Source organism: Hyla sarda, chromosome 5, assembly GCF_029499605.1.
Source record: "Hyla sarda isolate aHylSar1 chromosome 5, aHylSar1.hap1, whole genome shotgun sequence".
Classification (NCBI taxonomy): Eukaryota; Metazoa; Chordata; class Amphibia; order Anura; family Hylidae; genus Hyla; species Hyla sarda.
The window spans coordinates 128796267-129026490 of record NC_079193.1 but is presented as its reverse complement, the minus strand read 5'-3'; the positions used below and the strand labels follow the sequence as shown (position 1 = coordinate 129026490).

The 230224-nt window shown below is 43.4% G+C and overlaps 1 protein-coding gene across 1 annotated transcript; it reads right to left on the bottom strand.

The window, feature by feature from the left end:
* Nucleotides 1–63930: 63930 nt before the first annotated feature.
* Nucleotides 63931–195526, bottom strand: LOC130272585 (receptor activity-modifying protein 3-like; the record flags this gene model as incomplete). Its single annotated transcript, XM_056518427.1, has 2 exons — nt 63931–65683; nt 195486–195526. Coding segments are annotated over 2 exons (297 nt in total), but the record flags the coding sequence as incomplete, so codon positions are not given.
* Between the last annotated feature and the right edge of the window lie 34698 nt (nt 195527–230224).

The following is a 230224-nucleotide window of genomic DNA, read 5'->3' as shown; positions in this document are numbered from 1 at the left end:
AGTGAGTTTCCTGCTAGGAGTTTGCGCTGCGGCGAAAAATTTGCGAAAGCTCAAACTTCAAGCAGGAAACTTACTGTAAACCTGCCCGTGTGAATGTACCCTGTACATTCACATGGGGGGGGGGGGGGGGGGCAATCCTCCAGCTGTTTCACAATTACAACTCCCAGCATGCACTGACAGACCGTGCATGCTGGGAGTTGTACTCTTGCAACAGCTGGAGGCACACTGGTTGGAAAACCTTCAGTTAGGTCCTGTTAGCTAACTCAGTATTTTCCAACCAGTGTGTCTCCAGCTGTTGCAAAACTACAACAGCATGTACTGATCGCCGAAGGGCATGCTGGGAGATGTAGTTATGCCACATCTGGAGGTACATATCTACAACTCCCAGCATTCCGAGACAGCTTTTTGCTGTTTGGGCATGCTGGGATTTGCAGTTTTGCAACACCTGGAGGGCTAGAGTTTAAAGACCACTGCACAGTGATCTCTAAACTGTGGCCCTCCAGATGTTGCAAAACTACAAATCCCAGCATGCACAGACTGCAAAATGATGTGTGGGCATGCTAGGAGTTGTAGTTTTGCAAGATTTAGAGGGCAATAGTTTGGAGATCACTGTGCAGTGGTCTCTAAATTGTAGACCTCCAACTGTTGCAAAACTACAACTCCCTGCATGCCCAAACAGCTGTCTGGGCATGCTGGTAGTTGTAGTTTTTCAACATCTGGAGGGCTATAGTTTAGAGACCACTGTATAGGCAACTCACCGGCTTCCGTGGGATCCAGCCTCACGACATTGCTGCCCACCGATCACTGTCGCCCGCAGCCTCCGTAGATCGGTAAGTGGCCTTCGGGGGCCGATCCCTGTCGGTTTCCCCATCCTACCCTGCCTATTGTGGGTGAGCAGAACAGGGAAACAGAAATTAACCCTGCCCCCAATCTGCTATTGGTCGTCGTGTCTATACGACCAATAGCAGGGATAGGAGGGGTGGCAACCCGGCCACCTCACTCCTATCCCTTCAGGGGGATCGTCGGTGTCTTGGACAACCGCGATCTCCCTTATATTCCGGGTCACCATAGACCCGTAATGACCCGGTATTGCGCAAATCGCAAGTGAATTCACTTGCGATTTGCCGTGATCGGTGGGGACCGAAATTCCCACGGACGTACATGTACGTCCTGGGTCCTTAAGTACCAGGGTGTCAGGACGTACCTGTACGCCCGGGGTCCTGAACAGGTTAAATTAGCTGTCATCACAGTCCAAAAAGTGAATCCATAAAGTGCTTGATAGGACTGCACAGCTATCTGTCGTAATTTGTGCGACATGTCATGTGCGCACGTAGCAACTGGCCAGGAGCAGATAGCCAGACAGGCGCAAAACACCTGCTAAAGGAACTTTTATCGCTTCCGGTTCCTGCTGTGATTATCTGCACTGTGGCCTCTAGGGATCACATGTTGGTCCCTAGAGGCTACAGTACAGATAAAGATCACAGCCAGGAGCAAAAAGGGGTGAGAGTTTGACAGTGTTCTGACATAGCAGTTTTAACAAGCCTTTTTATTTTATATAAAACTTAAAAATAATGTGAGAACAGAGCCTTCCAGGAATTGCTGGGCAGACCCTAAACATTTTTTTCATAAATAAATAATTTTTCATTAACAACAAGGTACCAAGCAATTACAGCCTGGTGTAACTAGGAAGGCACAGACCACCCAGTCCTAAAGCATCATCTTTTTGACACTTCAAGCCTGACAGTACCCAACTCTTTCTGGTGTTGGTGTATACCGGTGTAATAATGAGGGATAAGCACTAGCCATTTTACAGGCTTACACTAAGCCCCAGATTAGTAATGGACACCATCTATCAGACAGCTTGCTCCACTACTAATCCTATAAAGAAATAAAATTGAAAAGAAATACTACTTAACCTCTTCTCTGCTATTTAACCCCTTCCACTATTTAACCCCTTCCCTGCTGGCCCAGCACAGACTGCTCACCCCAACGTGTAGGAGGGAAAGTAAGCAGTGATGTAGTGTCTGGCCCCAAAAGAGATGTGCATTGCTAATTAACTCCCAGATGGGTAGAATGCATACAACATATGCCTACATGGCACTGTGGAAATATCCTTGACTGTCTGCTCCATCATCTCTGCCTTTGTTCCAACCCCTAGTGCTAAGCAAAAGGATAGCAATAGCCATGAGAAGAAGTTGCGTAAGGACACAACCTTTGGAGTGTGTTGCAGAGGAGGTGAAAACAGTGGCATAGCATTTGTGGGACTAGTGGTGGTAGGCTTGATACTGTAAGGCAGCAAGGAACCAATGATCAGACATCAGAAGTTCATGCAGAAAGGAGTGGTGGGAACTATGAGGAGGAGTTTGATAATTGTAATGTACTCTAGTGTTGGACAGGATGTAGGAGAAGGTGACATATTCAGAGCAAGAGAGTAATGGTACTGTCAGCAAAAAGGAGTGTAGTTGAGGAAGGGCCAGCACACTTGTCAAACGTAACAGACATAGGCCTGCTGGTCTAATCAGCTCTGGTGATGGTGACACTGCTATACCAGTTGGCTCGAGAAAAAAACATTCTAGAGGAGGCACACAGTCAGACAGTCAGGTACATGTCTCATAATCTGCAATGTGGAAATTCTTTTCTACCTTTTTAAGATGCAGAAAACATGGCATTGTGCCACATTTGCAAACAGAAACTAATCTGAGGCCAGGGTACAAGTATAGGAACTATGGTGGAGATTTATCAAGGGATTTAGAGCTCTTTTTTTGCTTACAAAAGTTGCATGTGCACCTAAGCAAACTTTTGTGGATACGCAAAAAGTTGCAAATAGTCCAGATTTCACTTTGCAGTGGTCAGGAATTTATAAATCGCGCTTGTCGCACATAAGCAAAAAAGAAAGTCGCAAACCCCCTTCAAAAGTGCAAGTCAAAGCCAGGTCAGACCTGGTTTACAAAAATGCCTTTGACAGCATTTTAAAAAAAAGTTACACAAAAAGTTGTACCTGGGACTTTGTGTAAAGCTTCACTCCCCAGCCACCTGTCCCCATATCCCCCCCCCTTGCCTGCTAGCTGTTGTCAGACTACAACCCCAGCATATCCTCACTGTAAGGGCATGCTGAGAGTTGTAGTCTTCTAGCGGACAGGTGGAAGATACGGGTTGGTTGGAGATGCCGGCCAGATGAGGAGCCGGCCAGCTCACAGGAATACGAATCACAGCACTGTAATTGAAATTAAATTAAACATGAAATTACAGTGCAGCAGTTATATTTTTCTGGGAGTCAGCCGGCTCTGCTCCAACCACCAGCCTGCATATACCACCTGTCCGCTAGCTGGTTCAACTATCACTCCCAGCATGTCCTCACTGTGAGGGCATTCTGAGAGTTGTAGTTTTGCAATAGCTAGCAGATAGGTAGGAGATGCGGGTTGGTGGGAGATAAGGGTGGGTGACCAGGGTTCCTCCAGCTGTTGCTTAACTACAACTCCCATCAGGGGAGTTGTACTTCAGGAACAGCGAGACTCCAGCTGTTGCTAAACTGGAGACTCACTCTAGCTAAATTACAACTCCCATCATTCACAGGCAGCCAAAGGCTGTCTGAAAAAGATGGGGGGTTGTAGTTTAGCAACAGCTGGAGGCTCCCTGTTTGTAAACCCCAGGGGAAATGTACTAACCAATTTTTTGTGTTTTTTTTTCTTTTCAGAATATTCTTTTCATAATATGTGTCATGTGAATCCCAGATTCGGTAGACTTGCATTTTTTTGTTTACTATTAATAAATGGTTAACGAGGGCTTGTGGGGAGTGTTTTTTGGAAGAAAAGTTTTTAAAATGTGTTTTTTTTAATTAATTTATTTTACAGGCTTAGTAGTGGAAGCTGTCTTATAGATGGAGTCCATTACTAAACCAGGGTTTGAAAAGAGAAAAGAAAAAAGGCGCTCCCTGTGGAGTAAAGCCAGCACGAGGGTGGGGAAAAAGAAAAGGAAACATTTCCGTGCTCACCCTGCTAAGTTGTGTAGTGGCATACACAACAATGTTGATCGCATGGGATTTTAGGATCACAATCCTGTAGTCTGCAGCCTTCCTGAGAGATGTGGAATAAGTACAGGACTTCAAAAGACCAGGATTTTCAGCGCTGACCACGGAGAAATGAACAAAGCCCAGGTAAAGAAATGGAGGTTTAATGGCAACGCGTTTCACCGAATGCGTGGCTTCATCAGGCTTAACATACAACAGTTGTTGAGGGTTTTTATACCCACACAGAGTTAACCCATAAAGTACATACAGCGTTAACCCATAAGGTGCACAATAGTCATAAAATACAAATAATACACGTATGTATAAAAACTATATATAAAATGTATATAAAGAGCGCAGTACTAATAAGAACATGTTATAAATGCAAAACACGAACATAACCGATTATCCTTAAAAGACCAAATCAATACAAAAAAAAAAGAAAGAAAAAAACGCACAATGTGAAATAGGACCTTAATAAGACTGAGCATGTTAATTCCACCGTGTCAGGCTAAATCCAGGGCTCAAGCTATGAACCACACAGTGTCTGTGAAGGATACACCCTCCATAGGCACCAATTCACACTTGGAAAGTCATTGATGAACATCAGACAGGGGTATGCACTGCATCAAATAAAAATAATAAAGTGAGATAAAATAAATTAAATTAAATTGGAAGATTATAATAATATAAAAACGGAATTAGCGAACATTTTCAATTGTCTCATTTAAACCATACGGAAATAAAGTAGCTAACTCATGGATCCAAAAGCTCTCCCGGTTAATCAAACATTGAAACCTATATGAATAGCTTATAGGAACAGATTCCAAAATAATTAAATTTAAAGAATCAATATAATTATTGTGCTTTAAAGAAAAATGCTTTGATATGCTATGCAGCATATAGCCGTGTCTGATGTTCCATCTGTGTCGGTTCATACGTGCCCGCACTGTTTGTACAGTGCGGCCCACGTATTGTAAACCGCACTGGCAAGATAATAAGTATATAGCAAAACTGGTGTCACAAGTGAATTTGCCTTTAACTTCATAATCCATTTGTGTCTGTGCCGATTTAAAAGAGGTCGTGGGTTTGATAAGATCACAGCATAGACAACGCGACCTACCGCATGGAGAGCACTTAGACGGCGTCTGAACTACATCCTTAGAACTAGACTTGAGTCTACCTGGAGCAATCAAATTATGTAAGTTGTGTGATCTTCTAAACGTAATTTTAGGGGTGGTGGAGAGAAGGTTCCTTAACCCCTTTAGGACCAGGCCATTTTACACCTTAGGACCAGAGCGTTTTTTGCACATCTGACCACCGTCACTTTAAGCATTAATAACTCTAAGATGCTTTTACCGAATATTCTGATTCTGAGATAGTTTTTTCGTGACATATTCTTTATTTTGGTGGTAAATTTTCGGCGTTACTTGCATCCTTTTTTTTGTGAAACATTCCAAAATTTCATGAAAATTTAGCATTTTTCTAACTTTGAAGCTCTCTGCTTGTAAGAAAAATGGATATTCCAAATAAATTTTATTTTTATTCACAAATACAATATGTCCACTTTATGTTGGCATCATAAAATGGACATATTTTTACTTTTTGAAAAAATTAGAGGGCTTCAAAGTAGAGCAGCAATTTTCAAAAATGTCATGAAAATTGCAAAATCTGAAGGGACAGATGTTACAGAACTACAACTCCCAGCATGCCTGGGCAGTCTAGACATGCTGAAAGTTGTAGTTTGGCAACATCTGGAGGGCTACAGTTTGGGCACCACTGTAACAGTGGTCCCCAAACTTTGACCCTCCAGATTTTGCAAAACTACAACTCCCAGGCATGCTGGGAGTTGCAGTTCGGCCTTCCTAGTGGTTGCCACAGTAAAAATCACTTTACTTTCAGTTTCATTTCTGGCGCGCGGCAGAGACCGGAAATACAACAGGACGTTCTCTAACGTCCTTGGGCGTTAAAGCCCAGGTAGCGGGGACGTTAGAGAACGTCCTATGTCCTAAAGAGGTTAATATCGGATCACTACACAAGATGGGCCAATGTTTTGATAATATTTTCCTAATGTTGGTGGCTTCATTATTAAAATTAGTAATGAAATAATCTTTTTGATTAAATGTATTCGTAGAAGATTTATTATTGATGGATGGTGATTTTGGGATGACTAATGCCAATTGGGTTTTACTTCTTACTTTATTATAAGCATCCGACAACAATTTCTTAGGATAACCCTTTTCTTGAAAGCGGCCCCTAAGGACAGTAGCCTGACATCAGAGGTGCAGTTCTTTCTAATGGGCAGGTACTGGCCATAGGGGACACCACTGGGGTAATGTGCACTTTCGTAATTCAAAAAACTATTAATATCCACCTTTTAAAAAAAGGTTTTTGTACTGATATGTCCAAGGTCCGTTCTGGAAATTTCCAGATCTAGAAACTGGACTGTACCATGTTATATCGTACAGAACCGTTGTCGATGCAGGTCGGACTCTTGCATAAGGAGAACATGTCCTACTATGTACTACCTCATTCTACCTCTCCTCTCTTGCTTGGCCTACTTTGGTTGCTGCTCCATGCCCCACAGCTGGATTGGAAAACCAGAGAAGTTCTTCGCTGGGGTCCGCAGTGCAACAATTACTGTATTCATATACATTTGTCTAAGTTTGAATCTTCATCTTCTTGTCCTCTGCCCGGTTTGCCTTCGTTCCTCCAGGACTTTGCTGATGTCTTCAGTGAAAAGCAAGCTGAGGTTTTGCCTCCATATCGTCCCTACAATTGTCCTATTGACTTACTGCCCAGCACCACTCCTCCCAGGGGCAGAATTTACCCTTTGTCTGCCCCAGAAACTCTGGCCATGTCTAATTACATCAAGGAGAATCTTCAGAAAGGGTTTATAAGGAAGTCCTCTTCCCCTATTGGAGCCGGCTTCTTCTTCGTTGAAAAAAAACATGGGTCTTTGCGACCATGCATTGACTACCGAGATTTGAATAAAATTACAGTAAAGAACTGGGGCCTATAATCTGATACGTATACGTGAAGGGAACGAATGAAAGACTGCGTATAATACTCGTGACGGACATTTCGAATATCTTGTGATGCCATTCTGACTCTGTAATGCTTCAGTAGTCTTCCAGAAGTTTGTCAATGATATTTTCCGTGACCTCCTGTACTCCTGTGTCATTGTCTATTTGGATGACATACTCATCTACTCTCCCAATGTCCAGTCTCATCGCTTTCACCTCCGCCAAGTGTTACAGCGTCTCCGTGAAAATCATCTCTATGCTAAACTGAAGAAATGTAGTTTTGAAAAGACCAGCCTCCCTTGTTTGGGCTATATTGTTACCAGTCAAGGTTTTCAAATGGATCCCAACAAGTTATCCGCAGTTCTGTACTGGCCCCAACCTACTGGTCTGAAAGCGATTCAGTGCTTCCTCAGCTTTGCCAATTACTATTGGCAATTCATTCCTCACTACTCCACTCTGGTAGCTCCTATGGTTTGGCTTACCAAGAAGACTGCTAATCCTAAAGTCTGGACTCCTGAGGCTGAAGAAGCATTCAAACAGTTAAAGTTCGCCTTCGCTTCTGCTCCTGTTCTGTCTAGACCCGATCCTAGCAAACCATTGATCTTGGAAGTAAATGTGGGGCATTTTTTTTTTATTTCCCCTTTAGCACTCTCTTTCCCCGCCCTGCTCATTAGTATACCCATCCCTCACTTTCAGCTTCTCACCCCACAGTCCCCACATCAGGGAATGAATGAATTGTCATATGTGACCCATCGGTTCTGCTCTGCTTCTACCCCCCCCCCCCCCCCTAAAAGCAATGTCCCCGGGTTAACTGTGAGCCATTCTTCCCATATCAGGGAATTAATGAATTGTCATCCACAGCGCGCTGTCCCCACATCAGGAAACTAACAATATGTGACCCACGGGTACTGCTCTGCTTCCTGCCCTTCCCCCTCTCCACCCCCCAGCGATGTCCCCGCAAGGGTTAAAGGACATCTGTACTGATGAATTTTAGATATTCCTGTGCCCAGGCTGCAAAAATAAACAAGATAAACTTTGACTCACCTTCCTACGTTCCCCCATTGCTCCGGTAATGGCTTCACGGTCCTCTGCTCCGATCCTCTTGCTGCTTCCTGGGGATGGGAATGTCACAGAGCCGTCAGCGTATCACCGGCCGCAGCGATGTCCCACCTCGGCCGGTGATAGGCTGAGCGCACTGTCATGTAAGTGTCAGGATTCGGCAGGCTGGAGGTGGATCCTCTGTGTCAGAGAGGGATTGGCATGGACCATGTCGGTGGACCGGTTCTAAGTTGCTACTGGTTTTCAGCAGAGCCCGCCGCAAAGCGGGATGGACTTGCAGCCGCGGTAGCAACCAGGTTGTATCCACCGGCAACGGCTCAACCTCTCTGACTGCTGAGATAGGCGCGGTACAAGGGATTAGACAAGAGCAGGGTTGGACGTAGCAGAAGGTCAGGGCAGGCAGCAAGGATCGTAGTCAGGGGCAACGGCAAGAGGTCTGGAACACAGGCTAGGAACACACAAGGAACGCTTTCACTGGCACAATGGCAACAAGATCCGGCAAGGAAGTGCAGGGGAAGTGAGGTAATATAGGGAAGTGCACAGGTGAAGACACTAATTAAAACCCATGCGCCAATCAGTGGCGCACCGGCTCTTTAAATCGCAAAGACCCGGCGCGCGCGCGCCCTAGGGAGCGGGGCCGCGCACGCCAGGGCAGCACAGACGGGGAGCGAGTCTGGTAAGCGGGTGGGGATGCGCATAGGGACATTATCGCAGCGCATCCGGTCAGCGGGTCTGACCGGGGCGCTGCGAACAGGAGAACGCTGCGACCCGGAGTGCTCGGCGTAACAGTAAGGAGCCGGACGGCTCCTTACATGACAGTGTGCTCAGCCTATCACCGGCAGAGGCGGGACATTGCTGTGGCCAATGATATGCTGACGGCTCTGTGACAGCATGAGGATCGCAGCAGATGACTGTGAAGCCGTTACTGTAGCAACAGGTGAACGTAGGAACGTGAGTCAAAGTATATTTTGTTTATTTTTGCAGCCCGGGCAAAGGAATATGTCAAATTCATTATTACAGATGTACTGTAACTGTAAGCCGCAGCAGTGCTGTACATTCTCCCCACGTCAGGAATGAATGATTTGTGAGCGCAGGCGCAGGGCTTCTGATCAGAGAACAGAAGCTGATCAGAAGCTCTGCTCCCGCACTCACAATTCATTCATTCCCTGACGTGGGGAGAATGTACAGCGCTGCTGTGGCTTACAGTTACAGTACATCTGTAAGACCTACTGCTATGGTCTATAGGCCATAGCAATGGATCGTGACACCGGACCGGAGGACCGGTGGTCGGAACACTGAAGTGGGGCAGTACACAGACATACAGCCTCCAGCCATACACTGTATATGGCTGAAGGATGTATGTTGGTGGGGGAACTGTACTGCACCTAATGTGGGGAACTATACTGCACCTAATGTGGGGGAACTATACTGCACCTAATGTCGGGGAACTATACTGCACCTAATGTGGGGGAACTATACTGCACCTATACTACATTGTATATCTACTGCCCAGCAAGAACTTACAGTGAGCCTGCAATGTGTATAGTGAGCCTGTGCGCTAAGCCAGCCAGGCAAGGAAATTGTTAACTTACACTACTGGACAGTGTAGGTTAACCCTTTGGGCAGTGTCACTATCATACCGTATCTGTCCAGCCAAGACGCTAGAGAGAGTGTGATGGTGCAAGGGTTAAAGCCGCCAGACCTCTGGGTATCCACTACTAGTCCCAGCAAGTCACCAAATTAACCCTTTGATAAACGTGTTTCACCAGAGCTTCCTTCAGAAAGGTGAGCTCCTATATTTAGAGATCAAAGACCAGAGCTGATTAATTAAACATTTAAATCTGATAAAAAGTATCACAGTGCTATGCATAAAAATAAACAAATGACATGCAGTTACAAAAATATGAAAGAGTTTAGCATGGCGAGTTCAGAAAACAAAATATGAAGTATCCTTACAGGATGATGGTATAGCAGTCCACGAGAGTGAGGTTCCCGCTGTTCTTAGGATGGTCTTGTCAGCTTATCCCCTGACCAGTATCTCAGTTCTTATAATGCCTTTCTTGAGGGGAAAGCCTTCATCCTCCCCCCCCTCTCCCCTATGATCCCACCAGGTGGGGGCATCTCTTATCTCATATATGGGACCAGAGACCCCTTACATCCTGCTGCTTCAAAGGGGCCTTTGACTTCAAAAAAGGACACACACAGCAGACAGGCCCCAATTGACTGCAATACACAAACACACATAGTCTGAATGACCCTCACCCCCAGGTCTTAGTTTATACACAGATACAATTATAAAACACATGTATGTTTCCATAATCAGGCCTTGGGCCTGACACCTCCCCCTTAAGATGGAGACAGAGAGATCTCGCCTCTCCAGGCTGATAGATCTGTCTCCATTAACCGTCTATTTCTCCCTGACACGATAATCCATCTGCATTTTGATGCAGGCTTCCTTTCCTGTGTTGGACAGTGAAATTATATTGTTGGAGGATAAGACTCCAGCGAAGCAATTTTCCATTGTTACCTGACACTCGGTCCAACCAATGTAGAGGGTTGTGATCAGTTATGACAGTAAAATCCCTGCCGTACAGGTATGGCTGTAATTTTTGCAAAGCCCAGACAACAGCTAGACATTCCTTCTCTATAACTGCATAGGCCACTTCTCTAGGCAGTAGCTTCCGACTAAGGTAGAGTATGGGGTGTTCTTCTCCATTGGAGTTTACTTGGCTACGAACAGCCCCCAGCCCAAAATTGGAAGCATCTGTTTGTACCACAAACCTCCTACTGAAATCAGGGGCCTGGAGGACCGGAGAGTTGGACAATGCTGTGTGCAGAGAAATGAAGGACTTATCACAATCCTCAGTCCAGGTAATTTGCTTGGACACCTTTTTTGTCAAGTCTGTGAGAGGTTTTGCTATCTTACTATAGTCTGGGACAAATCTACGGTAATACCCTGCGGTCCCCAAAAAGGACATGACCTGCTTTTTGGTCTTAGGAGTTGGCCAGGTCATAATAGACTCCACCTTACTGGGCTCAGGGCGTAGGGACCCTCCTCCTATCCTATGTCCTAGATACTGCACTTCTGTCATGCCAACTTGACACTTTTCTGGTTTTATGGTAAGCCCTGCCTCAGCTATTTGCTTCACCACCTTGCCCAGGTGAATCAGGTGCTCCTCCCAGGTCTTGCTGAATATGGCAATATCATCTAAGTATGCAACAGCGTATTCACTGTGGCCCTTTAGCAGCTGATCAACCAGTCGTTGGAAAGTGGCTGGGGCATTTTTCATCCCAAAAGGCATGACACAGCACTCAAACAACCCAAAGGGAGTGATAAAGGCTGACCGCTTCTGGGCCTCTGAGGTCATAGGGATCTGCCAGTACCCTCGGCTTAAATCCATGATAGTCACATATTGGGAACCTGCTAGCTGATCAAGTAGTTCATTTATTCTGGGCATAGGATAAGCATCAAAGGTAGTCACAGCATTTAACCTTCTGTAATCCACACAGAACCTAGTAGATTTGTCTTTTTTAGGCACCAGAACTACTGGGGAGGCCCAAGGGCTTTTTGACTTCTTAAATACCCCTAACTTCAACATGTCCTCAATCTCCTTGTGTATATGGGACTTTACCTCTGGGGATACCCGGTAGGCTACCTGTCTTAGCGGTGGCTGGTCCCCCGTATCAACATGATGGGTGGCTAGAGTAGTTTGCCCTGGCTTCCCAGTAAAGGTGGCACTGAAGCAGCCTAGTACCTGACTTAGCTGCCTCTTTCTTTCCTCTGAGAGCTGTGGATTGATCTCCACATCCTGAAGGGATCCCTGGCTCTTAGCTTCCTCCACTAGGTCCAGTAGGGGATCACTACCCAGCCCTTCCTCTGGTGCACTGCATACACTGAGTACCACCTCCTCAGGGTCATAGTATGTCTTTAGCATATTAATGTGGTACTTTCTCTGCTTCCGAACTTTCTCATCAAGAGCAACTACATATGTGGTGGGTTCTAGGCACTGCAGCATGGGGAAGGGACCCTCCCAGCTGGCCTGCAACTTATTCTGCCTGATGGGGTTCAGAACCATTACCTTCTGTCCCACTTCATAGACCCGGTCCCTTGCATTGCGATCATACCAGTACTTCTGCCTGGACTGTCCTGCGTTGAAGTTGTCATGTACCAGCCCAGTCAGTGCCTGCATCCTGTCCCTGAATCTCAGAACATACTCCACCACAGAAGTCTCAGGGGCATGTTACCCCTCCTTCCCATTCCCCTCTTACTAAATCTAGGGGTCCCCGCACTTTGCGACCATACAATAATTCAAAGGGTGAGAAACCTGTACACTCTTGGGGTACCTCCCTGTAAGCGAATAACAGATGGGGTAAATACTTTTCCCAGTCTCTGCCCTCTGATTCTACAAAGGTTTTCAGCATTTGTTTCAAAGTCCCATTGAACCTCTCACAAAGACCATTTGTTTGGGGGTGGTATGGGCTTGCTACCAAGTGCTGTAACATTCACCTTCTTACAGAGACTTTGCATTAGATTGGACATGAACTGGGTGCCCTGATGCCCTGATCAGTGAGCATTTCTCTGGGGAACCCCACCCTGCAGAATATACTGATCAGAGCATCTGCCACTTTATCTGCTCGGACAGAGGATAAGGCAACAGCCTCAGGGTACCTGGTTGCATAATCTACAACAGTAAGAATAGATTGTTTCCCTGTGCTGCTGGGTATAGCTAGAGGCCCCACAATATCCACTGCCACTCGTTCAAAAGGTACAGATATGACAGGTAGGGGCAGTAGGGGAACACGAGTTACATCCCCAGACTTACCCACCCTTTGGCAGACATGACAGGCTCTACAGTAATTTGCAACAGCAGTACCCATACCTGCCCAGTAGAAATAGTGTGCCAACCTGGACTTTGTCTTGGCCACTCCCAAATGTCCTGCCAGGGGGGTCTCATGGGCTAACCTTAGCAGCTCTTTCCTGTACTCCCAGTACAAGATATTGTTTTCCCAATATACCCGATGCCCATCTGTGTCAGCACCTGGCTGTTCAGCACGTTGTCTCAGCCCTTCAAGGGAAAGGTCACTGCGCAGAGCTTCCCGGAAATGTTCATTGCCCTCCCCCATCTCATAGCATCAGGGAGCACATTTCCCTCAGAGGAACTAACATCTCCATCTTCCTCTGCTTTGTCTTGCAAGTCACTCAGCTTGTTCCTTTCATCACCCTCCTCCCTTCTTTTTACAGCTACAGCCTTGACACTCTGCTGAGGTGTTACCACTGCCACCATTGGTATGCCTCCCTGGGGTTTGCCTTCCTCCCCCTCAGTCCCAGACATAACAATGTTACAGGCATCATACACAGGCCCATCACATTTTACAATACACCCCATTTCACTTTTGGAAAACATCACTGGTTCAGTCACAGGTAAACATTTATCAATACCCTGCACTCACTCCAAGTTATCACGTTTCACAGTGTCTCCCAAAGTCTCGCACAGTACCTCAGAATGAACCGGGCTCTCTCCTAGCCCATCTGGTGTGCAGGTAGTGTCCTCCGGAGCATAATGACAGAGCATTCGACCCAAATCATTCCCCAGCAGAACATTAACAGGGATGTCCTCAGAGACCCCCACCTCCCACAAACCTTTGCCTGTACCCCAATCCAGGTACACACGGGCCATGGGCACAGCAGGCCGCACACCTCCAATTCCTTTTAAGGCCATGGTTCTTCCAGGGATGATGTCCTCTGTATCCACCACTTCAGGCCGCACCATGGTAAATGAGGCTCCAGAATCTCGTAACCCCACTGTCACCCGGTCACCCACAGTTACACTCTGTAGGTTATGCCCTCTTTTCTCCACCGCTCCAGACACCAGAAGAACGGCTGTGTGACCTCCAGCTGCCGGTGTAGAATTCTTCTTGTTTGGGCAAGTGGCACTCAGGTGCCCAATATTATTGAATCTGTAACATCGGCGGGTGTCCCCCTGACCCAATGTGACTCCTATTGCTTTTGGGGATGATGGCAAGAATTTCCCGGCTGACCTGGTGGTGCTTTGGGGTTGTGTGGCTCCCCTCCAGGTACTTGCTCCAGCTTGTGCAGATCCACGCTTTGCTGCTGGCGCCTGGTTATTGGCAAAGTCATCTCCTAGTTCGGCTGCTTCCATTGCGGTCTTGGGCTTGCGGTCCAAAATCCACTCTCTGGCTTCAAAGCTCCGTGTTTGGAGAAACTGATCCAGGACCATCAAGTTCTCCAGGGCCTCATAGGTAGGGACTTGTAGGCCCCCAGTCCATTGCCTGAATGCAGTCCTTAGCTGACCTGCAGGTTCAGTGCAGCTTTCTGTGGCGCTTTGTTGCAAAGATCACCATCTTTCTCCAACATGAGGAAATGTTCCAAGCGAGGTTTGTGGTCTCCTTGATCCTCCACATCACTGCGTGCAGATAAAGCATCCCCTCTCAGCCTCAGAACCTCCAATTCATGCCTCCGCTGGGCCTCTCTTTCTGCCTCCTCTCTCTCTGCAGCTCGTATCTGTGCCTCTCTCTCTGCAGCCCATGCCTCTCTCTCTGCAGTTTGGTACTGGAGAAGCAATTGGAGTTTCATATTAGCATCCACATTCCCAAGGTGTTGTAAGGCAGTCCGCATATAAGAGTCCAAGGCCTCATGTGGAGTACTGTCCTGATAGGTTGCTGTGTTCCCCAGGAGATATCAGTCCTTGGATGGCAGTTCCAGCTGTAGGACTTTGTCTCAGGTCACTCAGCTCTGGTGCACGGACATCAAACTCCACAAGATCAGCAATAAGTTGTTCCTTGTTCTTTCCTGCAGTAGGGATGTCCTTTTCTTGGCACATTAGCTCCAGTGCAGGCTTGGACTGCTTGCGATATGCCTCCATATTTCTGAGATGAGACAGAGGAGGTAAAACAGGAGATGGGGAGGGCAGAACTGTCTTGCACTCTTTTTGTATATCTTTTAAACCAGCACTGAGCTTTGTCTTTGGAATTTACACCCAAGAATATGTATGTAATTTCTTTCAGGGCTAAGATTTCCCTACAGGTAAAATCCAGCAAGCACTAAAAATTTCTAAATATATCCCGACGCTGCCACCAGTTGTCACCATCATACCCTATCGGTCCAGCCAAGACGCTAGAGAGAATGTGATGGTGCAAGTGTTAAAGCAGCCAGACCTCTGGGTATCCACTACTAGTCCCTGCAAGTCACCAAATTAACCCTTTGAAAAAACATGTTTCACCAGAGCTTCCTTCAGAAAGGGGAACTCCTATATTTAGAGATCAAAGACCAGAGCTGATTAATTGAACATTTAATCTGATAAAAAGTATCACATTGCTATGCATAAAAATAAACAAATGAGCAAGGTGAGTTCAGAAAACAAAAGATGAAGTATCCTTACAGCATGATGGTATAGCAGTCCATGAGAGTGAGGTTCCCGCTGTTCTTAGGATGGTCTTGTCAGCTTATCCCCTGACCAGTATCTCATTTCTTATAATGCCTTTCTTGAGGGGAAAGCCTTCATCCTCCTCCCCCCTCTCCCTCCCTCCCCTATGATCCCACCAGGTGGGGGCATCTCTTATCTCATATATGGGACCAGAGACCCCTTACATCCTGCTGCTTCAAATGGGTCTTTGACTTAAAAAAAAAAAGGACACACAGCAGACAGGCCCCAATTGACTGCAATACACAAACACACATAGTCTGAATGACCCTCACCCCCAGGTCTTAGTTTATACACAGATACAATTATAATACACATGTATGTTTCCATAATCAGGCCTTGGGCCTGACAGGCAGTATACAATATATACAGCTATCTATAGATAGCTGTATATAGTGTATACAGAAGATGAAGAAGTCCCCTTACCTCCCTTCAGTCCCTACGGGTCGATGTAGCTCTTCCCCCTAGTGATGACATCATTAGGGGCGGAGCTACAGATGGGATACAGGCTGGTAAGGCTATAAGGCTCTGTTAACATTGTCCGTTTTGTATAATGGGAACAGACCCTTCTGGCAGTGTCTACCCAGACAGGGAGACTCCAGCTGTTGCTACACTACAACTCCCAGCATGCCAAAGGCTGTCTGTGCATGCTGGAAGTTGTAGTTTTGCACCAATTGGAGGCTCCCTGTTTGGGAAGACATTGGATTATGGGCGCTTTCCCCTGTGGAGAGCGCAAAAAATGTCCTAATCCAATGTGTTGTTTTTTTTACTGAATTTTCAGGCTTAGTAATGGAGGCTGTCTAAAAGACGGAATCCACTACTAAGCCTGGGCTTAGCGTTACCCCCAAAAACAGCTAGCGCTAACCTCTAATTATTACCCCGGTATCCACCACCACAGGGGTGCCGGAAAGAGCAGATACCAACAGGCCCTGAGCATCAAAAATGGTGCTCCTGTGCCTAGGCGGTAACAGGCTGGGGATGGCCAGTAACAATGGTCCTCGGCCACCCTGGTAACGTCAGGCTGTTACTGCTTTGTTAGTATATGGCTGATACTGAATGTACACGGAACCCTATGCGTTTTTTTTTCCATAAATAAATACATTTATAAAAATGGGTGCCAGGGTAATAATTGGGGGTTAGCGTCAGCTGTTTTTGGGGCTAACGCTAAGCCCCGGCTTAGTAATGGATTCCGTCTATTACACAGCCTCCATTACTAAGCCTGAAAATTAAATTAAAAAAAACACAACACATTGGAAAAATTATTTTATTTGCAAAAAAAAAACACCCCCCACAGCCCTTGTTAACCATTTTATTAAAATTAAAAAAATACAGTTCATCAGTCGTAATCCATCGAATTCGCCATAATCCTCTGCATACATTGATCTGAAATGAGATGAAAAATAAACACAAAAAAATGGGTTAGGACATTTTTTGCACTCTCCGCAGGGGAGAGAGCCCATAATGCAATGTCTACCTAAACAGGAAGCCTCCAATTGGTGCAAAACTACAACTCCCAGCATGCCCAGACAGCCTTTGGCTGTCTGGGCATGCTGGGAGTTGTAGTTTAGCAACAGCTAGAGTCTCCCTGTCTGGGAAGAAACTGGCAGAAAGGTCTGTTCACATTATCCAAAACGGACAATGTTAACAGAGCTTCAGACTTACCAACCTGGATCCCGTCTGTAGATCCGCCCCCTATTGATGTCATCACTAGGGGGAGGGGCTACAAAGACCAGGTGGGGACAGAAACGAGGGAGGTAAGTGGACCTCGTGTTCTGTATATACAGCTATATATAGATAGCTGTATATAGTGTATACCACCCAAAGGGCTATAGGAGCAGGGAGTCCTATCAGTATATTGACAGGATTCCAGGCTCCTGTATAGTATACTCGGCTACACTATGCACCCCTGTATACTATACGGCCGGGGGAGGTGAGTAGTGATGCTGTACATCACTCCTCATCTCCTTACACTCTCTGGACCGGATGCTCAGCATCCGACCCCAAGAGTGGTACCTGAAGAAAGTGGAAAAACTGCCACAGGGGACAAATTTGGCTGTTTGCACACACCAGGGAAAACACCAGAAAAACTGCCAAAACGCGGGAAAAACCTGTGGCAGTTTTTCTGGCATTTTTGCTGGCATTTTTTAAGGTGTACAAAAAAAAAAAACAAGTGGAAACCTAGCCTTTATCCGGCCCTGAATTCATTCATTCCCTGATGTGAGGACTGCGGGGTGAGCCTGCGAGGGGAATCATGATAGCGCTGCGGATGACATATTACTAATTCCCCCGCCATGGGGACCGTGCGCCCGCGGGGGAAATCATGATAGCCGATTCCCCCAGCGGACGCACGGTCCCCATGGCAGGGAAGGGGTTACATGTCAGCCGCAGTGCTGATACAGGGTATTCAGTACATTGTGAGCCGGGTGCAGGGCTGGCTGATAGCGGGAGGAGACATCCCTCCTCCCGCAACAATTCAATGAATGGTGTGGAAAAGGGGTGAAACCATTGCAGGAGAAAAAAAAACAGCAACGCCTGCAGCTCCGACGTCTTTTCCACAACAGTGAACAAACATGGCCGCAGGTGTGGACGACAGTCAAAAGCAACCAGAAAAACTACTAAACTTCCGTCACAGAAAAGAGGTCAGTAAAAAACAGATATGCTGTGGACAGATGTAGAACATGTGAATTACAGAAGTGCTAAACTCACTACAAGCACACTAGATAACTATAAATCTGTGGTACCGGAGTACCACTTTAATCCTGTGGCCTATTCCCTCCATATACTCTCCTCCCTCTGGATCCCGAATTCCTCTTGAAGCCAGTGGTACCTCAGATGTTTTTGTTGTTAAGGACATCTTGGACTCCAAATTTTTCAGAGGAAAGCGCTTTTTCCTTGTGGATTGGGAAGGATTCGGTCTGGAGGAGAGGTCTTGGAAGCCGCATGACAGCATTCTGGACCAGGACCTTCTCAGGAAATTCCTGAACCGCAAAAGGGGGGGGGGGCGGGTATTGTTAAGGATTGCGCTTCGGCCGCACACGCCGGCCGCAAGCGCTTTCGCCCTGCTGTCGACGCGGCTGGGATTCGCATTGTGGGACGCGCCCGCATGCGAGTCCCAGCCCATCACTTAACATGCTCCTCAGACTCCTCCGCTGCACGTGCGCGCCAGAGCTCTGAAATTTAAAGGGCCAGTGGGCCCATAATTCTGTCACACACCTGACAATTGTCTATTCCTGCACCTCCCCCTCTTCCCTGTCGGATCTTCAGTGCCACTAGCCTGAGATTAAGCATTCCTTGTTGCCTGTTTGCCTTATCCGTGTATCCAGACCTTCCAGCTACGTTATTTGACTTTGCACCTTTGTCGCCTGCTTTGACCTTCTGCTACATCAGACTACGCTACTGCCTTATCCTTCGATACCTCACCTTGCCCAGCTACCTGTGTGGTCGAGCCGTGTCGGGGGTAGTGACCTGGGTGTTGCCTGCCACAGCAAGCCCATCCTGCCTTGCGGCGGGCTCTGGTGAAGACCAACGGCACCTTAGACTTCGCTCCCCGATACGGTCTGAGTCATCAGCCACACAGGTTAAAGGTTCCACATCCAGCTCCGTAACAGCCGCATTCTTCAGCATAATATACTTATCTGCATTGCAATAGTTGTTGCATTCAGCTTGCAGACTCAGGGTTCTGTTATCTCTATCTTTCCTTTATAAAGGTAAAAACTCCACAAAAGAACAAACAAGGGAAATTTAGTGGCAGTTTTTGTGGCGTTTTTTTTTCTGGTATTTTTTGCCCCTAAAAAAAACAGAGTGGAAACTTAGCCTAAGAGTAGGTAGGGGAATGGAATACAGCAGGGATTAATGAGTTTTCTTGTTGGGCTGGGGTGATCGGTAAATAAGGACTTGACTGAGAACAAATGTGGGCTTAAAGGGGTACTTAAAAAAATTGTTTTACACCTTTAAAAAATCCACAGCAATTTTCAACTCTGTATAAATCACATCATTTGTCAGTTTCTTAGACAAATTTTAAATAGACAGTCAAGTTATAAAGGGTAAAAGAGCAGGAATAATAGTTTTTCCTCCTTAATATCTAAAAGTCCAACCCCTTTTATTAAAGTACAACATTATTTTTTGGGGGGAATTAGAAAACATTCTGACAATTTAGTAACTTTTGGGGGGTTTAGTTTTTTATGCAGTGCACTTTACAGTATTCTCCATTATTTTTCTTTTGTGAGTCTATACAATTAAAACAATACACATATTTACATTACTTTTGTATTATTGTATTACTTAAAAAAAATGTAAACTTTTTTTATATACAAAATAAGGATGTTTAAAATTGCGATATTCTGACCTCTATAACTTTTTTATTTCTCCACATATGTGGGTTTATTTTCACTGTTATCTGTAGTTTTTCTAGGTACCATTTATGTTTAGATGGGACTTTTTCAATTGATTTAACTTTTTTTTTTTTTTTTCCTGATGGGTGATATGACCAAAAATCAGCAATTCTGTCTTTTTGCTTTTTTTTTTTTTTTTCATTTAGGCAATTCACTATATAAAATTATAAACATTATTGGGGAGATTTATCAAACTGTGTGAAAAAAAAATAAAGGGATTTTCCCACAGCAACCAAACACAGCTCAACAAACAAGCTCTGGTAAAGTGAAAGCTGAGCTGTGATTGGTTGCTGTGGGAAAATCACTTTATTTCACTCAGTTTGATAATGTTTTATTAGTTCAGACATCTCCACATGCAGCAATACCAAATATGTGTTCTTTTAACCTCTTAAGGACCCAGGGCGTATGGATACGCCCTCACACCCTGGGCCTTAAGGACCCAAGGCGTATCCATACGCCCTGGCGTTTTCCGGTCTCTGCCGCGCGCCGGCCAGAGATCGGAACCGGATGCATGCTTCAGCAGGCATCCAGGGCAAACGCCGAGGGGGGCCATGTAGGCCCCCCATGTCGGTGATCGCCGCAAATTGCAAGGGAAATCGCCCTTGCGATCTGCGGCGATATCGGGCTGATCGGGTCTCTGGGACCCGACCGCCCGGTAATTTCGCATGATCCCAGCTGTCACAGACAGCCAGGACCATGATAAAGTATAGGAGCGAGGTGGCAAGCCTGCCACCTCCTCCGATCCCCTGCGATTCTTCCGACCAATCGCAGGGGGGGGGGGTTACTTCCTCCCGTCCTGCCCGGCCCCTGGAAGTCTGGAGAAGACGGGAGGAAGACCGGAGGACACTGCGGGGGACGGGGTAGTGCTGGGGACCGGCCCGGGTACTTACCTCGTCCCTGAAGACCCGGATCCAGACGATGAAGACGGCGGCGGCGACAGGTGAGTTGATCTTCAGCCGCGGTCGGGCCCTTTACAGCAATGCACGTCGCCGTAAAGCGACATGCATTGCTGTAATGGGACCCTGTAAACTACAACTCCCAGCATGCCCAGACAGCCCTTGGCGTCTGGGCATGCTGGGAGTTGCAGTTTTGCAACATCTGGAGGTCCACAGTTTTGGGACCACTTTGCCCTTCCAGATGTTGCAAAACTACACATCCTCAGCATGCCCTTACTGTCCAGGCATGCTGGGAGTGGTAGTTCTGTAACATCTGGCCCTTCAGATGTTGCAGAACTACCACTCCCAGCATGCCTGGACAGTAAGGGCATACTAGGAGTTGTAGTTTTGCAACATCTGGAAGGGCACAGATTGGGAACCACTGCATTAGTGGTCTGCAAACTGTAGTCCTCCAGGTGTTGCAAAACTACAACTCCAAGCATGCTGGGAGTTGTAGTTTGGCAGCATCTGACTCTAAAGATGTTGCCGAACTACTACTTCCAGCATGCCTGAGAATGTTTGGGAGTAGTGGTTTTGCAACAACTGGAGGCACACTGGTTGGGAAACATTGTCTGTTTCCTAACTCAGTGTTTCCCAACCCGTGTGCCTCCAGCTGTTGCAAAACTATAACTACCAGCATGAACTGATAGACTGTGCATGCTGGGAGTTGTAGTTTTGCAACAGCTGGAGGTCCCCCCCTGTGAATGTACAGGGTACATTCACATGGGCAGGGGCTTACAGTGAGTATCAGGCTGCAAGTTTGCGATGCAGCAAATTTTGCGCGGCAGCTCAAACTCGCAGCGGGAAACTGGCTGTAACACCCCGCCCATGTGACTGTACCCTAAAAACACTACCCTACACTACACTAACACAAAATAAAATAAAAAATAAAAAACACTACATATACACATACCCCTACACAGCCCCCCTCCCCTCCCCAATAAAAATGGAAAACGTCTGGTAAACCACTGTTTCCAAAATGGAGCCTCCAGCTGTTGCAAAACAACAACTCCCAGTATTGCTGGACAGCCGTTGACTGTCCAGGCATGCTGGGAGTTTTGCAACAGCTGGAGGCACCCTTTTGGGAATCACTGGCGTAGAATACCCCTATGTCCACCCCTATGCAAATCCCTAATTCAGGCCTCAAATGCGCATGGCGCTCTCACTTTGGAGCCCTGTCGTATTTCAAGGCAACAGTTTAGGGTCACATATGGGGTATCGCCGTACTCGGGAGAAATTGCCTAACAAAATTTGGGGGGCTTTTTCTCCTTTCACCCCTTATAAAAATGTGAAGTTGGGGTCTACACCAGCATGTTAGTGTAAAAAAATAAATTGTTTACACTAACATGCTGGTGTTGCCCTATACTTTTCATTTTGACAAGAGGTAAAACGGAAAAAAGCCCCCCAAAATTTGTAATGCAATTTCTCCCGACTACGTAGGTACCCCATATGTGGGTGCAAAGTGCTCTGGGGGCGCACAACAAGGCCCAGAAGGGAGAGTGCGCCATGTACATTTGAGGGGATTTGCACAAGGGTGGCTGATTGTTACAGTGGTTTTGACAAACGCAAAAAAAACAAAACCCCACATGTGACCCCATTTCGGAAACTACACCCCTCACGGAATGTAATGAGGGGTACAGTGAGAATTTACACCCCACTGGTGTCTGACAGATCTTTGGAACAGTGGGCTGTGCAAATTAAAAATTTCGTACAGCCCACTATTCCAAAGATCTGACAGACACCAGTGGGGGTAAATGCTCACTGTACCCCTTGTTACGTTCCTCAAGGGGTCTAGTTTCCAAAATGGTATGCCATGTGTTTTTTTTTTGCTGTTCTGGCCCCATACACCCAGTTTAGTGATTTTTTTTTCTTTTTTACGTATGCAAAAGTCGTGAAACCCCTGTGGGGTATTAAGGCTCACTTTATTCCTTGTTACATTCCTCAAGGGGTCTAGTTTACAAAATGCGACATGCCCCCGAGCAAAATTTGCTCTCAAAAAGCCAAATATGACCATTGTAGTTCGCCCGTAGTGCACTGCAGGCCAACTTATGGGGTACCTTCATACTCAGAAGAGATGGGGTTACAAATTTTGGGGGGTATTTTCTGCTATTAACCCTTGCAAAAATGTGAAATGTGGGGGGAAACACATTTTAGTGAAATTTTATTTAATTTTTTTACATATGCAAAAGTCGTGAAACACATGTGGGGTATTAAGGCTCACTTAATTCCTTGTTACGTTCCTCAAGGGGTCTTGTTTCCAAAATGGTATGGCATGTGTTTTTTTTTCTTTGCTGTTCTGGCACCATAGGGGCTTCCTAAATGCAACATGCTCCCCAAAAACCATTTCAGAAAAACGTACTCTCCAAAATCCCCTTGTCGCTCCTTCGGTTCTGAGCCCTCTATTGCGCCCGCCGAACACTTTACATAGACATATGAGGTATCTGCTTACTCGAGAGAAATTGGGCTACAAATATAAGTATACATTTTCTCCTTTTACCCCTCGTAAAAATTCAAAAATTGGGTCTACAAGAACATGCGAGTGTAAAAAATGAAGATTGTGAATTTTCTCCTTCACTTTCCTGCTATTCCTGTGAAACACCTAAAGGGTTAAAAGGCTGACCTAATATCATTTTGAATACTTTGGGGAGTGCAGTTTTTATAATGGGGTCATTTGTGGGGTATTTCTAAGATGAAGACCCTTCAAATCCACTTCAAACCTGAACTGGTCCCTGAAAAATAGTGAGTTTGGAAATTTTGTGAAAAATTGGAAAATTGCTGCTGAACTTTGAAGCCCTCTGGTGTCTTCCAAAAGTAAAAACTTGTCAATTTTATGAGGCAAACATAAAGTAGACATATTGTATATGTGAAAAAAATAAAAATAATTTTGAATATCCATTTCCTTACAAGCAGAGAGCTTCAAAGTTAGAAAAATGCAAAATTTTCAAATTTTTCACCAAGAAAGGATGCAAGTTACAAATTTTTTTTACCACTATGTTAAAGTAGAACATGCCACGAAAAACAGTCTCGGAATCAGAATGATAACTAAAAGCATTTCAGAGTTATTAATGTTTAAAGTGACAGTGGTCAGATGTTCAAAAAATGGCCGGGTCCTAAGGTGTAAAATGGCTGGTTCCTTAAGAGGTTAATTAAAATTTTCTTTGAAAAACTAAATGAGAAAAGTGGGCTAATTATAAATGTTATTAGTGGAGGGACTTTTTATATAAAAAAAAAAAACAATTTTTTAAAAATTATTTTATTTCCACTTTTTAAGTTCCCATAGGCAAGGCCGTCCGTATTTACAGCTTATGCTGCCCTCGGGAGAGAGCCTGATACACCCATTAACTCTTCCCAACATACTATGTACTATGGTATACTTTGGGGTGGGGAAGTATGGAGCCCCATACCCAGTGGGGGCCCACTGCTGTCTGCAGCTGAAATCTGCCATCAGTGACTAGCATTAGAGGTCACTCAGGAGTCATTTGCTATCCCATCTTCAATATTAAAACCAGACTACCATTTTTCTTTTTCACAAGGGAGAATATGGACCCCAAAATTTCAAGCCCAATTTCTCCCAATTAAGAAAATGTGGATGTTAAGTGCTCTGCTGGTGCACTACAGGTCTCAGAACAGAAGGAACGCCATTGGACTTTTGGAGACAGAATTTTGATGAAATTGAAGTCGGGTGCCATGTGCATTTACAAACCTCCCATAGTGCCAGAAAAGTAGAAACCCCCCATATGTGACCCCATTTTGGAAACTACACCCCTCACAGGATTTAATAAGGGGTGTAATTAATATTTACACCCCACTGGCGTTTGACAGATCTTTTAAACAGTGGGCTGTGCAAATGAAAATTTACATTTTTCATTTTCACGGACCACTGTTCAAATAATCTGTCAGACACCAGTGAGGTGTAAATGCTCACTGCACCCCTTATTACATTACACAAGGGGTGAAGTTTCTAAAATGGGGCCACATGTGGGGAGGGGTCCACTATTCTGGCACCACAGGAGGCATTGTAAAACACACATGGCGTTCAATTCCAGACACATTCTCTCTCCAAAAGATCAATGGTGCTCCTTCTCTTCTGAGCATTGTAGTGCGACGGCAGAGCATTTTACATCCACATTTCCATACTCAGGAGAAATGGGGTTACAAATTTTGGGGTTTTTTGTTCCTATTACCCCTTGTGAAAATAAAAAATTTGGGATAACACCAACATTTTTGTGAAAAAAATAAAAATTTTCATTTTCACTTCCAAGTTTAATTAAAATTCTTCAAACACCTGTGGGGTGTTAAGGCTCACTATACCCCTTGTTATGTTCCATGAGGGGTTTCGTTTCCAAAATGGGGCGACATGTGGATATTAATTTTTTTGCGTTCATGTCAGAACTGCTGTAACAATCATCCACCCCTGTGCAAATCACCTCAAATGTACATGGGGCTCTCACTCCTGAGCCTTGTTGTGCGCCCGCAGAGCATTTTACGCCCACATATGGGGTATTTCCGTACTCAGAAGAAATTGTGTTACAAATTTTGGGGGTCTTTCTTTCCTTTTACTTCTTGCTAAAATGAAAAGTATGGGGCAACACCAGCATGTTAGTGTAAAAAAAATTACATTTTTTTTACAATAACATGCTGGTGTAGACCCCAACTTTACCTTTTCATAAGGGGTAAAAGGAGAAAAAGCCCCCCAAAATTTGTTAGGCAATTTCTCCTGAGTATGGAGATACCTCATATGTGGCACTAAACTGTAGCCTTGAAATACGACTGGGCTCCGAAGTGGGAGAGCGCCATGCGAATTTGAGGCCTAAATTAGGGATTTCTATAGGGACTGACCCAGATGCAAGAATTACACTTGCTTCCGATACCAAATTGCTTCTTCAGCTGAAACGGCTTTGCTGAGCCTTTCTCAGGGTAACTCCTCTGTGGGTGAGTATGATATCCGATTTAGTACCCTGGCTTCAGAGTTATCCTGAATTAATGAAGCTCTTTGTGTCACTTTCAAAAGAGGACTCTCTAGCAAAATAAAGGATGTCCTTGCTGCCTGGGTATTGCCATCTACCTTAAATGATCTTATACAGCTGGCCTCCCGGATTGATCTGCGTTTCTCTGAGCGTTTCTCTATCGCGCCACACCCCTACCCTTCATTTCCCTGGTTGAACTTGATGGACATATGTCTTTTTTCGACCGTACTAACTATGTAACTATGTAAGCACAACCTCGGCGCTTTCCTCGCCTGGCACCAGTCTTCCAGCAACCACTGAAACCTTCTACGTTGCCTCCCGCAGTGGAGGCTATGCAGGTGGATCAGTCTCACCCGACTCTGCAGGAAAGAACTCGCTGAGAATCTATGCCTCTACTGTGCCACTGCAGATCATTTTCTCAAAGATTGTCCTGTACTTCCACAGTCACAGGGAAACAATCGCACCTAGGGTTTGTGGGAGAGTCTTCCCTTGGTGTGATCACCACCTCTCCATACTTGAATTTGTCAGTCCAGCTTTCTCTACCCTCCAAAGAGATTATTTCCGTTTTTGCCTTCCTGGATTCTGGTTCCACAGGAAATTTTATTGATGCCTCCTTAGTTCATGTCACGTACCTGGATGCGGATGTCACAGAGCAGGTAGTGGATCCTCTACCTGTGTGGCAGATGACTTGGACCGTATCGAGGACTGTAATCTAAAGGTGCTGCTGGTCTTCACCAGAGCCCGCCACAAGGCAGGATGGATTTGCTGCGGCAGGCGGCACCCAGGATGCTATCCCCGATACAGCTCGACCACACAGGTACTGGGCAAGGCGATATACAGGATGATGAGACAGAGGCATAGTCAACGCAGCAGAAGGTCAAGGCAGGCAGCAAAGGTTCGTAGTCAAAAAACGTAGCAAGGGAGTCTGGTTACACGAATAGGCAAAACAGGTAACGAGAACGCTTTCTCTTAGTAAATGAGCACTGAAGATCCGGCAGGGATGTGTGGGAGGAGCAGGGATTTATAATATATTGTTCTGGTGCACTTACTAATTATGGGCGCACTGGCCCTTTAAATTTCAAAGCACCGGCGCGCGCACCCTAAGGGACGGGAACGCGCGTGCCGAGGCTGAGACGGAGCAGCAGCAGGAGTGGCCACGGGGCTACTGCTCTCATGGCTGGTGCTAACTGCCGGAGCGCAGTATGTAACAGTACCCCACTTTGGTCTCCCCCTCCTTTCATGACTCAAGAATCTTTTGAGAAGATCCTGATCCAGGATGTTATCTTGTGGATCCCAGGACCTCTCCTCAGGACCAAATCCCTCCCAATCTTCCAAGAAGAAACGTTTACCTCTGATAAGTTTGGAGTCCAGAATCTCTTTGAAGTAATAAACATCTGAGATACCATAGATGGGAGTGGGAGAAATGTCCTTTTTGATTATAGATTACTGGTTTCAGGAGGGAGACGTGGAAAGAATTTGGGATCCGGAGGGAGGAAGGCAGATGTAGCGTATAAGCCACCAGGTTTAAACGTATCTTGATAGGCCCCAAAAAGCGTGGGCCCAGTTTGTAGGAGGGTACTCTGAAGTGGATGAATTTTGAAGACAACCACACTTTGTCTCCAGGAGAAAGTTCAGGAGGAGGACGCCTCTTCTTGTCCGCTTGGCATTTCATTTGCGTTGTGGCAAGAAGGAGGGAGAGCCGTGTCTTCTTCCAGATGGTGGTAAAGTTCCTTACTAGTTCATCTGCCACAGGGACACCGGAGGGAGTTGACAAGGACAGAGGCGGATGAGGATGAAGTCCATAGACTACATAAAGGGCGAAGTTCCAGTGGATTCGGTATCCCTATGGTTGTATGAAAATTTGGCCCATTGTAGAAGGTCAGACCAGTCGTCTTGACGAGCGGAGACAAAGTGGCAAAGATAATCTCGAAAAATCTGATTTACCCTTTCAACTTGTCCATTAGACTGGGGGTGATAGGCAGAGGACAAATCCAACTAAACTTTGAGCAGTGAGCAGAGTGCCCTCCAGAATTTTGAGACTAACTGGACTCCCCGGTCAGAGACTATATGCGTGGGCAATCCATGGAGGCTGAAAATATGAGTAAGGAATTGTTTGGCAAGTTGAGGTGCAGATGGTAACCCAGGCAACGGTACAAAACGTGCCATCTTAGAAATTCGGTCCACCACGACCCAGATTACCGTATTGTGGCAGGAAGAAGGGAGATCTATAATATAGTCCATTGCAATGTTGGACCATGGCTGTTCAGGAATAGACAATGGATGTAGTAGACCGGCAGGCTTGGTGCGAGGAGTTTTGTCCCGGGCACAAACAGAGCAGGAGCGGACAAAGTCTATGACATCCCGTTTCGGAGTGGGCCACCAATAATGTCGGGAAATTAATTGCAGGGATTTTCGGATCCCGGCATGACCTGCCAATAGAAATGAATGACCCCACTTCAGGATTCGGAGTCTCAAAGAGGTGAAACAAAAGTCTTCTCTGGGGGCAAATTCTGAAGACCTGCTGGTGCTACGGAAATAAGACGATCCGGAGAGACAATGTGTTGCAGATGAGGCATCAGCCCGAAGATTCTTTTCTGCTGGACGATAAGGAATGAGGAAGTTAAACCTGGAGAAGAACAAGGGCCAGTGAGCCTGACGTGGGTTGAGGCGATGGGCGGACTGGAGATAAAGCAAGTTCTTGTGATCCGTATAGATGGTTATGGGATGCACAGAGCCCTCTAAGAGATGACGCCATTCCTCCAAGGCTAACTTAAAGGGGTTCTCCACTGCTTTAACCTTCTTGGGGCAGTTAGGTAGTACTGTGGCTATATGTTATTACCCCTTTGTTTCCTGCTGGTAACGCTACTGTAGTTGGGTTATTTTTTACCTTATTTTCAAACTTCATTAGTTTGCTGGCTAATTTCGACCACTGTTTTTTTTCAGCCGCCGCCATCTTTCCATCGCTACGTCACCCTGCAGGGTGTTGTATTGGAGGCCGGCCTGCCCCACGCTCCGTACGTGCCCGCCTCCCGCGCTGATGAATATTCCACCGTCATAAACGTGGACCTCCTTCCTTTCAGCTTCTTATAAGCTGATTGCTGATTGGGCTGCTCGCAGCGAATCGGCTCTGTTGTTGGGCTCATGCGCAGTTCGTCCTCGGTCAGGAGGATCATCTGCGCATGTGCCATTGTGTTTTCAGCTTCGGGACTGACGCACTGGGGTATTGTTAACACTAACCTTGCCAGAGGGGAGTCCCTGTGTGCTGGACAGCTCCCGAAGGTTTGCTAGGCGCTCTCTGGCAGATGACCCTCCCGACAGAGGACGAACTGCGCATGCGCCCAACAACTGAGCCGATTCGCCGCGAGCAGCCCAATCAGCTTATAAGAAGCTGAAAGGAAGGAGGTCCACGATTATGACGGTGGAATATTCATCAGCGCGGGAGGCGGGCACGTACGGAGCGTGGGGCAGGCCGGCCTCCAACACAACACCCTGCAGGGTGACGCAGCGATGGAAAGATGGCGGCGGCTGAAAAAAAAACAGTGGTCGAAATAAGCCAGCAAACTAATGAAGTAACCAGCTTCCGGGTTTGAAAATAAGGTAAAAAATAACCCAACTACAGTAGCGTTACCAGCAGGAAACAAAGGGGTAATAACATATAGCCACAGTACTACCTAACTGCCCCAAGAAGGTTAAAGCAGTGGAGAACCCCTTTAATAGCCAGGAGCTCACGGTCTCCTATAGTGTCATTATTTTCCGCTGGAGAAAAGGTCTTCGAGAAGAATCCGCAGGTCACAATCTTACCATTGTAAGATCTTTGTGTCAGAACTGCTCCTGCACTGACCGAAGACGCATCCACCTCCAAAATGAATAGCTTGTCCGGATCAGGTCTTGACAACACCGGAGCGGAAGCAAAGGCAGACTTTAACTCTTTGAAGGCCTCTTCGGCCTCTAGAGTCCAGATCTTAGGATTGGAAGTTTTTTCTGTTAGGCATAAGCTGGGGGCGACCAAGGTGGAATAGTGGGGAATAAACTGGCCATAATAATTGGCAAAGCCAAGGAATCTTTCAGTCCTGTAGACTGAGGCCACTCTAGTACTGCGGATAACTTGTTAGGATTCATTTGAAGCCCTTGACTGGTAACAATATATCCTAGAAATGGAAGGCTGGTCTTGACAAAACACTTTTCAAGTTTTGCATAGAGTTGGTTGTCACGAAGACACTGTAATACTTGAGGGGGAGACGATGAGTGTGAAGATTTGGAGAATAGATGAGGATGTCATCTAAATAGACAACGACACAGGAATAGAGCAGATCCCGAAATATGTCATTGGCAAAGTCCTGGATGACTGCAGGAGCATTGCATAGTCCAAAAGGCATAACAAGATACTCAAAATGTCTGTCTCGAGTATTAAATGCAGTCTTCCACTCGTCCCCTTGCCTAATACGAATCAAGTTGTAGGCACCTCTAAGATCCAATTTGGAGAAGATCTTGGCTCCTCGCAGGCGATCAAACAACTCTGAGATTAAAGGAAGGGGATAACGGTATTTAAAAGTAATTTTATTCAGTCCCCGGTAATCGATGCAAGGACCCATCTTTCTTTTCCACGAAGAAGAAACCAGCTCCGGCAGGAGAAGAGGATTTCCTGATAAACCCTTTCTGTAGGTTCTCCTGAATATAGGTTGACATGGCCTGGGTTTCTGGAACAGACAAAGGGTAGATACGGCCTCTGGGAGGCGTGGTACCTCGCAGCAAGTCAATAGGACAATTGTATGGATGGTGTGGAGGCAAAACTTCAGCTTGCTTTTCGCAAAAGACATCAACATAGTCTTGGAGGAAAGGAGGTAATCCAGGTTGAGGACTTGACTAGGATTCCAACATGGTCACACGTATGTGTATACAGTGGTCGTTGCAGTGTAAACCCCAGCGAAGGACTTCTCCGGTTTTCCAATTCAGCTGTGGAATCTAGAGAATTCAGCTGTGGAGCATGGAGCTGCAACCAAGGCAGGCCAAGCAAGAGAGGAAAAGTACAGTGTGGAAGAACGTAGAAAGACAAATTCTCTTTATGCACGTATCCTGCATCAACAGGGGTACAGTGCGATAAAGCACGGTACAGTCCAGTTTTTCTTCATTGACCGTAGAAATGTAGAGGGGCTTCTGGAGGCGGAAGACTGGCAGACGATACTTATGCACTAAGGAAGCATCAATAAAGTTTCCCGCAGAGCCAGAGTCTAAGAAGGCCAGAATCGAGATGGTCTCTTTGGAGGGAAGAAGAAGCTGGACCGTCAAATTTAAGAGTGGAGAGGAAGGATTCACACCTAGGGCGGCCTCTCCTACATAGCCTAGATGCGAGCGTTTCCCTGCGGCTGAGGGCGTAGAGGACAATCTTTAAGGAAGTGGTCTTCACTGGCGCAGTATAGACAAAGATTTTCGGTTCGTCTGCGTGTCCTTTCCTGCAGGGTCAGGCGAGTCCGATACATCTGCGTAGCCTACACAGAAGGAGGCAACAAAGCAGGTTGCGGAGGTTGGTGGAAGACAGGCGCCAGATGAGGGAAGCGCCGAGGACGTGCAGATTCCCTTTCTTGTCTCACGTCGTTTGGAGAAGTGGATATAGATCCGGGATGCCAATTGTATCAGTTCATTCAGGGAGGCTGGCAATTCCCGGGCAGCGAGGACATCTTTTATTTGGCTTGATAAACCTCTCTTAAAAGTAGCGCAGAGGGCTTCGTTATTCCAGGACAACTCCGATGCCAAGGTTCGGGACCTGGATGGCATACTTGCCACCAGTGGAGTTGCCCTGGGAGAGACTTTGCAGAGCCGTCTTGGCAGATGAAGCACGGGCAGGTTCCTCGAAGACTGTACGAAATTACATCAGGAATGCCTGGAGATTTGAAGTGATGACATGACTGCGATCCCACAGCGGACTTGCCCAGGACAAGGCCTTTCCAGACAGGAGACTGATGACGAAGGCCACCTTTGCAAGTCCTGTGGAGAACTGGTCCACCATGAGCTCAAGGTGCATGGAGCATTGTGTCACGAAGCCTCAACAGGACTTGGGATCCCCCTCATATTTTTCAGGAAGAGACAAGCGGAGTCTGGTTCCGGAAGAGGCTGTGGCAGTGGTGGTTGCTGCTGAGCAGTTAACAACTGCTGCATCATGGCGGATAGCTGGTTAAGCTGCTGGGCCAACTGCTGGGACTGGAGCGCCACAATACATGCAACATCCGAGTTGTCAGGCAGAGGAACTCCAGTTGGATCCATGGCCGGATCTTGCTGTCACGTACCTGGATGCGGATGTCACGGAGCAGGTAGTGGATCCTCTACCTGTGTGGCAGATGACTCGGACTGTATCGAGGAGCGGAATCTAAGGTACCTCTGGTCTTCACCAGAGCCCGCCCAAGGCAGGATGGATTTGCTGCGGCAGGCGGCACCTAGTTCTCTACCCCCCATATGGCTCGACCACACAGGTACTGGGCAAGGCGAGGTATAGGAGGATGAGTCAGAAGTGTAGTCAACGTAGCAGAAGGTCAAGGCAGGCGGCAAAGGTTTGTAGTCAAAAAACGTAGCAAGGAAGTCTGGTGACATGGATAGGCAAAACAGGCAATGGGAATGCTTTCTCTTAGGCACTGAGCACTGAAGATCCGGCAGGGATGTGTGGGGGGTGCAGGGATTTATAATATAGTGTTCAGGTGCACTCACTAATTATGGGCGAACTGGCCCTTTAAACTTCAAAGCACCAGCGCGTGCGCACCCTAAGGGACAGGGACGCGCACGCCGAGGCTGAGACGGATCAGCAGCAGCAAGAATGGACGTGGGTAAGTGACGGGCCGGGATTCGCATGCGGGCGCGTCCTGCAATGCGAATCCCAGCCCCGCCGGTGAGCGGGGACACGGGGCTACTGCGCTCACGGCCGGTGAGCGAGGATACGGGGCTATTGCGCTCACAGACTGTACTATGCTATACTACACAGAACCGATATCTATGCAGGTCAGAGTTTTGCATAAGGAGAACTTGTCCTTCTATATAATTCCTCACTGTACCTCCCCTCTCCTGCTTGGCCTTTCTTGGTTGCAACTCCATGCCCCGCAGCTGGATTGGAAAACTGGAGAAGTTCTCCGTTGGGGACCTTATTGCAATGGTCACTGTATTCATACTCGTCCGTCTAAGTTTGTGCCTCCTTTTACTCCTCTGCCCGCTTTGCCTTCATATCTTCTGGACTATGCTGACGTCTTCAGTGAGAAGCAAGCTGAATTATTTCCCCCTCATTGTCCCTACGATTATCCTATAGACTTTTTGCCTGGGACCACTCCTCCTCGGGGAAGAATTTTCCCTCTGTCTATTCCCGAAACTCAGGCCATGTCTAAATATATTCAAGAAAATCTTCAAAAAGGCTTTATCAGGAAGTCTTCTTCCCCTGCTGGAGTCAGATTCTTCTTTGTAGAGAAAAAAGACCGTTCTTTGCGACCCTGCATTGACTTTCACGGACTGAATAAAATCCCCATCAAGAACCGCTACCCACTTCCCTTGATCTCTGAGTTATTTGATCGCCTGCGTGGGGCGAGGATCTTCTCCAAACTTGACCTTCGAGGTGCCTATAACTTGATTCGCATATGAGAAGGTGACAAATGGAAGAGTGCATTTAATACTCGGGATGGAAATTTTGAGTATCTTGTGATGCTGTTCGGACACTGAAATGCTCCAGCAGTCTTCCAGGAGTTCGTTAATGATGTCTTTCGTTACCTCTTATAGACCTGTGTCATGGTCTATTTGGAAGATATTCTCATCTACTCGCCCAATCTTCAGACTCATCGTTCCCACATCCGCCAAGTCTTGCATCTCCGAGATAACAATCTTTACGCTAAACTTGAGAAGTGTGTTTTCGAAAAATCCAGTCTTCCTTTTCTGGGTTACATCGTTACTAGTCAAGGTCCTTAGATCCTAACAAGTTGTCTGCTGTACTGGACTGGCCCGGCCTACCGGCTTAAAAGCTATTCAGCGCTTTCTTGGTTTTGCCAATTACGATCAGCAATTTATTCCTCATTACTCAACCTTGGTAGCGCCCATTGTCTCTCTCACCAAGAAGACTTCTAATCCCAAGGTCTTGACTCTAGAGGCCGAAGATGCTTTTAAACAATTAAAGACCGCCTTCGCATCGGCTCCAATCCTGTCTAGACCCGACTCTGGCAAGCCTTTTCTTTTGGAGGTGGATGCTTCTTCAGTTGAAGCAGGTGCTGTCCTAACACAAAAGTCCTCTAAGGGAAGAATTGTAACCTGTGTTTTTTTTCTCTAAAATGTTCTCTCCCAGGGAGAAAAGCTATATACCATTGGAGATCTTGAGCTCTTGGCAATAAAGCTGGCCTTGGAAGAATGGCATCATCTCTTGGAGGGTTCTGTACATCCTGTCACTATATATTCTGACCACAAGAACTTGCTCTATCTTCAGACATCCCATCGACTCAACCCACGGCAGGCCCAATGGTCTCTGTTCTCCAGATGTGACTTCTACATCCATTTCTGTCCTGCAGAGAAGAATTTACGAGCTGACGCTCTTTCCATGTCTTCTAATGTGCATGATCGAGAATTTCCTCCTCAGCATATTATTCCTCCTGAGCATCTCATCTCTGCAGTGCCAGCAAATCTTCAGCACCTGCCTCCTGGAAAGACTTGCGTATCTCCCTGTTTAAGACTTCAAGTCTTGAAATGGGGCCATTCCTCTCTTCTGGCCTGTCATTCTGAAACTCGTAAGTCCATACAGCTCATCTCCAGACGATATTGGTGGCCTAGTTTTAAACAGGATGTTGTTGATTTTGTCCGTTCCTGTTCGGTCTGTGCCAGGGATAAGACCCCTCATTGTAAACCTGCAGGTCTTCTTCAGCCTTTGCCTGTTCCAGAGCTCCCCTGGACTGATATTGCTATGGACTTCATTACTGACCTTCCGTCTTCCGGAGGCAATACAGTCGTCTGGGTGGTAGTGGACCGATTTTCTAAAATGGCTAATTTTGTGCCGCTGCCTGGACTTCCATCTGCACCGCAGCTTGCTAAACTTTTCCTTTGCCACATCTTCTGTTTACATGGTTTGCCTTCACATATTGCATCCGACCTTGGAGTCCAGTTCGTCTCTAAGTTCTGGCAGGCCCTCTGCTCACGTCTCCAAGTCAAGCTGGATTTTTCCTCAGCCTACCATCCTCAATCCAACCCTCCAGGTTGAGAGGGTGAATCAGATCTTAGGAGACTATCTTCATCATTTCATTTCAGCTTGTCAAGACGACTGGGTCAATTTACTTATTTACTTACTTGGGCAGAGTTCTCTTGCAATCATAAGGATTCTAAATCCACTGGAACTTTGCCTTTCTTCGTGGTTTATGGACTTCATCCTCCTCTTCCCTTATCCTCTTCTTCTGGAGTTCCTGCGGTTGATGAACAAGTGCGGAACTTTTCCACCATCTGGCAGAAGACACGTTCCTCTCTCTTGCTATGCTTGCTATGCTATGTGTCGTGTGAAGTCTCAAGCATACAAGAAAAGACATTCTCCTCCCAAGTTATCTCCTGGTGACAAAGTCTGGTTGTCTGCCAAATACATCTGCTTCAAAGTACCCAATTATAAACTGGGCTCTCGCTATCTTGGTCCCTATAAAATCAAGAAACGTTTAAATCCTGTGGCCTATTCTCTCCATCTGCCGTCCTCTCTCCAGATCCCGAATTCCTTCCATGTCTTCCTCTAGAAACCTGTCATTCACAACCACTTTTCTAAAAAAAAGACATCTCACCTACTCCCATCTCTTGTATCTCTGATGTTTATGTTGTGTAACAGATTTTGCACTCCAAGTTTATCAGACGAAAACGCTTTTATTTTGTGAATTGGGAAGGATTCGGTCCAGAGGAGAGATCTTGGGAGCCAAGGAAAAATATACTGCACCACGACCTTCTCAGTAAATTTCTGAACCACAAAAGGAGGGGTTAGACCAAAGGGGGGAGGTTAGACCAAAGGGGGGGGGGGGGTACTGTTACACAATATCACGCTCTCTCTTGCTGACGGCGGGGCTTGGATTCTCATCACGGAATGTGCCCACATGCGAATCCCAGCCCGTAACTTATCACGGTTCTCTGCTGCCTCTTCCACTGTCTCAGTTCCGGCTCATATGTACACATCTCCTGGGGAACTCTGAAATTTAAAGGGCCAGTACGCCCATAAATATGTGCAACACCTGACACTATTCTATAAGTCCCTGCACCTCCCACTCTTCCCTGCCAGATCTTCAGTGCCATTTGCCTAAGATTAAGTGTACCCTTTGTCTGTTTATTCAATGAGACAGGCGTCCACCGGCAACTCCACCATTAGTAATCCCAGCGAAATCCCTGGATTGGATAGCCAAAAGACTCCTAGCACCTACCCTGGTTACGGCTGTACACAATGCTTCATAGGTATGAATACGGTAAATACATGAAAAGAAGAGACAGTAGCCAGCACTCACCATCCGGGGGTCCTTTATTGCTTGAAGCGGTGCTTACACATACAGACAGCGGGCAGGGGTAAGGAGGATGGGGGTATCAGGACAGCACTGTTTTGCGCTTCCACGAGCTGATACTCTGGTGTGGACGCACGCCCTGAACTTAAGGGCATGGAACACGTCATCAAAGTTGTCATGGGAACATATAAACAAAAGGTCATAACATGAAACAGTGGTCTAATAGTTTTACCTTACATAGAATTTACCAACACGTACATATTAATGAGTAAACCACATGCATAGTCGTACATGTGATGAGCTGGTCTACAATGTGGGTATATCCTCCCAATATTATTTGTCTACTGGCCATGTTGTAAGAGCAGAAGGAGCAGCTTCCACATTTATAGTTTCCTCTAGGAGAGTATTTCGTAAGCCAAGTGGATTTTACTGACTTTTTTTCCACTTTCATTTTTTTCCTTTTATCCCCTAAAGTGTTATTTTTTCTGAATGTTATGAGAGGTTTTAATGCTGCAGTGGTTTTTAGATCCTCATCTGCCTCAAGCATATACCAATTTTTGTATATTGCTTTTGTAACGACATGGTTAAGGTTAGAATTGTTCAGGGAGAAGGTTAACCGTTTTTGTTTAATACTAGATCAAGGTTTTGTTTTTAATAGAACAGATCTATCGATTTTCTGTACTCTTTCGAGGCTCTCTTCTATAATTGTTAGGGGATATTCGCGTTCAATGAGACGTTGTTTCAAATCATTGGCTTGTTTATGAAAAATTTCAGGCTGGCTATTGATTCTCTTTAACCTTAAAAATTGTGAATAAGGTATGCTGTTCTTAACGTGAGTTGGGTGGGAGCTCTAATAATGAAGTAATGAATTTCGAGCTATGGGTTTGCGGTAACCCATGGTAGTTAACAAGTCATTTTCAACTTTCAGTTGGACATCTAGAAAATCTATTTCGTTCCCACGGAACATGCTTGTGAACAGCATATTTTCTGTGTTGCACTCATTCAAGTATTGAACAAATTCTTCAAAGAGGGGTTGTGAACCTTCCCATATAACTAAGACATCGTCTACAAAACGTACGAATAGCTTGATGTATTTAATAAAGGGGTTAGATTCACAAAATATATATTTCCTTTCAAAGATCGATAGGAAAAGGTCTATACCACCTATTTCCCTCCATGAATTCATTATGGGACAGTATAAATTGCAGGGCCTCTCCTATAAAGGATATGAATTCGGGGGACTTGTTTGTTTCTCCGAGGACTTCTTTTATACCCTGTACACCCGCTTCCCAAGGGCTGCGGGTGTACAGGCTCTCGACATCAATGGAGGCGAGTTTGCAACCCTTTTGCCAACAGAAACCAACCACTGCAGCATTTAAACCTCTCATAACATTCAGAAAAAAATACCACTTTAGGGATAAAATGAAAAAATTAATAAATAAATGAAAGTGGAAAAAAAATATAGTGAGATCCACTTGGCTTACGAAATACTCTCCTAGAGGAAACTATAAATGTGAAAGCTGCTCCTTCTGCTCTTACAACATGGCCAGTAGACAAATAATATTGGGAGGCTATACCCACATTGTAGACCAGCTCATCACATGTAGGACTACGCCTGTGGTTTACTCATTAATATGTACGTGTGGTAAATTCTATATGGGTAAAACTATTAGACCACTGTTTGTTCGGATACACAAACACTTTCGGTCAATAAAAACGGGCCATGGTGTCCCTAAATTAATTTCCCATATACCATACGTACATAATAATGATCCATCATGTTTAAAATTTGCTTGTTTAGAAAGAGTTGACCCATCAAAATATGGAGGAGATCGAAACAATTTGCTTCTACACAGAGAAGCAAGATGGATCGTTCGCCTAGACGCAACTGGTAGTCTCGGTCTGAACGATCGCAATGAATTGCTTCCGTTTTTGACATAACATAACAACAGTGTTTTAACTGAATCGATCACCTACGACATGACTAGAATGCTCATATTACCTTATTGCATGCCTTTGATTCTTAGGTTTCATGTTACGACCTTTTGTTTATATGTTCCCATGCCAACTTTGATGACGTGTTCCACGCCCTTAAGTTCAGGGCGTGCGTCCACACCAGAGTATCAGCTCGTGGAAGCGCAAGGAAGCGCGAAACAGTGCTGTCCTTATACCCCCATACTCCTTACCCCTGCCCGCTGTCTGTATGTATAATCACCGCTTCAACCAATAAAGGACCCCCGGAATGGTGAGTGCTGGCTACTGTCTCTTCTTTTCGTGGAATTACCCTTTGTCTGTTTGCCTAGTCCGTGTTCTGACCCTTCTACTATGTTATTTGACTGGGCACCTTTGCTGCCTGCCTTGACCTTCTGCTACGTCCGACTTCGTCTCTGTCTCATCCTTCGTCTCTGTACTTCGCCTCGCCCAGCAACCTGTGTGATTGAGTTGTATCGGGGGTTGCGACCTGGGTGTTGCCTGCCACAGCAAGCTCATGCTGCCTTGCGGCGGGCTCTGGTGAAGACCAGTGGCACCCTAGACTCCGCTCCCCGATACGGCCCGTGTCATCAGCCACACAGGTCAGTGGATCCACATCCAGCATCATTACAACAGTAAAAACCTTAAATGGCCCCATTAACCTCTGTGGGTATCTATTATAGCATCCTAACAGAGATATATTATGACCATGTGCAGGATAGATGGATAGACAGTTTTTGTAAATATGGGCCACCGTGCTAACATGAAGCAATATTTAAGAATTAGTTTATTAAAAGATATTATTCATGTACATAGGAAAATATATAACATAACATTTCCCCATGTATATGTAAAAATATATTGCATATGATCAGTTTTCAGGTTTATATCAAGCATAATAGTTTTATCTGGAAATAACACAACTGGATAATGGATTTATTGCCAGCACACATAAATATAACCATAATATACAGGAATACAACATCGCCTAAAATGCCACCTATATGTTAACATTGAAAATTAAAGGATAACTCCAGGTAAATGAAATTACCTTTTATATAGCTGTCAAACTATAGCTGCTATCAATGTCAAAGTTATATAGCTTTGTAATGTACAAATGTAATCTTTGCTGAGCACATACTCCGTGTGACTCTCAGTTTTTACTCCAGAGAGGAAGTCCAGTAGTTCTTAGCACACGTGATAACTGTTGTCTACATGTAGAGCGTAGCTCACACGTCACACTCCCTTCTCCTTAGCTCAGAGAGTTAGCACTTTAGTGTGCAGTGTGTGATTGACCCTGATTGCATGAGGAAAAAAACTCCTCCCTCATCTATATTCACTGCTTCTCTAACATGTGATCTGCTCAGCTCTCATGGCAGCCCCTCCCTGCAGCTCAAACAGACAACAAGCGTAGGGGCTAATTGTTTTTGTAGTTTCTTGCAGCTCTGAGTTGTTTAAGGGGGCTATGATTTAAAGGGGTACTCCGCCCCTAGACAAAGGATAGGGGATAAGATGTCAGATCGCCGGGGTCCCGCTGCTGGGGACCCCGGGGATCACTGCTGCAGCACCCCACTATCATTACTGCGCAGAGCGAGACACTCTGCACGTAATGACTTGCAATACAGGGGCCAGAGCATCGTTACGTCACGGCTCCGCCCCTTGTGACGTCACGGCCCGCCCCGTCAATACAAGTCTATGGGAGGGGGCGTGGTGGTCGTCACGCCCCCTGCGATGGACTTGCATTAAGGGGACGGGCCGTGATGTCATGAAGGGCAGAGCCATGACGTTACGCTGCTCCGGCCCCTGTATCGCCCGCCGTTATGCACAGAGCGAACTCGCTCTGTGCAGTAATGATGGCGGGGTGCCGCAGCGGCGATCCCCGGGGTCCCCAGCAGCGGGACCATGGCGATCTAACATCTTATTCCTTATCCTTTGGATAGGGGATAAGATGCCAGGGGCGGAGTACCCCTTTAAGTTTTTATTCTTACCACTTCTGGATGTAATTTGAGCAGTTCCTAGAATGTGAAGAAGATTTAATTTTATACATTTCCCAAACTAACTAAAACTGACTGAATCATTTTAGTTTTTTTCCTGCTATATTGCTGGGGCTAATTTTAAATTTTGTTTATTCAATTAAAGATTTGCTTTGGATAATATGCACTTAATCCTAGTGGTGGATTATTTTTGTTGCATCCTAAAAGCATTTAGCTACATGCCATGAAATTACTTATCCTGTTTTGTATATATATACTGCTCTTTGTTTAATTCCTCATCATCTGCTTATATTTGATAAACACATGTAAAAATATACAAAACTAGAAAAAAAATATATAAAGCGAACCTGTGATCAGTCCCCCCCCCCCCAAAAAAAAACTTTTATAACACTGTTCAGCCTCTGGTGTTCTGATTTCAACATTCAGGAAATATGGGGATTACAGGAAAATAATTTTACTATCTGACTATCTGTAATTTTCCCTTACTTGGGCATGAATGTTACTTCAAAATGGGGTGTGAACATAAGGCAAAGAGGTGTGATTAAAGGGCTAAAGGAGTTTGAATCATGTTCAGGGGGTGAGACTATACACCTACAGTCATGGGCTTAAATGTTGGCACCCCTGAAATTTTTCAAGAAAATTTTGCTTTTCTCACAGAAAAGGATTGCAGTAACACTTTTTGCTATACATTTATGTTTATTCCCTTTGTGTGTATTGGAACTAAACTAAAAAAGGGAGGAAAAAAAGCTAATTAGACATAATGTCACACCAAATTCCAAAAATAAGCTGGACAAAATTATTGTCACCCTTTCAAAGTGAACATCTCTCCTTTTTATCTGCTTTCAGGTGTGATTTTAATATTGCCTACACCTGCTACTTGCCCCAGGTGAGTTTAAAGGACCATTATATGCTTGAAACAATCTTATTTTTCCGCAATTTTGAAAGGGTGCCAATAATTTTGTCCAGCCCATTTTTGCTTTTTTTCCCCTCCCTTTTTTGGTTTAGTTCCAATACACAAAAAGGAAATAAACATGTGTATAGCAAAACATGTGTTACTGCAATTCTTTTCTGTGAGAAATACTTCATTTTCTTTTCTTCTCCCATATTGCAATAAAGTTCCCACCCATCTGACTATTCAGTAAGAAATATAAATTATGATCTAAATACTAAAACCCGTATATTTCAGGGATGGAGGGGAGATTGATTCACTACATAAATAAATAAATAACCCATAAAGTTGATTAGGTAAATTGTGTATTGTACAATCTGTATACCTTAATATGCTATTAAACTATGTATATTCAAATGCTCAGGTGTTTCCAAACATTTAACATTTTCAGGTGAAATTAAACTGGCAATCAATTTGTAATGCATAGATATGTATGTATTCTTGTTCCCAGCAGAGGTATAAAGAAGCAACGTTTTTTTTGATCAGATCAATCTCATTTTGTTTCAAACATTCATAAGATAATGGTGTAAAAAAAACTGCTGTTAGGGTTTGCTTGTGACTTTCTGGCTAAAGTGTGCACTTTTTGTGCTGATAGTAAACATGCAAGCTAATTTTAACTTAGAACTATACAGTAAATAATTATAAAAAAAAAAAAAAATCTTTCTAGCCCAGTGTTTCCCAAACAGTATCCCTCTAACTGTTGCAACTGATAGCAGCCAGGGACCCGCCGGTAATGGCCGACATCCGCGATTGCACGAATGTCTGCCATTAACCCCTCAGATACCGTGATCAGTACAGATCATGGCATCTGCGGCAGCACGGCCGCGGGAATCAGAACAACTAACATGGCAAACGGTCTGAGACCAGGGAAGAAGATAGCCGATAACACTGATTAGTGCTATGCCCTATGCATAACACTGAACAGTATTAGTAATCCACTGATTGCTATAAATAGTCCCCTATGGGGACTATTAAAGTGTAAAAAAAAAAAAGAAGTCAAAAAAGGTTTTACAAAAAAGTTTTAAAAAACTATTTAAAAAAATTAGAAAAATCCCCTCCCCAATAAAAATATAAAATGTCCCTTTTTCCCCATTTTACCCCAAAAAAGTGTAAAAAAAAAGAATTCCAAAGTTGGTGCTTGTCACATTTTATTTAACAATTAATAAAAAAAATTAATAAAAGTTCTATATACACAAATGTGATATCAATAAAAAGTACAGATCACGCCGTAAAAAATTAGCCCTCATACTGCCGCTTATACAGAAAAATGAAAAAGTGATAGGTCGTCAAAATAGAAGATTTTAAACATACTAATTTGGTTAAAAAGTTTGCGATTTTTTTAAGCGCAACAATAATAGAAAAGTATGTAATTGGTATCATTTTAATCGTATTGACCCTCAGAATAAAGAACATGTAATTTTTATCGTAAATTGTACGGCGTGAAAACGAACCCTTCCTAAATTAGCAGAATTGCGGTTTTCAATTTTCCCACACAAATAGTATTTTTTGGGTTGCACCATATGTTTTATGGTAAAATGAGTGATGTCATTACAAAGGACAACTGGTTGCGCAAAAAACAAGCCCTGATACTAGTCTGTGGATGAAAATATAAAAGAGTTACGATTTTTAGAAGGCGAGGAGGAAAAAAAATTCAAAAATAAAATTGGCCTGGTCCTTAACCCCTTAAAGGGGTACCCCGGTTGTCAACGTGTTTTTCTGTTTTTGACTTACCCTATTTGTTTTGTTTCATTTCTATTCTTGTTGTTTAGGCAACTCTATTTCCGTTCTTTGTTGTCTTTTTATCCCCCACTTTGTTTTCCTATCTTTGCTTCTATTTCCTGTTTCTTGCTGTGCTGAAAACTACAAATCCCAGCATACCACATGCCTTGCTGGTTTGGGGCGGCTCCTTTTTTTGTTTGTTTCTTCCGCCCTTTACCCATCCTACTATTTTCCCAGGTCGGCCACCTTATACACAGCACACTAATATAATCAGCCCTGGTTGGGATGCACTGGCATACACACACAAAAGGGACTACAACTCCCAGCATGTGTCATTCAGGAGTCTTTAGTCTGTGGTATAACACCAGAATGCTGCCTCTGTAGTCTCCTGGGGGTTGTAGTTCACCACACCTCTATAGGGCATACACCAGTGTTTCCCAACCAGGGTGCCTCCAGGTGTTGCAAAACTACTACTACCAGCATGCCCGGACAGCCAAAAGCTGTCTGGGCTTTCTGGGAGTTGTAGATTTGATACAGCTGAAGACACCCTGGTTGGGAAACAATGCACTTTGTTTGTAATATACTGAATAGGCTAGGCCAGTGTTTCCCAATCAGTGTGCCCCCCGCTGTTGCAAAACTACAACTCCCAGCATGCTCAAAGGCTGTCAGGGATTGCTGGGAGTTGTAGTTTTAAAACAGCTGGAGGCACACTGGTTTGGAAACACTGGTGTGACATGATGTGTATGCTGCATAGGCTCGGACAGTGTTTCCCAACCAGTGTGCCTCCAGCTGTTGCAAAACTACAACTCCCAGCATGCCCAAAGTCTGTCCAGGCATGCTGGGAGTTGTAGTTTTGCAACAGCTGGAGGCACACTGGTTTGTAAACACTAGCATACACACATAACAGGGAATACAACTCCCAGCATGTGTCATTCAGGATTTCCCCCTCCTTCACATATAGAAATCATCCCCAGTCCGAGATTTATTCCCCTGCAGTCTATGCATCCCCAGCCCAGGCACCTTGTTATTCCTTCACATACATCTTCTCTGTCTTCTTTCAGTGCAGACCTGCGTCCTCACAAGACAAAGCAGAGGGGAGGGGAGATGAGGAGCTGTGTAGGAGCTTCTTGCTCTCATGCACACCTGTGACCACCTGGAGGGGGAGATGAGGGGGTGTGGCCTATCTGTCATGCAGTTTTGAAAGAACAGAGTAAAAAAAAAAGCCATGACATCTTGTCCACAGCCTAATCCTAACCTGTGGACAACAGTCAGAGATCCAACACAGAACTACAGAACTTCCTGGCCCACAAACAGGTAAGAAAAAAAGACACATGCTGCAGAAACATATAAAACATGTCAATTGCAAAAAACATGAACATTAAAAGAAGATGAAATATAGCCAAAAATCTTAACCACTGGAGTACCCATTTAACCACTTAAGGAACCAGGATGTATGGGTACGTCCTGGGTCCCGGTCCTGCGATATAACGCGGGGTCACACGGTGACCCCGCATCATATCGCAGCGGGCCCGGCGTCATGGTGAAGCCAGGACCCGCCTCTAATAGCACGCGGCACTGATCGCACGGCTAAAAATGAAAGGGAAAGTTGCCGGTTAGCTCAGGAAGCTGTTCGGGATCGCCGCGGTATAATCGTGGCATCCCGAACAGCTGTAGCACAGGAGGAGATCTTCTTACCTTCTCCTGCGCTGTCCGATCGCCGAATGAATGCTTCAAGCCTCAGATCCAGGCTTGAGCATTCAATCGCCGAAAACACTGATTGATCCATTCCTATGGAGATGGATCAATCAGTGTAAAAGATCAGTTAATGCAATGTTATAGCCCACTATAGGAGCTATAATATTGCATAAGAAAAGTGTAAAAAAATCATTAACCCTTTCAATTATCCCTTCCCCTAATAAAAGTTTGAATCACCCGGCATTTCCAAGAATGAAAAAAACACAGTGTAAATAAAAATAAACATATGTGGTATCGCCGCGTGCGGAAATGTCCGAATTATAAAAATTTACTGCTTTTTAAACCGCACGTTCAATGGCGTACACGCAAAAAAATTCCAAAGTCCAAAATAGCGCATTTTTGATCACTTTTTATACCACATAAAAGTGAATAAAAAGTGATCAAAAAGTCTGATCAGAATAAAAATGGTACCACTAAAAACTTCAGATCACGGTGCAAAAAATTAGCCCTCATGGCACCCTGGACACAGAAAAAAAATTAAGTTATAGTCAGAAGATGACCATTTTAAACGTATAAATTTTCCTGCATGTATTCATGATTTTTTTCTGAAGTGATACAAAATCAAACCTATACAAGTAGGGTATCATTTTAACCATATGGACCTACAGAATAAATATAAGGTATCATTTTTGCCGAAAAATGTACTGCGTAAAAACGGAAGCCCCCAAGACTTACAAAATAGTGTTTTTTCATCAATTTTGTCGCACATTGATTTTTTTTCCCGTTTCACTGTAGATTTTTGGGTAAAATGACTAATGTCATTACAAAGTAGAATTAGTGAGGCAAAAAATAAGCCATCATATAGAATTTTAGGTGAAAATTTTTAAGAGTTATGATTTTTTCGAAGTTAAGGAGGAAAAATTGAAAATGAAAAAACGGAAAAAGCCCGGGTCCTTAAGGGGTTAAGGACCGAGCGTTTTTTTGTTTTTGCACTTTCATTTTTTCCTCCTCGACTTTTAAAAATCATAACCCTTTCAATTTTGCACCTAAAAATCCACATGATGGCTTATTTTTTGCACCACCAATTCTACTTTGTAATGACATCAGTTATTTTACCCAAAAATCTGCGGCAAAACGGGAAAAAAATCATTGTGGACAAAATTGAAGAAAAAACACCATTTTGTAAATTTTGGGGGCTTCCGTTTCTACGCAGTACATTTTTTGGTAAAAATGCCACCTTATCTTTATTTTGTAGGTCCATACGATTAAAATGATACCCTACTTATATAGGTTTGATTTTGTCGTACTTCTGGAAAAAATCATAACTAAATTCAGGAAAATTGTCATCTTCTGACCCCTAAAAAAAAAATTTGCGTATGGGGCGATATGAGGGCTAATTTTTTGCTCCGTGATCTGAAGTTTTTTAGCGGTACCATATTTGTATTGATCAGACTTTTTGATCGCTTATTCATTTTTTCATGATATAAAAAGTGACCAAAATACGTTATTATGGACCGGAATTTTTTTGCACGTACGCCATTGACCGTGCGGTTTAATTAACAATATATTTTTATAAATCGGACATTTCCACAAGCGGCGATATCACATATGTTTATTTTTATTTACACAGTTTTTGTTTTTTTTGGGGAAAAGGGTGATTCTAACTTTTATTAGGGAAGGGGTTAAATGATGTTTAATACCTTTTTTTGCAGTATTACAGCTCCCATAGGGGGCTATAACACTGCACACACTGATCTTTTACATTGATCTTTATTATCCCATAGGATAACATAGATCAATGATTCTGCCGCTTGACTGCTCATACCTGGATCTCAGGCACTGTGCAGTCATTTGCCAATCGGACACCAGGAGGCAAGGTAAGGGACCCTCCTGCTGTGTCTCAGCTGTTCGGGATGCCGCGATTTCGCAGCAGCGATCCCAAACAGCCCCCTGAGCTAACCGGCAGCAGTTTAGTTTCACTTTAGATGCGGAGATCAACTTTGAATACCGCGTCTTAAAGGGGTACTCCGCTGCCCTGTGTCGGAAGCTCCGCTCCCCAGCGTCCAGAAGTTTATTGTTCCGGACGCTGTGTGCGGGCTTCCGTGTTCAAGGCCGCCCCTCGTGACGTCACGCAAGCCCCCTTCGTGACGGCCATCGCACTGGGGAGCGGAGCTTCCAACACAGGGCAGCGGAGTACCCCTTTAAGGGTTAATAGCACACAGCACCACGATCAGTGCCGTGCGCTATTAGCCACAGGTCCCAGATGTTGCTAAGTGCCGGGCCCGACCCGCTATGATGCAGTGCCAGGATGTTTCAGTACGTCCTTGGTCCTTAAGGGATTAAGGTCAAAATGGGCTTGGTCCTTAAGTTGTTAAATGAATAATTATGAAAAGTGCCCTTTTTGCACTTAAGCCCCTGTCCCCCCACGTCCATGATGCTAAGAGATGCTGTTTTGCTACAGATGGAAGCACACTGGTTGCGAAACACTGCTCCAAACTTTAAATTAATTTACTTTCTAATGAATATTCTCAAAGATTTCTTTCTGGTTTTCTACAGGGTGGGCCATTTATATGGATACACCTTAATACAATGGGAATGGTTGGTGATATTAACTTCCTGTTTGTGGCACATTAGTATATGTGAGGGGTGGAAGCTTTTCAAGATGGGTGGTGACCATGGCGGCCATTTTGAAGTCGGCCATTTTGAATCCAACTTTTGTTTTTTCAATAGGAAGAGGGTCATGTGACATATCAAACTTATTGTGAATTTCACAAGAAAAACAATGATGTGCTTGGTTTTAACGTAACTTTATTCTTTCATGAGTTATTTACAAGTTTCTGACCACTTATAAAATGTGTTCAATAGCCCATTGTGTTGGATTGTCAATGCAACCCTCTTCTCCCACTCTTCACACACTGATAGAAACACAGCAGGAGAAATGCTAGCACAGGCTTAAAGTATGTAAAATAGTGTACACATATCTTAGTAAAGTTCACTATAAACGTGTCTGTTACGCCGAGCGCTCCGGGTCCCTGCTCCTCCCCGGAGTGCTCGCGGCGTTCACCTCCATGCAGCGCCCCGGTCAGACCCGCTGACCGAGAGCGCTGCACTACTGTCTCCGGCGGGGATGCGACCCGCGTAGCGGGATGCTCCCGCCCGTGGCTCGCATCCCAGTCTCCTCACCTGCCCCGTCCTCCGTCCGCTCAGTCCCGGTGCGCGCAGTTCCGCTCCCTAGGGCGCGCGCGCAGGCTCTCTGAGATTTAAAGGGCCAGTGCGCCATTGATTGGCGCCAGGCCCAATCAGTACCTGCACCTGTGTCCAGGCTTATAAAAAACCCACTTCCCCTTCCTAGCATTGCCGGATCTTGTTGCCTCAGTGCCAGTGAAAGCGTTTCCTGTGTATGTTCCAAGCCAGTGTTCCAGACCTCCTGCTGTTGCCCCTGACTACGATCCTTGCTGCCTGCCCTGACCTTCTGCTACGTCCGACCTTGCTCTTGCCTAATCCCTTGTACGCACCTGTCTCAGCCGTCAGTTGGGGTTGAGTCGCTATCGGGTGGAACGACCTGGGGGTTACCTGCCGCTGCAAGTCCATCCCGCTTTGCGGCGGGCTCTGGTGAAAACCAGTAACCCCTTAGACTCCGTTCCCCTGGTACGGCCCACATCATCACCCAACTGACACAGAGGATCCACCACCAATATCCTCACAGTATACCCATCAGGATCCTGACAGTGTCTTAGGTTTTTGATCTGTATTGTAGTTTTTCTGTAATATTTATATTTCTTTGCATGCTTGACCAATCACTGTTAAAAAAAAGAAATACATAATTTGTGTTTGCTTATATAACACTGCATAGGCTTAAAAAATAGTAGTAGAGGCTGTTGTGTGTGTCGTGCGGCATGCATGTGTTTAGAAATGAGCGAATTGAAGTTGACGAACCCGAATTCGTTAGTTACGAATTTCAGGAAATATTTTAATGCGAATATCTCCGTGATTCTATCGCGCGAATCGCTTCATTAAACTCCATTTACTGTGGTGCAGGCTCCAGGGCATCTAAAATGGGGGATCCACATGTCAGTACATGGGGCAAGGAACGCTGGGAAGGCAGGAAGGCAAGGCGGGAAGGGAAGTAGGTGGGATGACCCTGAATCACATGCAGGATGCAGCCTATCAGCAGCCAGTCACCCCTGGGATGTCACAGCCCTATATAATCGGCAGCCATCTTGTGGCCAGTCACTCCATTACAATACACTGCAGAAGGATCATAGGACGCAGAGCCTGTGTGTGTGTTACAGCAGAGAAAAGTGCAGTCCAGCAGCATTTCAGCATTTAACATCCTCCTAGTCACATCAGCGTTCTCGTGGACGGAGAGCATTGTTTTTTTTCACTGAAAAGGATTTTTACTGCTGCTGCAGGCATTAACCTACCAGTCACTTTCTTCAGCAAAGTATTACAGAGAGGGGCAGATAGCTGTGTGCTGCCTCATACATTTTCACAAGCTGCCTCAACTTCATAAACCATAGCAGAGGAGGCAGGAATAATTTTTCAGCGCAATTCAGTGTCTTTGTTCCACCAAAAATCATCTACTGGCTATACTAGTCTGTAGACAGTATAATACCCAGCAGTCCATTCCTAATGGTCTGTGACAGAGTGCAATTTTGTGTTTAGTACACAGCTTTTTTTGGCTGCAGCCCTGTTGTGTACTGCTGTTGTTTTACAAAAATAGTTTTTTTTAAGGGTACTGCAGGACATTTTTCTGCCCTCATAAGTGCATACCACATACGTACATCTAAGTAGTGTACTGTTTTGTACCTGTTAATCTGTCAGGGGCCTACATACTGTGAAAGGACAGCCAAAAGTAATCACTGGCTGGTGGTTTACAAAAATACAGAGTTTTTAGGCGTATTGAAGTGCATTTTTCTGCCCTCATCAGTGCATACTGCATACGTACATCTAAGTAGTGTACTATTTTGTACCTGTTAATCTGTCAACGGCCTACATACTGTGAAAGGACAGACAAAAGTAATCTCCTGCTGCTGTTCTAGACAAATATTGTTTTAAGCGTAGTGAAGCGTATTGTACTCCCCTCATATACACACCAAGTATGTCAGGCAGAGAACTGCCAGGATGTGTACAGAGGAGTGGCAGTGGCCTAAATCCTTCAGGCAGAGGTCGCAGCAGACTAGGGGCAAGTGGCAGCAGGAGTCGCAGCAAGAGGCCTGAGCTCCCGTTATCAGCTAGCAGTCGTGTCTCAACCAGCAACCCATCTGCCGTTGTCGATTGGTTAACACGGTCATCCACTTCATCACAAGTGACATCTGACACCCCAGTCGACAGTCGGTGGGTTCCTCAGACACAACCTTCAGTTGGCATGGCCCGGGGCAGTCCCTGCCTCCCATTGCCTCTGTCCTATGCTCTTCCCTACCGGTTTATTCCATACCGGAGAGGGTATTACAGGTGGCAGGCGGGGGAGGTGGGTGGAGGGTGGGGAAGGCGGAGAGAGATCCTATGTAGTCCGTTGGCCGATGCCTATCGGCACCATCGTCCATCCTCTCACAGGTCTGAATCGGGCTACCCCCTTCGCTCACCTTCCACTGCCATAGCTGCTGGGAAGGAGTGGAGTGGCAGGAGCAGTACCAGCTCCATCAGCAGCAGCATGAGTCTAGTCACTGATGAGTAGCTTTCTTCACCCGCATAGTGAAGCAACTCATCAGCAGCAGGTCCAGGAGCAGGACCTGTAGCAGCAGGTGGTGGCACATCTTGACATGCCCATGCCAACACACCTTGAAGATCCGCTGGACTTCTGGGCAGCCAAACTTGATTTGTGGCCACAACTAGCAGAGTTTTCCCTTGAAAAGCTGTTCTTTCCAGCCAGTAGTGTGCCATCAGAGTGGGTGTTTAGTGCGGTGGGGGCCATAGTCACCCCATGGAGAACTCCTCTGTCCATGAAAAATGTGGAGAGACTGACCTTTGTAAAGATGAATCAGGCATGGATCAGCCAGGATTTCCAACCACCAATGCCTGATGCATGAGAGTAGATGGACCATGGTGCCACACCAACACTTCATATGGAAAGTGCCAAACAGGTTGAAGGTGCTGCTCCCCAGTTACAAACATTCCTCTGCATCACACCTTTTTTTTTACCCAGATACTGGTATTGCCACCCACTGCACCACTCTGTCACCGCCTCACTTTAAGGACTCCTGATGCTGCTGCTGCCACCTCATGGCTGTCTCATTCAGCCACTATATGGTCTCTTCTCATGCTTCAGCCAACTCTAGGCTGTGTCATTCAGCCACTATATGGTCTCCTCATGCTTCAGCCAACAACAGGCTGTGGCACTCAGGCAATATATGGTTTACTGATGCTGCTGGGCCTGGGTCTGGAAATAAAGCTTTTGTTATGGTAGCACTAGCTACCCAAAATCTTTGGTTTAAATTTCAGAAATGTTATTTTAATCTTAGGGATTGTGAAGTCACTCATGCTGCTGCCAACTCCTGGCTGTTCCATTCAGACACTATATGGTCTCCTCATGCCTCAGCCAACTACAGGCTGTGTCACTCATGCAATATTTGGTTTACTGATTCTGCTGGGTCTGAGAATAAAACTTTTGTTATGGTAGCACTAGCTACCCAAAATCTTCGGTTTAAATTTCAGAATTCATCTGTGTCTACTCATGCTGCTGCAACTCCTGGCTGTGCCATTCAAACCCTATATGGTCTCCTCATGCTTCAGCCAACTACAGGCTGTTTCACGCAATATATGGTTTACTGATGCTGCGGGGCCTGGGAATAAAAAACTTTTGTTATGGTAGCACTAGCTACCAAAATCTTCGGTTTAAATTTCAGAATTCATCTTTTAATCTTAGGGATTGTGAAGTTCTAGTGTCTACTCATGCTGCTGCCAACTACTGGCTGTGCTATTCAGACAATATATAGTCTCCTCATGCTTCAACCAACAACAGGCTGTGTCACGCAATATATAGTTTGCTGATGCTGCTGGGCCTGAGTCTGCGAATAAAACTTTTGTTATCGTAGCACTAGCTACCCAAAATCTTCTGTGTAAATTTCAGAATTCATCTTTTAATCTTAGGGATTGTGAAGCCCTAGTGACTACTCATGCTGCTGCCAGCTCCAGTTTGTGTCATTCTGCCACTATATGGTTTCCTCATGCTGCCAACACCTCCACGCTGTCATTCAACCACTATATGGCCTCTTCATGCTTCAGCCTCATCCAAGCTGTGTCATTCAGCCACTATATGGTCTGCTCATGCTGCCAACACCTCCACGCTGTGTCATTCAGCCACTATATTCTCTCCTCATACTGATGCCACCTCCAGGTTCTGTCATTGTGCTACTCTGCGGCAGTGATTCTAAAAGCGATGCCTGTAATCTGCATGTCATACTGAATAACAGTATTATTTCACTACCCCCAGCAAGAGCCGTTTTTAATATAGAATCGCCACAAATAAATTCGGATCGAACCAAATTTTTTCGAAAAATTTCGCGAATCGGCCGAGTTGAATTTTTCAGAAGTTCGCTCATCTCTACATGTGTTGTCTGCCATCTTGATTCCTGTTTTCTCTCTGATATGGTTTCCTAGTGCTGCCTATATATATATATATATATATATATATATATTTATTTTATTTTTTTTGCAGGGAGTAGGAGCAGAGTTTCCTCTAAATGTAGAAAGTGGAATATATCTTCTGTCCCCTTATACCATAGTGTATAATATTGCATGGGTAAAGCCTGCGGTCCAGCAACACACGTTGGCCGTGAGCGCTCTTTGCTCATATCCCTGCTGTCGGCGGGGCTGGGATTCGCATCTCGGGATGAGCCCGCATGCGGATCCCAGCTCGTCACTCACCTGAACTTCTGCCTCCCCGTGTTCTAGCAGCCCCGGCGCGTGTGCCCCAGCCTCATAGGGCACGCGCGTGTAGGAGCTCTCACTCTTAAAGGGTCAGTGCTCATTTAATCAAGTGTCTACACCTGCACTCTGGTCCTCAAATATCAGCTCCTCCCTTGGTTCCTTGCCAGATCTTTGGTTGTCTATTGCCATAGTGAAAGTCCTGTGTCTCTGTTACTGTGTACCTGTTTTTTGCTACCTTACCTACCCTGCACCTGTGTTACCTGCCCTGACCTACTGCCATCTTGCCATGTCCTGCCAGTCTCCTTCTGTGCCATGCCACCTCCCAGCTACCTGTATGGACGAGTCGTGCCAGGGGTAGCGACCTGGGTGACGCCTGCCACAGCAAGACCATCCCGCTTTGCGGCAGGCTCTGGTGAAAACCAGCAGCACCTTAGACTCTGATCCCTAGCACGGCTCATTTCATCATCCTCACAGGCCCTCAGGATCCACCACCTGCCATGACCATAACAGTAAGATCCGGGCATAGATCCCGCTGGGGTGCCTTTGCCGGATGTCTCAGATCTTCCCACCATCATGGCTCGACAGTCGCAGCAGTTAGCCCGTCAGGCGCAAAAACTGAATCAACTCTCATGGTGCAACAGCTTCTTGCCGCTCAGCAGCAACAACCGCAACAGCAACAGCCACCTGTTCCTGAGCATCCTCCTGTTTATGCAGCTTCTCCTGGGACCAAGCTTTGTTTGTTCTTGCCTTCCAAGTATGATGGAGATCCCAAGCTGTGTTGAGGCTTTGTGACACAATTTTCTATCCATCTAGAACTCATGGCGGATCTGTTCCTGACTGAGTGTGCTAAAGTGACATTTGTGGTCCGTCTACTGTCTGGAAAAGCTTTAGCCTGGGCTACTCCTCTCTGGGATCATAGAGATCCAGTCTCCTTGAACCTGTCGGCCTTCCTTGCAGAATTCCGCAATGCATTTGAAGAACCCGCGCGAGCCTCCTCTGCCGAGATGGCTCTTATGATCCTCTGCCAAGGGAACTTCTCCGTTGGCGACTACGCAGTTTAGTTCCGCACACTTGCCTCTGAACTTGCTTGGAATGACGAGGCCTTGTGTGCCACCTTTAAAAAAGGACTTTCCTCTAGAATCAAGGATGCTCTCGCTGCACGAGATTCTCCGACTAACCTGAGCAAACTTATCCATTTAGCTACTCAAATTGATATGCGCTTTGCTGAGAGGCAGGAAGAAATTCCTTTGGAAAAAGAACCTGCCCGAACACAGCGATTACCTCGTCTGGCACCCGTGTGCCAACATCCACCTCTACTGTCTTCTTTGCCTCCTGCCGAAGAGGCTATGGAAGTGGACTGTTTTCGCTTAACGCAGCAGGAAAGATCCTGTTGACGCAATGATTGTGCCTATATTGTGCAAGCACTTTCTCAAAGACTGTTCTGTATGTCCTCCGCGTCCGGAAGAATGCTCATCTTGGACAAGTTGGAGTGGCATCCCAAGATGTGAATATTACCTCTCCTCACTTGACCACCCGGTTCAAGTGTTTACCTCTGCCAAGACTTCTTTCATCGCTTCTGCTTTTTTGGACTCTGGTTCCGCTGGCAACTTCATTGGTTCCTCCCATGTCCATAGACACCTTCTTCCAGTGAAGCATCTTATCAAGCCCTTCTACATTTCTTCTGTTAATGGACAAAATCTGAACTGTAAGGTGCAATTCTGCACTTAACCCCTCGTCATGCAAGTAGGAAATTTGCATAAGGAAAAAATTGAGTTCTATGTGCTACCATATTGTACTTCGGAGCTTCTTCTTGGTCTTCCTTGGCTTCAAAGTCATTCTCCACAACTTGACTGGAAATCTGGTGAAATCTCTTGTTAGGGACAATATTTCCAAGATCAGTGTCTTTTTCCTCCTGTGATATCTTCTGTGCCTATTAAACTCAGACTTAAAGTCTTGAATTGGGGAAATTCTTCTTTGCCAGTAGGTCACCTTAGAAGATGGAAGACTCCACGACAGACGCCTGCAAGTCCCTTACAGCATTTTCCCATTCCAGAAACCCCCTGGTCTCATGTAGTAGGGAACTCTCTGAATTCCAAAGAAGAGGGGGAGATCAAAGGGGGGGGGGTACTGGAATGCCTGTGCTCCGGCCGGACACGCCGGCCGGGAGCGCTCTTTGCTCATGTTCCCGCTGCCAGCGGGGCTGGGATTCACATCGCGGGATGTGCCTCCATGTGAATCCCAGCCCGTCACTCACCTCCCTCATCTTCTGCCACCCTGTGTCCTCGCAGCCCCAGCGCGTGTGCCCCCGCTTCCTAGGGCACGCAAGCGCCAGAGCTCTCACTCTTAAAGGGCCAGCTCCTCCCTTGGTTCCTTGCTGGACCTTTGGTAGTCTATTGCCATAGTGAAAGTCCTGTGTCTCTGTTACTGTGTATCTATTCCTTGCTACCTTACCTACCCTGCACCTGTGTTACCTGCCCTGACCTACAGCCATCTTGCCATGTCCTGCCAGTCTCCTTCTGTGCCATGCCACCTCTGAGCTACCTGTGTGAACGAGTCGTGCCAGGGGTAGCAACATTAGACTCCGCTCCCTGGCATGGCTCATGTCATCATCTACAGAGGCCCTGAGGATCCACCAGCTGCCATGACCATAACAGTATGTGATGTATCAGCTGTATCACATCTATCTCCTTTTCACCCTGTCAGCTTCTACACACAGGATAGAGCAGTGTCAGGTTCCATCACTAAGCTTCTTGTCTCAAAGGGCCATCTTCATCAGCATAGAAGGGACGTAGAGATTAACAAGGAGGGTGGAGTGAAGAAGTGAGGGATCTGGGCTGCCTGGAGGTTTCTGGTGATAATGTAATCAGGTAGTTAACAGGAAGTCAGTTGAGACAGGACAGATCACTTCCTTTAAAACAATCTGCCCTGTAATATTTTGGTTGGCAGACTGGTAGTCACATGATCCATCTACAGTACTGATTTGCACAGATTCAGCTTAGATGGGATGAACAGGGTGACACCCCAGCAATATTAGTAATGAATGTTCATTGTATGGGCAAAAATAAGTTTTTGTTTTTTTAAAGACTTACACAATACATTTACACAAAAACTATTGGCCACTGTAGAAAGGAAGGCAATAACATTGATCTGTGGGGTACATAATGATCGTATCAGCCCCTCTAAACAGTCTTTTATAGGACAAGAAACACACAGGAGCCTTGACCACCTAAACTGTTAAGATCCTAGATTATTCAAATAGGGACCTTCCATCGATGTTCATAGTTACATAGTTAGTACGGTCGAAAAAAGACATATGTCCATCAAGTTCAACCAGGGAATTGAAGGGTAGGGGTGTGGTGGGATATTGGGGAAGGGATGGGATTTTATATTTCTGCATAAGCATTAATGTTATTTTGTTCCAGGAATGTATCTAACCCTGTTTTAAATTTATTAATCGTTCCTGCTGTGACTAGTTCCTGAGGTAGACTGTTCCATAAATTCACAGTTCGTATGGTAAAGAAGGCGTGTCGCCCCTTGAGACTAAACCCTTTCTTCTCCAAACAGAGGGAGTGCCCCCTTGTCCTTTGAGGGGGCTTAACCTGGAACAGTTTTTCTCCATATGTTTTGTGTGGGCCATTAATATATTTATATACGTTTATCATATCCCCCCTTAAACGTCTATTCTCAAGACTAAATAATTGTAACTCCTTTAATCGATCCTCATAGCTAAGATGTTCCATGCCCCATATTAGTTTAGTCGCGCGTCTCTGCACCCTTTCCAGCAACACAGTGTCCCTTTTGTGGACTGGTGACCAAAACTGAACAGCATATTCCAGGTGAGGCCATACCAATGCTTTATAAAGGGGGAGTATTATGTCCCTGTCCCTCGAGTCCATGCCTCTTTTGATACATGACAATATCCTGCTGGCCTGCATAACTTTACATTTATCCACATTGAACCTCATTTGCCAAGTGGATGCCCAGACACTTAGTCTATCCAAGTCATCTTGTAACCTATACACATCCTCTATAGACTGTACTGTGCTACAAAGCTTGGTGTCATCTGCAAAAATAGAAACAGAGCTGTTAATGCCATCCTCTATATCATTGATAAATAAATTAAACAACAGCGGTCCCAGTACTGAACCTTGGGGTACACCACTAATAACCGGGGACCAATCAGAGTATGATTCATTGACCACCACTCTCTGGGTATGATCCATGAGCCAGTGTTCAATCCAGTTACAAACTAAAGTTTCCAAGCCCAAAGACCTTAACTTACCTGTCAGACGTCTATGAGGGACAGTATCAAACGCTTTAGCAAAATCCAGAAACACTATATCCACAGCCATTCCTCTGTCAAGGCTTCTACTCACCTCTTCATAAAATCAAATTAGATTGGTTTGACAACTTCTATCCTTAGTAAACCCATGCTGACTATCACTTATAATACAATTATCCCCTATGTATTCCTGTATGTAATCCCTTATAAGTCCTTCAAACAATTTACCCACAATGCACGTTAGACTTACCGGTCTATAGTTTCCTGGGGAAGACCTCGAGCCCTTCTTGAAGATTGGTACCACATTCGCCTTGCGCCAGTCCCTTGGCACAATACCAGACAGCAGAGAATCTCTAAATATCGTGAACAAGGGTACAGATATTACTGAACTTACCTCTCTAAGAACTCTTGGGTGTAATCCATCTGGTCCTAGAGATTTGCTTACATTTACTTTACTTAACTTACCTTGTACCATCTCTACATTAAGCCAGTTCAGTACATTACATGATGTGTTACCAGCATTGACCTGGCCAATGTCAGCTCCTCCTTCTTCCCTAGTATATACAGAACTAAAGAACCCATTCAATAGCTCCGCCTTCTCTTGATCGCCCGTGACAACCTCCCCATTATTATTATTAAGGGGTCCTACATGCTCTGTCCTTGTTTTTTTTCTGCATTTATATATCTAAAAAAATATTTAGGATTAGTTTTGCTTTCTTTGGCCACCTGTCTCTCATTTTGAATTTTTGCAGTTTTTATTACATTTTTACAGATTTTATTAAGCTCTTTGTACTGTTTAAATGTTACAGCTGACTCCTCAGATTTGTATTTTTTAAGGCTATTTTTTTGTTGTTTATTGCTCTTTTAACATAATTTGTTAGCCATGTAGGATTTAGTTTTAATCGTTTATATTTGTTCCCCTGTGGTATATATTTAGCTGTATAGTTATTTAGAGTTGATTTAAAAATTTCCCATTTACCTTCAGTATCAGTATTTGAGAACACCTCCCCCAGATTAGTTACATTTTGTTTTCCATGAACTGCAAAACGGAATTGACAAAACTGCTGTCAACAAATTATATAACTGAAAGTGATTCATGGTAGTCAGTAAAATAGCTCTCAATTATGAAAGGAAATCAAACATAATTTATCTAACATTTATTTTATTTAATGAATGAAAATAAAGAAGACATACAGTCATATATACATATGCTTATTGGACAGAAGAAACATTATCTGTTATACTTTTACATCTATGGAGAAATAAAGCCCAATTATTTACTTTAACAGACAATATTTACTGTATTAACAAAATTTATTGAAGAAACTCATCAAAATGTGATTTAAAATACTTGTCTCATTCTGACAGATAATATTTGCTAAGGACACATTTAGCTTCTGAAATGTATTTTTACTCATAAATACTCCACTTTTACATAAATTTATCAGGCTGAAATAATAATGGACTGGAGGCATGAAAAGCTTTCATATAGCATTTAAAATACACTATTGCAGTTACCCCAAACATTTATCGACAGATTATAAATGCACAGACAAAACTCCTATAGGAAGTATCTAAGTAACAGATGTGTACACTTTTTCATTCAGTTTGCTCCATTGCCCAAGTACTTTTAAAACAGAATTTAAATTAACTTTACAAAAAGTTGTTTTGTATCTACAGCTCCTATACACACTTATGCAAGCCCTTTGAAGTTTTGTATCAGTCCAGTGTTTCTCAACCAGTGTGCCACGAAACAGTGTCTGTGCACGCTAGGAGTTGTTGTTTTGCAACAAATGGAGGCACTCTGGTTGTAATCCCCTCTATTAGTCATTTCCTTTTGTTTCCAAAAAAAATAAAGAGAACACTAAGATAACACATCCTAGATCTGCATGAATAAACTAATCATATGAAATAGTTTCGTTTTTACATAGTTGAATGCGCTGACAACAAAATCACACAAAAATTATCAATGCAAATCAAATGTATCAACCCATGGAAGTCTGGATATGGAGTCATATTCAAAATCAAAGTGGAAAACCACACTACAGGCTGATCCAACTTTGATGTAAAGTCCTTAAAACAAGTCAAAATGAAGCTCAGTAGTGTGTATGGCCTCTACGTGCCCATATGACCTCCCTACAACACCTGGGCATTCTCCTGATGAGGTGGCGAATGGTCTCCTGCCTGATGTACTCCCAGACCTGGACTAAAGCATCTGCCAACTCCTGGACAGTCTGTGGTGGATGGAGTGAGACATGATGTCCCAAATGTGCTCAATCGGATTCAGGTCTGGGGAACAGGTGTGCCAGTCCATAGCATCAATGCATTCCTCTAGCAGGAACTGCTGACACACTCCAGCCACATGAGGTCTAGCATTGTCTTGCATTAGGAGGAACTGCACCAGCATATGGTCTCACAAGGGGTCTGAGGATCTCATCTCGGTACCAAATTGCAGTCAGGAGGGCTGTGTGGCCCCCAAAGAAATGCCACACCACACCATTACTGACCCACCGAGAAACCGGTCATGCTGGAGGATGTTGCAGGCAGCAAAACATTCTCCACGGCGTCTCCAGACTCTGTCATGTCTTTCACATGTGCTCAGTGTGAACCTGCTTTCATCTGTGAAGAGCACAGGGTGTCAGTGGAGAATTTGCCAATCTTGGTGTTCTCTGGCAAATGCCAAACGTCCTGCATGGTGTTGGGCTGTAAGCATAAACTCCACCTTTAGACATCAGGCACTCATACCACCCTCATGGAGTCTGTTTCTGACCGTTTGAATGGACACATGCATGTTTGTGGCCTGCTGGAGGTCATTTGGCAGGGCTCTGGCAATGCTCCTCCTGCTCCTCCTTGCACAAAGGCATAGGTAGCAATCCTGCTGCTGGGTTGTTGCCCTCCTACGGCCTCCTCCATGTCTCCTGTCCTGATGTACTGGCCTGTCTCCTGGTAGCGCCTCCATGCTCTGGGCACTATGCTGACAGACACAGCAATTCTTCTTACCGCAACTTGCATGGATGTGCCATCATGGATGAGCTGCACTACCTGAGTCACTTGTGTGGGTTGTAGACTCCTTCTCATGCTAACACAAGAGTGAAAGTACCGCCAGCATTCAAAAGTGACCAAAACATCAGCCAGGAAGCATAGGAACTGAGAAGTGGTCTGTGGTCACCACCTGCAGAACCACTCCTTTATTGCGGGTGTCTTGCTAATTGCCTATAATTTCCACCTGTTGTCTGTTCCATTTGCACAACAGCATGTGAAATTGATTGTCAATCAGTGTTGCTTCCTGAGTGGACATTGGGATTTCACAGAAGTTTGATTGACTTGGAGTTACATTGTGTTGTTTAAGTGTTCCCTATTTTTATGAGCAGTGTACATTTGATAGATCAGCAAGATCTAACAAAAAGATAGGAAGGAGAGTAACTGTAGAATGTTTCTTCAAATAGATTATTTATGGCTTGATACCATGTTTACACATAGGTCTGCAGACACAAAGCTGCATCAGATTCTTTGGGCTATTTAAAAGTAGCTTAATTTTTTAAATTTTATTTAGATGCATTTGAGCAATGAATGAATTAGGTTGAAAAAAAAGAGAGAATTTAGCCTTTTAAAGTAGTATTACTTCTAACACTTCAATTAAAGGCATCTATATATATATATATATATATATATATATATATATATATATATATATATAATTGTATTAATGGATTCCTGTGTCTAACAGTATATCTATATCAGATGTAGTGGCAGTAATGTACATTACAACAACACACATTAAGAGTACGTTCACACGTATAGTATCTGCTGCATATTTTCTGCAGCTAATTTTACTACCTATTGACTTTAAAAGCAACTGCATAAAATATGCAGAAAAATACTGTATGTGAGAATGTACCCTTAAAGGGATATTCCTATATAACAAAAGTTGACTTACTTGGAATGTATGTGTTCAGAGCAAAGCTCCCTACCATTTAACTTTAATCTTTAAGGGTAAGGTCACTCATAGAGCGACTGCAGAGCGAGCTTCCTGTTACAGCCGAATAGCTCTGTGTGTCAGCTCTGTACTACCAGAGGGAAATCCGCTGCTAAGATGAACAGAGCTACAGGGAGCAGGGAGGCCACTCTGTGACTGCCAGCAGCGCATTTGCAGCATCAGATATGCTGCAGATGCGCTGTTTGTGGCCCTACCCTTAAAGGGGTACTCCGGTGAAAACCTTTTTTCTTTTAGATCAACTGGTGACAGATTTTACAAGTTAATATTTGTAAATTACTTCTATTAAAAAATCTTAATCCTTCCTGTACTTATTAGCTGCTGAATACTACAGAGGAAATTCTTTTCTTTTTGGAATGCTCTCTAATGACATCATGACCACAGTTCTCTCTGCTGACGTTATTATAATAATAAAAACGCTTTATTTATTGTTGTCTTTAGTGGGATTTGAACCCAAGTCCCCAGCAATGCAAGGCAGCAGTGCTAACCACTGAGCCACCATGCTGCCCTTAGCCTACATCTGCTATGCATGGTTGCTAAAATGGAGAGAGATGTCAGCAGAGAGCACTGTGTTCGTGATGTCATCAGTGTTCCAAAAAGAAAGGCATTTCCTCTGTAGCATTTAGCAGCTAATAAGTACTGGAAGGATTAAGATTTTTTAATAGAAGTAATTTAGAAATATATTTAACTTTCTGCCACCAGTTTATTTAAAAGAAAAAAGGTTTTCACCGGAGTACCCCTTTAAGTGGTTTTCCACATAATCATGTATAATTTACTGGTCCACAATGGGATGTTTATTGTCCAGGGTTACGACCTGTAGTTCAACTTCAGTTTGCTGGTCACACGTGCTCAGTTGCAGCACTAGGAGAAACCAGAGGATAGCTGCTTGGACATGAAACAGCAGATGATGGGAACTAGGAATGAATGTTAAGAGCACAATCTAAAGTTCATAAAGGCTGTAGACATAGGTCTCATTTATTAAAACCTTAAAAAGAAAAACTCTTTGTTGCCTATAGAAACCAATTACAATTCAGCTTTCATTTCTTAAACCGCTCTGGTAAAATGCAAATTAGGTTTTCATTGGCGTCTAGACAGTAAAGACAGTTCTGCTGATATTGCTGTGTTTGAACGTCTTTTCTGTAATGTGTAAGGGGGGGCCTTAGTAATCTTGTAGGTTTCAATGATCTGATGCCAAAGGCCTTTCCAAAATAGGTTTGAAATATTTTCCTAGAATAGATTTGCACAATAAAGCAAACTATGACTGTGCTTTGTAAGAAAAAAAAAAAAAAAAAAAAAAAAAGTTTCTCACCATTATCTGTGCTCCAGTTACATAGTTACATAGTTAGAATGGTTGAAAAAAGACATACGTGCATCAAGTCCAACCAGGGAATTGAAGGGAAGGGTATAGAGTATATCGTTATATACAGAATTTCTAACATCTAACCATACATATATAAGTGGCAATACTGATATTATGGCAGGTTTCATACAGCTATGGTAATGTAGACAAACTACTTCAAATTAATTCTCAATGTATTTTTGAGGGATGACATACCGTATATACTCGAGTATAAGCCGAGTTTTTCAGCACGATTTTTCGTGCTGAAAACACCCCCCTCGGCTTATACTCGAGTGAACTCTCCACCCGCAGCGGTCTTCAACCTGCGGACCTCCAGAGGTTTCAAAACTACAACTCCCAGCAAGCCCGGGCAGCCATCGGCTGTCCGGGCTTGCTGGGAGTTGTAGTTTTGAAACCTCCGGAGGTCCGCAGGTTGAAGACCACTGCGGCCTTCGACATCATGCAGCCCCCTCTCACCCCCTTTAGTTCTGTACAGTACTCGCCTCCGCTCGGCGCTGGTCCGGTGCTGCAGGACTGTCCGGTGAGGAGGTCGTCCGGTGGGATAGTGGTTCCGGGCTGCTATCTTCACCGGGGAGGCCTCTTTTAAGCGCTTCGGGCCCGGCCCCAGAATAGTCACGTTGCCTTGACAACGACGCAGAGGTACGTTCATTACCAACGTACGTCTGTGTCATCGTCCAGTCAACGCCTCTATTCCGGGCCCGAAGCGCGGAGAAGAGGCGCCCCCGGTGAAGATAGCAGCCCGGAACCACTATCCCACCGGACGACCTCCTCACCGAACAGTCCTGCAGCACCGGACCAGCGTCGAGCGGAGGTGAGTACTGTACAGAACTAAAGGGGGTGAGAGGGGGCTGGATGATGTCGAAGGCCGCAGTGGTCTTCAACCTGCGGACCTCCGGAGGTTTCAAAACTACAACTCCCAGCAAGCCCGGACAGCCGATGGCTGCACGGGCTTGCTGGGAGTTGTAGTTTTGAAACCTCTGGAGGTCCGCAGGTTGAAGACCACTGAGGGCGGATGATAAGAGGATGATGAAGGGGGGGTGTGGGATGATGACAAGAGGATGATGAAGGGGGGTGGGGATGATGACAAGGGGATGATGAAGGGGGGGGGTGGGATGATTACAAGGGGATGATGAAGGGGGGTGGGGATGATGACAAGGGGATGATGAAGGGGGGGGGTGTGGGATGATGACAAGGGGATGATGAAGGGGGGGGGATGATGACAAGGGGATGATGAAGGGGGATGTGGGATGATGACAAGGGGATAATGAAGGGGGGTGTGGGATGATGACAAGGGGATGATGAAGGGGGGGGGTGTGGGATGATGACAGGCGGTGATGATGATGAGGCCGGCTTATACTCGGGTCGGCTTATACTCGAGTATATACGGTAACTGAAAGAAAAACTGACAGCCTGTTCAATATGCAGGGTTATAGTGCGGGTGAGCAGTTTTAAAACAGTCATCACTTACTTTAATTGCTGGAGTAGTTTCAGGGTTATGGATGTTTATTCATTCCTTGCTGTTACACCTTGCTGCTGGGAGCAATGGAGGCGGGAAGCCGGCTTGCAGAGCTCCCCTGCCTCCTCAATATATAATGCCCGGCCCGCTCCTGCAATGAATATGCAAATTTATTTACTAGCCTGACGGGGAGAGAGCAGAGCACTTAACTGATCAGGCTAGTGAAGACATTTGCATATTCATCATGGGGGTGGACCAGGTGGTGAATTTTGAGAAGGCAGGCTAACTCCATTGCATACAGCAGCACAATCGCAAGGAATGAATAAACGGCCATAACTTTGAAACTACTGCAGCAATTAAAGTAAGTGACATCTGTTTTTAAAGTTGTTCACCCGCACTGTAATTGAGTATATAAAGTTTAGTGAGGTGAACAAGCTGTCAGTTTCTCTTTAAAATGGATTACTGTATATCAGGTTCTGGTATTTTTCATGGAAAGAAGATTGTAGAAGACTTTGCTATTTTAGTTGTCAAACAGGAATGGAAACCCAATTTTAATGTAAAAGAAGTTCACAATACAATACACCTACTTAACAGCTATCCACATTGGATAACTATACTCACAGCTCCGACCTGTTTCTTTTTTCTTCATTTACATACTTTTCAAAAAGATATATTGTATAGATTTCTTGCAAAACTTCAATGGCAAATAGCATGGGCAAACATCACTAGTTTTAGTTTTATAACAAGTAAAGCACACCTCATTTTTGCCCAAAAACAAATGCAAAATATACATTAACTGGCACTCTTTTATGTACTTTTAAGTCTATGGACTCCTGGAATTCATTACATCTTCAGAAGTCTTGTGAAGCTCACACCTTAATGGGTCAGGGATGCTTGAAGGGCAGAAATGGGGATTGCCCAATAATTTTAATGTTATGGAAATTAACGTATTTGCAGATTTGTGCTATGTTTACACATCGTGAATAGCAAAATATGTACCTAAAATAGGAATAAAATAGGTCTGTATTTTTTGATCAAATAATGTGCACAGTGAAAGTATATGATAAAGTGTCTGTAACCGTACAAAAAATTTCTGAAATTCCAACATTGGAATTTGTGAAGCTTTTCTAAATAATGTTTGCACTCAGAGTAGGTTGACCATAGACTTTCATTGTGCACATTATTAACTCAAAAATATAGACATATCTTATTCCTATTTTACAGATGTCTTTTGCTAATAATTTTACACCGTGTAAATATAGCATTGTAGCTGCTTTCCATTTACTGAGTTAGTAGTATTATTGGCAGTGGAAAACCTAAAAAATATATAAAGTCTGCTTACAAAACAAGCCTTTAAGTTTGATTCTATAATATTGTAACTGTTAAGGTCTTACAAAAAACACACAATACAATACACATCCTGTTACAATAGTCTACATAAGGACAATGATTGATATTAACATCTGTTGTCCAGTCATCCAGCCGTGAGTCATTGTTTCTCCCTTGTTAAAACATATCTGCTGCAAAGGGAATAAAATAACACCGCAATAGACACAACCCTGGAAATCCAGCTGTACATGAAGGGTAGTGCTTTGTAGAGAAGAAAGTTGGTTCAGAAAAAAGAACCAAGTATACTGAAAAACAACAGTAAGCAAATAAGACATTTCTACTACCTTCATAGACCATTGTTATGTCCTGTATAGGTCGGAATATCACAGATGCACATGTTCAACATCACATTACATTTTCTATGCATTTGATTATTAATGTATGGTCTTTAAATGGCTGTTCTTCCTTTAGTACTTCTCTTTGCTTTCTACAACATTTTCCAAATTTCACAGAAATTGGTTCATCCAAAAATATCACTTCCTTTACTGCACCAAACCACTAAACTGATCATTGCTGCTGTCAAGAAGACAGGAATTAAAATAAGAGCTGTGAGAATGTCATCCGGGGGATCTTCCAATATTACTGTGTCTAAAGTACAGTTTGCAAAAAATTTGGTGTGGATTCCAATGATAAATCTTTCCGCCAAGTTGTTGGGCCAAAAGCAGTTTCCATTTCTAGCTGTTATCTCTGCACAATTTGAGAGTGTGTCATAATACCTGTAGAAATAAAAATGACAAGGACGTAGTTATTAATGAGCAATATAGCTACTACTAGTCATTATAGTTATGAAAAATTCGATTCGGCTGATTCACCGAATAAAAAAAAAAAATTCAATTTGATCAGAATAAATTCACGGTGAATCGATATAATAAAGTGTGTGTGTGTGTTTTTAACTTTTTCCACTTTTTTTCTTCATTTTTTAGGTAGTACTACTACTCCCAGTATGGAACAGACTCTTCCATGATGGGAGTAGTAGTACCTGTGCTACCCAGTAGTAGTACCTGGGATACGCCAAATGGAAAAGGATTTAGGCAAACTAGAATGGTCAGAACTCTGGCAACTGAAATTTAATGTGGATAAGTGCAGGATAATGCACTTGGGGCGTAAAAACCCTCAGGCAGAATATAGAATATTTGGCACAGTTCTGACCTCAGTATCTGAGGAAAGGGATTTAGGAGTAATTATTTCAGAAGACTTAAAAGTAGGAAGACAATGTAATAGAGCAGCAGGAGGTATAAGCAGTAGAAAGAGAGAAATGCTCATCCCACTGTACAGAACACTGGTGAGACCTCACTTGGAGTATTGTGCGCAGTACTGGAGGCCGTATCTCCAAAAGGATAAAGATACTCTAGAGAAAGTTCAGAGAAGAGCTATTAAACTAGTACATGGATTGCCGGATAAAACTTACCAGGAAAGGTTAAAGGACTATAGCTTGGAAGAAAGAAGAGACAGAGGGGATATGATAGAAATTTTTTAATACATAAAAGGAATCAACACAGTAAAGGATTAGAGCATATTTAAAAGAAGAAAAATTACCACAAGAGGACATAGTTTTAAATTAGAGGGGCAAAGGTATAATAGTAATATCAGGAAGTATTACTTTACTTTAGTGGATGCATGGAATAGCCTTCCTGCAGAAGCGGTCGCTGCAAATACAGTGAATGAGTTTAAACATGCATGGGATAAGCATAAGGCTATCCTTCATATAAGATAGGGCCAGGACTATTGATATGATTCAGATTATTGGCCAGTCTAGATGGGCCAAATGGTTCAGATCTGCTGATACATTCTATGTTTCTATGTTAATAGACAGATCCCCCTGGGTGTCATTTCTGACACCCATTGCGATCCTCCTGTATAATGTATAGAAGCAGGTGGCTGGCCGCTTTTCTGCGCGATCCTGCACTATATTCTGCAATGTAAAGTTCTTCACATCACAGATTCATATTTCCCACTGAGAGCTGTGTTTGGCTAGACTGTTCCAGCCAATCACAACTCTCTGCGGGAAATATGAATGATATATATATATATATACACACACATCAGTGTAGGGGTCAGAGATGAGCTGAGGACAGGGACATCAGTAATATGTATAATACAGTAGGCAAAAAAGGCTGACAGTTTCCTTAATTTACCAAAAATTTCACATACTGTAAACTTGATTGTTATTGCAGAAATTGCACAGAGACATAAGCCATTATTACGTGTTATTGCCCAATTGTCTGTACCTTAGATTATTTCTGCTTGTGTGGGAGTTCAAGATACAAAATTACAAAAAAATATATATTATAGTCCAGATACTCTACTGCAGCTTCCTCATAATTATATGCAACATTATCCAGAATTGTCCTTGTTATTAACGGCTCCAGTATATTATTCTTGTAGAGCCTATTCGGACTCCCAACAGGCATGTACTAAATAATCATTGGAAGACCAGTATGTATACTAAGGATGTATAATGGTCTTCAAAAAAAAAATCCCACGGAGTGAAGTATGATTATTTAGTACATGCCTGTTGGGAGTATGAATATGGTCATATGGTAAATGGACATTATTGCTGCAGTTTGTCCTGGACCTATAACAGCATACATATGTAAGAGGCTATAAATTGTATGTTGCGATGTCATCATTTTAATAGCTGGAACGTACGATATATTAAAAATGTATACAAAAAAATGCATAAAAACATGCATAGTATGCATACTAACTTAAATGGTTCATAGAATAGAATAGAATAGAATATATTCTGAATTTGTGCTACTTGTTTGGATAATCAAGTTGGCGACTATAAACCACATTAAATGTGAACTGTGTACTGGATGTCCATAAAGCAGCGCTCAAGAGCACTGGTGGTGGTCAGAGTGTATCTAAGTTTTGATAATCTAAGTCAGTATTTTTGAAAAGGACTTATTAAAAGTGAAGTTTTATTGAAGGTTCCCGGTACATTTTATTTTTTTTGTGTATATGTGTGTGTGTGTATATATATGTTACACACACAAAACAAATACACACACACACACATATATATTATATATATATATATATATATATATATATATATATGTATTTGCTATATATACACAAAAAACTAAAATGTACCGGGAACCTTCAATAAAACATCATTTTTAATAAATAAATATATATATATATGATCTAATGTGAAAGTTTACATCTACATACATCTACAATATATATTATTACATATTATCCATATGATACATATACTCCATATGCTGGGTCCTGCAACAGTATTGAGATATGCTGCGGAACCCTCCGACAGTCAGTTTGCAAACAGTGCAAAATATATGTTTGCAATCTACATACCTACATCTAAGTAGTGTACTATTTTGTACCTGTTAATCTGTCAAGGGCCTACACACTGTGAAAGGACAGCCAAAAGTATTCATCGGCTGGTGTTTTAAAAAAATTACAGAGTTGTTAGGCTCATTGTAGCGCATTTTTCTTTCCTCATAAGTGCATACTGCATATGCACATCTAAGTAGTGAGTGTACTATTTTGTACCCGTTAACCTGTCAATGGCCTACATACTGTGAAAGGACAGCCAAAAGTACTCATCAGCTGGTGTTGTACTCAGATACTTTTTTAAGTGTACTGTAGAGCATTTTTCTGCCCTCATCAGTGCATACAACATACCCACATATAAGTAGTGTACTATTTTGTTCCTGTTAATCTGTCAAGTGCCAAGATACTGTGAAAAGACAGCCAAAAGTGCACACCTGCTTCTGTTCTAGACAAATATTATTTTAAGTGTAGTGAAGCGTATTGTACTCCCCTCATATACGCACTAAGTATGTCAGGCAGAGAAGTGCCAGGATGTGCACAGAGGAATGGCAGAGACCTAAATCCTCCAGGCAGAGGTCGCAGCAGACTAGAGGCGAGTGGCAGCAGGAGTCGCAGCGAGAGGACTGAGCTCCCGTTACCAGCTAGCAGTCGTGTCTCAACCAGAAACCCATCTGCCGTTGTTGATTGTTTAACACGGTCATCCACTTCATCACAAGTGACATCTGACACGATCAGTCAACAGTCTGTGGGTTCCTCAGACAAAACCCTCAGTTGGCATGGCCTGGGAGCAGTCCCTGTCCTCCCATTTCCTCTGTCCTGTGCTGTTCCCTCTCCTACAGAAGTATCTTATGCTGTGGGTTCAGCTCCATTATTCACTGAGGACGATCTAATAGAGGACAGTCAGCAGCTACTGCCCAGCCAAGCAGTGGAGGAGACATCCGCTGCTTCCTCCAGGCAAGTAGTGATGAGGAGAATGATGAGGAGAGTGACGTGGGAGGCAGTGTTGCCAGGGTTCAGGGTCCTGAAACAGACATTGTTGAGGAACCTGAGGAGGACATCAGAGACGTGCAAACACTTGATGATGATAAAGTCGATCACAATTGGGAGCCGGGTGCAGAAGGGGCTTCATCATCATCAGGAGAAGAGAGTTGCAGGATGCTGAGCCAGCAAGGCGGTAGCATGGTTGGCAGTCAGTGTGGTGGCAGAAGTGGAAATTCTCCAGCCAAGCGTGCTTGGGGGAGACCACCTGCTTCGCGGCAGCCTACCTTCCCGGGAGGTAGTGAAACATGGGTTCCTGGGGACGGCGGCAGTAGCAGTCAATTATTGCAGACTGTTGGTGGGAAAATCTGCTATTCGGCGGTGTGGCAGTTTTTCATCAAGCATCCGAAGGAGGTTCACATAGCCACATGCAAGATATGTCCGCAGAAGGTGAAGCGTGGCCAGGGTCCCAATGTTGGCACCACGGCCCTGCGTCAACATATGCTTCGCCACCATAAAGCGGCCTGGGAGAACCATGGCTCTAATGTAGTGGTCCAGCCTGCTGCATCACCCAGTGGCACGCCGCTCCCTCTTTCAGACAGCCAAGGCTCCACCACCTCAGCCGAAGGCAGCTGTTTGTGTCATACCCTCCTTCTGTCACTCCAGATGCTCCGGCTTCTCCCACTTTTAGTCAGCCAATCTGCCAACAATCCATCCGCGAAGCCATGTCCAAGATACAACAGTGTGCACCCACTCATCCAACGGCACAGAAGCTGAATGTGCTCCTGTTTAAGTTGCTGGTGCTGCAGTCCCTCCCTTTTCAAGTAATGGACTCTGCACCTTTAAGAGAACTGATGAGTTGTGCCGAGCCGAGGTGGAGAGTGCCAAGCCGTCATTTTTTGCAAAGAAGGCAGTACCAGCCCTGCACAATTTTGTGGAAGGGAAGGTGGTCCAGTCCTTGAGCCTGTCTGTGTCTACCAAAGTGCACGGCAGCACCGACGTCTGGAGCTGTAATGATGGTCAGGGACAATATATGTCCTTTACGGCTCAGTGGGTGAATGTGGTTCCTGTACAGCCACAACCCCAACTTGGACAGGTCACGCCGCTTCCTCCTCCACGCTGTCAGCCCGTTTGTCCTGTGACAGTGTGCCACTCCACCTCCTCATCCTCCACCGTGTCCTCAGCCTCCACTGCCCAGACAAGTCTCAGTGGCCCTTCAGCATACCATGTGTGCAGGGCACGGGGCTGTCACGCTGTTATTCACATGGTTTGCCTTGGCGAAAAGAATCACACAGGGGAGGAACTGCTAAGTCATTCGTAAAGAAATCGGAGAATGGCTTACTCCACAAGAACTGGAAATGGGAACCATGGTGACCGACAACGGGAAGAACATCTTGGCCGCGCTGCGACAAGGAAGAGTGAGTCATGCGCCCTGCATGGCACACGTGTTAAATCTGGTTGTCAAGCAGTTCCTGAACTTTGCATGCACTTCAGTCACTCACACACTGCAAAGCACACCCTCCTTGAGCTGCAGCGTCCGAATGGTATCCCCAACATAGTCTGATTTGTGATGTTGCCACATGTTGGAATTCCACCCTCCATATGTTGGACCGACTGTACAAACAGAGAAAAGCTATCACCGATTTCTTAATGATCCAATCGGATAGGGGTACTCTCCCGTGTAACTTCAATGTGAACCAGTGGCAGCTAATACGTGACACCTGCCGTTTGCTTAGGCCCATTAAGGAAGCCACATTATTGGTAAGTCGCCAGGATTACGGGATGAACGACTTCATACCAATGCTTCATTTCCTACAACAAGTGTTAGAAAAGATGGCTGGTCAGGCCACATGAGCCCTGTGGGGCTGAACTGGAGGAGGAGGAGGGGCCCAGTGGAGCACAGTTTAGGTTTCATGAGATTGGCAGTGTTTCTAGTCATCTGACAGGAGAGGAGGATCATGATCCACTAGAGGAGCTAGAGGGTTGTGAGGAAGGCGAGACAGAGGACCCAGACACACCGACGAAGTATGCAGTGGAGATGGAGGCAGGGAGTCTCTCCAAGTCACTTGCACAAATGGCACGATGCATGCTCAGTTGATTGCGTAGTGACCGCCGATTACTTTTGGCTCTCCACCTTATTGGACCCTCACTACCGTCACAAAATGGGGGCCTTTTTTTACACTTAATGAGAAGGAGGACAAACTGACCTACTACAGAGAGAACCTACGTAGTCAGTTGGCCGATGCCTATCGGCGCCATCGTCCATCCACTAGCAGGTCTTACTCGGGGGCTGCTGGGGAGGGATCGGGTAGCAGGAGCAGTACCAGCTCAATCAGCAGCAGCCTGAGTCTATAGTCGCTGAAGAGTAGCTTTCTTCACCCGCATAGTGAAAAAACTCATCAGCAGCAGGTAGAGATGGAGTTGGACCTGAACCGGCAGGTTGTGGCATACCTTGACATGGCCATGCCAACAAACCTTGAAGATCCGCTGGACTTCTGGGCAGCCAAACTTGATTTATGGCCGCAACTAGCAGAGTTTGCCCTGGAAAAGCTGTCCTGCCCAGCCAGTAGTGTGCCATCAGAGTGGGTGTTTAGTGCGGCAAGGCCATAGTCATCCCAAGGAGAACTCGTCTGTCCACGAAAAATGTGGAGAGACTGACCTTTGTGAAGATGAATCAGGCATGGATCACCCAGGATTTCCACCCACCAATGACAGATGCATCAGAGTAGATTGACGATGGTGCTACACCAAAACTTCACAAATATGGAGAGTGCCAAACAGATTTAAGGCACTGCTCCCCATTTAAAAACATTCCAGCCACCTTCATCACCGGGTACAGGTATTGTCACCCACCGCACCACTCTGTCATCAGGTCACTTTCCGGACTCCTGATGCTGCTGCTGCCACCTCCAGGCCGTTTCATTCAGCCACTATTTTGTCTCCTCATGCTTCGGCCACCTCCAGGCTATACCGTACAGACACTATATGGGCTCCTTATGCTTTCCCCACCTCCAGGCTGTGCCATTCAGCCAATATATTGTTTTCTGATGCTGCTGGGACTGTCTTGGATATTAACTACAATTTTTATGGTAGCACTAGCAAACATACATGCTCAATAGGGATTTCAACATTGATCTTTTAATGTTAGGGCATGTTAATCCCTCTTATGTACGCATCCTGCTGCCTGATCCAGGCTGTGTGTTTCAGGAACTACTTGGCTTACTGATGGTGCTGGGCCTGTGCCTAAATTTTTTTATGTTAGCACTAGCTAAAATACATCTTCTATACAGATTTCAATATTCACCTTTTCATGGTAAGGGCTTTTAGGCCCCTTCTGCTGCTGCCTGATCCAGGCTGTGTGTTTCAGCAACTATATGGTTTAGTGATGCTGCTGAGCCTGTGCCTAAAAATTTTTGATGTTAGCACTAGCTAAACATACATCTTCTATACAGATTTACACATTCACATTTTAATGTTAGGGGTTGTGAAGCCCTCTTGTAAAAAATTTAGGCACAGGCCCAGCAGCATCAGTAAACCATATAGTTGCTGAAACACACAGCCTGGATCAGGCAGCAGCAGAAGGGGCCTAAAAACCCCTAACATGAAAAGGTGAATATTGAAATCTGTATAGAAGACGTATTTTAGCTAGTGCTAACATAAAAAAATTTAGGCACAGGCCCAGCACCATCAGTAAGCCAAGTAGTTCCTGAAACATGCCCGCTCCAGGCTGTGTGTTTCAGGAACTACTGCGCTTAGTGATGTTGCTGGGCTTGGGCCTTAAATTCTTTGATGATAGCATGAGGTAACATACCTCTTCAATAGAGATTTCAACATTGATCTTTCAATTTTAGGGGTTATGAATCCCTCTTGAGTACTGCTGCTGCCTGCTCCTGACTGTGTGTTTCAGGAACTTCTTGGCTTACTGATGCTGCTGGGCTTGGGCCTTAAATTTTTGTGACTTTAACACTAGCTCATATACAATGTTGAGATTTCAACATTGATCTTTCAATGTAAGGGGTTATAAAACCCTCTTGTGTACTGCTGATGCCTGCTCCTGACTGTGTGTTTCAGGAACTACTTGGCTTACTTATGCTGCTGGGCTTGGGCCTTACATTTTTGGGTGTTAGCACTAACTTACATACATGCTTAATTGAAATTTCAACATTTTATCAATGTAAGGGTTTATGAAACCCTCTTGTCTACTGCTGATGACTGCTCCTGACTGTGCGTTTCAGGAACTACTTGGCTTACTGATGCTGCTGGGCCTGGGCCTTACATTTTTGGATGTAAGCACTAGCTTACATACACGCTTGACTGAGATTTCAACATTTATCTTTCAATGTAAGGGGTTATGAAACCCTCTTGTGTAATGCTGATGCCTGTTCCTGCCTGTGTGTTTCAGGAACTTTTTGGCTTACTGATGCTGATGGGCTTGGGCCTTACATTTTTGGATGTTAACACTAGCTTACATACATGCTTCATTGAGATTTCAACGTTTATCTTTCTATCTTAGGGGTTATGAAACCCTCTTGTGTACTCCTGCTGCTGACTGCTCCTGTCTGTGTCATTCAGCAACTACATGGTTCAGTGATGCTGCTGGGCTTGGGCCTTAAATATTTGGATGATAGCACTAGCTAACATGCATCTTCAATAGAGATTTAAACATTTAACTTTTAATGTTAGCAGCTTGAGTACACAAGAGGGGTTCACAATCCCTGCTTGCCCCTGTATGTGTCATATAGCAACTACATGGTTTAGTGATGCTGCTGAGCCTAGGACATTACCTATATATGTTTATGGTAGCACTAGGTACCATACATCTTCAATTGAAATTTCAAAATTCATCTTTTATTATTAGAGATTGTGAGGCTCTATTGTCTCCTCATCTGCCGCCAACTCCAGGCTGTGCCAGACACTATATGGTCTCATCATGCTTCAGCCACCTCCAGGCTGTGTCATTCAGCCACTATATGGTCTCCATATATTGACTGTGTATTGTGGGAAACATGTGGGTATCCTTGAGTTACTCTCCCATCATTATTGCCATGTTGATACCAGACCAGTAAGAAATGGAATGTTGCCAAGGACTAGCAGAAACAGGGAACTGTGGATACTGACCACCGGCTGTTGGAATTGACAGACTATCCCAGGTAGTAGATTTACCATTTTGAAGTTCCTCAGTTCCAGTAGGCTTTAAGTCATTCATTCTTTGATGTGGTTCTTCAGTTGCAGAATTAAGTTGTATCATGTTTTCCTGTTCCTCCGATGAGCTAATGTCACTGGAACACACAATACTCATATTGTCATCTAATGAAGGATCCTTTTCTTCAGAGAACGTATGTATAATTTTCTTATTTTGAATGTCAGGTGGTATTCTGACAATCTCTGATTAGAAAGGAATTTTGTAATTTGGGACACAGGTAAAAATAAGTATTTTTAAGCGTACTGTAGCACATTTTTCTGCCCTCATTCGTGCATACCACATACCTACATCTAAGTAGTGTACTATTTTGTACCTGTTAATCTGTCAAGGGTCTATATACTGTGAAAGGACAGCCAAAAGAACACACCCTCTGCTGTTCTAGACAAATACTGTTTTAAGCGAAGTGAGGCGTATTGTACTCCCCACATATACGCAATAAGTATGTTAGGCAGAGTAGTGAGATTTCAATTACAAAATCCATAATATCAATTTCAAAAATTTTAATTTTAAAATCATACATTTCAATGGTCTCGTCATGCTGCTGCCAACTCCAGGCTGTGCCATTCAGACACTACAGTGGGGATCAAAAGTTTGGGCACCCCAGGTAAACATTTGTATTAATGTGCATAAAGAAGCCAAGGAAAGATGGAAAAATCTCCAAAAGGCATCAAAATACAGATTAGACGTTCTTATAATATGTCAACAAAAGCTAGATTTTATTTCCATCATTTACATTTTCAAAATAACAGAAAAAAATATGGCATCTGCAAAAGTTTGGGCACCCTGCAGAGTTAATATCTTGTACTGCCCCCTTTGGCAAGTATCACAGCTTGTAAACGCTTTTTGTAGCCAGCCAAGAGTCTTTCAATTCTTGTTTGAGGTATCTTTGCCCATTCTTCCTTACAAAAGTCTTCCAGTTCTTTAAGATTTCTGTGCTGTCTGTCATGCACTGCTTTTTTAAGGTCTATCCATAGATTTTCAATTATGTTGAGGTCAGGAGATTGTGAAGGCCATTGCAAAACCTTCAGTTTATGCCTCTTGATGTAATCCCCCGTGGATTTCGAGGTGTGTTTAGGATCACTATTCATTTGTAGAAGCTATCCTCTTTTTAACTTCAGGTTTTTCACAGATGGCATCAAGTTAGCATCCAAAATTTGCTGAAATTTTATTGAATCCATTTTTCCTTCTACTCGTGAGATGTTCCCTGTGACACTGGCTGCAATACAACCCCAAAGCATGATTGATCCACCCCCATGTTTAACAGTTGGACAGAAGTTCTTTTCATTAAATTCTGTTCCCGTTCTTTTCAAAACGTACCTTTGTTCATTCCGGCAAAAAAAGTTCAACAGAACTTATTTCCAAAATGCATCAGGCTTGTCTTTATGTTCATTTGCAAAGTTCAAATGCTGATTTTTGTAGTGAGGAAGTAGAAGAGGTTTTCTTCTGATGACTCTTCCATGAAGACCATATTTGTACAAGTATCTCTTTATAGTGGAATAGTGTACCACAACTCCAGTGTCTGCCAGATCTTTCTGGAGGGATTGTGCAGTCAAACGTGGGCTTTGAATTGTTTTTCTCACAATCCTGCGAGCTGTTCTGTCTGATATTTTTCTTGGTCATCCAGATCTTGCTTTAAATTCCACTGTTCCTAATGACTGCCATTTCTTCATTACATTCCGAACAGAGGATATTGACATCTGAAAACGTTTTGCTATCTTCTTATAGCCTTCTCCAGCTTTGCGAGTGTCAACTAGTTTCAGATTTCTAGACAATTGCTTAGAAGAACCCATGGTGCTGATTGTTGGGGCAAGGTCAGATGAGTCTGGGCATTTAAAACCTTTGAGATTGACATCACCTGGCCTTCCCAGATGATGATTGAGAACAATCCATGACACTGGCAGGTCTCAGCTTTGCAAAGGGGGCAGTGCATGGTAAAAATTCAGCAGGATGCCCAAACTTTTGTTGACATATTATAAGAATGTCTAATCTGTAATTTGATGCCTATTGGAGATTTTTCCATCTTTCCTTGGCTTCTTTATGCACATTAATACAAATTTTTACCTGGGATGCCCAAACTTTGATCCCCACTGTATATGGTTTCCTCATGTTTCAGCCAATTTTAGCCTGTGTCATTAAGCCACTATATGGTCTCCTCATGCTGCTAACACCTCCACGCTGTGTCATTCAGCCACTATATTGGCTCCTCATGCTGCCAACTACTCCACACTGTGTCATCAGACACTATATGGTCTCCTCATGCTGCCAACACCTCGCACTGTCATTCAGCCACTATATGGTCTACTCATGCTGCCAAAACCTCCAAGCTATGCCATTCAGCCACTATATGGTCTCCTCATACTGCCAACACCTCCATGCTGTGTCATTCAGCCACTTTATGGTCTCCTCATACTGATGCCAGTAATGCCGGTAATCTGCATGTCATTCTGAATAGCAGTATTATTTCACTACCCCAGCACACTCCTTATGCGTGTTAGAACACAGCAAAGTGTTCTGCACCCCTATTGAGGCTCTCTGTATGCCAGAAATAGCCGTTTTTAATATAAATTCGGATAAAAACTAATTTTTTCAACAAAATTCGGCGAATTGGCCGGATCAAATTTTTCTAAAGTTCGCTCATCTCTACTTTAGATGTACGTAGATGTAAACTTTCACATTATATCATAAATATACACTATATTTATATAAATATATATGTATATAAATATGTATTTGTCATATATATATACATATAGCTTTCCATATATCTATTTGTCTATCTCTCTCTCTCTATATATATATATCATATATGTATATATGTATTTTTTTTTCCCACTCACACAGCAGACAGATGAATGAAGAACAGGAAATAGTATGGAAAGACCTTAATTGAATAATAAAACCACAGCCAATTAAGGTTAAACCACTTGACCTACATTCCTTTGATGTTCTATTACCTATTTGAACTTAATTGGATGTGGTCTCATTCAATTAACCTTAATTTGCTCTAATTAGAGAAGCTACTGTATATTTCAAAACTATTTCTTCCATTCATACGGCCCCAGGATGCCAAAGACTCCCTGCCGGTCCCTCTGCAGCCACTCTACTGGAATTCAGGAATTACAACTCCACTCATCCCCTACATAAAAAATAAAATATTTTTCACATACAGAGGAAAAGACATTCGAATTGCAAGAAGTGTTTTCCAGTAATTTGTCAATTAACACCAGCTCACACTGTATAATCACAATGACATTGTCTTTCCCAATTACATTAAATACATACATACATTATTGTCCCGGCCATCTGCCTCTGCAAGTAACAATTTGAAGTATCTTTAATCTCTGATAGAAGACCTCTGTAAATGTATGGATTTTTGGTAAATTAAGGAAACTGTCAGCCTTTTTTTGCCTATTGTATTATACATATTACTGATGTCCCTGTCCTAGGCTTGTCTCTGACCCCCACAATTATTCATGTTAGTACATCTAAATGCATGAAAAAATGTAATAAATGGGGCTAAAAAGTTTTTGTTTTTTTTTAAACAAAAAAAAAAACTACAGACATCAAGGTTTTGATCGGTCAGGGTCTGGGTGTTCAGAACCAAGATTTTTAGATAGAGCAAGGAGAAGCATGTGCATAAGTGCTTCACTTCCTAGCTTGCTGACATCTTATCTTGCTGTAAAAGACTGGCTCCACTGTAAGTGCATGGAACCCATCTCCTGTAAAGAAACATGAGACTGGGAGTGCAGTGAGCCAGGGAGTTAAGTGTTCCTCACCTAGACTTATCTAATGATCAGGGTCTGAACACCCACATCCAGACTGATCAAAACCTTTGTCTGGGTACCCATCCCTTAACTTAGGGTAATCAGCAAAACGGTCATCCTATACCCAAAAAAATAACGTCCAAACAATGTAAACTAACAGGATCTGCAAAAATCTCGCAAGCATTTTGTCACGGACCGACCAGGGGACAGGGAGAGTGAGCCCTAAACTGACCCTAAAACTGCTCTCCCTGCCTACTTGCCCATCCACCCTAAATGATGGATCGACAACTGGGCGCCGGCCCCTTCCTGCACTTAAGTGCAGTGGCGCAAAAACAAATAATATACATGATCGGTCACAGACCAGAACAGTAACAGAAAACTACCAGACAACCAGATATACCAGGGCAGAATATAAACTCACAAACAGAGCAGAATATAGTGAATTAAAAAACAGTTCATAAACCGGTTATCAGATAAATGGAAGACATGATAAAATGAACAAGACTAGGCATGATATGAGTATACAGCAGAATCCAGGAGATGAAGGGGATAAACAGAAGAACTGAGAGCCAAAACACTAAACTGAACAGGTAACATAAAACACTGTTGACAAACAGGTGCAAGTACAAAGGACAAAGATCAGATCAACCAAATCAGATATACACTATAGTAGTAGCCATCAATAATAAAGCTAAATAGGCTACTGGCCAGCGGACACACTCCACCGTGTGGACAAAATGCTGACCCAGTAGGAAACAGAAATATAATACATGAAACACTAGACTAGAACTGGATGAGTCTGAATAGACTCCAAATACTGAACAAGAATATAACATACAAAGCACAGGGTACAAGCTAGACTCAGAGACAGTATGAACACAGACAGAGCATAACGAACAAACATAATCCTTAAGCCGACTAATGTAACACACAGACTAAAATACAATGAGCATGCTATATAGCCATAGCTAAAAACCCAGATAAAATTACAAGATAAATACAAGGTAAATGCTTAAGCAGACATAGTCAGAATATAGCAAAAACAGACATAGTAGTGTTGAACTCAATAACCAGCACCAGAGTGCAGCAGAACTCTGGCTAAATAACTCAACCTGAATTCTCATTCGTTCAGAGAATTAACTATTACCTATCCAGGTGGAATAGCAAACTGCTCTGAACAAACTAGTGAATACAAAATAATAAATACACACCTAAACAGAAAAATACAAAACCAAATAAAAGGACATTACTCGTTTTTTCTTTTTTACCATGACCCAAATAAAAATGTAAGTGTTTAGGACTATTTTTGCTGATGTTGTCAGTCTTCTTCCCTTTTTTTTCTGTCTGTGATGAGACGTAAAAAGTTTTTTTTTAGATTGGCAGGAACACTTTATATACGGGTGAGCAGTAAGTATTTTTAAATAATTTTTGTAATTTTGTAAAAATCCTTGCTCTACATAGTAGAGAAAGTGATTGGAAAATACATTATGTCCTGACTAACTTGTTTGTGAATATATACAATGTGAACATGACCGACACTTTACACTGTTCTACACTACACTGTTCAACAACAGATTTCCTAAACCTGGTAACACTAACAGTACATTCCTATTTATAAGCAGCTTCCAATGACATGGCTAATGTGCTCTACCATATTTCCTTATTGGTAAGTTTTTAACCACCTCTTTTAGATGTCTACAGTCTGCATGAAGCTAAGCTGGTGTAAACACAGCTCAAAAATACATTCCCCTTTCAAAAAAAGTCGAAAAATGACTTTTTAAGGGCACTGAAAAATAAAGCATAGATTATACAGTATAAGAAATGAATGTCATACTACCAGCACGTTTTCTATGTAACTAGGCAATATGGCGACAGAAAGAGTTACTAGAGAAAAAAGCTTACTGTATTCACAAGTTACATACATGTGTTCCTAAAGCAATATAAAACAAAGTCCAGCTCACCTTTCCATGCTCGGTGCTTGGACCAGTGCTCGGCTAGGCACCCAACAATACTGAAAAATAGGCAGGAGGTCCAGCACTACGATATGTGCAGCTTTATTCAAGTGGACAACAAACAGTAAAAGCGACAGTCAGACGCGTTTCTAGCGCATGCGCTTTTCCTCGGTGACGTCAGTTTATGCTCAGGTGAGTTTTAAATACCTAAGAATAGGGCAGAGAGTCTGCTTGTGGTGCCTCCCAACTCACCAGACATACAACTGGCTGGAGGATCAGTGTACAAAGTTGAAAAAATTCTAAAATACATTAAGTACAAATTTTATAAATCTTATAATATATACTGATGAATACTGCACAAGAAAAGGATGAGGTTTAATAATGGAATAATAATTCCCTGCGAACATTCAAACTCGCTGGGGCACGAGTCCCCAACGTAAACTGCCGGTATGCTTCCCTGTCAGCCAATTTTTCACCAAGACATCCTTTTCTTATGCCCAAATTTAGAGATAGAAAGAAAAACCCTGTTCTAGCATTTTCCCCTTACTTCAACAGTATTAGACAGATCATACATATACATTTGCATCTATTAAAAAGAGATAAAATATTGTCCATTATTTTGAGTGAGGGATGCCATGTGGTCTCCAAAAGGGCACCGACATTGGGGGATCAGTTGTCTCCCAGTGTGGTGAATACTCAAATTAATAGCAGCACCAGTTTGTTAGCCCTGAAGGGCGTCTTTAAATGTGGGCAGAAAATTTGCCATATGTGCCGTTATGCCAAGCCTTTCAAACAATTTGAAAATGCAGATTGTATTAAGATGTTCTTGATAAAATCTTACATCAATTGTAATTACAGTAATGCGGTGTATATCATTGAATGCACGGTATGCAAGCTGAAATATGTGGGATACACCACTAGGAAATTTAAAATGTGAGCATTAGAGCATCTCAACGACAGCAGCACCAATCTGTAAGGCATAGATCTGCGTCATCGGCTCATTTCCATTCAGTGCATGATGGAAATGTGAATTCATTTAAAATCTATGCCATTGAACATGTTAATGCGGGCATAAGAAAGGGATGTCTTCAAAAAACATTGGCTGACAGGGAAGCATACTCGCAGTTTATGTTGGGGACTCGTGCCCCAATGTGTTTGAATGTTCGCCGGGAATTATTATTCCATTATTAAAGGGGTATTCCAGGCAAAACCTTTATATATATATATATATATATATATATATATATATATATATATATATACAGACAAAGAATAAGTCAGCCAGCACTTAAGTTGATACCAAACTATTATATGGACCTGGCCTGCAGGTGCACGCTACTAGGCTAGATATACAGCAACAGAAGAATGCAGCAGCACACTGCCCGCACAAGGATATAGGTGAAACATGAATATGCAGTTAAAACATGGAGAGCTATACAGCTATGGTGTAATAGATGCAAATGTGAAACTATGAAATAGTGAGGCACTTAGCTTGCAAATTTGTCTCCGCCGGCGGTCAAATAGCTTGGACCAATAGTTTGGTATCAACTAAAGTGCTGGCTGACTTATTCTTTGTCTGTATTGCACATACGGGGGAGTGGCTACCTCCATGTTGGCCTTGCACCCCACCCACCTCTATCAGGTGTGTATATAAGGTGTCTTGGATGTTCCAGACCCTGCCATGCTTACTGAACTGTTCACACAGACGCATATTCACAGTGTAGGGTCCGTCCCAATGAGGCCACCTTATCGCGGTGGGACGGTCCAAGCTATTTGACCGCCAGCGGAGACATATTTGCGAGCTAAGTGCCTCACTATTTCATAGTTTCACATTTGCATCTATTACACCATAGCTGTATAGCTCTCCATGTTTTAACTGCATATTCATGTTTCACCTATATCCTTGTGCTGGCAGTGTGCTGCTGCATTCTTCTGTTGCTGTGTGTATATATATATATATATATATATATATATATATATATATATAAAAAGTCCAAGAGAGCAGCACTCGCAGGGTAGGTGCAATGGTGATAGGGTGCGTTCAGTTGCTGCTGATCCCGGTCACGAATCTCCCCAAGTAATAAACGAAAGGCAACCGCACTCCCATAAGATGCAAAAAGGTTAGGTCTTTATTCACATAAGCGTGAAGGTGGCGACGTTTCGGCTAGCTCACCTAGCCATCATCAAGCTAGGCTAATGGCTAGGTGAGCTAGCCGAAACGTCGCCACCTTCATGCTTGTGTGAATAAAGACCTAACCTTTTTGCATCTTATGGGAGTGTGGTTGCCTTTCATATATATATATATATATATATATATATATATATATAATCAACTGGCTCCGGAAAGTTAAACAGATTTGTAAATTACTTCTATTAAAAAATCTTAATCTTTCCAATAGTTATTAGCTTCTGAAGTTTTCTGTCTAACTGCTCAATGATGATGTCACGTCCTGGGAGCTGTGCATGATGGGAGAATATACCCATAGGAACTGCACAGCTCCCGGGACGCGAGTCATCAGAGAGCAGTTAGCTTCTGAAGTTGAGTTGTTGCTTTCTGTCTAATAACTATTGGAAGGATTAAGATTTTTTTAATAGAAGTAATTTACAAATCTGTTTAACTTTCTGGAGCCAGTTGATATATATATATAAAAAAAAATAAGTTTTGGCCTGGAATACCCCTTTAAGCCTCATCCCTTTGTTGTGCCGTATACATCAGTATATATATAAGATTTATAAAATTAGTACTTAATGTATTTTAGAATTTTTTTTACCTTTGTACATTGATCCTCCAGCTAGTTGTATCTCCGGTGAGGTGGGAGGCACCACATACAGACTTTCCGCCTTATACTTAGGTATTTAAACCTCCCCTGAGCATACACTGATGTCACTGAAGAAGAGCGCATGAGCTCGAAACGCATCTGTCGCTTTTACCGGTTGTTGTCCACTTGAATAAAGCTGCACATTATCGTAGTGCTGGACCTCCTGCCTATGTGTCCCTAAAGGTCTGATTAACAAAACATATGTATTTCTACTGACTGCATTGGTATTATTGTGCTGTGATGTTTCTTTCATTGTATTTCATGTCACTGATTATTTTCCATCATGTCAGAAGAAGAAAGGTATTTTTTTTAGGTATATATTCAGTCTGCTTTCAGTTAATGTTTTTTTTTTTTTTTAAACAATGTTTTATTAAAGTTTTCATAGAAACATCAGAAAAATGTACAAACAATACATCAAATTCCCTGAGCAGAGCAGAGCAGTACACAACGGAACACATCAGTATCTGTCACACACTACGTGTAACACATAGTCAGACATAGAAATGCATGTCACTCTATCCTACAATGTACCTACATACATGATTCGTGGAACTAAGCCTTATTTTCCTCGAGTTATGCGAAGCCCAGCGGTGTCTATTCGTGAGCACGATAGGCTGGTGTCGTCAACTAGGCAGTAGCATAACGCCCCAGTCCCACGGGATAAACTTATCCTGTACTAATACAATAACACCGCAAATCATGTCTACACAGGATATTAGTCGCTGCTCCGCGAACTAACCAACCCCAAGAGACTCCCCACTCAGTCCAGCCGAGATCTGCAGAACTCTTGTATCATCTAGACTACAACAAACAATACTATAGACACACACCACAGGAGAAGATAGAAATAAGATCCCATGGTGAACACAGATCAGCTACCTAGAGAAAAATAGGTAGGAAAGAAGTAGTGAAAAAGAAGGTAAAGAAGAAAAGAAAAGATAGAGGAGAAGAAGAAAAATCTCTCAGCATGTCCGCCCCGCCCCTCCACCTACTATGTAACTTTAAGGCCACCCAGCGAGCCACTGATGCTTGCTCTGCAATACCATGAGGAGTCTACAAACTCCTTCATCAGATCAGGTAACTCACTGGGTGCGTATGCATCCTCCATGAACAATCGCCAAGTTTTGAAAAATTTGCCTGCTCTCTTTTCCGTATCCCTCAGTGTATCTAATCTATCAATAAACAGTAAGGTTTTCATGATTTCAATTACCTGCGTAAGCGTCGGAGGATCCTTCTGCAACCATTGTCTCAATAGACTTTTCACTGTGGCCAATAACATAAGGTGAACCCCTCTAATTGCCATTATCGGGCCCCCGGAGGCTTCTTGGGAGGAAAGAGGCACATAATGAAATATCATAGCTAAGGGGGTGAGAGGAATATCCACATCCCAGACCCTCGCAATATAAGTCCTTACGTCTTCCCACAACGTTGTCAAAAATGAACACTCCCAAAGAGCATGCAGGAGAGAGGCCTTGGCCAGGCCACATTTGGGGCAGCTTCTGAGATAATGTGCAGGGGCATCACTATAGGAAAGGTTGAAGGCATATGTGGCCCTATGTAAAATGCGGAAATGCATCTCCCTCCAGGACTCATTTATGACAGCCTTCCTCACTTGCGCCAAGCCTGCCAGTAATTTGTGTCGTGCATCAGTGATGCCGAGCTCCTCCTCCCATGCTGTGAACAAGGAATTGGCCAGAGCATGCAAGGAGGCCTGTTTGAGTGCGAGGTACAATGTTGACAGAGAAAGTCTGCCCGAGTGTAAATTCAGCAAAGTACGGAAAACCGCTTCTCTGGATAAATATACCTCACTCCTGGGAAGGTTGGTCACATAGGAGCGCACCTGTAAATACTGCAGGTAATGTCCATGTGGGAGATTAAAACTATGTTTCAGGTCCTCCCATGCGAGCACCCCTCCTCCATCTCCAGAAAACAATTGATCCACAAGCAAGATACCTCTAGTTCTCCATACCTGAAAAGCGCCCCTGCCCACACCCTGAGGGAATGAAGGTGAGTCCCAGAGAGGCAACAGGCTGGACACAATGTAGGGAAGGCCATATATTTTTCTGATCGCCTTCCACGCCGCGACAGTGTCTTTGAGGAGGAGATTTGTCTTAATTGGGTTCGGGAGGGCTGTGTATGGTACATGTAGCAGAGCGCTAAGATCCCAAGGGGCCGCCAAGGCCCGTTCAATTCTCATGTTAGAGAACCAAGAGGTACCCAGCAGCCAGTCTCTGGAGTGACGTAACAATGCCGCTAGATTGTATAAGCGCAGATCGGGTAACTGGATACCTCCTTCATGAAGTGGTAGGCACAATTTTCTGAAAGCTATGCGCGGTCTTTTCCCCCTCCAAAGAAATTTAGTAAAGGCTGACTGCAACCTGGATACGTCTACATGTTTAAGTAACAGGGGTACCATTTGTAGGGGATAGAGCAATCTCCCGAAGCTTACCATCTTAAGGAGATGAGCTCTGCCGAAGAGGGTCAGCGGCAGGGACTGCCATCTAATTAGTTCCTGCTCTATCCGTCTAAAGAGTGGCACATAATTTAGTTTATACAGGGAAGACGGGTTATTACCTACCCTAACTCCTAAATATGTGATGTAGTTATGCGCCACCTCCACCCCCAAATCGCTCGTGGATTTATGATCGCCCGTTCCCAGATACAACAACTGGCATTTGGACGCGTTAATCTTATAGCCAGAGTATCGGCCAAACTCGCGCAAAAGATCCAGGACCCTCCCTAGCTGAGAATTGGGGGACCCCATGAATAATAGCATATCATCAGCGAAGCACGCTAATTTCATCTCTTGATCTCCTACCCCGATACCCGTATAGACCGTAGACTGCATGAGGTAGACTGCCAATGGTTCCAGGGCCAAATCAAACAAAAGGGGTGACAAGGGACACCCCTGTCGAGTCCCCTTTTCTAACCTGACATTATCAGATAAAAAACCTGGTGTGTAGATTCGGGCCCTTGGGTTAGCATATAAAGAAGACAAGAAGGTCCTGAATGGCCCACTAAACCCAAATTTATCAAGAACACTGTCCAGCCACGCCCAGCTGACATTATCAAATGCCTTTTCGGCGTCTATGGCAAGGAGACCGGGCGGGTCTGGACAATATCCTCTCCTATGTGTAATCTCCAATGCAGCCAGGACTGATCTGATATTTGCCACCCCCGAACGGCCCTTGACAAAGCCAGTTTGATGTGGGCCTAACAAGGAGGGCAAGAACCCAGCCAGACGGTCCGCCATTATCTTTGCCAACAGTTTAAGGTCTTGGTTGATTAAAGAAATGGGTCTGTATGAGCCTGGGTTCTCTGGGGGCTTGCCCGACTTGTAAAGGACCTTTATATATGCAGTATTACTAGATGGAATAATGGGATCTCCCCCTAAAATAGCATTAAATAAGGAAGTCAAAGGTTCAGCAGTGTCCTCCACCAACACCTTATAGAATTCGCTGCCAAAACCATCGGGTCCTGGGGCCCTGCCACTTTTCAGACATTTAATACAAGCAACCACCTCCTCCCGGGTGATGGGCGAGTTAATCATTTCATTATCCTCAGGGGACAAGGTAGGCAACTGTAAGCCTGTCAAGAATCTACGTCCGCCCTCATTATCGGTATCCTCCCTGGCATATAAGTCCGCATAAAATCGCTGGAGGACAGAATTTATCTCCTTGGGTCCCGTCTGGTGTTGTCCCTCTCCGTCCACCAGTGATTTTATATATTCGCCCTGTCTATGTGGCCTGGCCAATCTCGCTAACATCTTCCCGGACTTATTCCCAAACTTAAAAAAGTCCACCGTCTTCTGATTCCTATGAAGAATATCCCATGCCTCCATGCTAGCCTCAAAAGACTGTTTAGCTGCTAACCAAGAGTCCTTAGTAAGCTGAGAGGGGGACCGAAGAAACTCATTGTAAGCCGCTCGCAATCTAAGGGAGTGTTCTGCGTAACTTGCCCTGCATTTCTTCTTCCTTGCCGACACATAAGCTATGATCCTGCCCCTGATGACCGCCTTGGCAGCATCCCAATATAGCGATGGCCTATCCAGCGAATCGGCATTGGTCGCTGTATACTCCATCCACCACCCCTTTAAACTGTCTCGAAAATCCGTATCTGCCGCCAGGGAACCCGGGAAGCGCCATAAAATATCTGAGCCCTTAGGAGTGACCTCCAATAACGTCATACACACTGGGGCATGATCTGACACCACTATGTCTTCTATACTGACGTCGTCTACCCTAGCCAACAACCTCTGAGATATTAAAAAGTAATCTATACGGGACCATGCTTGTTGTGAATGTGAAAAATGTGTGAATTCCCTGCCCATCGGGTTAAAATATCTCCAGACATCTGTTACAGCCGTGGAAGCAATCATGTCACGCAATGTGTGTACCTCTCTGGCGCCATCAGGATGTGGGCAGCGAGTACGCCTCCTATCTTCACTCGTAGACACCACCGCGTTTAAATCCCCACCAACCAAGATGTTGGGAGAGTCATCCTGCAACAGTTGCGATTCAAGGGAGGAAAAGAAAGACGTATTAGAAGCATTAGGGCCATACACATTGTAAATAGTCAGAACACCAGCAGGCGTGTCTAACACAACTCTAAGAAGACGACCCTGTTCGTCCGCCTCCTGCGACTGTGTACTATGCTGCAACCTCTTATGGATAAGCAGTAAGACCCCGGCTTTCCCGTTATCAGCGGGAGACCCCATAACCTCGCCCACCCACATTTGTCTCATGCGCATGAAATCATTCTCAGCTAGATGCGTTTCCTGTAGTAATGCTATATCAACATCCAGCTTCTTAAGGTGCTTCAGGATCATCCGGCGCTTCGCTGGGGACCTAAGTCCCTTTACATTCCAGGACACCAATTTCATACTGGGTACAATTTGTCATGTGGTATGGTATCAGATATTGACCGTGCGGAGCGGGTGGGGCAGAGACGCCCAGAGGCCGAGAGAGAGACTAGCAGTAGAAGCAGAGAGAGAAAGATAGGAGGAAAGCACAGCAGACGAGACACAAGGGGACGAACAGACATAAAACAAACATAAAACAAAACTAGTAGAAACTTATGTAACAACGCAATAGTACACTCAAATCCCACCCCCCTCTTCATAGTGCTACCACCCCTCTCTGGACTTCACTTCTTCCGCGTATCAAAGGAGGCGCACTAAACCTCCCTATCCCACAGCCGCTCCCGAACCTGAAGTTCCCCGCCTCTCCCTCCCCACCCCCGCTACCACCTTATGCAGGTGAAATAGAACCCGTACCCTCCCCCCTCCCCCCCCTACAGACCAACTAACCCAACTGAGCAAAAACACATAATCGCCCTGGTAATATATGGGATAGCAGGTCTCCATCTGGCACATACATAAACTCGAGCAGGAGTACCTCATATCAGGGCATGACAACTGTATACATTAGAAATGCATTCTGTTAGATAATAGTATAACATTCCTGGTTGCAATAATGAAAGTGACTACTGCAAAATGATAATTAGCGCTATATACACAATAGAACCTTGATGTGAATGTGAGGTCTATCCCATGAATAACATATAACGGCAGTACACATGTGAAACAGTATTGGAATAATAACTCCCAGCGATCATGGGTTGAACTGGAACAGAAAGAGTCCCATGACCCCGCTAACTCCCTTCGGGGCCAGTCTCTCCTCTTAAGAGCCATAAAAAATATAAACCTGACGTACTATTAAGTAGCTAGCAATGCAATGGTACATCACTGAGGAAAAAAACTTTTAGCAAAATGACAGAACTACGAAGGAGATCAGGTCGGTGGATCAGGAACACTGTTTTCCTTGTCCGTCCTGCGCCTCTTCTGATGGGTGCGTGGACTGCCGTCTTGCAGCTTTAGGGATGCCAGCTTCGCAGCAACAGCTTCTGGCGAAGAGAAAGTCTCCGAGTTTCCATTGGGGAAAAAAATCTTAAGTTTCGCCGGATACTGGAGAATAAAACGAACTTGTTGTTGTACCAGGGACGAGCAAACCGCAGAAAAGGCTTTACGCCGCTTCGCTACCTCCATGGAATAGTCCCCGAATAAGAGTACCTTGATACCTCTGATCAGCAATGGAGACTGCGCTTTCTTGAAGGTACGGAGAATCACCTCTTTGTCGGCATAATTAAGGTATTTGACAATGACTTGGCGGGGTTTCGGTTCCTCCATAGGGGACTGCCCAGACAAATGCAGCGGAGGGCCAATTCTGTGAGCCCTTTCAACAATACAGGGCCCCGGCAGCCCAAGAGCTTCTGGTAGTTCCCTGGCACAGAGTTGAGACAACTGATTGGGCATAATGGATTCAGGTAGTCCCACAATCCGCAGGTTGCTCCTCCTGGAGCGATTTTCTAAGTCCTCAACTTTCTCTTTAAGGGCAATATTAGATCTGGTAAGTGATCTTACTGTTGCATTACTGGCACCGACCTCGTCCTCCAAGCGGCTCACTCTCTGCTCTAGCTCTGTGAGCTGTGAGGCATGTGCTGTGACCTCCTTCTGCAACTGCTGCACAGTGCTGGATATGGCCGCCTCCACTGAGGCTCTGATCTCCGGCAGGAGAATGCGGGCGACAACCGCAGCCATGTCGGTGTACGGGACCCCCTCCGCTCCCCTCTGTTCAGGTAAGGACGCCTGCTCCTCCATATACACCGGCCCCTCAGTCTGCCCGCTGACCTGAGTCTGTGGTAAGTTCTGGCCTTGTTCAGGACTCGCCGCCATTTTCTGGGTCGCCATGTGCTGTGAGCCTCCGGAGGCTGGGGGGTCAGGTCCCGGGTCTCCGCTCCGGCGGAGAAACTTCTCCATGTGCTGCTGATGTATTCTGACACCGGGGCGCAAGTTTTGCCCTCGGTGTCTGCGATATGGAAGCGGTGAGGGAGAGTTGGTAGCGGTGGCGGGCGCGGAGCTCACCTAAGTGCGACCGCTCATACGCGCGCCGGAACCGGAAGTCTGCTTTCAGTTAATGTTTACTATTAAAGATGGGCTAATAAAAAAAAAATTCGATTTGGTATGACATGCTGATCACAAGCCTCGCTATTAGAATCACTGCTGCAGAGCGGCACAATGACAGAGTCTGGGTGCACTATGGTTGCTTACAGTCTTTGAATGGGGAGTGCTTCCTGTGATGATCTCAATTGGCAGACTATGAAACGACTTATAAACTCTCCCTGCCTGCCTGCAGTGATGCAGCCTTGAGGTCAATAGATTTCCTCTATGCTGATCTGTATTGCTAGTAACGCTGATTAGTGACCACACAGTGTCTGCTCTCTCTCTCTCTCTGGCCAGAAAGAATGCGGGCTTGAGATGAATGGATTCGCCGCTGTAAAGATCTGTATTGTCAGTAATGGTGATTAGTGCGCACACACAGTCTCTGCTCTTGGAAATGCCCATCTTCGGCAATGGCTGCCGAATATATAGAGCTGTGACATCACAGGGCTGGCTGGCTGCTGATAGGCTGCATGCCGCCAAATGATTCAGGGTGATCCCGCCTACCCACCTTCCTGCCTTCCCAGACTTCCTTGCCCCATGTCCTCAAAATTGTAGCCGCCATTTTAGCCCCCCCCCCCCCCCGCCCGCACAAAATGTAGTGAATGAAGCGATACGTTACCACCAAGGTGCGAGGAAATTCGGATTCGTTCAGAATCAAATTTTTCATGAAATTCGGAAAGAATTCGACTTTGTCAGCTTCAATTCGCCCATCTCTATTTACTATGACCAGTTAGTTTGAAACGGGTTAGCATTAACACAACATATTATTACTGTATATATTGGTTATTGCTCCACATTTTAATTCATTCATTTTCTATATTTTGAAAGAGGGCTGTGGTGGTGTGGTGGATTTACCCTTTCAGGCTTTTAATAGAATGGTAAAGTGCTTGGTATTGATAGCAGCACTGGAGGAAATTACACAGTAATAAACAACACAGATACAGTCTCTCCTCATCTTACTGTATAGTATCCCTCAAAACTACATAAAAATAGCGTCTTTGAAAATAAAAATATTCTAATAATTTTATTCAATACATGTATACATAATATACAGGTTTTTCTATTTTTTTTTTTACTTTATGGCACATTCTTTTTCATGGCATACAATCGATAGTTAATCTTACTGTGAAAAATGTGGAAAAATACTTGCCTAAATGTATTTCAGGTGTACAGTTAACATAAAAAGAACTTCATCTAAGTCATCTATACTAAAAGTAATAATCCAGAAGACTTATCAAGTAGTAACAAGTATACCTGCACTTGGGGTAAACGATAAAATGCTCTACAGCATCTAAAGTGAACATTTAGTTAACGTTGATAATCTGTTTTCACTGTTGTTTTGCTCATTTTTACTGAAGCTCAGCCCTCTTATGTTGCTGCCTGGAAACAAACAAGCTGCGGTTCATTTACTTATTATTTGTATTATTTAAAGTGTCTAATTGTGTCATTCTGTAAAAAGGAATTTAGCAAAGTAGTTAAAGGGGTTATCCACCATAAGGTGATTTTAGTACGTACCTGGCAGAGAGTAATGGACATGCTTAGGAAGGATCTGCGCTTGTCTGCAGGCTAAATGGCTCTGTTGTGAGATTATAATAACACTGTGGCTAGCTTTTTGTGAACTAGTATTTCCTGTTCCACAATTCCATTTTCCTCCCTCCCACACATCAGCCACTCAACCAATTGAAACATAAATGAGCTGCATCCATTCAAAGACCTGTGGTTTTCAATCAGGGCGCCTACAGCTGTTGCATTAGTTGCAGTTTGATCTCTTTCCCACCAAACGATCCCTCCACCCATTGAAGCAGACAGGCTCCCTGTCATCATCTGACTAGTGAGTCAGGTCTCGGCCACATTGCAAGCTGGGAAAAATCTGAGACAACAGTCATTTTGTATGCGGTTAAAAATAAATATTGGAGTGAAAATCACAGAAGGATTGTGAGAAAACCGTCACACACAGGTACAGACACTATATTATGAACTACACTAACTTTACAGCCCCTGTAGCATAGTCAAATAAAAAAAAATTGGAATACCCCTTTAAGTTAAATAAAGATTAAAGCTATAAAGGAGTACTTCCATCTGGGACATTTAAAGGGGAACTGCGGGGGAAAATAGTGGAAAACAAATTTTTCAAATCAACTTGTGCCAGAAAGTTAAAAAGATTTGTAAATTACTTCTATTTCAAAATCATAATCCTTCCAGTACTTATCAGCTGCTGTATACTACAGAGAAAATTGTGCAGTTCTTTCCAGTCTGACAACAGTGCTCTCTGCTGACACCTCTGTCCGTGTCAGGAACTGTACATATTTGTTAGGTGTTAGCAGAGAGCACTGTGTTCAGACTGAAAATAGGAAGGCAACAACCCAGCAGCAGGACTGCTACCTCTGCCTTTGTGCAAGGAGGAGCAGGAGGAGCACTGCAAGAGCCCTGCCAAATTACCTCCAGCAGGCCACAAATGTGCATGTGTCCACTCAAACGGTCAGACTACATGAGGGTGGTTTGAGGGCCCGACTTCCACAGGTGGGGGTTGTGCTTACAGCCCAACACTGTGCAGGATGTTTGGCATTTGCCAGAGAACACCAAGATTGGCAAATTCACCACTGGCACCCTGTGCTCTTCACAGATGAAAGCAGGTTAACACTGAGCACATATGACAGACGTGACAGTGTCTGGAGATGCCATGAAGAACATTCTGCTGCCTGCAACATCCTCCAACATGACCGGTTTGGTGGTGAGTCGGTAATGGTGTGGGGTGGCATTTCTTTAGGGGCTGCACAGCCCTCCATGTGCTTGCCAGAGGTAGCCTGACTGCAAATAGGTACCGAGATGAGATCCTCAGATCCCTTGTGAGACCATATGCTGGTTGGCCCTGGGTTCCTCCTGATGTAACACAATGCTAGACCTCATGTGGCTGGAGTGTGCCAGCAGTTCCTGCAAGAGGAAGGCATTGATGCTATGGACTGGCCCCCGTTTCCCAGATCTGAATCCAATTGAGCACATCTGGGATATCATGTCTCGCTCCATCCACCAACGTCACTTTGCACCACAGACTGTCCAGGAGTTGGCAGATGCTTTAGTCCAGGTCTGGGAGAACATCCCTCAGGAGACCTGATCAGGAGCCTGCCCAGGCATTGTAGGGAGGTCATACGGGCACGTGAAGGCTACACACACTAATGAGCCTCATTTTGGCTTTTTTTAAGGACATTACATCAAAGTTGGGTCAGCCTGTAGTGTGGTTTTCCACTTTGATTTTGAGTGTGACTCCATATCCAGACCTCCATGGGTTGATAAATTTGATTTCCATTGATAATTTTAGTGTGATTTTGTTGTCAGCACATTCAACTATGTAAAGACGAAAGTATTTAATACGATTAGTTCATTCATTCAGATCTAGGATGGGTTATCTTTTTGTTCCCTTTATTTTTTTGAGCAGTGTATTTCTAAGTACATCAAAACTGAGGAAATGAAAAACAAATTTTTCTGGGAACCATGTTTCTACAGGGAAACTATCTCAAGTAGGTGGCTGTGCAGAGTAAGTTATTTTCCTTATGGAAATTAGCTTCTTTGCATACTAAAAATGCTAAATATCTTGTGCCTTTTTCTGATTATTTTAAGTTTGCTACTTCTAAAAGTTGGCTTAATTTTTTGTGCATATTTGGAACATTTGTGGCAAATATTTGGTATATTTGTGCTCTGCCCTCTTTTTACAGAAGCCCTACCAATTCATCAAGCAGATGGAAAAAATGTTTTTAATAAGTATCTAAAACATATGAAAATATGGCACAAGTCATGCAACACAGGTTCTGCACTACATTTTTGTCTTAGTTGCACTTATTCCCCCCAATTTTCTGTATGTGGTGTTTTGTAATGATAGAAATATGAAATATTATGTGTATTCATGCCATTTTATTTGCATTTCATGATCATATTTGCTTTGGCAACAGCCTAGTTAGTTAGCATACATGTACTGGTCTCAGAGGAAGCTAGATGGCTGGTGGGGCAGAGACAGCTTAAAATTCAGTCAGATAATCCACCAGGCTTCTGTGTGGTGCCTGTCTCCTCCCCTTGATGGGCTGTTGATTTTCTCTATTTCAGCAAACTAAACGCATGTAGCATAGTCATTATAGGTAGTTCAGATGCGCGCAATAAAACGAGAGGCTCCCACTCCAGTCCGAATGGATCGCAAATGCTCCTTAACATGCACCTGGAATTTCCTCTTTGTTTTACCGATATAGTAGCCACAAGGGCAGACTAAACCGTAGACAACATAACTAGTGACATGTTATCTAACAATTGTTGCACCACTATTTGTGTATCCCAATCAACATGACCGTTTAGACACATTTTGTGGACAGATCGTGCAATTATGGCATTTAAAATTACCTTTAGGTGACGCATTGGTCAACCAATTACTTTGGCTCTTTTCAGACTGGGATCTCGACTTTAGTGTTTTTTGCAATGCACCCAGTGATGAGGGGATTCGTGGCTGTTAGGGTTTTTAAGGCATCATTTTCCTATAAAGAACCAGTTCTTCCTAATTATATTGCTAATAGTACGGTTCATGGGAGAGTTCTTGAACGAAAAAGCAAACCTGTTTTTTCTGGCATCATTAGTGGGTTGATTAAATTTCATTTTAAACAGTAATCCTTTCCACTGAGTCAGATTCCAGTGGCTCAGAGGGCTTACCACAAAATATGACACCGCCTACCTCCAGTGCTTGTTTCTTAGGCGAAGAACAAGACATGAAGGTCGCAAAAGGAGAAAAAACTGAATACAGGAGAGCTCAGAACCGTTCATGGAGGGTGAAGAGAAAGAAGTTGTGACATGAAACCAATAAGTAAAAAGGAGTACTCTCTTGTGGTCAATCTCCCTGATTTAGTTCTATCTGATTTGTGCATAACAGTGCTTGAAAAAGGACTAAATTTTGGGTAAACCGAATCCTTCAGTTATGAGGACTTTGAAGTTGACTTTTTCAAAGCTATCAGAAGATTGAACCTAAAGAAATACCTTTCTGGCTTTACTAATAAAAATTTTATCTCAGCATCAACATAATGTCACACCTCATGTACAATAGGGGCTTTGGGGTTCTCTATTGTTAAAGCATGTTAGCGGAATTAGCAGGGGCTGATCTTAACTTCCCAGATGACAGTGAGAAAGAACATAAACATTTCCTTAAAGGCAACAATCGACAAGGGCGGGCTTCTAGTTCAGGAATTGTTCGGCACTGACCGGGAAAAGGACACCAAACAGGTAGTATACCTTCAAGGAGGGATTTATTATAGGTAATGCTTTGCAGGAAGGCTGCAGACTGCGGACTATTAATCCACGCGATCTCCATTGTTGTGTATGGGCTACACAACTATGTCGGGTGAGCGGTGATTTCTCCCCCTAATCCTTCCATATTGAAGTGATTTTACTCCACAAGGAGCGCCTCCGCCTCTTTTCTTTTTTTTAAAGGCAACAAGTCAACGTATAACCCTCCTGTCGTTCCGGGGAGTCCTTTGGATATTTTCAGTAAGAATGTGCTGAAAAATTAAAGCGGTTATATACACTAAGCCACAATACAACATTTCCAAAGACGAGTATAGTGCCCTAAAACAGCTCATAAGTATTGACAAGATACTGGTTTCCAAAGCCGATAAAGGCGGAGCTGTCGTCGTCTGGTATCAATCAGATCACAACACTGAAGCCGATAAACAATTGAATAATCATACGGTATACGAGAAATTACCCTCTAAACCCACTTTTAAAATAAAATTAAAAGCATTACTACGTAAACACACTGATAAAGGGGAGTTATCTGAAAAAACTGCTGAAAAGTTGATTCCCCCACAGCCTCAGTTTCCTTATTGGTACATCTTGTATCATTGGATGCCCTACTGTGGGGGTGGTTGGTTCAGTGTCAGAATCTTTGTCAAGCTATCTGGACTGGTTGATGTCCCCAATTCTTAAAGAAATACCCTCATTCTTCAAGGATACTGGAGACCTCATTGCTCAGCTTGAGGATTTTGAGTGGATGGATGGTTTCTCCCTTGCCTCTGTAGATGTCGAAAGCCTGTATACCCACATCCCACATGATGGGAGTATACACGCTATGGAGGACTGCCTCTGTTACACTAATAAGTCGGATGACTGTATTACATTCTTTTGTGAATCTTTAAGGTTTGTGTTATTAACGCATTTCAATATAAAAACACTTGGTTTGTCCAAAAACAGGGGACCGCCATGGGGACCCCTGTCTCTTGCATTTATGCAAACATTTTCCTGGCTATGTTTGAGAGCAAATTCATTTTCACCTCCAAAAACCCTTTTGTTCGATATATTAAATAACATTTTTGAGATTTGTCGATGACATTTTAATTATATGGGATGGAGGTGAAGACGAATTTGCTGTGTTCAATATTTGAACTCTGCTAATGAAAACAATATGTTTTTTACCCACCAATTTGGTGGTAAACAATTAGAATTCCTTGACGTCCAAGCAATTGTTTCAGAAAACACACTAATTACCACCTTCCGTAAAAACACTTCCCTTAATGCTCTACTTCACTTTGAGTTCCCACCCTATCCATACTAAGCAAAGTGTACCCTACAGTCAATTCGTACGTGTAAAACAGATAAATAACAGTCGGGAAAAATTATTTGAAGAAGCACATGACCTGTCACAGCGACTAGAATCACGAGGGTACCGTAAAGATATAGTGAATAAGGTGGAAAAAGTGGAAACTAAAACCAGGAAAGAATTACTGTCTAAAAATAAATTAAATCAACCCACTAAAGATGGCAAGAAAAATAGGTTTGCTTTCTCGTTCAAGAACGTTCCCATGAACCATACTATTAGCAATATAATTAGGAAGAACTGGTTCATTTTACAGGAAGATGATGCCTTAAAAACCCTAACTGCCACGAATCCCATCATCACTCAGAAACGCAAAAAGACCCTGGGTGTGTTGCTAAAAACACTAAAGTCGAGATCCCAGTCTGAACAGAGCCAAAGTAATTGGTTGACCGATGAGTCACCTAAAGGTAATTTTAAATGCCATAAATGCACGATCTGTCCACAAAATATGGCTAAACAGTCATATCAATTGGTAGATACACAAATAGTGGTGCAACGGTGCAACAATTGATAACATGTCAAACTACTTATGTTGTCTACTGCTTTGTCTGTCCTTGTGGCTACTACTATATTGGTAAAAGGAAGAGGAAACTCCAGGTTCATGTTAAGGAGCATTTGCGCTCCATTTGCACTGGAGTGGGAGCCTTTCGTTTTATTGCTCACATCTGCACTACCCACAATGCAGATGCTACATGCTGGAATAGAGAAAATAAACATCCCATCAAGGGGAGGAGACAGGCACCACATTCTCTTAAAGAAAGACCCGGTGGATTATCTGACTTAATGCATTGGGTCCACTGGGGCCTAATGAGAAAAATGATATGGGAGCCTTTCTCATTTAAGCCTCGCTACTGGTTGTTTTTATGATGGTATTGTTTTTATAGATATTTGTTATGTACGTTATTCTTAACTCACAGTTGTTTTGTTGTTATGATAATGCTGGCCGACCTGGTCCATAAGAACTCCATCCTGACACTGCAGCATTAGTGCGGGCCACAAGAAGTGCCTGTGTGCGTGAAACTAGTTGCACCCTGCCTGTTCCACCACAAGCTCCCTGTGTACCTGTGTTTTGTTTTGCTAACAAGCCGAATAAAGCCTGAGTGTTCCTGCTGAGTGCGTTATCCATTTCTGAATCTCTGCTTGATGGTTTTACAGCTTAAAAGTCAACAGTAAGTAAGCATGTCTCTGGTTGCCTCCTACATTTGTTCGTTCACTGCCAAAACCTTCTTGAGCTCTTTCTTCTAACTCTGATTTCCCAGACAATGTATGCTCACCTAGGCTATGTAGAAGTGAGGCTAAACATTGCTACCTTTTCACCCTAAAGGTCTCATATAGTCTTTAATGAATAATCTTGAAATGCTATCCTCCCAGACGAAGGAAGTCTTATTCCGAAATGCGTCACGTTTTTTTTCCTCTCCTCTCCAGCAACCTGTAGTGACTAACAGTTATCGTGATTCATAAAGACTCCAGCAGGTAATTGATTGGTAGAGATGACACTGGCTGTGTCTCCCATCCATCCCAGATATCATTGCTACAGTCAAGACAACTACCATATAAATATACATCCTTTGGACATTCCAGGATACGGAAATCTTTTTATAAAGATATACAGGTAACTGAAATGCCTGCATGAAAACTAACATTGCACTTTGTGATCTACATTGAATGACAGAGTATTGCATCTCAGAACAAGCAACAACATTGACTTGACACAGAACCTTGTACCCTATCCACTATAATATACTGCAGAGTATTGCATTTTAGAGTACCACATTTCAGGATAGGCATTTACGTGTTTTTCAGACACCATCCAATATTTAATACAGCACATTGCACTTTACATATACCTATTATTTATTAAATATCGTCTGCACTTTAAGAGAGTAACAATTTACATTAAAAAATTATTCATAGAATTTTAAGTCCCATAAGCGCTGATTAGTACTACTCTTTTAATTTCTCCTATCTGACAGTACTCCTCTGTGCTCTCTCCTGTTTGATAGCACTGCTCTGTGCTCCTGTCTGATAGGACTCCTCTGTGTCTGATAGGACAGGAGAGAGCACAGAGTACTTCTACCCTTATATGCCTTGTCACTGTTGTCCACTTATGTTCCTCACCCAAATCTAATGTTATGCTTTTATAATTTCAAAAACATGTTTGTCATGTCATAGAGACATACCAAAACTTGTCATCATTTGGGTTATAGGTGTTAAAGGAGTACTCTGGTGAATTTTATTTTATTTTTTTAAATCTACTGGCTCCAGAAAGTTAAACAGATTTTTAAATTACTTCTATTTAAAAACCTTAATCCTTCCAGTTCTTATCAGCTGCTGTATGTTCCAGAGGAAGTTCTTGTCTTTTTAAATTTCTTTTCAGTTTGACCATAGGGCTCTCTGCTAACACCTCTGTCCATGTCCGGAACACTTCAGAGCAGAAGAGGTTTGCTATGGGGATTTGCTCCTGCTCTGGACAGTTCCAGACATGGACAGGGGTGTAAGCCGAGAGTACTGTGGTCAAACAGAAAGGAAATTCAAAAAGAAAATAACTTCCTGTGGAGCATATCAGTTGGTAAGTACTGGAAGGATTAAGGTTTTTAGATATAAGTAATTTACAAATCTGCTTAACTTTCTGCCACCAGTTGATTAAAACATTTTTTTCCCACTGGAGTACCCATTTAAGATGCCCACCAGTTGCTAGAACAAGCCCGGAGGAGTGCTTATCCATATGTTCTGTGGCTAAATTTATAAGATAGAAATAACCGTTTAAGAGTTTGATAAGAACATAACTAAAAAGCTACTAAAATTATTATGACTTTTATTATTATTTCTATTATAAACAATTACTTCTCTTTATATAGCAAATAACATGTACAGCTGTTGTTAAGGCAGAAGCAATCTTTTAACCTTTTTTAGTACTTTCCCTAAAGCACTAGGATGTTACATACTAAAGTAAAGAAAAAGAAAAATATATCTATACACACACACACACACACACATATACACATAGATATATAATATGTCAGAATTCTGTGGAATATTTTGCAGCTTTTGTACTGGTATTCATTAATGCGAAAAAAATGAAAGAATAAATAGAATTTGCAGGCACAAAAACATCTAAGGGTACATTCCCACACGACGTATTTGCTGCGTATTTGCTGCTGCGTATTTTATTTTCTCTGTTGAAGTCAATGGGTAGGAAAATACGCAGCACCAAATACGCAGCAAATACGCAGCAAAATACGCCGTGTGGGAATGTACCCTAAAGCAGATTTTTAGTGTAAGGATATTTCTAACATAAATCCTAGTTCGGTGAATAACTAATTTATTCATTTATTGTATTAATTTTTTGTATTCATTTTAACAATGCTGAACATAGTTTGCCATTACTTATATCAGTTCCTGTCACAATTTATATTTCAAATTAGCCCAGCTGTATGTTTTTTGTGTGTGGGAGGAAACTGGAGTACACAGAGGAAACCCATGCAAACACGAGAACATGCAAACTCTATGCAGAGGTTTCCTTCTTTAGATTTAGAACCCATGATTTCAGTATTGCAAGGCAACAACCCTAACCACTAAGCCAGTGTGCTGAAGGAAAATAAAGACTATGGTTACATTCACCTGAAACTGAAGTTTAAAATGTTGGGCAGTGTTATCTTGCCCTACATACAAAATACACAAAATGCTTATTAAGGATGTTGTTTTAACATTACAAGCCCTTTTTTAAATAAAGCCCCTTTATTGATCAAATGGACATGAGGTGGTGTCTCATGTCCTTAGCATACAAACATTAGCACATTGGGGAACTTTCTGCATGCAAACTTCCACTGCATTGACGGCTGACATGTAATGTCGCAAGACCCCTATTCAAATTAATGTAGTACCATGTAATACATGCAGCATCAGACTGGTCCACAAAAGGACCAGATGATCCTCCAACTGCAATTACCTATGTGTGGTTGCAAAAGCTTCGGCCACCAAAATGCTAGAGGGAAGACAGTAGGATAGGTTCCTGCAAGCTAAGTGTTTCCCCTATCTGTGTTATGTATCCCCGCAGGCTGAGGCCCACATCTTCACTTATACAGGCTGGGACATGAATGCCACCATGCCAGGCTTACGAATCACCATATCTTCACCTGCAGAGGTCCACTGCGGACAGAGGGCACAGAGACTCAGCAGGGTAACCAGGAGAGATGAGTTATGTTTTTTTTTGATGATTTATTTATTCAGCCTAATAATAAAGAGAATCCTGGCTATAATTATATTATCTTATACCTGCTACTCTTGAAACAAGTGGCCCAATCTTTACTTAGATAAAATAATAAAAGGTTTTATCAATCTTGTCTGGGATTTCGGCAGTAGATAATATTATAACTTTAGCCAGGAGCTCCATTTCCAGACATCTGTTTTTTTAAAGGAGTACTCTAGCGCCGATTGTGATTATTATTAACCCCTTAACACCTTCAGGACGGAGCCCATTTTGGCCTTAAGGACCGGAGCGTTTTTTGCACATCTGACCACTGTCATTTTAAACATTAATAACTCTGGAATGCTTTTAGTTATCATTCTGATTCAGAGATTGTTTTTTCGTGACATATTCTACTTTAACATAGTGGTAAATTTTTGTCGATACTTGCATCCTTTCTTGGTGAAAAATCCGTAAATTTGATGAAAAATTAGAAAATGTTGCATTTTTCTAACTTTGAAGCTTTCTGCTTGTAAGGAAAATGGATATTACGAATCCTTTTTTTTTTGTTCACATATACAATATGTCTACTTTATGTTTGCATCATAAAATTTATGAGTTTTTACTTTTGGAAGACACCAGAGGGCTTCAACGGTCAGCATCAATTTTCCGATTTTTCACAAAATTTTCAAACTCAGTATTTTTCAGGGACCAGTTCAGGTTTGAAGTGGATTTGAAGGGTCTTCATATTAGAAATACCCCATAAATGACCCCATTATAAAAACTACACCTCACAAAGTATTCAAAATGACATTCAGTCAGCGTTTTAACCCTTTAGGTGTTTCACACGAATAGCAGCAAAGTGAAGGAGAAAATTCCCAATCTTCATTTTTTACACTCACATGTTCTTGTAGACCTAATTTTTGAATTTTTACAAGGGGTAAAAGGACAAAATTTTTACTTGTATTTGTAGCCCAATTTCTCTCGAGTAAGGACATACCTTATATGTGTTCGGCGGGCGCAGTAGAGGGCTCAGAATGGAAGGAGCGACAAGGGGATTTTGGAGAGTACGTTTTTCTGAAATGGTTTTTGGGGGGCATGTTGCATTTAGGAAGCCCTTATGGTGCCAGAACAGCAAAAAAAAAAAAAACACATGGCATACCATTTTGGAAACTAGACCCCTCGGGGAATGTAACATGGGATAAAGTGAGCCTTTATACCCTACAGGTGTTTCACGACTTTTGCAAATGTAAAAAAGAAATAATAATTTTTACCTAAAATGCTTGTTTTCCCAAAAATGTAAAATTTTTAAAAAGGGTAATAGCAGAAAATACCCCTAAAAATTTGAAGCCCAATTTCTCCCGATTCAGAAAACACCCCATATGGGGTTGAAAAGTGCTCTGCTGGCACACTACAGGTCTCGGAAGAGAAGGAGTCACATTTGACTTTTTGAAAGCAAATTTTGCTCTGGGGGCATGCCGCATTTAGGAAGCCCCTATGGTGCCAGGACAGCAAAAAAAAAAAACACATGGCATACCATTTTGGAAACTAGACCCCTCGGGGAAAGTAACAAGGGGTTAAGTGAACCTTTATACCCCACAGGTGTTTCACGACTTTTGCATATGTAAAATAAAAAAATTATTTTTTTTACCTAAAATGCTTGTTTTCCCAAAAATTTTACATTTTTAAAAAGGGTAAAAGCAGAAAATACCCCCCAAAATTTATAACACAATTTCTCCCGAGTACGGCGATACCCCATATGTGACCCTAAACTGTTGCCTTGAAATACGACAGGGCTCCAAAGTGAGAGCGCCATACGCATTTGAGGCCTAAATTAGGGACTTGCATAGGGGTGGACATAGGGGAATTCTACGCCAGTGATTCCCAAACAGGGTGCCTCCAGCTGTTGCAAAACTCCCAGCATGCCTGGACAGTCAACGGCTGTCCGACAATACTGGGAGTTGTTGTTTAGCAACAGCTGGAGGCTCCATTTTGGAAACAGTGGCGTACCAGACGCTTTCATTTTTCTTGGGGAGGGGAGGGGGGCTGTGTAGGGGTAAGTGTATATGTAGTGTTTTTTACTTTTTATTTTATTTTTTGTTAGTGTAGTGTTTTTAGGGTACAGTTGCACGGGCGGGGGTTCACAGTAGTTTCTCGCTGGCAATTTGAGCTGCGGCAGAAAATTTGCGGCAGCTCAAACTTGCAGCCAGATACTTACTGTAATCCTCCGCCCATGTGAGTGTACCCTGTACGTTCACATTGGGGAGGGGGGGGGGAACATCCAGCTGTTGCAAAACTACAACTCCCATGCGCTGACAGACTGTACATGCTGAAAGTTTTAGTTTTGCAACAGCTGTAGGCACACTGGTTATGTATCACTGAGTTTGTGACCTAACTCAGTGTTTCACAACCAGTGTGCCTCCAGCTGTTGCAAAACTACAACTCCCAGCATGTACGGTGCATGGTGTACATTGACTGCTGAGAGTTGGAGTTTGCAACAGCTGGAGGCACACCGGTCGTGAAACACTGAGTTAGGTAAAAAAAAAAAAACTCTAAGTTTCACAACCAGTGTGCCTTCAGCTGTTGCAAAACTACAACTCTCAGCAGTCACCGACAGCCAATGGGCATGCTGGGAGTTGTAGTTATGCAAACAGCAGATACACCACTACAACCCCCAGCATGCACTTTAGCTGTTTGTGCAAGCTGGGAGTTGTAGTTCTACAACAGCTGAAGGTATACTTTTCCATAGAAAAAATGTGCCTCCAGCTGTTGCAAAACCATAAGTCCCAGCATGCCCATAAGGGAATGCTGGGAGTTGTGGTGGTCTGCCTCCTGCTGTTGCATAACTACAGCTCCCAGCATGCCCTTTTTGCATGCTGGGAGCTGTTGCTAAGCAACAGCAGGAGGCTGTCACTCACCTCCAACGATCCAGACGCTGCAGGTCAGTCCCGCCGCCGCAGCTGCTCCTGGGGCCCCGATCCCAACAGGGGCGCCGGGGATCGGGGTCCCCAGCACCCGGGGTGCACGTCCCGCACCCGCTCACGTCCTCCAGAAGAGGGGCGGAGCGGGTGCGGGAGTGACACCCGCAGCAGGCGCCCTGATTGGTCGGCCGGTAATCCTTCAGCAGGCATCCAGGGCAAACGCCGAGGGGGGCCATGTAGGCCCCCCATGTCGGCGATCGCCACAAATCGCAAGGGAAATCGAACATGCATTGCTATAATAGGACCCTGTAAACTACAACTCCCATCATGCCCAGACAGCCCTTGGCGTCTGGGCATGCTGGGAGTTGCAGTTTTGCAACATCTGGAGGTCCACAGTTTTTGGACCACTGTGCCCTTCCAGATGTTGCAAAACTACACATCCTCAGCATGTCCTTACTGTCCAGGCATGCTGGGAGTTGTAGTTCTGTAACATCTGGCCCTTCAGATGTTGCAGAACTACAACTCCCAGCATGCCTGGACAGTTTGGGCATACTGGGAGTTGTAGTTTTGCAACAACTGGAAGGGCACAGATTGGGAACCACTGTATTAGTGGTCTGCAAACTGTAGTCCTCCAGATGTTGTAAAACTACAACTCCAAGCATGCTGGGAGTTGTAGTTCGGCAATATCTGGCTCTAAAGATGTTGCCGAACTACTACTCCCAGCATGCCTGAGAATGTTTGGGAGTTGTGGTTTTGCAACAGCTGGAGGCACACTGGTTGGGAAACATTGTTTCCTAATTCAGTGTTTCCCAACCCGTGTGCCTCCAGCTGTTGCAAAACCACAACTCCCAAACATTCTCAGGCATGCTGGGAGTAGTAGTTTTGCAACAGCTGGAGGTCCCCCCCCTGTGAATGTACAGGGTACATTCACATGGGCAGGGGGCTTACAGTGAGTATCGGGCTGCAAGTTTGCAATGCAGCAAATTTTGCGCGGCAGCTCAAACTCGCTGTAATCCCCGGCCCGTGTGACTGTACCCTAAAAACACTACACTTACACAAAATAAAATAAAAAGTAAAAAACACTACATATACACATACCCCTACACAGCCCCCCTCCCTCCCCAATAAAAATGAAAAACGCCTGGTACGCCACTCTTTCCAAAATGGAGCCTCCAGCTGTTGCAAAACAACAACTCCCAGTATTGCCGGACAGCCGTTGACTGTCCAGGCATGCTGGGAGTTTTGCAACAGCTGGAGGCACCCTGTTTGGGAATCACTGGCGTAGAATACCCTATGTCCACCCCTATGCAAATCCCTAATTCAGGCCTCAAATGCACATGGCGCTCTCACTTTGGAGCCCTGTCGTATTTCAAGGCAACAGTTTAGGGTCACATATGGGGTATCGCCGTACTCGGGAGAAATTGACTAACAAATCTTGGGGGTCTTTTTCTCCTTTCACCCCTTATGAAAAGGTGAAGTTGGGGTCTACACCAGCATGTTAGTGTAAAAAAATAAACTTTTTACACTAACATGCTGGTGTTGCCCTATACTTTTCATTTTGACAAGAGGTAAAGGGGAAAAAAGCCCCCCAAAATTTGTAACATAATTTCTCCCGAGTACGGAGATACCACATATGTAGGCGTAAAGTGTTCTGGGGGCGCACAACAAGGCCCAGAAGGGAGAGTGCGCCATGTACATTTGAGGTGATTTGCACAGGGGTGGCTGATTTTTACAGCGGTTTTGACAAACGCAAAAAAAACAAGACCCCACATGTGACCCCATTTCGGAAACTACACCCCTCACGGAATGTAATGAGGGGTGCAGTGAGAATTTACACCCCACAGGTGTCTGACAAATCTTTGGAAGAGTGGGCTGTGCAAATTAAAAATGTTGTACAGCCCACTGTTCCAAAGATATGACAGACACCAGTGGGGGGTAAATGCTCACTTTACGCCTTGTTACGTTCCTCAAGGGGTCTAGTTTCCAAAATGGTATGCCATGTGGGGGTTATTTTGCTGTCCTGGCACCATATGGGCTTCCTAAATGCGACATGCCCCCCGAGCAAAATTTGCTCTCAAAAAGCCAAATATGACTCCTTCTCTTCTGAGCATTGTAGTTCGCCCATAGTGCACTTCAGGTCAACTTATGGGGTACCTCCATACTCAGAAGAGATGTGGTTACAAATTTTGGGGGGTATTTTCTGCTATTAACCCTTGCAAAAATGTGAAATTTGGGGGGGGAAACACACCTTTTAGTGATTTTTTTTTTTTACGTATGCAAAAGTCGTGAAACCCCTGTGGGGTATTAAGGCTCACTTTATTTCTTGTTACGTTCCACAAGGGGTCTAGTTTTCAAAATGGTATGCCATGTGTTTTTTTTTTTTTGCTGTCCTGGCACCATAGGGGCTTCCTAAATGCGACATGCCCCCGAGCAAAATTTGCTCTCAAAAAGCCAAATATGACTCCTTCTCTTCTGAGCATTGTAGTTCACCCATAGCATACCTCAGGTCAACTTATGGGGTACCTTCATACTCAGAAGAGATGGGGTTACAATGTTTGGGGGGTATTTTCTGCTATTAACCCTGGCAAAAATGTGAAATTTGGGGGGAAACAAACATTTTAGTGAATTATTATTTTTTTTTTTTACATATGCAAAAGTCGTGAAACACCTGTGGGGTATTAAGGTTCACTTTGTTCCTTGTTACGTACCTCAAGGGATCTAGTTTCCAAAATGGTATGCCATGTGGGGGATTTTTGCTGTTCTGGCACCATAGGGGCTTCCTAAATGCAACATGCCCCCCAAAAACCATTTCAGAAAAACGTACTCTCCAAAATCCCCTTGTCGCTCCTTCGCTTCTGAGCCCTCTACTGCGCCCGCCGAACACTTTACATACACATATGAGGTATGTGCTTACTCGAGAGAAATTGGGCTACAAATATAAGTATACATTTTCTCCTTTTTCCCCTTGTAAAAATTCAAAAATTGGGTCTACAAGAACATGCGAGTGTAAAAAATGGAGATTGTGAATTTTCTCCTTCACTTTGCTGTTATTCCTGTGAAACACCTAAAGGGTTAAAACGCGGACTGAATGTCATTTTGAATACTTTGGGGGGTGCAGTTTTTATAATGGGGTCATTTGTGGATTATTTCTAATATGAAGACCCTTCAAATCCACTTCAAACCTGAACTGGTCCATGAAAAATTGTGAGTTTGGAAATTTTGTGAAAAATTGGAAAATTGCTGCTGAACTTTGAAGCCCTCTGGTGTCTTCCAAAAGTAAAAACACGTAAATTTTATGATGCAAACATAAAATAGACATATTGTATATGTGAATAAAAAAAACATTATTTGGAATATCCATTTTCCTTACAAGCAGAGAGCTTCAAAGTTAGAAAAATGCAAAATTTTCAAATTTTTCATAAAATTTTGGGATTTTTCACCAAGAAAGAATGCAAGATACCACAAAATTTGACCACTATGTTAAAATAGAATATGTCACGAAAAAAACAATCTCGGAATCAGAATGATAACTAAAAGCATTCCAGAGTTATTAATGTTTAAAGTGACAGTGGTCAGAATTGCAAAAAATGGCCGGGTCCTGAGGTGTAAAATGGCTGGGTCCTTAGGGGTTAAAGACACATTAACCCCTTCATGACCCAGCCCATTTTCACCTTCATGACCTGGGCATTTTTTGAAAATCTGACCACTGTCACTTTAAACATTAATAACTTTGGAATGCTTTTACTTATCATTCTGATTCCGAGATTGTTTTTTCGTGACATATTCTACTTTATTTTATCGGTAAAATTTCACTGATATTTGTATCCTTTCTTGGTAAAAAATCTAAAAATTTCATGAAAATTTTGAAAATTTAGCATTTTTCTAACTTTGAAAGTCTCTGCTTGAAAGGAAAATGGATATTCCAAATAAATTACATATTGATTCACATATACAATATGTCTACTTTGTGTTTGCATAAAAAAATTGACAAGTTTTTACTTTTGGAAGACATCAGAGGGCTTCAAAGTTCCGCAGCAATTTTCCAATTTTTCTCAAGATTTTCAAAATCTTAATTTTTCAGGGCCCAGTTCAGGTTGGAAGTGGATTTTAAGGATCTTCATATTAGAAATACCCCATAAATGACCCCATTATAAAAACTGCACCCCCCAAAGTATTCAAAATGACATTCAGTAAGTGTTTTAACCCTTTAGGTGTTTCACAGGAATAGCAGCAAAGTGAAGGAGAAAATTCTAAATCTTCATTTTTTACACTCGCATTTTCTTGTAGACCCAATTTTTTAATTTTTACAAGGGGTAAAAGGAGAGAAATCACCCTAAAATTTGTAACTCAATTTCTCTCGAGTAAGGAAATACCTCATATGCGTATGTAAAATGTTCGGTGGGCGCAGTAGAGGGCTCAGAAGGGAAGGAGCGACAATGGGATTTTGGAGAGTGAGTTTTTCTGAAAGGGTTTTTGGGGGGCATGTCCCATTTAGGAAGCCCCTATGGTGCCAGAACAGTGGACCCCCCCCACATGTGACCCCATTTTGGAAACTATACCCCTCATGGAATGTAATAAGGGGTGCAGTGAGCATTTACACCCCACTGGCGTTTGACAGATATTTGAAACGGTGGACTGTGCAAATCAAAAATTTTATTTTTCATTTTCACAGACCACTGTTCCAAAAATCTGTCATACACCAGTGGGGTGTAAATGCTCACTGCACCCCTTATTACATTCCGTGAGGGGTGTAGTTTCCAAAATGGGGTCACATATGGATATTTATTGTTTTGCGTTTGTCAGAACTGCTGTAACAATCAGCCACCCCTGTGCAAATCGCCTCAAATGTACATGGTGCACTCTCCCTTCTGGGCCTTGTTGTGCGCCCCCAGAGCACTTTGCGCCCACATATGGGGTATCTCCGTACTCAGGAGAAATTGCGTTACAAATTTAGAGGGTCTTTTTTCCCTTTTACCTCTTGTGAAAATGAAAAGTATAGGGCAACACCAGCATGTCAGTGTAAAAAATTTATTTTTTTACACTAACATGCTGGTGTAGACCCCAACTTCACCTTTTCATAAGGGGTTAAAGAAGAAAAAGCCCCCCAAAATTTGTAAGGCAATTTCTCCCGAGTACGGCGATACCCCATATGTGTCCCAAAACTGTTGCCCTGAAATACGACAGGGCTCCAAAGTGAGAGAGCGCCATGCGCATTTGAGGCCTGAATTAGGGATTTGCATAGGGGTGGACATAGGGGTATTCTACGCCAGTGATTCTCAAACAGGGTGCCTCCAGCTGTTACAAAACTCCCAGCATGCCTGGACAGTCAATGGCTGTCCGGCAATACTGGGAGTTATTATTTTGCAACAGCTGGAGGCTCCGTTTTGGAAACAGTAGCGTACCAGACGTTTTTCATTTTTTGGGGGGAGGGGGGCTGTGTAGGGGTATGTGTATATGTAGTGTTTTTTACTTTTTATTTTAGGTTAGTGTTAGTGTAGTGTAGTGTTTTTAGGGTACAGTCACATGGGCAGAGGTTCACAGCAAGTTTGCCGCTGGAAGTTTGAGCTGCAGCGCAAAATTTGCGCCATCTCAAACTTGCAGCACTCACTGTAAACCTCCGCCCATGTGAGTGTACCCTGTACATTCACATTGGGGGGAGGGGGCAAACATCCAGCTGTTGCAAACTCCGAGCATGCCCTTTGGCTGTCCGTGCATGCTGGGAGTTGTAGTTTTGCAACAGCTGGAGGAACACTGGTTTGGAAACACTAAGTTATGTAATAAACTTTCAAGTGTTTTGCAACCAAACTTAGTGTTTCCAAACCAGTGTGCCTCCAGCTGTTGCAAAACTACAACTCCCAGCATGCATGGTCTGTCAGTGCATGCTGGGAGTTATAGTTTTGCAACAATTGCAACAGCTGGAGGCACTGAGGTAGGAAACGGACAATGTTTCCCAACTAGTGTGCCTCCAGATGTTGCAAAACTACAACTCCCAGCATGCCCAGACTGCCAAGGCATGCTGGAAGTTGTAGTTCGGCAATATCTGAAGGATCAGATGTTGCTGAACTACAACTTCCAGCATGCCTGGGCAGTCTGGGCATGCTGGGAGTTGTAGTTTTGCAACATCTGGAGGTCCACAGTTTGGAGACCACTGTATAATGGTCTCCAATCTGTGCTCTTCCAGATGTTAGAGAACTACAACTCCCAGCATGCCTGGACAGACTGAGCATGCTGAGATTTGTAGTTTTGCAACATCTGGAAGAGCACAGATTGGAGACCATTATACAGTGGTCTCCAAACTGTGGACCTCCAGATGTTGCAAAACTACAACTCCCAGCATGCCCAGAAAGCCAAAGGCTGTCTGGGCATGCTGGGAGTTGCAGTTTTGAAACTCTCAGAGGCAGCAGTAAGATCGCTTTACGGCGATCTCACTGCTGCCAATGAAGATGCCGCACTGCTGCCGGAAACTCACCTCCGGGACGCAGCGCAGCCAGGACCGCACCGAGGACGTCGGGACCGCACGGAGGACGCCGGGACCGCTCGGGACACCGCTCCGACGGGTAAGTGACGCCGGGGGACGGGACAGGGACACTTAGCAGAGCGGTGTGTGTCCCGATCCCCGTGATCGGGACTTACACACCGCGCTGCTAAGTATTTTCATAGCGAAACGCTGCTATCAGCTAGTCAGATTTGACCAGCTGATAGCAGCGATCGCTGGGGGGGTGGGGGACGAAACCCCCCGTGGTCGCACAGTAAGATGGCTGGCTATCAGTGATAGCCACCATCTTTCCGGGCGCTGCGGGATGCCGCGAGTAGCGGCAGTAATGTCCATGACGTACCTGTATGTCATGGGTCGGGAACACCTTGCCACCCATGACGTACAGGTATGTCATAGGTCGGGAAGGGGTTAAAGGGGTATTCCAGTAAAAAACTTTTTTTTATATATATCAACTGGTTCCAGAAAGTTAAACAGATTTGTAAATTACTTCTATTAAAAAATCTTAATCCTTTCGGTACTTATGAGCTTCTGAAGTTAAGGTTGTTCTTTTCTTTCTAAATCCTCTCTGATGACACCTGTCTCCGGAAACGCCCAGTTTAGAAGAAAATCCCCATAGCAAACCTCTTCTAAACTGGGCGTTTCCCGAGACAGGTGTCATCAGAGAGGATTTAGACAGAAAAGAACAATCTGAACTTCAGAAGCTCATAAGTACTGAAAGGATTAAGATTTTTTAATAGAAGTAATTTACAAATCGGTTTAACTTTCTGGAGCCAGTTGATATATATAAAAAAGGTTTTTCCTGGAATACCCCTTTAAGGAGACACTGGCACATTTTAGAGAGTGACAATTTTCTAAAGGGTATACTTCCTGCACATGCCAAAGTCACATTTAGGAGAGCACCGTCCCTGAAAAATTTGTTGGTACCTAGCCAACTAAGAAGACAACACGAAAAACGGAAGGATCCAAGAAATCCAGGGAGTTATAAATGCGGCAAAAAGCGATGTCTGTGTTGTAAGGAAATTCAACATGGGTGTCAGTCATTTCCTAAGTCACAAGTGAAAAATTTAGGATCAAGCTACATTTGACCTGTGACTCCGATCACGTTATCTACCTTATTGAGTGCTACTGCGGATTGCAGTACATAGGTAGGACCAGTCAAAAATTAAGATGCAGGGTCAACAAACATCGTTTTAACGTGAAAACGGGCTTCCTTTTACACAGCCTGTCCAGACACTGTAGTCAGGGGATCATAAAACCATTTATGGTCACCCCATAGACACTGTTCCACTAAACAAATCAAACCGTTTTGAGGTCCTTAAAAAGTTAGAGGTTTTCTGGATTTATAAATGCCATTCATAACAACCTTTTGTTTCACAATGTTTTTATTGAATTTTATAAACATAAGAAATGTAACATATAACATATTATGGCATCAGATGTGTCAGAGTTTACATATGAACATGCATAATAACCTTGACTGGTGGAACATAATCGTTCATCCAAACAGTGTTACGCATATTCACAAATGAAATCTCAGAGACCATATTAGTCCTACCAATTAGTGGAATACCAGTTGGCCATTGCCGTCATCTTGTTGCTATTATTGTTATCTACACCATCCATGCTAAAAATTGCTGCTATCCCTTTAAATGGCTAATGCCTGCTGTTGCTATAATGTTTTATATATATTGCTGCTATGCTGATATTCACACCATTGTTTCTCAACACTGTTGTTATCCCTTAAAATGGTCAACAGTCTGCTGCTATCACACTGGTTTATATATATATATATATATATATACAACCATTGCTGCTATCATACTTTTATATATATACATATATATATATATATATATATATATATATAATCTTTCTAAATTTATATATAAAACTAGAGACACCATTTATAATCCTATTTTGGAGTGTGACACATTTCATTAATCAGCCAACTGTAATAATCATGCTCTTATTATACATCCATTATAATCTACACTGCTTTCTCTACCTATGCGTGTCCCCCCCCCCCGCCTCATAACCCCCCCCCTCTTTTTTCTTCTCCCCCCCTCCCCCTTTTTCCTCTTCCCCCTCTGGGTCTTTTCTTTTCTCTACCCCCCCCCCCCTCCCAATAGCATTAAGAATAGAGGTGCACCGAAATGGAAATTTCAGAACCGAAACGAAACCGAAATAAAAAAAAATGTCCGGCCGAAACCGAAAATGACTCCCCGTCTTCTGGTAAAATGCAGTGCTCCGCTCATTAGATTAGATTCCCCCACATTAGATTGCCAGCTCCCCCACATTAGATCGGGAGTTCCCCCACATTAATAGGCAGCTCCCCCACAATATTACGCAGCTCCCCCCAACAATATTAGGCAGCTCCCCCCAACAATATTAGGCAGCTCCCCCCAACAATATTAGGCAGCTCCCCCCACATTTGTAGGCAGCTCCCCCCCACATTAGGTCAGCAGTTCCCCCACAATAGTAGGCAGGTGCCCCACAATAGTAGGCAGTTCCCCCACAATATTAGGCAGCTCCCCACAACAATATTAGGCAGCTCCCCCCACATTTGTAGGCAGCTCCCCCCACATTTGTAGGCAGCTCCCCCCCCACAATATTAGGCAGCTCCCCCCCAACAATATTAGGCAGCTCCCCCCAACAATATTAGGCAGCTCCCCCCACAATATTAGGCAGCTCCCCCCCACAATATTAGGCAGCTTGCCCCACATTTGTAGGCAGCTCCCCCCACATTAGGTCAGCAGTTCCCCCACAATAGTAGGCAGGTTCCCCACAATAGTAGGCAGTTCCCCCACAATATTAGGCAGCTCCCCCCAACAATATTAGGCAGCTCCCCCCCACATTTGTAGGCAGCTGCCCCCCAACAATATTAGGCAGCTCCCCCCAACAATATTAGGCAGCTCCCCCCCCCCCCCCACAATATTAGGCAGCTCCCCCCCACAATATTAGGCAGCTCCACCCCAACAATATTAGGCAGCTCCCCCCACATTTGTTGGCAGCTCCCCCCCCACATTAGGTCAGCAGTTCCCCACAATAGTAGGCAGCTCCCCCCCCCCCCCCACAGACATACAGCTTCCAGCCATTTACAGTGTATGGCTGGAGGCTGTATGTCTGTACTGCTGCCCCCACAGTGATCCGATCACCGCTCCTCCAGCCCGGGGTCACATCTACTGCTATGGCCTATGGACCATAGCAGTAGGTGCCGGGACCGGTGGAGCGGTGACCGGAACACTCAAGAAGATGACGCGGTCACTTACCAGGCCCCGGCCAGCGCGCGTTCTCCTGCGACGATCCTGCGGTCCTCCTGCGTCTCTATGGTTGTACGCACGGGACGTCAGTGACGTCCCGTGCGTACGACCATAGAGGCGGAGAAGCGAGGGACCGAAGGAGGATCGCAGGAGGACGCCGGGGAATGGTGAGTGACCGGCGGACAAAAGATTTTTCAGGACACAGGGATGTCCGGGATAGGAATACTTCTTTTTATGTGCCCGGGCCGGCTCCCGTGTGTGGCTGCAGGTGGGGGCCGGCCAGCACATATAAAACCTAATACTGTATACTAAAAACCAGGGGGCCTCCAGCTGTTGTGAAACTACAACTCCCAGCATGCCCGGACAGACTTTGCCGGTCCGGGCATGCTGGGAGTTGTAGTTTCACAACAGCTGGAGGCCCCCTGGTTTTTAGTATACAGTATTAGGCTTTATATGCGCTGGCCGGCCCCCGCCTGCAACCACACACGGGAGCCGGCCCGGGCACATAAAAAGAAGTATTCCTATCCCGGAGAGCGCGCCCCCCCCAGATGTTGCGCCCGGCCCCCCCTGCACCCCCCACGAGTGCCTCTGCCACTGGCAGTGTTTGCAACTTGTGCTGTGGGCGGGCAGGGGAGGTGGGTCATTATCGGCACATTTTTTGTTGTTTCGGCATTTCCCCGAAACAGCTATTTTCGTCCGATATGTATCGGCCGCCGATATATCGGTGCATCCCTAATTAAGAACATTGGTATTTCCACAATAGCCATACGCTGCCGACAGGCATCTCCTAATATGAGAAACACACACGCCCTCTGCTAGCTGCGCTACAGCTACATAGCGCTCCTTATACAACACACACGCTGCTGGGCTAGATGACGCTGCTTTGACAGGCATTGCCTATCTCAGATACGCCCCCTGCTAGCCACACCACAGCCCTGCAGCACTCTCTGAACACAAGCAAGCATCGCTGCATCAATAGACCGGCGCTGACAGGCGGCTCTGGACCACACAGGAACCACAGCCACGCCCCCTGTCAGCTCCGCTACAGCTCTGCAGCATTTCTATGTTATAATATGGATCGCAAGTAGCGATCCTAGTGTTCATTTATCTAAGCTGCTTCAGTAATAGTAAGATCGCGTCCTGCGATCTCTCTTCAAAACTCTCTTTGTTTCTCCTGCGCTTCTGGCAGTCCTGACATATGAGGACTTACGCAAACAGCTTAGAGTACGGATATAACGTGGACACTCTTCCCATACACAATAGGTCCTTCAAACTCATATTAAAATTATACACACAGATATAATGTGATTACATCATAAAGGTTATACATTTTAACCCTTTTCTGTATACCCTATCTTGGTTTTAATATAATACTACATGTTTTAAAGGTTTTATGTATTTCAGATACACTTTGTGAATGTTAGGATTCGGCTGGCTGGATGTGGATCCTCTGTGTCAGCGAGGGATTGGTGTGGACCGTGTTGGTGGACCGGTTCTAGGTTGCTACTGGTATTCACCAGAGCCCGCCGCAAAGCGGGATGGTCTTGCTGCGGCGGTAGCAACCAGGTCGTATCCACCGGCAACGGCTCAACCACGCTAACTGCTGAGAAGGCGTGGGACAGAAGGACTAGGCAGAGGCAAGGTCAGACGTAGCAGAAGGTCGGGGCAGGCGGCAAGGTTCGTAGTCAATAGCAATAGCAAGAGGTCAGGTACACTGGTAAGGCAAACACTGTAAACGCTTTCTCTGGCACAAAGGCAACAAGATCCGGCCAGGAAGTGAAGGGGAAGTGAGGTTAAATAGACAGGGAGCAGGTGGAGGCTAATTAGACTGATTGGGCCAGGCACCAATCATTGGTGCACTGGCCCTTTAAATCTTAGAGAGCTGGCGCACGCGCGCGCCCTAAGGAGTGGAGCCGCGCGTGCCAGGACGAGACAGCCGGGGACCGGGACAGGTGAGTGACTTGGGATGCGATTCGCGAGCGGGCGCGTCCCGCTATGCGAATCACATCCCCGCCGGCAGTGTCAGTGCAGCGCTCCAGAGCTGCAGAGAGAGGAACGCAGCGAGTGTTCTGGGGAGGAGCAGGGACCCGGAGCGCTCGGCGTAACAGTGAATAACAAAATGAACTTGACCTTTATCAGACTACTGGAAGGGTATTTTAGTGCCTCACCTGTCTTTTACCTGTAAGCACCTAACCTGAGGAAGGGTCCTTTTCAGACCAGAAACATGTTGTTTTTAGTGCAATAAAATACATTTTGGACCTGGAAACATGTCCTACTGCTTTACCGGAGACCAGCGTCCAGGAGAGCTCAACTTTTATATTTGAATTAATCCTCCTATCTCGACCTTATATCCCGTCCACATATCTCGACCTCATATCCCACCCTCATACCTCGACCTCCTATCCCGTCATCATATTCCGTCCTCATATCTCAACCTCATATCTCATCCTCATATCCTGACCTCCTATCTCGACCTCATTTCCCGTCCTCCTATCTCAACCTCAAACCCAGTCCTCACAACCCAACCTCATATCCCGTCCTTATGTCCCATCCTCATATCCTGTCCTCAGGTGGGACTGATTTGTGATGAAGATTTTGTAAGCTGAAAATAATAGAGGATATGGCTTTGTGGGACTGGGCTTGATTTGCAAGCCAGACCGATGCACAAAAATGGTAGATAACAAAAAGGGGTGGGGCTTAAAATGTGGGCATGTATTTGTGAGATGAGGTGTGGCTTGCAAGCCGGATTGACACATTCACCAGGAGATGCAGAGTGGCGCTTGTGGCGTAAGGTACTGGAAGTCCCATATACTTGCATGGGACTTGAAACAAAAACCCATATTTTATATAAGGGTGTAGGTAAGGGTTAATTTAAGTAGCATATCTTTTAATTTGACATATAAGCAATATGTGTACCAGGTATTATTGCAATATCTCCAGCCATACGGAAGTTATGTGGGAACATACAATTCCTTTGATTTGCAAAAACCCCGACCCCCACAAATGGGGGGGGGGGGTAGTTAAGGGTTAAATTAACTATCCTATATTTTAAGCGGACATATAAGTAACACGTGACCAAGTATTATCAAAATATTTCCAGCAGTTTGGAAGTTATGCAGTAACATATGTTTTCCATAGACTTGTATGGGACTTTAAACAAAAACCCGAACCTGGTAAATAGGGGTGAGAAAGGGTTAAATTACCTATCCTATGTTTGTTATTGACATATAAATAACATGTGTGCTAAATTTCATGTTAATATCTTTAGCCGTTTGGACGTGATGCCGGAACATACACACACAATGGGGGAGATTTATCAAAACCTGTCCAGAGGAAAAGTTGCTGAGTTGCCCATAGCAATCAATCAGATCGCTACTTTCATTTTTAACAAGGCCTCTACAAAATGAAAGAAGAAATTTGATTGGTTGCTATGGGCAACTGGTTAACTTATCCTCTGCACAGGTTTTGATAAATCTCCCCCATTGAGTTTATATATACATGCATTTTGTGACAGTAATCTCCCATTCTACAACAAGAGACTCTGGATGGCAATCTCCATGTATATCACTCATGTAACATTTAATTACACTGAAAATAAAGAACTGTCTGTAAATGTTAAATTAATTGTATATATTTAACCCCTTAACGACGTAGGACGTAAATGTACGTCCTGGTGATGTGGTACTTAACGCACCAGGATGTACATTTACGTCCTGAGCATAACCGCAGGCATCGGAGCGATGCCGGCATCATGCGCGGCAGGTCCCGGCTGTGGATCGCAGCCAGGGACACGCCGGTAATGGCGGACACCCGCAATCCCGCAGATGTCCGCCATTAACTCCTCAGATGCCGTGATCAATACAGATCACGGCAAATGCAGCATCGCGGTCACGTAACAGGATGATCGGACCGCCCGCAGCATTGCCGCGGCGATCATCCTGCACGGCAGACGGAGGTCCCCTCACCTGCCTCCGCTGCCTTCCGGGAGTCTTCTGCTCTGATCTGCCTTCCCGCAGACCAGAGCAGAAGATGACCGATAATGCTGATCAGTGCTATGTCCTATACAATGGTTGCTATAAATAGTCCCCTATGGGGACTATAAGAGTGTAAAAATAAAAGTAAAAAAAGTATAAAAAATAAAGTTAAAAATATTTGAAAAACCCCCTCCCCCAATAAAAACAAATTGTCCCATTTTCCCTATTTTACACCCAAAAAGTGTAAAAAAACATTTTTTATATACAAATTTGGTATCGCCGCGTGCATAAATATCCGAACTATTAAAATAAAATGTAAATGATGCCGTACGGTGAACAGCGTGAACGTAAAAAAAAATCCAAAATAGCTGCTTTTTTTTTATAACATTTTATTCCAAAATTTATTTTATAAAAAATGTAATAAAAGTTTTGTATAAACAAATATGGTATTGATAAAAAGTACAGATCACCGCGCAAAAAATGAGCCCTCATACCGCCGCTTATACGGAAAAATGAAAAAGTTACAGGTCTTAAAAATAGGGGGATTTTAAACGTACTAATTTGGTTAAAAAGTTTGCGATTTTTTTTTAAGCGCAACAGTAATAGAAAAGTGTATAATCATGGGCATCATTTTAATCGTATTGACCCATGGAATAAAAAACACAAGTAATTTTTACCATAAATTGTACGGCGTGAAAACAAAACCTTCCAAAATTTGCAAAATTGCGGTTTTCTTTTTAATTTCCCCACACAAATAGTATTTTTTGGGTTGCGCCATACATTTTATGGTAAAGTGAGTGATGGCATTACAACGGACAACTGGTCGCGCAAAAAACAAGCCCTCATACTAGTCTGTGGATGAAAATATAAAAGAGTTATGATTTTTTGAAGGGGAGGAGGAAAAAACGAAAACTTAAAAATACAATTGTCCTTAAGGTCCAAATGGGCTGAGTCCTTAAGGGGTTAAAGGGGTACTCCCGTGGAGTTTTTTAATCAACTGGTGCCAGAAAGTTAAACAGATTTGCAAATCACTTCTATTAAAAAAATCTTAATCCTTCCAGTACATTTTAGGGGCTGTATACTAAAGAGAAATCCAAAAAAGAAATGCATTTCCTCTCATGTCATGACCACAGTGCTCTCTGCTGACCTCTGCTGTCCATTTTAGGAACTGTCCAGAGCCGCATATGTTTGCTATGGGGATTTTCTCCTGCTCTGGACAGTTCCTAAAATGCACAGTGGAGGTCAGCAGAGAGCACTGTGGTCATGGCATCAGAGGAAATGCATTTCTTTTTTTGTATTTCTCTCTAGTATACAGCCCCTAAAAAGTACTGGAAGGATTAAGATTTTTTATAGAACCAGTTGATTTAAAAAAAAAGTTTTCCACGGGAGTACCCCTTTAATCCACACAAACAAAAACAATGTAAAGTATTTTCAGACCATATAAAAAGCTTATAAACTCTTCATGGGGAATAATGAAGGAGAAAAGTAAGGTTTATATAGAACATTCAGCAGAGAACAGATAAATAGAGAAATAATTCTAAAATCATAGATTAAAAAAATGCGTCATGAGACTTGTACTTTATAGTATTCCAGTGTCATAAAATAAATAGTCTCAGTCAGTACTTAGATTAAATCATAGCCGTCTCTATTATAAATCATATTTTCATAAAACTTTTGCCCTGCTTATGTCTATGCATGTAAATAAAAGAATAACATTTATTATTCAAACAATCCAAAGAAAAGATAGAATTTCTTGCTGGGCAAAAAAGTTTTTTCTATGTTTTAGTTTAGTAATAAATACTTTAAGCCATGATTTATTATTGATGTTCAAGTTTTCTCCCTCTAATTTTTTTAAATCAGTAGAAATATACAAGATGGAAAAACTGTGTCAAATTAGGTAAATTGCATGTGTGAAATGTGTTCTTGCCAATACATATTACCATATAATTTTATTTTTTTGTAATGAACATATTAACACTAGAGATGAGCAAATGGAATCGGACAAAGTCGAATTTGCTCTGAATTTCATGAAAAATTGGATTCGGACCGAATCCGAACTTCGACTCAAAATAATTAAATTCTTCATTAGCGACACCTGCTGTGATCATCCTGTATAATGTATAGATGCAAGCGGCTTTCTCGCAGCTCTGCAATAGATAGGACGATCGCATCGGATGTCAGGAGTGACACCTGCTGTGATCTGTCCTCAACTGCAGGTACTACTGCTCCCAACATGGAGCACACTCTGCTCCATGCTTTGAGCTATATTATCTGCATTAATAGACAGATCGCAGCGGGTGTCACTTCTGACACCCACTGCGATCTTCCTGTATAATGTATAGATGCGGGCGGCCGGCCACTCTTCTTTGGTCCCACTGTAGTATGAGTATATGCTATATATATATATATATATATATATATATATATATATATACTAGCTGAGTACCCGTTGCCCGGTTTTTCCTTCCTAATCCTTGTTGGGGAGGAAAATAAACAAAGGAGGAAGCTTTTGACTTCATATCCAGTCCTCATATATTGTTGTCATATCCCAACCCCATATCCCAAACTCTTATCCCATCATCATATCTCGACCTCAAATCCCGTCCTCATATCCCGTCCTCCTATCCCGTCTTCCTATTCCGTCCTCCTATCCCGACCTCCTATCCCGACCTCCTATCCCGACCTCCTATCCCGTCCTCCTATCTCAAACCCCTATCCCGTCCTCCTATCTCCACCTCCTATCCCGTCCTCCTATCTCCACCTCATATCCCGACCTCCTAACTCTACCTCCTATCCCAACCATCCCGTCCTCCTATCTTGACCTCCTATCTTGACCTCCTATCTCCATCTTCCATCCCGTCCTCATATCCCGACCTGTAATATGTGTACCAGGTATTGAAATATCTCCAGCCGTACAGAAGTTATGTGAGAACATACATTTCCCATTGATTTGCATGGGACTTTAAATAAAAATCCTGAGCCTCACAAATGGGGGTAGTTAATGGGTTAAATTAACTATCCTATATGTTAAGTGGACATATAAGTAACATATGACCAAGTATTATCGAAATATCTCCAGCCTTTTGGAAGTTATGCAGTAACATATATTTTCCATAGACTTATATAGGACTTTAAACATAAACCCTGCCCCTGGCAAATGGGGGTGAGTAAGGGTTAAATTACCTATCCTATGTTTGTTGTTGACATATAAGTAAACATGTGTGCCAAGTTTCATGTTAATATCTTTAGCCGTTTAACACACACACACATGTTGAGTTTTATTATATATATATACCTATTATTCATATTTCCTTCAGGGAGCTGTGATTGGCTGAAACGATCTGGCCAATCACAGCTCTCTGCAGGAAATGTGAATAAGTGATGTAAATTCTATTCAAATCACTGGCCAGCCAGAGTATAGTGCAGAGATGCGAGCGCAGGAGAAAACCGCTCCATCTCTGAAGAAATAGGAAAATCGCATCAGGTGTCAGGAGTCTATTAGTACAGGGAGTACAGCTCCCATCATTGAACAGTCTGTTCCATGCTGGGATTAGTAGTACTACCTAAAAAAAATGTCAAGAATGTGAAACACACCTAGTTCCCCAAATTAAGTGCAGTATAGCTCTCCACATTAGGTTCAGTATAGCTCCCCACATTAAGTGCAGTATAGCTTCCCACATTAGGTGCAGTATAGCTCCCCACATTAGGTGCAGTATAGCTCCCCGACATTAGGTGCAGTATAGTTCCCCAAATTAGGTGCAGTATAGCTCCCCACATTATGTGCAGTATAGTTCTCCCATATTACGTGCAGCATGTTCCCCCACATTAGGTGCAGTATAGATCCCCCAAATTAGGTGCAGTATAGATTCCCCAAATTAGGTGCAGTATAGCTCCCCACATTAGGTGCAGTATGTTACCCCACATTAGGTGCAGTATGTTCCCCCACAGACATACAGCCTCCAGCCATACAGTGTATGGCTGGAGGCTGTATGCCTGTGTTCTGCCCCACTTCAGTGCTCTGACCACCGCTCCTCTGGTCCGGACATAGCAGTAAGTCTCGGGACCGAAGGAGCGGTGGTCGGAGCACCGAAGCTGACGTGCCGCTGGTAACACTTACCTAGCTGGCCAGCGCACGTCCTCATCGCTGCCCCGCTCCTCCGTGCTCCGTTGCTATGGGCGCACGCACGGCGTCGGTGACGTCCCTGCGTGCGCCACTTTCCCAGCGGCTCCTGTGTTTTTAAAGTAAACGCGGGGTCTCCGAGAGCGCATCCTTGTGTCCCGAAAACATCTTTCGGGACACAGGGATGTCCCAGGCAGTGGTGGGCCGGATAAATGTCCTCGGCGGGCCGCATGTGGCCCGCGGGCCGTAGTTTGAGGACCCCTGCTGTAAGCTGTAGAAGGGAATATGTAACCATGGATGTGGGATTACCTTTTTATGTATGTGAAAAATCTTTACATTTTTATGTAGGGAATGATAGGAGTTGTAATTCTTGAATTTACATTGTCCCGGCTTGCAATCACAGTGGTTGCAGCAGGGACCAGCAGGGAGTCATATATAGACATATAGATATATGTATAGCTATATATATATTGAAACACACATCTCTTCAGACAGGCCTATAACATTCTTTAATTGGCCTCAACATATGTCTTTGTTTGTACCCCATAATTGCAAGCGCTGCGGAATCTGTAGGCGCTATATAAATAAAATTATTATTTATATATATATATATATATATATATATATATATATATATATATATATTAGGGCTGCAACGATTATCAATAAAATTCGATAACGGGATTCGTTGTCGACGAATCCCATTATTGAATAATCGGCCGATTTGTTGTCCGGGTCCCGGCTGTGATAACACTGCTGCGGGCGCGCGGTCAGATGCTAGTCCGCACCGCCGCAGCCTCTGTGTCTAGTCCTTGTCCCACCCTCCGCTACCCACTGCTCACCAATCACATGAGCGGCAGCTTCTCTGAACTCCTCCCCTCCCCCGCCACTGGTGGACTCTCTACACTTTTATGGAGCCTCAGCCTGCCTTGGAGGACTCTATCTACTGCCGCCAGTAGGACAGTTTCCTGCAGTTTAATGCGCCATGCCCCTGTTACTACCGCACTGCTTATTGACACAGACATGGGGGGTGTCTGCAGAGCATTGCACCCTAGTGTCATCTACAGACACTAGGATGTAATGCTCTGCACATACCCCAATGTGTATAGTAGTGTAAGCGTGTACTACATGCACACTGCTATACACATGGTAGTATGTGCAGAGCATTGCATCCTTGTGTCTGTACTACAGACACAGGGGTCTAATGCTCTGCATATACTCTTATGAGTATAGCAGTGTGTACAGTGCATTGCACCCGTGTCTGTACTACAGACACTAGGATGCAATGTTCTGCACATACTACCATGTGTATAGCAGTGTGCATGTAGTACACACTTACACTACTATACACATGGGGGTATGTGCAAAGCATAGCCCCCTTGTGTCTGTACTACAGACACAAGGGTGCAACTCTGTGCATATACCCCTATGTGTACATCGGTAAGCAGTGCACACCGCTTTACCCGTGGGGGTATGTGCAAAGCATAGCACCCTTGTGTCTGTACTACAGACACAAGGGTGCAACTCTGTGCATATACCCCTATGTGTATATCGGTAAGCAGTGCACACCGCTTTACCCGTGGGGGTTTGTGCAGAGCATTCCTCCCTTGTGTCTGTAGTACAGACACAAGTGTGCATTGCACTGCACATACCTCCATGGGTAAAACAGTGTGTATGTAGTACATATACACTGCTATAGACATGGGGGGTGCAGAGCATTGCATTCTAGTGTCTGTACTACAGACATGGGTCGGGTGCAATGATCTGCAGTCTGCAAATACCCCAATTTGTATAGGAGTGCTATAGAAAAAGTGTAAAATAAAAACAAATTAAATGTAAATAAACCGCCCCCAATAAAAATTAGCTCCACCTTTTCCTATTGCTATACAAAAATCATTAAAAAAACAACATTTTTATAAAACGACAACTAATCGATTATTAAAATAATTTTTTGTGTTGAATAAAAGTTAGACTTTTGCCTAAGGAGGTGCAGCTGTCTTTGGCTGTTGACCCAGGCTCCCTTCAATAGCACTCCGTTATCACTTTACTTTGGTGCTGCCATCTCTACAGTGTGTGTGTGTGTATATATATATATATATATATATATATATAAATATATAGATAGATAGATAGATAGAGATCCATATATCTATATGTCTCTCTCTCTCTCTCTCTCTCTCTCTCTCTATTATATATATATATACACACACACACAGTGCATAGTGAAAGTATTCGGCCCCCTTGAACTTTTCAACCACCTTGAACCTTTTGCCACATTTCAGGCTTCAAACATAAAGATATAAAACTGTAATTTTTTTGTGAAGAACAAGTGGGACACAATCATGAAGTGGAACGAAATTTATTGGATATTTCAAACTTTGTTAACAAATAAAAAACTGAAAAATTGGGCGTGCAAAATTATTCAGTCCCTTTACTTTCAGTGCAGCAAACTCTCTCCAGAAGTTCAATGAGGATCTCTGAATGATCCAATGTTGACCTAAATGACTAATGATGATAAATAGAATCCACCTGTGTGTAATCAAGTCTCCGTATAAATGCACCTTCACTGTGATAGTCTCAGAGGTCCGTTTAAAGCGCAGAGAGCATCATAAAGAACAAGGAACACACCAGGCAGGTCCGAGATACTGTTGTGGAGAAGTTTAAAGCCGGAATTGGAAACAAAAAGATTTCCCAAGCTTTAAACATCCCAAGGAGCACTGTGCAAGCGATAATATTGAAATGGAAGGAGTATCAGACCACTGCAAATCTACGAAGACCTGGCCGTCCCTCTAAACTTTCAGCTCATACAAGGAGAAGACTGATCAGAGATGCAACCAAGAGGCCCATGATCACTCTGAATGAACTGCAGAGATCTACAGCTGAGGTGAGAGACTCTGTCCATAGGACAACAATCAGTCATACATCTGGCCTTTACGGAAGAGTGGCAAGAAGAAAGCCATTTCTTAAAGATATCCATAAAAAGTGTTGTTTAAAGTTTGCCACAAGCCACCTGGGAGACACACCAAACATGTGGAAGAAGGTGCTCTGGTCAGATGTAATCAAATCAAACTTTTTGGCAACAATGCAAAATGTTATGTTTGTCGTAAAAGCAACACAGCTCATCACCCTGAACACACCATCCCCACTGTCAAACATGGTGGTTGCTGCATCATGGTTTGGGCCTGCTTTTCTTCAGCAGGGACAGGGAAGATGGTTAAAATTGATGGGAAGATGGATGGAGCCAAATACAGGACCATTCTGGAAGAAAACCTGATGGAGTCTTCAAAAGATGTGAGACTGGGATGGAGATTAGTCTTCCAACAAGACAATGATCCAAAACATAAAGCAAAATCTACAATGGAATGGTTCACAAATAAACATATTCAGGTGTTAGAATGGCCAAGTCAAAGTCCAGACCTGAATCCAATCGAGAATCTGTGGAAAGAACTGAAAACTGCTGTTCACAAACGCTCTCCATCCAACCTTACTGAGCTCGAGCTGTTTTGCAAGGAGGAATGGGCAAAAATTTCAGTCTCTCCATGTGCAAAACTGATAGAGCGACTTACAGCTGTAATCGCAGCAAAAGGTGGCACTACAAAGTATTAAAGGGGTATTTCAGGAAAAAACTTATATGTATATATATATATATATATATATATATATATATATATCAACTGGCTCCAGAAAGTTAAACAGATTTGTAAATTACTTAATCCTTTCAGTACTTATGACCTTCTGAAGTTAAGGTTGTTCTTTTCTGTCTAAGTCCTCTCTGATTACACCTGTCTGGGGAAACGCCCAGTTTAGAAGAGGTTTGCTATGGGGATTTGCTTCTAAACTGGGCCTTTCCCGAGACAGGTGTCATCAGAGAGGACTTATATAGAAAAGAACAACCTTAACTTCAGAAGGTCATAAGTACTGAAAGGATTAACATTTTTTAATAGAAGTAATTTACAAATCTGTTTAACTTTCTGGAGCCAGTTGATATATACAAAAAAGTTTTTTCCTGGATAACCCCTTTAACTTAAGGGGGCTGAATAATTTTGCACCCCCAATTTTTCTGTTTTTTAATTGTTAAAAAGGTTTGAAATATCCAATAAATTTCGTTACACTTCATGATTGTGTCCCACTTGTTGATTCTTCACAAAAATTACAGTTTTATATCTTTATGTTTGAAGCCTGAAATGTGGCAAAAGGTCAAAAAGTTCAAGGGGGCCAAATACTTTCACTATGCACTGTGTGTGTGTGTGTGTATATATATATATATATATATATATATATATATATACATATACACACACACTGTGTATATAGAGAGATATACAGTGGGGATCAAAAGTTTGGGCACCCCAGGTAAAAATTGCATTAAAGGGTACCTCTCATCAAATAAACTTTTGATATATTTTAGATTAATGAATGTTGACTAACTTTCCAATAGCATGTTAATGAAAAATATGCTTCTTTCTATTGTATTTTTCCCGATCAGTCCTGTCAGCAAGCATTTCTGACTCATGCTGGAGTCCTAAACACTCAGAGCTGCCAGCCTGCTTTGTTCACAGCCAAACAGGCTGTGAACAAAGCAGGCTGGCAGCTCTGAGTGTTCTCCTTTGTGAACAAAGCAGACTGGCAGCTCGTAGTGTTTAGGACTCCAGCATGAGTCTGACTTACTTACCAAGACCCCTAGTGGTCATTTCTTCAAAATGAGAAATTAAATAGAAAGAAGCATATTTTTTAATAACATGCAATTGTAAAGTTATTCTGCATACATTAATCTATAATATATCAAACGTTTTTTTTTAATGAGAGGTACCCTTTAATGTCCATAAAGAAGCCAATGAAAGATGGAAAAATCTCCAAAAGGCATCAAATTACAGATTAGACATTCTTATAATATGTCAACAAAAGTTAGATTTTATTTCCATCATTTACACTTTCAAAATAACAGAAAATAAGAAAATGGCGTCTGCAAAAGTTTGGGCACCCTGCAGAATTTATAGCATGCACTGCCCCCTTTGCAAAGCTGAGACCTGCCAGTGTCATGGATTGTTCTCAATTATCATCTGGGAAGACCAGGAGATGTCAATCTCAAAGGTTTTAAATGCTCAGACTCATCTGACCTTGCCCCAACAATCAGCACCATGGGTTCTTTTAAGCAGTTGTCTAGAAATCTGAAACGGAATAAAGTTGGCGCTCACAAAGCTGGAGAAGGCTATAAGAAGATAGCAAAACTTTTTCAGATGTCAATATCCTCTGTTCAGAATGTAATTAAGAAATGTCAGTCATCAGGAACAGTAGAAGTTAAAGCAAGATCTGGAAGACCAAGAAAAATATCAGACAGAACAGCTTGCAAGTTTGTGAGAAAAACTATTCAAAACCCATGTTTGACTGCACAATCCCTCCAGAAAGATCTGGCAGACACTGGAGTTTTGGTAAACTATTCCACTATAAAAAGAGATACTTGTACAAATATGGTCTTCATGGAAGAGTCATCAGAAGAAAACTTCTTCTACGTCCTCACCACAAAAATCAGTTTGAACTTTGCAAATGAACATATGGACAAGTCTGATGCATTTTGGAAACAAGTTCTTTGGACCAAAGAGGTTAAAATTTTACTTTTTGGCCGGAATGAGCAAAGGTACGTTTGGAGAAGAAGGGGAACAGAATTTAATGAAAAGAACCTCTGTCCAACTGTTAGGCATGGGTGTGGATCAATCATGCTTTGGGGTTGTATTGCAGCTAGTGGCACAGGGAACATCTCACAAGTAGAAGGAAAAATGGATTCAATAAAATTTCAGCAAATTTTGGATGCTAACTTGATGCCATCTGTGAAAAAGCTGAAGTTAAAGAGAGGATGGCTTCTACAAATGGATAATGATCCTAAACACACCTCGAAATCCACAGGGGATTACATCAAGAGGCATAAACTGAAGGTTTTGCCATGGCCTTCACAATCTCCTGACCTCAACATAATTGAAAATCTATGGATACACCTTAAAAGAGCAGGGCGTGACAGACAACACAGAAATCTCAAAAAACTGGAAGACTTTTGAAATGAAGAATGGGCAAAGATACCTCAAACAAGAATTGAAAGACTCTTGGCTGGCTACAAAAAGCGTTTACAAGCTGTGATACTTGCCAAAGGGGGTAGTACAAGATATTAACTCTGCAGGGTGCCCAAACTTTTGCAGATGCAATTTTTTTGTTTTCTGTTATTTTGAAAGTGTAATTGATGGAAATAAAATCTAACTTTTGTTGACATATTATAAGAATGTCTAATCTGTAATTTAATGCCTTTTGGAGATTTTTCCATCTTTCCTTGGCTTCTTTATGCACATTAATACAAATTTTTACCTGGGGTGCCCACACTTTTGATCCCCACTGTATATATATATGTATTTGTTATATTATATATTTTTTTTCCCGATCTCACAGCAGACAGATGAATGAAGAAGAGGAATTAGCTAATCAGCCGATCAGCCAATCAAGGTCAAACCACTTGACCTACATTCCTTTAATGTTCTATTACCTATTTGACCTTAATTGTGGTCTTATTATTCAATTAACCTTAATTTGATCCAATTAGAGCAGCTACTGTATATTTCAAAACTTTCTTTCTTCGATTCATACAGTTCCAGTGACTCCCTACCGGTACCCGCTGCAACCACTGTGATTGCAAGTGGCGACAACTGGAATTCAAGAATTACAACTCCCATCATCCCCTACATAAAAAATAAAAGATGTTTCACATATATAAAAAGGTAATCCCACATCCATGGATAATAGTGCCTTCTATAGGTTACAGTAACAAAAAAGTCCTTTCCATCCTACTGAAATTATAGCTCACATCAATGTCTTCCTGCATATGCAGAGACATTGGAATTACAAGAAGAGTTTTGCAGTAATTTGGCATTTAAAACCAGCTCATACTGTATAAGAACAATGACATCGTCCTTCACAATTACATTAAATATATACATACATACATACATTATTGTCCCGGCCATCTGCCTACGCAAATTACAATTTGAAGTATCTTTGATTTCTGATAGAAGACCTCTGTAAATTTATGGATTTTTTGTAAATTAGGTAAACTCAGCCAGTTAGGAGTTGCACCGCAGTCAGACATGCTGACCACGGACGCACTCCACCTCCGCTGCCCGGCACTGCCCGTACTGCCCATGTTGCGATGTGCATACTGCGATGCAATCGCTACAGTCCTCTATGTCTCACCTTCCTTGTTGTCCTCGTGTGCCTCCTGCTTGCCGGCGCGCGCATACCCGCCTCCTAAGGCATGCGTGCACCAGCTCTGTGAAATTTAAAGGGACAGTACGTAATTAATTAGTTCTTGCTGCCCCATTACCCTATAAGTACAGGCACTTCCTTTTAATCCTTGCCGGATCTTTGTGCCTTATTAGCCTAAGAGAAAGCATTCAGTTTGTGTCTTGCCTTGCCGTGTAGCCGACCCTATTGCTACGTATCTGGGCTTACTCCTGTGCCGCCTGACTTCTTGCTATGTGACCTGACCTTGCTACTGTGCCACCTGCCCTGACCTTCTGCCAGTCCTGACTTCGTGTTGCCTTATCAGCCGCTTGTGTGGACGAGTCGCATCAGGGGTAGCGACCTGGGTGCCGTCTGCCACAGCAAGCCCATCCCACTTTGCGGTGGGCTCTGGTGAAAACCAGCGGCACCTTAGACTATGCTCCCAGGTACAACCCACGTCATCATCCACACAGGTACAGCAGATTCACTTCCCCTCAGCTGTAAAACAGCCTTTTTTGCCTACTGTATTATACATATTACTGATGTCCCTGTACTTGTCTTGTCTCTGACCCCCGCAACTATTCATGGCAGCATATCTAAGTGCCAAAAAAATTTAAACAGAGATCAATTTATGTGGGAGGCAGGGACCTAAAAATGTAGCCAACAATAATAAAGATGTAAAAATAATATAGTTTTTTAAATTATTTTATTTTATTAGTAATGTATTTTAACCCCTTAAGGACTCAGCCCAGTTGGGCCTTAAAGGGGTACTCCGGCGCTTAGACATCTTATCCGCTATCCAAAGGATAGGGGATAAGATGCCTAATCGCGGGGGTCCCGCCGATGGGTCTTACACGTCGCACCTCGTTAGAATCAGTCGCCGAAGCGTGTTCACTCCGGGTCTGATTACTGGCGATCACGGGACGGAGCATAGTGACGTCACGGCTCCGTCCCCGTGTGACGTCACGCTCCACCCCCTCAATGCAAGCCTATGGGAGGGGGCATATCAGTTGTCACGCCCCTCCAATAGACTTGCATTGAGGGGGTGGAGCGTGATGTCACTATGCTACGTCCTCGTGGTCGAGATGGACTCAGCCTGAGGACCTCCAGCGGTTCCGGAAGCCGCTAAAGGTGGGTGCCGCGTGGTAGATCCCGGAGGTCCCCAGCGACCACCGCGATCTGACATCTTATTCCCTATCCTTTAGATAGGGGATAAGATGTCTAGGGGCGGAGTACCCCTTTATGTCTAGGGGTGGAGTACCCCTTTATGTTTATTTTAACATTTTCGTTTTTTCCTCCTTGCCTTCAAAAAATCGTAACTCTTTTATATTTTCATCCACAGACAAGTATGAGGGCTTGTTTTTTGCGCGACCAGTTGTCCGTTGTAATGCCATCACTCAATTTACCATAAAATGTATGGCTCAATAAAAAAAAATACTATTTGTGTGGGGTAATTAAATAGAAAACCGCTATTTTGCTAATTTTGGAAGGTTTCCTTTTCACGCCGTACAATTTACAGTAAAAATGTCGTGTTCTTTATTCTTTAGGTCAATACGCTTAAAATGATACCCATGATAACATACTTTTCTATTACTGTTGCGCTTAAAAAAAAATCGCAAACTGTTTAACCAAATTAATATGTTTAAAATCCCCCTATTTTGAAGACCTATAACCGTTTCATTTTTCCACATAAGCGGCGATATGAGGGCTAATTTTTTGCGACGTGATCTGTACATTTTATTGATACCATATTTGCTTATTTAAAAAATGTTATACATTATTTATTAATTTTTTTGGGAATAAAATCTTATAAAAAAAAAAAAGCTGCTATTTTGGCTATATTTGGCCGATGGCTGTCCGGGCATGCTGGGAGTTGTAGTTTTGCAACATCTGGAGGTCCGCAGGTTGAAGACCACAGTTAAATCAGACATTGACAAGCGGTGATGATGAAGGGAGTGGTGTGGGATGATGACAGGGTAATGATGAAGGGGGGATGATGACAGGGTAATGCTGAAGGGGGGGATGATGACAGGGTAATGATGAAGGGGGGGATGATGACAGGGTAATGATGAAGGGGGGGATGATGACAGGGTAATGATGAAGGGGGGATGATGACAAGTGATGATGATGAAGGGGGGGATGACAGGGTGATGATGATGAAGGTGTTAATGACGGGGGTCTGGATGATGACAGGGGGGATGATGTATTTCCCACCCTAGGCTTATAGTCGAGTCAATAACTTTTCCTGGGTTTTTGGGGTGAAATTAGGGGCCTCGGCTTATATTCGGGTCAGCTTATACTGGATTATATACGGTAGTTAAATTCAGCTCACCAGCGTGGAATAGTAGAAGACTGGAGCTCTGTAGTAGTAAGGAGAGCAGGGCATGCAAACAACGGGCCGGGTCCCGGGAATCAACTTGACAAAAAGAAGGCAAAAAAGCAGGGGCCTCAAGCTACTGCTGAGTAGCTGGAGGCCCCTGCTTTTTTTGCCTTCTTTTTGTCAAATTCAATAATAATGTATCACGCGCTCATCGGATGATTTTTGAGTAAAATGGAAAACACCTTGTGTAACAAAAATCTGTAATCATATAAATAAGCCTGAGACTTTTCAATAAACTGGGAAATACAATACTTTATTGATGCTCTGGGTGTCTCTTTGATTCCCTTCGATATATATCATACTGGGCCTACTCATAGGAGTCTTCTACAAACCAGTCATGAGCTCTGATAATTGATCAAACTATTTGGTCCTTTTTTGGCCGGAAAAAAATTGGCAAGCTTTGTGCAGTTATCTGGCAAATACCACCTATATCTATAATTGTGGACATCAAAACCCAGCCAGGTCTCGAGTGAGCATTTCTCTCACTTATCTCCACCTTGAACTAAGGGGGTCTTAGATTAACTGCCTTTTCTTGCAAGATTTTTTAATAGAATACCCACGTGAGTTTATATGTTTAATGTTTGTCTATCTTGTATTGTACATTCTGCTTTGCGTTGAGTTGGTGTATAGAATGTATTAAGATCACAGAGAAGAGTTGTATTCTTTGTCTTTGATAGCTTAAATGGGCATTGTCAGATACAAAAACTTTTTATATGTTGTAAAGCATGCAAAACCATTAGGTGTTGCAATTGCCTTCATTAGAAAATTTTCAGTATTTAAAACAACTGCCCCCCCTGCCTGCTTGGACACATACTAGTTCTGCTGTGTCCATGCATCATGGACACACTTCCTTGATTGACAGCTGTGAGCGCAGGGCTCACAGCTGGAGGAAAAATCCTCCCACTGTCAGCTTGTGTCCCGCTACTGTCAGTGAGGACAAGCTGGGAGTTGTAGTTTTTCTAATGCTAGGGGAGATATGAGCAGACAGCATACTGAGGGAGGGGGTGGAGACCTGCACAGTGAGGCCACGCCCCTCCCTTTGGGAGGAATTCAGACTAGTGAGCTAAATTAAAAGTTTAATAAAAAAATAAATAAAGGTGCTAGATGTACATAATTATATGTACATGGTTAGGATTAGGTACTGAGTGATATATTAAAATATATATTTTTTTGTTGGATCTGACGGGTACGCTTTAAGTTATGGGTGTTTGTGTTTTGGGGAGATTGTAAAGTTAATCTCCAGATGTTGAGATTCTACTGTTAATCTATGTGTTGTAACCCATGGCTGATCATTTGAAATTGTAATGGGGGCAAATGCCAGCATCCCTGGTTGTTACCAAAGTCCAAAGGATATTGTATGTCAGAAATTTGGTAAAGAGTAATGTGTTGATAGAGGGAAATTGTTTAAAAAGGAGAAGGATCTCTAAAGGAAGTAATTTGGATGTGCATACGTTTTTGGATACAGAGAGAAAGTGGCTTAAAGGGGTACTCCACTGGAAAACATTTTTTTTTACATCAGCTGGTGCCAGAAAGTTAAACAGATTTGTAAATTTCTTCTATTACTTCCAATACTTATCAGCTGCTATATGCATTGGAATTCGCCACAGAGATTCTGCTTCAGCAGAGTCCCATTGAATTCATCCGGATTCTGCTGAGCTGTGCACATGGCGGAATTTCCATGCCAGGTGTTTCCGGCATGGAAATTCCATTTTCCGTGTCCGAAGAAAGAATGAACACGTGCATTTTTTTTTTTGCGGAAGCCGCACGGAACGCATTGCCATCTATAAGATGCGCCAATCTCGTTTGGTCCGAGCGCCGGCATGTTATGCCAGTGCCTGCACTCTCAGGAATGTCCGTACAGAGATTTTCTGTGTGGACATTCCGCAGTGTGAACATAGCCTAAAAGTTTAGACTCAACAGTCTTCAAAAGCACCAGATTTATCACAGTGGTTCATGCAGTTTGATAAACCTCTAGACTGTCTGGTCTAAGTTTAAGCCGACTATCAGTTGATTTACTATACCTTACTACTCCATAATACTCCTTACTACTCCATCACAAGTTGTGCCACGATTGTTGTCACACACTTCCCCTTTCCACCAAGTCAAACATTCCTATTGAGCTAGGTGAACAAGTGTCTAAAATTCAGACTAAATGTTATGCAAGTCATGTAAAACAGTTTTTTTTTTTGGCATAAATTACACTAAAATGTTTCCACATTTGCAATAGTAAATCTGCCTCATAATGTTTAAGACACCATGCAATATATCATAGCCAATAAACACTTGTGCTCCCAATTCATAGACATCATGTCATCTCATAGTTGTTGCTTTATTTAAACTTGTTTCCATTAGGATAATATTGCTGATTTTGTATCAAACAATTATATCCATAATGAACAGTTCTTCTTCACACTGTGATCTTGTTTGTTTGCACAAGATGCTTCCGGGGACATGTCTTCCTTCTCATACTCATTCACACAATCTTTTTTCTATAGGACATGCTGGAGATCAGCTGATGGCCATTGTTTTATTGCCTAAAAACTCATGGGGAAGTCACACATTTCTGAAATGTAATATCATACTCTAACCATTCTAATAGAAATACAACCTTCCAATGTAGTGTACTATTATTGACATAAACTTGTTGCTCTGGGTAATAGAAAGGGACCCACACGGGGGACAAGTGTTCAATTTCTATATCAATAAGGGTTGTCCTGCTGGGAAAACCCTTTTAAGACTTTGTTATTGAAAATTATGTACAAAGAGATTAATCCCACCTTTAACTTCATAGGTGTATCAAAGATAAGTCTTAAAGGGAAACTCCAGTACATACGTTCTCATCCTCTAACACCAGGTTAGGGGATGAGTGTCTGATTGTGTGATCTCCTGGCTGGCAATATGGCTTTCTCATGTACGGAGCAAGCTCCCCTCAGTGCACGAGTTACTGTCGACCACCACACAATGCGGTGACCGACACCCCCCCCTCCATGTATCTCTATTGGAAAGGCAAAGATCCACGCATGTTGTTTCACCGGCTTTCCCATAAAGATACATGGATGGGCATGTCAGCCACTGCCCCATGTGGAGTATGCACCGGAGTTCCCCCTTAATGAGACCAGCTGCATGGCATTTCTTGCAAATAAAAATGCAGAGCAAGAAGCTTCCCAAATCTCTACCGAAAGAGTTTTAGCTCACTCTGAAGGAAGCAGTAGAGAAGTATAGAAAATATTTGGTAGATCCATGCCTTGAAAGTCTCCTAGAGACATTAAAGAGGAATAAGATGTTTAGAAGCGCAATACCCCTTTAACCCCTTAAGGACGCAGGACGTAAATGTACGTCCTGGTGCGGTGGTACTTAACGCACCAGGACGTACATTTACGTCCTGTGCATAACCGCGGGCATTGGAGCGATGCCCATGTCATGAGCTGCTGATCGCAACCAGGGACCCGCCGGCAATGGCCGACGCCCGCGATCTCGCGGGCGTCCGCCATTAATCCCTCAGGTGCCGGGATCAATACAGATCCCGGCATCTGCGGCAGTGCGCGATTTGAATGAATGATCGGATCGCCCGCAGCGCTGCTGCGGGGATCCGATCATTCAGAAGGCCGCACGGAGGTCCCCTCTCCTTCCTCCTTCCGGCTCCCGGCATCTTCTGCTCTGGTCAGAGATCGAGCAGACCAGAGCAGAAGATCGCCGATAACACTGATCTGTTCTATGTCCCATACATAGAACAGATCAGTATTAGCAATCATGGTATTGCTATGAATAGTCCCCTATGAGTGTAAAAAAAAATCCCCGCCCCCAATAAAAAAGTAAAACGTCCATTTTTTCCTATTTTACCCCCAAAAAGCGTAAAAAATAAATTTTATAGACATATTTGGTATGGCCGCGTGCGTAAATGTCCGAACTATTAAAATAAAATGTTAATGATCCCGTACGGTGAACGACGTGAAGGAAAAAAAAAAAAGTCCAAAATTGGTACTTTTTTAAATACATTTTATAAAAAAAAAAATTATAAAAAATGTATTAAAAGTTTTTTATATGCAAATGTGGTATAAAAAAAAGTACAGATCATGGCGCAAACAATGAGCCCCATATTTTTTTTAAGTACAACAATAATAGAAAAGTATGTAATAATGGGTATCATTTTAATCGTATTGACCCTCAGAATAAAGAACACACGTCATTTTTACCGTAAATTGTACGGAGTGAAAACGAAACCTTCCAAAATTAGCAAAATTGCATTTTTCTTTTTAATTTCCCCACAAAATTAGTGTTTTTTGGTTGCGCCATACATTTTATGATATAATGAGTTATGTCATTACAAAGGACAACTGGTCACGCAAAAAACAAGCCCACATTCTAGTCTGTGGATGAAAATATAAAAGAGTTATGATTTTTAGAAGGCGAGGAGGAAAAAATGAAAACGTAAAAATTAAATTGTCTGAGTCCTTAAGGCCAAAATGGGCTGAGTCCTTAAGGGGTTATGGACAGACATCAGCAATTTTATTTTTGCGCTTTTGTTTTTTTTCCCTCCCGGCCTTCTAAGAGCCATAACTATTTTATATTTACATCTACAGACCCATATGAGGGCTTGTTTTGTGTGTCACCAATTTTACTTTGTAATGACATCACGTATTTTACCATAAGATGTACGGAAAACCCAAAAAATTATTATTTATGTGAGAAAATGAAAAGAGAACTGACATTTAGAGGGTTTAGTTTCCCACTGTAAACTTTACAGTAAAAATGACATGTTTTCTTTATTCTGTGGGTCAATACAATTGAAATGATACCTATGTTTGCATATTTTTCATCATTTATTGTACTGCTTTCAAATAAAATCAACCTTTTTTTCACAAAATAAGTATGTTTAACCACTTAAGGACCTAGGGCGTATGGATACGCCTTGACGTTCTGGAACTTAAGGACCCAGCACGTATCCATACGCCCGTGGGAATTTCGGTCCCCACTGCGTGCCTGGGATAGCAGTCACCCCGCGCAAATGCCCAGGGGGATCATCAGACCCCCGCCGCCTCCCCCGATCAGCGCAAATCGCAAGTAAATTCACACAATTTGCACCTATTACGGGTCATACGGGTCTATGGTGACCCGGTATATAAGGGGGATCGCGGTTGTCTGAGACACCTACGATCCCCCTGAAGGGATAGGAGTGAGGTGGCAGGGGTGCCTCCCCTCCTATCCTTGCTATTTGTGGTCTAGACGCAATCACCAATTGCAGATCGGGGGCCGGGGGAGTTAACTTTCGTTTTCCCCGTCCTGCCCACGCACAATAGGCGGGGCAGGACGGGGAAACGACGGGGACCGAACGCCGAGGTCCACTTACCCGTCCGGAGGCCGCGGGCAACAGTGATCGACGGGCGCCATGTCGTGCGGCAGAAGAGGACTGCTCCCTGGATCCTACGGAAGCCAGTAAGTTGATCTGGAGGGCTACAGTCTGAACAACTCCCAGCATGCCCAGACAGCTGTTTGGGCATGCTGGAATATGTAGTTTTGCAACAGCTGGAGGGATACAGTTTGAGACCATTATACAGTGGTCTCTAAACTATATCCCTCCAGATCTTGCAAAACTACAACTCCTAGCATGCCCACATAGCTGTTTACTGTCTGGGCATGCTGGGATTTGTAGTTTTGCAACATCTGGAGGTCCACAGTTTGGCAATCACTGTGCAGTGGTCTATAAACTGTAGCCCTCCAGATGTTGCAAAACTGCAAATCCCAGCATGCCCAGACTGCAAACAGCTGTCTTGGCATGCTGGGAGATGTAGTTGCGTACCTCCAGCTGTTGCATAACTACATCTCCCAGCATGCCCTTCGGCGATCAGTACATGCTGGGAGTTGTAGTTTTGCAACAGCTGGAGGCACACTGGTTGGAAAATACTGAGTTAGGTAACAGAAACTAACTGAAGATTTTCCAACCAGTGTGCCAGCTGTTGCAAAAGTAAAACTCCCAGCATGCATGGTCTGTCAGTAATGCTGGGAGTTGTAGTTTTGAAACAGCTGGAGGTTTGCCCCCCCCCCCCCATGTGAATGTACAGGGTTTACAGTAAATTTCCTGCTCCAAGTTTGGGCTGCAGCAAATTTTTAGCCGCAGCGCAAACTCCTAGCGGGAAACTCACCGTAACACGCCAGTGCGAATGTACCCTAAAAACACAACACTACACTACACTAACACATAATAAAGGGTAAAACACTACATAAACACCCCCTTACACTGTCCACCCCAATAAAAATGAAAAACGTCTTGTACAGCAGTGTTTCCAAAACGGAGCCTCCAGCTGTTGCAAAACAACAACTCCCAGCATTTCTGGACAGCCACTGACTGTCCAGGCATGCTGGGAGTTTTGCAACAGCTGGAGGCACACTGTTTGTCAATCACTGGCGTAGAATACCCCTATGTCCACCCCTATGCAATCCCAAATTTAGTCCTCAAATGCGCATGGCGCTCTCTCACTTCGGAACCCTGTCGTATTTCAATGAAACAGTTTAGGGCCACATATGGGTTATTTCTGTACTCGGGAGAAATTGCACTACAAATTTTGGGGGGCTTTTTCTCCTTTTACCCTTATGAAAAGGAAAAGTTGGGGGCTACACCAGTCTGTTAGTGTAAAAAAAATAAACATTTTTACACTAACATGCTGGTGTTGCCCCATAATTTTTATTTTCACAAGCGGTAAAAGGCAAAAAAAGACCCACAAAATTTGTGACGCAATTTCTCCTGAGTACGGAAATATCCCATATGTGGGCGTAAAATGCTCTGCGGGCGCACAACAAGGCTCAGGAGTGAAAGCGTACTATGCACATTTGAGGCCTAAATTGGTGATTTGCACAGGGGTGGCTGATTTTACAGCGGTTCTGACATAAACGTAAAAAAATAAATTCCCACATGTGACCCCATTTTGGAAACTACACCCCTCACGGAACGTGACAAGAGGTATAGTGAGCCTTATATTGAGCCCCACAGGTGTTTGACGAATTTTCATTAAAGTTGGATGGGAAAATAATTTAAAAAAAAAATTTCACTAAAATGCTGGTGTTACCCTACATTTTTCATTTTCACAAGGGAAAATTGGAAAAAATCCCCCCAAAATTTGTAACCCCATTTTTTCTGAGTAAGAACATACCCCATATGTGAATGTAAAATCCTCTGCTGGCGCACTACAATGCTCAGAACGGAAGGAGCGCAATTGGGATTTTGAAGAGAAAATTTGTCCAGAATTAAAGGCCCCGTGTGTTTACAAAGCCCCCATAGTGCCAGAACAATGGACCCCCCCACATGTGACCCCATTTTGCAAACTACACCCCTCATGTAATGTAATAAGGGGTACAGTTAGCATTTATGCCCCACAGGTGTCTGACAGATTTTTGGAACAGTGGTCCATGAAAATGAAAAATTTTATTTTTCATTTGCACAGCCCACTGTTCCAAAGATCTGTCAAATGCCAGTGGGGTGTAAGTACTCACTGCACCCCTTATTAAATTCTGTAAGGGGTGTAGATTCCAAAATGGGGTCACATGTGGGGGGGGGGGGGGGTTCCACTGTTCTGGCACCACGGGGGGCTTTGTAAACGCACATGGCCCCTGACTACAATTCCAAACAAATTCTCTTTGCAAAAACTCAATGGCGCTCCTCCTCTTCTGAGCCAGCGGAGCACTTGACGTCCACACGTGGGGCATTTCCATATTCAGGAGAAAATGACCTCAAAAATTTGTAACCCCATTTCTTCTATTACCCCTTGTAAAAATGTAAAATTTAGGGAAAAAACAGCATTTTAGTAAAAAAAAATTTTTTTTTTTCATTTACACATCCAACTTTAACAAAAAGTCATCAAACACCTGTGGGTAGTTAAGGCTCACTGTACCCCTTGTTACGTTCCTTAAGGGGTGTAGTTTCCAAAATGGTATTCCATGTTGGTCTTTTTTGCTGTTCTGGCACCACGGGGGCTTCCTAAATGCGACATGCCCCCCAAAAACCATTTCAGCAAAATTTGCTTTCAAAAAGCCAAATGGGACTCAAACTCTTCTGAGCATTGTAGTTCGCCTGCAGAGCATTTTACGTCCTAACATGGGGTATTTCCATACTCAGAAGAGATGGTATTACAAATTTTGGGGTGCATTTTCTCCCATTAACATTTGTAAAAATTGTAAATTTGGGGGAAAAACTGCACTTTAGTTAAATTTTTTTTTTCATTTACAAAAATTTTTACGAAAAGTTGTCAAACACCTGTGGGGTGTTAAGGCTAACTGGACCCCTTCTTATGTGCCTTGAGGGGTGTAGTTTCCAAAATGGTATGCCATGTGGGCTTTTCTGCTGTTCTGGCACCATAGGGGCTTTCTAAATGTGACGTGCCCCCCAAAAACCATTTCAGAAAAATTCACTCTCCAAACTCCCATTGTTGCTCCTTCCCTTCTGAGCCCTCTACTGCGCCTGCCGAACACTTGACATACACATATGAGGTATTTCCTTACTCGAGAGAAATTGGGTTACAAATTTTGGGGGGCTTTTTCTCCTATTACCACTTGTAAAAATTCAAAAACTGGGTCTACAAGAACATGCGAGTGTAAAAAATGAAGATTTAGAATTTTCTCCTTCACTTTGCTGCTATTCCTGTAAAACACCTAAAGGGTTAACACACTCACTGAATGACCTTTTGCATACTTTGAGGGGTGCAGTTTTTATAATTGGGTCATTTGTGGGGTATTTCTAATATGAAGGCCCTTCAAATCCACTTCAAAACTGAACTGGTCCCTGAAAAATTCCGATTTTGAAAATGTTGTGAAAAATTGGAAAATTGCTCCTGAACTTTTAAGCCCTCTAATGTTTTCCAAAAATAAAAATATGTCAACTTTATGATGCAAACATAAAGTAGACATATTGTGTATGTGAATCAATGTATAATTTATTTGGAATATCCATTTTCCTTATAAGCAGAGAGCTTCAAAGTTAAAAAAAAAAGCTAAATTTTAAATTTTTTCATCAAATTTTGGAATTTTTCACCAAGAAATGAAACAAGTATCGACAAAATTTTACCACTAACATACAGTAGAATATGTCACAAAAAAACAATCTCGGAATCAGAATGAAAGGTAAAAGCATCCCAGAGTTATTAATGCTCGAAGTGACAGTGGTCAGATGTTAAAAAAAAAATGGCCGGGTCCTTAAGGTATATTTGGGCTGGGTCCTTAAAGGGGTATTCCAGGCAAAAACTTTTTTTTATATATCAACTGGCTCGGGAAAGTTAAACAGATTTGTAAATTACTTCTATTAAAAAATCTTAATCCTTCCAATAGTTATTAGCTTCTGAAGTTGAGTTGCTGTTTTCTGTCTAACTGCTTTCTGATGACTCACGTCCCAGGAGCTGTGCAGCTCCTATGGGGATATTTTCCCATCATGCACAGCTTCCGGGACGTGACATCATCATTGAGCAGTTAGACAGAAAACTTCAGAAGCTAATAACTATTGGAAGGATTAAGATTTTTTTAATAGAAGTAATTTACAAATCTGTTTAACTTTCCGGAGCCAGTTGATATATAAAAATAAAAGGTTTTGCCTGAAATACCCCTTTTAGGGGTTAAAATTGCCCTATTGTGACCACCTATAACTTTCTCACTTTTCTGTATACAAGCCCGTATGAGGGCTCATTTTGCGCAGTGATCTGTTGTTGTTTTTTGACTTTTTGATTTAATTTATTATAATTTTTTGGGAATTTGATGTGACCAAAACCCTTACACCGTTCACTGTATGGGATAATTTACATTATATTTTGATAGTTTGGACATTTATGCACGCGGCAATACCAAATATGTTTATTAATTTATTTTTTGCTTTTATGAGTAATATGGGGAGAAGGGGTGATTTAATTATTTATTAGGGGAGGGGCTTTCTCATATACCGTATATACTCGAGTATAAGCCGAGTTTTTCAGCACGATTTTTCGTGCTGAAAACACCCCCCTCGGCTTATACTCGAGTGAACTCCCCCACCCGCAGTGGTCTTCAACCTGCCGACCTCCAGAGGTTTCAAAACTACAACTCCCAGCAAGCCCGGGCAGCCATCGGCTGTCCGGGCTTGCTGGGAGTTGTAGTTTTGAAACCTCCGGAGGTCCGCAGGTTGAAGACCACTGCGGCCTTCGACATCATCCAGCCCCCTCTCACCCCCCTTTAGTTCTGTACAGTACTCACCTCCGCTCGGCGCTGGTCCGGTCCTGCAGGACTGTCCGGTCAGGAGGTGGTCCGGTGGGACAGTGGTTCTGGGCTGCTATCTTCACCGGGGAGGCCTCTTCTAAGCGCTTCGGGCCCGGCCTCAGAATAGTCACGTTGCCTTGACAACGACGCAGAGGTGCGTTCATTGCCAACGTACTTCTGCGTCATTGTCAAGGCAACGCCTCTATTCCGGGCCGGAAGCGCGGAGAAGAAGCGCCCCCGGTGAAGATAGCAGCCCGGAACCACTATCCAACCGGACCACCTCCTCTCCGGACAGCCCTGCAGGACCGGACCAGCGCCGAGCGGAGGTGAGTACTCAGAACTAAAGGGGGTGAGAGGGGGCTGGATGATGTCGAAGGCCGCAGTGGTCTTCAACCTGCGGACCTCCGGAGGTTTCAAAACTACAACTCCCAGCAAGCCCGGACAGCCGATGGCTGCCCGGGCTTGCTGGGAGTTGTAGTTTTGAAACCTCTGGAGGTCCGCAGGTTGAAGACCACTGAGGGCGAATGATGAGAAGAGGATGATGAAGGGGGGGGGGGGTGGGATGATGACAAGAGGATGATGAAGGGGGGGGTGGGATGATGAAGGGGGGATGTGTGGGATGATGACAAGGGGATGATGAAGGGGGGATGTGCGGGATGATAAGGGGATGATGAAGGGGGGATGTGTGGGATGATGACAAGGGGATGATGATGAGGATGTTAATGACGGGGGTCTGGATGATGACAGGGGGGATGATGTATTTCCCACCCTAGGCTTATACTCGAGTCAATAACTTTTCCTGGGATTTTGGGTTGAAATTAGGGGTCTCGGCTTATACTCGGGTCGGCTTATACTCGAGTATATACGGTAGTCTCCATAGAAGACTATCTATAGAAATAATCAGATTGCTAATATTGTTCAGTGCTATGCATAGGCATAGCACTGATCAGTCTTATCAGTGATCTTCTTCTCTGGTCCACTTGATTGGTTCTAGAAATATAAATACACATTTTTTCCATAATGTATGATAACTGGACAAAACAACATAGCTTCTACAGTGCTAGCTACAGCAATAGGAACTTTGACACCATTTTACATTGGCTAACCCGTGTTGACCTTGTGCAAATGTGGAACCCTACACTAAAAGCTACAGAGTAAAACAATTACAGCCAACAATGTTGTAATAAGAACCTGGTTAAACAAATGGGCAACAAACAAGGGTAAAGAGAAGGATCAGACCAGAACACATTTTAGTCCATATTGGCTATTGAAATTGTTCAAACTGGCCACACAAGATCAATGCCACAGGATGTATAATTATTCTGCAAAGATTCTGAGAGTGCCCTGGAAATATCTTGGGAACATTTTGAGAATATTTAAAAAATATTCTTTCCTGAAAGATATGTCCTTTAACAAAACATTTTTCTTGAAGGAACAATCTTCCGACTATCATCTGAGAATTTCTAACACAGCCAACTTCTTTTAAGCTAGTAGCCGCTAACCGTTTGGTTGAAACAATTGTTTGTAGTTAAATTTCACCCAATGAACGATCATCATGGTTGAATTGGTTCACTTTCATCAACTTTAATCTAAGGTGTATGGACATGGCTCTAGTGCAAAAAAATACAAAAAACTTTCAAAGATTGTGTTATGTACAACAACCATACACATGCCAGTTTATATTTTACCAGAAACATGGTCTAATACGTTTTCAGTTAGTAATGATTTAATAGGCACTCAAGCTTTGGAATACTACTTTTTTTTTAAGCGTTATACAAGCCATCCCTGTTCGGTCATGTGAAGCTGACTTGAATAGGGGGGTGTCCACAAGGAAAAAAGGGCCCATTCTATCAGCAAGAAGACACAAGTACAATTTTCATTCTAAGTTCTTGAGTCAGTTTGTGTCTCTTTAACAAATGAATATTTTATATCTCCTATCAAGCACGATTTGTATGCATTGTAATGTCTTTGTAATATGATATTCATTTGTAATAACAAATTGAATGTACTATTCAAGCTGTGAACTGAAATGATTCTGTGGTTATTTTACCGCACTGGTCAATCACAGATCTTCTAGACAATACAACGTGACCTTAACTTTTTTAATATCCCTACATGTGGCATTTTGAAAACGGGTACATAGTAATGAAAGGAAAAAGTCATTTTATGCGAATTTCTTCAGAATTGGAAAGTGATGACTTAATGGAGTGCTGCTTTGATAGAGAGTGAAGGAAGCAATTCACTTTATGCATCCATCCATTTGGATTTCTTTTTTTCCCTTTTTTTTTTTGCTCAGCACATTCAGATAAAATCATTTTATTTTATTAGATTAAACTATCAGGCAGTTAGCTTTTCTTCTATTATGTCTCATCACAGTTTCCATTTATTATTATGTTTTGCTTGAAAACCTCAGTATAGACCATCACTTCTAAAGGAATATAAGAGAGCATGGTGTAAACCCCAATATACTTATATATATAACTGGTGACATACATTTTCTAATGTGAAGGACCCTGAATTAATTTATTATTTTATATATACTGAAAACCAAAGATAAAAATTGTTAATTCTTTTATTTCAAATATAAAAGATCAGATAGTAAATACCAATTAACTTATGTTTAGGTAAAAAAAAAAAAATGAAGTAACTGCATGTTGTAAAGCTTGTTCCAGTAACTGAAATTAAAATTAAGTTAGTCTCAAAGGGGTTATCCAGCATAAGGCGATTTTAGTACGTACCTGCCAGACAGTAAAGGACATGCTTAGAAAGGATCTGTGCTTGTCTTGGGGCTAAATGGCTGTGGTATGAGATTACCATATTGCTGTGGCTAGCTTTTTGTGAACTGGGTATTTCCTGTTGGATTTCATTCACTCAAACAAATACAAATCCCATAGTTCCTAGTTTGGTGTGCCATACATCCAGGGCCGCCATCAGGAATTTTACAGCTGAAGTCTCTGCCCCCCCTCAACTATAAAACATGGGTATTAGTTTATCTGTATTGACTTGACCCACAGAATAAATAGAAAATGTAAGTTTTACTGTAAAATGCACTGCATAAAAACGATACCCCCAAAATTTCAAAATGTATATATTCTTCTTTTTAATTGTTCCAATATATATATATATATATATATATATATATATATATATATATATATATTTTTTTTTTTCTTTTTTTTTTTGGTGTGCTGTACATTTTATGGTAAAATGAAAGGTGTCATTACAAAGTATAACTGGTCATGCAAAAAAGAAGCCCTAGTATGGGTCTGTGGATGGAAAAATAAGAGTTATCTTAAAAGGAGAAAAGGAAAAAACAAAAACGGGAAAATTAAAATTGGCTGGGTCCTCAAGGGGGGAAACGGACAGCAATAGTGTGGTGTGCATATACCCTAAGGTGTTTGATGCAATGTGAGCAAGCCTTCTAGCTACATCTTTATTATTTACAACACCATGCCTAAAAAGGAATGAAATGATTGGGAAATAGGAAGGTAAATAGTGAAGGTGGAAAAGAGGTAGAAGATAAAGAAAGGGAAGTCTACAAGAATAAGGAGCAAAAAATGAAAGAATGATGAAGATGGCTAAGACGAGGTTTATATTGCATTTAGAATCTTTATCAAGGGCAAGAACAGGATACCAACGTATAATGTGGTGGAGAGCAGTGGGTGCAGTTTCATTAATTTACCCAAAGAGCGTCGCCTTGTGATTCAGTTATGGCGATGTGATGTCCCAGTACAGGACGACATGGTCCTGCACTGCAGTTAGGCCCTGTCAGGTTGAGTCCCTCGGTGACCTGGGGGCTCCACTGCAGGGTCTCCCCTGCTGTTTCTATAATGTAATTTATCCTACCTTATGATTAGTTAGTGTCCTAATGTATAGATAGTATAAAGGACCTGTGAGAAGTTGTCTAAAGGACCTGTGAGATTGTCACATGTTATGTTGTCACATGATATTACTCAGAGAGCACCAGCTTAACCTATGACCCACAGCTTGACCAATGGGCCTTAGGCCAGCCCCCCCCCCCCCACTATATAAAGGGCTGGCCAATTACAATTCACTCTCTTCTCTCTTACCACCCTGCTACTGAGCACAGCAACCACCAGAGATCTCAGTGCTAGTGACCAGCACCTGGAAGGCCACAAAACTACAGTCATTCCAGTAAGTCAAAAGTCTATGTCTGCTGTCACTACATATAGTCAACTCCTGCATAGTGTTAAGCCTCAAGATAATTATCTCAAATCTATTACAAGTATAATTGGTCTCAGCAAGCTGCGAGGTGCTTCTGGGTTCCTGGCCACCTCTCTGGGAATCTGGCCTAGCTGTGAAGATAATTCCAACTGTCTTAACTCCGTAAAGCCTCTGTTAAACCATAACTGGTTGTGGACTCTCCTTTCCCTAACTAGCCATAATAGCAGAGATACCATTCGTGTGCTTCCGGTACCAAAAACCACTCTGGCGTCAAGAACACTAGAGGTTAATAATATCTTGCCCCGGGGGTCAATACCATCTGGCCCCACCACCTACACCGCTACAACGGTGGTCCCGCCATACACCAGTGGTCCACCACAACTTTTTGCATCACGAACAGGATACGGGTGTGTGCCTTAACCACTCAACCACCATTCCACCCATTAACAGTATACGGGTGTGTGCCATATGCAAGTTGCCACAAGTCCTCCCCCCCAAGTCTGAACTGTGTCTAATAGAAAATCACAGGCCGTTGTGAAAAAGTGTGTTCCAGCAAAGAGTACGTGACTGTCTTGTTAAAATCTGTTATTACTGTGGCGCGGATAGAAATGGTGGGGAAGGTGAAAGAAAGACTGTTAACCGTTAATTACTGCAAAGAGTGTAAAGTCTTTACCTGAAGGGGTTAAAGAGAGTTCGGTGTTTCCCGCGCGGGAGAGGTCGCAGCTCCGCCTAGCCAGTCCCTAGCGGTGACGCCTCTTCAGTTTACCAGCTGGAATTAGGAATCCGCCCTTTGTTGCACAGGGGAAGAATTTGCCTCCCGGACCAAACCGGAAGTTCCTTGGGCGCAGCCACAGTGGTTGCGTCCGGCTTCACAGAATACCGGTAAGTACCCGCTGCAACGTGCAGACTCAACGTTAACCCCTCGGTGCCCAATAAAGTCTGCAGCTACTTATTACAGTTTATTGCCAGACAGCATAATTTTTCTTAAAGAGATAACGCACTCAATCCTTCTTAAAGCAACAGCGCACTCAAATCTTCTTAAAGCAACAGAGCACTCAAAGAGATTGGCAACATGTCAGCACCCAGCTCTCCAGATCAACCCAGCGAGAGTACCCCACGTTCACCAGGGGCAGGAACATCTGCTGCACCTGCGGTAGGAGTCCTGCCGGTCCCGCTTGCAGTCCATGTCAATCACATGGGTGCCCCAGCAACCACACCAGTCATTCTGGGGAATTTTGTCTTTCCTACCTACAGCGGAGACCCCTTCACCCTGAGGGATTTCAAGGAGAATATTCAGAGCTTGTTTGTCTTTTACTCTCTCCCTCCTAACCAACAGCTGAAGTACAACTACAAGGACCAGCACTTGAGGAAGTCCGCACCTGGCCAGCCACTGAGTAGGCAAAGGTAGAGCAGATCTTAGAGGGATTATATCAGGTATTTGAGTCACATTCTCCATCAGAGGTACGCCTCCAGTTGTACGAGAAGCGACAAAAGACAGGTGAGACTCGGAGAGCTTATGCCGTAGCCCTACAAAATGCCCTAGGGACTGTTCACAAGTTAGACGGTATCACTCCCGATCAGGGTAACAAAGTACTGATGGACAGGTTTATTGATGGGGATGATAATAAATGGGACAAACCTCAGTTGAATATGTTAGCAGTACAAAATCCCAATCTGTCATTCTCTGATTTTAAAAGGCTTGCTATTCAGGTTATAGAGCCCGATACTGAGTCTTAGGAGAGTTATATACCTATGCCAGAACCCCTGGGTGCAGCAGCTGGCCCCATATCACCACCACCACCGGCTCCCGCTCCAGTGTCCAGTACCCTACCAGCCTTCACAGCCTCAGATATTCAGAGTGTCAAACAGGATATTGAACAATTGACTCAGGCTGTTAAGGAACTTGCCAGTCAGGCTGCTCAGGCCAACCGTGAACCGCCCCTACCTAAGAGACCTGTATATACTCCTGCCCCTCGTCAAGTTAACCCCCACTACAATCTGCCCAATAGGCCCCCAGGAACTCAAAGGCCCTCTTGCACCTTTTGCAACAAATCGGGACATTGGAAGGTACAATGTTGGGATTTAAACGGATTTCCGTTGCGGACCGGCCCTCAGGAAAACAGATATCAGGTCCGAGCCCAGAATTGTAGTCCCTGTTATGTGTGTGTATGCTAGTGTTTCTGAACCGGGGAATGCTGGGAGTTGTAGTTCTGGAACACCTGGAGGCACCCTGTTTGGGAAACACTGGTGTATGCCCTGTAGAGGTGTGAGTGAAATCTAGAGAAAGGGAGGAAGGCGCCTCATGTGCGGGATCAGTAGATCTTGCAGGTGGGGGTAGGGGACGGTAATTCCCAAGCCGCTTACCAAAGTTGGTTGTGCGCCCACACACAACAAGGTTAAGAGCAGAAGAGATATAGAAGAAGGTCCACTGCAGCCCTCCTGGGTAAGAGTAAAATCAAAAACGAATGACCAGGGAGTCAGGAGTTAGTCTGGCGCAGAGAGGAACCATCAGGCAGCCAAGTAAAATCAATGGATTTATTAGATGCAACGTAATATTATCCAAGTTCCTTTTTTTGTTCTTCCCTTCCTTTCTGCATATAAAAACTTCTGTATTTTTTATTTAATTATTTAATGTTTGTAAATTTGGATCTCTTTACGAATATTCACACCCTGCGTTTTCGCCGGGTGCTGTATTCAATACCGCACTAGTCATTCTAGTTCATCTTTTTCACTTTTCTCCAAGTAGTGTTCATACATCCCCTTCTGGTCATTTGCGATTTGGTTTTCCGCACTATTTATTATTTATTTTCTATTTAATAAGGCAGCGATCTACAAAAAATTTTTTTCCTTTAAATTAACATACATAACACCTTATAGGTCCATATCTCTTTATATCATATACATTTTTTGAAATAAGATCCAACTTGCGTTGTTGAATGCCGCACCGGTGACTAAGCGGTGTGATTCCTTGAGTCGCTTGTGGTGTTATATTCACACCACATGCGATAATTATATTATATATATATATATATATATATATGTTTATAAGATTGCACTGTGCTTTTATATTGTTGTTTTATTATTATTTTTGTGACTTTTGTTTGCCTATTTATATTTATTTATATCTATTTATGTATTTTTCATACATTGTCACATTTATATGTGGATATGTAACTTTATGTAACAACTCTTTCAAAAAGTACTCTAATGGTTAATTCCTGGAGGTATATATATCTGTTACCAGCCTTCCCTTGTCATGCCTGATGAAGCTGCGCATGCGCAGCGAAACGCGTTGCATCTAATAAATCCATTGATTTTACTTGGCTGCCTGATGGTTCCTCTCTGCGCCAGACTAACTCCTGACTTCCTGGTCATTCGTTTTTGATTTTACTGTAGAGGTGTGGTGAACTACAACCCCGTGGAGACTACTGAGAGACAATAGAGGTGTTGTGAACTACAAGACTCCTGACACAACATGCTGGGATTTGTAGTCCCTGTTGTGTATGCTGTAGAGGTGTGGGGAACTACAACTCCCAGGAGACTACAGAGGCAGCATGCTGGTGTTATACCACAGACTGAAGACTCCTGAATGACACATGCTGGGAGTTGTAGTCCCTTTTGTGTGTGTATGCCAGTGTTTCCCAACTAGGGCTGAATTATATTAGTGTGCTGTGTATAACGCTGTATATATATATATATATATATATATATATATATATATACAAAAAATATTGCAGCACAACTCAGAAAAATGTAGTGGGTGCCAAGCATCCCAGGCCCGATCAAGGCCAACCAGATACTAAAACAAAGCAATGGTGCAGCCCTCCAATTCCGGTAAAAAAGATTTCTGTATTTATTCACCACATCTCAAAAATACAGCAACGTTTCAGCTCAACAATAGAGCCTTTCTCAAGCTTAGTGACAACTGCCAAGTAAGGGGTTTTTATACCCAATCAAGTGTATACAATCAACAAATAATTAAAACAATCCAAAGTGTATAATCCATAATCAATACAGTACAGTGCATTAATAAAGTGCTCATTCAAAGTATCACAAAGAGTACTATTATAGTACATAAAGTGTTAGATGATTAAAAACATATACATAGATAAAAATGCTTGAAACTCTAGACTCATAGTTAATGACATAATTAATAATATGCAAAACATCTGTAGTAAACATGATTGTATATCGTAGTCGCATGGAAGAACTCACCCGCTCTGTATGTCTAATGGCGCTGACGGCTTGTGGTGTTCGGCTGTGCGCATGCGCCAACCTCCTGACGCGGCCGGCTCGTACTAATTCGCCGGACGCATGCGTCAGAAAACAAAACAAATGAGTCATGTGCTGAAGCACATGACTTGTATGTCAGCTGACCCGTTACCTCGGATACCTCCGACGCTAACAAGCTGTCACAGATGTCCGGAACGGGAAAATCATACTAGGTAAATGATGTAACATATGGTGGATGTGGCATTATATATACTGAGGCATCACTAGTGCGTGATGTTAACTAGAAATGAAAATTAATGATAACTAATACTAAATAGTGCATTACAGGACACCTGTGCAAAGTACTCAAAATTAAATACATGACAGATCTATAAAAATACATTATAGTGTTATTTTGTGTAAAGAATGATTATATAAGAATTCAATTAATATAAATTCAGAATGTACACCATCCACATAAAGGTCATAAAGGAAGAGGACACCAAGGGATGGTCAGGAATCCTCTGGGTCAAAACTACTGAAAAAAATAATAATAAAAAAAAAAAAAAAAAATATCAAATCATACTAGGTAAATGATGTAACATATGGTGGATGTGGCATTATATATACTGAGGCATCACTAGTGCGTGATGCCATTAGACATACAGAGCGGGTGAGTTCTTCCATGCGACTACGATATACAATCATGTTTACTACAGATGTTTTGCATATTATTAATTATGTCATTAACTATGAGTCTAGAGTTTCAAGCATTTTTATCTATGTATATGTTTTTAATCATCTAACACTTTATGTACTATAATAGTACTCTTTGTGTTACTTTGAATGAGCACTTTATTAATGCACTGTACTGTATTGATTATGGATTATACAAAGTGCTCATTCAAAGTAACACAAAGAGTACTATTATAGTACATAAAGTGTTAGATGATTAAAAACATATACATAGATAAAAATGCTTGAAACTCTAGACTCATAGTTAATGACATAATTAATAATATGCAAAACATCTGTAGTAAACATGATTGTATATCGTAGTCGCATGGAAGAACTCACCCGCTCTGTATGTCTAATGGCATCACGCACTAGTGATGCCTCAGTATATATAATGCCACATCCACCATATGTTACATCATTTACCTAGTATGATTTGATATTTTTTTTTTTTTTTTTTTTTATTATTTTTTTCAGTAGTTTTGACCCAGAGGATTCCTGACCATCCCTTGGTGTCCTCTTCCTTTATGACCTTTATGTGGATGGTGTACATTCTGAATTTATATTAATTGAATTCTTATATAATCATTCTTTACACAAAATAACACTATAATGTATTTTTATAGATCTGTCATGTATTTAATTTTGAGTACTTTGCACAGGTGTCCTGTAATGCACTATTTAGTATTAGTTATCATTAATTTTCATTTCTAGTTAACATCACGCACTAGTGATGCCTCAGTATATATAATGCCACATCCACCATATGTTACATAATTTACCTAGTATGATTTTCCCGTTCCGGACATCTGTGACAGCTTGTTAGCGTCGGAGGTATCCGAGGTAACGGGTCAGCTGACATACAAGTCATGTGCTTCAGCACATGACTCGTTTGTTTTGTTTTCTGACGCATGCGTCCGGCGAATTAGTACGAGCCGGCCGCGTCAGGAGGTTGGCGCATGCGCACAGCCGAACACCACAAGCCGTCAGCGCCATTAGACATACAGAGCGGGTGAGTTCTTCCATGCGACTACGATATACAATCATGTTTACTACAGATGTTTTGCATATTATTAATTATGTCATTAACTATGAGTCTAGAGTTTCAAGCATTTTTATCTATGTATATGTTTTTAATCATCTAACACTTTATGTACTATAATAGTACTCTTTGTGATACTTTGAATGAGCACTTTATTAATGCACTGTACTGTATTGATTATGGATTATACACTTTGGATTGTTTTAATTATTTGTTGATTGTATACACTTGATTGGGTATAAAAACCCCTTACTTGGCAGTTGTCACTAAGCTTGAGAAAGGCTCTATTGTTGAGCTGAAACGTTGCTGTATTTTTGAGATGTGGTGAATAAATACAGAAATCTTTTTTACCGGAATTGGAGTGCTGCACCATTGCTTTGTTTTAGTATCTGGTTGGCCTTGATTGGGCCTGGGATGCTTGGCACCCACTACATTTTTCTGAGTTGTGCTGCAATATTTTTTATATTTATTGAGCTGATCACTATTTTGCTGGCACACTGCTAACATGGAGACGAATTCTGAGGATGGATCACCACATGTCTCGTCTTATGCTGAAGAGGAGGTGAACAGGATCCTTAGTGGCTTGAGAGGTGATGCAACTTTTCTGGCAACGCCGATCATCACTGATGTTAAACGCAAGTATGAATATGAGTCTAAACATGCCATCATTTTGGATTTGCATCTAACTACATTGGGGGAATATTACAAATGTAAGAGGATCCCTAGAGGGATGAGATCGAGATTGAGACCTACAGTACATACTGAAAATGTGGACTTTAGGAAAAAGTTTGAGAGTATATCAGACAGGTATGCTCTCGATATCATTTTACTAAATCTGGACTTTTTACAACAAGAACTGTTGATGGTTAGAGAAAAATTAGCTGAATTGGAAGCAAACTTAAGTACCATGTTATCTACTGATGATTTCAATAAGTACATGGAGAAGACTAAAGGTTTCCTTGATAAATTTAAGAATGACACAATGGATATCAAGAAAAAGAAGTGGTATATAGATCTTGGCGATTATACAGCTGGTCGGGTATACACATGGAATCAATTTGACTACAATTATACCAATAAATCTGGCGCTATGAATAAGAAAGGGAGAAATAATAACTATGTTCAAGCTAACGTTGATCCTGATGCTTCTTCTTTTTTATTAAAAGACTTGAGGGGGATCATCCTCCCAACACCCCCACAGGAAACCAACCAGAAGGGGAGGAAGGAAACGCAACAGGTCCCGGAAAAACAAGAAATCAACGGCAACCCAAGATACAACAACGGACTCAACCCTCTCGGAAAAGGACTTGAATACCTTACAAACTGTGGTAAATATTTCCTCTCATACCTTAACTGATGCCCAAGTATCCTTGTTATCTAAGGGTTTATCTTATTGCCTAATATCAGTTCCAGACTGGTTTTCTATTGAATGTGACTTACAGGCTTTTTTTAAAAGGATAAAATTGAAAATCTGGTTTAATATACACAGTGATGAAATTCAAGTCTCTAATGATGTAAATAGTGGACATGAGTTGTGTCTAAAAAAATTTGGATTGTTTAACAAAAGTATATTTAATCCAGGGATAGTTACACAACCACTCGATACGTATATGGCGATGGTTAAACATGACCTGGAACAGCCTAAATTAGAATTTGAGACAGAGGGGTGTAGACAACATAATCTCACACAAGCAGAGAAAGAAGCATTGGATCAGCTTGTCCGTGACCACGACCTCACCATCAAACCTGCTGATAAGGGTGGTGGGGTCGTGGTGATGGACACAGCTGAATATAACAAGGAATTGTACAGACAATTAAATGACACTACAACATACCAGAGATTAGACAGTGACCCCAAACATTTGATTAGGAGTAAGTTGTTGAGAGTAGTAGAGGAGGCACATACAAATCAATTGATTAATGACAGTTTAAGAGATTTCTTGATAATACAACATCCAGTGACACCTACTATATACGCATTGCCCAAGATCCACAAATCGCTGGAGTGCCCACCTGGTAGGCCCATAGTATCTGGGTGAAACGGTATCTTGAGTAATGCGTCTATTTTTCTGGATAGAATTTTAAGGCCTTTTGTCTTTGAGTCTAGATCTTATATTAGGGACACTAGCGATTTCCTGTTGAAAATTCGTGATGTCAGGATTCCAGAGGATGTGTTTCTGGTGTCCTTTGACATCACGAGTTTATACACTTCTATCAGTCATGATAAGGGCATGGCAGCAATACAGAGGGTCTTGGCGAAATCAGTACTTTCCCTGGCAGCTCAAGACTTTGTGCTGCAGCTGCTGTTCCTCATTCTTACCAACAATTATTTTCTTTTTGATGGCCAGTTCTTTTTGCAGCGTGTGGGTACCCCCATGGGCACCAATGTGGCGCCCATGTATGCAAACCTATACGTTGCGAACATGGAGGAGGATGTCGTCTATTCATGCCACCACTTCAGACATTGTCTGGGGTGGTGGCGTTTTATCGACGACATCTTCCTCCTGTGGTCTGGCTCAGAGTCTGAACTTTTTGATTTTTTCCAATATTGATAAATAATATTGATACTAACATCAAATTTACTATGACTCATTCCAGGTAAAGCATTAGCTTTCTTGATGTGATGGTTCATAGAGATGGCAACAAGTTGGGGACATGTTTATACACTAAACCAACTGACAAGAATACACTCTTACATTTTTGCAGCTGTCATCCCAGACATATGATAGAATCCCTACCATACAGTCAGATGCTGAGGGCAAGGAGGATTGTTGATAATGATCCGGCACTGCGAACCACTTTGGATAATATGACTAATAACTTCCGTGAGCGGGGGTATCCTACATCAGTCATTTCTAAACACAGAGAGAGGGTTGAGACCCTTGATAGGGAGACTACACTCAGACCCAAACCGAGAATTATAGAAAAGAGGATTCCATTTACATCTAATTACAATGTACGTAGTGGAGCTATTTCACGAATAATCAACAGACACTGGTACATTTTACAAAATAGTTTTGCTAACATTCAGGAGTTCAAGTCTAACCCATTGATGTCTTATAGGAGGTCAACTAGCCTAAAGGACAAATTGGTAAACACAACGGTATTGAAAAAGAAGGCGGGGGGACAAACATTCCTCACCAGTAGGAGGTTGGGCTCATACCCCTGTCTTTCATGCATAAATTGTACACAAATGATGAAGGGCTCTAATTTCAAACATCCCCAAACAAATTATCCTTATGCACTTAGACACTTCTTGACCTGCGATTCTACATGGGTCATTTATGTACTAATGTGTCCATGTCAACTTTTGTATGTCGGACAAACCACTTGGAGCCTCAAAACGAGGATCAACAATCATAGGTACTGTATTAGACGTAAGAAAATGGACCTACCGGTATCTAAACATTTTAGTGAGATGCAACATGATGAGAAAGATCTTCGCTTTATGGCCATTGATCATGTCCCCATCCCTAGTCGGGGCGGTGACAGACTGGCCTTACTTAGAAAGAAGGAACTTTGGTGGATACACAGGTTAAATTCTTTACGTCCACATGGTATGAATGCTGAGTTTAATACTATCTAGGAACTTTTGCATGCCTTGAGAGCCCAGGATCATATTTACCTCCATTCTAGGCATATTATGTGACTATTGCTATGCCTCTATTAACATTTGTTTATTTGTTTATGCTTTCAGATTGTTACAACATTTGAACAAGACGCAGGAAGAACATCACACGCTCTGAATATTTGCATTTGTTTATTCTGTTTTGTTTACTTTAATAAAAACAGTACACTTACAATGATGGTTGTGGCACTATATTTAAGCCTTAAAGTGGATTAATTATCTCTTCTTCAGAAGTACACATCCACGGGTGGTCATGGTTGTAGGTCAGACTTGTGGTTGGTGCAGGTGTCTGGGTCGAACATAATTGTTTGGTTACATTTATTTTTTATTATTTTTTTATTTATTTCATTTTGGTGGTCTACCCTAGAATAGGTTGGCATGCATGAGGGATGGTGTGTTATATGTGTCCTAGCAGGTGCTGCTGGAATAGCGGGCACACTCCCGTTTTGGCTGTAGGTGGAGTTGCTCTGGGGGTAGGGAACCTTTGTTCCCTCTGCACCAGAAAGACTTCTGGTGGTGTTGGTGGGGCTTCTTATGAGGTAGCTCAACCGGTACCCTACAAACCAGGGAGTTAAGTGACACACACACCAGTCCCTTTGCCTTCAGCTGGAGGTCATGTGATCACAAAACGTACTTTATCTTACTATTTTGTATTTTATTTGTTTTACTTTTGTTGAATTATTGATTTGTTGATGGTGTTTATATTTATTTGTTTATTTTGTTTTTTATACAAATTTTTTATTTGTATTTATTTTATTTATTTCTATTATTTTTTTTTATTTTTTTTTTATTATTATAATTTTTTTCAGTAGTTTTGACCCAGAGGATTCCTGACCATCCCTTGGTGTCCTCTTCCTTTATGACCTTTATGTGGATGGTGTACATTCTGAATTTATATTAATTGAATTCTTATATAATCATTCTTTACACAAAATAACACTATAATGTATTTTTATAGATCTTTCATGTATTTAATTTTGAGTACTTTGCACAGGTGTCCTGTAATGCACTATTTAGTATTAGTTATCATTAATTTTCATTTCTAGTTAACATCACGCACTAGTGATGCCTCAGTATATATAATGCCACATCCACCATATGTTACATCATTTACTTAGTATGATTTTCCCGTTCCGGACATCTGTGACAGCTTGTTAGCGTCGGAGGTATCCGAGGTAACGGGTCAGCTGACATACAAGTCATGTGCTTCAGCACATGACTCTTTTGTTTTGTTTTCTGACGCATGCGTCCGGCGAATTAGTACGAGCCGGCCGCGTCAGGAGGTTGGCGCATGCGCACAGCCGAACACCACAAGCCGTCAGCGCCATTAGACATACAGAGCGGGTGAGTTCTTCCATGCGACTACGATATACAATCATGTTTACTACAGATGTTTTGCATATTATTAATTATGTCATTAACTATGAGTCTAGAGTTTCAAGCATTTTTATCTATGTATATGTTTTTAATCATCTAACACTTTATGGACTATAATAGTACTCTTTGTGATACTTTGAATGAGCACTTTATTAATGCACTGTACTGTATTGATTATGGATTATACACTTTGGATTGTTTTAATTATTTGTTGATTGTATACACTTGATTGGGTATAAAAACCCCTTACTTGGCAGTTGTCACTAAGCTTGAGAAAGGCTCTATTGTTGAGCTGAAACGTTGCTGTATTGGCCGTTGGCTGTCCGGGCATGCTGGGAGTTGTAGTTTTGCAACATCTGGTGGTCCGCAGGTTGAAGACCACTGGATGCCATAGGAGGAACATGATGGGGGATGATGAGACAGGGGGAAATGATGAGGGGGGGGGGAATGATGGGGGGATGATGAGACAGGGGGGAATGATGGGGGGCATGATGAGACAGGGTGGGGGATGATGGGTGCATGATGAGACAGGGTAGGGGATGATGAAGGGGGAATGATGGGGGCATGATGAGACAGGGGGAAATGATGGTGGGGGAGGCACTAAATGATTAATGTATGTATGGCTAGTGGTGGTCTATGACGGGGAAATGATGAGACATGGGGAGATGATGAGACATGGGGGTTGGCGATGAGAGGGGTAAATGTGGCACAGGGACTGATAAAAGGGAAGGAATGATGTGGCACTGGAGGGGACGGGACCAAGTTGAGGTGCAGAAGAAAACGAAGTTGGGGGGATTATGTGGCATTTAGTCCAAGTCATTTATATTACATTTTATTTTTTTTACTTAAATTTCCCTGTTAAAATGGGGGTGCGTGTTATACGCCAGTGCGTGTTATACAACGATAAATACGGTATATATATATATATATATATATTTATAGATTTATTAGTGTGCTGTGTATAATGCTGTATATATGATATATATATATTAGTGGGCTCTGTATAACGCTGTGTATATATATATATATATATATATATATATATATATATATTAGTGTGCTGTGTATAACGCAGGTTTCCTCTGGCTGCAAGGTGGAGGATGAACTGTACGGGCTGGTTTCAGCTTTTTCATGGGGTGTTCATTAGCCCAATAAAGAGGACATAGAAATGCATGGGGTTTGTACAGGACATGAACATCACTGTATGAACCCCATGCATTTCAATGTCCCTGTATGAACCCTGTGCATTTCTACATCCCTGTAGGAACCCCGTGCATTTCTATGTCCCTGTATGAACGCTGACATAGAAATGCACAGGGTTCATACAGTGATGTTCATGTCCTGTAAAAACCCCATGCTTTTCTATGTCCTCTTTATGGGGCTAATGAAAATGCAGAAACCAGCCCGTGCAGTTTGTCCTCCCCGCTTGCAGCTCGAGGAAACCTGCATTATACACAGCACATTAATATTATATATATATATATATATATATATATATATATATATAGCGTTATACACAGTACACTAATATATATATATATATATATATATATATATATATATATATATATATAAATATATAGCAAACTAATATATACTCAGCCCTGGTTGGGAAACACTGGCATACACACAAAAGGGACTACAACTCCCAACATTTGTCATTCAGGAGTCTTCCACCAGCATGCTGCCTCTGTAGTCTCCTGGGGGTTGTAGTTAACCTACACCTCTACAGCATGCACAACATGGACTACAAATCCCAGCATGTTGTGTCAGGAGTCTTCAGTCTGTGGTATAACACCAGCACAGGTGTTCCAGAACTACAACTCCCAGCATTCCCTGGTTGGGAAACCGTAGCATACACACACATAACAGGGACCATGCCAATGTGTCATTCAGGACTCCTGTTCCCCCCCCCCCCCCCCCCTGTCACGATCCCACGATCAGTCCAGCAAAGACATTAGAGAGAGTTTGATGGTGCAAGGGTTAAGGCCACCAGACCTCTGGGTATCCACTACTAGTCCCCGCAAGTCACCAAATTAACCCTTAGATAAACATGTTTCCACCAGAGCTGCCTGTCTGTCCAAGTTCAAAAAACAAAAGATTAAGTTCTTACAGCATGATGATACAGCCATCCTTGTGAGTGAGAGTCAAGCTCTTGTCAGCTTTGGGCACAGCCTTGAACACCCTGAGTCTAGCATTGTTAAATATTATATATCTGCCTTTTTGGAGGGAGACTCCATTCCCCCCTCCCCTCTAATCCTATCAGGGGGGCATCTCTGTTCCTGGCCCTCTTATCTGGTTGATTATATGATGGGACCAGAGTGCCCCTTACATCCTGCTGCTTCAAAGGGCTGCTTCAAACAAACAGCCAGACCCCCAATAAAATGCAATACACAAAAGGATACACCGTCTGAATGACCTCTCACCCATGTCTTGGATAATACATCACACACAGTTATAATTTATAATACACATATAGGATTTTAATAATCAGGCCTTGGGCCTGACCCCCCCCTTCACACATAGAAAATTTCCCCAGTTCAAGATTTATTCCCCTGCAGTGCATACATGCCCAGCCCATGCAGTGTATACATCCCCAGCCCATGCAGTATATACATCCCCAACCCATGCAGTATATACATCCCCAGCCCCTGCAATGTATACATCCCCGGCCCCTGCAGTGTATACATCCCCGGCCCCTGCAGTGTATACATCCCCGGCCCCTGCAGTGTATACATCCCCGGCCCCTGCAGTGTATACATCCCCGGCCCCTGCAGTGTATACATCCCCAGCCCATGCAGTGTAGACATCCCCAGCCCGTGCAGTATATGCATCCCCAGCCCATGCAGTGTATACATCCCCGGCCCCTGCAGTGTATACATCCCCGGTCCCTGCAGTTTATACATCCCCGGCCCCTGCAGTGTATACATCCCCGGCCCCTGCAGTGTATACATCCCCGGTCCCTGCAGTGTATACATCCCCGGCCCCTGCAGTGTATACATCCCCAGCCCCTGCAGTGTATACATCCCCAGCCGCTGCAGTGTATACATCCCCAGCCCCTGCACTTTGTCATCCTCCCTTGCTCTGTCTTCTTTTTTCAGTGCAGACCTGCATCTTCCGAAGGCAGAGCAGGGGGAAGGTAGATGCATGCAGTGATGTCCCCCTCCCCTTATCCCCAGGCCGTGCAGTATGCCCCCCCCCCTTTATCCCCAGCCTTTGCAGTATGTCCCCCCACCCCCTTATCTCCAGCCCATGCAGTATGCCCCCTATCCCCAGCCATGCAGTATATCCCCCCCTTATCCCCAGCCTGTGCTGTATGTCCCCCCCTTATGCCCACCCATTACAGTATGTCCCCCGCCCATCCCCAGTCCGTGCAATATGTCCTCCCCAGCCCATGCAATGTGTCCCCCCCACCCCCTTATCCCCAGCCCATGCAGTATGTCCCCCCAGCATGCTGCCTCTATAGTCTCCTGGGGGTTGTAGTTCACCTACACCTCTACAGCATACACAACATGGACTACAAATCCCAGCATGTTGTGTCAGGAGTCTTCAGTCTGTGGTATAACACCAGCACAGGTGTTCCAGAACTACAACTCCCAGCATTCCCTGGTTGGGAAACCGTAGCATACACACACATAACAGGAACCATGCCAATGTGTCATTCAGGACTCCTGTTTCTCCCCCCCCCCCCTGTCACGATCACACCCTATTGGTCCAGCAAAGACATTAGAGAGAGTTTGATGGTGCAAGGGTTAAGGCCACCAGACCTCTGGGTATCCACTACTAGTCCCAGCAAGTCACCAAATTAACCCTTAGATAAACGTGTTTCCACCAGAGCTGCCTGTCTGTTCAAGTTCAGAAAACAAAAGATTAAGTTCTTACAGCATGATGATACAGCCATCCTTGTGAGTGAGAGTCAAGCTCTTGTCAGCTTTGGGCACAGCCTTGAACACCCTGAGTCTAGCATTGTTAAATATTATATATCTGCCTTTTTGGAGGGAGACTCCATTCCCCCCTCCCCTCTGATCCTATCAGGGGGGCATCTCTGTTCCTGGCCCTCTTATCTGGTTGATTATATGATGGGTCCAGAGTGCCCCTTACATCCTGCTGCTTCAAAGGGCCTCTGACTTCAAAGGAGATACAAACAAACAGCCAGGCCCCCAATAAAATGCAATACACAAAAGGATACACCGTCTGAATGACCTCTCACCCATGTCTTGGATAATACATCACACACAGTTATAATTTATAATACACATATAGGATTTTAATAATCAGGCCTTGGGCCTGACACCCCCCCCCCCCCCCCCTTCACACATAGAAAATTTCCCCAGTCCAATATTTATTCCCCTGCAGTGCATACATGCCCAGCCCGTGCAGTGTATACATCCCCGGCCCCTGCAGTGTATACATCCCCAGCCCCTGCAGTGTATACATCCCCGGCCCCTGCAATGTATACATCCCCGGCCCCTGCAATGTATACATCCCCGGCCCCTGCAGTGTATACATCCCCGGCCCCTGCAGTGTATACATCCCCGGCCCCTGCAGTGTATACATCCCCAGCCCGTGCAGTATATACATCCCCAGCCCGTGCAGTATATACATCCCCAACCCATGCAGTATATACATCCCCAGCCCCTGCAATGTATACATCCCTGGCCCCTGCAGTGTATACATCCCCGGCCCCTGCAGTGTATACATCCCCGGCCCCTGCAGTGTATACATCCCCAGCCCATGCAGTGTAGACATCCCCAGCCCGTGCAGTATATGCATCCCCAGCCCATGCAGTGTATACATCCCCGGCCCCTGCAGTCTATACATCCCCGGCCCCTGCAGTGTATACATCCCCGGCCCCTGCAGTGTATACATCCCTGGCCCCTGCAGTGTATACATCCCCGGTCCCTGCAGTGTATACATCCCCGGCCCCAGCAGTGTATACATCCCCAGCCCCTGCAGTGTATACATCCCCAGCCGCTGCAGTGTATACATCCCCCAGCCCCTGCACTTTGTCATCCTCCCTTGCTCTGTCTTCTTTTTTCAGTGCAGACCTGCATCTTCCGAAGGCAGAGCAGGGGGAAGGTAGATGCATGCAGTGATGTCCCCCTTCCCTTATCCCAAGGCCGTGCAGTATGCCCCCCCTTTATCCCCAGCCTGTGCAGTATGTCCCCCCACCCCCCTTATCTCCAGCCCATGCAGTATGCCCACCTATCCCCAGCCATGCAGTATATCCCCCCTTATCCCCAGCCCGTGCTGTATGTCCCCCCTTATGCCCACCCATTACAGTATGTCCCCCGCCCATCCAAAGTCCGTGCAATATGTCCCCCCCACCCCATGCAATGTGTCCCCCCCCCCCCACCCCTCCTTATCTTCAGCCCGTGCAGTATGTGCAGGTGGAATACGTTGATGACTTTTTTTTTTTATTAATAAAATAGTTAACGAGGGCTTGTAGAGGAGTGTTTTTTGGAATAAAAGTTTTTAAAAACTTTTTTTATTTACTTTACAGGCTTAGTAGTGGAAGCTGTCTGATAGACAAGCAAGCAGAAGCAGCATGATGTTACCAGGGTGGGCGCCTGTTACCTCTTAGGCCCAGGAGTGCCATTTTTGAAGCTTTGGGCCTGTTGGTACTGGCTCTTCCCATCACCCTGTGGCGGCGGGTACCGGGGTAGTATTTTGGGGTTAGCGCTAGCTGTTTTTGGGGCTAACGCTAATCCCCAGCTTAGTAATCGATTCCGTCTATAAGACACATATTAGAAGAAAGAAGAAACGGGAGCCACTCACCCGAGACCCAAGAGGTTTCAGTAAGGTATGTCCTTTATTCCATAAAGTGCCGATGCATATGTAGACCACGGGAGGCAGGTGTCACGGTGGGGGAGCAGCAGACAGCGGCGGGCCACGGTCCGTATCGTGCTATCAAAGCACTTAGTCAGGCCCCTGCCGCGTCTGACGTCAGATCCTGTTTTATGTGTTTCTCGTTGCCGTGGTGATACAAATAATAAACCAAAAAACGTGCAACATAGTGAATTAAAAACAAATAAAGTACAGAAAATCATAATCCGTCTGCGAGCAAATAAACTACAAGGAAAAAAATGTATAATTATAATAAAACACTAAGTTCGTTCTTATCATTCAAACCTATTGGGCCGGTGGCCTCCAGCCGGAGGATCCACCGTGCTTCCTTAACCAATAAGGTTTGATCTCTATTTTTACCTTTAAGGTTGGACTCTACCCGCTCAATACCTGAAAACCTGAACTTATTGGGGTCTGAATTGTGGCTTGCGGTCATATGCGATATAAATCTTGGAGCACCCTTTCCTGTCCGCAGAGATCTAGCATGCTCCCGGATCCTATGGAAGAGTGGGTGTATAGTTTTGCCTATATAATATAGCCAGCAATCACATACTAGGCAATAGACTACATGCTTAGACCTACAGGTAATGGGTTGTTTTAAACAAATTGTGTGGGCTCCTAATTGTAAGGTTTTTTCTTTAATACATAAATTACAGAAGGAGCAACTACCGCATTGAAACATGCCTATGGGTCTAGTGTCTGAAATCCAGATTTTTTTATTGTCTTTTTGTAGCTGTTTATTTCTCAGAAAGTCACCGATAGTCCTGTTACGTTTGAATGTTACCATAGGTTTATCTTTGACAAAATCTTGCAAGTCGGTGTCTTTCTGCAAGATGAACCAATTATTATATATCACTTTTTTGACAGTCTCATTCATGGGCGGATTTGTGAATGGAAAACAGAACCTGTTGTTGGATTTCTTTTCTAATGTGGATATGCTGGTAAGGAGGGAGCTGCGGGGTATGTTGTTAATTCTATGACGTGCCTAATTAATAACCCGCATGGGATAACCGCGTTCGGTAAACCTCTGACCCAAGTCTTTTAACTGTTTTTCATAGATGGTGTGATCATTGTTTATTCGTTTTAAGCGGGCCATTTGGCTAAATGGAATACTGTCTTTAACTTTGCTGGGATGGGACGAATTGTAGTGAAGCAATGCATTTTTTGAAGTAGGTTTCCTGTAGCCAGATGTTGTAATTGTATTGTTTGTAAAAGTAATGGATATATCTAAAAAATCCAACGAGTTTCCTCCGAACACAGACGTAAACAGCATATTCATATCGTTGATGTCATTCAAATATGATACGAACTCGTTAAATAGGTGTTCGGAGGAATCCCAAATTATAAATATGTTGTTGACATAACGAAACATTAACTTAATGTGACTGATGTATGGATTTAAAGAGGAAAAAATATAATACTGTTCAAACATAGCTAAAAAACATTTGCATATAAACAAGAGACAGGCGTCCCCATTGCGGTTACAAACCGCTGTTTGAACCACTGTCCCTTGTACTGGAAGAAATTATTATTGAGGATGAGTGATATGGCTTCTGTAACGAAAGAAATAAAAGTCTGGGATTTTTCTGTGAGTTGGAGGAAGTCTTTTAGGGTCTGTATACCCGCATTATGTGGAATGCGGGTATACAGACTTTCCACATCAATACTTGCCAGTTGGCAACGAGAAACACATAAAACAGGATCTGACGTCAGACGCGGCAGGGGCTTGACGAAGTGCTTTGATAGCACGATTCGGACCGTGGCCCGCCGCTGTCTGCTGCTCCCCCACCGTAACACCTGCCTCCCTTGGTCTACATATGCACCGGCACTTTATGGAATAAAGGACATACCTTACTGAAACTTCTTGGGTCTTGGGTGTGTCGCTCCCGTTTCTTCTTTCTTCTAATATGCACTTTATGGACTATATCGCATTGTGTGAGCACCACCCATAGCAGGCACATTACCTCCTAGCGCAGTCTTATTATAAGACGTTGTGACATCTATCCACCTGTACATACTAGTGCTAGGCTTCACGCTTCTTGTTGAATGGCCGTCTATAAGACAGCTTCCACTACTAAGTCTGTAAAGTAAATATAAAAACACAACACTTTTAAAAAATCTGAATCCGAAGAAGTCCTCTGCATACACGGATCAGAAATTATAAGGAAAAAAACACGGAAAATTTGTGCTTGCTGCTTCCTGGGGACGGTAATGTCACAGAGCCGCCAGCGTATCATCGGCCGCAGCGATGTTACGCCTCGGCCGGTGATAGGCTGAGCGCACTGTCATGTAAGGAGCCGTCCAGAGCCTGGAGCAATGGGGGAACGTAGGAAGGTGAGTTAAAGTTTAATTTGTTTATTTTTGCAGCCCGGGCACAGGAATATGTAAAATTCATGCAGTACAGATGTCCTTTAAGAGCGCAGCGAAGACTCATCCAAGAGGTCCCAAAAGAACTTACAACAACATCTAAAGGACTGAGATACTTTCGGAGTTCTCCTTTAAAGGGGAACTCCAGTGGAAAAAAACAGGTTTGTAGATTACTTTTATTTAAAAATCTTAACCCTTCTAGTACTTATCAGCTTCTATATACTACAGATATACTACAGAGAAATTTGTGAAGTTCTTTCCAGCCTGACAACAGGGCTCTATACTGACACCTCTGTCCGTGTCAGGAACTGCCCAGTAGGAGAGGCTTTCTATGGGGATATGATTCTTATCTGGACAGTTCTGACACGGACAGAGGTGTCAGCAGAGAGCACTGTTGTCAGACTGGAAAGAAATTCACACATTTCTCTGTTTTATACAGCAGCTAATAAGTACTGGAAGGATTAAGATTTTTTAATAGAAGTAATTTACAAATCTGTTTAACTTTCAGGCACCAGTTGATTTGAAAACATTAGTTTTCTACTTCTTTCCACCGGAGTTCCCCTTTAACTTCAATGTTTGTGTACTTTTCAATTCAAAATCTACCCTGGCATGTAGCTCCATCATGACTCCACTCAGCAATCTATCAGCATTAACATGGGCATTAACATATTATTTTAGGCAAGGGTGTAGACAAGCAAGTAACAACTTACGACTAGATACTTTTGTTGCATTTTTCATTCTTTATAAAAAATTTTTACCAATAATAAAATTTCATGTAAATAAAGCTTATTACAAACATTTGCATGCCCCAGTCTACATATCACAGAGGCTAGTCAGTATCTCACAGGATGTTTCAAGGGTTATAAGTTTAAGAGTTGGGCCCCAATAAGTCACTGATGTCCACCATTAACCCTTCAGATGATACATGTTTAACCTAGTGGTTAAACCGCAACATTTTCTAAACTACTGTATTCATTTATGCTAACTAGCTGCCACAAGGGCCCTGTGGTATACTACATTAACATCCAGGGCTCAAGTACTGCAGGAACGCATGGGAACTGAGTTCCTGCACTTTTTCCACAGTCGGAACACCGTTCCCATTAGCAGAAGTCCTGCAGCACCAGCCCTTGAAGGGAAATCTTTGGTGAGTACCCACACTTTTTTTCCCAGGACTTAAGCCCTGGTAACATCTAAAGCAATATTTTTTTTAACATACTACAACTTTTAGTTTTTAAATATATCTTAATGAATGAATACAATTATTGTTATGATAATATGCCAAGGATTTCCTTTGTTTTACTATAATGAATGGTAATGGTGGTGTGCATCCTCGAGATTAGTTGGACTCCGCATGATCAGATCAGGGGATAAGTATTATAAGTTGAAACACCTATTTAAGAACTAAGCAATACTGGATAAGATGAGAGGGGTTAAATATTTCATAGCAACTCAAAGTTTTATATGCAGTTATTTTTTATTTTATTCTATGATTCATTTAATAATAGATTTTTTTCCAAGACTTGAACCATTGATGGACTTGTTAGGTCTTAAATAAAGCATAGAAGTATTTCGGAGTTTAATACTTTGACCTTTCTAACTTTATGGCATTTCCGAAAGAAATCCCAGAAACCATAAGATCCTTTAGGAAACTCTGAGAATTTTAAACTAGATAACTGATTCTTACGGGAAAAGGAAGGCTACTCTTACAAGGTCACCATTAAGCCATGATTAAAGCAAAGAGCAAAAGCTATATTAAAATGTTTGACTTTAAGGGACCTCAATGTACCATTTTTTACAGAGCTTCTCAAGTACTATGTGATATTTGGGAGACTGCTACCTCTACACCCTCTATGTCTACACCACTGTTGGCTTACAAAAGTGCTCACACAATGTTCATGAAACCTAGGACTGCTTAAAATATGTATTTTCCACATAAAAATACATATCAGAATATACATTAATAGGGGTAAATAACCTGTTTGTTTTCCCTTACAGGAACTATGAGGGAAATGTATAATTTTTTACACCTTTAATTTGTGTGTACGTGCACCAAATCTATTAAATGGTGCAGGGCATGTCATAAATATGATGCTGGTACACATTTTTTTTTTACTTTATTAATACACTTTTTTTGTAGTTTATCCTCTGCATTTGCATTTTTCTGCAACTTTTTAACCTGTCTGTGCCAAAATTGTGACTTTTTACAGATGCTCTCCACATCCAGATTTGTACTACAGGCCTGGGCTGGTGTAGATTTGTGATTAATTGAGGATTTTGTGGCAAATTGTATGAAAAACTGCTATGAGAAATCCAATACCACTGCAATAAAGTTACTACAAATCTGTGTATCATAACACACCTTGTTTCTTGCTTCCTGATTTCTTGTGTCACTAAAAGTCGAAGGAGAAGTCGCAAATTTGAGACAAATCCTGTGACAAATTAACCTACTCAAAAAAAAGAATTGATAAATTCTCTGCAATATCTCGTACAGTATGTGAATCTGTTTCCCCAAAAACACTGCATATAAGTTAAGGGAGGCTGGTAGAATGAAAAATGCACACAATGAGGCGCATTTACTAATCTTTTACTGTGTAGTCTGATTTTTACCCTGTTTTTTTCTACTTCATTTTTTACTATGTGTGACAAATTTACTAAATTGTTACTAAACAGCATTAATAAATTTGGCACACATAGGCAAAAGTGGGAAAAAATAGTCTGTTCCTTTTCCATGCTGTCTGAATAGGTTTGGCTGCTAGGTTTCCTTCTGGATCTTTTGTTTTTGAGTTTTTTTTTTAGCTTTTTCACCACATCTAAATAATTCAATAACTAAATTGTAGTCATGGCTCAGAATAGTGGTAAACGGCGTTTAGTGTGTGTGTGTGTGTTTATTACATTTTTATAACACTTTTTTTTCTCCCTAAATGTATTTTTTTTTTTTGCTACTTCTACTACAGATCCGTATATCCTGTGGACTCCTTCTGATTCGGTGGACTACTTCGACGACCAGTGTTTTTCTTTGCTTGATGTTAATAAAATGGTTAACGAGGGCTTGTGGGGGAGTGTTTTCTTGTAATAACATTTTTTTTAAACCTGTTTTTTTGTTTTTTTAACTTTACTAGACAGGCTTAGTAGTGGAAGCTGTCTTATAGACGGAGTCCATTACTAAGCCAGGCTTAGCGTTAACCACAAAAACAGCTAGAGCTAACCCCCAATTATTACCCCGGTACCCAACGCCACAGGGGTGCCGGGAAGAGCCGGTAAGAGGCGGTAACAGGCTGGCGTTATTTAGGCTGTGGAGGGCCAGTAACAATAGTCATGCAACATCTGGAGGCACCCTGGTTGGGAAACACTGTTTTAGGCCAGTGTTTCCCAACAAGGGTGCCCCCAGATGTTGCAAAACTACAACTCCCAGCATGCCTGGACAGCCAAAGTGTGTCCAGGCATGCTGGGAGTTGTAGTCTTGCAACATCTGGAGGCACCCTGGTTGGGAAACACTGTTTTAGGGCTTGGGCAACTTACCGGCTTCCGTAGGATCCAGCGCCGCACGACACTGCCGCGCGACAGTACCGATCGTCTTTGGAGCCTCGGTAAGGCAAGTGAACGTCTTCGCCGGTCTCCTTCAGCTGTTTAGTTTTGCAACAGCTGGAGGACTACAGTTTACAGACCACAAACCAGTGGTCTGCAAACTGTGGCCCTCCAGCTGTTGCTAAAAAACTACAACAGCCAGCATGCCCTTACAGCCAAAGCCTTTCGCTCTCCGGGCAGGAGCCCGGGCTGACATTACAGTGCAGCCGCCCGGGCTCCTCATACTGCCTCTCCGCTACCCTTACTTATGGGGACACTGATATACATCCCCCCCTTGTCTCCCGCCCGTGCCGCTCCGCTCCCACTGCTACAAGACTACAACTCCCAGCATGTCCTCACTATAAGGGCATGCTGGGACTTGTAGTCTTGCAACAGTTAGCAGACAGATGGGAGTTGTGTGGCGCTGGCAGGTGAGAGGGGTGGGATGTAAATCACTGCAGTGTCGCGGTAGCGCAGTGAGGGTAGCGGGGAGAAAGTATGTCGGAGCCCGGGCGGCAGTAGCTTTTCCTGCTCCATGTTGGAGCTGGAGTAAATTTAGTAAATTTTTACGGCCATTGCGACAGTTTATTGCGCAACTGCGACTGTCTCAGTTAATAAATACCTGACCACTGCAAGTCAAAAATGAAAACTTGCGTAAATCAAGCGGGAAAAAAAATTTGACTTTCTAGCTCTTGCTAGAGAAAGTCACACGAAAAATAGGGTAGGCGCAATGGCGACAATTTTGCGCCAAAAATAGTCCAAAAAAAATTACTAAACCCCTTAGTAAATGCCCCTCAATAAGTGCAATGCACTGTCCCACCAAGCTTAAATATTGGAGAGTTGCCTTGACAAACAGGGTCTAGTTGTCATTGAGCAGGTAGTAAACTAGCCAAACTACTATTATGGGAGGAGAAAAGTCTTGCTATGGAGGACTGTGGCCTGAAGCATTCTAAGTGGGCAGTTAAAGGGTATGTTACATAGTTCATAAGGTTGAAAAAAATCAAGATACTCCAAACAGCATCTCTTAGAAAACCCTTCAAACAATTTACATAAAACGGAGGTTAAACTAACAGGTCTATAATTCCCGGGGTAAACTTTTGACCCCTTTTTAAATATTGGCACAACATTTGCCAGTCCCTCTTACTATAGAGTCCCTGAATATTAAAAATAGGGGTGTGTCTCTTACATTACTTAATTCCTTTGGAACACGGGCGTGAAGGCCATTTGGACCTGGTGATTTGTCCATTTTATATTTTTGTAGGCGGCACTGTACTTCTTCCTGGGTTAGACAGGTGACCTGTACTGGGGAGTTTACCTTATCTCGCTGTATTTCACCCGGCATTTCATTTTCCTCGGTGAATACAGTGGAGAAGAATTTGTTTAATATATTAGCCTTTTCCTGATCCCCGTCTACAATTTCTTCCTCGTCATTTTTTAAAGGGCCTGCACTTAAATTTTTGACCTTTATGTTATTTATATAGTTAATGAACATTTTGGGGTTAGTTTTACTCTCTTTGGCAATGAGTCTTTCTGTCTCTATTTTTGCGGATTTTATCTGTTTTTTTTTAACATATTTTACATGTTTCTCTATAGCTTTTTAATGCTTCTTCACTGCTGTCCTGTTTTAGTAATTTAAATGCTTTATTTTTGTCATTTATTGCCCACTTAACATTTTTATTCATCCATATTGGTTTTCTTTTATTTCTGACCCTTTTATTCCCATAATGTATATAGCTCTTACAGTGTGAATTTAAAATATTCTTAAAAGTCTCCCATTTAGTGTAAGTATTCTTGTTTTTGAGGACAATGTCCCATTTTTTATTGTTAAGGGCTTTTTAGAGTTGATTAAAGTTTGCCTTCCTCAAGTTCATTGTTTTTGTGGCCCCTCACGAGATTCCCTTATTGAAGAACAAGTTATACTGTATTATATTATGATCACTATTTCCTAGGTGTCCTTCTACTTGCACATTAGTTACTCTGTCAGGTCTGTTGGTTAATATTAAGTCTAGTAGGGCGCCCTCTCTGGTTGGGCCCTGCACCATTTGGGACAGATAATTGTCTTTAGCTATAGTCAGAAACATGTTTCCTTTATGAGATTCACAGGTCTCATTCTCCCAGTTTATATCAGGATAGTTAAAATCCCCCATTGTTATCACTTCATTTTGATTTGTTGCCTTGTTTATTTGCCTCAGTAATTGATCTTCTGGCTCTTCCATTATATTTGGTGGCTTATAGCAAACCCCTATCAGAATTTTTTTTATTTTTATCTCCATAAACTTCTACCCATAATGACTCCACATTATCGTTTCCCTCCCGTATATCCTCCCACAGTGCGGCCTTCAGACTGGACTTTACACAAAATTTTGTCCGATCCTTCCTGAAAAGACTATAACCCTGTATGTTGAGCACCCAGTCACAGCTATCATCCAACCAAGTCTCTGTTATACCCACTATGTCATAATTCTCCTCAGACATTGTCAATTCCAGTTCATCAGTTTTATTGGACAGACTTCTGGCCTTAGTTTACATGCAATTCAATGGTGTGTTTTTTTTTCATATGAAGCCAATCTCTATTAACTATTCTAACCCCACCCTCCGCTCCACCCCAGGGACCTTAATAAGTCCCCCCTCTATGTTTTAGGTTCCCTCCCCCCCCCCCCCCAGTCCCTAGTTTAAACAGTCCTCCACCCTGGTCATCTTCTCCCCAGGCACAGGTGCACCCTCCACATTGAGGTGGAGCCCGTCCCTACGGTAGAGCAGGTATCCGACAGCAAAGTCGGCCCAGTTCTCCATGAACCCAAACCCCTCCTTCCTACAACAGCTTCTGAGCCACTTGTTTACCTCTCTAATCTCCCGCTGCCTCTCTGGTGTGGCTCGTGGTACAGGTAATATTTCAGAAAATATTACCTTGGAGGTCCTTGACTTAAGCTTGCGGCCTAAGTCCCTGAAACCGTTTTTAAGGACACTCCACCTACCTCTTACTTTGTCATTGGTGCCAGTATGTACCATGATCTCTGAGTCCTCTCCAGCTCCACCCAGCAACCTGTCCGCGATCTACCGAACTCTAGCGCCAGGAAGACAACACACTGTTCGGCGATCCTGGTGTTTGTGACAGGTCGCCCTGCCTTTCCCCCTAATAATTGTGTCCCCCACTACCTGTACCTGTCTGCCCTGCACTCCTCCTTCCCTCCTTACTGGAGCAGACACCCCCTGGCGATCAGAGGCAGTATCTTGCTGCAGTACTGCTAGCTCTGAAATGGCTTCCCCCTCATCTGCCAACCAGGCAAACTGGTTGGGGTGTGCCAGATCAGGAAAAGCCTCCCTGACACTTTTCCCTCTACCCCGTTTCTTATCTGAAACCCAGCTAACTGCCTCACTTTCCTGCACCTCCATCCCACTATTCTCCCCCACCTCTACCCCAGAGAGTACTTGCTCAGTGAGTAGGAGACTCCTCTCCAAGTTGTCAATGCATCTCAGTGTTGCCAGTTGTTCCTCTAGATCCAGGATCTGGGCTTCCAAATGAACAACTCGCACACCAATATGCACCCTCAAGTTGCTGTTCAAGGATTGCATACATTGTGCAAGATGAAAACCGGACTGCATATTTCTACATGGAGGCCATCTAGTTATGGGGATTTCACAGATTAACAGACAAAAACAGACAGTAACTGATAGAATTAAATTCTCAGTAGACCTTATGAGTTGAAGTCTCTACAGTGTAAGGAAAGTAACACTCACAGCGATCTCAAACTCCTGCGGTTTTACAACTCTATTTAAATTGCCTGTCTTCCAAAGCAATAATAATTCATCAAGGAGTGATATTATCACACTATTGCGACTATTGAGACCAATGACGCGGTAAGTATAGCACCTTGGTTAGGTACACACCATGCTATAGTTATATAATCCTAGATGCGATGTTGACACTATCATGTATAGTAATCAAAAAATATTCCCTTATCCCAACGCGTTTCCATGTAGGGGTTAGAGTATATAGTTATCCCCCACATTTCTTCAGGGGATTAGGTCTATGGTTAAGGCAAACTCTGGAGTCAAGTATCACACTAATATGTCACTGTATATATCCCTTTAAATGGGCAAATTTTTCAACCAATGACACCCAGAGGATAACCACCATGAAGCAACCTGCGTCAGTAGAGCTCCGGCTCTATGATTAGCTATCGCGTCCAGAGACCAGGCAGGGCGTTTCTCACCATCCCGGTTAGTGCCCATAACGATAAAAAATCATAGACGTCTCCCTTTTTGTTTTATGGCTAGACAGTAAGGAGAATTTTGAGAAATTTGTAAACTGTCTGAACCGTAACCAAATCGGTTTGACTTTTACGTTTTAAATCCAGGAAAAACAACTTGCCTTCCTGGATGTCATGGTTAGAAAGAATACACGGGGCAGCCTGGACACCACGGTCTATAGAAAGTCCACAGCCACAAACAGCCTCCTGAGATGGGAAAGCTGCCACCCAGTGCCCCTTAAAAGGGGCATACCGCGGGGGCAGTACCTCCGTTTCAGGAGGAACTGTTCAGATAGGGAGGAATATATACAGCAGGCTAAAGATCTAAGAAACCGCTTCCTCCAACGTGGCTATCCGGACCATATACTACGAGAGGCCTATAAGTTTGCCCTGTCTAAGGATAGAACATCACTCCTGACCCCAAAACCCAAAAGGAAGGAGAATAAATATACACGAATAATAGGGACATTCGACAATATGTCCCAGGAGGTGAAGAATATCATCCATCGGCACTGGGACATATTGAGAATGGACCCAGATTTGAGAGAAGTGGTAGGCCCGAGACCATTAATTACATATCGCAAAGGACCAAGTGTGGGCGACAAACTCGTCCTCAGTCATCTTCAAATTGATACTCCAAAAACATGGTTGGGGGTAGGGAGCACAAAGGGCGGTTTTCAGTGCGGCCACTGTCGTGCCTGTTCTCATATATCCAAAAAGAAATCTTTTGAGGATACAATATCAGGTAATAATATCTTTATCAAGCATTTTATCAACTGTAGTTCTAGAGGGGTCATTTATCTAGCTGTGTGCCAATGTGGCAAGAGATACATTGGCAAGACGATACGCGAATTTCGTCGGAGTACTGGAGCACGAAGGAGATGTTCGAAATGCCAGAAATACTCCAGTCGCAGTGCATATAAATACCATGCACAATAGTGATATATCTCATATAAAATTCATTGGCATTGATTTGGTTAAGCCACCACAAAGGGGCGGAGATTGGGATAGATCCATTCTTAATGAACAACTATTGTTTTCTTGTTTCATTTAGAGGTTATTGGGAAGAGACCCACAGACAGGACCTACCCAAGGGTGGCTGATTTGAGGTAGCTAGGGGAGATCCCAGTGGATCTTAAGGATTTAGGTGCCACCAGTGTAGTTAGGGAGATCTAGGGTGCAACAGGAGGTTCCTGACATTCGGTACCGCCCTTTTTAGGGCATCCATGCCGCTTAGGTTGAGGTGATATATACCAGGATCCAAAAGGGCTAGAACAGATCTCCCTAGGCCCATCCTATTTCCCCCTCCCCTTATTCCAAATAGGGATATCCAGTCCAAATATCATTCTGTGGGTCTCTTTCCCCCCCCCTATTTTTTCTACTCTTCTCCCCTCCATACATTAGTCCCAATATCATGTATCTCTATAAATGTCTAAGTAACATATGTTGTCCCATACACATTTAAGTTCACCTTATGGGACCTATGAACAATATGGATCTAATTGATTATTTATTGATAATGGGGTGCTATACTATCTATATGAATGGGACATTGAGTGTTGGGACATTGAGTGACATTGAGGAAAAGTTTTGACTTTTTCCCCGCCCACCTAATAGATATACTTGCTAATATGTATTATTACTATATATATACTATCCTTATCTTTTTGCTTATACCCATCTTTGCCAATGATGTGGAAACGATGTATCGCTATTGCAACATTAGACATCACTATGTCCTCCAGTACCGACTTCTATGAAATATTCCAAAGCACCATTCAAAATATGGGTAGGATGAAAAACTTGGATCATGGTCAGGATTGTGTCTATTACTTACCTGATCAGCACAGGACTAAATCTGGTTAATGGCGGTTTGGTATGTGATTACTAACTGTGTGTAGATATACTGATAATCAATGTGTTACGTAGAGAGAAGGTCAAAATTTAGAGCAGGCATACTGACATCCAGGATTGGATTAATAAAGATGCCTGCAACATTGTGCAGATGGAAGCACAACGGACCCGATACTGGGTATAGTTATTTTATTTATAAGCTACTACTCGTTAATATCTGTTCCATTTCTTTAGCCTAAGTCAGTGTTTGTTTATTTATATGTTCACAACTTAGCCGATATCGCATCCGACGTGTGAATACTGCCAAACCCGATCTATGCCGATGTCGGGACTTGAGCGGGGACCACGCCCCCATGAGCGGCGTCATGGGGACGGGCCTCCAATGACGTAAATAGGGTGCGCCTCGGCTTGATGGAGACGCCGGCGTGTTCACCTGACACGCAGACAGCCCGGACACCGCTCCGGTACTCGCTGCCACCGCAGCGATTTATGCACACTTTGTCTTGAACAGATGTATGTAAGTAATTCAGACAACATTTTATTACTTACCTCTTGTTAGTTATTATGCGGCTATTTTGTATATGCTCCACACATTCTGTCTGAATGAGATTCTAAATAAGGGCATATTTTTACAGTGCCCGGCTCTCTCATTTTATTCAATCCAGTAGAAAGTAAGTACCCACTTGCTAATGCACGAAAAACAGCAAAGAGGGGTAAGTCATCTACTGGTTGCTAAGGGAGACGTCTATGATTTTTTTTATTGTTATAGGCACTAACCGGGATGGTGAGAAACGCCCTGCCTGGTCTCTGGACGCGATAGCTAATCATAGAGCCGGAGCTCTACTGACGCAGGTTGCTTCATGGTGGTTATTCTCTGGGTGTCATTGGTTGAAAAATTTGCCCATTTAAAGGGATATATACAGTGACATATTAATGTGATACTTGACTCCAGTGTTTGCCTTAACCATAGACCTAATCCCCTGAAGAAGTGTGGGGGATAACTATATACTCTAACCCCTACATGGAAACGCGTTGGGATAAGGGAATATTTTTTGATTACTATACATGATAGTGTCAACATCGCATCTAGGATTATATAACTATAGCATGGTGTGTACCTAACCACTGGTGCTATACTTACCGCGTCATTGGTCTCAATAGTCGCAATAGTGTGATAATATCACTCCTTGATGAATTATTATTATTTTTATAGTTTGTGGATCGGTATTTTTAAACTACATTATTAAAAGTTAAATTTTAGAAGGCACCTCAGTCCCTGGTAGGGAAAACAATATATATTTTTTCCTGATTTATTGCCGAGAGGTATTATGTATTAAACCTGGGTATATGTATGGCCAAACTTTTCATACACTAATATTTGCTGTCTTCCAAAGCCACACTCAGACAGAGCAAGTGGTTAGCTTTGAGAAGTGTGCCGGGGCGGTGAAGTGAAAGTTAGCTCAATATAGGGAACCTATAGGAGGAAATCGGTGGTGTGCCTGTTGTGGTTTTTGTCTGGGGCTGAGGAAACTCCCTTTCTGTAGATTTGTACAGTAAGGCCTGTAGAGTGGCCTGTATAGTTAGGTCTGAAATGTGGCCAAACCAGTGAAATCTGTGTTGTGGTCTGTTTGGATTGGATCCCTGAGAGTGGGGTTCATAGGGTTACATCCTGATAGTACTAGGAAATGATCTTAATGTCTAGCAATGTGTTTAGGAGAGAATAGTCTACTAAAAGAAGGCAGCATTGAGAAAAGGCCACTTGATTAATATTCACCAGATAGATGATGAAAAGTGTAAAACTGAGATGTAGAATATTAACATCTGGAAAGGGGAAGAAATAATAGCACAAGGCATTAAGATGTAGGGGGGGAGGGATAATGGCAAAAGGGGATGGGGGGGGAATGGCACAAAGAGATTAATGCCATTATCCCCCCCCCCCCCCCAACTCTGATTTCCTTTTGCCATATCGGATAATAGCACAAGGGATTAAAATGGAGAGGGGAATATTGGCACAAGGGGATTAATATGGAGGTGGGGGGGGGGGGGGGGGTAATGATTAACCCTCCCCGCTCCATCTTAATTTCTTATGCCATTATTCCTCCCTCCCTCTGATCCTCTTGCGCCACTTCCCCTCTTCCATCTTAATCCCCTTGTGCTATAATTTCCCCCTTTCTCTAATCCCCTTTTGCCATATCGGTTACTAATGGCACAAGGGAATTAAGATAGAGGGGGGGAAATGGCACAAGGGGTTTAATATAAAGGGAGGAATAATGGCACAAGGGGATTGATATGGAGGGGGTGGGGTTGATTATCCCTTGTGCTATTATTCTCCCTCCATCTTAATCCCCTTGTGCTATCATTCCCCTCTCCCTCTGATTCCCTTTTGCCATATCGGATAATAATGGCCAAAGGGGATTAAGATGGAGGGGAGAACAATGGCACAAGGGGATTAAAATGGAGGGGAGAATAATGGCACAAGGGGATTAAGTATCGCATTAGTATAAAGGTAAGCACACACCTTTTGTCCGCGGGTTCCAATCGTGTGAATTTATGGTCACCAAAAAGGTTGATAATCACTGGTCTGGGGCACAATTTGTTTGGTGTGATTGTCTTTAGGTACACAATATTTGGAGCTCTGTGTTTTTATGTGGAATTATTTTGTGAGTCACTATAGTATTGAGACAAAATTTTCAGTTGCTGGATTTTTAATTTTAATTTTTAAATTTGTGTAAAGATTTCATATATAAGTACTGTATCTGGGGCTTTGCAAAATACAGCAGGTACAGAATTTGGGACAATTTGGAGAAGTTGTTTTCATGGTTTTCTGGGTCAGACATAGATGTAACATTTAAACTGATTTTTCTTTCGGCTTTCTTCAGCTTCATTAACTGTAAGATTAGCTACATTAATTGTCCATTACAGAAGAGATTATTGGTTACTTTACTTCGGAATAAATAGCTGAATTGTTGGACCCCTGGGAATGTTGGTTAAATCTACATTTAATAAATACATTTGATTCAGTGTCTTATTGGGCCTAGGGGTGCTTTCATAGGATGTTTAATTCAAACTGTGTTTTCCTACAGTCAATTTACCACTGGGACCCCCCCACGGTCTCCATACTTAATGCATAATGTTCATAATGCTGGGTTTGAGAGGCCATGGTCGTGACATCGCACCACAAGCCCTCCATTTATGTTGATGGGAGGGGACGTGATGGCTGTGTACTAGCGGTCACATCCCCGCCCCTTGGCATGAATGGAGGGAGCGTGATGTTGCAAGGGAGCGTGACGATGGACCTGTACATGTACTTTCTTGAGCAGGGGTATCATGTGTGTCCAGCAGGATTTCAGTCCTTCACAGAGTAGTGTGTTACCAATAGTTTTCTTGGTCCCAGCTAGCTATGCTGAGGCACACTACACCAGAATAAAGCAAAGAAATCCGAGCTGACCAAACTAACACCTATACCCCAGGTAGAAAAAAATACTAAAAACTATTGGCGCTCTAGGACTATTGGATATGAGCACAAATATTTTAATAAAATAATGATATACAAAACTTAACTGGTAGGTCACAGGGCCCTTGCAAACAACCTAAATAAAACATACAGAATAAAAACAATATATAATATCCTGAATGGAAAAAATATATCACCACAATATATACAGTCATGGCCGTAAATGTTGGCACCCTTGACATTTTTCTAGAAAATTAAGTTTCTCGCAGAAAAGGATTGCAGTAACACATGTTTTGCTATATACATTATTCCCTTTGTGTGTATTGGAACTAAACCAAAAAAAGGGAGGAAAAAAATAAAATTGGACATAATGTCCCACCAAACTCCAAAAATGGGCTGTACAAAATTATTGGCACCCTTAACTTAATATTTGTTTTCAGTTATTTTTTCCAAAGGGTGTGCAATCAGTTGCTTCCTATAACCATCAATACGCTTCTTACACCTCTCAGCAGGAATGTTGGACCACTCTTACTTTGCAAACTGCTCCAGGTTGTCAGGATTCGGCAGGCTGGAGGTGGATCCTCTGTGTCAGAGCGGGATTGGCGTGTACCGTACCGTTGGACCGGTTCTAAGTTGCTACTGGTATTCACCAGAGCCCGCTGCAAAGCGGGATGGTCTTGCTGCGGCGTTAGCAACCAGGTCGTATCCACCGGTAACGGCTCAACCTCTCTGACTGCTGAGACAGGCGCGGTACAAAAGGACAAGGCAAGAGCAAGGTCGGACGTAGCAGAAGGTCAGGGCAGGCAGCAAGGGTCGTAGTCAGGGGCAACAGCAGAAGGTCTGGAACACAGGCTTGGGACATACACAAAACGCTTTCTCTGGCACAAGGCAACAAGATCCGGCAAAGCAGGGAAGGGGAAGTGAGGTTATAAGGACGTGGAGCAGGTGGAAGCTAATTAGACTGATTGGGCCAGGCACCAATCATTGGTGCACTGGTCCCTTAAAACTTAGAGAGCTGGCGCGCGCGCGCCCCAAATAGCGGAGCCGCGCGCGCCAGAAAGTGACAGCCAGGGACCGGGACAGGCAAGTAGCTTGGGATGAGATTCGCGAGTGGGTGCGTCCCGCTATGCGAATCGCATCCCCGTCGGCAGTGTCACTGCAGCGCTCCCGGTCAGCGGGTCTGACCGGGGCGCTGCAGAGAGGAGAACGCCGCGAGCGCTCTGGGGAGGAGCAGGGACCTGGAGCGCTCGACGTAACACAGGTCTCTTTTATTGGAAGGGCGCCTTTTCCCAACAGCAATTTTAAGATCTCTCCACAGGTGTTAAATGGGAATTAGAAATAGACTCATTGCTGGCCACTCCAGAACTCTCTAATGCTTTGTTGCAATCCATTTCTGGGGGCTTTTTGATGTATTTTTGGGGTCCTTGGGGGACATGTATCAAAGATTTTACCCCTGTCTTGGGTGTACTTTCTTGCGCAAAATTTTGCGCAAGCCCTTTTTTTGCGCATTGTTTTTGCGCACATTTTGGTAGAGCATGTCCTCCAGATGTGGCCAAAAACAAGAGCTGTTTTTTTGCGCAAATATAAGCCATCTTGGACTTAACATAGCAAGAGGCTCTAAATCATCGATTCTATTTTCCAAAGATTACTATATTTACCCGCAATTTATGAAGCTCATTGCGCCTGATTGATAAATTTAGCGCTTCTGCACATAATTTAGAATTCGGGAAAAGGGGTAAACTGCTTCTACCATACACAAATAATGATACATGTCCCCCATTGTCCTGCTGAAAGACCAAAGATCTTGGAAGCAAACCCAGCTTTCTAACACTGGGCTGTACAATGCTACCCAAAATCTGTTGGTAATCCTCAGATTTCATGATGCCTTGCACACATTGAAGGCACCAATTGCAAGAGGCATCAAAAAAAAAAAAAAAAAAAATCATTGAACCTCCACCATATTTCACTGTAGGTACTGTGTTCTTTTCTTTGTAGGCCTCATTCCGTTTTCAGTAAATAGTAGAATGATGTGCTTTACTAAAAAGCTCTATCTTGCTCTTATCTGTCCACAAGACGTTTTCCCAGAAGGAAAACTTACTCAAGTTCATTTTGGCAAAATGTAGTCTTATTTTTTTATGTCTCTGTGTCAGCAGTGGGGTCCTCCTGGGTCTCCTGACATAGCGTTTCATTTAATTTAAATGTTGACAGATCAGGTGCAGTAGATCATTCAAGGGAGAAGGTGTGAGAGGTCACGTGACGGCATGACGTAACCCCGCCGGCTCCTGCGCCCAGTTCCGAACAACCCTGCGGCCGCCTGATCGATCTTGCCTAGTTGTTTAGCTACTGTGCCCTCTCTCCCCCAACATACCGACTGGAAGATGCGGGGGATGTGTTCTGGTGAGACCGCGCTGCCATGCTGGGACCTTTGGAGGAAGGAGATGGGCCGGCGCACCTGTGCAGGCACGCTGAGGACAGCTCCTCACGAGATAGTGAGGGGCCTCCCGCAGGGGAGCTCTATTGGAGAAGCGGGATCATGTAACGACAGACGCATGACGTGCTCCTTAGAGATGCCGGGAGGGAGATACAGCTGCCGGTCCCGGAGTCTGAAGCGTCTGAACGGAGGAACGAGAGCCCTGTTTGATGGTGAGAGAGATGCGCTGGAACTGTGTTGCTTGTCGCCGCTCTTCTGGAGGGCAAATGAGAGACTGTCCATGAGAGAGCACCACAGAAATGTAGGCTTTATCTGAGAATTATCCATGGGAAATATAAGTAGCAATGACTGCATGCTGAGGACTGAGTTGGTTTCTTCCTCACCTCCCCCTTACGTTATCTTTTAAATACTGGTGTCATGTGAAGATATTTAAACCTGCTTCTTTTTACTTACTTATGCAGCTGTATTATATTCGTACCCTCTGTTGCTGTTTTTGGAAGTACTAGGGTGAAAATGCTGCAGAACTGTAAGTTCAGATTTAAATTGCATACATATGGATACTTTCGGCAGTGATGCAGCAGTGAGGTTCATTATGAGAGATATACTGAGCCGGCTCCCCTCTCCTTTTTCTTATGCTATCCCTTCTATAGGTGCTCTATATGCGGAGAAAGACATGCAGCAGGTTAAAGCGGGAAGGCGCAAGAAATATTAAGCCCTGGCTAAATATTGGCGGCTTATAAAGACATCTAATCCTGCTTCTCTTTGTTTACCGATGCAGCTGTATTATTATGATACCCTCTGTTGCTGTTCTTGGAAGGAAAAGTCTGCTAGGGTGAAAACACTGCAGAATTTAAAGTTCAGACTCAAACTATATACATTTGGATACTCGGGGAATTGATGCAGCAGTGAGGTCCATTTTGTGAGGTAAACTGAGCCGGTTGCCTCCTCCTCTTTTTCATGCTATCCCTTCTAAAGGTGCCCTATAGGCTGAGTAAGACCCGCAGCAGGTTAAAGTGGGTCCGGTGAAAAACAAGAAGGCGCAAGAAATATTAAGTCCTGGTTATGCCACCCAAACCGAATTCCAGGAAATCAGGAGGGGGAGGGACGAAATCTACATATAACACCAGAATGGATACGTTTTTGAAATCTCTGCATGATAATGTAAAAACACGGACTCATACAGGAAACATGCAGGCCAGGAGGTTGCTCCTCCCGTGGGAGTTAGAGGTTCGTGATAATAATGCGGACTAAGAAGAAGGGGGGGGGGAGTTGGGTAGAGGGAGGGGGTGGAGGTTTTGGGGGAGGAGATGGGAGAGTTGGGGAGGTTGGGTAGGAGGGGTACCAGCTAGGTTGAGCTCCATAAGTAGGGAAGAGGATACTTGCACCAGGAGATGGGTCAAAAGGATGACACTTAATGGATAACATGAACAAGATTATTGTTTGGAATGTTAGAGGGGTAAAGAATAGGAATTAAAGGGGTTGCAATGTTTGATAGAATAAACAGCTATCTCTCGGCAATTGTATGTCTTCTAGAAAACCATCTGACCAGGGATTCATCAATTCTATTAGGTAGGGGATGGGCAAAAGAAGTGTTCCATTCTACATTTTCATAATATTCCTCAGGGGTGTCAGTCCTAATTCACAGAGCAATTGACATACAAATACTTCACTCTCAGTTGGATCATAAAGGAAGGTTCGTCTTCCTGTATGCTAGGTGGGAGGGTAGATTAACTATCTTGGCATTTACATACACCCCGGCTTATTAATAGAAGTGCTTCAAGCATTAATTGATTTTTAAATAGATAAAGAGCATACAGATTTATGGGTACTTGGAGATTTGAACTGTGTTATGAATAAAGAAATGGATTGGGAGGGTAGAGAATTAGGGAATAGTAATAGTCTGTTGTATAATTGCTGCAAAGAGGTAGGGTGGGAAGATGCATGGCGAATGTTATATCCTGATAAAAGGCAATTCTCCTGTTTCAATGCTACTCATAAAACAGCTTCTAGAATTGACCATGTATTGGTCAATGAATCAGCAAGATCTTTAATATGTAAAATATATGAACCTAGGATCCGATAGCATATCGGATCATGCTATGGTAGTATGTTTTATTTAAAAAAAGGCAAGAAAAGGAAGGGAAAATTCAGAGTATGTCTATAAATCCTCATTGGTTAAACATTGAAGAAGTTACTAAAGGGGTGGATATAGAAATTAGAGAGTTTTGGTAGATTAATAAAGGTTCAACGAATATTCTAATGGTATGGGATACATTGAAGTCCTTTTTGAGAGGGTAATTGATTAGAAACATTTCAAGGTATAAGAAAATGTGTAAAGAGAAACAGAAGGTACTTATAGAAAAAATTTAAGAGGCTGAAAGGGAATATGAAAATAGTCCTAGTGGGAATAACTGGTCCCAAGTAAACCAGGTGCAGGAAACACATCGCAAAATAGTAATGGAAAGGGCTCAACATGCAATCTTTCTTTAGGAAACAAAGACAGTTTATGGAAACAGGTAAACCTAATAAAACATTTATGGGGGATATTAATCAGAAAGGTGATAAGAGGATCTCAGTGATAAAAGATAAAGAAGGGAAGGAACACACGGAGCAGGAGGAAATAATACGTATTGCATTTACATTTTTTCAGGATCTGTACACAAAGGAAAGTGAGATGTCAGAAAAGGAAACATATTTTTGGATGGTATCAGTCTTCCCAGATTAAGTGAGGAAGAAAATAATAACTTGGGAGAGAGTGTAAGTGTGAAAGAAATTGAATTGGCTTTGAAATCCTTTTCCTGTAGTTCAGCACCAGGGTCTGATGGTTTGGCTTTTGATATTTATAAAAAATTTGCTGACCCATTATTGCCTTATCTTTTGGAGGTTTATAATGAATCCTTGAGCAAGGGGGAATTATCCCCAACTATGGCGGAAGCCATTATTGTCTTATTAACAAAAAAAGGGAAGGAAAATGGGGATATGGATGCCTTCAGGACAATTCTGCTTCTTAACACGGATCCAAAAATGTTTGCAAAAATTTGGACGAGACGTTTACAACGGGTGATTAAACAACTTGTCGGATACAAACAAAAGGGATTCGTGCAGGGAAGAAATATCTATAACAATATTAGATGGGTGTTTCTGAATATGCAGGTGGCTGGGAATGGGGGACCCCGCTCCGTCCTATCTCTTGATGCCTGGAAAGCATTTGATAGGGTGGAGTGGGGATTCCTCTTTAGTGTAATAAAGCGCATGAATCTGGGTGAGCTGTTTTTGCAGGGGCTGAAAGTTCTATATAATGCCGCTAGAGCTAGAATCAATATAAATAATGACATTTCTCAGGAAGTGGTTTTACTGCAGAGAGGAACCAGACAAGGATGTTCCCTGTCCCCCCTTCTTTTTTCCATCTTCATTGAGCCCTTGGCACAATTTATTAGGGGGTCTCAGCTGTTCGAAGGGTTTGGTATCAAGGGAGGAGAGGAAAAAATCCTGCTTTACGCAGATGATGTGGTGTTATTTGTGTCTGAACCTGAAAAAAAACTTCCTAAAATAATTGAGATGCTTGAAAACTATGGGAAATATTCTGGTTTCCAGATTAACTGGAAGAAATTGGGACTATTGATGTTGACAGGGGAGGGACAGGGAATTAAGGCAGACATACATGTTCTTCAAGAAAATGAGGCTTTGGAATATTTAGGGATTAAAATATCTAGAAGGGTAGAGGAATTCGCCCACCTGAATTTCAAGCAATTGATACAGAAAGTAAGGACTAAAATAAACATATGGAAAAAATTGCGCATGAATATGGCAGAAAGGGTTATGTTGATAAAAGTTGTTATGTTCCCAATGGTTTTGCACGTATTGAGAGCAGCACCAATATGGTTGGGGGAACAGCAGTAAAAAAATTCAGAGGGAGATCAATATTTTTTTATGGGATGGGAAACAGGCACATATGAAACACACATTCCTAAGTCCCCCTATTATAAATGGTGGTCTTGGAGTACCAAATATGCAGTTGTATTATATAGCTTCACAAATTGAATATATGGTTAAAGAAGATGAAGTACTAAAAATTTTCTTCTCTAAAATGGGGTGTGAGGGAGGCACTACACTTGAATTGATTGAAGGAGGTAGATGTTTACACGCAGATGGGAATAAGATTCCCACATGTAAAAAGTTAAATCAAGTTTGGAAATTCACTAGAAGATGGAATAATGGATATTTCCCAGAAATGATGAAATTAAAAGAATATGTTAAACGGGAAGAACATGGGGTTATCAGAGTGGAGGATTTAGTAGTAGAGAGTAGGTTAAAAGAATGGAAAATTTTAAGTAGGGAATATAATATTGATAAGAAGAGTTTTTTTCCCATACATCCAGGTAAAGCACGCCTTTGAAAAATAAAAAAAACAATCTCAAATGGGAAGCAAATAGGCATGAATTAATGGATTTTATATTTGGCCTACAGACTGTATCAATAAAAGTGTTGGGTAGGGTTTATAAAGGACTCGTAGGTTCCCTTCGGAATAAATTCCCCCCAAGGAGCAGTGTTACTGCAGTCCTTTTCCAAAAATTTCAGGGATGCCAACATTTATGGCCATGACTGTATATACATGAACAGTGCACTAATAGAATATAAAATATCTGTTCATCCACATGCAAGCTACATGCAAGCTACTGTGTCCACTAAAAGAAAAATAAACAGCTTTGTATCTTGGACAGTTAAAACAAATGTAATGATAAAAAAATAATTGCAATAATTGTCCACTTTGTTTCTGTGTCTCTAGCAACGTATTCTGTTGCACTTCTGTGAGAAGAAAATTCCCCAATAATAAAAGTTTCAACAGATAGAGCACAGTCTCTCAGGGATAGCATGGCCTGTAAATTGAACTGTTTAACCCCTTAAGGACCAAGCCTATTTTCACCTTAAAGGGGTACTCCGCCCCTAGATATCTTATCTTATCCCCTTACCCTTTGGATAGGGGATAAGATGTCAGATCGCCGCGGTACAGCTGCTGGGGAGCCCTGGGATCCCCGCTGCGGCACCGCGCTCTCATTACAGCACAGAGCGAGTTCCCTCTGTGCGTAATGAAGGGCGATACGGGGGACGGAGCAGCGTGACGTCATGGCTCCGCCCCTCGTGACATCACGGCCTGTCCCCTTAATGCAAGTCTATGGGAGGAGGCGTGACAATCACCAGGCCCCCTCCCATAGACTTGTATTGAAAGGGGCAGGCCGTGACGTCACAAGGGGCGGAGCCATGACGTAACGATGCTCCGGCCCCTGTACTGCCCGTCATTACGTGCAGAGCGAACTCGCTCTGTGCTGTAATGAGAGCGCGGTGCCGCAGCAGGGATCCCAGGGCTCCCCAGCAGCAGGACCCCGGCGATCTGACATCTCATCCCCTATCCTTTGGATAGGGGATAAGATGTCTAGGGGCGGAGTACCCCTTTAAGGACAAGGGCAATTTTATTTTAGCGTTTTCGTTTTTTCCTCCTCGTCTTCTAAAATCTATAACTCTTTTATATTTCCATCTACAGACCCATATAAGGGCTTGTTTTTTGCATGACCAATTGTACTTTGTAATGAAACGGCGAACCCAAAAAAATATTTTTTTAGGGAGGAAATTTAAATGAAAACCAAAATTTTGCACATTTTGGAGCGTTTCATTTTCACATTGTACAATTCAGGGTAAAAATGGCATGTGTTCTTTATTATGTGGGTCAATACGATTAAAATGATACCCATACTTTATTTTTGTACCGCATAAAAAAAATCTAAAACTTTTGTACAAAATCAGTAATCTAAAATCGCCCTATTTTGACCACCAATAACTTTTTCATTTTTCCGTATATAGGGCGGGATGAGGACTCGTTTTTTGCGCCATCATCTGTACTTTTTATCGATACCACATTTGCATATATTTTTTTAAACTAAAATGTGACAAAAAAGCAGCATTTTTGGACATTTTTATATTTAACGTTTACACCGTTCACCATTTACACACGCGGCGATACCAAATATGTTTATTAAAAAAAAAAGTTAACGCTTTTTGGGGGTAAAATGGGAAGAACGGACAATTTTCATTTTTATTGGGGGAGGGGATTTTTTTTATTTTTCTACTCTTTTTTTTACACTATCTATAGCAATCATTTGATTGCTAATACTGTTCTGTGCTATGTATAGGACATAGCACTGATCAGTATTATCGGCTATCTCCTGCTCTAGTCTGCTTGATCTCAGACCAGAGCAGGAGACGCCGGGAGACGGACAGTGGCAGGTGAGGGGACCGCCGTCTGCCATTATAGAGCTGCGGGCGATCCGATCATCTATTTTAACATGCGCATTGCCGCAGATGCCGTGATCTGTACTAATCACGGCATCTAAGGGGTTAATGGCGGACATCCGCACGATCGCGGATGTCGGCCATTACGGGCGGGTCCCCGGCTGCTTAAAGCATCTGGAACCTGCCGTTTATGACGCGAGCACCGATCTGATGCTCGCGGTCATACACATGACGTAAATGTACGTCCTGGTGCGTGAAGTACCACCAAACCAGGACGTACATTTACGTCCGTGGTCGTTAAGGGGTTAAGGTGCTGTGTACCGCTCACCCACACGCCATTGTGAAGGTCTGTATCGCGGCCAGGCAGTGGTAGATGGATACCTCTCTGCACAAGCTGCCACCATGTTAGCCAACCGGTTATCTGAGCATGCAACGCCTGTGGGGATGTGTTGTATTTTGGCTCAGAAATCTGGGATCAAGACAGATGTACTAACCTTATTAACCTCATTATAGTAGAGGTTTGTAAGCCCGACAACAATGTCCTCACACTCCTAGATAAATAAAGATGGTGTGTTAATGGAACCCTGCAATGGCTGTATAGCAGAGATATATATTTACACTAGGGTGAATAGCCGTAGGTAGCACCATACAATGGCTGTAAAGTGGTAGTACATATTCACACTAGCCTAGATGTGTTTCAGGACCTCCCTAGGTCCTTTCTTCAACAGCTTACAAATGCAACACTATGTTTAATAGTTGTGTTTGGTTGTGTTGAGCTGTGCCTGATGTCAAGAGTGTGATGGATAGGTTTCATTGATGATGGAGGAACTTTGTATGCCCCTACTAATAGTTATTAGGTTATGGATGCATATCCACTATACCGTATATAGATGTCATAAAGGCACAATGGCTCTGTACCTTTATGACATATTAGATATAGGGGTATTGTACCCCGGACCTTGCGCCTTTGGGGTAATTTTGTTTATTTGTAAGTGAAATCCCGCACATCCCTGGGAAATTTGTGTGTTAATGGGGTATTCCTGGACATCTTTGCTTGTCTCGGGAACTGCACAGAGCAGAAGAGGTTTGCTAAGGGGATTTGCTTCTACTCTGGACAGTTCCCGAGACAGGTGTCCTCAGAGAGCACTTAGACAGAAAAGAACAACTAAATTTCAGCAGCTTATAAGTACTGAAAGGATTAAGATTTTTTAATAGAAGTAATTTACAAATCTGTTTAACTTTCTGGAGCCAGTTGATATATATAAAAAAGTTTTTTCCTGGATAACCCCTTTAATCTTAGCTTGTTACCTGTATAAAAGATATCTGGGAGCCAGAAATCTTGAGTAAAATGCAAGTCGATTCTTAACTGAAATGTGTTTTTCTGGACTTTTTGTTGTTATTATGTCTCTTACTGTTCAAATAAACCTAAAATAAGACTGATTCTATACTGATACTATTTTAGACGAATTCTTTCTTGGTAAATGGGCAAACAAACAAAATCAACAAAGGAACTAATATTTTTTTTTACTTCCCTGTATATTATCTGGTCATCCATTAATTATCTGTATTTATTCAGATACAGGTCTTCAGCAGAGGGCATAATTCTTCCTCAAAATTCAAATAAAGTTTGAAAATGTGTGTGTGATTGTGTTGTAAGAGTTGATGATAGCATTAGTAATTATCCTTGCTAAACGGACCGAACCTGTTTAGTCAGAAGTCTAGTAAATGTTCTTGCTGAACATTTGTGTTTTCCTTTTTTTAAACAGGAAGAATACCAGGACTACTTCAGAACAAGAATTTATTTTATTTAATAAAAGGGTTAATGAGGGTAATGATTAATTGCATTGTTATTTGTGGCTTAGTGGTCGGAATAGCCTGATAGTAATCCGGGACTTAGCATTAACCAATACAATGCCTAACACCAGACCCCTCCATTATTACCCCAGTACCCACAGGCCTAAAGGGTGCTAAGAAGAGCCTGGTACCATTATACCCAAAGGGGGGGATTTATCAAAACCTGTGCAAAGGAAAAGTTGCCCATAGCAACCAATCAGATTGCTTCTTTCATTTTTTGCAGAGGCCTTATTAAAAATAAAATAAGCAAGCTGATTGGTTGCTATGGACAACTTGGCAACATTTCCACTGGACAGATTTTGATAAATCTCCCTAAAAGTGTCAATCATTGACACTTTGGGATTGTACAGTAGAAGCTGGATATTATTAGCCTGGAAACAGCTAAATTAAATGGACCTTATCTTTCTGGTAATTTAAGGCTGGTGTTGCTTAGTTTGTTCCTTGCTGGTTAAGAAAAAGGGGACCCCACATTTTTTTCTTCACAAATAAATAAGTAAAATTAAAAAAAAAATGTGTTGGGTCTTCATTTTCCAGATGGCTTCAACTACGAAACTCAAAAAAAACAAAACAAAAAAACAAACAAGGTTTTAAAATAAACTCTAACTCTTTTACTAAATAAAAAAAAAATCTACTTTTTCCTGTTCTTAAAGGGGTACTCCTGTGCAAAACATCTTTTCCCCTATCAAAAGGATAGGGGATAAGATGTTAGATGGCGAGGGTCCGCCACTGGCGACCCCTGTGATCTCTGGGTCGGCAGCAGCGGCATCCAGAGCACGGAGCGTGAAGCTCCTGTGTTTGTGACGTCAAGTCACGCCCCCTCCATTCATGTTTATGGGAGGGGGCGTGGTGGCTAGTACGTAGCTGTCATGCCTCCTCCCATAGACCTGAATGGAGGGGGCATGGCAGCTGTAGTTGCCAGTCATCCGGCAAGGAGCGGAGTTCCCTCAGTGCACGGATGACTGGGGTGCTGCGCCGACGATCGCGGGGGTCCCCAGTGGCAGGATCCCCGCGATCTAACATCTTATCCCCTATCCATTTGATAGGGGATAAGATGTTTTGCGCCAGAGTACCCATTTAATCTGAAGTAACCCAGTCTTCTTTCTGCAAAACAAGAAAACAAGACTCCCCAGGCATGATGAGAATAGTAATTTTGCAATAGTTGGAAAGTCACAGGGTGGGAAACCATTCTGTACACTATACAGCTGGAAAACCACAAGTTGGGACACCATTTTGTACACTACACAGCAGAGTTTCCAGGATGACTTCAGCTCCCATCATGCAAAAAACTCTGTTGGCATATGAGAAATGAGAAAGGTAAGAGCCAGTTCCTTTTTTTACATTTTTTTTATTTACAACTTTCCTGTTCAAATTTAATTAGAAAATATTGACCGGGCTAATATAATGCTCCACAATTTGCTAAAACTTTGGCTCACTAATTTAGAGTGAATTAGAACAAACCTGTGACATCACACTAAAATATTATGCTTATATATGTTACTTACTAGGTAATGAGATTCTTTACATGTCATTTTTATGTGTCTAGCTTCTGTATTTGGCTCACAATTTCCTCCATTCTGCTTCTTACTCATTCTGACATCCACTGCTGAGGAAGGGGCATATAGGAGGCAAGCACTGAGTCCACCCTCACTCATCATGCATTCACTTTCTCTATGAGTTTGCTGTGCTGTGCCTATTCATACAATCACTGATGGCTGCTCTGTATCCCCCTTCTCTCTATTTTCAGACCACAGTCTGATAGACCTGACAGAAGTGAGCACAGAGGATGCTGGTCCCGCTCTCACTTCCTGGACTTTGTTCCAGCCTGTGCTTCAGCTGGGACGAAGATGATGCTGCAGCCAGAAAGAATTATGTTCTGCATGATATATAGGCTCCTATTAGTCTTTTATATATGCCACAATTTCTATAAAAAGGAGATTAAAAAAAATCTTATGAAGTATAATAGGCCAAGGCCCATTTGCCAAGATGTACAACATATAAAATGTTTTTGAATCTGACAGTGCCCAATTAAGTGCACCATAAACAAAAGCATTTTGGGATATTTTTCTGGTAGTTTTTTTGTGTGTTTTTACAGGTCATGAAATGTATTTATTTATTTATTTTAAATGCACTATGCTCTAGTTATAGTACTTTTCTTGGATTATGATTCTATAGGACTTGAAAAAAGCCAAAACATCTATAAAAAAAAAGACAATGAAAAAATGCTTGAAATTCTTATATCTTTTTATAAAAATAAAATCAGAAAAGAAAATGTAAGTAAGAAAAGGTTTCTAGTACAACCTCCCTCTGAGTCTTTAAAAAAAAAAAAAAAGATACAAATAATAGCATTCATTTCGTATTGACTGAATATTATATTCAATAGGATCTACATTAAACTACAGATCATGAGCTCTAGAGACAGCTGCAGCAAGACAGAAATTTTTTATTTAATTGAATGTCATTGTCAAAAACACCAGAGCACCCACACACACACACACACACACACACACACATACACACTTTAAAGAATTCTTGACATATTTAGGGTTAAAAATTGTATTAATTAAAAATTTAATGATAGGGATACTTTCCTCTCCTCCACCACCACCATCCTCAATAACATTGATTAACATTTACTAATACTTTACTACAGAATCTTGATCTGAAATTTTGAATTTTAACCACTCAACTATAGACTACCAGAGATGGCATTATAAATTTAAAACCCCAACTACTACTGTTAACTCCCCCCTTAAGCACCTATAGATGACCACCCTAAGTAAAAATGTGTGACAAGTACATGTAAAAAATTGCACATGAATAGAATTATTCCATCTTAGTTTTACATACCAATGAACATGCAAGCAATGACATGTTGTAAATACATGGTTGGGGGAGTGAGTGTTCAGACCACTAGATAGAACTAGATGGGCTAAGAGCATGCTAAGGCTATGTTCACTCAGTGGAATGTCAACACGGAAAATGTGTCAGTCAGTCTACGGGAATGTCTCAATCAGCTGCACTTCGATTCCTGCTCATTCTAACAATTGGTCAGGGTCTGAACACCCCAAACAATCAACATTTTTGACATCTCTCAAGGCATGTTAATAATCTTCAACCCCTTAAGGACCAGGCACGTATGAGTATGTCCCTGCACCCTGGGTCTTAAGGACCAGGCACGTACTCATACGTCAGTGGGAATTTCACATCCCGCCGGGCGGGTTGCGAAACCGGACGCCTGCTGAAATTAGGGTTGCCACCCTGCTGGTATTTTACCGGCACAGCCGGTATTTTCATCTACATTCCGGGCTGTGTCGGTAAGTTTGGATGAAAAATACCGGCCATGCAATGGCCGGTATTTTTCATTCACTGACAGGGGCGGACTGAGCAGCATCCCCAGAAGAGCACTGCTTTCATGACCGGCAACTAAATTTTGCCTGTGACCTGCAGGCTGCCGCACTACAGTTTCAGCCCCCGACACAAAGCCCACTGACTGTCGGGCCGTACAATGCCCAGGTCTGACACCACCAGCCTGTGACAGGGAGAGCTCCGTACGATGACAGGAAGAGATTGTACAGTGCTGGGGAGGGGGCGTGACCTCCTCTCTCCCCCTCCCCCGCCTTCTCTCTGCCCCATGCAGTCTTACAACCCTCCATAGGCAGAGCAGGGAGGGGAGAGGAGGAGAGGCCGTGTATCCTGTCTCCCTCTGCTGCGCAGGGCGGGTGAGTGTCTGTGTATATATGTGTGTGTGTGGGGGGGGGGGGGGGAGCTGCCTAATCTGGGGGACAACTATACTGATCTGGGGGACAACTATACTGATCTGGGGGACAACTATGTTAATCTGGGGGACAACTATACTGATCTGGGGGACAACTATACTGATCTGGGGGACAACTATACTGATCTGGGGGACAACTATACTGATCTGGGGGACAACTATACTTATCTGGGGGACAACTATACTGATCTGGGGGACAACTATACTGATCTGGGGGACAACTATACTGATCTGGGGGACAACTATGCTCCTAATCTGGGGGAGAACTATACTGATCTGGAGGACAACTATACTAATCTGGGGGACAACTATACTGATCTGGGGGACAACTATACTAATCTGGGGGAGAACTATACTGATCTGGGGGACAACTATACTAATCTGGGGGACAACTATACTGATCTGGGGGACAACTATACTAATCTGGGGGACAACTATACTGATCTGGGGGACAACTATACTAATCTGGGGGACAACTATACTAATCTGGGGGACAACTATACTGATCTGGGGGACAACTATGCTGATTTGGGGGACAACTATGCTAATCTGGGGGACAACTGTGCTCCTAATCTGGGGGACAACTATACTGATCTGGGGGACAACTATACTGATCTGGGGGACAACTGTGCTCCTAATCTGGGGGACAACTATACTGATCTGGGGGACAACTATACTGATCTGGGGGACAACTATGCTAATCTGGGGGACAACTATACTGATCTGGGGGACAACTATACTGATCTGGGGGACAACTGTGCTCCTAATCTGGGGGACATCTATGCTGATCTGGGGGACAACTATGCTGCCTAATCTGGGTGACATCTATGCTGCCTAATCTGGGTGACATCTATGCTGCCTAATCTGGGGGACAACTATGCTGCCTAATCTGGGGGACAACTATGCTCCTAATCTGGGGGACAACTGTGCTCCTAATATGGGGGACAACTATGCTGCCTAATCTGGGGGACAACTGTGCTCCTAATCTGGGGGACAACTATGCTGCCTAATCTGGGGGACAACTATGCTACCTAATCTGGGGGACAACTATGCTGCCTGATCTGGGGACAACTATGCTCCTAATCTGGGGGACATCTATGCTGCCTGATCTGGGGGACAACTATGCTGCCTAATCTGGGGGACAACTATGCTGCCTAATCTGGGGGACAACTATGCTGCCTAATCTGGGGGACAACTACCCGGCCCTCCACAATATTTTTAGTTTCTCATGTGGCCCCATGGGATAAATAATTGTCCCCCCCATTCCTCCTCCACCCCGGACATTCCTTAACCTGGAGCCGCCTGGGGAAAGGAGAAAGTGAAGACAAGAGACTGGTGAGACCTCTCTGCAAAATTGTGTATTTAATGCAGTGTTTCCCAACCAGGGTGCCTCCAGCTGTTGCAAAACTATTACTCCCAGCATGCCCAGACAGCCTTTGGCTGTCCGGGCATGCTGGGAGTTGTAGTTTTGCAATAGCTGGAGGCACCCTGGTTGGGAAACACTGATTTAATGTTTTAATGTGTGAAACTATCTGCTGCACTCTGTATCTAATCCTGTCATGTGTGATACTGTCTGCTGAGCCTGTATATCCAAATCTGTCATGTGGGATATGAGCCTGTGTATCTAATCCTGTCATGTGCGATACTGCCTGATGAGCCTGTGTATCTAATCCTGTCATGTGCGATACTGTCTGCTGAGTCTGTGTATGTAATCCTGTCATGTGCGATACTGTCTTCTGAGCCTGTATATCCAAATCTGTCATGTGGGATATGAGCCTGTGTATCTAATCCTGTCATGTGTGATACTGTCTGCTGATCCTGTATATCCAAATCTGTCATGTGGGATATGAGCCTGTGTATCTAATCCTGTCATGTGTGATACTGTCTGCTGATCCTGTATATCCAAATCTGTCATGTGGGATATGAGCCTGTGTATCTAATCCTGTCATGTGGGATACTATCTGCTGAGCCTGTGCATCTAAATCTGTCATGTGTGATACTGTCTGATTAGCCTGTTTATCTGACGTTGCGCAGGGGGACGTCACTTGTCATCAGAGAGAGGTATTCTCTAAATGTAAATTTTTTGTGCGATATAGGAAAATTCCCCCCGCATATATATTGTATCCCTCCAATCGCCTATGCCATTTCTTAAACCCCCCTCCCATCCCCCGTGCCATTTCTTAAACCCCTGATCCCTCAGCCCCTGTGCAATCTGGCCCCTCCCCTTTTGTAGCTCCACCCCCCCCCCCACATAGCCACACCCATGACCGGTATTTTTCTGTGGGAAAGGTGGCAACCCTAGCTGAAATAGTTCAGCAGGCGTCCGAGACAAACGCCGAGGGAGGTCCTGAAACCACCCCCCCCATGTCGCCGATCGCAGAAAATCGCATTTCAATTCAGACATGCGATTTTCTGCTATTCCGGGCTGATCGGGTCTCTGGTGACCCGATCACCCGGAAAATAGTGATGATCTGACTTGTCAGTGACAGCCCAGACAGGACCAGATTAAGGCTATCTGCAGGATGGAGGACTTGAGTATGCCCGCCCCCCGCGAGAATAGACCAATCCTGTCACAGGCGCAGCCTTTTGTCTAAGGCAAAGGAAAGGATTTTTTACACTAAGAACAATAAGGATGTGGAATCCTCTGCCTGCAGATGCGGTTTTATTAGAGTCTGTACAGACATTTAAACAGCAACTGGATGAATATTTGCAAAAACATAACATTAAGGGACATAGGCCCTGATTTTTGAGCATGTTGTGATGCCCGCACTGTAGCAGGTTGTGATGCCCGCGCTGTAGCATGTTGTGATGCCCGCACTGTAGGATGTTGCAGAAAATTATTTCCAGTATAATAATCAAATATACCAATTTCCACAGAGAGGGAAAGTGCTAAAGAAGTTTTTACAACAGTTTTTCAAACTACTGCTTCCAGTATGACCTTAAGTATGTGGTAAGGTTATGCTGGGAGTTGTTGTTCCACCCATCATTACTGCAGAACTTATAAGTGACTCCAGTTCTGATAGGACATAGTGAGGAGAATACATAATGATATCAGTAATTACAGGTGACTTGTTCTCTATAGTGAGGAGAATACACAATGATATCAGTGATTACTGGTGACGTCTTCTCTATAGTGAAGAGAATACAGAATGATATCAGTGACTACAGGTGACATCTTCTCTATAGTCTTTCCTTATCTAATTCAGATGGTACATACCGCCAGGACTTGTTCCGGCTAAATGTCCACTCAGCAGAACTTTACGCCCAGATGGTTCTTATGTCAGCGGATTCTGATCCTCTATATGAAAACAATAATTATTATAATACTGCCAGACACTGTATGTTTTGAATATAATAATGGCACACACTAGAGATGAGCGAACTTACAGTAAATTTGATTCATCACGAACTTCTCGGCTCGGCAGTTGATGACTTTTCCTGCATAAATTAGTTCAGCTTTCCGGTGCTCCGGTGGGCTGGAAAAGGTGGATACAGTCCTAGGAGACTCTTTCCTAGGAATTTATCCACCTTTTCCAGCCCACCGGAGCACCTAAATGCTGAACTAATTTACGCAGGAAAAGTCATCAACTGCCGAGCCGAGAAGTTTGTGATGAATCGAATTTACTGTAAGTTCGCTCATCTCTAGCACACACCATACCCTCTGTATATGATACTGCCACACAGCCTCTGAATATAGTACTACCACATACTGTGCTCTCTGAATATAATTCTGACACACTGTACTCTCTGAATATAATACTGTCACACACCTCTGAAAACAATACTACTACACACTGTGCACACTCTTAAAATACTACAACACACTGTACCCTCTTATATAAAACCACCGTAACCTCTGAAAATATTACTACTACACACTGAACCCTCAGTATTATATTCAGAGGGTTCAGTGTGTTGTAGTAATATATTCAGAGGGTTCAGTGTGTAGTAGTATTATATAAAACCGCAGTAACCTCTGAAAATAAGAGGGTACGGTGTGTTGTAGTATTTTAAGAGTGTGGACAGTGTGTAGTAGTATTGTTTTCAGAGAGCACAGTATGTGGTAGTATTATATTCAGAGGGTTCAGTGTGTTGTAGTAATATATTCAACCACATACTGTGCTCTCTGAATATAACCTTGCCATGCACCCTCCGAATACAATACCATAATGTATTGTGGTCCATAAAAACCATACTACCCCAAAAATTCCTTCTAATATACACTATGGCCGACATGTATAATTGTCTTTAGACTGTTTTTCGTGTCTAAAAATGGTGCAAAAAAGGCGCAAGTAGGGTTTATTTGCGCCTTTTTTGCGCTTGAGTTGCAATCCACTGATTTTGGCAATAGACATGATATGGAAGGGTTTTATGAACTGCACCTTTTTTTGTGAAAAGGTGCAAAAAAAGCGCAAAGCGTCTGAAAAGTCTCTAGAACTACACCAACCCAGACTCAGCTTTTTGGTGTATGTGAAGAGAGAAATTTCAGACAATGTGACCTGCACAAAATGTTTAAAATGGTCTGCTACCTTTTATAAATGTGGCGCTCCTACACATTATCAGCACACAAAACAAGGTGTAAAAAAATGCTTCACTTACACCTACAATGATAAATGCTTCACTTACACCTACAATGATAAATGCCGGCCTATACCTCTGAAATGCAAAACACTCTGTGCCCCACATATATAGTAATAATGCCCATCCTGTGCCCGCACATATAATAATTATAACCCGTCCTGTTCCCCCCACATAATAATGCCCTCTGTGCTGTGCCCCTCACATATAATGCCCTTGTCATGTTCCCCTCAAATTTAATGCCCCCTGTCCTGCCCCCTCAGGGGGCATTATATGTGAGGGGCACAGGACATGGGGCATTATATGTGAGGGGCACAAGACGGGGTACTATAAGTGAGGGGCATATTACAGGGGGGCATTATATGTGCATTATATGGGCAAATGACAGGGTGGCCCGTCATGTGCCCCCACATATAATGCCCCCTGACATGTGCCCCTCACATATAATGCCCCCCTGCCATGTGCCCCCAGATATAATGCCCCCGTCATGTGCCCCTCACATATAATGCCCCATGTCCTGTGCCCCTCACATATAATGCCCCCTGTCCTCCTGCTTCCTCAGCGGTCATTATATGTGAGGGGCACAGGACAGAGGGCTTTATATGTGAGGGGCACATGTCAGGGGGGTATTATATGTGCATTATATAGGCACATGAAAGGGGGGGGGGCGCTGTCATTTGGCCATATAATATACATATAATACCCCCCTGACATGTGTCCCTCACATATAATATCCCCTGTCCTGTGGTCACTCCCACATATAATGCCCCATGTCCTGTGCCGGCCCTCACATATAAATTATAATGCTCCCCTGGGCCCTGACATGTGGACTCCTCATAACTTACCCTTTTCTTTGCAAATCCTTTAGTGGGTGGTGCTGACTCGCGTGCACCTCTCTCATACGCGCCGTTCTGAGAGTGAGAGCGCGGGAACGTGATCTCCGTGCGCCGGCACGATGATGTGATGTCATCGCGACGGCCTGCCATGGTGTCCCTGCGGCTCTCACTACATGAAAGGTGAATGGAGCAGCTGCCGCATCTAAGAAAGATGAGGGAGTGGTGGAGCGGGACAGCTGACAGCTCCCGCTCCACCATGCTATAGTACGGGAGCATCGGGAGAGGGGCAACAATCTCGGGGCCCCCCTCCCCCCGCCACTGGGGTGGGCAGCAGCGGGTCGGGGCCCCCTTGTATTTACTCAGTGCACGGGGCCCGGAGCACGAGCTCCATGAGCGCCAGTGATGATTCAGCCCTGAGCCCAGATCATCTTGCAGGGTAGGAGTGAGGTCGCAGTGATGCGATCTTCTCCTATCCCCTGCCAATGGTCAGAACTGATTCTGACCAATGGCAGAGCAGGACAGTGGGTTGCCATCACAACCCCCCGTTCTGCCCACCCCTGGATGTCACGGTGAACATGGGGAGAAGATGGAGGTCGGTACCTGCAGGTGAAGATGCCTGGGAACAGCTGATCGTCGCTGCAGACTGCTGGATCCTGGCTCAGGTAGGGAAGCGACGTGGTGGGGGGGGGGATGAAAGTGAAAGTAAAGTGATCTTTACTGTGGCAACCACTAGGAAGGCCAAACTCCAACTCCCAGCATGCCCAGACAGCCAAAGGCTGTCTTGGCATGCTGGGAGTTGTAGTTTTGCAAAATCTGTCCCTTCAGCTTTTGCAATTTTCATGAAATTTTTGAAAATTGCTGCTCTACTTTAAAGCCCTCTAATTTTTTCAAAAATTCCAAATGATACCAACATAAAATAGACATATTGTTTTTGTGAATAAAAATAACATTTATTTGGAATATCCATTTTCCTTACAAGCAGAGAGCTTCAAAGTTAGAAAAATGCTAAATTTTCTAAATTTTCATGAAATTTTGGGATTTTTCACCAAAAAAGGATGCAAGTAACAACGAAAATTTACCACCAAAATAAAGTAGAATATGTCACGAAAAAACTATCTCAGAATCAGAATATTCGGTAAAAGCGTTTTAGAGATATTAATTCTTAAAGTGACAGTGGTAAGATGTGCAAAAAACGCTCTGCTCCTACAGTGAAAATTGGCCTGGTCCTTAAGGGGTTAAAGTGATAGGTACACTTTAAAAATTCTGTGTTTGCCCCTGCGTATACTTATGATAATACATTTTATATATATATATATATATATATATATATATATATATATATATATATATATATATAAAGATAGATAGATATATAGAGAGAAAGATACACAAGATGAAATTCTAATTTCATTATAATTAGGTGTTTCAAACATACATTTAAAGGGTACCTCTCATCAAATAAACTTTTGATATATTTTAGATTAATGAATGTTGAATAACTTTCCAATAGCATGTTAATGAAAAATATGCTTCTTTCTATTGTATTTTTCCCGATCAGTCCTGTCAGCAAGCATTTCTGACTCATGCTGGAGTCCTAAACACTCAGAGCTCCCAGCCTGCTTTGTTCACAGCCAAACAGGCTGTGAACAAAGCAGGCTGGCAGCTCTGAGTGTTCTCCTTTGTGAACAAAGCAGACTGGCAGCTCGTAGTGTTTAGGACTGCTGCATGAGTCTGAAATGCTTGCTGCCAGGACTGGTAGGGAGACCCCTAGTGGTCATTTCTTCAAAGTGGAAAATTAAATAGAAAGAAGCATATTTTTTAATAACATGCAATTGTAAAGTTATTCTGCATACATTAATCTATAATATATCAAACGTTTTTTTGATGGGTGGTACCCTTTAACCTTACAGTGTTAATATCTATTAGAAAGAATGTATAAGACATTGTTTTCTGTCTCCATTTGTTACATATAAAAAGCCCCAAATATTGAGAGCAATCATTCAGTACAATCAGACAAATTATCCCTAAATGTTCTCATACCAACATAGTCTGGAGAGTATTCGGGAAATAAAGCTGCGATCTTAATGTGAAACGGGAAGGAAGGGAGAAGACAGGATACAGCCCAGGGAGGGAGAGTCAGAAAAGAAGGAAGAGAGGAAACAAGAAGGAATGACCATCCTCAGCGATACAAGTCACTTTTTCAAATGTCATTGTCTCTAATAATTTGGCTTTTATCAATCCAAACTGAATGCTAGGGGTTTCCAAGACTTGCACATTGTTGTTTGTAGAGATTTAGGAACAAATCCTTTTCCAATGCATCTCAGAATGTACAGTATGTAGAGATGGGAGCATTCAACACCTACCATATCATTGCTCATTTCATAGCATACGGATACCTTCATAGACAGCACACAGTCAGACATTCCTGCTTCACATTATGCTATCTGAATGACAACATTTACCGTATATCCCGGCATATAAGACGACTTTTTAACCCCGAATTTTCTTCTGAAAAGTCGGGGGTCGTCTTATACGCCGGGTATTGGGGTCCGGCATAGGAATACTTACGATTATCGTGCCGGCTCCTGTGTGCGGCTGCATGCGGGGGCCGGCCAGAGCATGTACAAACTAATAACTGTATACTTAAAAACCAGGGTGCCTCCAGCTGTTGTGAAACTACAACTCCCAGCATGCCCGGACCGGCAAAGGCTGTCCGGGCATGCTGGTAGTTGTAGTTTCACAACAGCTGGAGGCACCCTGGTTTTTAGTATTCATGAATTAGTTTTTACATGCTCTGGCCGGCCCCCGCATGCAGCCGCACACAGGAGCCAGCACGATAATAGTAAGTATTCCTATGCCGGACATCCCCGTGTCCCGAAAAATCTTTTCGGGACATAAGGATGTCCGCAGGTCACTTACCATTCCCCGCCCGCCGCGCGTCCTCCTCCGGTCCTCCTGCGGTCTTCCTCCGGTCCTTCTGCGCTTCTCCACCGCTCTATGGTTGTACGCACGGGACGTCAGTGACGTCCCGTGCGTATAACCATAGAGGCGCAGGAGGACCGGAGGAAGACGAGCGCGGCCGGGGCCTGGTGAGTGACCGGCGGCACGTCATCTACAGTGTTCCAATCACCGCTCCTCTGGTCCCGGGACTGCTGCTATGGTCCATAGGCCATAGCAGTAGATTGTGACCCCGGGCCGGAGAAGCGGCGACCGGAACACTGTGGGGGGCAGTACACAGACATACAGCCTCCAGCCATACACTCTATATGGCTGGAAGTTGTATGTCTGTGGGGGGAGCTGCCTACTATTGTGGGGGGGGGAGAGCTGCCTACTAATGTGGGGTAGGGGGGGGGAGCTGCCGACCTAATGTGGGGGGGGGGGGGAGCTGCCGACCTAATGTGGGGGGGGGGGGAGCTGCCGACCTAATGTGGGGTAGCTGCCGACCTAATGTGGGGTAGCTGCCGACCTAATGTGGGGGAACATGCTGCCGACCTAATGTGGGGGAACATGCTGCCGACCTAATGTGGGGGAACTATAAGGTACTGTACATAGCGGTAGGAGGGGTAGTCTTATACGGCAAGTATATCCCAAACTCTATATTTTAACTGTAAAAGTTGGGGGTCGTCTTATACGCCCAGTCGTCTTATACACCGGCATATACGGTAAGTTTCCGATGGTAAATATAATGGTAATTTTATTTTTATAATTATCATTTGCTGTTCTTTGGGCTTGTAGATTTGCTGATAGTTTTTGTGCTTTCACTTTTTTCACCTATATGACTGACTTCAAAGCTGACTCCGGACCAGGGCCAGGGATTTTAGAACAAATGTAGCCCTGGATAAAATTAAACTTGGGGGCCTAAATGCTGGAATATTGTAGCAACAACACAGTCACATACTATATATACTATGGTCAGTTACTATTTAATGGGGTACTCCGGTGGAAAACTTTTTTTTATTATTTTTAAATCAACTGGTGCCAGAAAGTTAAACATATTTGTAAATTACTTCTTTTAGAAAATCTTAATAATTCCAATACTTATTAGCTGCTGAATACTACAGAGGAAATTATTTTCTTTTTGGAACACAGTGCTCTCTGCTGACATCATGACCACAGTGCTGACATCTCTGTCCATTTTAAGAACTGTCCAGAGTATAAGAAAATCCCCATAACAAACATATGCTGCTCTGGGCAGTTTCTAAAATGGACAGAGATGTCAGCAGAGAGCAAATTATTTTCTTTTTGGAACACAGAGCTCTCTGCTGAAATCATGACGATTTCAGCAGAGAGCTCTGTGTTCCAAAAAGAAAATAATTTCCTTTATAGTATTCAGCAGCTAATAAGTACTAGAAGGATTAAGATTTTTTAAAAGAAGTAATTTATAAATATGGCATTCGACCGCATACACTGGGGCTACCTACGTTCGGTAATGGAGAGGTTTGGTCTGTCACCGGTGGTTATTACGGCAATTATGGCCTTGTATACTGTTCCTAGTGCAAGGGTGCGAGCAGAGGGAGCGACCTCTAGAGCCTTCTCTATTTCTAATGGTCCGAGGCAGGGATGCCCCCTGTCTCCCCTGCTTTTCGTTCTAGCGATAGAGCCACTGGCGGAGCGGGTGCGGAGGTCGGGGGAGATACGGGGCATCCCAGTGGGAACAGGCACAGGGAACTAAGTCTTTTCGCGGACGACATATTGATCTCATGTATTGACATGCTTAAAACCTTAAAATCGATAGTAAAGATGTTAGAGGAGTTTAGTAAAGTAAGTTTTTATAAACTTAATATGGCAAAATCAGTGGCCCTTATGTTTAACATTGATAAAGTAACTAGAAGGTGTCTGGAAGAAAATTATGCATTTACTTGGAAAGAAGAAAATATATCTTACTTAGGTATAAAATTAGGGACAACACTACACTACACGGGGGAAATAAATGTGGATTCACTGATTAACCCAACCCAAATTAAATTGGATGTTGCAACCTATTCTAGACTACCGATCTCTTGGTTGGGGAGAATGTCAATAGTTAAAATTATGCTGCTGCCTAAGATTTTATATATTTTTCGCAATATGCCAATTAAGATACCCAAGAAGTCAATTATAGCTCTCCAACAAATAATATCGAACTATATTTGGAAAAATAAGAAACCGAGAACCTCCGCTCAAATATTATATCGCCCAATTAAAGAGGGGGGATTAGGTTGCCCGAACCTTTTAAAGTATTATTACGCGTCTCTTCTAACCCAAGTCCAGAGATTATGGCATAATGAAGTGGAGATGCACTGGGTAGTATTAGAAACAGAGCTAATGCGAGGTATACCCCCTAGGTAAATTTTGTGGGCATCAGCTTTATTAAATAAGAAATTGGGAATGGATTTAGCAGCGATTACTGCGGGTTTGGAGGCCTGACAATATGCATTGCAACAGCAAATATTAAACCCCTGTATATTGGAAGATGTCCTATTGGCGGTAATCCAATACCTCATATCAACAACAGACTTCTCGGCCTTGATGGATAAGGGTATTTTAACCCTAGGAGATATTGCAAGAGGTGAAGGACTGCTGCCATTTGAACATATTACTAAAAAATTTGAAATCCCTTCAAAATATTTTTTTAAATATTTACAACTACGGCATTGTGTCTCCTCCTTTGATTGGAGAGTCGGAGTAAGGTCAACATATAATGAGTACTTCCGTAATAAAAAAGGGGGTAGAGGTGGGATATCTAGATCCTATAAAGCTTTACAACAAATAGATCTTAAAACAATGAATTTTCAGGTTAAATGGGAAATTGACCTGTGATACTGTCACGATGCCGGCTGGCAGGTAGTGGATCCTCTGTGCCAGAGAGGGATTGGCGTGGACCGTGCTAGTGGACCGGTTCTAAGCCACTACTGGTTTTCACCAGAGCCCGCCGCAAAGCGGGATGGTCTTGCTGCGGCGGTAGTGACCAGGTCGTATCCACTAGCAACGGCTCACCTCTCTGGCTGCTGAAGATAGGCGCGGTACAAGGGAGTAGGCAAAAGCAAGGTCGGACGTAGCAGAAGGTCGGGGCAGGCAGCAAGGATCGTAGTCAGGGGCAACGGCAGAAGGTCTGGAAACACAGGCAAGGAACACACAAGGAACGCTTTCACTGGCACTAAGGCAACAAGATCCGGCAAGGGAGTGCAGGGGAAGTGAGGTGATATAGGGAAGTGCACAGGTGAACACACTAATTGGAACCACTGCGCCAATCAGCGGCGCAGTGGCCCTTTAAATCGCAGAGACCCGGCGCGCGCGCGCCCTAGGGAGCGGGGCCGCGCGCGCCGGGACAGAACAGACGGAGAGCGAGTCAGGTAGGGGAGCCGGGGTGCGCATCGCGAGCGGGCGCTACCCGCATCGCGAATCGCATCCCGGCTGGCAGCGGAATCGCAGCGCCCCGGGTCAGAGGACGTGACCGGAGCGCTGCCGCGGGGAGAGTGAAGCGAGCGCTCCGGGGAGGAGCGGGGACCCGGAGCGCTCGGCGTAACAGTACCCCCCCCTTGGGTCTCCCCCTCTTCTTAGAGCCTGAGAACCTGAGGAGCAGACTTTTGTCTAGGATGTTGTCCTCAGGTTCCCAGGATCTCTCTTCAGGACCACAACCCTCCCAGTCCACTAAAAAAAAATTTTTCCCTCTGACCTTTTTGGCAGCTAAAATTTCTTTGACCGAGAAGATGTCCGAGGAGCCGGAAACAGGAGTGGGAGGAACAGATTTGGGAGAAAAACGGTTGAGGATGAGTGGTTTGAGAAGAGAGACGTGAAAGGCATTAGGGATACGAAGAGAGGGAGGAAGAAGAAGTTTATAAGAGACAGGATTAATTTGACACAAAATTTTGAAAGGACCAAGATAGCGTGGTCCCAACTTGTAGCTAGGGACACGGAAGCGGACATATTTAGCGGAGAGCCATACCTTGTCTCCAGGGGAAAAAACGGGGGGAGCTCTTCTTTTCTTATCCGCGAACTTCTTCATGCGTGATGAAGCCTGTAAGAGAGAATTTTGGGTCTCTCTCCATATGATGGAAAGGTCACGAGAAATTTCATCCACAGCGGGCAGACCAGAGGGCAAGGGAGTAGGGAGGGGGGGAAGAGGGTGACGGCCGTACACCACGAAAAATGGGGATTTGGAGGAAGACTCAGAGACCCTGAAGTTATACGAGAATTCGGCCCATGGGAGGAGATCTGCCCAGTCATCCTGGCGGGAGGAAACAAAATGTCGCAAATAATCACCCAAGATCTGGTTAATCCTTTCTACTTGTCCATTGGACTGGGGATGATATGCAGAAGAAAAATTTAATTTAATCTTGAGTTGTTTACAGAGAGCCCTCCAGAATTTAGACACGAATTGGACGCCTCTATCCGAGACAATCTGTGTAGGCAACCCGTGAAGACGAAAAATGTGTACAAAAAATTGTTTAGCCAACTGAGGCGCAGAAGGAAGACCAGGAAGAGGGATGAAATGTGCCATTTTGGAGAATCGATCAACGACCACCCAAATAACAGTGTTGCCACGGGAAGGGGGTAAATCAGTAATAAAATCCATACCAATCAGAGACCAAGGCTGTTCGGGGACAGGCAGAGGATGAAGAAAACCAGCGGGCTTCTGGCGAGGAGTCTTATCCCGGGCACAGATAGTGCAGGCTCGCACAAAGTCCACAACATCCGTCTCCAGAGTCGGCCACCAATAGAAGCGGGAGATGAGTTGCACAGATTTCTTGATACCCGCATGACCTGCGAGATGGGAGGAGTGACCCCATTTGAGGATTCCGAGGCGTTGGCGAGGAGAAACAAAGGTCTTTCCTGGAGGAGTCTGCCTGATGGAGGCAGGAGAAGTGGAGATCAGGCAGTCAGGTGGAATGATGTGTTGCGGAGAGAGTTCAACTTCTGAGGCATCCGAGGAACGAGAGAGAGCATCGGCCCTAATGTTCTTATCGGCAGGACGAAAGTGAATCTCAAAATTAAATCGGGCAAAGAACAGAGACCACCGGGCCTGGCGAGGATTCAGCCGTTGGGCAGACTGGAGGTAGGAGAGGTTCTTGTGGTCGGTGTAGATAATAACAGGAGAACTTGATCCCTCCAGCAGATGCCTCCATTCCTCAAGTGCTAATTTAATGGCTAGAAGCTCTCGGTCCCCGATGGAGTAGTTCCTCTCCGCTGGAGAGAAGGTCCTAGAGAAAAAACCACAAGTGACAGCATGCCCGGAAGAATTTTTTTGTAGAAGAACAGCTCCAGCTCCCACTGAGGAGGCATCAACCTCCAATAGGAAGGGTTTGGAAGGGTCAGGTCTGGAGAGGACGGGAGCCGAAGAAAAGGCAGACTTGAGTCGTTTAAAGGCGTCTTCTGCTTGAGGAGGCCAGGACTTGGGATCAGCATTTTTTTTGGTTAAAGCCACGATAGGAGCCACAATGGTAGAAAAATGTGGAATAAATTGCCTGTAATAATTGGCGAACCCCAAAAAGCGTTGGATAGCACGGAGTCCGGAGGGGCGTGGCCAATCTAAGACGGCAGAGAGTTTGTCTGGATCCATCTGTAGTCCCTGGCCAGAGACCAAATATCCTAGAAAAGGAAGAGATTGGCATTCAAACAGACATTTCTCAATTTTGGCATAGAGTTGGTTGTCACGAAGTCTCTGAAGAACCATACGGACATGCTGGCGGTGTTCTTCTAGATTGGCAGAAAAAATTAGGATATCGTCCAGATATACAACAACACAGGAGTATAACAGATCACGAAAAATTTCATTGACAAAGTCTTGGAAGACGGCAGGGGCGTTGCACAGTCCAAAGGGCATGACCAGATACTCAAAGTGTCCATCTCTGGTGTTAAATGCCGTTTTCCACTCGTCCCCCTCTCTGATGCGGATGAGGTTATAGGCGCCTCTTAAGTCCAATTTAGTGAAGATGTGGGCACCTTGGAGGCGATCAAAGAGTTCAGAGATGAGGGGTAAGGGGTAGCGGTTCTTAACCGTGATTTTATTAAGACCGCGGTAGTCAATGCAAGGACGTAGGGAGCCATCTTTTTTGGACACAAAGAAAAATCCGGCTCCGGCAGGAGAGGAGGATTTACGGATAAAGCCCTTTTTTAGATTCTCCTGGACGTATTCGGACATGGCAAGAGTCTCTGGGGCAGAGAGAGGATAAATTCTGCCCCGGGGTGGAGTAGTGCCCGGGAGGAGGTCGATAGGGCAATCATAAGGCCTGTGAGGAGGTAGAGTCTCAGCTTGTTTTTTGCAGAAAACATCCGCGAAGTCCATATAGGCCTTAGGGAGACCGGTTACTGGAGGAACCACAGAGTTACGGCAAGGGTTACTGGGAACCGGTTTTAGACAGTTCTTGGAACAAGAGGACCCCCAACTCTTGATCTCCCCAGTGGACCAATCCAGGGTAGGGGAATGAAGTTGAAGCCAGGGAAGTCCAAGGAGAATTTCCGAGGTGCAATTGGGGAGGACCAAAAGTTCAATCCTCTCATGATGAGATCCGATGCTCATAAGAAGGGGCTCCGTGCGGAAACGTATGGTACAGTCCAATCTTTCATTATTTACACAATTGATGTAGAGGGGTCTGGCGAGACTGGTCACCGGGATGTTGAACCTGTTGACGAGAGAGGCCAAAATAAAATTTCCTGCAGATCCAGAGTCCAAGAAGGCCACTGTAGAGAAGGAGAAGGCAGAGGCAGACATCCGCACAGGCACAGTAAGACGTGGAGAAGCAGAGTAGACATCAAGGACTGTCTCACCATTGTGCGGAGTCAGCGTACGTCTTTCCAGGCGGGGAGGACGGATAGGACAATCTCTCAGGAAGTGTTCGGTACTAGCACAGTACAGGCAGAGGTTCTCCATACGGCGTCGTGTCCTCTCTTGAGGTGTCAGGCGAGACCGGTCGACCTGCATAGCCTCCACGGCGGGAGGCACAGGAACAGATTGCAGGGGACCAGAGGAGAGAGGAGCCGAGGAGAAGAAACGCCTCGTGCGAACAGAGTCCATATCTTGGCGGAGTTCCTGACGCCTTTCGGAAAAACGCATGTCAATGCGAGTGGCTAGGTGAATAAGTTCATGTAGATTAGCAGGAATTTCTCGTGCAGCCAGAACATCTTTAATGTTGCTGGATAGGCCTTTTTTGAAGGTCGCGCAGAGGGCCTCATTATTCCAGGACAATTCTGAAGCAAGAGTACGGAATTGTACGGCATACTCGCCAACGGAAGAATTACCCTGGACCAGGTTCAACAGGGCAGTCTCAGCAGAAGAGGCTCGGGCAGGTTCCTCAAAGACACTTCGGATTTCCGAGAAGAAGGAGTGTACAGAGGCAGTGACGGGGTCATTGCGGTCCCAGAGCGGTGTGGCCCATGACAGGGCTTTTCCGGACAGAAGGCTGACTACGAAAGCCACCTTAGACCTTTCAGTGGGAAACAGGTCCGACATCATCTCCAGATGCAGGGAACATTGGGAAAGAAAGCCACGGCAAAACTTAGAGTCCCCATCAAATTTATCCGGCAAGGATAAGCGTATCCCAGGAGCGGCCACTCGCTGCGGAGGAGGTGCAGTAGCTGGCGGAGGAGATGACTGCTGAAGCTGTGGTAGTAACTGTTGTAGCATAACGGTCAGTTGAGACAGCTGTTGGCCTTGTTGCGCTATCTGTTGTGACTGCTGGGCGACCACCGTGGTGAGGTCAGCGACAACTGGCAGAGGAACTTCAGCGGGATCCATGGCCGGATCTACTGTCACGATGCCGGCTGGCAGGTAGTGGATCCTCTGTGCCAGAGAGGGATTGGCGTGGACCGTGCTAGTGGACCGGTTCTAAGCCACTACTGGTTTTCACCAGAGCCCGCCGCAAAGCGGGATGGTCTTGCTGCGGCGGTAGTGACCAGGTCGTATCCACTAGCAACGGCTCACCTCTCTGGCTGCTGAAGATAGGCGCGGTACAAGGGAGTAGGCAAAAGCAAGGTCGGACGTAGCAGAAGGTCGGGGCAGGCAGCAAGGATCGTAGTCAGGGGCAACGGCAGAAGGTCTGGAAACACAGGCAAGGAACACACAAGGAACGCTTTCACTGGCACTAAGGCAACAAGATCCGGCAAGGGAGTGCAGGGGAAGTGAGGTGATATAGGGAAGTGCACAGGTGAACACACTAATTGGAACCACTGCGCCAATCAGCGGCGCAGTGGCCCTTTAAATCGCAGAGACCCGGCGCGCGCGCGCCCTAGGGAGCGGGGCCGCGCGCGCCGGGACAGAACAGACGGAGAGCGAGTCAGGTAGGGGAGCCGGGGTGCGCATCGCGAGCGGGCGCTACCCGCATCGCGAATCGCATCCCGGCTGGCAGCGGAATCGCAGCGCCCCGGGTCAGAGGACGTGACCGGAGCGCTGCCGCGGGGAGAGTGAAGCGAGCGCTCCGGGGAGGAGCGGGGACCCGGAGCGCTCGGCGTAACAGATACTCTATTTCCGAAGAAACATGGATGGGTATTTTTACCATTCCAGTAAAAGTCTCACACTGCGTCTCCCACTTGGAGTCATCACGTAAGCCGTTATATAGGTGGTACCTGACCCCAGTTAAGCTGGCTAAGTTTAATACAAGGAACTCTTTGACATGTTGGCGGTGTAGGCTGGGGGTCGGTACACTAAAACATATATGGTGGGACTGCCCATGTATAAAAAGAATATGGGATGAGATATATGAATTGCTGAAACTATTGTGGGAGGGAAGTCACAGATGTTACCTGGGGGCCAGAATTGGTGCTTTTGTCGATGGGTCTGGATCATTTACAGCTGAAGCAATCTGTGATAGCCTTCCATGTATTGGTTGTAGCAAGAGAGGTGATTGCCAGCTGTTGGAGTAGCCAAGCCCTCCCAAATATAATTTCTATAGTCAGAACATTGAAACAAATATGTATTATGGAGAAACTGAGATTAGATAAGATTGTAAAAAATAAGTCAAACGAAAAATGGCAGGGGATTTGGGGATTTTTTGAAACCCAACTAAATAAGCTGGTGTGACCCCCAAATATCAAAGGGGAACTCTGGGTGTGAAAGGGGAAGGCAGAGTGATAGTTATGTGAGAGGAGTAAGAGAGAGGTAGAGATTGTAGGATGGTGTTAAGTAGTGTTTTTGTTTTGTCTTGTTTGGATTATGTTTATGTATATGTGTGATATTTGTATCTTGAAAATAACAATAATAAAATATAAAGAGTAAAAAGATTTTTTAATAGAAGTAATTTACAAATTTGTTTAACTTTCCAGTTGATTTAAAAAAAAAAAAAAAAAGTTTTCCACCGGAGTACCCCTTTAAAGACTACTATTACCAATCAGCAGTGACTAAATAATACCGTTATTATACTGTTACTGAATAAAATAAATATACTTAGATCAACATTACCCCCATTGACGTTCTCTATTTGACCCATAATGCCAGGATGACTTCTTTCACCCATGACTTCACTTTGCAGAATCTGCCTCACAAACATCTAAGGCTCCTTTCACACTATAAAGTTCTTCCATTTTAAAGAGTCGTTATAATGTTCCGTTATGAAAACCCTTAAAAACGGCTGTTAAACGGCCATTGCAAAATCCCATACGGCATTACAAAATCCCATTAAAGTCTATGGGATTTTTACATTATCCGTTTTAACCCGTCATAGCCTGTTATTAATAACAGACTCTATTTTGTGATGGGAGAAAAATAGTGCATGTACAGTTTTTTCTCTCGTCACAAATAACGGCCGTTATTAATAACAGGCTATAACGGGTTAAAACGGATAATGTAAAAATCCCATAGACTTTAATGAGATTTTGTAACAGCTGTATGGGATTTTGTAACGGCCATTTAACTGCTGTTTTTAAGGGTTTTCATAACGGAACATTATAACGGCTCTTTAAAAGGGAAGAACATTATAGTGTGAAAGCAGCCTCAGACTCAGCACTTTCCCTTTACCTTCCCTACCCTTTCCCAATCTACAAAAACTTCTTATCCATAAAGCCTAAAATAGTAATAATGTCCCTCTTGATGACTCACACAGTATAATGGTACTCCCTTTTGATTTCCATACAGTGAGCCCCCCCAATTAAATAGGTTGAAAATTTCCCCATTAAGTATGTAGATAGATCCTCCCCATTTAGGGGTTGTCCAGTCATAAATATAAATATATATATATATATATATATATATATATATATATATATACATACACACTGTATATATTCATTCACCTTTCTTGATCTCCTGCTGCTGACGCACAGACATTACCAGTCTCTGCTCATCACCACTATTTAATGGTTTCTGGGGATGTGGCATCCCTGCAATAAGCGCCCTCCCTGCCAATCAAAGACTGAGGTCAAACACCAATGCGGTAGTGCCTGGACATTTACATAATTAGGTAGGTCTTCCTCATTAAGTGGGAAGTAATCCGTATAAGATGGATAGGACCCTGATGAGTAAATCCCTCCATTAGGGTTTCTCACCCCGTTAAGTGGATAGGGGCCCTGATGAGTAATTTTCATCCATCCGTAACAATGCTGCTGTTTGCGCCAATAAAAAAAAAGGCACATGCGATGAGTGACATCACCACTCATGCCTACGCAAGGAACACTAAAGTACCACGCACCTCTTATCTTCTTATAGGTCTGTAACAGCTTAGTCCGGCTAGATTCATTGCTTTGTTAAAAGTTTTTACTGTATGCTTGTCTTTATGACACACATATATTCAATAGCGTCACTCTGCAGTTCCATGCCCCAGATTGCCAAGGTTCTCTCTAGGGGTTGGAGGCCTTAAGTTACCCAATGCCCCCTCCCCTAACTACAGTCCTAGTCTGGACAATGTACAGATTCTTTTTTTGTGGAAACTTTCCCTGATTGTCACGTTTTTGTCTTCCTTGCTGCCAGTGGTTGACTGATTTTTTCACACACTAGTTTACCTCATCCTCCACGTCTCTTGGCAGAATTATTACCTCTTCTTATAAGAAAGCCATGTCTCCATTTGCTACTTCTTATCTCCTAAGAGGGATCAAACATACATCTCTCCAGCTGCAGGAGGTTTTATTCCCTTTCATTTAGTAATAATGCAGGTAATGTTAAGAAACTGACCCCAAGCTGACCCAGCTGAAGAGCACTTTACTATAAATAATACTCTAATATAAGCTTTTTCTCATTCCACATCCCTTGACCTTGAGTTCATAGCTCTCATATAGTGGCATTGTTTCTCCCCATTAATGGTACAAGTTACAGCAGCTAAAATGTTTCAGTTTTTATTATTATTTCCTTTGTATTCTCCAACCAACATACTGCTCTACATAGAATTTATCATTCACATTTCCAAGTCTGCGTTTGCTATGAAAGTCATATACAGGCCAATGTGATAAAAAGGCAGGTAGATTGTTTGCATGTTTTTACATTATAGAGTGAAAGCAAAATACCTAGAGGAAACATATTCTTCTACCATGCACTTCTGAGGTAGCCGGAGGGCTTACCTCTCATCCTGCTGCTGCTGCGCTGTGAATGATAAGGCCTGGCAGGACCAGGCTTTATCAATGGAGCACAGAGCACACAGATCAGTGTGGTTCTATGAAACCACATTGATCTGTATGAGGAATTAAATGATTCCTCCTAAAAGTTCCCTAAGGAGACTAAAAGTGTAAAAACTATTGAATAAAAAGTGAAAAAAAAAAAAAACACCCATTAACCCCTTCCTTATTAAAATTTTAAATCACCCCCTTTCCCCAAATTTCATATAAAAAAAATTTAACCATAATAAAAATAAACATATGTGGTAGGTACGCAAATGTCCAAACTATAAAAATATATTGTTAATTAAACCGCACGGTCAATGGCGTAGGCGCAAAAAAATTCCAAAGTCCAAAATAGCGTAATTTTTTATCACTTTTTACATCATGAAAAAATGAAAAAAAAAGAAATCAAAATATCCGATTAATACAAAAATGGTATCAATAAAAACTTCAAATCACGGCACAAAAAATGAGCCCTCATACCACCCCGAATGCAGAAAAAAGAAAAAGTTAGAAGATGACAAGGGTTAGAAGATGACAATTTTAAACATATTCATTTTTGTGCATGTAGTTATGATTTTTTTTCAAAAGTAAGACAAAGTCAAACCTATATAAGTAGGATATCATTTTAATTGTATGGACCTACAGAATAAAGAGAAGTTGTCATTTTTACCGAAAAATTTACTCCATAGAAACGGAAGCCCTCAAAAGTGGTAAAATTTAGTTTTTTCTTAAATTTTTTCGCACAATGATTTTTGTTTTGTTTCTCCGTATATTTTTTGGGTAAAATGACCTATGTCATTACAAAGAATTGTTGGCACAAGAAATAAGCCATAATATGGATCTTTAGGTGCAAAATTGAAAGGGTTATGATTTTTAAAAGGTAAAGAGGAAAAAACAAAAGTAAAAAAATGGAAAAACGCTCGGGCTTTAAGGTGTTAATGTTGTGTTCCCTCAAAGTAATTCAAAAACAGCCATTAATGTCTAAACCTTGGCTACAAACATTGATACACCTCTACAAGTAGAAATGTCCAAACGTGGCCTAAAGTGTCAATATTTTGTGTGGCCACCATTAAGCCTCTTGGGCATGGAGCTTTACAAGTTGCCACTAGAGTCCTCTTCCACTCCTCCATGACAACATCAGGGAGCTAGTGAAAGGTCGAGACCTTGTGCTCCCCCACCTTCCGTTTGAAGATGCCATGTAGATGCTCAATAGGGTTTAGACCTGGAGACATGTTTGGCCAGTCCATCACCTTTACCCTCGGCTTCTTTAGCAAGGCAGTAGTTATCTTGGAGGCCCAGTCCCTGAAGGAAGGGGATCATGCTCTGCTAAAGTATGTCATAGATCATGTTGGCATTCATGGTTCCCTTAACCTCCCTGGCGGTATGATTCTTTCTGTAAATTTGTACCAAAAGCGGTACAATTTTTTGCACTGAATCTCACATCTCCCCCCCCCGCCCATTTCACATCTCCCCCATCACATTCCCTCTCCCTTGTCACATTCCCCCTCTCCCTTGTCACATCCCCCCGTCACATTCTCCCCCCTCCTTGTCACATTCTTCCCCCCTTGTCACATTCTTCCCCCCTTGTCACATTCCCCCCCCTTGTCACATTCCCCCCTTGTCACATTCCCCCCCCTTGTCACATCCCCCCCCCTTGTCACATTCTCCCCCCTTGTCACATTCTCCCCCCTTGTCACATTCTCCCCCCTTGTCACATTCTCCCCCTTCATGTTACATTCCCCTCCCCCTGTCAAATCCCCCCTTTGTCACATCCCCCCCCCTTCATGTCACATTCCCCCTCCCCTGTCACATTCCCCCTCTTGTTACATTCCCCCCCCGTTGTCACATTCCCCCCTGTCACATTCCTCCCCCCCTTGTCACATCCCCCCCCCCTCTGTCACATTCCCCCCTTCTCCCCTTGTTCTGCAGCAGAATACACTAGGTTTGCCGGGCAGATTTCAAACCTAGTGTATTTGCTGCAAAACAAGTCCTTTTCCCTTCAGCCAATCACAGGCTTTACACCACTGCGGCCTGTGATTGGCTGAAAAGTGAAAGGTCCTGTAAGATGAATAGAGCAGGGACCAGAGCACACGGAGGGGAACGACATCTTCAGGGACCGGGACTAGGTGAGCAAAAGTTTTTTTTATTTTACTACTTTTTCCTTTTACATTTAGCTCAGTGTTTTTCTGACAGGGTACCTCCAGCTGTTGTGAAACTACTACTCCCAGCATGCCCGGAACGCCTTTGGCTGTTCAGGCATGCTGAGAGTTGTAGTTTTGCAACAGCTGAAGGCCCCCTGGTAGGGAAACACTGACTTTTAGTATTTTTCTTTACCTGCTCTGGCCGGCCCCCGCCACGGGAGCCGACCAGAGCAGATAATCGCAAGTTTTCCCGGGGGCCGCATCGCTATATCGCATTGCTTTTGCGATATATCGTGCAGCCCGGCCGGGAACTCTGTAATTCTACCCCGAGCGTGACTCGGGGTTACCGATCCTGGCAGGGAAAATTAACCCCGAGTCACGCTCGGGAATACCGCTCAGGAGGTTAAGGAACTGTGTCTGCCAGAATCAGTAGCACTCATGCAGGCCCAGACAATGACATTATCAACACTACACTTGATTGTAGCCAAGACACACTCGTCTTTGTACTCCTCACCTGGATACTGTAACACATCCTTGACACATCTGAACCAAATAAGTGGTCTCATCTATCCACAGGACAAGGTTTTAGTAATTTATGTCCTTAGTTTGCCTGCATTCAGCAAACTGTAGGATTTCTTAAGCTTCTTCTTTACAAGGGGCTGGAATGCAGGTCAATTCAATGTAGTGTATGGTCTAAACACTGCAGTAATGCTGGCAGCACTCATATGTTTATTTTTGAAAGACAACTTCTGGATATAATGCTGAGCAAGTGCACTCCACTTATTTGGTTGACTATAGCAAGGCCTGTTCTGTGGAACATGTCTTGTAAAAAAAACACAGCATGGTCTAGCCCACCGTTTTAGGGTCTTAAAGCCTAGGCAACCTTTTTGTGCATCAACATTTTTTTTTTCAGATCCTCAGAGAATTCCTTGCCATGAGATGCCATTTTGAACTTCTAGTGACCAGTATAATAAAGTGTGATAGTGAAAACACCAAATTTAAGACATCTTGTTCTTGATCTTGGTCGATACACCAATGACCTGCACAACTCTTTTCTAGTAGTATTGCTCTGTATCGATAAGACTTGCAACATTTGATATAAAGAAGAAATAAAAATGGCACTGACCACTATATAAAGACTTCTCGTTACTTTACTATTAATGTGTACAAACATAAACTAGGAGCGGAAAGTACAAATTCTCGAGAATTCCCCTGCACATTTCCACTTAGGGTTGTACCGACTTTTGTTGCCGCGGTTTAGACAATAATGGTTGTGTGTTGAGTTATTTTGAGGGGGGCAGCAACATTAAAACATTGTTGTACAGGCTGTGCACTCACAATTTTAAACATATAAGGGGTGGACTTACTTATGTGAGATACTGTATGACTTTTTTTGAGCCAAGAATTTTAATTCCATTTATAGTCATTTCCTGCTTTTAATTTGTAAAACTGTTGTTATGCCGAGCGCTCCGGGTCCCTGCTCCTCCCCGGAGCGCTCGCGGCGTTCCCCTCTCTGCAGCGCCCCGGTCAGACCCGCTGACCGGGAGCGCTGCACTGACACTGCCGGCGGGGATGCGATTCGCATAGCGGGACGCGCCCGCTCGCGAATCGCATCCCAAGCTACTCACCTGTCCTGGTCCCCGGCTGTCACGTCCTGGCGCGCGCGGCTCCGCTCCTTAGGGCGCGCGCGCACCAGATCTCTAAGATTTAAAGGGCCAGTGCACCAATGATTGGTGCCTGGCCCAAATTAGTCTAATTAGCTTCCACCTGCTCCACGTCCATATAACCTCACTTCCCCTTCCCTGCATTGCCGGATCTTGTTGCCCTTGTGCCTAGAGAAAGTGTTTACTGTGTTTGCCATACCAGTGTTTCCAGACCCTTGCTATCACCATTGACTACGAACCTTGCCGCCTGCCCTGACCTTCTGCTACGTCTGACCTCGCCTGTTTAGTTTAGTCCTTCTGTCCCACGCCTTCTCAGCAGTCAGCGAGGTTGAGCCGTTGCCGGTGGATACGACCTGGTTGCTACCGCTGCAGCAAGACCATCCCGCTTTGTGGCGGGCTCTGGTGAATACCAGTAGCAACCTAGAACCGGTCCACTGGTACGGTCCACGCCAATCTCTCGCTGACACAGAGGATCCACACCCAGCCTGCCGAATCCTAACAGTAGATCCGGCCATGGATCCCGCTGAGGTCCCGCTGCCAGTTGTTGCTGACCTTACCACGGTGGTCGCCCAGCAGTCTCAACAGATAGCGCAACTAGGACAACAGTTCGCCCAACAAGGACAACAGCTGTCGCAGTTGACCGCCATGCTACAGCAACTTCTGCCACAGCTACAGCAGCAACCATCTCCTCCGCCAGCTCCTGCACCTCCTCCGCAGCGAGTGGCTGCTCCTAACCTCCGCTTGTCCCTGCCGGACAAATATGATGGGGACTCTAAACTCTGCCGTGGTTTCCTGTCTCAATGTTCCCTACATTTGGAGATGTTGCCGGACCAATTTCCCACAGAACGGTCAAAGGTGGCTATCGTGGTTAGTCTCCTGTCTGGGAAGGCCTTGTCATGGGCCACACCGCTCTGGGACCGCAACGATCCCGACACTGCCACTGTTCAGTCCTTCTTCTCTGAGGTTCGTAGTGTCTTCAAGGAACCAGCCCGAGCCTCTTCTGCCGAAACAGCCTTGCTGAACCTGGTCCAAGGAAATTCTTCTGTAGGCGAATACGCCATCCAATTTCGTACCCTCGCTCCTGAATTATCTTGGAACAACGAGGCCCTCTGCGCGACCTTTAAAAAAGGCCTATCCAGTAACATCAAGGATGTGCTGGCCGCATGAGAAATTCCTGCCAACCTGCATGAACTTATCCATTTGGCCACCCGCATTGACATGTGTTTTTCTGAAAGACACCAGGAGCTCCGCCAGGAAAAAGACCTTGATCTCTGGGCACCTCTCTCCCAGTATCCTTTGCAATCTACCCCTGTGCCTCCCGCCGAGGAGGCTATGCAAGTGGATCGGTCTCGCCTGACCCATGAAGAGAGGACTCGCCGCAGAGATAAAAATTTATGTCTGTACTGCGCTAGTACCGAACATTTCCTAGTGGACTGCCCTATTCGTCCTCCACGTCTGGGAAACGCACGCACCCAGCTCATGTGGGAGTGGCATCTCTTGGTATGAAGTCTGCTTCTCCACGTCTCACTGTGCCCGTGCGGATTTCTCCTTCTGCCAACTCCTCCTTCTCAGCTGTGGCCTTCTTGGACTCTGGTTCTGTGGGAAATTTTATTTTGGCCTCTTTTGTTAATAGGTTCAACATCCCTGTGACCCGTCTTGTCAAGCCGCTCTACATTTCCTCGGTCAACGGAGTAAAATTGGACTGCACTGTGCGTTACCGCACAGAACCCCTGCTCATGAGCATTGGACTGCATCACGAAAAAATTGAATTTTTGGTCCTGCCCAACTGCACCTCTGAAGTCCTCCTCGGTCTGCCATGGCTCCAATGCCATTCTCCTCTTGACTGGACCACCGGGGAGATCAAGAGCTGGGGTGCTTCTTGCCACAAAAAATGCCTCACGTCTGCTCCCAGTCCCGTCAGTCAAACCTCAGTGACTCCTCCTATACCAGGTCTTCCCAAGGCCTATCAGGACTATGCCGATGTTTTTTGCAAAAAAACGAGCAGAGATTTTGCATCCTCTTAGCCCCATTCCTGGTAACACTCTGCCCCGTGGCAACCTTCACCCTCTGCCCCCCCTCCCCATTCCCACTTCTTCTGGACTGCCTGCCATGGATGAATTTACCCAGGACTTCTCTGTCTTCCAGAAAGAAACTCAAGAATCGCTCCCAATGGCCTCGTCTCATGTGAAGCAACAAGCAGACAAAAAGAGGGGGAGAGCTAAGGGGGGGGGGTACTGTTACGCCGAGCGCTCCGGGTCCCTGCTCCTCCCCGGAGCGCTCGCGGCGTTCCCCTCTCTGCAGCACCATGGTCAGACCCGCTGACCGGGAGCGCTGCACTGACACTGCCGGCAGGGACGCGATTCGCATAGTGAATCGTATCCCAAGCTACTCACCTGTCCCGGTCCCCAGCTGTCACATCCTGGCGCACGCGGCTCCGCTCCTTAGGGTGCGCGCATGCCAGCTCTCTAAGATTTAAAGGGCCAGTGCACCAATGATTGGTGCCTGGCCCAAATTAGTCTACTTAGCTTCCACCTGCTCCACGTCCATACAACCTCACTTCCCCTTCCCTGCATTGCCGGATCTTGTTGCCCTTGTGCCTAGAGAAAGCGTTTAATGTGTTTGCCATACCAGTGTTTCCAGACCCTTGCTATCACCATTGACTACGAACCTTGCCGCCTGCCCTTACCTTCTGCTACGTCTGACCTCGCCTCTGTCTAGTCCTTCTGTCCCACGCCTTCTCAGTAGTCAGCGAGGTTGAGCCGTTGCCGGTGGATACGACCTGGTTGCTACCGCCGCAGCAAGACGGGCTTGCAGACCAGTAGCAACCTAGAACCGGTCCACCGGTACGGTCCACGCCAATCCCTCGCTGACACAGAGGATCCACACCCAGCCTGCCGAATCCTAACAACTGTGAATGTCTATTTAGGTAATAAAGATATGTACGGATGTGAAGGAAAGATATTCACCAAGTCAGTGAATAATTTAGGTGTCAAAACAACAATGTATTAAATCAGTAAAAAGTTATGAGGGTCAATACTCAAAAAAATCTCAATTTAAATAGGAAAATATCACTAATAGCCGCCCAGTCATGTATGCAGTTGTAGTTTCACAACCGCTGGAGAGCCACTGTAGTTGGAGATCACTGCTTAAATTATCCATGGACAAATGCCAGAAAAAACAAGCTTACAGTGGGGATCAAAAGTTTGGGCACCCCAGGTAAAAATTTGTATTAATGTGCATAAAGAAGCCAAGGAAAGATGGAAAAATCTCCAAAAGGCATCAAATTACAGATTAGACATTCTTATAATATGTCAACAAAAGTTAGATTTTATTTACATCATTGACACTTTCAAAATAACAGAAAACAAAAAAATGGCATCTGCAAAAGTTTGGGCACCCTGCAGAGTTAATATCTTGTACTGCCCCCTTTGCCAAGTATCACAGCTTTTTTGTAGCCAACCAAGAGTCTTTCAATTGTTGTTTGACTTATCTTTGCCCATTCTTCCTTACAAAAGTCTTCCAGTTCTTTGAGACTGACATCACTTGGTCTTCCCAGATGATGATTGAGAACAATCCATGACACTGGCAGGTCTCAGCTTTGCAAAGGGGGCAGTGGATGCTATAAATTCTGCAGGGTGCCCAAACTTTTGCAGATATCGTTTTTTTGTTTTGTTATTTTGAAAGTGTAAATGTTGGAAATATAATCTAACTTTTGTTGACATATTATGAGAATGTCTAATCTGTAATTTGATGCCTTTTGGAGAATTTTCTATCTTTCCTTGGCTTCTTTATGCACATTAATACAAAGTTTTACCTGGGGTGCCCAAACTTTTGATCCCCACTGTACATCACGACACTGAATAAAAAAAGACACTAAAATGCATACAGAAATAATGTTACAATTACAAAACACTGACAGATTTACTCTGATATTACAGTTAAACAAACTAAACTAAACAAACTTTCTATGGTGGCTCATGCTGTTTACATAGTTAAGAAGTTTACAAAGTTTAAAAACAAAACCGTAATCCGGCGCTTGCTTTAATCTATAAATGTAGTATTAATGTAAATGAAAAAGAAGGGAAAATAAAATGTGGTACTTACATATGATGATTTATTAAGATAATATAAATCAGACAAGATTTGATATAATCTTAGTTAAGATATTTGCGTGTTGCTGTTACTGTGAAAACAAAAATAATATGAATAGTATCAATGTCTATAACCGTATTGATATAATATTATTTTGACGTATAAATACCTCTTAAAAAACGGGTGATGAAAAATGTCCTGATATTTGAAGATTCCGGATTATCGGACTCGCCGATCTTGCTGTTCGGTATGGGAAAAAAGAGGGTATTTGTTTTTAATAGCTACAACTCCATCAGCATGCATTTGCATAGGACCTAATGCACTTAGATCATTATGAAGGTACCTGTATACGAAAGTGGTGAGGGTAGGTATCCGGGTGATCTCTCGGGGACGTTGTTTGGATCCTATGGAGTGGATGTTTCGCTGGGATTAGAGGGAGACAGCCCCGGCCCGTGGCGTCTCTACCTCACTCTCCCACTCAGAAGGGTTGGATGTGGTTGGAGTTGTTGAGTGATGTCACTACTAAGGCTCGTATGGGACAAAAAGGTATCCGACGCGTTTCGGAGAGCTTGGCAGTCTCCTTCGTCTGGGATGCATCCTTCTTTCCCTGTCATCCTTTTATCCCTTCAGGAGCGGGTGAGTAACTTCACAAGAATCCAATCAATTCCAGTTCTTGATTAAATCCTTGTGGAGTAAGTGAATTCAACTCAAAGATCCACTTGCTCTCTGCTCGAGACATCTGTGCAATGAAATCTCCCCCTCTCCAATGGGGTGCTAATTTTTCAATTCTAAAGAACATGGTACCTTCCAACATAGATCCATGTTTTTCCGCAAAATGTTTGGACAAAGGGTGTCCCTCATATTTTCTTTTTATGTTATATATATGTTCATTTATTCTCTTCGATAATTTATGACATGTACGGCCAAAATATAATTTATTACAGGGGCATTTTATACAGTATATGACTCCTTTAAGCTTGCAATGTATATGCTGTTTAATTTTTCTCTCTTGTTGATCCTGAGAAAAAAGGAAAAAACTGGAGTTTTGTTTTTCATTGATGTACATGCCCTGCATTGACGGCAGGGAAAGAATCCAACACCTTCCAAGCGGGAGAGTGAGGTAGAGACGCCACCGGCCGGGGCTGTCTCCCTCTAATCCCAGCGAAACATCCACTCCATAGGATCCGAAAAACGTCCACGAGAGATCGCCCGGATACCTACCCTCACCACTTTCGTATACAGGTACCTTCATAATGATCTAAGTGCATTAGGTCCTACAGAAAGCATTTGCATGCTTATCGAGTTGTAGCTCTATTAAAAACAAACACCCTCTTTTTTCCCATACTGAACAGCCAGATCGGCGAGTCCGATAATCCGGAATCTTCAAATATCAGGACATTTTTCATCACCAGTTTTTTAAGAGGTATCTATACGTCAGAATAATATTATATCAATACGGTTATAGACATTGATACTATTCATATTATTTTTGTTTTCACAGTAACTGCAACACGCAAATATCTTAACTAAGATTATATCAAACCTTGTCTGATTTATATTATCTTAATAAATCATCATATGTAAGTACACTACAATGTTTTATTTTCCCTTCTTTTTCATTTACATTAATACTAGAGATGAGTGAATTTACAGTAAATTCGATTCGTCACGAACTTCTCGGCTCGGCAGTTGATGGCTTATCCTACATAAATTAGTTCAGCTTTCAGGCGCTCCCGTTGGCTGGAAAAGGTGGATACAGTCCTAGGAGACTCTTTCCTAGGAATGTATCCACCTTTTCCAGCCCATCGGAGCACCTGAAAGCTGAACTAATTTATGCAGGATAAGTCATCAACTCCCGAGTCGAGAAGTTCGTGACGAATTGAATTTACTGTAAATTCGCTCATCTCTAATTAATAGTACATATATATATTAAATGAAGCGCCAGATTACTGTTTTATTGTATTTACTAGCTGAGTACCCGGCGTTGCCCGGTTTTTCCTTCCTAATCCCTGTTGGGCAGGAAAATAAACAAAGGAGGAAGCTTTTGACTTCATATCCAGTCCTCATATATTCTTGTCATATCCGAACCTCCTATCCCGACCTCCTATCTCGACCTCCTGTTCCGACCTCCTATACCGTCCTCCTATCCCATCCTCCTATCCAGACCTCCTATCCCGACCTCCTATCTCGACCTCCTATCCCATCCTACTATCCCATCCTCCTATCTCGACCTCCTATCCGGTCCTCCAATCTCAAGCTCCTATCCCGACCTCCTATCCCGTCCTCCAATCTCAAGCTCCTATCCCGACCTCCTTTCCCATCCTTATTTCTCGACCTCCTATCTCAACCTCCTATCCCGACCCCCTATCCCGACGTCCCTTCCTGTCCTCATATCTCGACCTCCTATCTCGACCTCCTACCCATCCTCCTATCCCATCCTCCTATCCCATCCTCCTATCTCGACCTCCTATCCCGACCTCCTATCCCATCCTCCTATCTCGACCTCCTATCCCATCCTCCTATCTCATCCTCCTATCCCATCCTCCTATCCCGACCTCCTATCCCGACCCCCTATCCCGACCCCCTATCCCGACCCCCTTTCCCGTCCTCCTTTCCCGTCCTCCTTTCCCGTCCTCCTATCCCGTCCTCCTATCCCGTCCTCCTATCCCGTCCTCCTATCCCGTCCTCCTATCCCGTCCTTCTATCCCGTCCTCCTATCCCGTCCTCCTATCCCGTCCTCCTATCTCAACCTCCCATCCCGTCCTCATATCCCGTCCTCATATCCCGACCCATAATATGTGTACCAGGTATTGAAATATCTCCAGCCGTATGGAAGTTATGTGGGAACATACATTTCCCATTGATTTGCATGGGACTTAAACAAAAACTCACAAATGGGGGTAGTTAAGGGTTAAATTAACTGTCCTATATTTTAAGTAACATGTGACCAAGTATTATCGAAATATCTCCAGCCGTTTGGAAGTTATGCAGTAACATATATTTCCATTGACTTGTATGGGACTTTAAACATAAACCCCGCCCCTGGCAAATGGGGGTGAGTAAGGATTAAATTACCTATCCTATGTTTGTTGTTGACAAATACGTAACATGTGTGCCAAGTTTCATGTTAATATCTTTAGCTGTTTGGAAGTTTTTGTGGAACACACACACACACGTTGATTTTATATATATAGATTTATCAGTGTGCACCTACCAGTACATTACTGATTTTTTCAGGTATGGTTTTTAGGGATCCACCCATAATCCTGGGCAGCTGCTTATTAACCATATAGTAGCGCGTATACACTAATCCTAAAGTTTAAAAAATACAAGAGTCTATCAAGTTCAAAATTCTTCCTGACATTAATATATCGATCAGAATAAATCCTTGGATCAATGTTCTATCCCCATAAATGATTCTATCCATAACTTGTAATATTATACTCAATATTATGCTCAACCTTTTTGACCTTGTTTAGTGAGTCAAACACAACATCGTGTGGCAGAGAGTTCCATAATCATATTCCTCTTTCAGTATTGTATATAATGGCACATTAATCTTTGTTCTGTAAATCCAAAGGTTTATAAGGATATCCAATTAATATAGTTTATTTTTGTCTTGTTTTTGTTTCGTTTAACCTTTTTTAACCCCTTGGGGACCAAGCCCATTTTGACCCTAAGGACCAGAGCATTTTTTGCAATTCTGAACACTGTCACTTTAAGCATTAATAACTCTAGGATGCTTGTGCTTATGAATTTTATTCCGAGATAGTTTTTTCATGACATATTCTACTTTATGTTAGTGGTAAATTTTCGTCGATGTTTGCATCATTTCTTGGTGAAAAATTTGAAAATTTCATAAAAAATTTGAAAATTTAGAATTTTTATAACTTTGAGGCTCTCTGCTTGTAAGGAAAATAGACATACCAAATAAATTATACTTTGATTCATATACAATATGTCTACTTTATGTTTGCATAATAAAGTTGACATGTTTTTACTTTTTGAAGACATCAGAGGGTTTCAAAGTATAGCAGCAATTTTCCAATTTTTCAAGTAAATTTCAAAATCTGAATTTTTCTTGGACCAGTTCAGTTTTGAAGTGAATTTGAGGGTCTGTATGTTAGAAATACCCCATAATGGACCCCATTATGAAAACTGCACTCCGCAAAGTATTCAAAATGACATTCAGAAAGTTTGTTAAAGGGGTACTCCGGTGGTAATGATTTTTGGCTATATTGCATCTTCTTTTAATGTTCATGTTTTTTGCAATTGGCATGTATTATATGTTTGTGTATCATGTGTCTTTTTTTCTTACCTGTTTGTGGGCCAGGAAGTTCTGTAGTTCTGTGTTGGATCTCTTACTGTTGTCCACAGCATCGGCCATGTTAGGATTAGGCTGTGGACAACACATCAGGGCTTTTTTTTCTCTGTTCTTTCAGAACTGCATGAGAGAAAGAAGCCATGCCCCCTCATCTCCCCGTCCCAGAGGATGGAGGTGTGCATGAGAGAAAGAAGCTAGAGCAGGGGGAGATAGAGAGGATGTACACAGCTCCTCATCTCCCCTCCCCCTGCTCTGTCTTCTGAGGACGCAGGTCTGCACTGAAAGAAGACAGAAGGTAAGAGTGTTATCTGAAGGGGAGGATAACAAAGTGCATTGGCTGGGGATGTATAGACTGCAGGGGAATACATCTTGGACTGGGGATGATTTCTATGAGTGAATGGGGGGGGACGACGACACCCCAGCATCTACTATTACTATCAGCACTATTGGCACTATACCACCAATGAACTACACCTATGAACTGTATCTAAAAACTACACCATCAATGAATTCAACATAGGAAGTATACAAAAGTATACAATCATATGAACTATATCATTTATGGATTCAATGCAATATACACACCAAATGGACTTAGTGCAATAAGCGAGTGAGATAGAGACCTTTTACTTTTGATATATTGATATTTTTATTAATATTTTTAATACATTTTAATACCATTCTATATTCTACTGTTATTAACTAGTATTGCCGTTAACCCCACGCAAGGGCCCTGCTAAAGGTGACGACATACCTTAATTGTAATAATTAATAAATTGTACATTTACATTCATCTATACTATCTATACTATTTATTCTCTACTCTATTTCTACCCTACATCTGCAGTACTTTAGAGGACTGGTACTTATAAATATTTCATATGTATATTACATATACTTTTTAGCTATAGGCCTTTTTGGGTGAAGGCAACACCGTTAACCTCAAGTACTATCTCTATCCTAGGTGAGCTACACATACTACACATTATTTTATGTTTACAAGGGGTAAAAGGAGAAAAAGGCCCCCAAAATATGTAACCCAATTTCTCTCGAGTAAGTTAATACCTCATATGTGGATGTAAAGTGCTCTGTGAGTGCACTAGAGGGCTCAGAAGAGAAGGAGCGACAATGGGATTTTGGAGAGCGAATTTTGCTGAAATGGTTTTTGGGGGGCATGTCGCATTTAGGAAGCTTCTATGGTGCCAGGACCGCAAAAAACACCCCACATGGTATACTATATGGGAAACTACACCCCTCAAGGAACGTAACAAGTGGTAAAGTGAGCCTTAATACCCCACAGGTGTTTGACGAATTTTCAATAAAGTTGAACATAAAATGAAAAAAAAAAATTCTTCACTAAAATGCTGATGTTGCCCCAAATTTTTCCTTTTTACAAAGGGTAATAGGTGAAAATGTTCCCCCAAAATTTGAAACACCATTTCTCTCGAGTAAGGAAATATATCATATGTGGATGTAAAGTGCTCTGTGGGTACACTAGAGGGCTCAAAAGGGAGGGAGCAACATTGGGCTTTTGGAAAGCGAATTTTGCTGAAATGGTTTTTGCGGGGCATGTCTCATTTAAGAAGTCCCTATGGTGCCAGAACAATGAAAAACACCCAACATGGCACACTATTTGGGAAATTACACCCCTCAAGAAACATAACAAGGGATACAGTGAGCCTTAACATCCCACATGTTTGACGACTTTGTGTTGAAGTTGGACGTGAAAAAAAAATAAAAAATTTCCACTAAAATGCTGATGTTACCACAAATTTTTCATTTTCACAAGGGTTAATAGGTGAAATGTCCCCAAAATTTGAAACCCCATTTCTCTTGAGTAAGGAAATACCTCATATGTGGATGTAAAGTGATCTGCGGGTGCACTACAATGCTCAGAAGAAAGGGAGCGACATTGGGCTTTTGGAAAGCAAATTTTGCTGAAATGGTTTTTGGGGGGCATGTCACTTTTAGGAAGCCCCTATGGTGCCAGAACAGCAAAAAACACTCTACATAGATCACTATATGGGAAACTACACCACTCAAAGAATGTAACAAGGGGTGCAGTGAGCATTTACACCCCACTGGCATTTGACATTTCCATTTGCACAGCCCACTGTTAAAAAGATAATTACATTTTTTATTTTCACGGACCACTGTTTAAAAAATCTGTCAGTCACTTGTGGGGTGTTAAAGGGGTTATCCAGGAAAAAACTTTTTTTTATATATCAACTGGCTCCAGAAAGTTAAACAGATTTGTAAATGACTTCTATTAAAAAAACTATATCCTTTCAGAACTTAAGTGCTGAAGTTGAGTTGTTCTTTTCTGTCTAAGTTCTCTCTGATGACATGTGTATCAGGAGCTGTCCAGAGTAGAAGCAAATTCCCATAGCATACCTATTCTGCTCTGTGCAGTTCCTGAAACAAGCAGAGATGTAAGCAGAAATCACTCTTTCCAGACAGATAAGAACAACTCAACTTCAGCAGCTGATAATTTTTGGAAGGATTAAGATTTTTTTAATAGAAGTAATTTGCAAATCTGTTTAACTTTCTGGAGCCAGTTGATCTAAACAAAAAAACTTTTTTCCTGGAATACCCCTTTAAGGCTCACTATAACCCTTGTCACATGTGGGTAATTATTTTTTTTTTGTGTTTATGCCAGAACCGCTGTAACCAGCAGCCAACCCCCCCCCCCCCCCCACTCCATGTTCAAATCACCAGTTTAGGCCTCAAATGTACATGGTGCACTCTCCCTCCGGAGCCCTGTTGTGCACCCACAGAGCATTTTACACCCACATGGTATTTCTTACTTGGAAGAAATTATGTTACTTTATTTCCTTTTACCTCTTATGAAAATGAAAAGTATGGGGCAACACCAGCATGTTAGTTTAAAAATTATTTTTTTTTACACTAACATGCTGGTGTAGACCCCAACTTTACCTTTTCATAAGGGGTAAAAGGAGAAAAAGGATGTGCATGGCCTGTCAGTGCATTATGGGAGTTATAGTTTTGCAACAGCAGGAGGCACACGGGTTAAGATACACTGAGTTTGCAAGCAGACAATGTTTCCCAACCAGTGTGCCTCCAGTTGTTGCAATACTACAACTCCCAGCATGCCCAGACAGCCAAAGGGTGTAGTGTAGTGGTCTCCAAACTGTAGCCCTCCAGATGTTGCAAGACTTCAACTCCAAGTATGCCCTGACTGTCCAGGCATGCTGGGAGTTGTAGTTCTGCAACATCTGAAGGGCCAGATGTTACAGAACTACAACTCCCAGCATGCCTGGACAGTCTGGGCATGCTGAGAGTTGCAGTTTTGAGACTCCTAGAAGCAGCAGTGAAGATGAATTTATGGCAATCTTCACTGCTGTATCTGGGACACTGCCGCCGCTGCTTCCACTTGCCTGCCGCCTCCAGTAAGCCACCAGTCCCTGGTCCCCGCATGAACCGAGGCAACCTGCGCCGGGGGTTACTGCCACATCCATGGCACCTGCACATCGACGCCAACTTTCCCAAGCTCTTCCCGTTCTGACTGGCCAATCGCAGGGGATAAGAGGAGGTGGCACCCCTGCTACCTCATTCCTATCCTTTAAGATGATCAGGGCTGTCTCTGACAGATCCAATCATCCCTATTTTCCAATGTTATCGGGTCATCAGAGACCCGATCAGCCCGGAATCGCCGTGAATCGCCGATCAGGACCCCCCGGGCATTTGCACAGGCATCCTGTTCCGATCCCTGTCCGGCTAGCGGTGGGGATCAAAATTCCCACGGGCGTACAGGTCCTTAAGTACAGTGGGGATCAAAAGTCTGGGCACCCCAGGTAAAAATTTGTATTAATGTGCATAAATAGGCCAAGGAAAGATGGAAAAATCTCCAAAAGGCATTAAAATACAGATTAGACATTCTTATAATATGTCAACAAAAGGTAGATTTTATTTCCAACATTTACACTTTCAAAATAACAGAAAACAAAAAAATGGTGTCTTAAAAAGTTTGGGCACCCTGCAGAATTGATAGCATGCACTGCCCCCTTTGCAAAGCTGAGACCTGCCAGTGTCAATCTCAAAGGTTTTAAATGCCCAGACTCATATGACCTTGTCCCAACAATCAGCACCATGGGTTCTTCTAAGCAGTTGTCTAGAAATCTGAAAATAGTTGACGCTCACAAAGCTGGAGAAGGCTATAAGAAGATAGCAAAACGTTTTCAGATGTCAATATCCTCTGTTTGGAATGTAATTAAGAAATGGCAGTCATCAGGAACAGTGGAAGTTAAAGCAAGATCTGGAAGACCAAGAAAAATATCAGACAGAACAGCTCGCAGGATTGTGAGAATAACAATTCAAAACCCACGTTTGACTGCACAATCCCTCCAGAAAGATCTGGCAGACACTGGAGTTGTGGTACACTATTCCACTATAAAGAGATACTAATATGGTCTTCATGGAAGAGTCATCAGAAGAAAAGCTCTTCTACATCCTCACCACAAAAATCAGCGTTTGAACTTTGCAAATGAACATATAGACAAGCCTGATGCATTTTGGAAACAAGTTCTGTCGACCGATGAGGTTAAAATTGAACTTTTTGGCTGGAATGAGCAAAGGTACGTTTGGAGAAGAAGGGGAACAGAATTTAATGAAAATAATCTCTGTCCAAGGGGGTGGATCAATCATGCTTTGAGGTTGTATTGCAGCCAGTGGCACAGGGAACATCTCACGAGTAGAAGGAAATATAGATTCAATAGAATTTCAGTAAATTTTGGATGCTAACTTGATGCCATCTGGGAAAATGCTGAAGTTAAAGAGAGGATGGCTTCTACAAATGGATAATGATCCTAAACACAGGGTATTACTTCAAGAGGCGTAAACTGAAGGTTTTTTTGCCATGGCCTTCACAATCTCCTGACCTCAACATAATTGAAAATCTATGGATTGACCTTAACCCCTTAAGGACCCAGCCATTTTACACCTTAGGACCCGGCCATTTTTTGCACATCTGACCACTGTCACTTTAAACATTAATAACTCTGGAATGCTTTTAGTTATCATTCTGATTCCGAGATAGTTTTTTCGTGACATATTTTGCTTTAACATAGTGGTAAAATTTTGTGGTAACTTGCATCCTTTCTTGGTGAAAAATCCCAAAATTTTATGAAAAATTTGAACATTTTGCATTTTTCTAACTTTGAATGGATATTCCCCAACATTTCTTTTAATTCACATATACAATATGTCCACTTTATGTTTGCATCATAAAATTGACGTGTTTTTACTTTTGGAAGACACCAGAGGGCTTCAAAGTTCAGCAGCAATTTTCCAATTTTTCACAAAATTTCCCAACTCACAATTTTTCAGGGACCAGTTCAGGTTTGAAGTGGATTTGAAGGGTCTTCATATTAGAAATACTCCACAAATGACCGCATCATAAAAACTGCACCCCCCAAAGTATTCAAAATGACATTCAGTCAGCGTTTTAACCCTTTAGTTGTTTCACAGGCATAGCAGCAAAGTGAAGGAGAAAATTCACAATCTTCATTTTTTACACTCGCATGTTCTTGTAGACCCAATTTTTTAATTTTTACAAGGGGTAAAAGGAGAAAATTTATACTTCTATGTGTAGCACAATTTCTCTCGAGTAAGCACATACCTCAATGTCTATGTAAAGTGTTCGGCGGGCGCAGTAGAGGGCTCAGAAGCGAAGGAGCGACAAGCTGATTTTGGAGAGTACGTTTTTCTGAAATGGTTTTTGGGGGGCATGTTGCATTTAGGAAGCCCCTATGGTGCCAGAACAGCAAAAAAAAAACACATGGCCAACCATTTTAGAAACTAGG